At 45.6% G+C, this 283196-nt stretch overlaps 19 protein-coding genes, 1 long non-coding RNA gene and 3 pseudogenes across 37 annotated transcripts in view; 7 read left to right on the top strand and 16 right to left on the bottom strand.

The window, feature by feature from the left end:
• Positions 1 to 6908, bottom strand: part of LOC120656604 (DEAD-box ATP-dependent RNA helicase 8) — a 7218-nt gene extending 310 nt beyond the window's left edge. Inside the window, exons 1-10 of the mRNA XM_039934759.1 lie at positions 6287 to 6908; positions 5819 to 5879; positions 4449 to 4683; positions 3918 to 4156; positions 2915 to 3166; positions 2615 to 2795; positions 1644 to 1732; positions 1377 to 1450; positions 1142 to 1296; positions 1 to 466 (exon numbers count right to left, since the gene is read on the bottom strand). The exon at positions 1 to 466 is cut by the window's left edge and continues 310 nt beyond it. Coding sequence (XP_039790693.1) covers positions 1218 to 1296; positions 1377 to 1450; positions 1644 to 1732; positions 2615 to 2795; positions 2915 to 3166; positions 3918 to 4156; positions 4449 to 4683; positions 5819 to 5879; positions 6287 to 6633 — 1557 coding nt within the window. The 5' untranslated portion in view covers positions 6634 to 6908 and the 3' untranslated portion in view covers positions 1 to 466; positions 1142 to 1217. The remainder of the gene's footprint in view (positions 467 to 1141; positions 1297 to 1376; positions 1451 to 1643; positions 1733 to 2614; positions 2796 to 2914; positions 3167 to 3917; positions 4157 to 4448; positions 4684 to 5818; positions 5880 to 6286) is intronic.
• A 24883-nt stretch (positions 6909 to 31791) lies between these two features.
• Positions 31792 to 35200, bottom strand: LOC120656603 (transcription factor MYB4-like). Its single transcript, XM_039934758.1, has 3 exons — positions 34875 to 35200; positions 34416 to 34545; positions 31792 to 32784 (listed from the first exon to the last, which is right to left on the bottom strand). Exons 1-3 carry the CDS (start codon positions 35008 to 35010, stop codon positions 32157 to 32159), a joined length of 894 nt encoding a protein of 297 aa, XP_039790692.1. The 5' UTR covers positions 35011 to 35200; the 3' UTR covers positions 31792 to 32156.
• Positions 35201 to 56814: 21614 nt separating this feature from the next.
• Positions 56815 to 58152, top strand: LOC120656602 (LIM domain-containing protein PLIM2b-like). Its single transcript, XM_039934757.1, has 4 exons — positions 56815 to 56985; positions 57070 to 57205; positions 57433 to 57515; positions 57656 to 58152. The coding sequence occupies exons 1-4, from the start codon at positions 56851 to 56853 to the stop codon at positions 57890 to 57892; spliced, it is 591 nt and encodes a 196-aa protein (XP_039790691.1). The 5' UTR covers positions 56815 to 56850; the 3' UTR covers positions 57893 to 58152.
• Positions 58153 to 58210: 58 nt separating this feature from the next.
• Positions 58211 to 60082, bottom strand: LOC120656601 (salutaridine reductase-like). The gene is made up of 5 exons (XM_039934756.1): positions 59944 to 60082; positions 59547 to 59790; positions 59342 to 59407; positions 58982 to 59176; positions 58211 to 58881 (listed from the first exon to the last, which is right to left on the bottom strand). Exons 1-5 carry the CDS (start codon positions 59970 to 59972, stop codon positions 58495 to 58497), a joined length of 921 nt encoding a protein of 306 aa, XP_039790690.1. The 5' UTR covers positions 59973 to 60082; the 3' UTR covers positions 58211 to 58494.
• A 2922-nt stretch (positions 60083 to 63004) lies between these two features.
• Positions 63005 to 65106, bottom strand: LOC120656600 (salutaridine reductase-like). Its single transcript, XM_039934755.1, has 5 exons — positions 65003 to 65106; positions 64120 to 64363; positions 63958 to 64023; positions 63580 to 63774; positions 63005 to 63492 (listed from the first exon to the last, which is right to left on the bottom strand). Exons 1-5 carry the CDS (start codon positions 65035 to 65037, stop codon positions 63106 to 63108), a joined length of 927 nt encoding a protein of 308 aa, XP_039790689.1. The 5' UTR covers positions 65038 to 65106; the 3' UTR covers positions 63005 to 63105.
• Positions 65107 to 66054: 948 nt separating this feature from the next.
• LOC120653659 lies at positions 66055 to 67490 on the bottom strand (annotated as a pseudogene).
• Positions 67491 to 124223: 56733 nt separating this feature from the next.
• LOC120653658 (plant UBX domain-containing protein 7-like) lies at positions 124224 to 125666 on the bottom strand. Its single transcript, XM_039931354.1, has one exon. The coding sequence runs from the start codon at positions 125664 to 125666 to the stop codon at positions 124224 to 124226; it is 1443 nt and encodes a 480-aa protein (XP_039787288.1).
• Positions 125667 to 129141: 3475 nt separating this feature from the next.
• LOC120653657 ((+)-neomenthol dehydrogenase-like) lies at positions 129142 to 131236 on the bottom strand. The gene is made up of 5 exons (XM_039931353.1): positions 131142 to 131236; positions 130209 to 130506; positions 130059 to 130133; positions 129776 to 129961; positions 129142 to 129519 (listed from the first exon to the last, which is right to left on the bottom strand). Exons 1-5 carry the CDS (start codon positions 131234 to 131236, stop codon positions 129142 to 129144), a joined length of 1032 nt encoding a protein of 343 aa, XP_039787287.1.
• Positions 131237 to 131443: 207 nt separating this feature from the next.
• LOC120656599 (proteoglycan 4-like) lies at positions 131444 to 133508 on the bottom strand. 4 transcript variants are annotated; one of them, XM_039934752.1, is made up of 5 exons: positions 132326 to 133508; positions 132108 to 132248; positions 131967 to 132035; positions 131829 to 131897; positions 131444 to 131754 (listed from the first exon to the last, which is right to left on the bottom strand). In XM_039934752.1, exons 1-5 carry the CDS (start codon positions 132409 to 132411, stop codon positions 131604 to 131606), a joined length of 516 nt encoding a protein of 171 aa, XP_039790686.1. In that variant the 5' UTR covers positions 132412 to 133508; the 3' UTR covers positions 131444 to 131603. The 4 variants fall into 4 exon arrangements, with proteins under 4 accessions (XP_039790686.1, XP_039790685.1, XP_039790688.1 ...); XM_039934751.1 differs by having other exon boundaries at positions 132108 to 133508; XM_039934754.1 differs by lacking the exon at positions 131829 to 131897 and having other exon boundaries at positions 132108 to 133508.
• A 10769-nt stretch (positions 133509 to 144277) lies between these two features.
• LOC120654172 (L-type lectin-domain containing receptor kinase SIT1-like) lies at positions 144278 to 146600 on the top strand. Its single transcript, XM_039931717.1, has one exon. It carries the CDS (start codon positions 144328 to 144330, stop codon positions 146335 to 146337), a length of 2010 nt encoding a protein of 669 aa, XP_039787651.1. The 5' UTR covers positions 144278 to 144327; the 3' UTR covers positions 146338 to 146600.
• Positions 146601 to 155975: 9375 nt separating this feature from the next.
• Positions 155976 to 158835, top strand: LOC120653656 (the record flags this gene model as incomplete). Its single annotated transcript, XM_039931352.1, has 2 exons — positions 155976 to 156217; positions 157534 to 158835. Coding segments are annotated over 2 exons (1098 nt in total), but the record flags the coding sequence as incomplete, so codon positions are not given.
• A 118-nt stretch (positions 158836 to 158953) lies between these two features.
• On the bottom strand, positions 158954 to 161757 carry LOC120656597. 4 transcript variants are annotated; one of them, XR_005667954.1, is made up of 8 exons: positions 161504 to 161756; positions 161038 to 161375; positions 160855 to 160948; positions 160281 to 160402; positions 159952 to 160074; positions 159774 to 159881; positions 159482 to 159681; positions 158954 to 159306 (listed from the first exon to the last, which is right to left on the bottom strand). XR_005667954.1 is itself a non-coding variant. In XM_039934749.1 (7 exons), the coding sequence occupies exons 2-7, from the start codon at positions 161353 to 161355 to the stop codon at positions 159640 to 159642; spliced, it is 807 nt and encodes a 268-aa protein (XP_039790683.1). In that variant the 5' UTR covers positions 161356 to 161375; positions 161594 to 161757; the 3' UTR covers positions 158954 to 159639. The 4 variants fall into 4 exon arrangements, 3 of the variants coding, with proteins under 3 accessions (XP_039790683.1, XP_039790682.1, XP_039790684.1); XM_039934749.1 differs by having other exon boundaries at positions 158954 to 159681; positions 161594 to 161757; XM_039934748.1 differs by having other exon boundaries at positions 158954 to 159681.
• A 10879-nt stretch (positions 161758 to 172636) lies between these two features.
• LOC120656596 (elicitor-responsive protein 3-like) lies at positions 172637 to 179992 on the bottom strand. The gene is made up of 5 exons (XM_039934747.1): positions 179813 to 179992; positions 179159 to 179224; positions 178406 to 178532; positions 178023 to 178137; positions 172637 to 172956 (listed from the first exon to the last, which is right to left on the bottom strand). The coding sequence occupies exons 1-5, from the start codon at positions 179877 to 179879 to the stop codon at positions 172900 to 172902; spliced, it is 432 nt and encodes a 143-aa protein (XP_039790681.1). The 5' UTR covers positions 179880 to 179992; the 3' UTR covers positions 172637 to 172899.
• A 2342-nt stretch (positions 179993 to 182334) lies between these two features.
• On the top strand, positions 182335 to 185949 carry LOC120656595 (thioredoxin M1, chloroplastic-like). Its single transcript, XM_039934746.1, has 2 exons — positions 182335 to 182635; positions 185462 to 185949. Exons 1-2 carry the CDS (start codon positions 182431 to 182433, stop codon positions 185782 to 185784), a joined length of 528 nt encoding a protein of 175 aa, XP_039790680.1. The 5' UTR covers positions 182335 to 182430; the 3' UTR covers positions 185785 to 185949.
• A 2649-nt stretch (positions 185950 to 188598) lies between these two features.
• Positions 188599 to 193489, top strand: LOC120656594 (E3 ubiquitin-protein ligase RMA1H1-like). Of its 4 annotated transcripts, none has more exons than XM_039934744.1 (3): positions 188599 to 188901; positions 192081 to 192222; positions 192309 to 193489. In XM_039934744.1, the coding sequence occupies exon 3, from the start codon at positions 192388 to 192390 to the stop codon at positions 193144 to 193146; it is 759 nt and encodes a 252-aa protein (XP_039790678.1). In that variant the 5' UTR covers positions 188599 to 188901; positions 192081 to 192222; positions 192309 to 192387; the 3' UTR covers positions 193147 to 193489. The 4 variants fall into 4 exon arrangements, with proteins under 4 accessions (XP_039790678.1, XP_039790679.1, XP_039790675.1 ...); XM_039934745.1 differs by having other exon boundaries at positions 188600 to 188901; positions 192081 to 192188; XM_039934741.1 differs by having other exon boundaries at positions 188600 to 192188.
• Positions 193490 to 193961: 472 nt separating this feature from the next.
• Positions 193962 to 199989, bottom strand: LOC120656593 (annotated as a pseudogene).
• A 27739-nt stretch (positions 199990 to 227728) lies between these two features.
• Positions 227729 to 228299, bottom strand: LOC120654171. The gene is made up of 2 exons (XR_005667011.1): positions 228217 to 228299; positions 227729 to 227885 (listed from the first exon to the last, which is right to left on the bottom strand). It is a non-coding gene; the product is annotated as an uncharacterized LOC120654171 (long non-coding RNA).
• A 3257-nt stretch (positions 228300 to 231556) lies between these two features.
• On the top strand, positions 231557 to 234828 carry LOC120653655 (annotated as a pseudogene).
• A 2251-nt stretch (positions 234829 to 237079) lies between these two features.
• On the bottom strand, positions 237080 to 240058 carry LOC120656592 (expansin-B16-like). The gene is made up of 3 exons (XM_039934740.1): positions 239729 to 240058; positions 239009 to 239138; positions 237080 to 237328 (listed from the first exon to the last, which is right to left on the bottom strand). The coding sequence occupies exons 1-3, from the start codon at positions 239992 to 239994 to the stop codon at positions 237272 to 237274; spliced, it is 453 nt and encodes a 150-aa protein (XP_039790674.1). The 5' UTR covers positions 239995 to 240058; the 3' UTR covers positions 237080 to 237271.
• Positions 240059 to 246175: 6117 nt separating this feature from the next.
• LOC120654170 (CBS domain-containing protein CBSX5-like) lies at positions 246176 to 247742 on the bottom strand. The gene is made up of 2 exons (XM_039931716.1): positions 247331 to 247742; positions 246176 to 247217 (listed from the first exon to the last, which is right to left on the bottom strand). Exons 1-2 carry the CDS (start codon positions 247666 to 247668, stop codon positions 246359 to 246361), a joined length of 1197 nt encoding a protein of 398 aa, XP_039787650.1. The 5' UTR covers positions 247669 to 247742; the 3' UTR covers positions 246176 to 246358.
• A 5753-nt stretch (positions 247743 to 253495) lies between these two features.
• On the top strand, positions 253496 to 255777 carry LOC120656590 (cold-responsive protein kinase 1-like). Of its 6 annotated transcripts, none has more exons than XM_039934739.1 (6): positions 253499 to 253801; positions 254057 to 254172; positions 254330 to 254546; positions 254648 to 254879; positions 255019 to 255163; positions 255237 to 255777. In XM_039934739.1, exons 1-6 carry the CDS (start codon positions 253753 to 253755, stop codon positions 255450 to 255452), a joined length of 975 nt encoding a protein of 324 aa, XP_039790673.1. In that variant the 5' UTR covers positions 253499 to 253752; the 3' UTR covers positions 255453 to 255777. The 6 variants fall into 6 exon arrangements, with proteins under 6 accessions (XP_039790670.1, XP_039790668.1, XP_039790673.1 ...); XM_039934737.1 differs by having other exon boundaries at positions 254636 to 254879; XM_039934738.1 differs by having other exon boundaries at positions 253503 to 253801; positions 254642 to 254879.
• Positions 255778 to 260208: 4431 nt separating this feature from the next.
• LOC120656589 (RNA polymerase II C-terminal domain phosphatase-like 1) lies at positions 260209 to 269621 on the bottom strand. 4 transcript variants are annotated; one of them, XM_039934732.1, is made up of 16 exons: positions 268886 to 269621; positions 267503 to 267979; positions 266786 to 266996; positions 266318 to 266475; positions 266172 to 266242; positions 265954 to 266056; positions 265798 to 265884; positions 264708 to 265241; positions 264554 to 264620; positions 263780 to 263910; positions 263650 to 263703; positions 263224 to 263320; positions 262779 to 262984; positions 262548 to 262613; positions 261682 to 261740; positions 260209 to 261099 (listed from the first exon to the last, which is right to left on the bottom strand). In XM_039934732.1, exons 1-16 carry the CDS (start codon positions 269165 to 269167, stop codon positions 260997 to 260999), a joined length of 2706 nt encoding a protein of 901 aa, XP_039790666.1. In that variant the 5' UTR covers positions 269168 to 269621; the 3' UTR covers positions 260209 to 260996. The 4 variants fall into 4 exon arrangements, with proteins under 4 accessions (XP_039790666.1, XP_039790664.1, XP_039790663.1 ...); XM_039934730.1 differs by having other exon boundaries at positions 262548 to 262697; positions 268886 to 269620; XM_039934729.1 differs by having other exon boundaries at positions 261667 to 261740; positions 262548 to 262697; positions 268886 to 269167.
• Positions 269622 to 272776: 3155 nt separating this feature from the next.
• LOC120656588 (WD repeat-containing protein 44-like) lies at positions 272777 to 277773 on the bottom strand. The gene is made up of 7 exons (XM_039934727.1): positions 276178 to 277773; positions 274885 to 274975; positions 274639 to 274796; positions 274491 to 274542; positions 274304 to 274386; positions 273974 to 274067; positions 272777 to 273616 (listed from the first exon to the last, which is right to left on the bottom strand). The coding sequence occupies exons 1-7, from the start codon at positions 277507 to 277509 to the stop codon at positions 273063 to 273065; spliced, it is 2364 nt and encodes a 787-aa protein (XP_039790661.1). The 5' UTR covers positions 277510 to 277773; the 3' UTR covers positions 272777 to 273062.
• Between the last annotated feature and the right edge of the window lie 5423 nt (positions 277774 to 283196).

The following is a 283196-nucleotide window of genomic DNA, read 5'->3' as shown; positions in this document are numbered from 1 at the left end:
CCACGGATTATTGGCAAATTGTTTCCACTCCACACGACCCATACCTGAAGGCAATTACTACAGTTCAGACTTCTGACCTCAAGTTCAGAGGCCGACTCGTCACACCCAATTACCCATCCACGGCACATAGAGATGGCACCAAGTTGGACTTGGGAAACAGGCTTGCGTGCACCCAAAGACCACAAGCCCAGAACCAGCAACAGGGTTAAAATGTCCTGTGAGAAATAGCTAACGACACAAATCGAGAAAAAAAAAAGCAAGCAAAGAAACTAGACCAGGACAGCCCTAGGAACAGGCACCTAGCAATATACACTACTATGTGCCTAAATGTGGCAGGACGTTTGCCCTCTGATAGTCATAATAGTGTCAGCATAACAAGGTTTTCAGAAAAGTTGGATGCCTCATCTCACGTCATCCACCAACATAAAATTGTCTCGATGCGCCACAGGAGTTCACACCATAAAACCTGCATACATAACAGAAGGTCAACTAAGCTTTTGGATACTGGCTCTTCCCACACACGAAACACATAAAACACAACCAACTGAAATATTGCATATATTCTGATCTCAGGGTAGAAACCAAATGGGTGACATTTAAATTACCTCCAGCAACGAAATTTCAGGGAAACAATGTTAAGATTTTCAGGTTTGAATTTAGATTTGAAGTTTGAACCATTTAAGTTCATAAATAAATAATCTACAACAACAATGCAAAGCTCCGCCGCTACGTGAATGGCAAGATATTAAATGTGTAAAGCAGTTAAAGAAAGTTGATGGCTCATTGGAGATCAGGTCTGAACTCAGTTGCCAAGGAACCAGAAACTAAAGCTAGACTAATAACATGTAGAAATTGCAGGTCAAAACATACTAGCAGCCAACAGTAAAAATCACTTAGTTCATACTTCCACATGTACTTCTAAAAGGGAAAAAATTAGCATTATACAACTCAAAACTGTGAATTTTATCAAAGATTATGAGCAATTTTTAAGTGATCTGGCAACAAATCCATGCACAAAAAGATCAGATGAAACAGCATTGCTGAGGCCTTTGTGAAGTTATGCTTAAAGAACGTAGTACCAGGTGCTAATGGATCATGAAGGCTACACACCCAATTTTCTTTTATAAAAAAAAAGGTTTACCTGATGAGCTGGTATTTACAAAAGTTGTCTCCTTATTACTACTGGAGAAATGAATGAAGGTGAAAATTTTATCAGATTATTGGCAATATATAGTCTGGTCTATCTGAGGAGGAATTGGTTTTATTTCAGTCCCAAGCTCTTGTTCAATCCTATACCTGTTCCAGGAAATGATACAGTCAGAACAAAGTGGGGAATAAAAAAGGTCAACAAACTTGCAGTGGGAAAATCTTCTTACAAGTTAAACCGATCCTCATAGGTGATCAAATTCACAGCCAGACCAAGGTGTCCGAACCTCCCAGATCTACCAACCTGGTAAAAAAAGGCATTAAAATTGCCAGAGATGGAAGCCACGAGCAAAATGCAAGTCATATATTTGGTTCCTAAATATGAACAAGGATAAGCTGTTACATAATAAATGGTAAGCATTTTATATTTCAAGGTGCCTCAAAACTGCAAAACAGATTGTGAGTCAAAATAAAAGGCGCAGTTTGTTCAATCCTACCCTGTGGAGATATGTTTCAGAGTTCTTCGGGAAATCAAAATTGATAACGACATTGACAGCTTGAATATCTATTCCCCTTGTAAAAAGATCTGCAAAAGAAAAGGGTCAGAAATCTTTTTAGAAACAGAAACCAAAGTACACCAAACTACCTACATGCTAGTTAACTACAAAAGCTAGAAGAAGATTTTAAGAACGCTCTTTTACATTTTTAACAGAATGCATGGCATTCATCCATTTCTTAATAATCTCACTTATTAACATTCTAACAACCAATAAATATAACAAAAAGTTGCCAAAAACATGGAAAGGATCTCTAATTTCAGCTTTCACTGCATGAACTAAATTAGTAGAAAGGTTTGTAGTCATATTGCACTCCCTCTGTTTCACTATTCTTGTCTACAGCCTTGGGAGAATAAATTTCAAAATGTTTGCCTATTGAGGAAACAAAGAAGAAGGGCGGGCCTGGTGCAGCGGTAGAGCCTACCGTCTGTAACCGGAAGGTCCCGGGTTCGAGCCCCAGCCTCTGCACATTTGTGTGGGTAAGGCTTGGGGCTTAAAAACAACCCTTCCCCAGACCCTGCACAGTGCGGGAAGCCTACGGCACTGGGTACGCCCTTTTTTATTGAGGAAACAAAGAGCATAGTTAGAGTAAAAAAATAAAATGTGATGTTTCCCTCTCTACCTTGAATTACTTTGGAAGAAGAAAGCGGGTTGTATTGTGTCACTCAGTACAGGTATGGATGATTATTTCACACTGATTTATTGCTTGTGTCTAATACTTCCTTGGTTAGTGTGTATTGTGAGCTATGAAACAACCTAACGGTATTTAATGGTTCAGAATTATGCTACCAACTGGCAAATGGCAACAGGGAGGGAATGAGTGATTAAAACTGACATTAAACTACCGATAAGCTTGCATACAAGGAGAAGGTCTACGTGAGAGCGAGCCCACGAGAAAATTAACAACATACCAGTACAAACAAGGTTCCTGCACGCCCCGTTACGGAAATCATGGAAAACTCTATTACGATGGTCTTGCAGCATCTTCGCATGAATATAGAAGCAAGAATAACCAAGTTCTGTGATCTTCTTCGCCAATAGTTCAACACGATTTACAGAGTTACAGAATATTATTGACTGGTTGATTTGAAGCTGTACCAAAAGAATCAAGAAATGAATGGCACGTAAGCTATATGATTTAAGAGGGAAGAAAAATGCCATTGCCAAGTCAAATAAACATCATGAAATGATAGAGGAACCATCAGCAAAACCTTGGAAAAGAGGGTGTTAAGACAGTGAACTTTCTGTCTTTCTTCAACAAACGCATAGAACTGTGTAATTCCCTTCAGTGTAAGTTCATCCATAAGGTTAATCACATAAGGTTTAGGCAGATATTTGTCCTTGAACTCCTTAACAGTCACAGGGAATGTTGCTGAGAACATCAAAATCTGTCTACTAGCAGGGAGGTAGCGAATCAACTGTTCCACTGAAGGTTGAAACTCAGGAGAGAGAAGCTTGTCTGCCTGGAAAATAGGACAAGTATTATTTTGGTGGAAACACCGAGACTGAAGGACCAAATCCCAATAATGAAACAATCAAAACAACAGAAGTCTAAAAATAAGTTCAGTGGCAACTTTACTGTTGGCTTTAAGAACCATAGGTTCATACTTGATTCTTTTAAATGGACTCGTTAGCATCTAGACGCATGATCTTTTTCATGATCATTCTAGCCACCTTGCTCTTTCTTATTTTACACATCTTATGCAACAAACTTAACAGAGACCAAATGACAGACACAACGAACAGGTTGGTTCCAAGAAAGAGCTTACCACCACCGTGCATACAACACAAACCCCTGCTACTTATGTGTTAGATATAATATTCAGATTTTCCCTGTCAGATTTTTTTTAAAAAAAAATCCCATTCTCTGTTGAACTGCAAAAGGCAGCTAGTTGACAAACAAGTTCAGGGTGGAATCCAGACCTCGATAGGGGCATGAAGAATCAAACACTAGGTATTCTATTTAGTGTGCAACTCCAACAATAGTTCGGCAGCTGCTTGATAATTTTTGCTTCTGGTGGTCATTAGTGTTGGTTGTTAATGAAAAATGTAACGTTGAATATCTCCTTCCAAAAGGGTAGACATTAATGGATTAAACAAGTGGCAAGATACGTTGCTGAATAACATGTAGCACAAGACTGGTAAAACTGGTCATTTACGTGAGTAGCAAACTAGCAACACGATAGCATTTAGACAAAGCTTAAAATAAATTACCTCATCCATAATAAGCATCGAACAGTCCTTCAAAATGCAAACACCTTTCTTTGTAAGATCCAAAATACGCCCAGGTGTTCCAACAAGTAAATGTACAGGTTGGTACAGACGAACAATATCATCCTTCAAGCTGGTTCCACCAGTGGTAACCATAACTTGAATCTTCAAATGTTTACCGAGCTCCTTGCAAACTTGTGATGTCTGTAGAGCCAATTCCCTTGTGGGAACCAATATAACAACTGCAATTCATACAGAGGCGTTATTCAAGCATAAAACATGGCTATAAAAAATGAAATGAAAAGAAAGTACATCTAAATATCAAAGAAAAATCATGAACATAAACAAAAGGCACCTGAATAATTGAAAGAAAAAAAAAAGAATAACGCAACTGTACACAAGATCAATCTTACACCAACTATTAGACTATTGCATTCACATGGGCTCAGGTTTGCCTAACGGCTAACACCTTAGAGGCTTATACCATAGAAAAGTCGTTCGATATCAAATAATGTTCTAGAGTCTAGAAGAGACCTTGAATAGCATTATTATCTTGATCAATCTTTTCCAGAGCAGGAATACAAAATGCAGCAGTCTTGCCAGTTCCATTCTTCGCTCTTGCAAGAATGTCACTACCAGTTAAAGCAATAGGAATGCTTTCTTCTTGGATAGGAGAGGGTCTTTCAAATCCCTTCTCGTATATCCCCATCAAGAGTTCACGCTTGAGAAAGTAGTCTTCAAACTCATTTCCCTTAGTGGCTGTAACATCCTGAACAAAATTTAAAAGGAAAGGAAAAGAAGATAATAAATCAGGCATGCAGACTGCAGAGTGGTACATGCACTGGATAAGGCTCCACATAAGACCAAATGTGTAGGTAGTAAAGCAAGAATGGGGGGAATAATAATAACATAAAAATCCAATCATAGCTGGTCAGAACTTCTTTTGCTGTTTGGAAAAACAAAAACTAAAAAGACACGTTCTTATTCCCTTATTCAAAAAGCATGTCTTGTTCACTTATACTTTAGAAAGCGAATCCAATCATAGCTGGTCAGAACTTCTTTTGCTGTTTGGAAAAACAAAAACTAAAAAGACACGTTCTTATTCCCTTATTCAAAAAGCATGTCTTGTTCACTTATACTTTAGAAAGCGAGGCAGCATAACATTCATGAGTTAAACTGTACCAGTGCAAATGCATAATCAAGACAACTTCCTAGTGCCGACATACAATTGCATAGTTGAATCATGTTTCCTTGGCATCACTACACATGAATTGAAGTGGATCCTGGTAATATAAATAGCTAATATCAACCACCCATGTGACACATAACTACACAATATGGGTGTATTTGAAGATAATTCTTGGATGAGTAGGTCTCTCAGAAATGTCAGGTGATCAGAATTACTATTCCACTGTGACTTTGTAATGTAAGACATTAAAAACTAAAAAAAACTTCTCTAAATTTTTCTAAAACAGCACAATGGACAAAGAACTGGGACAACAAAAAATGGAGCCCTGCGTCAATTTTTTTTCCCCTAGAATAAACAATCAATAACTGGGCAAGGTGCAGAAGAGAACTAAATGATTCTATGCCTATTGTAAAAAAACTTGATCCGCCAGGGGAAGACCTCCCCGAAGGCATTGTAATTAAGGTAGAAGACAACCTTGATCACAGATCAAGAAAATTCCCGAACCCCGGCTTTAGCCAGCGAGGGGATTTTTTTTTAACACCCACTCTGTAAATTCGCTCCAACTAGGATTCAAACCCGTGCCTGCTGGGTGCTACTCGGGTGCTCTAACCACTAGGCTAGAGGCCCTTTCGCCTAGTGTGATATAATTAGTTTCTGTGTGTTGTGTTCGGGGCAGGGTGGGGTGGGGGTGTAGAGATTTGGAATGCCATGTTACCTCTGTCCTGTAGCGTGTATCTTGAGGCGGCAGCTTCAATTGAGCCTTCCAATCTTGTGAACTGCACAGAAACAAACATAGTTGCTGAATAAATATTTCCACAAGAGTGACTGCTAATAATCATGTGACATCAGCAATAAATCAACCAAACAATTGTGAAATATCAGTAGTTACAGGTACAGGGTAATACTACCGGCCCAATTTAGTTACAAACTTCAAGTGCAGCAAACCCTAGTTTTATCCCATCCATACGTATGTGGCATCAGAAGTCAGAACACGTGTTTGGGCATTACAAACCACAGAATTGCCTACGTGAAACATAAATTATCATGGTTCGCGCACATATAGCAAGCGTCAAGCTGCATTTGGTTCAGTTTCGCCAGGGGGACAAATTCCAGCATGCTAAAGAGCACCACGCACCACGACAACACAGCCTATCACCAAAACCCTAAGTTCGAGTCGTCTCACCTCGAATCCACGCCATCGGCGGCCGTGGATGGCACCAGGGCCTTCGGCGCGCTAGTACCGGCCGCGCCCGCGGACTCGCGGGCGAACTGGTTCCGCCGCAGCCACTGCTGCTGCTGCTGTTGCTGGTGGTGATTGTGTTGGTGCTGCTGTTGCTGGTAGTGGTTGTGGTGGTGCTGCTGCTGCTGCTGCCTCTGCGCGTACTGCTGGTGGTGATGCGCCCCCGAGGTCTGCTGGTGCTGGTGGTTGTGCTGGTGCGGCTGTTGCGGCGGCGGTCCGCGGCCGTAGTAGTTGGGGTTCCCGCCGCGGCCGTTGCCCATGCCCGGAGGGTACCTGGCGCGCGGATCCATGGTGCCGAGGACTCGGATCTTCGCAGGAATCGGCTGGGGGATGCGGGATCGAATGGGAACTGGCAGATCGGATCGGGAAGATGATTTGGGAGGGGAATCTAGGTGTTTGGCGCTTGGATCAGGAGCAAATTCGAACCCCTTTTTTGCCCCTCAAGGAGGGGTCGTGGGTGGGGGAGGAGAGGGAGGAGCGGAGGACGGGGAGAGGGGGAGAGGAGGGGAGCGTGGCCGGATCGTCGAAGCTAGGGCGACGGTGGGTTAGGATTATTGGAGGAGGAATTACGAGAATGGCCCTGGCAACCTCCGCACTTCCGCTGCGTAGGCGGGCTAGGCGCGTTGCAGTCTTTACGGTGAAACTTGTAGAGACACCCCCAACGTCTGTATAATTAGTTGTTTCGGGTCTGGAGACACCAGAACGAAATTACGATATATTCGAACTATATACTTGAATATAAGCTACAAAAGCCTGTGGGCACGCACACACTCACATTGAACAACACAAAAAAAAACTCCATAGATATCTTTTTTCCACTATTTTGGCATCCATAACTCATGTGTGATGCTATATAATATACCATCATAGAGCCTGACTCCGAGGATAATATACAAGTTGTCTAGCGTGGCTTTCAAGGCTTATTTGGATGACACCATGGGAAAGTTGCCTGGACCCGGAAGCTCATCCAGATCATCAATTTCGTGAGCATGGGTCACGAGGAGGGATGTCAATGAGTACCCGAAATCCGATGGATTGTTGCTCCATTAGAGTACGGGTTTGGATTAACTTTAAACTCGTGGGTTTATTAATGGACACAAAGTCCTACCCGTTGGGTTTATGGGCACGGATTTGTTACTATAATACCCGAACCCGTGAACCCATGGGTTTTTTAAACCCGATCCAATATAGAGAATTTTCATTTTATTTGTGAGTTTATAACAAATTTAACCCCTTTCCTCCTATTCTTATTTTAGTGAACCCTTAAGTGGTGGGTATGGGTGTTTTCGCTATGCAGTTGTCGTGTTTGTATATACATATGATGGATTTGTGACTTTGTATGGTGTTATGATCATTTAAATATAGAGCTTGTTATTTATATTTTTATTTTTTTTGTAATTTTTAGAGAACACAGATTTCTTACTCATAATACGCTACAAATGATGTTTACTATGTTAACCTTATTGATCTTGAGAAAAAATTGTATAGTAAAGTGTAGACTCACGGGTAACCCATGGGTACCCGCTAACCCGATGGATTTGGGTTTAGGCAAAATTCTAAACTCGTCACGGGTATGGATTTTTTAGTGGGTTCAAATATTTTTCATGGATTTTGATTTGGGATGGCAAAACCCGATGGGTTTAGACCCGTTGCCATCCCTCACGATGGCTGCCTGGCAGCAGCTGCCTAGGTGAGGGCTTCATTCAAACAAGCCCTCAATGCCCAGCGATTATATAATCAGATTTCCAGCTCATATATAATTTGACATCAAATAAGAAATTGCAGGTGTTAGATTGGTAAAATTTAAGAACTGAGTTAACCCACGATAGGTCGCAGGTTACCCGATCGCGCGACCCTCTCATCCTTTCTCTCTTCTCTTCTTCTAATCATAAAAGGATAATAGCCAAGTCACTTTGGAAAGTTAAGGGACAACCCTATTATAATCTATCGTCCTCCCCATTCTTACATGTGGTCTATTGTCTCTATCTCTCTCCCATGTTGCTCTTTTTTTGCATTAACCTTGTTTATAAAAATATTTTATCTCCGTATTAACTCTGTTTTGTGAACGGATTACACTATTGTGTTCTATGTAACAAGACGAGCTGTAACGGAACCGCCCAAATTAAATCGGCTTAAGTGTGCTAACTATCATCTTAATGGTTAATCAAGTTACCACGCACTTAAAATGGTGTAATCCGGTCGTCTGTCGGGTTAAGGATCGAAAAACACTGGAAGTCTCGCACGAAGACGAGTATAGATGACTACAAGCAGACAAAAGTTCTCAAAGTTAAATTACAATGCGGAGTTTTACAAACAAGTTTTCGTAAAATATCAGAGTTCAAAATGCAGCGGAAATTAAATAGAAGTTTAGTTTAGAAAAACAACATTAACTACGGTGACGTGAGGACGTCACATCGAGCCCACTGATATGAATCCTGGTTAGCTCTAGCCAGCAGCAGCTACCTGAAAACAGGATGACAACAAACCCTGAGTATACTAATACTCAGCAAGACTTACCTGACTATGAGTATATTTAGCCCACTATCTAGACCTGCAAATTCTTTTGGCTTTGGAGTTTATTTTTGCTGGAAAACGACTAATAATGGATCCTTACTTTCAATATTTTAGCTCAAGTTTAATGTACAAATACCGACTTGATTTGCATAAACATCTAAAGCAAGCATGGTATATCACATTATATTTTCCAAGAGTATCATAAACATATCTCATCACATTGCCATTCTCGTTCTACTTGTTTACTACGATGTGACAGAGAGATCAAGGCTCTCATAACCACGAGTCACGGCGAATCGATCCAATTTAACCTTGCAAGGTGGACCTAACTCACACGACACATGCAAACCACGCCGGGTCACACGCATCAATTGTTCCTATCATCACCCCGACGTCTGAATCACGCCTGCTAAAACCCGGGTGAAGGGCCCATCACAGCGAACTCCCAGAGAACCCGGAGGCGACATACAATCCAACACCCGCCATCATACCACTCCCAGAGTAGCAGGTCGCGATTCAAAGTATCGTTGCAAATCAGGTAATTAGCTTACCGGTTTCGACTATCTCCTACTTTCGGCATGTGATTAGTACTGTTCAATCCTTGATCAATAGTGCCAACAACGGTACGGTCCTCAATCGACACAGGCGGAGACTTACTTTCCATCCATTCCATATCCATAACCAAAATCATCTCCACCTGATCTTCATTTCTCTTTCCTCGTTGATTCATTTTCAAGTACTTTGCCAGAAGTAACAAGGACCTATAGCTCGCGAGTGACAGGAATCACTCGACTTCTACCGAGTCCTGATTAAGCATTGCAATACTAACGACATGCACACTAGTAGAGTAACTGAGGAAACCTAGGGATCATGCATCTACGGTTCCAATCAACTCCTAGAAACGTAAATGCACAATAATTATATAATAAACATTGAATACTGAAATTAAGGGTTATGTTTCAGGACTTGCCTGGGAGTAACACTAACCTAGTGTTGGTACTAACAAGGCCTTGGGCCCTTTCGACTTTGAGCTGGGTCTTCTGTTGCTCCAGCGGGTCCTTCTTTCTTCAGGATGCGTCCACCCAACACCGTCTTGTGGTTCTGTTCCGTCAGCACGTGCTCCACGTCCACACGTTGTACGTATAGCGTACCTAAATAATATGCAACGAGACGAGTGCATGAACATAAAAAAACAACATATGATGCATTAGTGCTCATGATGCAATGCAATTACAAAAAAGACCTGACTGGGCAATCATTTATCGAGTAAGCACCGCAAACAAGCTCAAAAGGCAAAATGAGTTGGTGCTACAAAACAAGAGTTCATTCAATTTATTTTAGCCTGAAATGTTTCCTTCAAAAGTATTACTAAACTTGCTTAGAACAACAAAGCAAATACACAGAGCAAGACGGTAACTAGATATTTTTATTCAACTAAAAAGCACATAAGACCAAGTGACATGAAAGTAACCCACAATCTGATCTCAGGAATTAACTTAAATTATGCAAGATCAACATGAACTAGTCAGGTTGACGCGCTACGCGTGCCTATACCAAAAACGTGGACCTAAAATATTAATAGAAAGATATTATCTGTTACTATGTTCGAAGCAACATCTTATTGATGTATTGAGTTGGATCTAAAAGTTACATTAAAGCGGCATAGTAGTTTTGTGTCTGAGAGTGCGCCAATCTCAAGCATTGTAGTACAGCGGTACAGGTAATTTTTTCTTAGGATTTTTTTTTGTGTCAGTAGGTATAGTTTAATTACTTTAGTAGGAAAAAAAGTAAGATTAGAAATGAATGAACAGTTTAATTATATTTTGTGGGTTTACGGAGGGAAATTAAAACCCAAGAAGTAGTACAACTACCACATGTAAATGTAGTATACAAAGTTTAGTTATTATTTTTGTAGGTAAGAAGTAGTTAAATATATTTTGTATTGTCAAATAATGAAAGGAAAATATTTTTTTAAGATAAAGAGACTAAGTTAATAGAATCGTGGGTCCCACGTGGGTCCCACCTGAATAGTACGTGGGTCCCATGTGGGTCCCGCCTGAATAGTACGTGGGTCCCACGTGGGTCCCGCTTGAATAGTACGTGGGCCCCACGTGGATCCCACGTGAATAGTATGTGGGACCCGCATGAACAGCACCGGCCCCACGTGGGGCCACAACTCACGAGCGCGCGCCGATTCTTGGCCCCTTAGTATATGTACGTGGGCCCCACGTGGATCCCACGTGAATAGTATGTGGGACCCGCATGAACAGCACCGGCCCCACGTGGGGCCACAACTCACGAGCGCGCGCCGATTCTTGGCCCTTTAGTATATGTAATCAATTACTTTAAGTCAAACTATTGCAAGCAGTAGAACCGAGTTGTTTGAAAATGAACCATATTTTGATCCTAATGCAGGAACATGAGAGGTAAGTTGAACCAAGAGATATAAAGCAAACCACATATGATCCTAAATGAGTTAACACGCAACAAAGCATTTCCTATTAACCGCATACAAGGAAAATTAACACTAGGAACCAAACAAAAAGTAAAAACATAACTTGCACTCATAAACTGGTAACCAAATTTTACCAGCATGATAAGATACTGAGAAGGAGTGTAAAAACAATTAACCAATATTTATTGATAACATAAAGTATTTATTTTATCCTCAACAAGACAAACTAAACAAAAATAGATTTACAAACATGCACATAGCTTCTAGTTTTGAAATTTTTACAGTGAACTAAACATGCAAAGAGTAAGCTGCTGCATAAATTTCATAATTTTTCGACTTCCAGAACTGTAGATCTTAAATAAATAATTTTAAACAAGCATTATTCATGATTAAAATCAATATATCATAGAAACATTAAACAAATAGAAGTTAAATATTTTTTCTAAGTTCTACCAGCCAAAACAAAACTAACCCAATTGGGTTTATATTTTTCTCATTTTTCTACTATTTAATATGCATTTTCAAAACTTGCAACTACTTAAAATAACATTTAAACTAGAGCAAAAACTATTTAGAAAATGAAGATCAACCTGTATGGAAAGTTGTAGATCTTAGAACAAGGAATCCAACAAATTTTAGTTTGTATTTTTCTGATTTTTCTGTGATTTACTATGGATTTTCAAGTTTGCAGCTAAACTTTCAAAAAGTCCAGCGCGACACTATTCATCCGAGTCACAAACTTCGCAGATAGCCCCCTGGACTTGTTCCAATTCCTGCACAAGGTCCTTGGGCGGAAAACAGAGGAGGGGGCGGCTCTTGCCGGCCGGTTTACGGCGAGGGGGCTCGCCGGCGGCTAGGTGCCCGGGGTGGAGGAGCTAGATGGGGGTCGGGGGCTACCTCGGGAGGTGCTCGGCGCGGTGGAAGGCGGCCGGAGAGGGGCTCGCCATGGAAGCAGGGGCGCGGCGGTGGTAGTGAGCGGCGGCGGCTGCCGTCCGGCGGCCGATTCGGGGCGGGCTCGGACCTGGGAGCGAGGGGAAGGTAGCAGGGTGACCGGTTTGGGATGAGGGCGTTGCTCCATTAGAGTACGGGTTTGGATTAACTTTAAACTCGTGGGTTTATTAATGGACACAAAGTCCTACCCGTTGGGTTTATGGGCACGGATTTGTTACTATAATACCCGAACCCGTGAACCCATGGGTTTTTTAAACCCGATCCAATATAGAGAATTTTCATTTTATTTGTGAGTTTATAACAAATTTAACCCCTTTCCTCCTATTCTTATTTTAGTGAACCCTTAAGTGGTGGGTATGGGTGTTTTCGCTATGCAGTTGTCGTGTTTGTATATACATATGATGGATTTGTGACTTTGTATGGTGTTATGATCATTTAAATATAGAGCTTGTTATTTATATTTTTATTTTTTTTGTAATTTTTAGAGAACACAGATTTCTTACTCATAATACGCTACAAATGATGTTTACTATGTTAACCTTATTGATCTTGAGAAAAAATTGTATAGTAAAGTGTAGACTCACGGGTAACCCATGGGTACCCGCTAACCCGATGGATTTGGGTTTAGGCAAAATTCTAAACTCGTCACGGGTATGGATTTTTTAGTGGGTTCAAATATTTTTCATGGATTTTGATTTGGGATGGCAAAACCCGATGGGTTTAGACCCGTTGCCATCCCTCACGATGGCTGCCTGGCAGCAGCTGCCTAGGTGAGGGCTTCATTCAAACAAGCCCTCAATGCCCAGCGATTATATAATCAGATTTCCAGCTCATATATAATTTGACATCAAATAAGAAATTGCAGGTGTTAGATTGGTAAAATTTAAGAACTGAGTTAACCCACGATAGGTCGCAGGTTACCCGATCGCGCGACCCTCTCATCCTTTCTCTCTTCTCTTCTTCTAATCATAAAAGGATAATAGCCAAGTCACTTTGGAAAGTTAAGGGACAACCCTATTATAATCTATCGTCCTCCCCATTCTTACATGTGGTCTATTGTCTCTATCTCTCTCCCATGTTGCTCTTTTTTTGCATTAACCTTGTTTATAAAAATATTTTATCTCCGTATTAACTCTGTTTTGTGAACGGATTACACTATTGTGTTCTATGTAACAAGACGAGCTGTAACGGAACCGCCCAAATTAAATCGGCTTAAGTGTGCTAACTATCATCTTAATGGTTAATCAAGTTACCACGCACTTAAAATGGTGTAATCCGGTCGTCTGTCGGGTTAAGGATCGAAAAACACTGGAAGTCTCGCACGAAGACGAGTATAGATGACTACAAGCAGACAAAAGTTCTCAAAGTTAAATTACAATGCGGAGTTTTACAAACAAGTTTTCGTAAAATATCAGAGTTCAAAATGCAGCGGAAATTAAATAGAAGTTTAGTTTAGAAAAACAACATTAACTACGGTGACGTGAGGACGTCACATCGAGCCCACTGATATGAATCCTGGTTAGCTCTAGCCAGCAGCAGCTACCTGAAAACAGGATGACAACAAACCCTGAGTATACTAATACTCAGCAAGACTTACCTGACTATGAGTATATTTAGCCCACTATCTAGACCTGCAAATTCTTTTGGCTTTGGAGTTTATTTTTGCTGGAAAACGACTAATAATGGATCCTTACTTTCAATATTTTAGCTCAAGTTTAATGTACAAATACCGACTTGATTTGCATAAACATCTAAAGCAAGCATGGTATATCACATTATATTTTCCAAGAGTATCATAAACATATCTCATCACATTGCCATTCTCGTTCTACTTGTTTACTACGATGTGACAGAGAGATCAAGGCTCTCATAACCACGAGTCACGGCGAATCGATCCAATTTAACCTTGCAAGGTGGACCTAACTCACACGACACATGCAAACCACGCCGGGTCACACGCATCAATTGTTCCTATCATCACCCCGACGTCTGAATCACGCCTGCTAAAACCCGGGTGAAGGGCCCATCACAGCGAACTCCCAGAGAACCCGGAGGCGACATACAATCCAACACCCGCCATCATACCACTCCCAGAGTAGCAGGTCGCGATTCAAAGTATCGTTGCAAATCAGGTAATTAGCTTACCGGTTTCGACTATCTCCTACTTTCGGCATGTGATTAGTACTGTTCAATCCTTGATCAATAGTGCCAACAACGGTACGGTCCTCAATCGACACAGGCGGAGACTTACTTTCCATCCATTCCATATCCATAACCAAAATCATCTCCACCTGATCTTCATTTCTCTTTCCTCGTTGATTCATTTTCAAGTACTTTGCCAGAAGTAACAAGGACCTATAGCTCGCGAGTGACAGGAATCACTCGACTTCTACCGAGTCCTGATTAAGCATTGCAATACTAACGACATGCACACTAGTAGAGTAACTGAGGAAACCTAGGGATCATGCATCTACGGTTCCAATCAACTCCTAGAAACGTAAATGCACAATAATTATATAATAAACATTGAATACTGAAATTAAGGGTTATGTTTCAGGACTTGCCTGGGAGTAACACTAACCTAGTGTTGGTACTAACAAGGCCTTGGGCCCTTTCGACTTTGAGCTGGGTCTTCTGTTGCTCCAGCGGGTCCTTCTTTCTTCAGGATGCGTCCACCCAACACCGTCTTGTGGTTCTGTTCCGTCAGCACGTGCTCCACGTCCACACGTTGTACGTATAGCGTACCTAAATAATATGCAACGAGACGAGTGCATGAACATAAAAAAACAACATATGATGCATTAGTGCTCATGATGCAATGCAATTACAAAAAAGACCTGACTGGGCAATCATTTATCGAGTAAGCACCGCAAACAAGCTCAAAAGGCAAAATGAGTTGGTGCTACAAAACAAGAGTTCATTCAATTTATTTTAGCCTGAAATGTTTCCTTCAAAAGTATTACTAAACTTGCTTAGAACAACAAAGCAAATACACAGAGCAAGACGGTAACTAGATATTTTTATTCAACTAAAAAGCACATAAGACCAAGTGACATGAAAGTAACCCACAATCTGATCTCAGGAATTAACTTAAATTATGCAAGATCAACATGAACTAGTCAGGTTGACGCGCTACGCGTGCCTATACCAAAAACGTGGACCTAAAATATTAATAGAAAGATATTATCTGTTACTATGTTCGAAGCAACATCTTATTGATGTATTGAGTTGGATCTAAAAGTTACATTAAAGCGGCATAGTAGTTTTGTGTCTGAGAGTGCGCCAATCTCAAGCATTGTAGTACAGCGGTACAGGTAATTTTTTCTTAGGATTTTTTTTTGTGTCAGTAGGTATAGTTTAATTACTTTAGTAGGAAAAAAAGTAAGATTAGAAATGAATGAACAGTTTAATTATATTTTGTGGGTTTACGGAGGGAAATTAAAACCCAAGAAGTAGTACAACTACCACATGTAAATGTAGTATACAAAGTTTAGTTATTATTTTTGTAGGTAAGAAGTAGTTAAATATATTTTGTATTGTCAAATAATGAAAGGAAAATATTTTTTTAAGATAAAGAGACTAAGTTAATAGAATCGTGGGTCCCACGTGGGTCCCACCTGAATAGTACGTGGGTCCCATGTGGGTCCCGCCTGAATAGTACGTGGGTCCCACGTGGGTCCCGCTTGAATAGTACGTGGGCCCCACGTGGATCCCACGTGAATAGTATGTGGGACCCGCATGAACAGCACCGGCCCCACGTGGGGCCACAACTCACGAGCGCGCGCCGATTCTTGGCCCCTTAGTATATGTACGTGGGCCCCACGTGGATCCCACGTGAATAGTATGTGGGACCCGCATGAACAGCACCGGCCCCACGTGGGGCCACAACTCACGAGCGCGCGCCGATTCTTGGCCCTTTAGTATATGTAATCAATTACTTTAAGTCAAACTATTGCAAGCAGTAGAACCGAGTTGTTTGAAAATGAACCATATTTTGATCCTAATGCAGGAACATGAGAGGTAAGTTGAACCAAGAGATATAAAGCAAACCACATATGATCCTAAATGAGTTAACACGCAACAAAGCATTTCCTATTAACCGCATACAAGGAAAATTAACACTAGGAACCAAACAAAAAGTAAAAACATAACTTGCACTCATAAACTGGTAACCAAATTTTACCAGCATGATAAGATACTGAGAAGGAGTGTAAAAACAATTAACCAATATTTATTGATAACATAAAGTATTTATTTTATCCTCAACAAGACAAACTAAACAAAAATAGATTTACAAACATGCACATAGCTTCTAGTTTTGAAATTTTTACAGTGAACTAAACATGCAAAGAGTAAGCTGCTGCATAAATTTCATAATTTTTCGACTTCCAGAACTGTAGATCTTAAATAAATAATTTTAAACAAGCATTATTCATGATTAAAATCAATATATCATAGAAACATTAAACAAATAGAAGTTAAATATTTTTTCTAAGTTCTACCAGCCAAAACAAAACTAACCCAATTGGGTTTATATTTTTCTCATTTTTCTACTATTTAATATGCATTTTCAAAACTTGCAACTACTTAAAATAACATTTAAACTAGAGCAAAAACTATTTAGAAAATGAAGATCAACCTGTATGGAAAGTTGTAGATCTTAGAACAAGGAATCCAACAAATTTTAGTTTGTATTTTTCTGATTTTTCTGTGATTTACTATGGATTTTCAAGTTTGCAGCTAAACTTTCAAAAAGTCCAGCGCGACACTATTCATCCGAGTCACAAACTTCGCAGATAGCCCCCTGGACTTGTTCCAATTCCTGCACAAGGTCCTTGGGCGGAAAACAGAGGAGGGGGCGGCTCTTGCCGGCCGGTTTACGGCGAGGGGGCTCGCCGGCGGCTAGGTGCCCGGGGTGGAGGAGCTAGATGGGGGTCGGGGGCTACCTCGGGAGGTGCTCGGCGCGGTGGAAGGCGGCCGGAGAGGGGCTCGCCATGGAAGCAGGGGCGCGGCGGTGGTAGTGAGCGGCGGCGGCTGCCGTCCGGCGGCCGATTCGGGGCGGGCTCGGACCTGGGAGCGAGGGGAAGGTAGCAGGGTGACCGGTTTGGGAGGAGGGCGACTGAAAGCATCTAGGCCCCTAATTCGAGTTTTGGTAATTAATGACAACCGTCTGTGGATTAATGATTTCATTTGAGATAATGAGTATAGGTTGATCCACGGATGAAAGAGATTTGGTTGTGAACATATGGAGTTTTGGAGATGATAAGCAAAGCTCGGGCTCAAGGCAAAGGTATAAAATAGGGCTTTTGCGTTTTATCGGTCACAAATCGTTTAGTGGATGAAAAGTGACTGGATTTGTTGGATAGATAGCCGTACTATCAAGAGGGGTTGTATACTCATACTTGACGGGTCTCTAGTGCCTTTTTGCTCAAAATATCTAGTTGCATGCATGAGGGCTAACAACGTTTTGAAAAGATTTGAAAAAGACTAAGTTTGAGAGCTGACTGAGTAACGGCGGACAGTCCGCACCATAGGGGCGGACGGTCCGATCCCGTTCCAGAGAGCTTGCAGAGGCTCTGGTGGGCTGGCGGACAGTCCGTACCCGAGGGGCGGACAGTCCGATCCCGTTCCAGAGAGCTTGCAGAGGCTCTGGTGGGCTAGCGGACAGTCCGGCCCAGGTGGGCGGACGGTCCGCCACTTTTACTCAGAATTTGTACCAGGAAGGGTGTCTCTCTGGTGGGCTTCAAAGTTAAATAGCGGACAGTCCGCCCATGGGGCGCGGACGGTCCGCTGGCTAATCCCAGATTTGTACCAGAGAGGTTGTTTCTCTGGTTTGGGCTGAAAAGAGAACTGCGGACGGTCCGCTCCTGAGGCGGGGACAGTCCGCAGGCTAACTTCAAAGTTGTTCCATGGGGCACGGACGGTCCGCCAGGGCTTAACGGCTAGTTCTGACACGCATTAAATGCACTCTGACTCACTGGTTTATAACGGCGGACAGTCCGGTTTTTGAAATGCGGACGGTCCGCGATTTCGCAGAAAAGAGTGTAACGGCTAGTTTTTGGAGGGATGTCTATATATACCCATTGCCCGGCCTTTGGGAGGCTCTCTTGGCCATTTTAGACTGCATACTTGACATCTTAGAGCTAAGACATCCCTCTCTCACACACACTTGCTTAGAGATTGCATTCTTGAGAGTGTGAGAGCTTCCTAGTGCATTGCATCAAGAGTTTGAGCTTTGTGGCATTAGGGAAACTTCAAGCAAGCGTCATCAACTTGTTACTCTTGGGAGTTGCCGCTCCCTAGACGGCTTGGAGAAGAGGATTTCGTGGAGCTCCTCCAAGGAGATTGTTGAGGAGCCCCGATTTCGGTTGTGAGAGGTCTTGTGCTCACCTCACAGGAGTGGTGAAGAGCAACTCTAGTGGAATCGAGGTGTGGAGCGGTTCCTTGATTCAAGCCGGCTCGAGATCAAGAGGTTCTTGATAGAGGAGCGGTTGATTCTTGGAATCCACCTCAACGTGGATTAGGGGTGACCGGCAAGTCATCGACACCACGGGATAAACTCTTGTGTCAAGCTTGGTTACTTCTCTTGCTCTCTTTAATTCTTATTTTACTTTGAGCAATTTACTTTACTAGAGCTTGTTTTGCATCTTGTCACCCTAGGTTGCAAACCCATCTAGAGATAGTAATAGCTTGACATAGGGCTTTCCTTTGGTACTAATTAAATTTCTCTAGTGTTGTTGACTTTAGATTTTAAAACCGCCTATTCACCCCCCCACTCTAGTCGGTGTTCTTGATCCTACAAGTGGTACCAGAGCTAAGTACTCCATTAATTGTGGATTTAACCATCTTGGAGTAGAACAATGACTAGTGATCATGGGATTCATGTTGGGAAGCCACCGTTCTTTGATGGAAACAATTATGATTATTGGAAGACTAGGATGTCGGCTCATCTCAAAGCCATGAGTAGAAAGCTATGGAGAGTAGTGAATGATGGATATGTCATTTTGGACCCAAAGAGTTTGACACCCCTAGATGAGGAAAATGAGACACTAAATGATCAAGGGGTTAATGTGCTCTTTAGTGCTCTTGATGTGAATGAATTTGATAGAGTCAAGAGCCTCACAAATGCAAATGACATATGGAAGAAGCTCATGGAAATTCATGAGGGCACATCAACAGTGAAGGAGGACAAGTTATATTTGCTTAAAGGGAATTTTAGTGAATTCACCATGAAGAAGGATGAGAGTATAGCCGAGATGTTCAACCGGCTAAATGACATTGTGAATGACCTCAAGGGACTTGGATTTGAGGTACCGGATGGGGATTTCAACCACAAGTTTCTTAGATGTCTTCCGAAAAGATATGACACAATTGTGACCTTACTTGTAAGGTCAAATGTGAAGACCGCAACTCCCACACAAATATTGGGAGAAATTCTCACCCATGACATGTTCAAGAAATCTCAAGATGAAGCTCATGGTGGAGAAATTGATATGAAAAAAAAAAGTGTGGCATTCAAAGCTCAAGATAGCAAAAATGAAGAAGAAAGTGGATGCCAAAAAGAAGAATCGGATGAGGATATGTCTCTCTTTGTCAAAAGATTCAATAGAATGATGAGCAAGAAGAACTTTGGCAAGAGAGGTCAATCATCAAGAAAGAATCCTTTTGTGGATAAGACTTGCTTCAATTGTGGTGAAGTAGGTCATATCATTGTCAATTGTCCAAACAAGAAAAAGGACAAGAAAAATGATGAAAAGAAGAAGAATAAGTTCATCAAGAAGAAGAAGAATGACCAAGCTTATTTTGTTGAATGGGATTCCGATGCAAGCTCTGATGATGATGATGATGATGATGATGATGATGACAAGCCATCCAAGGGAGTTGCCGGGATCGCCATCAAGGAGGCTCTATCACTCTTCTCTACACCACATTGTCTTATGGCAAAGGGTGGTGCAAAGGTACAACAAGATGGTGAACTTGATGAACTTTCATATGATGATCTTGTGGAAATGCTTAATGATGCCGATGAATTCATGACAAAAGAAAAGGCTAAGTTGAAGGACTTGAAGTTGAAGTTTACTTCTCTTCAAGATTCCTATGAGGAGCTAAAGACTTCTCATGAGAATCTCAAAGAAACTCATGAGAAGCTTGAGGAAGCTCACAATACCTTGCTTAATCATGAAAGAAAAGCAACATTGAGCATTGGTGTTAGTTGTGATTTAATTGATGATAAATCTTGTGGCTCTAGCTCTACTAGTACTTATTGCACCAAAATTGATAACTCATCTTGCAATGAATCTCTCATTATGGAAAATGATTTGTTAAAAAAAGAGATTACTTGCTTCACTAATGATTTGAGAAAGTGCTACGATAGTAGAGCCAAATTTAATCATTGTTGGGCAAGTCAAAAGTTCACATTGAACAAGCAAGGGTTTGGATACATTCCTAAGAAAGGGAAGAAGGCTTTTGTGCAAACCAAAACTATTTTTGTGAAGAGTAGTGGTAAGCCATATTGTGAAAAATGCAAGAAAGTTGGTCATGTTGAGAAGAATTGCACCAACAAGAAAGTCGTATCCTTTGATTCAAGTTACATTCTTATGAAAAATTCAAATGGCAATGTTAGTGCAAAATTTGTTGGGATACCTATTAATGGTGCTAAAAAGAATGCCATTTGGGTGCCAAAAGTCTTGGTCACTAATGTGGTCACTAACATTCAAGGACCCAAGAAAGTTTGGGTACCTAAAAGAGTTACTTCCTCTTTGTAGGTGAATTACAAGTCCGGAGAAAGACATTGGGTGCTTGATAGTGGATGCACTCAACACATGACCGAAGATCCAATGATGTTCTCCTCTCTAGATGAGAATGTGGGTGGCTATAGTGACATCATCTTTGGTGACAATAGCCGGGGCAAAGTCAAAGGAGTTGGTACAATTCCTATCTCAAGTGATCATTCTCTTTCAAAAGTATTGTTGGTTGATTCTCTCAAGTTTAATCTCTTAGCGGTCACTCAACTCTGTGATTGTGGATATAAATGTAGCTTCACTAAAGATGATGTTGTAGTGACTAGCTTGGATGGAAAAGATCACATCTTTACGGGATTTAGACATGAGGATGTATATCTTGTGGATTTTGCTACTAAAGAGGCAAATTTGTCTACTTGCTTGTTCACTCAATCATCCTTGGGTTGGTTATGGCATAGAAGACTTGGTCATGTTGGCATGAAGCAACTCAACCGACTTTTGAAGCATGATTTAGTAGTTGGGTTGAAGAATGTGAAGTTTGAAAAAGATAAGCTATGTAGTGCATGTCAAGCCGGAAAGCAAGTTGCAAATACTCATCCCACTAAGAGTGTCATGTCAACCGAGAGACCATTGGAATTATTGCATATGGATTTATTTGGTCCTACAACATATAGAAGTATTAGTGGAAATTGCTATTGTCTTGTGGTAGTGGATGATTACTCAAGATATACATGGGTTTTCTTTCTTCATGACAAGGCCGATACATATGAGACATTCAAGAAATTCTTCTCAAGGGCCGAAAATGAATTTGAGCTCAAGGTGAAGAAAGTGAGGAGTGACAATGGAAGTGAGTTTAGGAATACAAGAGTTGAGGAATGGTGTGATGAGAAAGGAATCAAGCATGAATTCTCAACCAAGTATACTCCGGAACAAAATGGTCTTGTTGAGAGGAAAAATAGAACCTTGATTGATATGGCAAGATCAATGCTTTCCGAATACAATGTTTCGGATAGCTTTTGGGCCGAAGCAATCAACACGGCTTGTCATGCCTCTAATAGATTGTATTGCCATAGATTTCATAACAAGACCCCATATGAGTTGCTCATTGGAAGGAAGCCAAATATATCATATTTTAGAGTGTTTGGTTGCAAATGTTATATTCTCAAGAAGGGAACTCGGTTATCAAAGTTTCAAAGCAAATGTGATAAGGGTTTCTTATTTGATATTCATCTAGTAGCAAGGCGTATCGGGTCTACAACAAGACACATGGCATTGTTGAAGAAGCATATGATGTTGAGTTTGATGAAACCAATGGGTCTCACAATGAACAAGAAAATCTTGATGATGTGAGAAGTGATGGTTTGAGAAATGCAATGAAAAATATGTCAATTGGTGATGTTAGACCAAGAGAAGAAGATGAAGATGAAGATGGTCCTTCTATCTCGATTAGAGTTAATCCTTCAACTTCTATCTCAAATGATCAAGCACAATCAATTGTACAAGATTCAAGTAATGATGATTCTCAAGTACAAGATCAATTTGGTTCATCTAGTGCACCTTCTTCATCAACTTAAGAACCCATTGTTCCTCAAAGAATTCATCATGTTCTTGCAAAGGATCATCCGGTGGATCAAATCATGGGTGATATTAGTAAGGGTGTCCAAACTCGATCTCGCATTGCTTCATTTTGTGAACATTATTCTTTTGTATCTTTTCTTGAACCTAACCGTGTAGATGAAGCATTGAGAGATCCGGATTGGGTGAATGCTATGCATGAAGAATTAAATAATTTCACCCGAAATCAAGTTTGGGATTTAGTTGAGAGGCCCAAGAATTATAATGTTATTAGCACTAAATGGGTTTTTAGAAACAAGCAAAATGAAGATGGAATGGTTGTGAGAAACAAGGCAAGATTGGTAGCTCAAGGCTTCACTCAAGTCGAAGGTTAGAATTTTATTAGAATTTTATTAGCTTATGCTTGCTAGATTAGAAGCTATTAGAATTTTATTAGCTTATGCTTGCTCTCACAACATAAAACTTTTTCAAATGGATGTGAAAAGTGCTTTCTTGAATGGCAAGATTAGTGAACTTGTTTTTGTTGAGCAACCTCCCGGTTTTGAAGATCTAAAGAAGCCAAATCATGTATACAAGCTCTCTAAAGCTCTTTATGGTCTTAAGCAAGCTCCACGAGCTTGGTATGAAAGATTGAGAGACTTTCTTATATCTAAGGGCTTCAAAATTGATAAGGTTGATACTATTTTGTTCACTAAAGATATTGGTAAAGATTTGTTCGTTTGTCAAATTTATGTTGATGATATTATTTTTGGTTCAACTAACCCAAGTTTTTGTGAGGAATTTGGTGAAATGATGTCTAGGGAATTTGAAATGTCCATGATTGGTGAATTGAGTTTCTTTCTTGGACTTCAAATCAAGCAACTCAAGGAAGGCACCTTTGTGTGTCAATCAAAATATGTGAAGGATATCTTGAAGAAATTTGGTATGGAAGATGCAAAACCAATCAAGACTCCTATGGCCACCAATGGGCATCTCGACCTAGATGAGGGAGGTAACCCGGTTGACCAAAAGCTTTTATCGTTCTATGATTGGTAGTTTGCTTTATTTGACCGCATCTAGGCCCGACATCATGTTTAGTGTTTGCATGTGTGCACGATTTCAAGCCGCACCTAGAGAATGTCATTTGACCGCCGTCAAAAGGATCTTGAGATACTTGAAATATTCTCCCAATATTGGTTTATGGTATCCCAAGGGTGCTCATTTTGATTTGGTTGGATTCTCGGATTCGGATTATGCGGGGTGCAAAATTGATAGGAAGAGCACTTCCGGTGGTTGTAAATTTCTTGGAAGATCTCTTGTATCTTGGTCATCAAAGAAGCAAAATTCCGTGGCTCTTTCAACCGCCGAGGCGGAATATATTTCGGCCGGAAGTTGTTGTGCACAATTGTTATGGATGAAGCAAACTCTTCTTGACTATGGTGTGAAATTTGATGAAATTCTCTTGTTATGTGATAATGAAAGTGCCGTGAAGATTGCTTCTAATCCGGTTCAACATTCAAGAACCAAGCATATTGATATCCGCCATCATTTTCTTAGAGACCATGTGAACAAGGGTGATATCAAGATTGATGGTATTCGCACGGATGATCAATTAGCCGATATATTTACCAAGCCTTTGGATGAATCTCGGTTTTGCAAGTTAAGAAATGAGTTAAATATCATTGACTTATCAAATGTGGCTTTAAAACTAGCACATGTGGCATATGGTTCTTTCATGCACTCTTTGTTTTATTTTTCTGAATTTTTGAGGTATTTTTGAGCCAATTATGAGTTTTCATGATTTTATTCGATTAATTTTTGAATTTTTGTTGTAACTTGCTCATATGAGTCTTTTGAAGGTTTTCATGCAAGATTTGAGATTTTTGGATTTTTATATGAGCAATGATCCCAAATTGGAGTTGGAATTGAGAAAATTGGCAGATTTCAGACTTGTCAGATTTTTGGTAGCGCGGACGGTCCGCGGGTAAGAGGCGGACAGTCCGCCGTTCGTGAGACTTGTCCACCAGAAGGTCTTCAGAGAAGTTGTCAACCGCAAAAATACACCGCGAACAGTCCGCCAAAGGACCGCGGACGGTCCGCCTGTGCTGGGCAGAATTTGCCAGAGGCAGTGTCAGTCAGGTTGCGGTGAACAAATTCAAAGGCGGACGGTCCGCCAGGAAACCGCGGACAGTCCGTGACTGGACAGAATGGTGGGGTCGGCCAGACTTGACTTATAAGGGGTGTCCCTCTCACAATCCCCCACCAAACCGCACACATAGTCAAAAAGCTCTCTCTCTTTCTCTCTCAAGCACGTGGGGGAGACGACAAGGTCAAGGCTTTTTGGTGTGGTTCCCGGACGGTCCGAGAACATCCCCGGACTCTTCTCAAGATTGTGCATCATGTCCTCTCGGTATTTTGACGAATCCCTAACTCTTGTTCTTGGATTTCTTTATTGGAAAGAGTTAGGGTTAGATGCTCCGATCTGTTTTTGGACCATGGATTCTTGAAAATACTTGGGGGGTCTTGTTCCTAGTGATGAGGAGATGCTATGGTTAAAATTTGGTTGGTGGATTTGAATTGAAACTCAAAATATGGGTGAATCAAAGATGAGGGCGATTTTGTGTTCCTGCGCAGAACAGATGGGTCGCGGACAGTCCGCCTGATGGACGCGGACGGTCCGCTGTGGTAGTTCAGGAACGGCGGACAGTCCGCGTTCAGAAGAGCGGACGGTCCGCCACTGTCAGTTTTTTCAGATGAATGCTGAATTGACTTATATCATTATGGATTGATTCTATTGCTCTAGTAATTGTTCTTATGGTTAAATCTTGATCTCAGGCCACCCCGGAAGATCATCAAGGTCACTGCTTCTAAAATCAAGAAGGCTCTGACTTCCAAAAAACAAAGAGACAGTGATGACTCCGATGATGTGGACTATGCTCCAAATGTCAGTGAGATGGCTGCAGCTTCTTCAGTAGGAGATGCAGGTGATGAGTCTTCAGAGGAAGAGACTAAGGGGGTTGATGATGATGTTACAGATTTGATGGGGCTAGATCTAACTAGCTGACAGTGGACTGCAGAGAGTTATGCAAATGCAAGAACAGTGGATCAATTCAGCTTGCCTCGTGACACCAACATTCTCTTCTTCAAAACTGAGGTACAAAAAGATGTTTACTTTGGTCATCTAGTTAAGAAGAATGTTTTCAAACATCAGACTATTGACCTAGGCTATATGAGACAACAACAAGTCATGTCTGCTCTAGTAGATAGATTTCAGCAAATGGGGTTAGCAAATTTTCTGCAACATAGGTGTGATTGGAATGAAACTGTGATACGTCAGTTCTATGCCACTCTAGAGATCAACATGGTTGAGGAGATATTTAGGTGGACAACTGGCAAGAGAACATATTATGCTACATTTACACAGTTTGCTGAGGCTAACCAGTTGGATTATAATTTCATCACTAGTGAGCAAAGTATGAATGTTGTCTTAGAAAACCCTCTAGATGAGAATGACTACCCCATGTTCTATGAGCCTGCACATCTTGGAATTGCTAGAAGTTTTGGGGGCACTCAGGGTCTGAGGTAGGGCCGGGCATTCGGGTTACCCGAAATTTTCGGGTCGGGTAGTTCGGGTTTTAGGAATTTCGGGTTTCCAAAAATGATACCCGAAATCAGTTGGGAAAAAGAAGAACCCGAAAATTCGGGTACCCGAAAATTCGGGTTCGGGTTCGGGTTTTACCCGAATTACCCGAAATTCTGGAATTCCATATATGCAGTATAAAATCAAATCAAATACACCCAACCATACATCCAGTTCACACGTCCAAACTGACAGTTCAAACGAAATTAACTAACACTTCACACGTCCAAACCGTGACAGTTCACACTTCACATATCACAATTAATAAACATAGTTTTGAAGCACACAAATCAAATCATAGATGAAAAAACAAATCATTTCGGGTTGTTCGGGTATTTCGGGTACCGTGGCCCAATACCCGAACTACCCGTATTAATTTCGGGTACCGTGGGTTGGAACCCGAATTAGGGTTCGGGTTTTTCGGGTTCGGACTTTTCGGGTTCGGGCTCGGGTTTTTCGGGTTCGGGTATCGGGTATCGGGTATCGGGTTTTCTGCCCAGCCATAGTCTGAGGCATCATCCTGCAGTGATCAATAAGATTGCTACAGTCACATTCATGCCTAAGAGTGGCAACAAGGACAAGATTAGAGGACACTATTGGAATGTGATATCTCATGTCATGAATGGAAATAGAATAAATGCCACTGCTCTTATCATGGATCAGCTTGCAGATTTGAGGCTTAACATGGAGATGAACTTGTATTTTGCTCCATACATTATGTCAATCATCAAGGTTAAGTCTAGCTTCAGAGGGTTATGTGAAAGCAAGCACACACCTTTCAGGCCATTCAAGAATGACAATACTTTCCTTTTGAGGCCTCTGACTCCTTTCCCTGGAGATGATATGGATGCTGATGCACAGGGGAATGATGATGATGCTCACATGGGAGCAGCTGCAGCTCAGCATGCCATGCCACCACCGCATCCTCCAGCACAACAGCAGTGGGCTCCTCCAGCTGGTTACTTTGACCCATACTTTGCATCTATGCAGGAGAGCATATCCTCTCAGATTGCGGAGTTGGCTAGTCAGATGCAGAATTAGATGAACCTCAACTTTCAGAACATGCAGCAACAGATGTTCCAGCCCATGATGGCTCAAATGCAGGGGTTTCAGGAAAGTTTACACTCAGATATAGCAGCTCTTGACTCACGTTTTGAGGATTTACCCTCTTCTGAGCAGTTTGAGCAGCTTGAGCAGAGACAGGAGCAGCTGGAGCAGCGCTTTGATACGTTCAGCACAGCTTTCACCGGGTTTTCTGACCACTTCTACTCGGTATTTCCGGCTCCAGTGCCGCCTCCAGAGTTCTACCCACACCAGCCGTTCTACCCACCACCACCTCCTCCACCGCCGATGGATTGACTTTCTTGGCAATTGATGCCAAAGGGGGAGAAGGAGCTTTGGAGTGCTTGGATCTAGGGGGAGCTCATGGACTTCTCATGGAGATCATTCGTTTTCGGCTTCCGCTTGCCACTCATGTTTATTTGTGTTGAACTATTGCATTACATGTCTTTGATTTGTGTCTTGCATGAACTTGGTTTGAAGACTTGTGTTTGGATTTGAACATTTGGCTTGTAATGTGTGATGAACTATGTTGGTTTGTGCTACTCTTATCTATTTATGTTCATCTTGTGGTTGTGAGGTTGTGCTAACCAAGCTAAAATTCATATCATATATATCTTGTATCTTGTATGCCTCGATTTCCACTTGTAGGGAAAACTCCGTCAAAAGTGTCAAATATATATATATATGTGTACATGATATTCATGCAAATTTATATGCACATATCAAGGGGGAGTTCTCTCTACTCATCGAACTTGATGAATTTATTCATACCATATTCTGAAATTTTCAAGAAAATCAGTAAGTTCTTCCAAAGTTCAATTCCAAGTCCACCTTATGGCTAGTGTATAAAGTTGACTTGAACACTTTTATCACTCCAAAATTAAGTGTTGTCATCAATTACCAAAAAGTGGGAGATTGAAAGCATCTAGGCCCCTAATTCGAGTTTTCGTAATTAATGACAACGGTCTGTGGATTAACGATTTCATTTGAGATAATGAGTATAGGTTGATCCACGGATGAAAGAGATTTGGTCGTGAACATATGGAGTTTTGGAGATGATAAGCAAAGCTCGGGCTCAAGGCAAAGGTATAAAATAGGGCTTTTGCGTTTTACCGGTCACAAGGCGTTTAGTGGATGAAAAGTGACCGGATTTGTTGGATAGATAGCCGTACTATCAAGAGGGGTTGTATACTCATGCTTGACGGGTCTCTAGTGTCTTTTTGCTCAAAATGTCTAGTTGCATGCATGAGGGCTAACAACGTTTTGAAAAGATTTGAAAAAGACTAAGTTTGAGAGCTGACTGAGTAACGGCGGACAGTCCGCACCATAGGGGCGGACGGTCCGATCCCGTTCCAGAGAGCTTGCAGAGGCTCTGGTGGGCTGGCGGACAGTCCGCACCCGAGGGGCGGACAGTCCGATCCCGTTCCAGAGAGCTTGCAGAGGCTCTGGTGGGCTGGCGGACAGTCCGGCCCTGGTGGGCGGACGGTCCACCACTTTTACTCAGAATTTGTACCAGCGTGGGTGTCTCTCTGGTGGGCTTCAAAGTTAAACGGCGGACAGTCCGCCCATGGGGCGCGGACGGTCCGCTGGCTAATCCCAAATTTGTACCATAGAGATTGTTTCTCTGGTTTGGGCTGAAAAGAGAACTACGGACGGTCCGCTCCTGAGGCGCGGACAGTCCGCAGGCTAACTTCAAAGTTGTTCCAGAGACGTTGTTGGTCTCTGGTGGTGTGGATCACATAACTGCGGACGGTCCGCCCATGGGGCGCGGACGGTCCGCCAGGGCTTAACGGCTAGTTCTGACACGCATTAAATGCACTCTGACTCACTGGTTTATAACGGCGGACAGTCCGGTTTTTGAAATGCGGACGGTCCGCGATTTCGCAGAAAAGAGTGTAACGACTAGTTTTTGGAGGGATGTCTATATATACCCATTGCCCGGCCTTTGGGAGGCTCTCTTGGCCATTTTGGACTGCATACTTGACATCTTAGAGCTAAGGCATCCCTCTCTCACACACACTTGTTTAGAGATTGCATTCTTGAGAGTGTGAGAGCTTCCTAGTGCATTGCATCAAGAGTTTGAGCTTTGTGGCATTAGGGAAACTTCAAGCAAGCGTCATCAACTTATTACTCTTGGGAGTTGCTGCTCCCTAGACGGCTTGGAGAAGAGGATTTCGTGGAGCTCCTCCAAGGAGATTGTTGAGGAGCCCCGATTTCGGTTGTGAGAGGTCTTGTGCTCACCTCACAGGAGTGGTGAAGAGCAACTCTAGTGGAATCGAGGTGTGGAGCGGTTCCTTGATTCAAGCCGGCTCAAGATCAAGAGGTTCTTGATAGAGGAGCGGTTGATTCTTGGAATCCACCTCAACGTGGATTAGGGGTGACCGGCAAGTCATCGACACCACGGGATAAACTCTTGTGTCAAGCTTGGTTACTTCTCTTGCTCTCTTTAATTCTTGTTTTACTTTGAGCAATTTACTTTACTAGAGCTTGTTTTGCATCTTGTCACCCTAGGTTGCAAACACATCTAGAGATAGTAATAGCTTGACATAGGGCTTTCCTTTGGTACTAATTAAATTTCTCTAGTGTTGTTTACTTTAGATTTTAAAACCGCCTATTCACCCCCCTCTAGTCGGTGTTCTTGATACTACAGCGACCCGGGGTAGGGGCTCCAGGGCGAGCTGTCCATGGAGGCGGCGGCCATGGTGTGCGGCGCGTGGCGTGCGCCGGCGATGCGGGTGGGCGACGGCGTGGCATGGACGCAGGCGGGCGGTGCGGGCGGCATGAGAGCGTGCGCTTAGCGGGCGAGTAGCAGCAGCAAAAGAAGAGGAGGCGGCACGGCATGGCGGGGACGCGCGTCGCGCGCTCTGCGCATAGACGGCGCCGTGGACGACTTTAGCACGACTCCATTCGGCTTGGGATAAGGGCGAGGACGACACAAGGACGAGCGAGCAGCGGCCGGTATGGGCAGGCACAGGGCGACGGCGAGCAGGCGGTCGCCGCGCGTCGAGCGACCATGGGTGCCAGACGGGAGCAGTGAACAGAGGGAGAAAATGATTCAATGAAACTTAGCTCGACTTTGACCGTCCAAAACTCAAAATTTCACATTGAGACTTGAATTTTTGTCAAAACAAAAGTTGTAGAGGAAGGAAAAATCTACAACTTTGATGTTAGGCAACACTTGATTTGAGCTTTAGATTTGACAAAAAAAATAAGGATTAAAGCTCAGCTGACATAAAATGCCACTAAGTGAGAAAGTTTAACATTAATGACAATGTTTAAGTGAGGATTAGCAACTAAAGCATATGATTAACCCAAAACGTAACACTGGGGTGTTACACGAACATATGTTTTAATGTTGTTTTGCACCAGTACCGACTAATGTGACGATTTGCTCTTTTCTGTAACAACTTATGTATATATCGAATTACTATGGCAACTTATGTGTATAGTAACTTTTATTTTGTGTTGACTTATATGTATGAGTGTATGATTGATTTTGTTTGTGGTAATTTATATCTTATATACATGACAACTCGTATGTATAATAGATTCTGTTTTGTAGCAACTTTTATTTTACAAGTGTGAAAATTTTATTTTTACGATAATTTATATATTAACTTATACACTAGTAGCAACTTATATGTAAATTAGGTTTAACATCATTGAAGTATTTGCTACAATATATATTAGTTGTCAGTATGTGATTATCAACTAAAACAATAGCAACTTATATATGTATATCGTAGCAAACTTCTTCAATAATATCGAAATTCAAATTTACACATAAGTTGCTACCCGTGTTAAATATCTTCAAAATATACGGAAGAGGGATCTAGTTTTGTTCACCTTATCATGTATAACACAACAGTACAATTTGTATTCAAAACGGAGCTCATACGAAAAAGATAAAACATTTTTATGGACAAGATTGATTAAAAATAAAGACATGCAAAAAGATGGAGGGAGAGATGCGAGGGAGACGGAAAGGCATGAAGATATAGACCGTGTGTATACCGTAGCGGGGCTGCTGTACCGTCTCGTGGTCGTGCATCAGCGCGACCCATCGTCTAATAACTTTGCGATTAAGAAGGTTCATAAACTCTTAACAATTCGAATGATGACCCCCCCCCCCCCCACACACACACACTTGACATTATTCAACGTGTAATTATCTATTTTCTACTCAGTACTAACCTTTTAGACAACCTTATATCCGAAGGCATGCATCTTTGGCTTTTAATGAAGACTTCGATTTCCAAAACTATACATTTTATCCTAATAAAGTTATATTATCATAACAATATTTTAATACAAATATATACATGGTGATATTATATTGTACTATAGCTAATGTCCCTACGCCAATGAAATGGAGAAAAAGAAAGTAGCCACCTCGAAGGGGCCCCGTGAAAGTGAGATTTGCGTAGATGATACTTTTTGATACAGTACTAACAATAACAAAGATGATTGCAATAAGAAACAATCTCCCATCACCCCGAAAAGAAAAGAAAAGAAAAGAAAAGAAATGAAATGAAGGTACAAAAAGATGATGTCCCATTTTCGAATTAACAAAACCACAAATCGTGCAGCCCAATAGCTAGAGGCAAGCGTGCAACTCCTATAAGCACTCTTCTATTCCTAATTCTCATTCCCTTCCGACTTATACCGTCGGTGCTGTACTCTCCAAAGCGAACCGCAACAAACACGGCAATATTTTACACGGTAGCAACAATCATCATGGCCCTTGACTTTATCTGCTTTTAAATTCCTCTATACGTACACGACAATAATTTACAATCACAAACAAGCCTTTCACCGAAACTTCTAAATAAAGTTTTCGAAAAAAAAAAACCTCCGCAAATCCCTTCACCAACGATCACCGCCAACCCGGCGAGTCTAGTTGAGCCCGAAGTACTCGCTCATGGAGAGCAGGTCGCAGAACCCGGTGGTGCTCATCTGATCGATGCTGTCGAAGTGCTCCTGGAACTCCCAGCAGCTGGCGCCGCTGTCGCCGAAGCCGTGCAGGGACACATCCACACCGGACGGCCCATCCACCTGCACGGACCCCTGGCTCATCACCTGGTGGTGGTGCTGGTCGCGATCCCCCGTGCTGGCGCCCGCACCAAACACGCCCGCAGCAGCGTCCAGACCAGGTGCTGCCGCGCCCGGGCCACCACCGAGGCAGTCCATGTCCATGTCCAGCCAGTCCGCGAACATCACCTTGGGCGGCGCGTGGGGCCTGCAGGCGGCGCGCGGCGGGCCCGTGAGGCAGCTCGAGTCGGCCGACGACGACTCGCGCGGCTCCGACGAGCCGCCGGAGTCCGCCGTCCGGTCGGCGGCCGCCGCGCCGTCTTCCCCGGGCTTGGCGCTCTGATGCGAGTCCTCCGTGTCGGCGCCGGAGCTGGTCGCGGGCGTGCTCGGGCCCTCCTTGGCGCCCTCGACCCTCTTCTTGAGGTACGAGTTCCAGTAGTTCTTGACCTCGTTGTCGGTCCTGCCAGGCAGGTGCCGTGCGATCCTCGACCACCTGCAGCAGCCAGAAAACCAACCGGCGCGTCAACGAACCAAACACCAAGACGCCAAGCCGCTCTTCTCGTTTCGTTGCAAAGAGACAGCCAGGCTCGCATGTCACCACGCACAGCCTTGCGGTTCACTCAATCAAGAGCGCTCCGTTTTCTGTCGGTGGGGGGTGTTAGTGGGAACGCCCCGCTTTCGCATTACGAGCGGAGAGGAGGAGGTTTCCCCGTGCCGCCAATGGCCTAAAGAAAAATGTGTCACTTGGTTGAGAGTGACAAGCGTGTACGTAGTCTATTCACGCGGCCCCCCCGGGGACTCTGATTTTTTTGGCGGGCATAATTGCGAGGCCCCCCAATAAAGAATCTAATCTTTCTCGTGAGCCTCCTGGCTGCTACGTGCCAGTTCGGATTTTGTCAAAGCAGCTGTTTTCATTAACTCGCAGGCCGACACGGATTGGTCCAACTGTCCGTGGAAGTCGACGGCATGTTATCGTCGCTGTTTCTACGAATCGAAAGGGCTCCGATTCCCTGGACACCCAATAAAACAGGAGGATAAACAAATTCATGCAGGCCAAACCAAAAAAAAAATAGAGAGGAGAAACGGGTTTTCGATAACTTGCTGCCGGACGCAACTCCACACTGTAGTGTGTATGGCATGTTAGGAGCTAGCGTCTCCAAGCTATAGGTCCGAATTATTTTCGCCGGCACAACTTGTCCCTCTTGTTCAAAAAAAGAAAAGAAAAAATTTGTCCCTGTTGCGCCACTAAAGAGGCCCACACTTTTTCGGAATAAACAAATGTTTACGCCAAAGAGAGCCGTTCTATTCATCAAATTCGCAACGTGCGCTCTCGGAGCAGGAACGGGAAAAGATCTCCCCCGAAATTCGAATGCGCAGCGTCTTGGAGGGTGCACGTCAGCATCGACTCCACTACGGAAAAAAGGACCCCCCTCCTCCCGGCGGCCATTGTCACCGGTTCTCCCTTTCAGTCCCCCCGCCTATTCTCTTCTGCGTGTTCCAGAAGGTCGCCAGCTCGGCCGGTGCCGTCGTGCCGAGCCGGGAGTCCGGGACAGCAGGGACAATCGAAGGGTAGGGAGCGCGGCGGCAGCTACTGCTAGTTGCTACTGCTGCTGCTACTACGGCCCGTTTAGTTCCCAAAAATTTTCGTGCGCTACAGTAACTTCGAATGTTTAACCGCTAATTAGGAGTGTTAAATGTGAATAACTGACAAAACTCATTCCACGACCCCCGGGCAAAATCGCGAGACGAATCTAATGAACCTAATTATGCAATGTTAGATAATATCGTGCTACAGTAATCAATCTCTAATGATGGATTAATTAGGCTTAATAGATTCGTCTCGCGATTTTCCATCCATCCGTGTAATTAGATTTACAATTAGATCATGCTTAGATCTCTTAATCTTCGATTAAAAATTGCTACAGTAATTTTTCCGAAAATTTTTTGGGAACTAAACGCGCCCTACTTAGCAGTGTGGTCGAAAATTATGCCAGCGAAAAGCGAGAGGGGGAAGGCAGGGCAACGTGGAGAAGTGTGTGCGTCGCCTCAATCATTTGCGCGGGCGCGGGCGGGCGTGGATGACCAAGAACGGGCGGCGTCAGGGTCAGGCTGCAGTGCGCTTACTTGGTGCCGAGCGTGGCGTGGAGGCTCATCACCGTCTCCTCCTCCTCCAGCGAGAACATGCCGTGCTTCAGCCCCGGCCGCAGGTAGTTGATCCACCGCAGCCTGCAGCTCTTGCCGTTCCGGTGGAGCCCTGCACGCACACCGACGCCACGGAGAATTCTCAGTTCCAAGACCAATGCGCATTTGCTTCTGATACAGAGCTTTCTCTCTCAGAGCGACAGAGCTTCCTCTCTCAGAGCCGGCCAGTTCAGAATGAGCCGGCCGGCGGCCCAGAGGAATTCCTCCGGATAACGACCCCGTTCTTCTTTACTTTCTTGCCCTCACCGATCGGCAATTGCCGCCGCTCAAGCTCTGAATTCCGGGTGCAATGCACCCGAGACACCTCCTGAATTACGCTCCCCTCGAAACCGACAGAAATGCAGACGCGTGCGCGCATCGGCGGCGGGTGGTTGGTCTTACCGGCTTTGGCGGGGAGCGCGCTCCAGCAGCCGTGGCCGTGGCGGATGATGTAGTCGCGGAGCTTCTGGTCCTCCCCCGGCGACCACAGGCCCTTGCGGTAGTTGGGCTTGGGCTTGTCGCACGCCTTGCACCCCATTGCCGGAGAATGCCCACCACCACCTCGAGCTCGCTGAGCCGAGCCCCCGACTCCGAGCAGCAGGAGGAAGGCAGCCGCAGCAGCAGAGCAGAGGGAGAGGGGCGACCAGCTAGGTAGCTGCCGCTACAGGAGGGGCTTCGGCTACACGCCTTCGGAATGGAGCGCTCTGGGGCCTGTCAACAGGAGGCGCAGTTGGTAGGACTTTTTATAGGCACGAAACCCTTCCTGAAGGCCAAGGCCGCCCCACTATTGCCGCCGAAATAAACAAAACGAGCTGTCATCACAGCAAAATTTTCCTCGCGTTACCTGTCCGTTGCATTACGGAAAAAATCGAGACGTTGGTAGGACGATTTAATCAGCGTTCTCTGAATTTCCTGCATCTGCCTTCAGAGTTCCAGTACTCGCAGGCAGCGAGGCATTAAGCACGCAGCGTGCGATGCAAGGCCTTGGAATTAGTCACGGGGCTGGCACGCGAACACGCCCAACTGCTCCAGCTCCAGTGATCCGGTACCAAGCGAGGCCAGCTGCGAGAGAGCGGCCTTTGTTTGTAAGTGCAGAATAAGTAAGCACTGGCCGCTACTACAATCAAAGAGCTTTGGAGATTTTCCAGTGGAGGATGTGACGTAGCATGCAGCTCGAGACGCGCCCCTGCTGGGGGGAGCGCGCGCCGGTGAGTGAGCGAGCGAGCCTGTGAGGCTGGGACGATGACGACGACGACTCCCGGAGGCCGTCACTTTCCTAGGCTCGACTAATTTTCCTCGTATTGGACGTGGGTCACTTTCTACATAACTGGCAGCTACTAGTAGTACGAGACGCGTCTGACCCCAGTGGCCATATCGAACGGTAAAATCGGCATCCACCGTAACTGGGAAGACACCTGTCATGTAGGCTGTAGCCCAGAATCGTCATTGGTTCCAGGGCCTTGTTTGGTTTTTTGGAATGCTAGGAATAGTAATACTTTGACCGCAAATTATAGTATTAAACAAAGTCAGTTTACAAAATCAATTACAGAACCCCTACGCTAGGAACCCTGAAGAATCTAATGGGGCCTTTGACTGCTTAATTAGAGGATGGTTACTGTAGCATCATTGTAGCCAATCATCGATTAATTACCGTTATTAGATTCGTCGCGAAAAATTACACCAATCCATGAAAAAGTTTTGTAAATACACTTCATTTAATACTTCATGCATACGAGATTCTCTTCTAGCGCTATGAAGTGCTCGAAGAACCAAACAAGGCCCTGGATTATTCTTCGTTTCTTTCCTCACGCTTATGCATTTCGCCCCCCTCATTTGCTACTAAAGCGCGCGGCAGGGTCTAAAAAGCAAAAATATTTATCCTTTCCTTTACAGCGGAAAGAGACTTGCTTCAAATAGAAGCTAAGAATGTAACGAGCAGCTTAGCGTTCCAGCTTAGCCAGCCAATGAGCCCAGGACTAGGAGATGACCGACTCTCTCACTCAAACGCCGAGTCCTTTGCCCGGCATTCAACGCAGGCGTGCACCAAGTCCCCGGCGCCGGGGAAGGCCATCACGTTCCCCAACTATTCAACTCCTTGCGATTGCAGGACAGGCAGTTCCGCCCATGCCTGAGGCTGGAGGCTTGGTTTGGTTTCAAATCGGACCGTTGGGCTCGGGACGCCGCGCGGGCGCGGCGCGCCCACCCCCCGCACGATTCGCTGGCCAACTCCGGCGTGTACCGCCGGTGCGCCGTGCGCGCCACTCCCAATTAAGCCGGCCGTGCCCGGCCGTAAGCGCGGCGGCCGCCGGGCCCGTGTTTAGGTGGGGGCAAGCGGAACCGCCGACGCGCGCACGGCCGGCGCGGAGCCGTACGCAGGTACGCGTTCGCACGCACCTGCCGAGCGCGGACCCAAGGACGACACGAGCCCGAAGCGCGCGGGGGCGAAGCGTCCACGAGACCAGGGGCACGCGGCCGCGGTGGTCTCCTCCTCTCCCGCGCCGCGAAGCGTCCGTCACCGACGGGCGTCTGGTCAATGCATGGGAGCGTAGTGGGGAGGCGGAGGCCGGGCGCGCTCCAGCTAGCTAGCCTGCCGGAGCCGGCCAGGGGGATCGCGCGCACCAACTCATCGGCGGGCGGCGGCGCCCGTTCCCAGCCGGTGCTGCCACTGACTCCGCCGGTCCGTGTCACGGGGTGCGCATGCGTGTGCGGATGCTTCGATTTGTCCCGGCTCCGGACTCCAGGGCGAGGTGGTGCCTGGCTGTCAGGAGTTAGGAAAAGGGGTTTATCTGCTGGCGCTCCAGGGGTCCGCCGGCCACGCTCCAGGGGTCCGCCGGCCACTGCCGTCGCCGCCGCGCCCACGCTCCAGGGTTCGCTGGCCGCCACCGCCGCCGCCGCGCCCAACGCCTAGGAGCCCGCCGGTCGCCGCACAAGTGCGCCCCGCCCGCCGCCATTGCCACCGCTGTGTTGTTAATTCGGGTTGTTCGGGTAAACCCGAACCCGAATCCGAATTTTCGGGTACCCGAATTTTTGGGTTCTTTTTCCAAGCTAATTTCGGGTAGTATTTTTGGAAACCCGAAATACCCGAAACCCGAATTACCCGACCCGAAATTTTCGGGTAACCCGAACGCCCAGCCATACTCCTCACAACACAGAAGCAAACCACCTTGAAACGACACCCGCCGCTGGACACTGCTTCGCCAAGACTTGTTCTGCCGCCGTGGCTCCAAGAAAAGCTATGCCACCACCAGGATCGCCACCGCACCACAAACATCGACCCAAAGCCAACAACAACTATGACCCATCAGCATCTCCCAACACAACCACGGAGGAACCACCACCACCCAACAGGCCACACTCACCCAAAGCCATCTCCCCCCATAATGGTGACACAGCGACCACTGCAAGCCATACTCGGTCTCAAGAGACGTCGCCTCCAAGAAGGACGCGACGCCAAAGGCGCCGCCGACGCTCGTCCAAAGGTGGACATGGTTTTCACCCAAAGACCTCTCATGCAACAGGTAGAGTGGCTCCTAGTGGTGCCCCCAACGGGGAGAACGACGCCGAAGGGCGCCATCACCAAGGCTTTCGCCCGGAGCAGCCCCAACCTGCTGCACGAAGAGAGCGACCTGCCCCGCGGTAGCCAGCCGACGGACGAGATGACCAAAGTGCATCACCGGAGGGGTGACCCCGGCAAGGCGCAGTAGCACCACCACGGTGCCGCAGAATGCAGCACAGGCCATCCTGGCCCCGCCACCATGGCGGAGCCGAAACCAGCAAGCACCCGGCCGCCACGCTGACAGGCCCTTGTTTGGTTTTGTTAATTAAGTGACAACTTAGGTGGACTAATAAGTGTTTATGTTGAGATACACAGGACATTAGTCCACACAAAGACACTAGTATGAGCAACATGTGCCATGGAGGAGAAATGACTAAGGGTTGATGCTATGCTCATATAGTGTGATGGAGGAGCCCATTGCATATGAGATATGACATGGAGTTATATGACCAAAGTGGGGAAGATCAAGACAAGGCTTGGCTTGATGGACCGGTTGCAATGGAGAAGGGCAAGTCAAGGCTTTGAAGCGAGGGACCGCGATGCGGTGAAGCTTGGGCAAGATTTGGCGCCGATGGACCGAGGCAACGGTGAAGAACGAGCAAGGTCAAGATCGATGGACCAAAGAGGTCATGTGATGATATAGAGTGGATCATATCATTCAAGAAAGATCAAGCCAAGTGTTGACTCATGATGATGATCAAAAGGCTTGATGGAGTTTGATGCTTGTGTGGCATCAATATTTGGGAAGATGAAATGGAATGCGCAAGGCAAATGTATGACTTGTAGGGCATTTCATTTTACCGGTCAAAGGTTGTGTAGAGAAGTGCATGACCGGATTTAGGATAGATGGCCGTACTATCAAGAGGGGCAAACTTGTTTGCATATCGGTCATCTAGTGCCACTTGAGCGATCTAACATTGCGATGTTGCTAGGATTGAGTGGCGTGGTGAGATCAAGTGAAAATCCTTTGAAAATATTTGTGAAATACTAACACACATGCACATGGTATTGTTCATGTGGTGGTGTTGGCACATTTGCAAAGAAGAAGGTGTTGGAGTTGATGTTGATCAACTTGTGGGAAAAAGAAATGACGGGCGGACGGTCCGACCATGTTGGGCGGACGGTCCGCCAGTATAATTCTGTTTTGTCCAGAGAGATTGCGGCTCTATTTGGGATTGAAGGTCGTACTGCGGACGGTCCGCCCCTGGGGTGCGGACAGTCCGCAGGTGTTTTAAAGAAATCGTCCAGAGAGGTTGTTTCTCTGGCTTGGACTGCGGACGGTCCGGCCAAGGGGAGCGGACGGTCCGCTGGTCACTTAACAATTTGACCAGAGACGTGTTGGGTCTCTGGTGGGTTTTAAGAGTGAAGGGCGGACGGTCCTCCTCTGGGGAGTGGACGGTCTGCCGGTCGGTTGAGAAAATGACCATAGACGATTTCGCTTCTGGTGGGTTGCACGATGTGAAGGGCGGACGGTCCACCCAAGGGGTGCGGACGGTCCGCCCCTCAAACTTTAAGTTTGTCCAGAGATGCTGTCTCTCTGAGTGTTCGAAGTGTCTGAACGGCGGACGGTCAGCCAAAAGGGCGCGGACAGTCCGCGAAGGGCTCTAATGGTCGACTCTGACACATAATCATTGCAGATCTAACCGTTGGGTTTGAATGGTGGACAGTCCGGTTTTTGTGAGGAGGACAGTCCGCGAAAACCCTGTTTTCAAGGGTTTGGAGTATAACGGCTAGTTTGGGGCCTTCCTCTATAAATAGAGGGTGTGGCCGGCCATTTGAGGTGGTTGAGCACTTTGGGGACTTGGTATCCTTGTGTGAGAGTGCTTGAGAGCCCTCTACTCACTCTAATTTGATAGTAATCATCCGATCGAGTGAGAGAGCGATTCTAGTGCGATTGCTTTGAGAGATTGCATCGAGTGGCACTAGGTGATCGTGTTGCAAGCCGGTGTGCTTGTTACTCTTGGAGGTTGCCACCTCCTAGACGGCTTGGTGGCAAGAGGCTCTGTTGAAGCCCGCAAGAAGATTGTGCGGTGCTCTGGAGAAGAGTTTGTGAGGGGTATTGTGCTCACCCCGCGGGAGCCGCGAATAGCAACTCTAGTTGAGCGATTATGTACTAGAGCTCGGTGTGAGCACTCCACGTGGGAGAGTGTGACCTGAGAGTCACCACTAGCAAGAGGATCGGCGACAAACTTGGAGCTTGTCTCAACGGGGATTAGCTTGGTGGCAACCAAGTGAACCTCGGGATAAAAATCACCGTGTCAATTTTGTCTACTCTTCTCGGTGGTTTGCATTCTCCAAATCACAGGCCTTGTATTTACATTCATCTATATCTTGTGCTTGTGTAGTTGCTCTCTAGTGTAACTAGTTAGCTTATGTAGCTTAATTAGTTGCTCTTACTTAGATTGTGTAGCTAAGCAAGTTGAGCTCTTGGATTTGGATTGTGTATCCTTGTCCTTGAGCATCTAGTGAGCTTAGGTTTGGTTTTGTGCTTTTGTTCATTAGAATTGTGTAGGAGCTCCTCCGGTTTGTGAAGTACTAGTGCTTAGGTTTGTGTGGCTTGGCATTAGAATTGTCAGGAGAGTTCTTGCTAGCTTGGCACTCCATTTGCTTTGTGTAGGATCTTTTTGGAGGTGCCTTAGAGTCATAGTTATAGGGGTGAAGTCTTGACTAAGCGAATAGTTTCAATTCCGCATAAGTTTCGGATTAGCCAGCGTGATTATTTTTAGAAAGGACTATTCACCCCCCTCTAGTCCGCCATCTCGACCCTACACGCGCCACCGCCACCAGCCGCGCCGCCGCCACCAGCCGCCGGCCCCCAGCAAACCCTAGCGGCGCCACCACCGTCGTGTCACCAGGGCCCGCCGGAGACGAGAAGAGGAGGAGCACCACAGGGACGGTACATCAGCCTCCCTCCGCCACCTCCATCCCCACCGCCAACGAGAGTCGCCAACCGCCGTCTGCCTCGCCACCACCGCGTGCACAGCCGCAGCACGGCCGGAGCGCACAGAACCGGGCTCGGGGGAGCCAGATTAGCCCACCTAGGCGGCGGACCTGGCGCCCCAAGGCCCCCTGCCAGCGAACCGACGGCGCCGCCGTGCAACGCCACCGCCGCGCCACCAGGACCCGCCGTCGCCGCAGCCAGGAGGAGCCTGCCAACGTACGCCAATGTCCACCACAACCCAGGCGCTTCGTCCGCCGCTCCGCCGTGTCCCGCCGCGTCAGACTGCGGCGCCCCCCCCCCCCCCCCCCCCCCCCGCGCCGGCCGCGGCGCTCATCCTTCCTCGTGGCCACCGATGGCCTTCACCGCCGCGGCTTCCACGGCCACCACGCTCGCGTCCGGCCGCCTCTCCGCCTCCTCCGCGCGGCCGCGCCGGCCCTCCTCGCGGCCGTCCTTCTCCCCGAGCGCCAAGACCGCCGGGCGCCCCCTCCGCGCCGGCCACCCGCGGTCCACCAGGCGAGATCCTCGCCGCAACCATCCTTGGGAGCGCGCGCGGGCTTCTGGCGGCCTCCTCCGCCGGCGACGAGGTGAGGAGGGAGGGGAGTGGGGCGGGAGCGGCACTAGGGTTTCGGGGAGCTGGGTCGCTCGCGCGGGGGAGCGACCCAGGCGCTGGAAGAAGTTTGACAAAACCATAACATAATCGGTTTCCAAATGATCATTGCAACTATAGGTGGCCAACCGGGCAGCCCGGGCACGGCACGGCCCGAGCAGGGCCGGCACTGGCATGGGCCGACGAGGCTGCCGCCGTGCCGGCACCCCGGCCCAGGCACGGCCCGACGAGGCTGCCGGCATGCCGTGCCGTTCCCGAGGCACGACAGCACGAGAGGCCGGAGGGGCGGCGGCGGTCCGCGCGGGGGCGGGGGCGGCGGACAACCAGTGACGGCGGAAGGCCGAGAGTGAGGAAGCGGTCGGCGAAGGGCGGAGGCAAGGTCCGGGCACACGGCCGGAGGCGAGGTCCGAGCTCGCGGACGAAGGCGAGATACGAGCACGCCGGACGCGAGGTTCGAGCTCGCGGACGGGAGGAAGGGAGCGGCGCGGCGGATCCGGCCGGAGGTGAAGCGGCGCTGCGTCGGTCGGCTGCTGGGGGGGTAGCGGCGCTGCGGCGGCGGACGGATGGGGAACGGCTCGGTGGCGGCTGGGGGGAAGAGGAGCGACGCGAGTCTCCTGTCGCGAGGATAAAGATGGGAGGGGGGAGCGACGCGGGGTTTCACGGGCCGAGGCCGTGCCGCCCCGTGCTGATGCCTTAGCCGGGCCGGGCCCGTGCTAGTGCTGCGGGCCGGGATTGCGGCCCAGGCACGGCCCGGCGCCTGGCACGAGCACGACACGGGCCCACGAGGCCACGGGCCAGCCCGTGTTCGGGCCGTGCCCGTGCCGGCCCAGCGGGCTCGGCCCAGTTGGCCACCTATAATTGCAACCAGAAGACGCTTTATTTATTTTACTTTCCCTTTTCTTTTTGCGAGATGAATCATGTCCCAGTCGTGACCAGATGAAGTTCAACCAAAGTCTACGGTCTCCATTCTGCAAGCGTTCGAATGCCGATGATGAATTTACAATCGACCGCTCGTTTACCAGCTCGCCGTCGGTCATGGAACCATCTCAGCCGTGGGGGCCCACTTTCCAAATGAATCACGCCTTGCCTCGTGGTCTCCTGCTCCCAGTCTCTTTTCTCTCTCGCCGGCCCCACGGTCCTCCTGTGCGCCCCGAGGCCAGCGCCCCAGCGCGGCTGGCGAGCGGTGGCTCCTTGCTCCATGCATCATGCGAGGATAGAGGGTGGCGGCGAGAGAGGCGTGCGACATCGAGCTCGGGTGCGGCGAGCTGGCTTGGCGCCGGCGGGGAGGCGCAACGGGCGGCACGGCAGGGCCGGTGGCGGGGAGGCGCCGCGGTGGGCCGGTGGCATAGGTGGCGGCGAGCTCCCCGTAGTTTTTTTATTTTTTTATTCAAACTTTTTAACATTTTTTTACCCAATTTTTTTTTTTAATTTTGGATGCAAAAATTTTTCTCTTAATTTTTTTCAATTTATTTCGTAAAACTTTTCTCTTCAATTTTTTCTATCTCTCCAATTTTTTCCTTGAATTTATCTATCTCTTCTAATTTTTTCTTTGAAAAATTCTTCTACCTCTCCAATTTTTTTCAATATTTTTATAAAAAACAACGACAAAATTACTAAAAAAGAAAAAAGGAAACGACAAAATTACTAAAAAAGAAAAAAGGAAACGGTGGGAAGATCGATCGTAGGCCAGCTCTCTCTAAATTAGGGTGTGTTTAGTTCATTTTGCAAAAAGTTGTAAAAATATAAACAAGGCATTTGAAGTACTAAATGAAGTCTATTTGTAAAATTTTTTGTATAGATGGGTTGTAAATCGCGAGACGAATCTAATGATGCTAATTAATTCATATTTAATCAATAATTAGCGGATGGTTACTGTAGCATCACTATTGCAAATCATGGATTAAGTAGACTCATTAGAATCTTCTCGCGATTTACAGCCCATCCATGCAAAAAGTTTTGTAAATAGACTTCATTTAGTACTTCAAATTAGTAAGATTCCGTTTCACTTTTATACATTTACGGTTTTTTTGCGTTTACATGTAAAGATGTAAACAGGCCTTAGTCTGTCCCGTTCGGATTCTTGTGAGGGGGACAGACGGCAAGATGGAGCGGCGCGGTGCACAGTGCTCTGCTCACCGTGACGTAGATGCATGCATGGGCCATGAAAGTTCTATGAGATGATTGATCTGCACAGCCATCCACGCTCTGTCTGAGATCGTAACAACTCCTATGGTGTGTTTAGTTGCCATAAAATTTCCAAACTTTCCATCACATCTCTTATCACATCGAAACATTAAATATAACAAATAACCCATGCATGGAGTACTAAATATAGTTAAATAAAAAAACTAATTGCATAGTTTTGATGTACGTTGCGAGACGAATCTTTTGACACTAGTTAGGTCATGATAGGACAATATTTACCACAAACAAACGAAAAGTGCTACAGTGTGCTACAGTGACTGATGTGACTTTTTCTCCTTCTTTCCCCTCATCTAAACATAGCCCTACAATATTAGAATGTGGGGAAAATTCGATTCATGCCACCACAACTCCGTGAAATTGGGTGTCACGTTGAAAATCATGCCACTTAATGACATGATTTTTAACATGAGATCTAATTTTAAGAAATTGGAGTGGCATGAATCGAACTCACGGTAGAATGTGAGTGGCGACATCCTCTGCGTGGGTGGGGAGGTCGTCCCGCGCCACGGCGATGAGCCGATGACGCATAGAGCCGCACTGTCAGCAGGGCAGGGGTGGCCCCGCACCGCGCACTGGATTTTTCCGCTTGATGGAACGCGCGAGAGCGCCCCTCCCGCCATTTTCTAGCGCGCAACGCTTTCCGAGGAAGATTCCAGGCGCGCCTCGCTCCAATGTTGCTAGCGGTGTAAACGTAGCACGTCGTAGCGCCACCACGCGAACATTTCCGGTGAGGAGCTGATGGCGGCATGGTTGTAAGGCCTCGTTCAAATGCAGGATGTAAATTTTTTGAAAAAGAATATTTTGATATTTAAAATATTAAATATAGATTAATTATAAAATTAATTATAGAACTCGTTTGTAAAATACGAGATGGATTTATTAAAACTAATTAATTCATCATTAGTACATGTTTACTGTAGTAATTTAGTATCTAATCATAGCCTGATCAGACTCATTAGATTCGTCTCGTAATTTACAAGCAAACTATGTAATTAGTTTTTTATTTCGTTTAGATTTAATACTCTATGCATGTGTCGCACATATTCGATGTGATAGTTTTGAAATTTTGAATTTTGCATCTAAACCAGGGCTTTGTTTAGTTGCGAAATTTAAAATTCCAAATCTATTACATCGAAAGAGAATCTTACATGCATGGAGTATTAAATCTAGATGAAATGAAAAATGAATTGCATAGTTTGCTTGTAAATTGCGAGACGAATCTAATGAGTCTAATTAGGCTATGATTAGACACTAAATTGTTACATTAATTGCTATAGTACACATGCTCTAATGATGGATTAATTAGGTTCATTAGATTCGCCTCGTAGTTTACAGACGAGTTCTGAAATTAGTTTTGTGGTTAGTCTATGTTTAGTGCTTCAAATGTGCAAAGATTCTATTTTTACAACTTTACACGCACAACTAAACGAGGAGTATGTGTTATGTGCCTGTGTGACGACTGTCCTTGTCCAACCATAACCTATTCCAAAAATCTGAACATTGACTGCTGAAACCAGAGTATCTTAGTCTTACTAATGACATACATGTTTCAGTTTATCACTGGCAAAAACTGGGTAAACAATGGAAGGACCGCATCAGCTATATCACCAGTAGTCCACCCCACATGCAGAGTTTAATCAAGTTTTGTATACAATAATTCAACTACTTTTAATTTATATATGACCACTACCTTCCACCATCACCTGTTAACAACATGCACAGTAGCCGCCACTACTGAATGATTGCTCCTGGGAGCAAGGCCCATCCCACTCTACAGAAGTTCCACCCATGATTGCTAGTTTACGACGGCATGCAGAGTGGCCGGCCTCTCCGGTAGTACCGGGGCTATCCTTTCTTTCAATTCTTTTTTCAAGAACAAGTACAACTGCACAAAAAAAAGAGTTGGATCGTTACACTGTTTCAAAGATGCCGCTACAGGTAACTACAGATAGATCATAGATGAGTGGTACTTGCCAACAAATGCATGGTACAAGAAGCTTCCTTATCATCATTTCTGAACTGCCACTTCTCATACTTAAAATCCAGGTTAGTTGTGGACCTCTCTGACAACCAATGGACAATGGTCCTATACCGTCTGTACATATATAGCGCTTCAGATTCCTTATTTTGATACGAGCAAATATCTCTAGTTAACTGAAGGCATGCCTCAATATTATATAACCTTAGTTTTCGGATCCAGAGTATGATGATGGTATGGTGTTTTGGGATATAGTGTATATACTATACACCATGGAGATGGAGGCATGGGAGCACCCGGCTCCCCCTACACAACACGTGTCCCCGAAAAAAAGTAGCGCAACACTGACCGTCCGATCCGTCGCAGTAGATCGATTCACGCCGTTCCTTAGTTTTTTCGCAAATAGACCCTTCAAATTTTTTTATTCGAACCCGCCGTCCATATTTTTTGCAAACTACCCTCCCAACAACCCCATTCCCCGCCACGCACCCCCTCTCAACCCGCGTCGCACCCTCTCCGGCCTCCTCTATCCCCTTTGCTAACCCTAACCCTAGCATCCCCCGCCGCCGCCCCGCTGCCCTCCGCCCTGCCGGCGGCGCCGCCCTCTGCCCCTCGCCCTCCTCCCCCGTTGTCGGTCACCATCCTTGGCCGCCGCCCCCTCCCGGGCTGCCCACCTCTCGACCCCGCCGTCAGTCGCCGTCCTTGGCCGCCGCCCCCTCCCGGGCTGCCCACTTCTCGACTCCCGCCGTCGCCGCCCCTCCGACCGGCGGCATACCGGTGGCGGATCTGGTCCGCTCCGCCCTCCGGCGCCGTCGTCCGCCGAGGTTCTCGCCCCCTTCCCCCTCCCGCTCCATCCTGGTCGCAGCCGACCTCCGCCCTGGCGGATCTCGGCGTACAGGCGCGAGATTCGACCGCTGGCGGATCTGGCCGGCGGTGAGGAGGATGAGGCGCGCGAGCAGCGGATCCGGCCGTTGGCGGCGGCGTTCGGCGAACCTGTGCTGGATTTACATCCAGGCAGAGGCGCGGGCGGCAGGAACACCCGGTGTCGTCCACCGCCGTGCGGTGCTGTGTTTCCTTTTTCTCTCTCTCAATTTTCCTTTTTTCCCTCAATTTTTTCCCTTTTCAGTTTTCTTCCTACGCGGCGGAGCGTGTTCTTCACCTAGTATATATGTTTCGTCAGGAAGAGAACTCAATGTTTAGCTCGGTCCTCTTGTATTCAATGCACGAAACTGAAAATCCGACTAAATCAAGGTGTATCTTATCTCGAAGACTAAACAAAACGTGACTCTGTGACCAGATCTGCGCCGAGATTGAAATGTTGGTGGTGGAGCGACTGAAGGGCGGGTTTCTTGTTTCCTCTGTTCAAAATTTTTATCAGATTGCAGAGTCAACCGAGGAGAGGTTCAATTGCAACAGCATCTGAAACTGACACGCGAACTCCATCGGAATCCGTCCCATGGGTCAAGAGGTGGCAGGAAACTAATGGGCCAGCGAGCCCTTGACGTATATGTAGGGTACAGTGTCCGTGTCAACGTAGTATACTCTAACACAACGGACACATACATACAGACATATCCAGTTGATGGCCATATCGTCCAGGACAAGAGCTAATGGAAGTCATGGCAACGCAGAACTACCGAAAAATATACTTACACTCAAGCAAAATAAGCATATATATTTTCTTTGTTCTAAATTATAGGTTGTTTTGACAAATCTAGATACATAAATTTTGCTACGTATCTAAATATAGTTGTGTATCTTAATAAACACTATATTTTGATACATGGTAAAAATTATTTATCTAGATTTGCCAAAACGATCTACAAAGTGGAATGGAGGGAGTAGTACAGTCGCTCTGTTCGACTGGTTGTGGCTGGTAGCTGGTGCTAATTTGTTGTCAGAAAAAAGTACTGCTAACTGGCTGGTGGCTGGTGGCTGATACTGATTTGGTGCAGTGGCGAAGCCAGCTCAGAAAATGACCTAGGGCGGTTCTACTTTAAAATTTTTGCACGGTCAGAGCGACGCGCCGAGGCTTACTACCCAGCTGCAGGCGCCCGCGGCGGCGGCGCAAGGGATCCACTGGCGCAGCTGGCGGGTACCGAGGCGGGGTTGTAGCACGGATGGGCGCAGAGCACCGTTGCATAACAGTAGCGACGCGCCGGCATGAGCGCCTGACCAAGACTGCAGGCGGGAGGTGGATGGTGAACTGTCGAAGTCACCAACAGCGTCTGGTGGCAAGAAGACGTAGTGCTTGGCTAGGGAGCGAGGGTGAACCACTTAAGAGGCCGCAACCCACTCGACCAGACTGTCCACGAGATCACAAAGTCCTCTCGCCTAATGACCCAATGACCCAATATGAGTCTCACGACTCTCGACGGTAGAGGACCGTTGTCCTCACGTTCGTAGGGCACAGTTGCACCATCATGAGCCCCTGCCGGAGTTGAGAACGGGGGATATTGTCAGCATCCACGAACTGGAGGAAGCATCTATTACTGTGGGCTGCCGCACCAGGAAGCCTAGTGTCCGTTTTGACAGCAGCGAATGGGTTCGCTAGATGTGCTTGCGAGTAAGTATGTATCAGGCCCAGCCCATATAAACACAATAGAGTCGCTGGTTAAATACTTAGTGTGTGCGATAAAGAAGGGTATCGAACAATTTGTATGAACTTTTACTCCTTTCTCAAGAGTAACTTGTCCTTCGAAAGACAATTCAATATTCTCATCTATTTTTTCTATGTTCCTGCTCTGCTGTTAACATATATGCTTTGAACGTCTCCCGGAGGGACCTAGGGCGGCCGCCCTGCCTCGCCCTAATGGTGGCTCCGCCACTGATTTGGTGTGAGAGAAAATCACTGCTCTAGCCAGCTGAACAGAGACGCCAGCACAATGCAATCATTCATAGAATTGTCCTTGTCCGTGTACTGAACACCGATTCTTCAGAGGTTGCATGCAGAAATCGTCTTGGAACATCTTGAGCTACTCTTCCCAGTTTGTAGCTTTTTAAATACGGATTGCAAGGCATGCAAATGTATACCATCACGAGGGACATAGAGAAATGGGCATGTGCAGTATACTGTCACAATCCGGACGATACTCTCTAACGGCCAGAAATAATGCTAGTCTTATGGAACGCAGTTTCTGCCGGCTACTGTCAGCTAGAAAAAGAGGCTGTACGTATGCAGACAATGAGCAAGCATACCAGCATCCTTTTCTCTATGTAGAGTGAGATCATGTCCACACGATAGTAGAGAGCAAAAAAGAAAAGAAAAAGCTTGCAAATGCAGCATGCGTGTTGCAAACCGAGGCAAGAAAACATAGCGGAATACTGGTGCCGTCGGTTCAGATCGAGACCCACGAATCTTTTCTACGGGATATAAACTGGGAGGGGCCGGGAAAGCGACGAATCGTGAAGCTGTTGGATCTGCTGACTGATGCCTGATGTTAATAATAAGCTCGTGGATTAGGTGCCATGCGCTGATTAACCAATGGGTATTTCTGGTGTAACCATTTTTTTAAAAAATTAACTGCTGCATGCAGAGATGCATGCCTCTCATGAGAAAGTGTTGGGAAATTTCGCGCCTATGACACAGGTCCTGAAGCCGGCCGTTGGGATTAATTTGCGGATTGGTGGTTACAAGCTTGTGGACAAGGTGCTATTACGTCGCTGATGACCGTGCAGATTAACTAGATGCATGCCTTTCATGAGTAAGGGGGAAAACTAAACAACCTCAAGTTCGTCCAAGTAGACCACTAGTAATTGGTTATTATTATACAATGTGGAACAATTAGGGAAACGTATCTAGTGCAAACCACAGTTTTCGTGAAAACCCGTGTAAACCACGGCAAAAAAAGTCGTCTAAATTCATCAAAAAAATCACGCATGTAGATGATATGATGATACACAATCTTATATAATGTCTTGTCCAAACTAGTTCTTTCATGGTCTATTGGGCAGGTCTCTACCCTCCAGAGATGCAAGGGAAGATTTTGGAGGGCGTCAAGACTCTTCTAGCGTGCGTTCATCGAGCTGTGGTGATACAACCTGAAGCAATCCCGAGGATCCTGCCTGCCCCGACTGTGGACGACAAGATGGAGGAAGAAGATGAGGATTGATCTCCGGCGCCTAGCTGTTTTGGCTCTTGTTCAGTGTTGCGTGCCTGTCTCAGTTGCTTTTCGAACTTTGTAGCGCTCCTGGGAATCCTGGGAACTCTGTTGCAAACTGTAAGGTGGTCGGGTCGCGTGCTCTGAATCAGATCGCGTGATTCTAGAGTTTGACGGGTTAAACGCTCTCCCCTTCTCTTCTTCTTTTGCTGTCTCTGAACTGCTGTATTTCCGTTATCGTTTAATGGAAATGGGGTGTGCCCGTCTCGAAAAAAATAGTTGCTTCAAATAGTACTCAAGAGAACAAAGTACTTAATCAAATAGAAAACATTCGCCTTAAGAATAATCAGTTGCTAAAACTCCAGCCATGACACACACACACACACACACACACACACACACACACACACACACACACACACACACACGTGTTGCGGTCTCCCATAAGTCCTTGCCTAACTCTCTAGTCGATGATCGATCTATGGTACTGATGAGTTGCGTCAGTAGGTGGTAGTCAAGCTACAATGGCCCTCTCTCAGTCACAGTCAACTACAGTTTTGATTTTTAATTTCTTCTGTACAAAACCCTGCACTTTCTTGCTTGGACGAATGGATGAACTTGTCCAGATTCCGTGGGCGTGAAGTTCGCATCGCCTGAAATGCACGGACAGGGAAACCTCATTACGCAGCCGCCAGCCGGTTCATCACGACTGTAGCGGATGATTATTGGCGTCGCAAGGAGTAGTCGGAAGCACAACTAAAACGAGCGACAAACTTGAGGGTTGCGTGCTGTCTCACCGTAGTCGGAGGTACGGTCTCGAACCACACTCATTGAAAAGGAGAAACCAAGCGATTTTTTTAGTGGAGCTAAGTGCTAGAAACGTCAATTATTGGCGACGATCTCCTCCGTCCTTATTGGTGTGGCCCAGCTAGCAGTGCACTTCAGAGTTCAGACTTCATCGATCAACCCATTGGCGACGTGAGATGGACGGGCAGGACGGAGTAGGACTCTTGCTGTAGCAGCAGCTAGCGTTGCCTCCGAAATCAGCAACTCCATCTCGAGTCGTGCTGCAGGGCCTGGAGCCCTGGACCAGCATCAGTACGACCATTATGCCTTGAAGCTCCTCCGCTCCGGGTCCTTACGATCTGGTGACACTTTGCCTGTTCCATCTGACACTACCGGAAAAAAAAAGCTGTTCGCCGTGTGCCTGAATTTTTGCCGTGTGCTTTTTTTTGGCACACGACGAATGTACTATTTGTCGTGTGCCTCGTAGAAAACACACGGCAAATAAAACACACTCGGCAAACAGCAATTTTCGTCGTGTGCCGGCACACGGCAAACAACCATTTTCCGGCACACGGCAAACAACCATTTTCGCCGTGTGCCGAGGCTCCGGCACACGGCGAAACCAAAACACGGGCATGGCTCGTGCTCCCGCTGTCAAGCCCCGTCGCTCGGGCTGACGGACGTCAGCGTTTGCCGTGTGCCCAGAGAGGCACACGACGAACAACACCATTTGCCGTGTGCCCCATCTCTGGCACACGGCAAAAAGCAACCTTTGTCGTGTGCCACCCTTGAACACACGGCAAATTTAATTAAAATGTTTTAATTTTTCCTCCCAAAATTTTTCTACATCGTCCATATATTGTTTGGTACTAAATGTTTGAATATGAGATTTTTATAGAGATGTTAGTTCTATTTAACTAATTTATTTCATTTAGATGATTTTTGTGGTATAAATCAATTTTTAATGAAAAGTGCATGAAATAATAGGAAATTTTTTTATAAAAATGATTTTCATGATATTGACTGTAGTGTGAAACCTTAACTAGTAGTTCAAACAAAATTTTAAAGTTTCTGGTAATGAAACATTACGACGATCATGGTGGCAAATAGTGTTTAAATTCTATAAAATTAGAATGATGTCAGAAAATTATGAGATTTGCCGCAGCTTCATGCTATCATACGTGGATTGTATGGTAAAAATTTGAGCACGATACAAATATTTTGTCACGATGATGCTTACAAATTGAGAGTTTCCCGAAGAAGTTTCAGAGAGAATAAGAGAATGAGTTTAGATTTGTACGTGTCATGATAGAAAAAATTGAGTTTGACTTTTAAACTTTTTCTATAGACAATATGCATTAATGATTGCTTCATGTTGAATTTTCATATTTTCCGAGTCCATTTGGTATTTTTAATGTATTAATTGTAAGTAAACTATTTTAATTGACATAATTAAAATATAATCAATAATGACATGAAATAATGAAATTTGAGTTAGTCAAAAAATATTTATCATGTCATTTGAGGCCGTATAAAAAATATGAGTATTTAGGTTTAGTTAATTTTTGAATATTTCATTATCAAACTAGTGGACATGAAATAATAGAAATTAACTTTGCCGTGAGTCTAGATAGTGACACACGGCGAACTAAGACTTCGCTGTGTGTTTTGGATCTTGACACCAGCGAACTACGGCTCATGACTTAACTCCACCACACACGCTCCCTCTCATCTCTCTTCCTTCGTCTTCCACCACACACGCTCCCCCTCATCTCTCTCTCTGATCCTTTTCTCCCCATCTCTTGCTCCATCCGTGCTGCCCCGACGCAGCGAGGCCCACGGCGAGCGCGGCGGCAGGAGGGCCACGAGCCTCCTGGAGAGCCTGGCCGGAGGGCCACGGCCGGAGAGAGCCGACGGGAGCGGCGAGCGCGGCCCCGAAGCGGCGGCCACGGGCGTGTGCGGCCGGCGGGACGTGGCGGCGCGTGGCGGCTTGGACGACTCGCGGCGGGCGGCGGGCGGCCGGCGGCGACTTGGACTCGCGGCGGGCAGCGGGCGGACGCATGCGGCGACCGACGGTAGCGTGACTTGTGTGCTTCCTGCTGTGGGGCCAATGTGCTGCAGGTCGTGAGGCATCAATGTTTCTGAAGTCACTGCACAACTTCATGAAAATGGCAGGGCATCCAATCCAACCACCTCATTCTGCGATGACGATGTCAGTGGACGAGCTAATAGTAGCGACATAAAAATGGACAAATGGACTTGCTTGATGTCAGGACTTAGACGTATCCATGCATCTCGCTTTCTCCTTGGCTAGCCGTTTTGTATATACCTAGTACCGGAACCGGACGGCAGGGTTGGTCCGCAACAACAACTGCGACGCTGACCGCTGGCTGCAGTACCAATCGGACTTTGGAATTGGAATTGCATGCAGGCTCTACCTAGACACTCCCATAATGGGAGTTGTTGATGAGGTGAAGTGGAGTGATTCGATTCTTCAGACCATGCATGCTGGATATTCTAGTCATCGATCTAGCTAGTGGTGGGAGGAAGTACTACGATATCGGTAAGCTGTTCGTTCACATCACTGGGAACAGCATCATTAGGTTCTTGAGACGGAGCATCACAACTTCACAAAGTCAGCCAAGTAGTTTGATTTGTACTCCTATTTTGTACTGCAAACTGAATAGCTAGACCAGACTGCGTTCATTCTGTTCTGCAGAAACATGGTGCGACTAGCTACCCAGGAATTAGTCCGTTTTCCCTCTCATCTGTGTTCTGCAGAAAGAAGATGTGTTATGTGCATGCTGCTTCCAGTCGCTGGCCGGTGATTCTACCGACCCCAATATACTTCTCTGGCTTTCTCCACGTCAAAGAAAATGATTTCACCTTTGTCCATATACCGACTACCTTGGCGTACTTACAAAAGTACCGGGTGGTATGTACCTCTCGCCGAGTCGATCACAGAACAGTGACCAGGTACTAGCCAGACAGGTCAGTTTTACCCGTCCACAGAAGTTTTTCAACGACTTTTGCGTACAAATGGGCGACCCAAAAGGCTCCTACTAGAAAGTTACACAACTGTTACTTACGGTTACGCAGACCAAAGCCACCATGCTGTCGGTTATGAGGGCCAAACGTGGCTGCTTGATTACCTTTTGCATTGGTAAAGTATTAGCAATTTGCAGTACCGACCAGTACATAGGCCGTTTTTATCACGGGAAAATCTTGCACGATGCATGATTAGATAATGACTAACGTAACGATCTTTTGCTCACACTCAGGTCGATACGCTTCGTGCTTTGGTTGTAGTCGGTGTCTCTTCCTTCTGCTATATCTCGTTTACTTTTCAGGTAGATCCGTAAATATCTCTTAATTAACTCTTATCTAGACGTCGCACTCTTTTTGACTAACAAGTGGTTTCTTGCTGGATTGAAAATAGTATTCTTGAGACAATGATCGCACGAGAATGATGAGCCTCTATTGTGTTTCGCCCCCTCAAAATATAGTAACAGATCTTTATTCTTACACACGTTCACCTTTATGAATGGAATCATTGTCACCAACCCGAACACTGGACAGAGGCACACCAACCCAAGCTGGAGAACATCGGTGTCAGGTTTGGGAATTTTTTGAGATGAGAGAGAGAGTTCAGGTATTGGAACAACATCGTGGTTAATTCTAGAACAAATATAGAAAAATGCAAATACCCTCATGCTAAGTCCATGATTCAAACTCAGGTGGATAGATTTCACCTTAAGAAATCTAGTGAACTTTGTTACGCTTAGTTTGGAAATCATTGATGATGGAGTGAGAGGAAAAAAGAATTTTCTGTTTGCTCTACCTTGCTATGAATTGTTGCTGTTTTCAGGTACTTTTGACGGCTAAGATTGCTTTATGATTCCTGCTTTCGTTTTGTCTGTGTTTTTGGCTACGATCAAACTTGCTCTAGCAGAGCTCAAAAGTAGATTAGGCTAACAGGGAGCTAAACGGATCATGTGCGAGTTTCAAAAGGAAAAAATTACAAGCGTGCGCGCTAGAGCACTGTATTTGGCCGGCAACGCGTCGCACGCACGTGGCAGGCCTAATTGCCGCCGGCGGCCGTGCATACGCCCTCCGGCAAGGGGGGCACTGCGGCGGCTTTGCGAGTAGGGGTGGTGAGCCTTGCTCAATGAATCTCGCGGATTGGGATTTGGGAGGGATAGGGGAGGATTGAGAGCCTGAGAGGACATCGGAGAGACGGAGACACTAGCTAGAAATATAGGATTTGTTTGGTTGGATACTAAAATTTATTATACATAATATCAAAATATAGGCATACCAATTTTTTTATTGAAATCTTGGTAATTTTAGAATAATATTTGTTCAGGTGGATATTTTTTATATTCCAACCAAACGAGTGCTAAATTATAGGCTTGCCCGAATTTTAGCTGGGTAGATTTTAATACCCAACCAATCAGGCTCACAGTGACAATAAACAACCGGCGTGAAGCAAACTTCATTTACTTTGGCCCATCAGTTCGTCCGGCTTTTTAATATAATGACCTGAATAAACCTAAGAGAGATTGTTCCGGGAGGGTAGCTTGTGTGAACTCTACCATTTTATTTTTATGTTTCTCCATGTAATTTTTGAAGTTTCGACTCCCTCTCCTCTATCTGTACATGCTGGATAACAAAGCTGTGATGGGTTTAAAAAAAGCTAGATGATAAAAGAGTAAATATTAGGAGTCCCACGTGTGATTGGTAGCCAAACCATTACACATGTATAATAATTTATTTTATTGCTAAAATAATTATTCCAACAATAAAAAATTTGTTCACATTTTAAAAAATGGTTTAATAAACTTTTAATATTCACCATAAACGGGATATATTGGACCAACCTAGCTTCTTAGTTTTATCTCAACAAACGAACAAACGAAGAATCAGCCCACGGTAACTCAGGCAACTGCTGTCGACGTTGAGGGCAACAAATTACAAGCATGGGCTGAGTTTGGCATTGACAGAAGTTTGGGCCCTTGCGTATCGTCCTAGTTGGATCACCAGCAGTATCTGGGAATGCTTTTGGATCAGCAAATTCTCAATCCTGTGGCCCGTGAGAGGGCTCGCAAATCCAGGAAAAAAAACCGTGAGTTTGCGGCCCATAGCGCCGTGTTTAGAAGAAGAAAAAAACTGGTTAAAAACATCACATCACACATTTGAACACATACACGAAGTACTAAATAAACTCTATTTATAAATTTATTTACATGGATGGATTGTAAATCGCGAGACGAATCTAATGAGCCTACCTAATACATGATTTGCAACAATGATGCTAAAGTAATTATTCGCTAATTATAAATTAATCATAAATTAAGTAGTCTCATTAGATTCGTCTCGCGATTTACAACTCATCCATACAAAAAGTTCTGTTAATAGACTTCATTTAGTAGTCCAAAATAACAAGATTTCGTTCCAAATTTTTTTGGCCAAATGAACTAATAGACTGCTGCTGTGCTGTGTGTGCTGTAAGGGCCGTGTCAGAATTTCCGGACCGCACTTCGGCCCAACGTTCTCCCACTTTTTTGCTGCCAAATAGAGAAACGGGGAAGAACTGCCTGACACGACCGGTGGCAGCGGGAACGGGAGGAGAACAACCATCCCACCACGTCGTCTTCGTGGTCGTGGCTCGCACACACCTTCCCCTAAGAACGAGCGTCTCGTCCGTCCACGTCCAGACAACACGCCCGCCCTGGAGAACAGGAGAAGTAAACGGGGGACAAGCCGCAGCAGGTTGGCATGCATGGGCCATGGAGGCTTGGCACGAGGGCGTCACCCCCTCCATCTCCCCCAAGCTAAAAAAGAACAGGCTTCGCTTGACCCTCGTCCCCGCGGTTCGCAGCCGCTCGCACCTCCTACCTTCGCTCCGCGGCTCGCGCCTGCCCTGCCCTTTATAGCATCCATCTCGCCCGCGAGACGTTTGCTTGCTTCGCGATCCGAATCGAGCGAACCTCTCTAGCTCCTCCACCCGCGCCGTTCCTTTGCTCATCGCCGGCCGGCCGGCCGAGGGACGCGCGCGCCTGAGACGGGAAGCAAGCCACGGAGAGAGATAGAGAGAGAGAGAGAGAGAGAGAGAGAGAGAGAGAGAGAGAGAGAGAGAGAGAGAGAGAGAGAGAGAGAGAGAGAGAGGCTTTGCCCGGGCCGGCGTGTTGGCAGATAGGAAGCCATGTCTTTCACCGGCACGCAGGACAAGTGCAAAACCTGCGACAAGACCGTGCACTTCATCGACCTCCTCACCGCCGACGGGATCTCCTACCACAAGACATGCTTCAAGTGCAGCCACTGCAAGGGGACGCTCTCGGTACGCGTGCACCCCTGAAACTTCTACATTTGCGTTGGGATTTTCTGATCTTGAAAAAGAAACGTGTGTTTGCATCCCCTGTAGATTAGCAGCTACTCTTCCATGGATGGTGTCCTGTACTGCAAGACCCACTTTGAGCAGCTCTTCAAGGAGACAGGGACATTCTCCAAGAAATTCCAAGGTAATGCGGTAACAGACATCAGAAAATTTTCAACGTCATGTGACAACAGAGTAACTTAAGCGTTCTGATCCTTTTGCCCCCTCTTGTCATTCAGGTGGTGCATCTTCAAACAAGAACGACCAGGTACGGTTCAGCAAATCTTCTTGCACTGATGATCCAAATTTCAGGAGTTCTAAAATTATTTCTGGTCCTAGGCTCTCAGCATCAATAGTAATTGAATGGTATTTGCACTGCAAAATTGATTCTTTTTCCCCTGCAGGCAAAAGCGCCGAGCAAGCTATCGTCTGCATTCTCTGGAACTCAAGATAAATGCGCAGCCTGCCAAAAAACTGTGTATCCATTGGAGAAGGTACAGGAATGTTGTTCAGCGACTGACAAAGCAGCACATGATATCAGGCTGTCAACAGATCTGTTAACAAAAAAAAATCTAATTTACCTGATCAAATCAGAACAGCTAATAATGTCAACACGCTTGATCTTCTTGTTCAGATGACGTTGGAAGGCGAGTCGTACCACAAGAGCTGCTTCAAGTGCTCGCACGGCGGCTGCATCCTGACCACCTCCTCCTACGCCGCGCTCAACGGCATCCTCTACTGCAAGATCCATTTCTCTCAGCTGTTCAAGGAGAAGGGCAGCTACAACCACCTCATCCAGACGGCGCAGAAGAAGAACGAGTCCGCGGAGGCTGCGCTGGAGCCGGCGGCAGATGCAGGGGCGGCGGAGTAGGAAGCGCCTCCCCCACAAGCGGCATAGAACAACCGTTACCAGTGAAGCAAAGAAAAATAGAACCATATATCTATATACACGATCCCTGCAATTTTCAGCTAGTAGTTTGCAAATATATGTTATTCTTCCTCGCCTTCTCTTGTTCTGCCTCTGACAGCTTGGTTTTTGTCAGTCTGTGGTTGTAACACATGAACGTTTCTTTTCCCTGTATGAGAGGCTCTGGATTCATGACTATGAAATGAGAGTACTGGTGTTAACATTCTTCTTCATTCGTAATCCATTGCACGAAGTTTTTCTTGACATGCCATGAAAGTGAAGGGTGAAAAAGAGGAGGCTTACCAATAGCCATTTTTATTATCTTTTTAGATAATGGATGCAATATCCGACCTTTACACTTTCTAATATCTTTACCTCTTTAAGAGAGTGACTAGAATTTAACAAGCTGACTGGAAATACGTACAAGGAAAAAAAAAAGATCAACACCAAACCAGTCTATCAAAAAGAAAGCTCAGCTCTTCTCTTACAGTAGCTAGTATACCTCTGTTCGCCACATAGCAAAGTAGTAAGCACGGTCCAGTAATGATCCCATAGCTGCAAGAACATTACATGAATGGGGCGACCTCTGTGCGGTCCAAGAACCCACCAGTCATGCCTCCCTTCGGCGCGAGCGCCATCATGAGAGCTCCCCTAGCGCCCTCCTCGACCGTCAGATCTCCAACTTGGAAGCTCATGTCTGTTTGGACAAAACCAGGATGCACGCAATTGACACACAACGATGGATGCTCCTTTGCAAGGATCCTGGAGTAAGCATTCAGGAGAGCCTTGGACACTTTGTATGCAATGAACCCTCCTTCCGTAGGCCACCCGCGACTCTCCAGTTGGGCATCCTTGAAGTCCCTGAGGAACAATTCTGACAGTTCATCCAGTCTCTGTCCAGACAATTTGTCGATGTCGTTGAGCTCCTGTTTGAGTTCCTCTCCATTGAAAAACTGGAGCAGAATGGAAATATAAATGTTGAATTTGATTATAATTTTAAAGATGAGTTGTAAAATAAATATATGCTATTCCCTGTAGGTACTAGGTAGTTACCCTGAGTAGTCCAAAGCGAGACGATATGTTAACTATTCTTCCATGGGATGAGGAATGTAGGAGAGGAAGCAATGCTTTTGTGACAGCTTTGGTCCCGTGGTAGTTGGTCCTTAAGCACTCTTCTGCTTGTATGTAAGGCTCCCTGATGTGCTCTCTGATTCTACCAATCTTTTCCACTAGTTCCATGCCTTTAACCTGTTTCCATGCAAGAAAAAAACATTAGTTTCTTTTACATTTAGTTCCTTTTTTTTTCAAAACTGAAAAAAGATACTACTCTCTGATAGTAAAATTATGTCTTTGTTTCTTTGTAAATATGTACACAAAAACTCAGTTTGAGGATTGCGTTACGGGTTAACTAACCTCTTGCCGAAAAGTTTCGGGGTTGCCAATCTCACTTATCGTCCCAGCAATTGCTGCATTGTTGACCTGTAAAGCATAAAGCCGACAAGCACCAGTAATGCAAGCCAAAATCATGTAAGAACTTCTCCTTGGCAAAATCATGTAAGAACTATACTACACATCGGTTGCAGTTGCAGTACAAGAAAGCGAAACCATGCGTCCATACCAATATATCCAGCTTGCCAAACTTCTCCTTGACAAAATCAGCTAAGCGTAGAGCGCTCGATGGATCGCTGATGTCCAGTTGATGAAACAAAACGTTGGACAGCCCAAGCGAGCCAAGGATGCTGACTGCTTCGGCGCCCCTATTCTCCTCCCTCGCCGTCAGTAACACCGTGACTCCATTGGAAGCGAGTTGCTTGCATATTTCCAGCCCAATTCCTCTGTTCCCTCCTGTAACCACGGCGACCCTATAAAACAAAGAAAAAAAATTACATTAGTACCACAGATGGCATGTGAAAGATTCTTTTTTTTTCTGTTTGATAATGGAAAGATTTATATATGAATTAGACATTGCTTATAGTACTACTACAGTACTACTGCCAAAGAGATTTGATGCTCACTCAGATTGGTTGCCTGTGTTTCCTTCCATGCGCAACGGAGAGCTGGTTCTCGCGCAAGATGGTGTAAGTAGTCAGGCGAGCAGTAGATTAGAGAGTGGAGACAGGAGTTGGGTGACTGAGCTTTGGAGGATCCAGTCCGCATATATAGGCGCCGGTGGTCTGCATGCTTGTTGGAGGCTCTGCTTGTCTGTTTGAGGTCACCCCTCTCGTCACCGGTACAAAGGTCGTATCGTTTTCAAATTCTTGACCAATTCATCACTTTCCGTTGGAACTTGGATCAGGTTTTGCTTGATAATCACAAAGAAGAAGAAAAAAAAAATCCGTGGAATAACACCATGCAGGGGACGCCACTGCATTCGTCACAGGTGCTAAGTAAGTGCTTAGGCAGGGAGCGAAAGGCTGCTGTGCAAGATTTTTCCAGCGCCGGACGCCTGGTATTGGTTGGTTTGTAAAGCTTCCAGTTTGAGGTGAAAACGGTCGGGATAAAGTCCATCGTGCTCCGTTTTCTATATTGTACCCGCTCTTTCTTGTATTTTCGGACAAACTCGAAAGTGGTATCAAATACAAATTCGGCACTTATCTCAAAAAAAAAGTTCGGCACGAAAACGGTTTGGGTATTTTCCATATTGTTTTCGCATTTCCCCTTTTTACGTGATATCACGTTTATATGGCAGTCTAACCGTGTGTTTGGTTGGAGGTGCGGAGCGAATCTGGTTGGAGCCGACCCACTTTTGGTCTGTTTGGATGAGGGGCAAAGGGAGCGGAGCGGCTCCAGGAGAGGATATTCCCGCAAGATGCGGGTTCGCTCCTCCCGTCGAATTTCGAGGGACGGAGCTAACCTGGACGGGTTCCGTCGGCGTCCGTCTCGTCTCGACCTCGTTCCGTGCCACCCGTCGTCGTCCTCGTTCCGCGTCGCCCGTCCCCGTCTCGACCTCGTTTCGCTCCACCAGTCGTCGACCTCGTTCCGCGCCGCCCGTCCTCGTCCCGACCCGCGGTGGAGGAGCTCGCCCGCGGCGGCTCGCGCCCAGCCAGGGAGGGGAGGGAGAAGGGGGGGGGGGGAGGAGGACGGCCATGGCGGGCGGGAGGAGCAGGGGCCACCGGATTTGGCCGCTCCGCCGCGTCGAGAAGGCCGCCCCGCGCGGGCGGACCTCCGTGCAGGCCGCGCCCGCGCCCGTGGAGGCGGGGGGGGGGGGGGGGGGGTGGCTAGGAGGCGGAGAAGGGGGTGGGGGCCGGTGCCGGCGAGGAGGCGGAGGAGGGGCGGCGGGCGGGCGGCGCCGGCCTGGAGGCGGAGGAGGGGACGACGGGCGGGCGGCGCCGGCCTGGAGGCGTCGGAGGAGGGGGCGGTGCCGGCCAGGAGCGGAGGCGTGGGCGTTGCGGGCGAGGTGCCGGGTGAAGAAGATAAAGATGAGAGGGGTTAGTGGATGACATGTGGGTCCCGGCTGGGACTCTATCTAATGGTGTTAAGTTGCCATCCGTTCCATACTTTTCAATCCCTTCAACCAAACAAAAGATTGGAACGAACCCATCCCGCTAACCAAGCATGAGAGGGGTCGGAGCCATCCCTAAAACGAGGGATGGAACCAACCCAACCCACTAGGTCCCCATCCAAATACACGGTAAGGAAAGGAACCCAGCCCAACAAACAACCCGGGGCCCAACCCAAGAAAATTAAGGCTAATACTATCTTACTCCCACAGTCCCTCTCTTCTCCTTTGCCTAAAGTATTTTGTGGAATCTCGCTTGAAGATTTGAAGTTAATCTTTGTAATTTTTTCATCTTCTAAAGGAGGTCTTATTTAAGAAACGCTGCACCGGAGCTGCTAAGCAGGATCAAGCGAAGCGAGTCTCCAAATGTCAGTTTGTCATATGAGCCGCCCGGCCATGTAAACGGGCCGTGGTGGGCCGCCCAACGTGCCGCACCACCGGTCTAGGCACAACACGATGGCCATCTAAACATGCTGGGCCGGGCTGATGAGCTCGACAGCCCGTGGCAGCTTGCTAGCCTGTGAAGGTCACACATCGAGCGGAGCAGAGGCCAGATGACGTCAGTCTGTCATATGAGCCGCCCGACCATGTAAACGGGCCGTGGAGGGCCGCCCAACGTGCCGCACCACCGGTCTAGGCACGACACAATGGCCATCTAAACATGCTGGGCTGGGCTGACGAGCTCGACAGCCAGTGGCAGGCTGCTAGCCCGTGGAGGTCACACATCGAGCGAAGCAGAGGCTAGATGACCGACGGGAGAATGGACGGTGGTTGTCGGGGCGGAGAGTCCGCGCGGGAGGGATGGCTGACGCTCGTGGGAGAGGGAGTAAAGAGAGTGATGTCGGCTAAATAGGGAGAAATAGGTCCCACTAGTTGTGGGGAGAGGGACGAAAGAGAGTGATATCGACTAGATAAGGAGAAATAGGCTGCTGTCGGGCCTGGTTCTTAGTCAGGTAATGACCTAGGCCCGACACATGGCTCAGACCCTTTCTACATTTTGAGTGGGCGACATCTACGCATAACTCTTTTACACTTTCATCCTCGCTTCGTGCAAAAAGTTGCAATCGAAATTACTATGTGTTCACAGTCTAGCTATTTAAGTTGGCTCAGTCCACCTATCAGCCAGCAGTATATATGGGACTAAACTCCGTCCCACACCTGATCGCTACAATATTTTTCGCGCATACTGTAGCTACATCGAACTGATTCTCTAATGGACTGCGGCACTACGGCCGTAATGGTGGCCTAGACACGGCCCGCACGATCGTGCCAGGCCGTGCCTGGGTTGTGCTTTTCCAGACCAGACCGTGCTTCATACCGCCCATTTAGCCCAGTCCATTTGAACTATAGCGCGCCATTGCTATTGCTAGCTAGCAGAGCAATACTTGAGAGATCGGGGTGAGGCGTCGTCTAACGTTCTTAGTGACCTCTGTGCTCCTATTCTAGATAGTAGATACTTACATCATTATCATTTTTTTTTCAAAAATACTTGGTAATTTATGTTTCGCAGAACACAAATTCTCTTTTTATCCCAAAATATGCTAGCCTGTGTTCTTAGGGCTGGAGCTGTGGGTACATCGAGGACATTTAGTTGAACAATTTATTATTTTTTGGAACTAAATATATTTTTCAAACATGAAATTGACTACATTAAAGCGTATCCATTCCTGGTATAGAATTACACGAAGGGAGCGACCTCTGTGCAATCCAAGAACGCTCCAGTCATGCCTCCCTTGGGTACGAGAGCCAGAATCAGAGCTCCCCTTGCGCCCTCCTCAACCGTGAGATTTCCGGTGTGGAAGTTGATGTCTGTACTGACGTAGCCAGGATGCACACAATTTATGCATAACTTTGGGTGCTTCTTGGCAAGGATTCTCGAATAAGCATTGGCAAGAGCCTTGGATGTTTTGTATGCAGGGTACCCTCCTTCAGCAGGCCATCCATGGGGTTCCAGCTGACCATCCTTGAAGTCCTTGAGGAACAATTCTGATAGCTCATCTAATCTCTCTTCGGATAGGTTATCAATGTTGTTGAGCTCCCCTTTAAGTCCCTCTCCACTGAAAAACTGAAGCCGTACAAAAAGATTAGTATTTTGCAAATACAAATGCGATACCTGAATCTAACTATTATATCATTTCTCAAAGGCGATTACCCTGAGTAGTCCAAAGTAAGACGATATGTTAACTATTCTTCCATGTGATGAGGATTGAAGGAGAGGAAGAAGTTCTTCTGTGACAATTTTGGTGCCATGGTAGTTTGTTCTCAAGCACTCCTCTGCTTTCTCGTAAGGCTCCGTGGTGTGTTTCCTGATCCATTCAAGCTTTTCCATGCCAACCATGCCTGCGAGCTATTTCCGTGCAGCAAAAATTGTTATTCTCTTTTTTATTGTAAGAGCTATCAAGAAGGTAAATATATTAAAGGAAAAAGTCTAAATTACTCCCTTCTACTATAGTCAAAGTTTAAAATTATGCACATAAACATAGTTGGTAGTGAACTTTGAATTGTGATTGTTACAAGGTAGCTAGCTGACCTTTTGTTGAAAAGATTCTGGGTCGCTGATCTCTGCTGTAGTCCCGACAATTCCTGCATTGTTGACCTGCAAAGAATCAAACCAGCAAACTACCAATGATGATAAATTCAGAACTAGCATCCTTCACACGTAATGACATTGGAAAAGAAACAAAGGCACTACCAATATATCCAGCTTGCCATACTTCTCCCTTATAAAATCAGCAAGGCGTGTCGTGCTCGACCGATCGCCAACCTCCAGCTGATGGAACACGACGTTGGATAGGCCGTGCGCTCCAAGGGTTTTGACTGCTTCTGCGCCTCTCTTCTCGTCCCTCGCTGTCAATACTACCGTGACTCCTTTGGAAGCAAGTTGCCTGCATATTTCTAATACAATCCCTCTATTCCCTCCTGTAACCACGGCAACCCTGAAAAAACAGGGAAATAGGCGTCTCGAAATTTTAGGATACACAGAAAATTAAAAAAACTCAACCTGTGGGGGAAAACCGCCCCCACAACATTTTCACGAAAAAAGACCTTTTTCACACAGGTCGAGAAAATCTCCAAACCCCTGCCTCATCCATACACAGTGTCCACAACCTGTGAGAATGGGCGATACACGGACATAGGGGGACCAGCGACCAGGGTTGGACCCAACTGTGCATTGGCACATGAGGCAAGCGAGGAGATTTTTTTGGTGCGCCGAGTGGGAATCCAACGCTGGCCGGCAGGAAGCCAGCCACCGGCCCCTGCCCTCCGCGCTACGCACGGTTCTCATACACAGAAAATTAGGAGGCTAATGTCTACAGTACAGGCTAGATCAGACAATCGATTTACTATCCCCGCTACAAAATTTGAGTACCATTATCTGAACAATTATATCAATATAAATTAAAACAACTACATGTCATGAAACTATTTTTCATAACCAATCTATTAATTAAGATCGATACTATTTGTGTTGTACTATGTGCTTTTGACTGAGAAATTGCATATGCTATTCTGGAGGAGAGATCAACGGTGTGCAGAGCACGTGTAAAAGAAAACATAAATTGCGAAATGCTCACTCTTTTTCATATTGGCAGCGTACTTTTCCTTCCATTTTTTCGGTGGCCGAGGTCTGTCTTGTGCAAGTCAGAGTGAGACACTGTGCGGAGACAAGAGTTGTAGTGGTGCGCCTCCGACAGCAGTCAGCAGGCTCTTCAGCAATATGTAGTGGTGCGCCCTAGGCTCCCATCCTGGTGATGTCGTCACCCCTCTCGTCATGCCGATAGTTTTACGCACCGAGTGACACAATATCCTCGCTGAAGTCACGGCTGATTGGTTACAAGTTGCAATGACATTTTTAGACCAGTGTTAGACAGCGAGAGACTAGTCTTCAGTCTAGCCGGTATTATAATTTAACCCTCAGGTTATCTTCGTTTTTCACATGTAAGTAGACTAGTAGCACAAACACAACAGACAAAAGGGATTGGTTTGGGCCAGCCCAACATTATGGTTTCTCGCACACAGCATATATAAGCCAAAGTCCTTAACCGATGACGAAGACACCACCACAACATGCCGCGCCCCTTTTGCTGGCCTCTCGTCTTTCCCCATCGTGTAGAAGTACCGTTGCTTGGGTATTGAAATTTTATTATATAAAAAAAGAGAATGCTAGATCGCACCTGGGGGCTTCTTTCCTCCCCACATCCACTTTCTATCTACACAGTCGGAGCCTAGAGGCTAGAAGCCTAGAACCATGTTGAGCTCCTCCATCTCTAGTGATTGCTCTGGCCGTCTGGCAAGGCTTTGCCATAGCTAGATTGGATTTGAGGGATTTTGACAGGGGCGAGATTGGAGGAAGACCAATGCAAAGCCCCCAAGTTGATTGGTGGCGGATTGTGGTGTGATGCTGCGGCAAGGCTTAGAGGAAGGCCATGGCTGGCGGCTTTATCGGCGGTGGGCTGCAGTGTGGCGGTGTGCCGGTGTGGCACGACGGTGCCGCTACCAGCTGGAGAGCCGAGGGTGGCAAGAGGCGAGCGATGGGCAGAATAAATAAAACAAATAAATGTTAAAATAATTTTTTTCCTTCTGAACATTTCTCAACAAACTTTCATTTGGTGTATTCTTTTTTCATTCTTCAGGCTGGTGATATTTTAACTAACATTTCCTGTCGCAAAACAAGGGTCAAATGATAAATCTGCTGGAGTACGTTGTTTTCTCTTTGCGAGTAGTACTCCAGGGTTTTTATATATTTTAGACAAAAGGTGCTATTTCCGTGCGGTCAAAGTAGGCGCCGGTCACGCCGCCCTGCTCGGCGAGAGCGACCGCGACGGAGACGCTGGCGCCTTCCGCGGCCGTCAGGTTGCCCGTGTTGCAGTTCATCTCGGTCTCGACGTAGCCCGGGTGCACGCAGTTGACCCGCACCCCGGCGTTCTCCCTGGCGAGGATCCTCGTGTAGGCGCAGACGAGCGCCTTGGACGCCTGGTACGCCGCGTACACCCGGTCGGCCGGCCACCCGCGGCGCCCCAGCTTGCCGCGCCTCAGGTCCTCCACGAACAGCGCCGACAGCTCGTCCAGCCGCTGCTTCGTCAGCGTCTCGATGCCGCTCAGCTCCTGCCGGAGCTCCTCACCGCTGAAAAACTGGACCAGTCGAGAAGAGCAGGAGACATGTAAGATTTTGGGTTGATTTTTTAGACTTTATTTCTGTTCTAGTAACCTGCGAGTGTGATGATCTGTGATGTAGCAAGGCACGTACTCTGAGTAGCCCAAAGGCTGAAGTGACGTTGACGATCCTTCCATCGGCGGAGGATCGGACGAGTGGGAGCAGAGCTTCGGTGACGTTTTTGGTGCCGTGGTAGTTGATTTTCAGGCATTCCTCCCCTTGCTGTGTGGTCTGCGTGGTCCCCTGCTTCAGCCAATCTGCGATCTCGTTCTGACCCTTGCCCGAACGCTGTTTTGATGCAGCCAAACTTGGTCAGGGGTTGACATCAAAAGTACTGATACTTTACATGCTAATCCAAATACAAATTAGCCTGCATACCACTATTTCCTTGACGGCTGCCTCGTTGCCAAGCTCCATCGTCACCCCCATGATTCCTGCGTTGTTGACCTGCAGAGCGCGAGAAGCCATTAGGCCAACATACCGAGGTATGCAAGAAAAGAATTATGCACACCAAAGATGATCGTCAGAAGCAGTTCATCTAACTTCTGCTTCTCTTTCTTATATGATTTAGCAGCGCTCCTGCGGTTAGTATTCAAACAAAAAAGAAGAAGAAGCAGTTCATCTGTTCATGGCAGGGAAAGCCGAACGAGCGATACCAGTACGTCGAGCTTGCCGAACTTGTTCCTGACGAAGCCAGCCAGACGAGCAGCGCTGGCGGGCTCCGCGATGTCCAGCTGGTGGAACACGACGTCCTGCAGGCCGAGCCCGCGGAGCCTGGCGGCCGCCTCGGCGCCCCTCCTCTCGTCCCGCGCCGTCAGGACGACGGCGAGCCCGCCGGACGCCAGCTGCCGTCATATCTCGAACCCCATGCCCCGGTTCCCGCCGGTGACGAGGGCGACCCTGACCATAATTAGTCGGTAGGTGAGGTCCAGCGCGCATCGAAACAGAAATGGAGTGAAGATGCAGCGCTCAGCCGCTGCTGATCGCCGATCGACAGAAAATCTTGCTGAGTTCCTGCACTGCACCTCTTCTCTGATGGCTTGGGGATGGCTCCTTCCATGATCTTCGGCTGATCCGGCGCAGGGGCAGGGCTGTGGTTGTCGAGTGGATATGGCCGATCAGGCTTGAAACGATTGCATCTGCTGACAGACATGCGGACATGCGGTTCGTTTATATGCTAACGGTCGTCTGCAAAAACTTGTGTTGACGAGAGAATGCCGGCCGGGTCAGCAGTGTTAGATTCTTTTCTTCTCTATATTTCTGTACAAGGATCAATCTAGGCATACAAATCGAGTATGGGGTTCATGGATCTGAGTAGTGAAACAAGTGGTTCATCTTTGATCTACTACAAGAGAGAGAGGGGAGGGAAAGAGGCGCAGACCATCGGCGGCGTGTTGCGCAAAGACTGGCGGCGAAGAAGTCGCGGTCGCGGAGAAGCGGATCCGGCAGCGGAGATGGTCGTTGTGGTGGAGGAGGAGGCGCTGGTGGCGCTTCCCATCGGTCTTGCGCAACCCGAGATCGGATCAGGATGTAGGAGAGGGTTGTGGCGGCGGTGAACATCGTGTCGTGTGACCCGGACCCTCTCCCGTTCCATATATAGCGCGGGCGACGGGAGCCCACCATCCATATTTGACTGGACGCCCCCGATCAGGGCGTAATCAAGGGGATCGGCCCGATCTTTGGATCGGGCCCCTGGAGATTAATTTCAACATTCCCCCCTTTGATATCTCATTGTTCTTATTCTTATTCTTTATCTGAGTTTGGTCCATCCCATCGCAGATCAGTGTATAGGGCGTGTCTCGTCATGACAGTTATTACCGTCAGATTAACAGCCACAATTACCTTTCCGGTCTGTAACAGAGTCTTATTCTTGAGCCCTCTTTGTCCAGAAATCATAGGCTTTCTCTTAAACCCATGCCGGCTAAGTGTTATCTGAACACTTTGGGTGGTAGGCCTTTTGTAAGCGGATCAGCTAACATCTTGCTTGTTCTGACATATTCTAGACAAATCATTTGATCCTGGACCTGCTCCATAACAACATAAAACTTAATGTCGATGTGTTTGGCAGCACCACTCGACTTGTTGTTATGAGCACAAAATACTGCTGGCTCGTTGCCGCAGTATAACTTCAGTGGTTTTTCTACGATGTCGACCACTTTCTATCCGGATACTAATTTCTTAAGCCATGTGAACTGCCTTGAGGCCTCATAACATGCTACAAATTCAGTATACATCGTGGATGATGCTATGACTGACTGCTTGGAGCTTTTCCACGATATCGCTCCCTTTTGCAAGAGTGAAGATATATCTAGACGTGAATTTTCTATCATCCGCATCTCCTGCAAAGTCTGATTCTGAATATCCTTCTATTTCTAAAGATTCTAATTTTCTATATGTCAGCATGAGGCCTGTTGTACCCTTTACATAGCGTAAAGCTTTCTTTACCATTTTCCAGTGCTCTATGCATGGATCACTCTGGTATCTGCCAAGTATCCCGGTAACAAAACTCAAGTCAAGGCATGTGCACACTTGTGCATACTGTAAACTTCCGACAACTGAAGCATAGGGCATTGCCTTCATTTGTTCGAGCTCGTACTTGTTCTTGGGACACTGATGTTTCCCGAAACTGTCACCCTTGACTATTGGAGCAGGTGTGGGTTTACTCTTATGCATACCATATTTCTTTAATATCTTTTCTAGGTATGCTTTCTGTGATAATGCCAACACCTCATTTCTTCTATCTCGATGAATCTCAATTCCTAAAACGAATGAAGCTTCACCGAGATCTTTCATATCAAACTTCTAGGACAAAAATTTCTTTGTTTCCCATAGTAGATCGACATCACTGCTAGCTAGTGGAATGTCATCTACATACAGGATGAGGAAAATGAATTTCCCATTCTTGAACTTTGCATGAATGCAATTGTCCTCTTCATTTTCTTTAAATCTAAACTTTCTTATTGTTTCATTAAATTTCAAATACCACTGCCTTGAGGCTTGCTTAAGCCATAAATTGACTTCTTCAGGCGGCACCCTAAGTTTTCTTTGCCTTCCACTACAAAACCTTTCGGTTGTGCCATGTAGACATTTTCATATAAATTTCCATTCAGGAATGCCGTCTTCACATCCATCTGATGTAATTCTAGATCATAACGTGCCACTAAGGCCATTATTATTCTGAAAGAATCTTTACATGAGACCGAGGAAAATGTCTCATTGTAATCTATCCTTTCTCTTTGCGTAAAGCCTTTTGCCACAAGTCGTGCTTTAAATCTTTCTATGTTCCCTTTGGAGTCACATTTAGTCTTGTAGACCCATTTGCAGCCTACTATTTTGGCTCCTTTAGGAATTTCTTCTAAGTCCCAACTTTTATTGGCACTCATAGATTTCATTTCATCTTTCATGGCTGTAGTCCACTTGGATGAATTCACGCTTCTCATGGCTTCTTCAAAAGAGGTGGGATCATCCTCCATTTGAATTTTTTTGCTATTATAGACTTCATAGTCATCAGAGATAACTGATTTTCTAATTCTTTGTGACCTACTCGGGTCCACTGCAACTGGCATTTTTTGAACAGGAGGCTGTTGCTGCTCCCCCTCATCCGTGGCAACTGTTTCTATTGGATCTTGAGGAACAGGCTCCTCATTTCCATTTGCTGTCACGTCAGGAGAACTAACAATAGGCGTTGGCACTGCAGTTTCCTGCGCTATCGGTGCCACAACAACAGACAACGAGAAATAAGGCTCTTGAGTCATCGGAGTGGGAACGAATACCCGCATCTCCTCAAGGTCAATTTTTCTGGCTACCATGCTCCCCCTGATCATTTGATCTTCTAAGAAGGCAGTATGTCTTGTTTCTATAAATTTCGTGTGTCTGTCGGGATAGAAGAAGCGATGTCCCTTAGACTTTTCTAGATAGCCAATAAAATGACAACTGACTGTCTTGGGATCTAATTTCCCAATATTTGGATTAAATACCTTAGCCACAGTTGAAGCCCAGACACAAAAGTGATTAAGCGAGGGTTCTCTTTCTATCTATAATTCATACTTCTGACCATATCCATCAGGGTACGGTTTCTTCTTTCTGCTACTCCGTTCTGCTGAGGCTCGCCCGGTGTAGAATACTGGGCAACTATGCCATTTTTCATAAGTAACCTCACAAAAAGGTTCAGGAACTTGGTCATATGGGGTATGCCGACCGTAGTACTCTGCCCCACGGTCGGATCTTACTATCTTGATCTTTAAATCATGTTGATTTTCTACTTCTGCTTTAAGTATCTCGAATTTATCCAATGCTTCCAGTCTTTTTTTATTTTCTTAGCAAATTTTCTTTAATGCAATTAATACATTGTTCTAATTCTGAAAATTCTATTGGCGGAAGAATTGATGCTTTCACTAAGCGCTCTATTCTTCCCCTCGAAATATAGCCTAAACGATAGTGCCATAATTTCGACGAGATTGCATCAATTCGATTGCGTTTCTTTGTAACATTCTCATATGAGGAAGAATTCTTATACTTAGAACTTGCAACATTCACATTCTCTGATAATTAAAGCAAGTATATCTTGTCTTGTCGGAAGGCAAGACCAACACATTCTTTGTTAAACTGTATTTCAGACTTGGCATCACCAAAATGACAATCAATAGAGTCATCATCTGATCGTGATACACTTATCGAATTCCTTCTGATTTGTACTAGGTGGAAAAGTTTCTTATTGTTCTGATTGTTCTTGTTTTTCTGCTGAACATGGAAGACAAGCTCACCTCCATTGGCGGCCCTGAGTCTATCATATTTTTTTGACTGCACATGGTAAACAATTTCTCAATGTTCCTATTTTCTGGCTGAGTGTTCTAATTGACATGAAAAGTCGGAAAGTCCTTGGGAATAGACTTGAACACCAGCTGAACCATGAAAGCATCTAGAAGAGGCATGTTCATTGTCTTAAACTTGTTTGCCATGTGGCTCATTTCTAGAATCTATTATCTTATTCCATCGCCAGCATATTTCATGGTCATATGCTGCTCAGCCACAGTGGCAGCATAAGCTTGGAAGAATCAGTGAGTCAGTGATCTGACTCTTCACCATTCTAGATACTTAGTAGCGGCGGCTCATTCTGGAATTGTCATTCTTATACCATCGGAAATGGTACCTCTGATGATCATCAGGCACTTGCGGTTTGAAATATTCCAACATGCCTACTGAATTTTCTATTTTGGTCCAAGTAATGTCATGGGCTTTCTGTTGAATAACCCATGCATCGTCTGCTTTGTTCTGAGTCCTTATGGGATTTTCTGGTTCTTCTGGTGTTGGCATTATGATGGCTAAATCTATATTATTCATCGCCAGAGCAATTAGTAACTTCTGAAAACCATTTCCCATAGTTCTGGCCATTTAATTCTGGAATGGCATTCACATATGACATAGCATTGGATCACAAAATACGAAAACTTGAGTAGAAATTCAAGATAACAATAATGGCATGTTTAAATTTAACTTTGGTCAAAATTCAAACATACAATATTCTGTGCATCAAGTCTAAATCACCTTTGGGCAGAGATAGAAAAAATACATAAAATTTTTGGGTAAGATTATAATATTGTAACATCAACTTTGGTCAGAAATTACAATATCATAATTCACAAAATTTTGCGTTCAAGTCGAAATTCTATATTCAAAAATCAAATATACAATATTCTGTGCATTAAGTCTAAATCACCTTTGGGTAGAGATAGAGAAAATGCATAAAAAAATTCTGGGCAAAATTATAATATTGCAATATCAACTTTGGTCGGAAATTACAATATCATAATTTACAAAATTTTTGAATTCAAGAACGAAATTCTATATGCCTCTATATTAATTATCACGTTTGTTCAAATTAACATAGAGGAACAAATTAAATTCTTCGCAGCGGAAATACGTGAAAAACTAAATATTCATGAACATATTTCTATAATTTTCTGCTCTTTAAATAATACACATTGGTGCATTTATTTACAGAGATTTGAATTCTAAAGAAATTCATATTCAAAATGCTTCTGAAAATGGAAAAGAAAAAGCATTCTAGTTATGAATATTCGGCCCAAAACCAAATTTGGCCCGCGGCCCACAGGCGGCGGACGGCGCGCCCCCGCGCCCAGGCAGCAACCTGGGCCTAGGCCGGGAAAGCGGCCCGCGCGCCGTGCCCGCCTGGGCTGTATTTGGCCTGCGCGGCTGCCGACCGACGCTGGCCGTCGATCTGCTCGGGGTGAGATTGGACGGCCGACCGCGCGTCTCGCACGGACAAAACCGGCCGGCGCCGGCTCTCCCCCTCAAACCCTAATGCATTTCTTTCCTCCCCCTTTTCTTTCTCACGTGGAGTGAGCGGCGGCGCCGCCGGTGGCGGCCTGCGTCGGGGAAGATTGAGTGACACCGCCGCCGGCCCCCTCGCCGGCACACGCGCACGCCTATGTGCGGGCGCGCAGCCGTCGAGCGGCCTAGCATCGGCGTCCGGGCCGGATCCCGCACGTGAGTGGAGCGAACGGCGAGGTCCTGCAAGCTTCTGTTCCGCACGCCGGCGAGGGCGGCGGCCGGCAGCGAGGTAGGTTTCCCCTTCTTCTTGGCCGGTTCGGTTCTGAGTTGACGGTTTCTAGGGTTAGGGTTAGGGTTCTTGGTTCTGGGCTGGTATTTCTTGGTGTTCTTGATTGATCTGAGATCGATCTGCATTTTCTTTCATCTCCTTCTCTTTTCTGAGTTCGGATCTGAGTATACTTACCCCAAAACCTCGATCTACAACTAGATCGGCGTCTGATACCAATGTTAGATTCTTTTCTTCTCTATATTTCTGTACAAGGATCAATCTAGGCATACAAATCGAGTATGGGGTTCATGGATCTGAGTAGTGAAACAAGTGGTTCATCTTTGATCTACTACAAGAGAGAGAGAGGGTAAGGGAAAGAGGCGCAGACCATCGGCGGCGTGTTGCGCGAAGACTGGCGGCGAAGAAGTCGCGGTCGCGGAGAAGCGGATCCGGCAGCGGAGATGGTCGTCATGGTGGAGGAGGCGCTGGTGGCGCTTCCCGTCGGCCTCGCGCATCCCGAGATCAGATCAGGATGTGGGAGAGGGTTGTGGCTACGGTGAACATCGTGTCGTGTGCCCCGGACCCTCTCCCATTCTATATATAGCGCGGGCGACGGGGGCCTACCAGCCATATTTGACTGGACGCCCCTGATCAAGGCGTAATCAAGGGGATCAGCCCGATCTTTGGATCGGCCCTCTGGAGATCAATTCCAACAAGCAGCATTTTGTAGGTCATATGATTTGAGGGGTGTGATTGACCTTTCATCTTTGACGCTTCAGAACCGGCACGGCAAGCCCGTCGGCAGATTCATTCCAAGCCGGCTAGCCGAGGTGTCTCACGGTCACGGCTCAAGGCCAGATGGTAGCATCATGCAGGGACGGATCTAGCGTGGGGGCTGGGGGTGCGCCAGCCCCCCCTACGTGCTTGCACATCAAGGAAAAATAGGGGAGGAATGAGGGGATGAAGAAGAGAAGAAAGAAGGAGAGGGGGGGCTGGAGGAGGAAGAAGGATGTTAGCCCCCCTGTCCATGAATCTTGGATCCGCCACTGGCATCATGCATTAGCTTAGTGCATCTCTTGTCGAAGTTGAGTTTGCCAACGTCGGGGTGATTGATCCAGGAGCCACGAGTATGACGGTGAAGCTTACAAAGTATATATCTATACTATAAAAGTTGAAACAATTAAAATCCTTTCTCATCAAGATTATGTTCACCGTACTCCTCACGGAGGTCTCACTTATCAGCCCAAAGGTTTGACGAAAGAGGGTGTAGATCCACGAAGTTGATACAAAGAAAATGTTTCCACCAAAATCCTAATACTTTTTACACCAAACACTTTTATCTACCCACCTGCCCACTTGATACTTTCCATTGTATAGAGATGAGGCAACCATAATTTTTGGTAAGACATCCTAAAATCTCTTCTTTTATTTCTTTATTGTTGTGAGCTGATTAACCCTCTTTTGGTTATCTTCTTTTTGTGTTGTGCGCTGGTTGATTGAGTTCCAAACCTTCCATTTGTGTTGTGCGCTGGTTGATCGAGGGCTTTTGTGCTCCATCAGGTGCGCCGCTCCCACGCTCGACAGAGATTGGCTCCCGGGCAGCCGTCACACTATCGCCGGGCCGCCTTCTCTAGCACCCACTGCAACATGCTGTCGTCGCGATGGCCGACTACCCCAGGTAAGTGCCGACCTTCATCTTTGATCTTGAATTCATTAAATCAGTGGTGAGGATGCCACCCCTCCCCTCGTTGCACCTTGGCCATGGTGCATGTTTTCTTCATGGCGTACAAGATTTGTCTAGCGATGTTTTTTTGTTTTGTTAACTGCCGTCGAGATCGCTGACCTCCATATTTGTCCTTTGTTTCATTAAATCAGGGCACTGTCAGGATCCACCTGTGTTTCCCAACAGATCGTGACCCCCCAAGTTGCATGTTGTATCAAGGTATTTATTTTCTCCATGGAGTAGGACATCAAGCAACATCGATCGTCTAGGGACTTTAATTAGCAATGTTTATTTTTTTTAATTTGCTTGCATGCGTCAGGCGATGAATTCTTAGAGCACATATCGGCAAGCTTTTTAGCACCAATCCCTAGGGTATAATTTTTTTTTTTGTGAAATTAGATGTGTAATTATATGTGCCCAAGTTGTTATCCATCATTCGTGGAGAAGTTCACTGCAGATGTGATGTCTGGTGAATCGGAATGCCGTGACCAGCCGGGGTCCAGAAACAGCAATTAAGTTTGCTCTCGCTTTGGTGGAGCGTCTATATGGCAAAGAAGATAGAGGAGGTTGATGGGCCTTTGGTAAGATGTAAGTCATTAAACTCCTCTATTTCTCTTTGTTGTGTTATTCCACCACACAACAAATGATATTTTTTAGTAGTAGTTCGATGCAATCCAATTAATTTTAAACCATTTGACTTTAAACACGTGCATGTGGCATGTACATATCCACCTAGTTGACAAAAAAAGTGGGTGAACACAAAGATACCCTGTTTGCGTATTTTGCCCAAGCCCAACTTGAGAAGGCAGGCCAGGCGTCCAACAACAGATAGAAATTGTTTCAGAACAAAGAAAGTAGAAATATTAAAACAGAAAATAATTGTTCTTGTTTGAGTCAAGCAAAAAAAATTGTTATGAGGGCAAAAATTTGGGTTAAAAAAGGAAGCCAGACCTGTCGCACAGGCATGAGTTCGCCCCACCTCTGCACTAGCAATTTGCGTAAGCTTGCACCGGCCGATATGCGGGAGAAGGGAGAGACAGAGAGATGGGGTGCTGGTAACAGAAAAGGAAAAGGGAATTGAAGTGGCAGAAAACACGACCTCGATTGTCCACAGACAGAAAAAAGAGTAAATTTCAAATCGAGATTAGTAGCATGAAATAGAGAAAAATCAGTTTACACTCTCGAACTACAATAAAAATCCGATTTTCAACATTCAACTACGAAACCGGATACAGAGATCATCCAACTGTTGAAGCCAGGAAATTTAGCCTCTTAGTTAGTTTTCCATTTTGTAAGAATTAAAAATATTTCATTTTAAACAAAAAATCATAAGTAATTCATTTTAAGTAAAAAAATTACGAAATAGGTATCAAAAGTTTTCTAAAAATCTAACCTATCTATTGACACAGTACTTGTCAGTTATTTAAATCCCGCTTTTTTTATGTTCATAATATTTGGTTGCTTATAGTTATATAAATAACTAAGATTCAAATGGAGCAATAATAGATAAGTTACTTTTTTAGAAAAAATTTGGTACTAGTTTCATATTTTTCTGATTTAAAATAAATTAGTTTTGATTTTTTAGAAATAATTAGATTTTTTAAAACAATACAAACCACCTTTAAAACCACCCTATGAGCCAAATCTGCCAAGTTAGATCATCTATGTTATTCGGTTTTGTAGTTGATGGTTGAAAATTGAACTTTTGCGATAGTTTGAGGGTGTAAATCGGATTTTTTCTCGTGAAATATGAAGTTGGATGGGCTGACATATTAGCTCCGCATGGTGTGGATCAGATGGCCAACAGATAAGGCTGTCCACACTCGTCGTACTCTAAATTCATTCTCTAAAAGAAATATTATATCCTGGTCATCAATATTCTCTCCTCTATATCCAGTTCCCCTGCACCCATTCATACTCTATATCCATCCTCTATATCAACTACTAACTGCGGATCCCATACGTCAGATTTATTTTATCCATTTTTTATCCCACCCCCATTGCCCGTCCCCTTCCTCGCACTCTCTCTCTCAAGCTCGGGCCGCCTCCATTCCCGGTGCCGCGCTCCGTCCCTAGCTTTGCCTCTCAGAACGGTGTCGCCACCACCACGGAGCCACGCGGACGCCCCCAGCTCCGCCTCCCCGAATGGCGTCGCCACAACCGTGGAGCCGCGCGGCCGTCCCCAGCTCCAACTCCCCCACGTGGAGTATTTACCACAAGCTCTAGCACTTGACCTGATCGGACCACATGTTGCTCTTTGCGGCTCTGGTGGGGTGAGCACAATACCCCTCACCATCACTTCTCCAGAGCACCGCACAATCTTCTTGCGGGCTTCACAACGGAGACACACCACCACCAAACCGTCTAGGTGGTGGCAATCTCCAAGAGTAACAAGCACCACGAGCTTACACCTTGATCACCTAGTGCCAATCTCTTGCAAACTCTCAATAAAACGCAATAGAATCGCTCTCTCAATTAGCGAATATGATTAGCACTAGCCACAAGTGAATTGGAGCGCTCCCAATCACTCTCACATAAAAACACCAAGTCCCCAAGGTGCTCAGGACCTCAAATGGCCGACCACCACCTCTATTTATAGAGGAACGCCCCAAACTAGCTGTTACATTCAAATCCCGTGAAAATAGAGGTTTCACAGACTATCCGCCATTTAAACCCAACGGCTAGAACTGCAATGATTGCGTGTCAGAGTCGACCGTTAGAGGCCCGTGCGGACTGTTCACACCCCTAGGGCGGACCGTCCGCGGTTCAAAACTCGAACATAATGAGTTGCAAACGTCTCTGACTAAATCAGGAAGTGACCGGCGGACTGCACGCACTCTAGGGGCGGACCATCCGCCGTTCAACATTCTATCCTAGAATTTTCAACAGGAGGCAGACCGTCTGCCCTCAAGGGCCGAACAGTTTGCAGTACAATTTGGAACACCACCCAGAGCCAAGAATGGTTCTGTTCGAGCTCAAACAAGACAACGGCGGACCGTCCGCCATCCAGAAGCGGACCGTCGACAGGTCCATTTCTAGTAGAAACGAACCTTGGTAAAACGCTTATAACTTTTGACTCCGTCAACAAAATTAGGTGATCTTAGACTATAGAAAGCTTATTCAGAGGACAACCCAACCCAACTGAATAAATGATCCAAAACAAAATGGATCAACCCAAAATTCCATTCCAAGATTCAACCCATAGTTAGGAGCACAACAAAAACCATTTTTTTCAAAGCATGCCAACTCCAAATGATCTCCCAAAGGATGATCAACACCTTTAAGCCTTAGTTAGCATTTTCAAATCATTTTCATAAAACTTTCAACGCCGCTTGATCCTAGCAACATATGCAAAGTTAGCTCGCTCAAGTAGCACTAGATGACCGATATGAAAATAAGTTTGCCCCTCTTGATAGTATGACCATCTATCTTAAATCCGGTCATGCACTTCTCTACTCACCCTTTGACCGGTGAAATGAAATGCCCATGTTTTCCCCTATTTATTACCCATATTTGGCAGTAATTGATTCTTATAAGCACATGCACTTTTTAAATAAGGTATGTGAGGAATGTTGAGTACTCTATCATGCTTGTGATGAGTGAATTGTCAACCGTGCGGTGTGATCGTGCGCTTGGTCTTTGGATTGCAGGTACACGGGCGTCGAGTGTCGACGGGGAGCTGCCGTGGAGGTGCTGTGGCCGATGGACCGTGCGGTGGATGGCGGTGAAGGGCAGCCGGGACCGGAGCTCAGACCGGGCGGCAGCTGTGGCGTCCACTCCTGGATCGAGGGCGCAAGCGGCGACGGAAGGCGGGTTTCTTGGTTTGCGCCACAAAACCAAGGAGGCGGACGGCGGTTGAAGACGCCGAGTCGTGGAGGCACGGGCGTCGGTCTCGGGACTGACGGAGGCGACGGGCGTCGACGGCGTCTAGGGCCTCGCTGCGGGCGAGGAGGTGATGGGCGTCGGGCGGCATATAGGGCCGTCAGAAGGCCGAGGCGGGAACGGCGTCTAGGGCCACGGCGTGGAGGCGGGAATCTTCCCGCGCGTGAGGTTTTGGCGGTTTTCTCAAAACCGGCCATCTACCCGGGTTTCGCGGGCCCTCCAAAACCGCGGACTGGATCTTCATCAAGACGGTGGCATCGCGGAGAAGACTTCGTTTCGAAGAAAGAACCTCGGCCGTCAGATGAGATCATGTACAGGGGGTGCTGCAGGCCAACCGGTCTGACCGGTCCCTGGCACCGGTCTGACCGGTCTAACCAACCGGTCTGACCGGTCCAGCGTACCGGTCTGACCGGTCCTGCTGGTATAAATACCCCTTCACTTGTGTTAGGTCAAGTGCGGCTTTTGTATTGTGTCCGTGAATTGTTCTGTTCTCCAGGCCGCCGCCCCTGTGTTTCTCTCCCTCTATTCCTCTCGTTTGAGTTGATTTTGTCCATGGATTGTTGAGACCTTGTGTGGGATTTGATTGGGAAAGGAGGCCCTATCCTCCTCGTGCCCTCTGGGTTTTTGATTCGATTCAATCCCCTCGTTTTTAAGCCCGTTTGTGATGGATTTTGGTTTCGTTTTTGGTGCACACGATTGCGAGGAGGCTACGAGTTCTTTGCTGTGATTCCCGTGCTTCTAGCCCTGTCCTAAATCCTCTGGAATCACTAGCTCGTTCGAATTCGATTTCTTAAGTTCTAGAGAAAACCCCATCCCTTTTGATCTCCTCCATAATTCTCAAGATTCGTTGATCTTTAGGACGAGATCTTTTGGGGATATGTTCACGGGGTAGGGGCGAAGCTATCCCCCAAGTTTCATCGATTTTCGTGGTCGTTTGGTTGAGATTCTTCGTTTGAATCCAAGTTTTCGGGGGGGGGGGGGGGGTTCTGGGTGCCACCGGTCAGACCGGTAGGCAAGACCGGTCAGACCGGTCTGCTAGTTCCTGAACAGCCGAGACCGGTCAGACCGGTCCAGTACACCGGTCAGACCGGTCCAGGCAGATCAGGTCGGCTGTTTTTCCGAGTCGCTTCCGATTTGCTTCGTGGTTTCGCTCGCTCATTCGCGGCCTTTTATGTTGGTTTAGCTCTTCAATAGATATTCCAAAACTTGGTCAGAACGCTTGAGGGTTTGGGGGATTTTGGGATAGAGGCCGACGATTCGAATTTCGAAGAAATTTTGATCGGCTCCCATTCACCCCTCTCTGGTCGCCGGCTTCGGTCCCACAGTATGAGATAACAGGTTGATGTATTGATTGGTTGATTTCCCTGTGAAAGTACAATAGCCATATATAGTATAGCCAGCTAGCTTACAATCCAACTCAAATTGTAATCCATATGGGTGTTTAGCAGTTGCAAGGCCCATTTTGGCAATTTAAGAAAGGACAATAAATGGACTGGAATGCTAGCTAAGCATGTTTTTTTATTAAGGTCACTAGCAGCCAATTTCTTCAGATTAGCGATTCAATTATAGCTGTGCTGTAACCAAAAAACACTTTGGTACTAATGATTCAATTAGGCGAATTTCTTTCTTCATGAAATTAGAAAAAATAATACATGATAGGCATTTCCTCATTTAACAACAATTCAGAAAAGATGGTGGTATTACTTTTGTCTAATTCGGTAAATTCTTGTTCAGATAAGAAGAGGCGCTCCTGCACTCTATCATTTCACACAGAGACCACCAAACCGCGTCCCTCTTCTCGGCTTCTTCCTTGCAACGCATCAAACTCGAAGCGCCGAGACACGAGAGCGGAGAGCCCGCACCAGCGATGTGTCACACCGACGGTGACATGGGGCTCAACTCGGTGCTCTGCATCCTGGTGGGTGCTGCAGGCGGGGCAGCGATCACCTACTGGCGCATGAAGCGGGCCGCAGCGCAGGAGGCTGAGGCGGCTGCGGCGGTGGCGGCAGCAGTGCAGGAGGGGGCGGCGGCAGCAGCTCAGGCCGCCCTCGACGCTGCTCACGGGTTCAGCCTCGCAAATGCAGTCAGTGCATGGTTCCGTTGAGCTCCTGGTACGTGCATTTCCGTTGCAGCAGTCACAGTGATGCTTAGTTTGTCTTTGTCTCGGGACATTTGGTGTGTGCTGTGACGACTATTTGCGGTTTTTGCATGGGTAGCCTGTGAATTTGTGTTACCAGCAGTCATTGATTAGCGTGTCTCTTCGGAGATTGTGTGCGGTCTGTGTGACTACCAGGGTTAACCATTTCGTTTTCCGGTCAAATCCCGGTGTTTAGCGGAAACGGAATTCCGTTCCGAAATTTCGGTAAATTTCGGCGAATTTCGTTGAATTTCGGTCGAAATTTGTTGAATTTTGAATTTGAAAACGAAATATACCGAAAAATACCGAAATTTCGAATCCCGGTAACTAGCGGAAACGGAAAAATTTCCGAAATTTCGGCGAAATTTCGCCGAAATTGTTAACCCTGGTGACTACTACTGCTTTGTTCTGTGCCGTGAGATTTCCCTGTAACTATCATCTCTGGTACTCCCTCCATTCAGTTTTGATAGATATATTTCCATATGACACAATGACCAAGGGCACCACAAGTGTGCTTATCAATCTAATAAATGCCACAGACTTTTTTGTTGGTCATCCAATATTTTAACTAGGAACTCCTTATAACTAGTGCTATTTATTGCCAATACCCATGCTAATAGTAAATATAGCTATCATTTTTGAACATTTAAGTTTTTGAAATATAGCTATCAAAAGTAAATAGAGGAGTACTAGCCAAAAAGCGCGCTGCGCCGCGCCAGGCAGTGCGGGGCTCGGGGTGCAAACGGGCCGTGGAGCCGTTTTTTGAAGACCGCGGCATCGGATGCCGGCTACCCCCACCCGGCAGCAAGGCGTGGCGGCGAACCAACGCAGACACCCCCTGGACCCGTTGTTGGTCGGTCGGGACACGACGACCCCAGCGAGGGCCCGCGGCAGGGGACGATGCCCAATCCAGGGGCCGCGTCTGACGCCTCTCGCCGCGGCACAGTAATTTTTTTTTCGCCAGCCACACGTCACTCCGCAGAGGCACAGTTGCTCCCAGAGGTTCAACTCCAGGGTGTATAGTATATACAGTAAATTTTTTTTCGCCAGCCACACGTCACTCCGCAGAGGCACAGTTGCTCCCAGAGGTTCAACTCCAGGTTGTATAGTATCTCTAGTATTCCTGCTTTAAGCTCTGATTGATAGTCTTATTTGAACCCACCACCTATTGCCTCTCGGGCTCAATGCCCATTAACTACGTAGGACTAAAACTGTGCCTCAAAAAATGATGCAATGCGATAAAAACTGGCTACATGCAGAAGGGGCATTAAAGACAATTTGTTTTCACGAGGTTTAACCATTAAAAATCTCTTCTTTCCACTAGGTAAATAATAACGGGATAAGTTGGATTGATAAGTAAAGTTTTTTTTACCTTGGTCATTGTACCCATCCCAAATAAGATTATCATTTGTGAATGGAGTAATTAAGAATAGGGTGGTACCTCTATTTCTTATTCTGAACCACCAACCACACCACAGTGCGGCAGCACAACCACGCAATTACAAAAACTGAGGTAAATTGTTTCTCACAGTGGTTATATATATCCAGCTTGTCGATATAGAGGTCGGTTCATCCTTTATCTAAATTGCTTCTCACAACAAATATATATCAATATTGAAGGACTTTATTTCTAATGCAATACATGGCCAAATACGGGGAAGGCTAAGAAAACAAGGCTAGCGTCCTTGGCTGAGTGGCCGAATAGTCTCATATATTGTTTACATGTGTACTACACATACAGTAAATTGTTATGTTGTATGTTGTATACCTTGAGACTTTAAAGCCAGTCGGCAGAGGAAACAAACCCGGCATGTCCGAGCAGTGCCCAGAGCAGGGTGAGTGAGCAGTCAGCAGCTTACCGCCGCGGCTGATGGGGTCTGCGTGCGCCAGCATATTGTCGGATGAGGCGAGGTAGAGCAACACATCAGGCCAGAACCTCGCCAACGCCTCCCATGTTACTTCTAAAGAAATCAGCGTCTCTGCGAGCATCGCGCGTTCTTGAGCAGTTTATGGTTGGACTCTGCGTTTAGGGCTTCAGAGAGCTGCGCATAGCTTTCTTCCGATGCCATTGTGGCTGGTAGCGAAGCCTGACCAAAGAACGAGGGGGGGGGCAATCTTTGTTAATTGAGCCGCTAAGGCAATGAACAATGTGAAAATTACTATTTAACTAATAGAAATTTTGCATACCAACAGGGGAGGGGTGCAGGGGGGCTTTGGCCCCGCTCATGTAGTCCCCCCCCCAACAATTGTCAACCATGAATGAAGAAGAGGAAGGATAAAAGGATAGGAATAAGAGGAGGAAGAAGAGAAAGAATGAGCTCCATCCTAGATCCACCACTACATACCAGCGGGGGGGGGGGGGGGTAGGGGGCATGTCCCTTTCTTCATGTCAGAATAGAGCTTATTGCACCACTCATCGTCGCCCGATATTAGCTCTGGATGGCACGTCACAAGGTAGGCGCAGAATCGCGAGAGGCCAAAGGTCACAGCCTTGACCTCCAACAAGGCTGTGGCGACGTGCCAGAATAGAGTTGCGTGAGCAGGAGTCGCGGTGTGCTGCTCTTTTTTCTGCGCTTTGTTCTGGCTTATGCTACCTATAAGATTAGTGATGATAGAGGGGTTTTTTAGGGCAGATTTTGTGCACGTGACTCTTGGGTACGACGATTCTTCGCTAAAGAAATGTAAATCGATTATGGACCCGGTTCATGCCACTCAATCTAGTTGGAGCCTTTCAAAAGAAAATGTTAGGAACCGAGATCGCCCTAATACCCACTATATAGAAACCTACACTTAAGACACACCAACTCACTCTAGAGTCAGTTAGCTTTTTCAATTTCTAGCTACTTGGTGTATAAGATCCTTTTGGCGGTAGAGCCGCTTTCTCCCTTCCGTGTGGCAGAGCCTACCAACAGATGAACCTGGCTTCCGGGAGGCAGAGCCTTCCTACGATGAAGTCCAGACCCTTTGTGATCCCGGTGGCAGAGCCAACCTACGATAGATCACAACTTATACACTAAGTTCTTAAAAACTGGGAGACTAACACTTATAAGGGAACTCAATCACAACTCAACCTGATACAACACAAGATGACACTTATACTCTTTATGTGGCTATTCTACCATGATACCACTACACTATATGGTAACCTTACCATCTCCTACTTGAGACTTCTTATGCCATGGTATGGCAAGGGGGAGGGGGACACCCCTATTTCCATGGTTTATATGGTGTTGCCATGTATCCACCTTCTACACTCTTCTAGTTTTCTAGAGTTTTCTCCATCTTTATCCTATCATACAAATATCTTTCCTCTAGAGAGTTCTACACTTCACCATGAAGCATGATAATTGTTACTCATACTTGCTCCCCACTCTTCTAGAATCTTCTTACTTTGGCATGATTTTATCCTCATACATTGCAAAGTTAGTTTCTTGTAATTTTCACAATCTTCTAGAATATTCCTAATATGCATTGCATATTTCAACAGGATCCATGCGATATGGATTGGAAGAACGGAGAAACTTGGCCACATTCCAAACTTTTGGAAACAAGACTGATTTTTCGATGTTGTCTCTGCTCGGCCCTCTGGGAAAAGGCTCATCTGCTCAACGAGATCAGCAACAGCGTAATTTCTGAACTTCCTTTCTTTCAAGGTTTCGATATGGATTGGAAGAACGGAGAAAACTCGGGCCACATTCCAAACTTTTGGAAACAAGACTAATTTTTCAACGTTGCCTCTGCTCGGCCCTCTGGGAAAAGACTCATCTGCTCAACGAGATCAGCAACAACATAATTTTTGAACTTCCTTTCTTTCAAGGTTTTCAGATCCTCTATTCTCTGCAACTCCATGCTCCAATAATAAGACGCCTACTATGAGCAACTAGGAAGGATGGCGCGCTACGCCACGCCGGGAGAATGGAGCGTCTATGGTGCGATACTCTGCCATGTCTCCCTACTGCTATTCTGAGAATATTTTTATTTGGTAGGTTGTGTACCATAACTATCAACCAACTATGTAAATGACAATAAAGTTCTAGGATTATTAACAGCATAAAAATGATTGCAGTAGAAACCAATTTAGAGAAAAACCCATCAATCACATGTTATGACACAGTTGCCAATCTGATCCACTAATCAAAAGTCATGTAACCATGGATATCTTAGAACATGGGTCATGTATTTCAAGTTAGGGTAAAAATGCACCCACATGTTGCACTTTTCTCTATAAATAAACTGTTAAGCCTAATCATTTATACTTTCAATTTGGAAATAAAGTTTTCTCTGTTGGTTCAATGGTATCTTCAGAAATACAACTATGCACTTTGTACTTCTATTTGTTATGCAGAAGTAAAGGCACCTATTTGTAATTGCAATTAGAGGTAATGCCAGATGTGAAATCAAATGTTCAAGTACTCTGCAGTTTGTAGTTGAAATAATTTGTAATGGCAGATCTGTTCTTGCAAATAAAAGAAAACCATTAAAATAGGAGCAGAAGAAATGGATAAAAGAAACAGGAGCAGATCTGTTTTACTTTATTATTTTTACACCGTGCTCCTTTTCTTGCCTTTGTAAAAATAATAAAGTAAAAGTCAATGCAAGGTAAAAACAAATTGCTTCTAGGAGCACACTATAAATTCTGAATGAACCACTACTCCGATCTCTCTAACTCCAAACTGCTAGACTTATACATGAATTTAGTCTTCACCTCAATCTGATAAGCACTCAAAGACTCAAAATTACCTATTGTGTCGATAGCGATAAGCACTCGAAGACTTATACACTTGCGAGTTTGGTCTATCGACCCTTTAGCACTAACTAACCAAGTGTACATCCTAAACCTGAGTAGTCCTTCCCTCCGGTTTGCTTGCTATCTCAAGGAGTTTAGTTTTATGTCATATAAACAAAAATCAAACAAAACCATTTACATCAAAATTGTACTGTCTGCACTGAACGGAGTATAGCTGGATTCATGTTTACCTACCATTGCAATGCTCTGCCTTCCCAGCATGAATGTTTTAACAATCAAGAAGGTTAGACTAACTCAGCTAGATATTGGATGTGTAACCACTTGATTTGTATTTCAGATCAAATTAAACTACCAAGTCCAGAAACAGACCTGTGTTGCCATTATATGCCCGTAGAATTTGTCAAGATGTCAACATAAGGTCATATTTGTCGCAATTCCCGTAGAATCATTCGTTACTGACCCTATGCAATACATACCAATGTCTGTCCACAATCTGATTTCAAGTGCATTTTGCATCCAATTTCAATAATATAACTAATCTACTATAAACCATAGAGGAACTATGTGCAATAACACACACACAGAGATAGAGAGAGCAACCTATGGTTTGATTCTTACCATTGGGGTATCTCAAGTGGATGCATCAGAGAACACTGGAATGGAGGAGTCGCAAGATGGGACAGCAGTGGAGCCGAAGAAGCAGGACGCCGGGGGGGGGGGGGGGGGTGCACCGCTGGCAAGAGCCAGCGCGCCAGCCCTATAGGGCGCCGGCCCTGCTGATGCGCGCATGGAAGGCACCGGCCTTGGGGACCCCCACGCGCGGTCCGTGGTGGCCCGCAAGGATGGCTTCGTCGGTGGGGGAGGGCCGGCTGTCGCCAGGGGAGGGCCGCGTAGGGCGGCGGCGGCACTGGTGGCAGAACAATGCGCCGTCAGTAGAGGAGGGCCGCCCAGGGGCGGCGGGGTGATGGGGGAGAGGCATCGGCACGTGGGGGCGATGGGGGAGAGGTGTCGCCGGCCATTAGGCTGTGGGGAGCGCGCCGAGATCTGCCAGGGTGGAGGCCTGCGGCGACCGGGATGCAGCGGGGGTGGTGTGATAGACCCGCCGAGTTAAAACGCTTAATTAAGCGCATCATTTGGCGCATTAGCTTAATTAAGTGTAACTTGGCAGGCTATTTCCAACCCACAGGCCGATCGAAACACACCAGAAGTCTCGCACGAAGGCGAGCGCAGAAGGTACTAGCATGAAGCATGATAAAATATTACAAAAATAGTAAATAATATTAAGACTTTTACAAAACAGCTTCAAATTTAAAATGCACATAATAGACAATAGCAGCGGAAGAGAATCTAACTTACAGAACATTTTTACTAGAGAATAAATAAAACGAACTAAATAAGTCGAGAACTACCGAGACGTGAAGACAAGGCGCCACATCGAGCCCACCGATGTGAAGCCTAGTTAGCTCCTAAACCTGAAATTGGGTAACAACAAACCCTGAGCAACTAATACTCAGCAAGACTTACCCGACCAGTGGGTATAACTTAGCCCACATACCTAGACATATAAGGCATTTGGCTGGTGGTTATTTTGCAGAAAAACGACTAAAGTAATTCCTTACTTTCAGTATTTTAGCCCCAGATTCTATACAAATTAACTCTAATCTAATATTTGCATGAATCAACTATAGCAAGTATGGTGGTGCAATCAAATAATAATTCAATGTGTTCATTGTCATATTCATACATATCCTCCTCATTCTATCATGAGACTACGATGCAGCAAAGCGATTAAGGCCCTCATAACCGCGAGACACGGCGAATCGATCCGATTTAACCTTGCAAGGTGAACCTAACCAACACGGCACGCGTATGCCCCGTCGTACCACATGCACCAACCATTCCCCTCCCCGCCTCGAACTACAGGAACCAGCCCAATGACATATGGTCAGCCGAGCTCAACGTGAGACCACCAAAAGTAAACATGTGCATTCCCATTTCTCTGCGACTACTTGACTACCCCAGGAGTTGGGTGCGGGTTCCTGCACTTTCGAAGCAAGGCAGTACTCGGCTTACCGGTTTCGACTACTTCCTACTCCCGGTATGCGGTTAGTACAGTTCAATCCCCGATCAGCACTGCCACAACGACCGGTTCTTAATCGACACAGACGGGGCTAAGACAACCAGGAACCCTGTACTGCTGCCATACCTATACACCATCATCATTTCCCGTCCGGTCTCAAGTTTTCATCAATTCCACATTGCATTCCACAACTCAATACTGAAGTACATAAATAATTAAACGTCTCGTGAGTAACCGGAAATTACTCGACTTCTAATCATCCTATTTCTCGCGAGTGACCAGAGATCACTCGTCTTCTACCGGGAACCATTAAGCATATCACTTCTATCGTCTTATACATACTAGTATAACTCAAGGGAACCTAGGGATCATGCAACTAGAGTTCCAAATAATTCCTAAACCTAATGCACAAGTAATAGAGACAGATATATGTGTCATAATTTAAAATAATAGGATGTGCACCGGGGCTTGCCTTCGGGGTAACACTAAGTTAGTGTTAAAGCTATCAAGGCCTTGGGCCCTTCCGACCTTGGGCCGGGTCTTCGGTTGCCCCTTAGGGTCCCTCCATCTTCTGGAGATGTCCACCGAACACCATCTTGGGGTTCGGTTCCAACATCGCGTGCTTCACGTTCACGCATTGTACATCTAGCGCATCTACATGAGATGCACATGACATGAGAATGCAAATATGATATACAACAACAACTTAACAAGTACCGAGTATAAACACTACTAGTTTGCACAATTTACACTTAGCCATCCTAATGTAACCCGGAATATCCGGATTCCTATCCGGAATCTCCGGATTACCCGGAGTATCCGGGTTAATACCCGGAGTTTTCGGGTTTCACAACATTTTCACCCCCAAAACTGAAATTCTTATTTTGGCAAAACTACCCCACAAAAATTGAAACCCTTCTAGACCCTGGTAGAACGACTCGTATGGCGATAATTGACCCAAGAGAAATCACTCAAAACCTCCTAAAACACCCAAATCAGCTAGCCCTAGCTTTTAGCACCTTGAGCTCACCTTTCTTGCCCGAAGAACTTGAATCAAAGCCAACACAAGGTGAAACACATAGAAAAGATTATTTCTCCACGCCGGTAGAAGCTTCTTTGGCCTTGGAATGGATTTGGAAGGAAGGATTTGGAGTTTAGGGCCAAGGGGAGAGGGAGAACTCGTGAGGGAGTGAGGAATAGAGAAGAGCTGAACTCCGGAGTATCTGGGTAATTCTGGAATATCCGGGTTTTCCCAAGCACCAGAAAATTGGACTGAACTTGAGTCGATTTTGGTGACTCGATTTGTACCCGAGGGATTAGGTCTCTAATTAACTAGTTAAGCCCGTGATTAATCTTGATTATAGGTGATCAACACCTGGGGTGTTACAGGTGGGGAGGGGGCGGGGACCTCGACGGACGACGGCGCCGGAGGGCGGAGCCGACCAGATCCACCACCGGCACGCCGCCGGTTGGATCCCCCGCCGGTGGCGGGGTGGACTGGACAGCGGGGTCGGAGCGGTTGTAGCGAAAATGGCCTCTTGTAAGGATCGATGGACCAAGAGGGGGGGTGAATTGGGCCTTTTTCAAATTCTAAAACAAAGTAAAGCAACCTTATCCTATGCAATGCTAGTAGGGCACCAATTCACCAACCGGATAACTAAGCTACTAACACAAGCTAAGAGAGCTAAAACAAAGTAAAGCCTAGCAAGGTAGAGCTAAGTTATGATCTCTAAGTCAAGCACATGAGTAAATTGCATGAAAGAAAATGCTTGAATGAAAGGAATGGACAAGAGACAACCGGATTTTTTTCCCGTGGTATCGATGTGTTGGCACACACCCCTAATCCACGTTGTGACACTCACAAAGAGTATTGTCACCTCCCAAGTCACCGAGACGAGGGCGCTCACTAAGAGTCTCCGTTCACCATCCCGGCGTGGTGGAGATCAAGCCACGTACAATCTTCTTCTCCGGGCTCCCACAATCCTTGGCAAGCTCCGCGAGAAACACCTCGATCACCAAGATCGCCTAGATGATGCCAATCACCAAGAGTAACAAGCTAAGGCCTTCACTTGAGCAAGAACCGATCACCAAGAACGGATGCACACTAGCTTCTCTCTACTCAAGTCCTTAATCTTGCTTCTTGATTGATTGAATGCACAAGTATGTGAATGATGAAGCTCAAGGTGGCTCTTGACTATGGTATAAGTGTTTGGATGTTGCCTGGTGTCAAGAGTGGGCGAAATGACCCATTGGAGGGGTATATAAAGGCAGCTCACACAAATAGAGCCGTTGGAGAAAAGCTGCCAGAAAACTGCGTAGCGCTGGTTAATCCGACGTACCCCCCATTGTCATCGTCGGTTTAACCGGTGAATGTAAACTGCCTCTTCTGAAAACTAGCCGTTACAACTGGGGCAGATTAACCGACGTAGCATCGGTTTAACCGGTGAGTGTAGTTGTCCACTGAACCACTGAAAAATCAAGTCTCTGGACAACTGCACCGACGTTAACTCAAACCTATCGTCGGTTTAACCGGTGAGTACAACTTTTAAATTCCTCTGAAAAACCATCTCACTGGTCAATTGCACCGACGTCTTGATTCAAACAGCGTCGGTTAATCCGGTGAACAGAACTTGAATTTCCCTGGAAAAACCAACTCTGGACCAATGCACCGACGTTAAATTCAAACACGTCGGTTTAACCGGTGTATTGAATTTGTCCAGACTCTGCTTACTTCGTTTAACCGACGTATAGAAAATTGAGAGCGTCGGTTAAACCGGTGTATAGACTTTTTCTGATTTTGTCTTTTCTGATTTGAGTCTTGAATGAAATCCAAATATTCTTGAGATATAGTTTGAGAACCACTTATTTGAACTTCTAGAAACCTGAGTGACCATAGTGTGCATCCATTTTCAAATGATCATGTCCATGCTCAAGTTACTTAGCCTTAACCCCTCTTAATAGTGCGATCACTACAAAACTATAAAACCTATACTAACCTAAGTGTCCTTCTCAACCTTATGACACTTAGGACTAGAAAGATCCTTAGTCTTGACATAAAATTGAGTTGAATACCGAGATCGCCTTTTTGAATAATGAAATTGAGGGGCCTCTTTTGACATATGACCAAATGAGCGATAATGATCTATTAAGCTGCACAAACTCATTAGTCACAATAATGGTTGTCATTAATCACCGAAACATACCTTGAGGGCCTAGATGCTTACACCTCTCATGCCATATTTCAATATAATGTTTTGGCGATTGATGACACACACAACACTTGGACTAATATATGTGCTAAGATGATCATTATTAGGCTTATAGATCCAAGGGATGAAAAGATACAAAACCCCGAAGAAATCAGGTAGAAAGGACCAAGACAGAGGTAATTTGCACTCACCGGTTAAACCGACGTGAGGCAAATTACACTCACCGGTGCAATGGGCTCAGTAGAGATCAAGTCAACAGAGTGCACTAGATAAATCGACGATGGGAAAAGATGTATCATCGGTGCAACGGATCCAGAAGCTAAGGCTAGGGTTCAGCACCGGTTAGACCGGCGATGCTCAAATTGAGCGTCGGTGCAGTTGTCCAAAGACTCCATTTTTCGAGGGTTTCTGAGCTTGCACTCATGTCACACCCTGAAATTTTTAAATTTCAGGATGTGATTAAAATTAAAAATAAAAAAATAATTTTCTCATAATTTTAAAATTTTCTCAACATTTATTTTCTTCACAGGGAATTTAGTATGTAAATACTAAAATAATTGGTTGTTTTCAAAAATTAAATAAGGTTATTCTTCTTGTGTTGCATTCATGTTGCTTTTGCATTGTTTTATTGTTTGTTGTTCAGTTTGAATTTGAATTCTTAAATTCGAATTTAAATTGAATGTGTTTGCTCTTCTCAAGAAAATAGAAAGATTTTCTCTTCCACTTTCAGCCCAGCCGGCCCGTTCCCTTCCCCTTTTCACTTTTTCTCCGCGCGGCCCAGCTCCGCGGCCCGCCTCCTTCTCCAGCCCGACGCCGCTCCATCACCCGATTTGCCGCTGATAGGTGGGGCCCACCTGTCAGGGTCAACTTCCTTCTCCCGCCCTTGCCGTGTCTCTGCTTCTGGCCCCGCGCCGCGCTCCGCCATTGCCCGTGGGCCTCTGTCCGAGCCGGCCAACCCGAGGCCCCCTCCAGCTCCGCCCCGCGTGCGCGCCGACCCGGACCCTCTTCCCCACGAGCTCGCAACCGAATCGAACGCTAGTCCGAATCCGGCCGTCGTACGCGCCCTGCCGTACCTCGAGCCCGGGCCCACACGCCGAGGTCCCTCGGGCCCTATAAATAGCATCGCCCCCGCACCCCTTGATCCGCACGGCCAGGCCGCTGCCTTTTTCCGCCGCGCAGAACCCTAGCCTCGCCGCTGCCATTGGAGCTCTGCTCGAGCTCGGGCCGCCGCCGAACGACCTCCTCGCTGCAGCCCTTCGCAAGCCGAGCGTCCTCGGAGATCCGCGCCACGGTGAGGAACCCCGTCGACCGTTTTTCCCCTTCCTTTCTCTCTCCTGCGCACGCGCGCACGATTCACCAGAGCTCTGCTTCGCCGTTCGCCGCCGCGCACCCACGCCCGACCTCCACCGCGTCTCGCAGAGCCTGCAATTGGTCTCCCCGCGTCGCGCACAACCTCCCCGAGCCCGATTCGAATCAAGCGCCGGAAGGCCATTCCGGCCATACGCCGGCGATCTGCCGTCGCGCGCCGTCATTCACCGATCAAGCGCCGACGCCGTTTGCCCCCTTTGCCCAGAGCCGTCCCATCCAAGATTGGTGGATGAGATTAGATCTCATCTAGAGTGAACCCGAGCCGTTGTAAGGATCACCGGGGTGTCCGACCCTAGAGGGGGAGGGGGTGAATAGGGTCGCTAATCGCTTTTCTATCCTAGGGCTCAATCTAATTGCATAAGATAAACCTAACACGTCCTACACATGCTAGTTATGACTAAGGTTTATCTATGCTACCCTCTACTTACCCCAAAAGACTTGCCACCTATAGCCAATCCTAATCAAACTAACTAGGAAAGTAAAGGTAAGCAAGAAAGAGTAAATGCGGAAACGTAATGCGGTAAGTAAAGCGGTAAGGGAGAGGATATGCAAACTCCCGTGAAGACACCAAGACACACGATTTAACGTGGTTCGGTTAGGACACCAAAGTCCCTCCCTACGTCCACGGCCACTTGCTCACAAAGAACAAGTGTGATGCCGAGTCTCTTCGCTTGATCACCGTCTTGCCACGCCTCCAAGGCTCCCGACAAGCAAAGGCTAAGTGACGCCAAGTCACAAAGACGAGGTCACCGCCACCGTCTATCTCGAAGCGTCACCACGGCACCGTCTTCACTATCTTGGAGCTTTAACACAAAGATAAAGCAGGATAAACACAAGCGAACTCGAAAAGAAGGACCAAAGAGCTCAACGGCTCAAACGAAATTCATAGATATGTCTCAAAGCACGGCATACTCAAGCGACAAAAGTACATATCCATGAACTAACACCAAATGTGATACAAAGAATCAAAGTCCTGATAACTACGAGCTCTCTCTAGCTCTACCCTCCCCCTAACTCTGGTGCTCCCCCTAACACCTCTCCCCCTTTGGCATCAAAGCACCAAAAGGCGAGGTACGGGTCGTGCTGTCGTGGTACGGCGACGAAGCGGTCCGGGTCGTCGTCGTCGGACGGAGAACTCTCACCCTCGGTGACAGACGGAAGCTGCTGGTCTGGGTCTGAGCTCACTGGGGGAGTAACTGTCGTGGAGGCTCTCGTGCTGGCACTGCCTGGTAGAGGATCCGTAGAAGTCGTAACCGGGTCAGCAGAAGAAGTATCAATATCTGAAGAGGTGACTGCTGAGGCTGCCGGCTGCGTCGACTGTGGAAGCAGGGACTCCTCTACTGCTCCTCCCCCTGAAGGTGCTGCCTGAAGTGAGGAAGGGAGGGCGACCGACTGAACCGCTGACGGTGAGTCCTGAAAGAGTGTGGTCGCCGGCAGTGGTGAAAAGAGCGGACGACCGGCAGACCCAAAGAGTGCTGACATCGAGAACGTGGTCTCCGGTGTCGCTGTAGTAGCTGGGGCTGCAGTAGGAGCTGGAGGAGGAGGAGCTGGTGTGACGGCAAGCTGAGGTGCTCCAACACCCTGAAGGCCTGGCTGTCCTGGCTGCTGCGGGGCGAGTCCGGTGTGAGAGTAAAGCTGTGAGATCATCCCAAACATCGCCATCATCCCCTGCTGCATCTGCTGAAACTGAGCGTCTGTCCTCTGTGAAACTCTGTCGATAAGCCCGACAAAACGCTCCTCGGTCGCAGCTCGCTCTCGGGCGGCCTCTCTCTGTATAGCAGCAAGCTGAGCCTCGTGAGCTCTCCTGGCCTCCTCCTGTGCAAGCCTGTCCTCCCTCTGCTGGGTCACGAGCTGCTGTAGTAGTGAAGTGAGCTCGGACGGCTGAGTCACCTGAGACTCAGAGACTGTAGCAGCTGCTGAAGTCGGAGGAGCTGGCTCTCCTGAACCTCCTGCCTCGTGATCGTGACTGGCTGGGGCAGCTGAAGGAAAGTACTCAACGTCGTCGGAGGAGTCTGACTCAAGCTCAGACCAGTGAATCTCATCATCTCCCCCGGGAAGCTGTGCCTCTGCTGCTAGGAGTGCCTCATCCTCCTCTGCCACTCGTGCCTGAACCTCCGGTGACAGTCGAGCCATCGCTGCTCTATCTGCGTGTCTGCCCCTCCTCCTGTCCTGTGGAGCTGTGGGTCGGTAGACAGGGAACCTGGGAGCCTCGTCGTGACGGTAAGGGGCACTGATGGGTGACTCTGCTGGCACTATCATAGAGCATATGTAACTGATCCAGTGCGCATAGGGAAACTGTCGCACCACACCCATCCCGTCTGTGATCACATCCTCGATCTCAGCCAAAATAAAGTCAACTATATCAAATGGCTCGTGAGTGAGGATGTGTAGGAGCAAGAGCTGCTGCAAACCTGTGAACCCCTCTGGGTAGCCACTCCTCGGTAACAGAGTCCTCCGGAGTGCCATGTGAACAGCGTAAGCCTCTGGGGTCAGCAAGCTCGGCACTCTGGCGTAAGAGGCTGGGAACGGCTGGCGGAAGCACTGAGTGATCGCCTCGTGAGAAGGAGCAATCCCGCCAACCATCGCCCTGCGGGGTGGATCTGAGTCCCCGTAAACCCTCTCGTGCAGCGAGACGTCGACCAGGTCAACTCCAAGAATACCAGCAATGGTCGCCCTCGACAAACCAAAGTCTTGCCCTCCAAACATGAAGTGCACGGCTCTGCGCTCGGGGGCTATCCAAGCTGTAGCGTAGAACACTCTGACCCAGTCCTCGATATAACGGTTCTGCTCCATCTCTAGCAGTCTGGGCAGACCTCTGAAGTGAGCAAAGTGTGCTCTCACATCTGCTCCCCCTGCGGCTGTCCTCAGTGAGACCCAGTCAAGAACCCTGTGCTGAAAGATCCGGTGGCCCCTCCGCTGGAAAGTCTCGTAGAAGCTGGCCTGTAGCAAAGTCCAGAACCTCCTGTCGACTCTGCTGTCTCGGGTCACTGGGAACCAGACCTCCTCGTCAACACTCCACCTGAGCCTCTTGACCTTGGCCGCATTGGCTCGGGTCAAGTTCTGGAGCATCACACCTGGCTCCAGACGCACAACAGTGTCCATACGGAACACTGCGCGCTCGGCCTCTAGGGCCTCGGCTCTGCGAGCTGCTGCTGCTGCTGACCTGCGGGGCTCCTGTGGCTGGTGTCCTCCCCGAGTCCTCGGTCCAGTGCGACGCTCTGTCGCTGCCGGGGAACCTCTCTCAGACGACTGCTGTGGAGAACTCTGCCCCTCTGACTGTGCTGCCTCTGAGTCAGAATCTGCAGCTGTATCTGACTGATCTGACTCTGCTGCTGCTGCTGCTGCGGCTCTGGTGGCCCTGGCACCTCTCACTCTACCCATGCCCCTGCCTCTGCCTCTGCCTCTGCCTCTGGGGTCCTCCCTGATCTGGAACGGACGAGCGCGGCCTGATGCCTGCTCCTCGGCGGCCTTGGCCACCATCTCGGCCCTCTCGGCCTCCTTCTCTGCACGAGTCCGCTTGCGAGCGGGCTTCTCGACCACGACCTCCTTTCCCTTTCTCTTCTCGCGACCCATCTCGAACAGGCAAACGATCGAACACTTGGCGTGCACGGATCGGCTGCGGCTGCGGCGTGAAAAAGCGAAGGCGGCGCGGCTGCGTGGGCTGCTCGATGTGTGGAAGCTGCGGCTCTGAGCACGTGGATGGCGTGGAGTACGGCGGCGCTTGGCGATGGAGACTTGTGCGGGCGGCGTACGGTGCAAGCGGCGGCGGCGGCGGCTACGCGCGCAGGCGGCGCAAGCGGTTGCGCGGGCGGCGCGGTGAGAGTGCGAGACCGGCGCACGGTGGTGGCAGCGCGAGCGCACGGCGGCGGTGCGGAGGGAAGGCGACGGCGCGATGGGAGCGAGTCGGGTGGCGGCGGCGTGAAGGAGTCGGGCGAAACAGAGGAGGAAGGAAGCCAGGCGTCCGCGGGCAAAACACATATATGACAGGTGGGCCCGCGATTTTCCTTAACGCCGGTCGATCCGACGCCTAGGGTTTGAACGCCGGTTGATTGCGTCGGTGTAGTTCACCCGAGACTCTACCAGATCTGTTTTTGAACGCCGGTTGAACCGATGATGTCAAGAGTGTACTCGTCGGTTGATAGATCAAAACACCGGTTGATTGCTAGGTCTGATTTGCATTTACTATCACCGGTTGATCCGATGCTCTGACTTTTGTATACGCCGGTTGAATGCCTGAAACTTGACTGAACTGAGACAAACTTTAGTAACGCCGGTTAATCCGATGGGTATAGATCCTTTGAACGTCGGTTTAACCGGTGAAGGCAAAAAACCCCACACTCAGCTCACTCTTCTATGCTAAGTCCAATAAACTTATAAGATTCAAATAAACTCAAGTTAATGGACTTGCATAGGCGACTTTACCCCTCAAAATAAATAGGATAGCACACTTGCTTAAATAAATTTCTTTTCAAACACAAGGAAAAGCCGCAAGAGAGACAAAGCGCCAAATAAAATGTATGAGCCATGTCATAGGAATATTGAAGATAGAAAACTTCAAACTCATCATGACATTGCTTACTAGGCAATGACGCACCTAACACTTTGCTCTTTTCACTTTTCATGAATTAAGATCTTGTATATGAAAACAAGTCTCATTTTCATCAAGTGATCTCCTTTGTGACCCTTACGCATGCAATGATAATGCAAGCTACAACCACATGCGAAAGTAAAGTAAACATGAAGTGCACATCTATATGACAAGAAATGCATAACAAGAAATTAAGATCTACTTGTCAAGTTTGAACCCACGGGAAGCTTCTTCATGATGAGCCTTTCTACAAGCCTAGAGGAAAAAAAAATGGACCACCACCTCTAGCTAAACCCTTGCTCATCACTATCTTACCATGGTTAGACAAGTGTCCTATATGTATGCATTTTTCTATATGACATGGCAACTTACATGACGTTTGCCGCATCTAACACATTAAGCTCATTCCTTAGCCTAACAAAGGTACTCTCGTCTAAAGGTTTTGTGAATATATCTGCCAATTGCTCCTCGGATCTCACACCTTGAAGGGAAATGTCCCCCTTGGCTTCGTGATCACGCAAGAAGTGATGGCGAATATCAATGTGCTTTGTGCGAGAGTGTTGAACCGGATTCTTGGCAATTTTTACGGCACTTTCATTGTCACAAAGGAGTGGGATCCTATCTAGTTTCACACCAAAGTCCAAAAGGGTTTGCTTCATATATAGGATTTGGGCACAACATGCACCGGCCGCTATATATTCCGCTTCCGCGGTGGACAAGGCCACGGAATTTTGCTTCTTACTTGACCAAGAAACTAGAGAACGCCCAAGCAAGTGGCAACCCCCGGAGGTACTCTTGCGATCCACACGGCTTCCGGCAAAATCCGAATCCGAGTATCCCAAGAGATCTAAACTAGCGCCTTTGGGGTACCACAAGCCTATGCTAGGAGTGTGCTTGAGATACCGAAGGATCCTATTCACAGCCGAAAGGTGTGACTCCTTTGGGTTAGCTTGAAAGCGGGCACACAAGCACACACTAAACATTATATCGGGCCTAGATGCGGTAAGGTAAAGCAAAGACCCTATCATAGAACGATAGAGGGATTGATCAACCGGTTTACCGTCCACATCCAAGTCGAGATGCCCATTGGTTGCCATGGGTGTCTTGATTGGCTTGCACTCATCCATCTTGAACTTCTTCAAGATATCTTTAGTATACTTTTCTTGATGGATGAATGTCCCTTCCTTCATTTGTTTGACTTGAAAACCAAGGAAGAAGGTCAATTCGCCAATCATGGACATCTCGAATTCCCTAGACATCATGGTAGCAAACTCATGGCTTAGTAAATCATTAGTTGAGCCAAAGATAATATCGTCAACATAAATTTGACAAATGAAAAGATCCCCGTTGACGTCTTTTGTGAACAACGTGGTGTCCACCCTCCCGATCTTGAAGCCTTGCATGATTAGGAAGTCACGAAGCCTCTCATACCAAGCCCTTGGAGCTTGTTTGAGCCCATAGAGTGCCTTGTGCAACCTATAAACATGGTTAGGATTCCTCGGATCTTCAAACCCGGGAGGTTGCTCAACATAAACAAGTTCGTTAATAACGCCATTTAAGAATGCACTTTTCACATCCATTTGATACAACTTAATGTTATGATGTGAAGAGTAAGCAAGAAGGATACGGATAGCTTCAAGTCTTGCGACCGGAGCAAAAGTTTCACCAAAATCCAAACCTTCGACTTGAGAAAACCCTTTTGCCACAAGTCTTGCTTTGTTGCGTATCACCACCCCATGTTCATCTTGCTTGTTTCGAAAGACCCACTTAGTGCCGATGATGTTCTTGTCTTTCGGAGGAGCTTCGAGGACCCAAACTTCATTGCGGGTGAAGTTGTTCAACTCATCTTGCATGGCCATCACCCAATCCGAGTCCTCAAGCGCTTCCTCTATGCTAGTGGGTTCAATACAAGAAACAAACGAGTGATATTCGCAAAATGAAGCATGTTTAGAGCGAGTTCTTACTCCCTTTGATGGACTACCAATGATTTGACCAATTGGATGATCCTTGGAGATGCGACCATGCTTCACTAGCGGTACTTGCATGGATGCTTGTTGGGGTGGATCATGTGTGACTTGTGCTTGTGGTGGAACACTTTGCTCTTCTTGTTCTTGGACTTGGGGTGTTGGCGTTGGCACATCTTCTTGAGGTTGCGTATCATCTTTTTCTTGATCTTCATCCATTTGGGGCGCCGTGGAGGTGCTTGGTGTAGTTGAGGAAGGTCCTCCCCCTTGATCATTGCCTTTATGCACCTCTTCCGGCTTGATATCCCCAATGGACATATTCTTCAAAGCTTCATCAATCTCTTCATCACCTACATTTTCATAGCCAACAACCTCCTCTTGGGAGCCATTAGATTCATCAAACTCCACATCACATGTTTCTTCAACTAACCCGGAGGTTTGATTGAATACTCTATATGCTTTGGAGTTTGATGCATAACCAAGAAAGAAACCTTCATCACATCTACTTTCAAACTTACCGAGCCTTTTCTTCTTATAGATGAAGCATTTGCAACCAAAGACTCGAAAGTAGGATATATTTGGTTTCTTCCCGGTGATGAGCTCATATGGAGTTTTCTTGAGGAGTCGGTGAGGATACACTCGGTTTGATGCATGACACGCCGTGTTGATTGCTTCCGCCCAAAACTTCTCGGACGTGCCATAATCATCCAACATTGCTCTTGCTAGGGTGATGAGTGTCTTGTTCTTTCTTTCCACCACTCCATTTTGTTGAGGCGTGTAGGTGGCGGAAAACTCATGCTTGATGCCCTCTTCATCGCACCATTCTTCAATCTTCATGTTCTTGAACTCGGTGCCGTTGTCACTCCGGATCTTCACAATTGGGGAGTTGTACTCCCTTTGAGCCCTTCTTGCAAATGTCTTGAAGAGTTCCGGAGTTTCACCCTTATCGCCTAGAAACATAACCCAAGTGTAACGTGAAAAATCATCAACGATTACTAGGCAATAGAGGTTACCACCAATGCTCTTGTATGTAGTTGGACCAAAGAGATCCATGTGAAGTAGCTCGAGCGGCTTGGAGGTAGACAACATCGTCTTGATGGGATGATGTGTTGCAACTTGCTTCCCGGCTTGACATGCTTTACATAGCTTGTTTTTGTCAAAGGTGACGTCCTTCAAGCCGGTGATCATCCCTCTCTTGTGGGCTTTTTTGAGGTTGCTCATGCCAATATGAGCAATTCTTCTATGCCAAAGCCACCCAAGAGAAGACTTGGTGAAGAGGCATGTCATGGTGCTTGTTTGCTTTGAAGAGAAATCCACTAAATAGATGTTGCCATGCCTAAACCCCGTGAATACCATTGACTTGTCTTCTTCAAGAGTTACTACAACACCATTCTTGTCAAAGGTACACGTTAGTCCAAGATCACACAATTGAGCAATAGAAATGAGATTAAAACTAAGTGCTTCTACAAACAAGACATTAGAAATAGATAAATCTTTAGAGATTGCTATTCTACCCAAACCTAAAACCTTTCCCCTTGAGTTATCACCATAGGTGACGTGTTCATGATCGCCGGGGTCTTCAAGGGAGGTGAACATGCTATCATTGCCGGTCATATGTTGAGAGCAACCGCTATCTAGTACCCAATATTTTCCACCGGCTTTGTAGTTCACCTACACACATGAGAATTCACTTTTGAGTTTTAGGAACCCAAACAAGCTTTGGGCCTTGCACATGTGTGACAAGAGCTTTTGGGACCCAAAGTTGCTTGGGGAGCTTTTTCTTTGACTCCTTAGTGAGTTTGCCAATGAATTTGGCCTTCACCTTGCCCTTCACTTTACTCAAGAGAAAATGGTTATTTTCAAACATTGAAGAGTAATTCTTGGGTAAAGTGGGAAGAGGACGTGATGGTAAGGTGCACTCCCTAGTGTGGTGCCCGGTGACTTGGCAATGTTGGCAATATGAACCAACTTCCTTGATGAAGCTTATCTTGATCTCCGGAGAAGGAGTAGTGCCTTGATTTGGCTCCGGAAATGAACCAAGACCTCTCTTGCCATAGTCACGTGCATTGTTGAAGAGAATTTCCTTGTGGATGTATTCTCCTCTTGAGAGCTTCTCCACACTACTCTTGAGGCTTGCAACTTGATCCATCAATTCCTTTTCCCTAGAAGGTGCAAGCTTGGGCAAAGCATTAGTAGCATTTGCATTAATGAGTAGGTCATCACATGAAGTAGAAGCATTGACCTTCTCAATAGTTTCATGAGCAAAGTTTTCAAGACTTGGGTCAATTGCTTCATAGGCAAATTCAAGTTCTTGATACTTATGAGCCAACTCCCTATGCTCTTGTTTAAGCTTTTTGTGGCTCTCTTCAACTTGCTTAGCAAGTACAAGTGACTCATTGTGCTTTTTGAGCAAGTCATTGTACTTGCCAAGCAAATCGGAGTGGGCAAGCTCTAACTTTGCACGAGTGCTCTCAAGAATCTTGACTTTGCCCTTTTCCCTCTTGATGACGGATGTATACTCATTAATGAGGTTAGCAAACTCATTAGGGTCAAGCTCATCATCACTATCATCTTCACTCTCACATACCTTAGAGTTACCTTTGGCCATGAGGCACATTGGAGGTGGAGGTAGTGATGGTTCTTCATTTGTGAGGGCGATGGTGACTATGTCTTCTTCATCACTTGAATCTTCGCTTGATGAGACATCGGTCACCCACTCTTGTTTTTCCACCAAGAAGCTTCTCTTGGTGTGCCCTTTCTTCTTTGGGAAGAGCTTGGTCTTCTTGTCATGGCTCTTTTTCTTCCCAAGTCTCTTGTTTTTATTCTTCCTTTCTTCTTCTTCATCATCGCTTGAATCATGGCGATGCTTGCTCTTGTGATCCTTGTTTTTTTTGTCCGGCTTGGGGCAATTTGGACGGATGTGACCTTTTTCTCCACAATTGTAGCAAATTTTGTTCTTGACATCCATTGGCCGGAACATTCCCTTCTTAGAGTCAAAGTTGAACCCCTTCTTGTTGATCTTGTCATTCAAGCGGGTGAACTTTCTCATCATAAGAGCAAGCTCTCCATCATCTTCAACATCGGATGAGCTTTCATGATGATCATCTTCTTCATTGCTTGAGCTTGAATCTTGCTTGATCATCTTGAGCTTGCGGGCTTTGTTTGCCTTGGTCTTTAGAGCAATTGATTTGCTTGAAGTTGGCTCTTCGGACATACCAAGGATACTCATCTCATGAGCGCGAATTTCGCCCACAAGTTCTCCTACTTCCATTGTGTCAAGATTCTCCTTTTGAAGCATAGCATTGATGATGTTATACTTGGGCTTCGGGAGGAGCATGAGAATCTTGCGATTGATGGAGGCACTGTCAATTTTGGATATTTCAAGTGCATTAATGTCCTTGACAATGACATTCAAGCGAGAGTACATATCATTGCAATTTTCATGAGCTAGCATTTTAAAAGAATCATACTTAGCTCTAAACAAGTGATATTTTTGTTTACGGACTTTTGTGGAGCCTTCATGAATTTCAATTAGTTCTTTCCATATATCACTTGCTAAGTCCATGCCATTAACTCTAGCAAAGACTTCCTCACTAATGGCTTCGAAAATTGCATTTCTAGCCTTAGCATTCCATTTTAATTGTTCGGTGGTGGGAGTTCCGGTGAACCCGGTCTTAGTTGCCAACCATACTTCGGGGGCAATCGCATCAAGGTATGCGGCCATGCGAACTTTCCAATAGGCAAAGTTCTTGCCCTCGAAGTGAGGCGGCGAACCACCCATCTTGGCCATAGCTCTAGGCGGTGAAGCCTAATGATCCAAATGAGCAACGAGGCTCTGATACCAATTGTAAGGATCGATGGACCAAGAGGGGGGGTGAATTGGGCCTTTTTCAAATTCTAAAACAAAGTAAAGCAACCTTATCCTATGCAATGCTAGTAGGGCACCAATTCACCAACCGGATAACTAAGCTACTAACACAAGCTAAGAGAGCTAAAACAAAGTAAAGCCTAGCAAGGTAGAGCTAAGTTATGATCTCTAAGTCAAGCACATGAGTAAATTGCATGAAAGAAAATGCTTGAATGAAAGGAATGGACAAGAGACAACCGGATTTTTTTCCCGTGGTATCGATGTGTTGGCACACACCCCTAATCCACGTTGTGACACTCACAAAGAGTATTGTCACCTCCCAAGTCACCGAGACGAGGGCGCTCACTAAGAGTCTCCGTTCACCATCCCGGCGTGGTGGAGATCAAGCCACGTACAATCTTCTTCTCCGGGCTCCCACAATCCTTGGCAAGCTCCGCGAGAAACACCTCGATCACCAAGATCGCCTAGGTGATGCCAATCACCAAGAGTAACAAGCTAAGGCCTTCACTTGAGCAAGAACCGATCACCAAGAACGGATGCACACTAGCTTCTCTCTACTCAAGTCCTTAATCTTGCTTCTTGATTGATTGAATGCACAAGTATGTGAATGATGAAGCTCAAGGTGGCTCTTGACTATGGTATAAGTGTTTGGATGTTGCCTGGTGTCAAGAGTGGGCGAAATGACCCATTGGAGGGGTATATAAAGGCAGCTCACACAAATAGAGCCGTTGGAGAAAAGCTGCCAGAAAACTGCGTAGCGCCGGTTAATCCGACGTACCCCCCATTGTCATCGTCGGTTTAACCGGTGAATGTAAACTGCCTCTTCTGAAAACTAGCCGTTACAACTGGGGAAGATTAACCGACGTAGCATCGGTTTAACCGGTGAGTGTAGTTGTCCACTGAACCACTGAAAAATCAAGTCTCTGGACAACTGCACCGACGTTAACTCAAACCTATCGTCGGTTTAACCAGTGAGTACAACTTTTAAATTCCTCTGAAAAACCATCTCACTGGTCAATTGCACCGACGTCTTGATTCAAACAGCGTCGGTTAATCCGGTGAATAGAACTTGAATTTCCCTGGAAAAACCAACTCTGGACCAATGCACCGACGTTAAATTCAAACACGTCGGTTTAACCGGTGTATTGAATTTGTCCAGACTCTGCTGACTTCGTTTAACCGACGTATAGAAAATTGAGAGCGTCGGTTAAACCGGTGTATAGACTTTTTCTGATTTTGTCTTTTCTGATTTGAGTCTTGAATGAAATCCAAATATTCTTGAGATATAGTTTGAGAACCACTTATTTGAACTTCTAGAAACCTGAGTGACCATAGTGTGCATCCATTTTCAAATGATCATGTCCATGCTCAAGTTACTTAGCCTTAACCCCTCTTAATAGTGCGATCACTACAAAACTATAAAACCTATACTAACCTAAGTGTCCTTCTCAACCTTATGACACTTAGGACTAGAAAGATCCTTAGTCTTGACATAAAATTGAGTTGAATACCGAGATCGCCTTTTTGAATAATGAAATTGAGGGGCCTCTTTTGACATATGACCAAATGAGCGATAATGATCTATTAAGCTGCACAAACTCATTAGTCACAATAATGGTTGTCATTAATCACCGAAACATACCTTGAGGGCCTAGATGCTTACACCTCTCATGCCATATTTCAATATAATGTTTTGGCGATTGATGACACACACAACACTTGGACTAATATATGTGCTAAGATGATCATTATTAGGCTTATAGATCCAAGGGATGAAAAGATACAAAACCCCGAAGAAATCAGGTAGAAAGGACCAAGACAGAGGTAATTTGCACTCACCGGTTAAACCGACGTGAGGCAAATTACACTCACCGGTGCAATGGGCTCAGTAGAGATCAAGTCAACAGAGTGCACTAGATAAATCGACGATGGGAAAAGATGTATCATCGGTGCAACGGATCCAGAAGCTAAGGCTAGGGTTCAGCACCGGTTAGACCGGCGATGCTCAAATTGAGCGTCGGTGCAGTTGTCCAAAGACTCCATTTTTCGAGGGTTTCTGAGCTTGCACTCATGTCACACCCTGAAATTTTTAAATTTCAGGATGTGATTAAAATTAAAAATAAAACAATAATTTTCTCATAATTTTAAAATTTTCTCAACATTTATTTTCTTCACAGGGAATTTAGTATGTAAATACTAAAATAATTGGTTGTTTTCAAAAATTAAATAAGGTTATTCTTCTTGTGTTGCATTCATGTTGCTTTTGCATTGTTTTATTGTTTGTTGTTCAGTTTGAATTTGAATTCTTAAATTCGAATTTAAATTGAATGTGTTTGCTCTTCTCAAGAAAATAGAAAGATTTTCTCTTCCACTTTCAGCCCAGCCGGCCCGTTCCCTTCCCCTTTTCACTTTTTCTCCGCGCGGCCCAGCTCCGCGGCCCGCCTCCTTCTCCAGCCCGACGCCGCTCCATCACCCGATTTGCCGCTGACAGGTGGGGCCCACCTGTCAGGGTCAACTTCCTTCTCCCGCCCTTGCCGTGTCTCTGCTTCTGGCCCCGCGCCGCGCTCCGCCATTGCCCGTGGGCCTCTGTCCGAGCCGGCCAACCCGAGGCCCCCTCCAGCTCCGCCCCGCGTGCGCGCCGACCCGGACCCTCTTCCCCACGAGCTCGCAACCGAATCGAACGCTAGTCCGAATCCGGCCGTCGTACGCGCCCTGCCGTACCTCGAGCCCGGGCCCACACGCCGAGGTCCCTCGGGCCCTATAAATAGCATCGCCCCCGCACCCCTTGATCCGCACGGCCAGGCCGCCGCCTTTTTCCGCCGCGCAGAACCCTAGCCTCGCCGCTGCCATTGGAGCTCTGCTCGAGCTCGGGCCGCCGCCGAACGACCTCCTCGCTGCAGCCCTTCGCAAGCCGAGCGTCCTCGGAGATCCGCGCCACGGTGAGGAACCCCGTCGACCGTTTTTCCCCTTCCTTTCTCTCTCCTGCGCACGCGCGCACGATTCACCAGAGCTCTGCTTCGCCGTTCGCCGCCGCGCACCCACGCCCGACCTCCACCGCGTCTCGCAGAGCCTGCAATTGGTCTCCCCGCGTCGCGCACAGCCTCCCCGAGCCCGATTCGAATCAAGCGCCGGAAGGCCATTCCGGCCATACGCCGGCGATCTGCCGTCGCGCGCCGTCATTCACCGATCAAGCGCCGACGCCGTTTGCCCCCTTTGCCCAGAGCCGTCCCATCCAAGATTGGTGGATGAGATTAGATCTCATCTAGAGTGAACCCGAGCCGTTGTAAGGATCACCGGGGTGTCCGACCCTAGAGGGGGAGGGGGTGAATAGGGTCGCTAATCGCTTTTCTATCCTAGGGCTCAATCTAATTGCATAAGATAAACCTAACACGTCCTACACATGCTAGTTATGACTAAGGTTTATCTATGCTACCCTCTACTTACCCCAAAAGACTTGCCACCTATAGCCAATCCTAATCAAACTAACTAGGAAAGTAAAGGTAAGCAAGAAAGAGTAAATGCGGAAACGTAATGCGGTAAGTAAAGCGGTAAGGGAGAGGATATGCAAACTCCCGTGAAGACACCAAGACACACGATTTAACGTGGTTCGGTTAGGACACCAAAGTCCCTCCCTACGTCCACGGCCACTTGCTCACAAAGAACAAGTGTGATGCCGAGTCTCTTCGCTTGATCACCGTCTTGCCACGCCTCCAAGGCTCCCGACAAGCAAAGGCTAAGTGACGCCAAGTCACAAAGACGAGGTCACCGCCACCGTCTATCTCGAAGCGTCACCACGGCACCGTCTTCACTATCTTGGAGCTTTAACACCAAGTAGGGGCCTCCTTCCCCGCACAAAGTGTCGTTGCCACTCCACACCAAGTCGGAGGGTCACACGACGAGTACACAAGGTGCTTGCCGCAGCAAGGCTTTCTCTCAAGCTAGTTCTCTCAAGAACTAAGCCTAAACAAGCACTAAGCACTCTCACAAGTGTGCTTAAGCCTATATGATGTACAATGAAGCTCTATGGTGGTTGGAGATGATCTTTAGCTCTTGTATACTTCCTTGAACTCCAGCACTTTCAAATGACCCGGCCTTGGGGGTATATATAGGCAGCACAAGCAAATATAGCCGTTGGAGAAAAGCTGCCAGAAAACTGCGTAACGCCGGTTAATCCGACGTACCCCAAAAGCCATCATCGGTTTAACCGGTGTATGTAAACTGCTACGTGAAAAACTAGCCGTTAGCAATTAACCGGTGTATCGCCGGTTTAACCGATGCAATCAACCGGTGTATGTAAAATTGGCGTCGGTTTAACCGGTGATTGTTACTTCTTCACGTTCCTCCAAAAACCACCTCTCTGGACAACTGAACCGATGCAATTGACCGATGCATCGTCGGTTCAACCGGTGTATGTAATTTCCTCGGTCTTCATCTGCCAATGCACCGACGTATATATTTTCTTCAACGTCGGTTAATCCGGTGTTAAACCCTAGCCCGCAGACCTTCTCTGTGATTGCACCGGTGAGTTCATTTTGCCCTACGTCGGTTTAACCGATGATAGCAAAATGCCTCAATCCTTGTCCCTTGAACCCCCGTAGGGGCGGCCCTTCGGGCCTTGCTACGCCTCTCTTCTCTTTGTCATCACTTGAACCTAAAAGCTTGAGAATAGTCATCTTAACAATCATATTAGTCCAAGTGTTGTGTGTGTCATCAATCGCCAAAACATTATATTGAAATATGGCATGAGAGGCCATTTTCGCTACAGCCGTCTAGATCAGATCCAACGGCCCAGATTAGATGCAATCTAGGTCAACCAAGTTTATACCGGTCAACCCTAGGGTCTTTTTCAAAAGAGCCCCTCTGTTTCTACAAAATTAACCCGCAGTCCACAGCAGTTCAAAAGTGTTAACAAATCAGTCCTTTCTTTTCTGTTTTAGCCCCGGTTATTCTTATTAATTGAACCCGACGTCCAGGAGCCCTGTTTTGCCTTTTAGCCCCTGTAGTTTAGGTTTAATCTCGTTTTAGTCCCTGGTTTCTTTAGAGCTAGCCCCTGGAAGTTTAGATCTATCGCAAACAAGTCTTTGGAACCTTGTTTTAGCCATAACTTTTCTGTTTTAACTCCGTTTTCATCGATTCTTGCGCTCACGTGATCCTTGCAATGTGTGCGATAGCTTTATGACCTTGTTATTCTATGTGACCACAGTTTGCTGTGTCTTGCAAATCTTTCTCGCTAGTCTTCAACTCTATAGTTAATCGCGACTAGATCCCTGAAGCACTGTTTAGTCTATAGAATCGCCGTTTTAGTTCCGTTTTCTGCTTTTATTGCCCTTTCGTAACCGTAGCAGCGACCCCTATCCTTTAGTACGCTCTTTTAAAGCCTTTCTTTTGTTTTGGTATATTGTTCTTAGTTGTATCTTCTTGTTTGCTTTGTATGTTTGCCCGATGATTGTTCCGAGTAGAAGGATCATTGTTCGAAGATCGAAGATCAAGAGTTCCAAGTGAGCAAAAGCTGAAGAGCAGTAAGAGTAGCTTTTCGTTGGAGAAAGGCAAGTGACCCTAACCATACTTCTATCTGTGCTTATTTACAAGAGTATTATGAATTAATTGGAACATGGAGAACCACCCAGGAAAATAGTACAACCACAATACTATATGGCTCTGGTCTTGGCTGATTAATTAAATGAACTATATGTGGTGTTGGGGTGGCTCGTTTGGTGGTGTTTGGGCTTGTGTGGTGGAGCAGGTGAAGGAAGCTGTGTCTTCTAAGGGTGATATGCACCGAATTGGTTCGGCGAATTGGCCCGATCTTCACGACAGTAGGTTTTGGTAACGGGGATAACTTGCTGAAAAAAATTCAGCGGCGTAAAAGGCTTTACACCTGGCCAAGGTTGGATGCGACCAAGCGACGAGGAGAGAGACACCGAAACCGCGAAGACTTCGACTCGATCTCCGAACGACCGCAGAACCACAACCGGAGCTAATCCACACAAGACGGGGCAGCCGTACTGGAACCCGCAGAGCACGAATTAGTGGATCTCTGAGAGATCTCTCCACAAGTTCAAGAAGAACAAGGAAGAACAAGGGTTGAGTAAGACACTCAAGCAGCTCGGCTGCAAATATCACTGGAATAATCTTAATTCATCAAAGTTGTTCTTGGCTTACAAATAAGGGGTATTTATACTAATAACTAGTCTCTAAAAATAGATGTGAACTGAAAGAGCCACGTGGGAAGGTGGAAGGCCAACTGGTTTGATCATTCATGCAGTGGTCGTCAATCTCCCGCATGTCTTCTGGCCTTTTGAGTGGTCTTCAATGTTTTAATCATAACTCCACCTAGGAACATCCAAAAGACGCGGGACCAGATGCGTTGGAAAGCTAATTTGATAACCTTTCACACCATGTGTAGCATGCTTCACGAAATATTGTAGAGCGATACAGTTTCTCACGGGAACTTGGATATCAGGCTGACTATTGATCTTCTGAACAGTCTGCACCAAAAGCACTTGGCTGCCAAGCTGGAAGCTCTAAAGCACTCCGCACTTAGTGGCATTAGAAAGTTGACTTCAACACCTTTCCAACAAGTACTCATGGACCTTCACAGCTTCTATGAATCAAGAGATATGACTGTTTCTTCATGACAGTTCTGCCAGGCCGAACTGGTTCGACGTAGTTCTCCTCTCTGGTTCAGTCTCGGCGTGTCCTTGTCATCCTCCTTGGTGAACCTGAGTAATAGCAACATGCACGATTTTGGAAGTATATAATTGTCATTAATAAATGGAATTTCACAAAGTAGCGCGTGCACCTCTTGTTGTAGCTGTTTAGCTCGGCTACGAGTAATTGGTCCATCGAAGACATGAGCTGGTGCAGCTTGACTTGATGATTGTTCCATCTTGCTTGATGTAGTCGGTATACTTGATGGTGTGGTCGGCATGGGCATATCATCCTTCCCCCCTTGAAAAAGAGTCGTCCTCGACTCGTCCAATCCAAAGAATGGAGAGAGGTCGGACACATTGAAACTGGTACTCACACCATAAGTACTTGGCAGATCAATTTCATAAGCGTTGTCGTTGATCTTGCGTAGAACTTTGAATGGTCCGTCAGCCCGGGATTGCAACTTGCTCTTGCGCAGCTCTGGAAAACGATCCTTTCGAAGGTGCACCCAAACCAAGTCCCCTGGTTCGAACAACACCTTCTTGCGACCCTTGTTAGCGTGCTTCTCATACTTCTTGGTCATCCTTTCAATATTGGCCCGAGCTCTATCATGAATGTTCTTGACAAATTCAGCTCGGTTGCTTGCGTCGAAGTTCACACGTTCCTGAATGGGTAAAGACAAAAGATCTATGGGAGCAGTGGGTTTGAATCCATATACAATTTCAAATGGACAAAATCTAGTGGTCGAGTGTACTGCCCGATTGTATGCAAACTCAACATGTGGCAAGCTTTCTTCCCATAGTTTTAGGTTCTTCTTAAGGACAGCTCGCAGCAACATTGATAGTGTGCGATTCACAACTTCAGTTTGGCCGTCCGTTTGCGGATGACATGTTGTGGAGAACAGCAGTCTTGTCCCAAGTTTGCCCCACAATGTCTTCCAAAAGTAGCTTAAGAACTTGGTGTCACGGTCCGACACAATGGTACGTGGTACTCCATGTAGTCGCACAATTTCCCTGAAAAATAATTCAGCAATATGGGAAGCATCGTCGCTCTTGTGGCAAGGAATAAAATGTGCCATTTTGCTGAAACGATCAACCACGACAAAAATTGAATCCCTTCCCCTTTTGGTCCGTGGTAACCCAAGAACAAAATCCATTGAAATGTCCTCCCAAGGTGCATTAGGAATAGGAAGAGGAGTATATAAACCATGAGGGTTCAGACGAGACTTAGCTTTGTGGCAGTTTTCGCAGCGAAGAACATGTCTCTCTACATCTCGTCTCAGTTTTGGCCAAAAGAAATGGTCGGCCAGCACTTGCTCCGTCTTCTTGGCTCCAAAATGGCCCATAAGTCCACCTGCATGAGCTTCCTGCACGAGTAAAATTCGAACAGAGCAATCTGGAATACAAAGTTTGTTAGCGCGAAATAAAAATCCATCATGCACATGATACTTTTCCCATCCTTTGCCATTACCACACTTGGCATATGGTTCAGCAAAGTACGAATCAGTGGCATATAATTCCTTTATACTTTCCAACCCAAGAATTTTAGCATCAAGTTGTGTGACCAAAGCATGACGTCGAGATAAAGCATCAGCTACAATATTGTCTTGACCTTTCTTATATTTGACAATATAAGGAAAGGACTCAATAAATTCACTCCACTTAGCATGTCGTTTATTCAGTTTTAGTTGTCCCTTAAGATGTTTCAATGATTCATGGTCTGAATGTATCACAAATTCTTTAGGATAAAGGTAGTGTTGCCAAGTTTCCAAACTTCGAACGAGAGCATATAATTCTTTATCATAAATTGAATAATTCAAAGTTGGACCACTTAGCTTTTCACTGAAGAATGCAATTGGTCTCTTTTCTTGCATCAGCACGCCTCCAATCCCAACTCCACTTGCATCACATTCAATTTCAAATGTCTTGTTGAAATCTGGAAGTGCAAGGACTGGGGCTGTTGTGAGCTTCGTCTTTAATTCTTCAAAAGCCTTTTGTTGTGCTTCTCCCCATTTGAAAGGTACGTCTTTCTTGGTCAGCTCATTGATTGGAGCAGCGATTGTGCTGAAATCTTTCACAAATCGCCGGTAGAAACCAGCAAGTCCAAGGAAGCTTCTCACTTGGCTCACATTCTGTGGTGGCGTCCATTCGTGTACAGCCTTGACTTTCTCAGCATCCACCTCCACGCCTTGTCCTGAAACAACAAAACCAAGGAAAACTACCTTGTCGGTGCAGAAGGTGCACTTCTCAAGGTTAGCGTACAATTTTTGTTCACGCAGGACAGCAAGCACGCTCTGGATATGTGCAACATGTTCTTCAAGAGTCTTGCTGTAGATTAGGATGTCATCAAAATAAACCACAACAAATTTACCAATGAAAGTTCTAAGCACATGATTCATTAATCGCATAAATGTACTAGGTGCATTGGTTAAACCGAAGGGCATCACTAACCATTCATACAATCCAAATTTTGTTTTAAAGGCTGTTTTCCACTCATCTCCTTCTTTCATACGAATCTGATGATAGCCACTTCTTAAATCAATTTTAGTGAAAAAAATAGCACCACTAAGTTCATCAAGCATATCATCTAAGCGAGGAATGGGATGCCTATATCTTACTGTGATGTTGTTAATTGCGCGGCAATCCACACACATTCTCCAAGACCCATCTTTCTTAGGCACTAAAAGAACAGGGACAGCACAAGGGGAAAGACTTTCCTGTACATACCCTTTTTTCATCAATTCCTCCACTTGGCGCTGAATTTCTTTTGTCTCCTCTGGGTTGGTGCGGTATGCAGCCCTGTTCGGAAGTGACGCACCAGGAACCAAGTCGATTTGATGCTCGATCCCTCTCTTAGGTGACAGTCCTGGTGGTACTTTGTCCGGAAAGACATCTTCATATTCCTGCAAGACATTCAAAATAGTACTCGGTAGGGTAGAGGGTAAGGCATTAGTAGAAAGAAAAGTGTCCTTGTACATAAGTACAAAGAACATGGCATCGGGTTCACTCAATGCTTTGATATCCCCCTTCCTAGCCATCATTACGAAACCCTCTTTTCCCGGTTTCTGGGTTCGTTGCAGCTGTGGGGTTTGATTTGGCTGTGGACACTCTTCCTTACTATTTTTGTGGCTCACTCGCAAGTGGTGCTCGCTCTCGCGCTGTTTCTTCCTGATATCATCTTTCAAAATTTCTTCCGGTGTCAAAGGAAGCAAGGAAATTCGCTCTCCTTTGTACACAAAAGACAGCTTGTTGGTCCGTCCAAAAATCTGAACATCACGATCATATAGCCATGGTCGACCGAGCAGCAACTGGCAGGCTTGCATAGGCACCACGTCGCACTCCACATGATCATTGTATTTACCAACAGAGAATGGTACAGTCACAGTATGACTGACACGCAGCGCACCACAATCATTAAGCCACTGCATCTTGTATGGACTAGGATGACGCCGTGGTTTCAGTCCCAATCTGTCCACCAATTCTTGGCTAGCAATATTGTTGCAGCTGCCATTATCAACGATGATGCGACACACCTTATCTTTGATTAGTCCACGGGTATGGAACAAATTATGTCGCTGCCCATTGTCTGCCTTTTCTGCTGTTACACTAAGCACTCGTAGAGAAATAAAGCAATTATGTTCTCCTTCTTCAGGCTGGATCTCATTCCTTTCCTCCTCAATTTCTTCATCACATATCGGTCCAGCATCTTCCGGATCACTCTCGGATTCCCATTCACCTTTCTCATTCAACAACATGGTCCTCTTGCTTGGGCATTGGGCAGCAATGTGCCCACGGCCGTGGCATTTATGGCATACAATTTCTCTGCTTCGAGAAGAAGATGTAGCTCCCGAGACATTGCTTTGGGCTGCTGAACTTGCAGCGGGTCGCTGCTGAGTTGTTGGTGATGACGCTGTGGAGGCTGCCATCTTCGATGGAACAAATGATTGAGAAGACTTGGCTGCAGCGCCTTGAGATCGTCCACCACCATAGGAAGTACTTGACTGCTGTTTGCGCCATGGGGCAGCAATAGAATGACTGCCATAAGATTTGCCACGTGACTCTTGCTGAATCTTCTGCTCTGTTCGCATAGCTTGATCAACAAGATCCTGCAAGGTACGATATGGAAACATCTCCACAAAACCAGAAATTTCTTCATTAAGACCTCCTAGAAATCTTGCCATTGTTGACTCTGCATCTTCTCTTATTCCAGCCCGCACCAACAGTAGCTCCATCTCCTTGAAATACTCATCAACTGATCTCTTCCCTTGCTTTAACATTTGCAACCGGTTCCTGAGATCACGCTGATAGCTAGATGGCACGAATCGCCTTCTCATCACTTGCTTCATCTCCTCCCATGTATTGATATATCCGCGTCCCAAATCACGTTGATTCTCCTGCACTTGGTTCCACCAAGTGAGAGCGTATCCAGAGAGTTCCACCGAAGCAAGATTCACACGGCGCTGAGCTGAAAGATTATGTACTCGGAATATTTGATCACACTGCTCAGCCCATTCAAGAAATTCATCAGGATTCTCCTTTCCAGTAAACTTTGGAATACTCAACTTGACACGAGCAATGTTATCTGGATTGTCATGAGGACGACGACCACGATGGTATTCCCTTTCTTCAAAATCAGCAGGCCGGCGATGATGACGCCAATCAAACCTGCCACCTTGACCGAAAGGATTTTCATCATCATGAGATCCTTCTTCATGATCTTGATCTTCAAACTCTTCGTCTTCAAAATGCACACGGCGACCATCAGCATTACACCTATGTGCGCGACGCCCACCATGGTAATTATTAAAATCAGCATGGCGACCACCAACAGATCCTTCAGGGCCATCTCCGAAACGATTGAATCCATGGCCGAAACCAGAATTCTCATCACCGGACTCCGCTCGATGATGGTCCTCTTGATCACGACGTGCTCTACGTCCTCCAGCCGCGGGAAGACGCTCATCGAGCAGCCTGCCCATGGCCTCCATGAGTGAATCAGCCATGCGACGCATCTCATCCCGTGAGACAGGGGGTTCCCTATCACCACGGTGTCCACCATGAACACTTGAATCTGAGTCTGCCATGTTAGGAGCAGCAAGAAAAAAAATGTGGAAAGAAAAAAAAAATATGTGGACACACTCGATCTCACCTCCTACTTACCCAAGTTCTTGCCTGATCTCAAGAACTGTGATGGTGCTGGTGTGACAGCTTCAACGGAGGTGGTAAAGAGGTCGTAAGGATTTCAAATCGAAAGTCCCGGTTCAGGGTTTTGGTGGAGCTATAGGTGGCTGAACAAGGAGGGCTACGGTACTGCCAATCAAGTGAAAAAGATGTGCTCAAAAAATAAAAAAAATTGCTGCTATCAAGATTACCACCAACTTGGATATGAAAACTGAAAATTTCAGCAACCAACCGTAACACAAAATTCTTCAGAATCTTTTCACTTGTGCTCTCTCCTTTTTTTTACTGTATTCTTTCTTTCTTCTTTTTTTTTACTATTCTTTTTTTTATAACACTAACAGGGGTGCTGATTACAAAAGATATATGTAAACGGTGGTGACTAGCAACTGGAAGAACACAAACACAAGATAACAGTACCGTCAAAAGGGCTATAGGTTTTTTTTTAGGCTTTGGACTATAGGACAAACAAATATATGTAAAAGATAAACACAGGGATGAATATGTGGATGGTGAAAACTGTAACAGATTGAAAAGGGTGGGAGGGTGGGTGAAAAAAAAAATGAACCTACCGTGACAACGATAGCTCTGATTACCACATGATATGCACCGAATTGGTTCGGCGAATTGGCCCGATCTTCACGACAGTAGGTTTTGGTAACGGGGATAACTTGCTGAAAAAAATTCAGCGGCGTAAAAGGCTTTACACCTGGCCAAGGTTGGATGCGACCAAGCGACGAGGAGAGAGACACCGAAACCGCGAAGACTTCGACTCGATCTCCGAACGACCGCAGAACCACAACCGGAGCTAATCCACACAAGACGGGGCAGCCGTACTGGAACCCACAGAGCACGAATTAGTGGATCTCAGAGAGATCTCTCCACAAGTTCAAGAAGAACAAGGAAGAACAAGGGTTGAGTAAGACACTCAAGCAGCTCGGCTGCAAATATCACTGGAATAATCTTAATTCATCAAAGTTGTTCTTGGCTTACAAATAAGGGGTATTTATACTAATAACTAGTCTCTAAAAATAGATGTGAACTGAAAGAGCCACGTGGGAAGGTGGAAGGCCAACTGGTTTGATCATTCATGCAGTGGTCGTCAATCTCCCGCATGTCTTCTGGCCTTTTGAGTGGTCTTCAATGTTTTAATCATAACTCCACCTAGGAACATCCAAAAGACGCGGGACCAGATGCGTTGGAAAGCTAATTTGATAACCTTTCACACCATGTGTAGCATGCTTCACGAAATATTGTAGAGCGATACAGTTTCTCACGGGAACTTGGATATCAGGCTGACTATTGATCTTCTGAACAGTCTGCACCAAAAGCACTTGGCTGCCAAGCTGGAAGCTCTAAAGCACTCCGCACTTAGTGGCATTAGAAGGTTGACTTCAACACCTTTCCAACAAGTACTCATGGACCTTCACAGCTTCTATGAATCAAGAGATATGACTGTTTCTTCATGACAGTTCTGCCAGGCCGAACTGGTTCGACGTAGTTCTCCTCTCTGGTTCAGTCTCGGCGTGTCCTTGTCATCCTCCTTGGTGAACCTGAGTAATAGCAACATGCACGATTTAGGAAGTATATAATTCTCATTAATAAATGGAATTTCACAAAGTAGCGCGTGCACCTCTTGTTGTAGCTGTTTAGCTCGGCTACGAGTAATTGGTCCATCGAAGACATGAGCTGGTGCAGCTTGACTTGATGATTGTTCCATCTTGCTTGATGTAGTCGGTATACTTGATGGTGTGGTCGGCGTGGGCATATCAAAGGGACTGCAATTGTTGGGACCAACACTTACATATATGAATTCTTTGTAAAGGCCTCGTAGCGTCCCTATGCAGTTATATTCTTTGTAAAGGCCTCGTAGCGTCCCTATGCAGTTAGTGGCGGCGCCAGGGGTATGCCCCTGTATGCCTAGGCATACCCAAGATTTGGAGAAAAATACTAATACGTATTCATAGATGTATACTACTTCTTACATCCTATAAAGAGTGTAGTTTTAGAAAATTTCAGGTACATTACTCATGCGAAGAAATGACTTTGTTACCCCTAATTACTTCTACCAATTGTGATTGAAAACCGTGTTATTTATTTGGTTTTCTGGATCCTCAATGAATGCATACACATTGGAACTAGAAAAGTAATATCTACTGAATATTTTATTGGTTCTATACGTTTCCTATGCAATGCTTTCTTGGTATACTTGGTATTGCTTTAATTAGATGGATCTCATAACAAGCTAAAACTATACTCTTTATGGGACAAAATTTGAAAGCCAAAAACTACACTTATTTTGGGATGGAGAGAGTATCATATACAACTTATAGTCTCAATTCAACAAAGCCTAGCAAAAAAAGCCCAACATGCAAAAGAATTGCTCTCTCTGTCTCTTTGCTTGCAGCTCGCCTCGAGCCCCTGTCCCCCGGCTCTCTGTCTTCTCTAGTGCGCCTCCGGCCCTCGGCCCTCCGCCTGTCCCCCAAACCGGCGTTACAGTTCGGCTCCCTCCTCCCTCCCTCCCCATCTCAGCAACGGCAACTCCGGCGTGGCAGACCGCAGGCGCCTCGCCATCCCAGCGCCAGCGCCCCAGCACCAGCATGAAGGAGGCTGGCACTATTTATTATTATGGATTTGTTATGGCCGTGATAACTTAATTGTCCATTATATTGTGTATTAGCTTCGATTTTTTTTATGTCTGGCATACCCAGCCGCAAATTCCTGGCTCCGCCACTGTATGCAGTCACACCTAAGGAAGTGTGATAACGTGCTTGGCCGGCACATGCATGGTTGGGTTCAAAGTTCTTCGGAATTTTTACGCGAATTGTGGTGAAAGTGTACAACCTCTGCAGAGTTAAAACTAACCAGTTAGCCGTGCTCACGGTCAAGAGCGGCTTGAACCCTCACATGATTAATAAACTTAAAGATGGATTTAAATCACTTTCTGGTTATTTCTTGTGGCCTTGCTGAGTACCAACCATAAGTGTACTCACCCTTGCTTACTGCTGCTCAGAAGGAGAAAGTTGTGGTGAAGTCTTTTGAAGATGTTGCTGAGTTCTAGGCGTACGCAACCCCCAGTTGATTGCCTGTGAAGTTTGAAGCCTTCATTTCTAGGATAAGCTGTATAACACTGATAGTCTTTTAATTGTTTTATTTTCTCTTTTACGTGACACTGTTGCTGATTATTCACTTACAATGTCTCTATATGTATGAAACTTGATCCTGGCATACATATAGTTATGCATTCGGTTTTGTCCTTAAAACCGGGTGTGACAACTCACCGGTTAAACCGACGATGATATCAAGAGCGTCGGTACAATTGATCAAGTAGCCAGTGGAGCAGTAACGGCTAGTAGCTGGGAAAAAGCATTCACCGGTTGAACCGGTGATGACAAAACTGGAGCATTGGATCAACCGCGTTCAGGAATTCTGTCAGACTTTCCCAACGGCTCTTTTGGGGTGTGTGGGCTATATATACCCCCAAGGCCGGTTGCTGCATATGGTTGGATGCCAAAAAGGTTGAAGGAAGTGTTGCCCAAGCAAATCATCATCTCCAACCATCCTAGCAAAGCTTAGTGTCATATCTAGCTTGTGAGAAACTTTGAGAGAGTGCTTTGTGCACTTGTATAGGCTTAGTTCTTGAGAGAGCTAGCTTAAGAGAAGTCTTGCCGAGGCAAGCAAAGCATTCCCGTCGGCGACCCTCCGACTTGGTGTGGAGCGGTGCCGACACTTTGTACGGGGGAAGAGGAGACCCCCTCCTTGGTGGAGAAGCTCCGTAGTGGATTTCGGCCGGGTGACCGAGAGAGACGGTGGCGGTGCACGACACTCAGTGTCTTGTGGGTACTTGCCTTTGCTTGCCGGTGCGCCTTGGTGGCCTAGTGCAAGACGATGATTGGAAGAGCCTCGGTGTCCCATGGACGTAGGCGTTTGAGCGGAACCACGTTACATGACCATGTTTACTCGGGAGTTTGCATCCCTCTTGCCCTTACCTCTTTACTTATCGTATTACATTTCCGCATTTACTCTATCTTGCGTGCCTTCACTTTCCTAGTTAGTTTGATTAGGATTGGCTATAGGTTGCAAGTCTTTTTGGGGTAAGTAGATAGTAGTATAGATAAATCTTAGTCAAAACTAGCATGTGTAGGACGTGTTAGGTTTATCTTATGCAAGTAGTTTGAGCCCTAGGTTAGAAAGCGAATTAGCGACCCTATTCACCCCCTCCCCCTCTAGGGTCGTACACCCCGGTGATCCTTACAATTGGTATTAAAGCCTGGTCACACACCTTTTACGAGGATTAGCCAATTCCATTGGTAAATTTGTGAGAAAGCTCGTAGGAGACCCGTCGACTTCACCGTCGAGTGAGTATCATGTCTGGGGAAGGGATGAGTACCGATAGGGCTCCATTTTTCGATGGCACGGGTTTTCCTCGATGGAAAGTGCTTATGCAAGCACATCTCCAAGCCCGTTGGCTTAATGTTTGGCGTGTCACCGAATTAGGCAAGAAAAATGAGACTAAGGCCGAGAGACAATATGATGCCATTTCAAAATCAATTCTATTGTCTTCTCTATGTGATAGCGTGTTTAATCGTGTTTATGCTTGTGAAGATGCTCATAAGCTATGGACGCAAATCGTCGAGAATCATGAGGGCACAAAGGATGTTGCCAATCAAAAATATCATATTCTCGGCGAGGAGCTTAGTAGCTTTAAACAACTTCCAAATGAAAATGCTCATGACATGTACTCACGATTAAATATTCTTGTCAATGAAATTAATGCCTTAGGTCTCAATCAAGTTTAGGGTTGGGAGATTAACCGGAAGATCCTCCGAAGCCTTCGCAAGCCCGATTACGACATCATCAACTCACTCTTGCAAAAAGAAGACTTGGTCAAGCTTACACCAAACCAAGTCATCAATCAAACCATCGCCCATGAATATAGTATGGGGATGACAAAGAAGAAGGAGCAAGAGTCCACCTCTTCTTCAAGCCACAAGAGTCTCGCCGCCAAGCACTCATGCAAGCACCAACCAAGGCGACAAGACTCATCAAGCTCAAGTGAACAAAAAGAAGAGGATGAGGAAGATAGTGATGATGAATCAAGTTCAAGTGATGAAGAATATCCAAGGGCCGTGCTATACCACCACCACAAGATTGCCGAGCATGTACATGAGCTCTATGAGCTTGGGTACAAAACACTCATTAGAGGGAGTGCGGTTGGGATGGAGAAGATGGCAAAGAAAAAGAACAAGTCAAGACCCCAAGCTCTCTCTGCCATCTACAAGCCCAAGAAAAGTGGTGAAACCTCAAGTCACAAGAAAAATTCCAAGAGCTCCACCACCCATCACCCTCGGAGATCATCACCACCTCCCATGTGTCTTATGGTACAAGATAATAACGATTTAAGTGATGACTCCTCCTCCAATAATGAATTCGATGTTGAAACTGATGAAATTAGTAAGATGATGACACTTCTCCATAATCAACAAGAACATCTCACTAAACAAAATAAAGAAATCAAAGCTCTCAAGACTAAAGAAAAACTTCATGCCTCATTTGTCTCAATATATGAGAACTTGCTAAACAAATACAATTTGTTAGACAATGAGCATGAAGAGCTTAAAATGAAATATAAGAGTCTTGAATCTAAAAGTGAATCATCATCGGATAAATCATTTCCTTGCAATATTCCTTGTGCTATTCCCATTGTCAAGGTAGATGCGTCTACCTCTTGTGATCTAACCCCTTGCAATGAGGATGTGGTTGTAGAAACATGTGATGATCTCATTGCCAAGGAGAATGGTGAGCTCAAGCAAGAGGTAGAAAGGCTATATACGGACTTGAGGCGGCTCAAAGAAAAGTACACTCAAGAGCAAGCCTAACCTTCTCAAGATAACACCTCCGTGGGCGTGAAGAAGCTTGAGAAGGGAGAAACTGTGACTTGCTTCAAGTGTTGCAAAGAAGGCCACAAGTCCTACCAATGCAAGGAGAAAGAGGGCAAAGAAAATGGCAAGCCCAAGAACTTGAACAAGAGCAAGAAGGGACACAAGAAGGCTAAGGAGATCAAGAAAAACACATCTCCAAACTTGAAGGCGTCATACATGTACACCAAGCCCACCCACAAGAACAAGCAAAAGAGCAACCACTACATACTTGAAAAGAAGAAGAATGGCAAGGTGGTAGCTCATGTCATGGGGTGGAGAACATATGGATGGAACCGGCCTATTTGGGTGCCCAAGGATATTATTCATACCATGGATGGCTCTCAAAAGGTTTGGGTCCCTAAAACTTAGGCGCCAAACAAGCACAGCGGGGAATTTGGAGGCTTGGCAAGGTTTGGGATGCATGAGTAGGGATGTATCATGCAAAGTTGAATTAAAGCCAAGTTATGGATTAAAGATTAGTGACCCAAATTTCCCTCCCCTACATATGAGGTAATGAGCAAGGTAAAAGGATGATCTCAATTCATTTGATATCCTTCATGCATCATTGTAGCTCAATGCCTCTCTAGGATTGCATGATCTTATCTTTACTATTGGTATCTTTCATTTGATATGCCTTCCTAAAAATTTCACATGGTAGGTTATGCATGCCTTATTCATATCTTGTTGTAACCTACATGAGCTTAATTGATTCTCTCACATGGCATATGTCTTCCATAGCATATCTTGAATTTGATATCTCTCATATTCGTGGTAAAAATGCTTTTGATATCAATTGCTTGCTTATGATGCCTTGATTAGCAAGTTATGAAGTTAAATCCCCATTATGTGAATTACAAGTGCATACATTTGTTTAAAGTGATTCAAACACTAATGCACACATTTAGGGGGAGCTAACTCTATAACTTACGTTTGTGTGACTAATATGCTTTACAAGTGCTATTTGTTGTAGTCACCTAGAGCTATCTCCATGAGTTCAAATTTCTTTTGAACACTACCCCTACAAGTCACAATTGGCATCACAATTGGTGTTAAGATGAGAAGTGCCACAAGCTTTGAAAAAGGGGGAGTTTGTTCAAACAAAGGGAGATATGCCAAATTTAGTGGGTATAACACTCTATCACTAGTAAATTCCTTTTGCTACTTATGCTCCTTGCTATTAGTGGTTATGGAGCTTTTAGGTGTTTGATGACAAAGGGGGGGGATGTACTCTAAAAGTAAGCAAATAGTTTGGAGTAAATGATGCCATTAGCAAGGGGGAGGAATGGAAAAGTGCAATGCAAAAGGATGCATGGTGATAGGGGGAGGTACTTAGTCAATATGGGGGAGAAGTATAATTTGATGATCCCATGGACTAAGGTACAAAAATTTTCATTGGTCATATGGTTCAAACCACACAATTGTCTTACATTGGCCACAAGCCATTGTTTCACAATTGCTATCAAGCCGGAAGCATTTCGTCCTATGGACTAATCAAATGCCGGTGGCTTTTAAAATGAGCATTGAAATGTCATCCGAGCAAGCTAAGTAGTTTCTAACTTTCCAATTTGGTACCAATTTCTTATTCTTGCAATTCATCTTGCTTGCTCTGGTTGGGTTGTCATCAATCACTAAAAAGGGGGAGATTATAGTGAAAATGGCCTCTCATGCCATATTTCAATATAATGTTTTGGCGATTGATGACACACAATACTTGGACTAATATATATGTTAAAATGATCATTATCAGGCTTATAGGTCCAAGGGATGAAAAGATACAAAACCCCGAAGAAATCAGGTCGAAAGGACAAAGACAGAGGTAATTTGCACTCACCGGTTAAACCGACGTGAGGCAAATTACACTCACCGGTGCAATGGGCTCAGTAGAGACCAAATCAACAGAGTGCACCGGATGAACCGACGATGGGAAAAGATGTATCATTGGTGCAACGGATCCAGAAGCGAAGGCTAGGGTTCAGCACCGGTTAGACCGGCGATGCTCAAATTGAGCGTCGGTGCAGTTGTCCAGAGACTCCATTTTTGGGGGTTTCTGAGCTTGCACTCACCGGTTAAACCGACAATGATTTCAAGAGCGTCGGTACAATTGATCAAGTAGCCGTTGGAGCAGTAACGGCCAGTAGCTGGAAAAAAGCATTCACCGGTTGAACCGGTGATGACAAAATTGGAGCGTCGGATCAACTGGCGTTCAGGAATTCTGTCAGCCTTTCCCAACGGCTCTTTTGGGGGGTGTGGGCTATATATACCCCCCAAGGCCGGTTGCTGCATATGGTTGGATGCCAAAAAGTTGAAGGAAGTGTTGCCCAAGCAAATCATCATCTCCTACCATCCTAGCAAAACTTAGTGTCATATCTAGCTTGTGAGAAGCTTTGAGAGAGTGCTTTGTGCACTTGTATAGGCTTAGTTCTTGAGAGAGCTAGCTTAAGAGAAGTCTTGCCGAGGCAAGCAAAGCATTCCCGTCGACGACCCTCCGACTTGGTGTGGAGCGGTCCCGACACTTTGTACGGGGGAAGAGGAGACCCCCTCCTTGGTGGAGAAGCTCCGTAGTGGATTTCGGCCGTGTGACCGAGAGAGACGGTGGCGGTGCACGAGATTCGGTGTCTTGTGGGCACTTGCCTTTGCTTGCCGGTGCGCCTTGGTGGCCTAGTGCAAGACGGTGATCGGAAGAGCCTCGGTGTCCCGTGGACGTAGGCGTTTGAGCGGAACCACGTTACATGACCGTGTCTACTCGGTAGTTTGCATCCCTCTTGCCCTTACCTCTTTACTTACCGTATTACGTTTCTGCATTTACTCTATCTTGCGTGCCTTCACTTTCCTAGTTAGTTTGATTAGGATTGGCTATAGGTTGCAAGTCTTTTTGGGGTAAGTAGAGAGTAGTATAGATAAACCTTAGTCATAACTAGCATGTGTAGGACGTGTTAGGTTTATCTTATGCAATTAGTTTGAGCCCTAGGTTAGAAAGCGAATTAGCGACTCTATTCACCCCCCTCCCCTTCTAGGGTCGTACACCCTGGTGATCCTTACAGCGGTGGCGGCGGGGGTCGAGGAGTGGGGAACCGGGGAGGGTTCGGCGGCCAAGGGAGGCGACCGGAAGCAGGGGAGGAGGGCGAGGGGCGGAGGGCTGCGGGGCGGCGGCTAGGAACGCTAGGGTTAGGGTTAAGGGAGGGGGCGGGGGAGGTCGGGGTAGGGTGCGCTGGGGGCGGGAGGCTGTAGCGAGGGTGGCGCGGCAGGGGGTTTTTGCAAAAATATATGGACGGCGGGTTTGAATAAAAGAACTTGAAGGGTCTATTCGCAAAAAGACCAAGGAACGGCGTGGATCGACTCCCTGCGACTGATCGGACGGCCCGCATCGGGCGTCTTCTCCTATGGCGCCACGCGTCGCCACCGGGGGAAGGGAGCGCAGAGAGGGCTCCCTCTCCACGGTGTATAGGAGTTAGAGTATATGAGGTACATATACAACTATGCCTACTTTGTCTGTTCTTTATGATGAAAATTGTCAATACTTTGTATCATTTATGCATTCAGAGCAAACATCACGGGGCAGACAAAGTATTTTTTTTTCATAACAAAGAACAGCCCAATAAGTGCTCTCAAAAGAAAAAAAAACAGCAGTGAGTACAAATGTACAAATGTAGAAGAAGAAAAAAAATCATAATACTGCCCATGCATCGGGGATAAATGAATCAAGTAGCAGTACTACATGACGTTGACTGCTATTATTCTCGTGCCCATTCTAATTTCTAAGGACAAGCCTACGCATCGAAAACAACCGACACGGCCGCATTGTTCAGCCCCAAATCTTCAAACGTCGCGCCGCCACCGCCCTGCAGCGCCTCGAAGCCGCCGCGGGCGAACCGCATGATGCGGAACGCCTTGTGCTGTTCCTCCGCCTCCCCTCCGCCGTGCCCGTGCCCGGCCAACCTGCAGAACGCGAAGAGCGACACCACCCTCCGCCTGCAGCCGAACTCCTTGGCGACGGTGGTGCCGTCGGGGAACCTGATCCTCACCTTGTACATCTTCTCGCCTTCCATGAGCTCGTCGGCGGCGGCGGCGGGCGCGTCGGTCTCGGCCACAGGTACAGCTGGTTCTTGCTCGCTGCAGCTGGCATCGGCAGGTGCAGAGATCTCTGGCGCTGCCGGCTCTTGTTCGACGGCTGCAGCGGCGGATGCAGGCGGTGCCAGCCGTTCCTGCCCGCCGCCCGCAACCGCAGGCGCGGCGGAGGTTCTCTGGACGAACTTGGGCATGGACATCGTGCTCGGTTTGGATTTCGTGTACCCGTCGACGTACTCCATGAACTCGTCAGGCGTCATGGCGCCGCTCCGCTTGTCCAGCAGCTGCCCCGTGATGGGATCCAGGACGAGCACGGCGGGCAGCTGGTCGTCTTCAAGCTTGTAGAACGAGGCCACCTTGGCGCACTCGTCCAGGTGCAGGTAGCTGCTCCTCTTCTGGACCAGGAAGAAGACGAAGCCGCCCCTGACCACGTTCTTGACCCGCTCGTCCGACCACAGGTCGCGGTTGTGCAGCTGCGACTGGAAGTCGCCGGCGCCGCTGCGGGTCTGGAGGTTGACGAGCAGGAACTGGTCCTCCCTCGCCGCGCGCACCTTGGCGTCGTGGAAGGACCCGTCGCACATCAGGTCGAACGGGGGCCGGTACATCTCCGCCAGCGAGTTCTGTTGCGGCCGCCGCGCCGGCTGCGGCTGCTCCCCGCCCTCCTCTGTGCCGTCCTCCGCTAGAGACGCGTCGTAGTAGGAGTAGTCGTCTTCTTCCATGTCGGTCCCGTAGCCGTCGTCGCTCATCTCGTTGTCACTGTAGCTTATATTGCTGCACTGATCGTTGTCGTCTTCGTTGCTGCCGCCCATGCGGCCGTCGTCCACGTTTTCCCCTCCGGCTTGCCCGCCATAGCCGGGCTCCGCTTCACCCCACCCGGTCGGCTCAATCTCGCCGGGTTCCGCGTCTCCCTCTCCCCACCCGGTCGCTTCAACGTGGTGGTCGTCGTTTTCCTCCTCCTTCTCCTCAATCAACACCTCCTCCTCGGGCAAGATCGGGGCCGGCGCACCTGAGGGGCCGCCGGTGCTGAAGTAGATATTGATCGCATCGTCGAGGTTCCAGCGGCACGAGCCGAGGTGCTGCACGGCGTGCGCCTGTGACTCGCAGGACGTGATCTCCATGAACGTGGAGACCATCTGTTTGTCCATCTTGATCGTCGGTTAGCGCGGCCGGCGGCGGCGCTCCTCCCGAACTAGGGCTCGCAGTCGCAGCAAGAGCCTCTCTTTCCGTTTGATCTTTGGGGGTTTGCCTTTATTTTATTGCGCCTCGTCTCGACGAAGGTCCGAGTCGGACTGGACTCCAGGGCCCGGCTGAATTGGAGTGACATTTTTTTTAAAGCCTCAACTAGGTACAAACTGTAAACTGTAGTATCTGTACTCACACCACACACTCTCTATCTAATTAGAAACTATAATCTATACACACATAGTGCAATGACATACATGTGACGATGGACACGTCATCCCATTGTAGTCCACCGACGCTTGAGGCTCCTCCAGAAAAAAATCTGAAAAAATCCCGGCCAGGTGCGGTGCGGGGTTCGAACCCCCGCCGGCTGCCTCCCATCTCGGGGTGCTTGCCACTAGGCCATAGGCCATTTTTTTTAAAGCCTCAACTAGGTACAAACTATAGTATCTGTACTCACACCACACACCACACACTCTCTATCTAATTAGAAACTACAATCTATACACACACGTCTGCCGAGTGCAATGACAGACACGTCATCACATACTCCCTATCTAATTAGAAACTACAACCTATACACACACGCCTGCTGAGTGCAATGACGGACACATCATCCCATTGGACTCACGCCTGCTACTCACACCACACACTCTCTATCTAATTAGAAACTACAATCTATACACACACGTCTGCCGAGTGCAATGACAGACACGTCATCACATACTCCCTATCTAATTAGAAACTACAACCTATACACACACGCCTACTGAGTGCAATGACGGACACATCATCCCATTGGACTCACGCCTGCTGAGTGCAATGACGGACACGTCATCCCATTGTAGTCCACCGGCGCTTGAGGCTCCTCGAGTAAAAAATCTGGAAAAATCCCGGCCAAGTGCGGTGCGGTGCGGTGCGGGGTTCGAACCCCCGCCGGCTGCCTCCCATCCCGGGGAGCTTGCCACTAGGCCATTGGCCCGTCCGCTGAATTGGAGTGACACTAGAAATAGGGCCGCGGCGTTGCCGCGCCTTTTAACATGACCTAGTAGCATTGGACTATTGACCAACAAATGACTTATATAGTTATGAGATATGTCCCATGCATATGTGCTCCTACAAACATTGGACCTAATGCTTCAGAGATTTTAGCCATCCTGGTGTGTATGCAAGAACATAATGTGTGGAAGTTCCCAAACTCCATGGACACAAAAGTGCCTTATGCATGGTATAAGTAGATACACTGGCATCCATTTGAAATAAGCTAAAAGAAATAAAGAAATGATTAATCGATCATATCTCACTGTTATGTAGCAGGGCAAGGGGATGGAGGACATGGACTAACTTTCGGGAAACTACTAAAAGATAATATCCACATAGCTGCGGATACAGTATATATACCAAATGATAAAAGAAAAAACTTTATACAGGATCAAAGAAATAACTGAGCCAATTTGAGTGTAGCAATCAAGTGTGTGCAGATTTGCACAGCTCAATCAAAGGGATCAGTCAGCATTTGCTTACTGACCTGTCGCGCAAAACAATATGCTTTAATCTCGAATCCAGCGAATCAAACAAGCTGCTTCTCTACTGAAGGAAGCACCTGCACGCATCTGCACATTCTGGAACTGAATCTGAATGTTCATCGGTGTGATTCCTCAATGGGCACGCAGGCCCACGGCTGCCGGCTGCCGGCTGCCGAGTAGCATATACTCGTAGGCTGCTACGTCTGTAGCGACCGCCGCGTGCGTTCGCCTGCGTTAACATGAGCTAGCTCCTCGATGCCAAGTAATCACAGCACCACCAGCCATCTTCGTGGAGTAGAAATTGGAGCTGCGAAGAGAATGGATTCGATTTGTTTTTTTTTTTGATCTTGAGCAGTAGGCAGCTATTTTTTGCAATCTCATCTTCTGCTGGTCGCCGGGGTAAACCATCTCGAGGGCTGACTGAAGTCGACATGCAGCCTCAGCACTAGGCCGCCGCCATCTCCCCTTCCGATGGAGGGAGCGTATGTGCTGGTGTCTGGTGGCCGCGAGGTGACGCCGACGCTGACGGAAGAAGGCCCTGCCCTTGGATGCTCTCAATTGCGGCGAGGGAGAAGAACGGTCGTGCCGGCGGCCGCGAGGCAAGAAAAAGTCGTTGTGTGGACGAAGCATCCAGAAGATGGCCGAGGGTTTCAGTTTTAACCATAGATATAAGATCTGACGGTTAAGAATTTGGGAGCGACGTGGCCCAATGCCCGCTCAAGAATCGTCCGCAGGTTTCGTCACTTAGAGATGGTGGGTATGTGCGGATCGAAAGAACGGCCCACAGTGCAGGGCTCGTGGCCCACTCAAAAGTCCGACGCACGGCCCGGCGGCCCACGCCCAATGCCGCGATTGCCCCCCGATTCAGCGGCCGGCGGCCGGCGGCCGGCCGCCGGCCGGCCAGCTGGTCTCTCGCCGCGGCGCCGCGCAAACCAGCACCGGCGGCAATCCGGTATCCACACACATCCAACTCAAGGTCGCCGTGGTAACCAACACGTGGTCAGCACCAGAAAGCTGCGACTCCCAAACAACACATTGATCACCTGATCGGCTAACAAGCGATGATCAGGAACCAACTGAAGATTCGAAACTTCATATCCATCTCTGCTTACACGACAGGTTCAGGCGTTCAGCTCGATCTCAAACATTTTTTTCTTCTTCTCTCTAGACATCAGCAGATTTGAGAGGCTTATAAAGTACTTCATGACTAACTTATAAAGTACTATCATGTCATCTAAAAAATATCCATCCGGTAGTGAGAAAAGGAAAAAGAGGAATCAATCAGATGCGTTCATTGAAAAACAGAGAGAAGCTCTTGATAAATTTATTAGAACTAATACAAGCACTTCTAGAAATCCGGATGAGTTGGCTTTGGCTATAGTGCCTGTGGAGGAACATCCAAACATTAATCTAAAAGATCACGAGGGCCATGCAGTTTTTTGAGTATGTTAGAGAAGTGGACTGTTATCCTAATATTTCTGTTGCTTACCGGATCTTATTTACTGTGCTGGTCACTGTAGCATTAGCTGAAAGAACATTTTCATACTTGAAGCTATTGAGGAATTATATGAGGTCCACAATGTCTCAAGAAAGGTTAAATGGTTTGACAATTTTATGTATTGAGAAAAAAATATTGGATGAAATCGATATTGACACTATCGTCACCGACTTCGCATCTAAAAATATTACAAAAAACTATTTATTCATATATTATTTATTTATTTATTATTAAAGAGCCCCTAAGTATAAATCTCGCCCCGGCCCCCGAAATCTCAGTCTCAAATCTCGCCCCGGGCCCCGAAATCTGAATCTGAACTCTAAGTCTCAAATCGTGGTTTTATTAGGAACAGCAGCGTGTCAGTGTCACGGCCCAAACATGCCAGCACCACCCCAGCAGGCAGCTAGCTCTCCCTCAGAACTCGCACGGATCAAACAGCTCGAAGTTGAGCCCGGAGTCGCCGGGCTCGTCCCGAAGGGCGAGCGCGACGGGCGGCCGGGCTCCCTCCGCCGCGGAGGCCAGCCCCATGCCGTAGTTCATGCCGGTCCTCACGAAGCCCGGGTTGACGCAGCACACCGCCAGCGAGGGGTGCCTCCTGGCGAGCAGCCTCGAGTGGGCGTTCACCAGCGCCTTGGACGCGGCGTAGGCCGACGCCACCGGCAGCCACCCACGGGCCGCTAGGTTGCCGTCCTTGAAATCCGCCAGGAAGGTGCTGCTGACCTCGTCAAGCTTCTCCTCCGACAGGTTGTCGATGTCGCTTAGCACCTTTATCACCCCCTCGTTTGACATGAACTGAGAGAATAAAAGAGTTGCAGAACGTCATTCGTTTTCTGGCGTTAGTAATAGATGAATCCTAGAGGAGCTAACAGGGTTATTGTGATATGAATTTGTTCAAGTTTTTTTTACACAAACTTCATTTTTGTGAATGTTTCCTTGTCTGGTTTGCCAGCTTAGGTGCAATTTTTGCACAGATACTACGTCTTTCAAATTTGAATATAGCTGTAGATGCTAAGATTTATACTACAGCTGTTTTGGTGGTTAAAGCTACCTTAAGCTGCGCAACTTGTGAAGTGATATTCACAACCCTTCCTGACTTGGACAGCAGAAGGAGGGGGATCAGGCAATCTGTAACGTCCCTTGTGCCGTTGAAATTTATGTCCAGGCACTCCTTGGCCAGCTCATAATTTTGTTGCAGGCTTCCCAAATAACCATCCACAAAAGTTCTTACATCCTCCTGCATAAACATGTTAATCCAGCTTATCTTGTCATATGCACTTTTTTTTTTTTGCAAAATGCAAGGAAACATCCAATCTATTCGCCGGAAGGCTTGCCTCAGGATTCTGCTTTTGGAGCTCTTTTAACCTTTCAGGATCGATGGTTGTTCCACCAATGGCTGCATTGTTCACCTGAAGAACCCAAACCGTGAGTGTAACGATTGGCCTGAAGCTGCTGCGCTCGAAAGGAAACCTGGCCGTACTCACCAAGATGTCGAGCTTGCCGAACTTGGTCTTGACGAACTCCGCCAGCCGCGCGATGCTCGACCGGTCCGCGACGTCCAGCTGATGGAAGATCACGTCGGGGAGGCCGGACCTCTGCAGCTCCTCCACAGCCCGCGAGCCCTTCCCCTCGTCTCGCGCCGTCAGCACGACGAGGACGCCGCTGCTCGCGAGCTGCCTGCAGATCTCCAGCCCGATTCCTCTGTTCCCTCCGGTGACCACAGCAACCCTGAGGTCAGGTGATGTATGAACGCCCGTCAGAGCTAGAGAAGCATCTTTCAAGCTAGTGGTTTACTAAGCAGCATCTTGCAATACCTGGTTGCCATTGCTACTGCCTATGCTGGTGAAGGGTGATGAGGTATTGTGAGAGGAGGGAAGCGGCAGGGCAACTATTGAACTATATAAATAATAAAAGCGCGCATCTAATTCAGAGTAGAGCATCGATGATTTCATCGACTGATGCTTTGTTTGGTATACACTCACGGAAGTGCTGACAGGAGCCTGTCTTTGGGAGGGCCAACACTTGTTTGTAGCTTCTAAACTTACCCAAACCTCTTACCTTGGAAACTTAAAAACCTCATTTCGTTGCTGCTTCCAGTCTGTTTGGGAGCAAGCTGTCTTCGCTTTTCTGCAGGGGATTGCACCCGACTATCCTGTTACAGTCTTGACACCGAAGAAACGTAGTTAGCAGTAGTACGTATTCTGCCATCTCTCGGGTTCAAGAAATTTCAGAATTTGACGCCTAATTCGCGCGCCTCACTGAATTTGACACTCAATTCGCATGTCTTTCGGAATTTGACACTGGAACTGCGAATTCTTTCCGTTTATGTGTTTCTCATCTATTTTCTCCATTTTCTCTCTTTTGCATTTTCTTTTTAGTCTCCAGACCAGGTAAAAAGACCAAAATGCCCCTGGCACCTCACGCCTGCTTCCAGGCCCTCTCCCAGCGCTGTATTGCCCTCACGCCTGCTCCCAGGACCTCTCCCAGCGCTGTATCGCTGCCTCCCAGGCATGGGCCGCATGTCTCGCCCCTGTTTCGAACTCCCAGGCTACTGTTTTTTTTTTTGGAAAATTCGGCAGCATGTACCCACAATTTAAGTTTACAGAAATCACATTATAAGCATCTGAAATTGACATAACATTCTGAAATTTCAGTTTCCAGCCAACATTCATGGTTCCATAACAAAACACATAAGTTCTAAAAGAGAACACATAAGTTCTAAAAGAGAACACATAGGTTCTTAATGCCAAAATAAAGCACATAGTGCTGAATGCCATAGTGCTGAATGCCAACATAAAGCACACCACGTAGGTGCTGAATGCCAAAATAAGGTCATGCCTACATGCAGACCAACAAAAATCATCAGGCCATGCCACATATCACTTTGTCGGCCTCTTTGGAGTGAGCTTCTTCTTGACAGCTGCCTTCTTTCTTTTAGCTGGGAGTTTTGTTGGCCTTGCAGGGGTAGTAGGGAAGGTCGATGCTCCTTCCAATGCTCCACCTCCACCTTCCATGCTCAATGCTAATTGACTGAAAAAAAGAGAGCAGATATTTAAATTCAGATCTAGTAATGGTTACAAAAAAAATATGAAATTTGTCTTTACCTTCTTGTGACAGGACCAGGACTACAATATGTTTCACTACCTCCACCTTCCATGCTCAATGCTAATTGACTGAAAAAGAGAGCAGATATTTAAATTCAGATCTAGTAATGGTTACAAAAAAATATGATTTGTCTTTACCTTCTTGTGACAGGACCAGGACTACCAGATGTTGCACTAGGGCCACCTTCCATGCTCAACGCTAATTGACTGAAAAAGAGAGCAGATATTTAAATTCAGATGTAGTAATGATTACAAAAAAATTATGAAATTTGTCTTTACCTTCTTGTGACAGGCCCCGGACTACCAGATGTTGCACTAGGAATAGGACTTCCTGATGTTCCAACCTTCTGCCTCTTAGGAGTACTAGTACCTACTTCATTTTTTGAACCTAATGGCCTTCCTACCTTGGCACGACTCTTCCTGCAATTGGAATTACAACAAGTTGAGCTGACATGGAAAAGAGTCAACAAACAAATAGAAAATGTCACCAGTTTTACCTCTTTTTTGTACCATTGAGAGGGCATTTGGGGGACGTCGTTCTGTACCCACGACCAAGGCATCTCTGGCACTGCACCTGCCACATGCCTTTTGTCCTAGGCTTGCTGCCCTTGCTCTCCAAGCAGCTAGGTATTCTATTCTTTCTGTCTCCCAACGTGCCTTTTTGCTAGAGGTGGCCGCAACTTGAACCCAATATCCACTTTGGCCCACTGAGATTTGTCAGTTAGTGGCCTAATGACACCACCGTATGCGAGCCTAAAATGGTAGACTGAATAGTAAGGATCAAGGTAATCTTCCATCTTAGGATTTCTGTATGTTATTATCAATGCTAGAGCATATTGACATGGTTTCCCTGAGACTTGCCACTCTCTGCAGGTGCAAGTGTGATTCTTAAGATTGACAACATGTCTAATTATCTTTTGTGATTGAGTGATCTCTGTCACCTCTGCTTCTTCCTTGCCACCTTCTTTGACCTTCTCCTTTATAGCATGTTGTCTCACGGCTCCTCTGAATTCACTCATGGTAGCATATGTGCTTCCAACTTTCATTGGAGGGTTCTCCCTATCATAATCCACAGCATCCTCCCCAGGAATCAAGTCATGCACTGCTAAATCAGCACCATCTAAGTCATCAACACCAGCACTAGCATCATTTTCCCTCTCTTTTTCAGCTGCAATTCTAGCTTTTTCTGCTCTCTCATCCTCTTCTCTAAGGCCAACAAACTCATACATTGCTTCGTCCATGAAAGATACTGCAGCACCTATTTGCTCCTCTGGAATTGGTTCTATTTGAAGACTGTCCCAATCAACTATGCTTGCAACAAAACCATCAATGCTTGAGCCAACTTCTGTAACACCTGAGTTAGTGCCCACATTGCTCAACACCACCTCAGACAATTCATTTCCGAAGATTGCCCCGCGGTGGGTGCGGCTTCATAAGTGCTGTTTTTTTTTCTTTCTTTTCTTTGTACTAGCAAGATGTACGTGGGCACGCACATATTTTGAAAACAACCTTAGCGACGGGATGAATTATTTATACTTGCTATTCGCATAGGGCGTGTTTAGTTTCCAAACAAAAAATTTTTGGTTGTCAAATCAACAGTTTGACCAGATGTCGGGAGGATTTTTCGGACACTAATTAAAAAACTAATTTCAGAACTCACCTGGAAACCGCGGGACGAATCTTTTGAGACCTTTGACCGCATCAATAGCACAAATGGGTACTGTAGCACTTATGGCTAATTATGCACTAATTAGTCTCAAAAGATTCATCTCGTCGTGTATATCCAAACTGTGCAATTAGTTTTATTGTTTAACTATATTTAGTATTCCATACACGTGTTCAAAAGAAGAGGCACAAATTTCAAGGTGAAAATTTTTGGGAACTAAACGCGCTCATAATAAAACAAATAACATTGCACTATAACTTAAAAAGAAAAAAATATCATTATGATTATGGTCCATTTAGAGAAGTCCTCGTCAATAGTTTGTTATTCACCTTTACGGAATCTGCAGTGAAGCATTTTCTAGTATAGAAAACTTTGAAAGCAATCATATGTATGTTAATCATCAAGCTATCATGCACACATACCCTATGCCTTGAAGCTACAAGATCTTTGCATCCTCAATTTAAAATTGCAAGCAAAAGATTGAACTTTTACTTCAAAAATGCACAAGCGCAATCCATTCCTCCAATTGTGGTAACAATGCACATACTGCCGAATTAAACCAGCCACGCTTTATTAAATTTGCGTCCTCATCTTCTTGCCAAATCTTTGTCCTCTTATCCACTACGCTAAGGTGCTAAGCTACCTACAGTACTCCACTACCACTATGCAAGAAAAGCTGCCCACGCTGGTAGAGCCCGAGCGACGGGCCGACGAAGCGGAACAGGATTCAGGCGCCAACCATGATGAAGATGGAGGCGTAGGCAAACTTGTTGAGCCAGAAGAGCAGCCCCTTCTCGACGTACAGGCAGCTCCACGGCCTTCTTGGCCAGGCTCATCTCCTCCCACCCATTCCGCTCCTGCTATTTCTCCCTCCTCCTTCGGCATCATCTCCTCCGGCGGAACATCAAGCTGGAACCGACGAGGCCTGGTTCCTCGCCTTGAGACAGTTCTTGATGCCAGTGGGCTTGTTGCTGGAGGGGCCAACGGCCGGTGGAGATTGGAAAGAGCTGGGTGACATCTATGGCAGGCTTCGATGCAACTGTTGTAGATTTGCCAGAGCTACAGTCGGATGTGGCGGGGGAGATGCAGCCGAGGCGGCTGCGAGGGTGGAGGAGAAGGGGCCTGGATGGGCTAGTGGAGGAGGAGCGGGAGAGGGGACGCGCGCTGCGAGAGCTGGATGGAGAAACCCGGGAACGGGGCGTGGTGGTGGAGGCTGCACAGAGGAGGGAAGACCCACGGCGGCGACGCCGCGACGGAGAGGCTCGAGGCCATGTGGAGCAGAGGGGAGGGGAAGGAAACGGCGACCGTGAGTGGGTATGGCGGGCGGGTATATGGGTCGCGGTAAGAAAAACAATTAGGCCCCGTTTGGATGTAGCATTGAAGCTCGGAATTCGGAATTGGCATTGAAGGTATCTAATACCAGCTGTTTGGATGTTCCAGGAATCGGCATTGCAAACTCGCACCAATACCGAACGGAATTCAGCGTACCGCCGCACCCCCTCCCGCAATATCGAGCTCTCCCCCTCCGTATTGTGTGGAATCGCCCTCCCCGCGTCTCCTCTCTTCCTCCCCCTCTCCCTGAGCTTCGCCTTCGCTCCCTCTTCCTCCCCGCATCTCTCTCCCTCTCTTCGCTCCCTTCTCCCTCTCCCCGCTCCCCTCTCCTCTCTGTCGCGCGCATCTTGCAGGGCCGCCGCGGAGCCGCACCACCTGCAGCATCCCATCGCCATCGAAGAGGTGGTGCCCGGCGCACGGCGCGTGGAGCGTGTTGGACACCCCGTCCAGGCACGCCAGGACGCGGCCGGCGATGGGGAGCGGCTCGCCGCGGCGGAGCGGGTGCCCTTCCTCTTCTTCCTCCATCTCTGCCGACGCGGCCCTCCTCCATCTCCGTCCCTGGCGACCGGCGCCTCTCCTCCTCTTCCTCGCGGCCGGCACCCTTCCTCTTCCTCCTCCCGTCCGGCGCCCTTCCTCTTCTTCCTCCCATCCGATGAGCCGTGCCGCCCCCATCCTCCCTCCTTTGGCGAGCCGCGCCGCCCCCGTCCTCCCTCAAATGCCACAGGTATGAACATCCAAACACGAATTGGTATTCGCTTGCTCCTTGATTCCATCTAGCAATTTCATCTCCATCCAAACAATGACTTTGGTATTGTAACCCAATACCAATACTAGTCTGATTTGGCATTGAAACCAATTCAATGCCAAGAGCTCCAATATCGACATCCAAATAGAGCCTTAGTTTTTGGCAGAAACATCCTCTAACACTTTGTTTTTATGGGTCTCCATCTCCTCACACCTTCTTTGGCCCTGACAGGTGGACCCAATGAGAGGGGTATGGCGGACCCAATTTGGGTGAGAAAAATTTTCAATTATTTTTTATCTTTATAGTATATATATATAGATCTACGAGTCACAAAAACACATGCTTCTTGATCATCCAAATTCCATATTAGGAATTTAGAAGGATAACCCATTGCTGGCCCTAAATGTAGGCTTGGATCTCTGAAAGTATGATCAGGTGCAATGGCTGCTTGAAGCATAACCATTGAGATAAATGATGTATCCAATGTGATATGCGTTGAACTTACAGTAATGCACCCTTCCATGATCACTGATACAATTTATTTGTCATAATCACCCTGCACTACTAACAAATTTAAAGTTTCACCTTGAAATGCTGAGATGCATGCTGGGCAACACTAACCTAGAGCATAACTAGATACAGATGCAGACTAATCACTAGATGGGACTGATTGACAAGGATAAGAAACTTGCACCTAAAAGGAAGCAAATGCTGCGCACACCATTTCTCAATCGACTCTGATGGTTACTACTACAATGGATAATATGTGCTGAGATCATGATCAAATACTACATGTGGCCAGGAAAACTCACATAAAAAGAAGTAAATGGAGAAAATGAAGCATGCACCATATTCAGAGGACATTGCATAACAAGATGATTAGGAGGGGGAACAAGTTTTATTCATGTCAACTTCACGGTGAGATTAACTCACAAAATCAAACCCGAAGATTTCTCACCAGTGTAAGTTCAGCGTGCGCTACAACACCTACCTAATTCATCACATCTACTACCATAAGAAGGAACAACATCACGCGAGAAAGAACAACATCGTGCGAGAACATCAGCAAACTAGCATAGCAGGAACTCTTAGAAGAAGAAGAAGAAGCAGGCATTACATCAGGCAAACTGAACCTGCATATCGAGAATGTATGATTACAAAATCAGTAAATATTTACATGTATCGTACTCTTAAAAGAATACTCTGCGCCCAAACAACACTAACCAAATCGAACCCATGGGCTCTTAGAAGAAGAACACTGTGCACCCAAACAACACTGCGTAACAAAATCGAAATGATGGGATTCCTCTACGCCCAAACAACACCGCGGAATAAAGTCAAATCGATGGATCACGTGAAGAGAACCTGCGTATGTAGTGTTGAAAAATCAATGTCCCTAACCTTAACAACGAGTTTTGGGAAATAGTAAGGTAGTGTGATACCACTTCGTCCGCGGACCCTATACCCACACTACACCAAGAAGATCTTCATCTAGACACCAATATGAGAGACCAACTCTACATGGGAACTCAACTCTTTATTCACCGTGACTTAGTACAATACAAAATTCTTGCACTCTCTATGTTGCTACCTTACGATGACAGTAATATACTACTCCCTCCATTCCAAATTATTAGTTGTTTTGGTTTTTCTAGGAGCATAGTTTTTTCTATGCATTTAGATATGTATTATGTGTAGGTGCATAGCAAAAACTATGTATCTAGAAAAACCAAAACAACTAATAATTTAGGACGAAGAGAGTACATAGCAACCATGCCATCTGAAAGCATCTAGGCTGATAGATGCACTATGGTAAATTTCGATAACTAGTGACAACCATATGTGACTTATATTTGTTTTGAAGTAATTATCATTTACCGGTTAAGTCGCATATGAAATATGAAAGGAGACCCCTCAAATTTTCATGATCAACGAGCCACGGACTCAATTTCGAAGATGAAGGACCTTTCTAGTGTCAAGTGTTACAAGGAGATGAAGGAAAGTTGAGTTAGTTCAGATTTTTATAGTTCTTAGTTCGTGACCATACTATTAAGAGGGGTTTATGAGTTAGTAGCTTGATCCAAATTGAGTTGGCCTTAGAAATCTTGCACACTTGCTCAAGTTCAGCTCAAGACAGTCCAAAGAACTCAAAAGAACACTTGGAAGAAGAAAAAATCGAAGAAGAAAAAATCGAAGAAGAAATCAAATCCAAGTCAAATGGGATAGAAAACAGAAAAATCGGCAACACCGAAAGTTCCGGTGGGCCATCGGAAGTTCCGATGACCCTGCACTGGAAGCTCCGACGCCTCAGGATGGCGCTAATTTTCAGTGCTCTTCAATCTCAATTGAAAATCTCCATACACCCAAGTTGAGGAATATTGCAATGAAAGTAGCTCAATAAACGGAGTTCGGGAACACCCAAGTTGAGGAATATTGCAATGAATCCGGCATCAAGCATGAGTTCTCATCAACATACACACCTCAACAAAATGGAGTGGTGGAGAGGAAGAATAAGTCCCAATTCAACCCCCCCTCCTTCTTGGGCCACAATCCTTACATCATCTCATACTGAAAGGATCTTGATGTCGCCTAGAGAGGTGGGGGTGAATAGGCGTGATCTGAAAAGTTACAACTAAAGCAGCGGATTAAAACTCACTGCCAGTCAAAACCGGTGCCACCGGTTTTACTCAGAGCAGTGAACCCCTCAAAACCAAAAGTGAGGCTAATGAACTCAGTTGCAAACCAAACTTGGAGATGGTGATCAGAGTGACTTCCTTGCCTATATCTCCAAGTACCTGTACTCAAAAAGCATATACAACACAAACGAGCAACTTCACAAAATTCACAAGTAAGAGCAAGGAGACACAAGATTTGTTTCACCGAAGTTCGGTCCACTGATTGTGCTACACAAGCACGCGCTACACAAGCACAGTGGACCTACTCTCCGTTGAGGAATTCCCGTTGAGTCCGAGTCTATTTCAACTCCCTCTCATGGGTCGCAATCTCTTTCAATCGCGTTCCTCACTTCCCTTGCGGAGGCGAAGCGCAACCTGCACAAACTTTCCAAGACTCGCCACAACCTTGGGAGCTCTTGGATAACACCTAGCCGTCTAGGAGGATCACCTCCAAGAGTAACAAATGCTTCACACGAGCTCAATGACATCCAACAGTGCTCAAGGTGTTTGATTTCTCTCAGATCTGCTCACAAAGGCTTCTCTCTACTACCCAACTCAAAGGATCACACAAGATCAATCTACCTCACAAAGAGGGGTTGGGGAGAGCTAGAATGAGCTTTGGATTGGTTTAGAACAGCAAGGAATAACAGCGATAACCTCAGAACCAGCAGCAAGCCACGGTGGGGGACCAAGGCCTTAAATACCCATTCCCCCAAAAACTAGCCATTGCAACCCAGAGAAATCCGGTGCCACCGGTTTCCCGAAACCAGTGTCACCGAGATTTCAAACAAATAGCCGTTGGCTCAGCTGACACAAAACCGGTGCCACCGGGTTTGCCTCTGTCAAACCCGAGTCATGTGTACGTGTGGCTTTTGTGTCTGTCATCAACTCTCTTGGGTTACTTGAGCACTGAGACATAATCAAGACTCCTTATGATGCATCCCTCTTGATAGTACGACATACATATACTCAAGTCAAATTAAAATACAAATTTAACCACTTGAGCTTCTCTTCTTGTTTGTCATGCCACACTTAATCAGTTCAGCTTCATGAGGTTAGCATCTTGCTATGTCTTTTTATTTGAGCATTTTAACCTTGAGCTAGTGACTTGAACCTTTGTATTTGAATAAAGTCCACTTCTAGTTCAACTCACTATGTAATTCTTGGAATGATTGACACTTGCTTATATGAGCACCATACATGACCAAGATTCATCTAGTTGAATCCAAAGAAAGTTTCTTCACCCTAGCATTGGTTCCTCAGCACAAACCAATTGCCCTTCTCCAAGCTTAGTTCCTCGAAACACTATCCTGAATTCCAACTCTTCATACTTGCATCACATAGAGCTCCATCAAAGCTTGTATCACATTTAAATCAACTATGAAACCCATTTCTTCCAATATTCCTCATCACTAGCAAGCTCAACCAATTTGAGACCATATATATGCAACAAAACATGTCCCATTCTCATATGCTTTGCTTGCTTTCCTTGTACAACTTTGCTTTCATAAATAATTCCATTGCAACCATACAATCCTCTGAAATCTTAGAGCCAACATATCTCTCAATAATTATTTGCTCAATGATATTTCTCATTTTGCTTGTAATACATCTCAATCGTGTCATATGGAATTACACCCTTGATCTTTTAAACACATGAGCTTCATATATAAATAACCATAAAAAGATTACTTTGATATTCGACAATCTCCATAAAACCTGCTCATATGCTTGAACCAAATTATTAGTCCTATAATCATGTTGTCATACAATACACCAAAACCCACTAGGGGCCTAGGTGTTCTTTCACATACTCGAGACCTCTTATGCCATGGTATGACAAGAGGGGAGGAGATCACCCCTATTTATAGGACTCCATGGCTCATATGGATTTATCTATGTCCATTTTCTACAAACTTCCTTACAAAATATCTAACTCTATAATTTTCCTCATGCTTATTGAACCATACAATATCTTGTTTCTAGAGTATTCCATATTTCACCATGAAGCATGGCAACCATGATTCATGCATACTCTTTAATCTTCTAGAAACTTCTCACAAGTATGCATTGCTACTTTCAACAAGCACAATGCCGGAGACCTCTCCAAAGTGCGCTACAATCCGGTCACGGATTCTTCCAACTCGCTAGCCAAACTTGGCTAGCCAGTCCGGCTAATCAAATTAGCTAGCCAAGTATGGGCCCCACATGTTGTAAGTGCATTTGCCCTCCCCCTAAGTGGATTTTGGTGTTAATGATGTACATAATTAAGGAGCTAATGTGTTTATTGAGCTATGAGCAGGATAAAAAATCATTGAAATGAAAAAAAGCAATTAACAATGCCATATTTGAAAGAGACGTTGTTTTTTAGCTTCATTTTAGGATTTTTTTTATAAATTTCTATTTTAAATTTGAGTATAGGAAACATCATACTACTAAGATGTGAAAAGATAACATGGAGATGCCAAAGTGTCTAGTTGAGATGCTAACAACCCACGAGAGTCGCATGCACTCACTTGAGCACTTAACCCCTGTTTTTCTGTAGGGATCGGAAGTTTTGTATTCCCTCCGACAATGGATCCTCGGCCAGCTGTTTTTAGTGGGTCGGAAGTTCCGACCTAGGGTCGGAAGTTTCGACCCCTTCCCCCATCTCGGAGGTCCCATGCCGTTTCCGACAAAGGGTTCTCGGCCAGCTTTTTAACATAGGTCGGAAGTTTCGACCTTGTGTTAGAAGTTCCGATAATCACTTTAACAACACAGTAATGGCTAGTTTTTGGACCTCGCCTATATATACCCCTGCACCCCTTCAGTGCTGGGCTGTTGACACTACATGAACACAACTCACTCTCAAGCTTTCAAAACTTCTCCCCAATCCTTCCAAGAGATAATCCTTGAGTTGATTCGAGCTAGGGCTTGGGTGAAAACAAGATTTGAGTGTGAGCTTGAACCTTTGACTTGTGAGTGCAGCCAAGTTCATCTCAAGAACACTAGAAGCATCTCCATTCGTCGATTCGCGTTTGTTACTCTTGAAGCTTGCTTTTAGACGGTTAGGCGTCCCCCGTGGAGCGCCCTCTCGTGTGTGAGCGCTCCGGAAAGTTTGTGTTGCCCTGTCCTTCGTAGACTTTGCTAGTAAGTAGCCCAATCCTCCTTTGTGGTTGATTGGGAGAGGCAAAAGGGTCAGTGGAAAACGCTGTTGTTTGTGAGCTCCTCAACGGAGACGTAGCTTCCTTAGTCGGAGAGAACTTCAGGATAAATCTCATGTCAACTTGTTCTTATTGCTTTCATATTGTTCTTGTTGATTTTGAGCTTGTTTTGTCCTGATCTACTCTCTCGAGTCGTCTTGTGCACAAGATCACTTGTAGGGTTATTTACGAAACCTTAGTGAACTTTTGATTCAAATAGGTTTTTTAGTTTCATCTCAGATTTTGAATCTCGTACTAGTTTCTTTGTTTCTTCGCAAGTTCCTTCACAGTGTCGAAAGTTCTGACCCATCGAAACTTCCTACACAGGGTTGGAAGTTCCGATAGATTTAACTTGTGAGAAGAATTTTTTAAATTTTGCAAGTTCGTCTATTCAACCCCCTCCCCCCTCTAGGGGTCACCAAGATCCTTTCACATGCCGTGGGAGAGTTGAATGTAGCTGTTGGAATTTGATGTGTGGGAAATGGAGAGTCTATTAGAGTGAAATCTTTATTGAGAGGCAAATAGAGAGTCAAATATCTTGTGGTTATTGGACATTTCCTTTTCGATCCTTACTACCATGTCGTGCAGTTTGAACACGAAACCATTCGTGTCTTGATCCAGACGATTTTGGGAAGGACTCCGCATTCTCCCACAGAAGGCCAATCCTTGAGTTTCTAGCCGACTCATATAAGTGAGGGTGAGTCGAAATTGGAGCGTCTCTTGGAGATGCTCCGAGCCCTCCCCCCATGCAACTTTGAAACTGAAGGGAAATGAGTCTTTTCTCTTCCGTCGAGGTCGACGTCTGGTGATCATGGGCTAGGCTGTTATTTCATAATGGTGGGGTGGACCCCAGGTGCACGGGCGCCTTCGTGCGCCCCATGCTGATGCTCACCACCTCCCCACGTCCGGGCGGGTCAGGTTGAGAGGTGCGGGTTCAATTTAGATGAGAATCGTTTTCAATAATTTTCAATTTTTGTAATATATATAGATAGATATAGTCGTATAGATATATAGAACTGTGGATAAATCCATCTTGTCTTGTCTCATTAGTTGGGAAGTATTATTAATTTATTAATATTGTCTAATAATACTTCCTACTCGTACTTCCTTCCCCATGTTATATAGGCGCACGCCTCGCTTCGCAAATTCCAAACGAGGTTGTATACTGCTAACCAGAGTGGGCTGGGCTCTTATTTCACGAAAGTGGGCCGTCGTGACATTTTCGACTTGATCAACAAGTTGTCAGAAGAACCCCTAAAAAACTAAGACCCCATTTAGTTCCCAAAATTTTTCCAGCGCTACAATAATTTTGAACATTTGACCATTAATTAGGAGTATTAAACATAGATAACTGACAAAACTCATTCCACAACCCTTGGGTGAAATCGCGAGACGAATCTAATAAACCTAAATATGCAATGATTAGACAATGTCGTGCTACAGTGAACAATATCTAATGATGGATTAATTAGCCTTAATAGATTCGCCTCGCGATTTTTCGTCCATTCGTGTAATTAGTTTTAAAATTAGTCTATATTTAATACTTCTAATTAGTGTTGTGAAAGATGCCAAAAAAAATTTCCCAAAATTTTTTGGGAACTAAACGCGCCAATTTAAGTTGTCAAAAGAACCCTAAAAAACAAGATGTCAGAACAAATTCAGAAGAACGAGAAACTAAATGGGGCCAATGAGACAAGAACGATCAAACGGAGTCTTTTTGGCACCGTGTTCTCTTTAGCCGACTCATATTAGAAATTCGGTTTCAAATCTGCATTCAGTGGGCCCACAAATCCCAGGGGCTCAAAGTTAGACGTATGTTCTGGTGATCTAAAGTTGGATGCTAAACTTTAGCACCTATTAGTTGCTCAAAAAAAAAACTTTAGCACCTATTAGCATTTTTGTTAAAGTTTTTAAGTCTTGGTTAAAATTTAGTCCACTCATCAGTTAGTGCTAAACTTTAGAACTTTTGGATATTTGTACTTGGATCTAAGCACCCCTTAGTACTTCCTTTAGCTTGAGATGGAAATAAAAAGTACTCTGCAGAGAAGGCAAGACTGACAAGTACACGTTGATCCAACTCAATTTCGGGGAAACATTTCGGTATTGTAGCGTCAGGGCCGTATCTAGGCCCGTGCGGGCCGTGCGACCGCACAGGGCCCCCAAATTTTAGGGGCCCCAAAATATAATGAGTATACTAAGTATAGTTATATAGTAGATTTTGTTTTAGTTATATTTTGATCTAATACGAAGCAAACTGTAGCCCAAATATGTCATAGAAGAGGAAATATGCCGCTTGACCATTGTCTTTCAATCAAATCTGCAAATCGCAGTGCAATCTTTTTCGCTTCCACTATAACCGCTCGCCAGGCACGACACAAGTCACGTTTGCACTTACACCTTCCGGATTTCACTGGGCACTCGCAGGCACTCGCAGGCACAACGATGGTACTAGGGTCCAGTTCATAATTTCGCACAGGGCCTTCGAATTTGCCGGTACGGCCCTGTGTAGCGTAATTTGCAAAGAGAATAGAATCCATATGTTTCTCTATCAGCGTGCGTAAAACAGTGTAACAGAATTGATGGGTCTCTCTCTAGAAAAACTGAAGGTGGCGCGTTCTAGCAGAGTAGGTCAATATGGAGTTGTAGATGATTTGGTTAGCAGAACCGTATCTTTCATGGATGACCGTTCAACGATGACTAGATAAGTTTTGGGCTTTTGGCTGGTTTCAACTCTCTTTTTTTAGGTCATGCTGAAGGGAAATGAGAAGACAATTCGCTCACCCAAAGTCCAAGCACAGCTGATAGCAGACTAATCGTCTTCCATCCCTTGTCTATCAGAAGGTCTAGGATAAACCATGGTCTAATCACACCGATCGTTCCGTTCTTCCTAGCTCTTAGCATGCCAATCATGCTCCACGCTGCATTGCTTCTCTTCCTGACTCTCCATCGCCTTCGCTTGGCGGCCGCGGCGGTTGATCAGTTCACCTTCGACGGCTTCGCCGGCGCGAACCTCACGCTCGACGGCACGGCCGCGGTCACCGCGGACGGCTTCCTCCGTCTGACCAACGGCACGACCCTGCTCAAGGGCCACGCCTTCTACCCTTCCCCTCTGCGGTTCCGCCGCGACGCGGCGAGCGGCGGCGGCGCGCGGTCCTTCTCGGCCGCCTTCGTGTTCGGCATCGCCAGCGAGTACGCCGACCTGAGCAGCCCCGGCCTGGCCTTCGTCGTGGCCAAGAGCAAGGACTTCTCGGCGGCGCTGCAGAGCCAATACATGGGCCTGGCCAACGCGGCCAACAACGGCAACGCCACCAACCACTTCCTGGCCGTCGAGCTCGACACCATCGTCAACGCCGAGTTCGGGGACATGAGCAACAACCACGTCGGGATCAACGTGAACGGCCTCGTGTCCCGGGTCGCCGACAACGCGGGCTACTACGAGGACGGCACCGGCGCGTTCCGGAACATGAGCCTGCTGAACCGCACGGCGGAGCAGGTGTGGGTGGACTTCGACGCGCGCGCCTCGCTGGTCAACGTCACCATGGCTCCCCTCGAGCTGCCCAAGCCCAGGAAGCCGCTGCTCTCCACCGCGGTGAACCTCTCGGCGATCATCGAGGGCGAAGAAGCCTTCGTCGGCTTCTCGTCGTCCACCGGCGTTGTGTCCAGCCGCCACTACGTGCTCGCCTGGAGCTTCAAGATGGACGGCCCGGCCCCGCCGCTGAACATTTCCAAGCTGCCAGCCTTGCCGGTGGCGATCCCCAAGCCTGATCCGTCAAAGACACTCAAGATCGTGTTGCCGATTGCGTCAGCGGCGTTCGTGCTGGCATTGGCCATCGCTGTCCTCGTGATCCGCCGGCGGTGGCACAAGTACGCAGAGCTTAAAGAGGACTGGGAGGCCACATTCGGCCCGCACCGATTCTCATACAAGGACTTGTTCCATGCCACCAGAGGGTTTTGCGACGAGCGCCTGCTTGGCATCGGCGGATTCGGGAGGGTGTACAGGGGAGTGCTTCCCGTGTCCGGCGTGGAGGTTGCGGTGAAGAAGGTGTCCCATGAGTCGAGGCAGGGGATGAAGGAGTTCGTCGCCGAGGTGGTCACCATTGGCCAACTCCGGCACCGGAACCTTGTCCAGCTGCTTGGCTACTGCCGGCGACAGGGTGAGCTCCTGCTGGTCTACGATTACATGCCCAATGGCAGCCTCGACAAGTTCCTGCACCATCGAAACAGTCTTATTCTGAATTGGGGCCAAAGGTTCAGAATCATCAAAGGCGTCGCGTGCAGCGTACTGTACCTCCACGAAGACTGGGAGCAAGTGGTTTTGCACCGGGACATCAAGGCGAGCAACGTGCTCCTCGACGCCGAGATGAACGCGAGGTTAGGCGACTTCGGCCTGGCGAGACTGTATGACCATGGCACCGACCCACACACCACGCACGTGGTTGGGACAATGGGGTACCTCGCACCGGAGGTCGGGCACACCGGCAGGGCATCCAAGGCATCCGACGTGTTCGCCTTCGGCGTGTTCATGCTGGAGGTCGCCTGCGGGAGGCGGCCGGTCGTGCAAGACGAGCACGGCGACCACTACCTGCTGGTAGACTGGGTGGCCGAGCAGTGGCGCCGGGGGACGGTGGTCGACACCGTCGACCCGCGCCTCCGGGGTGACTTCGCCGTGGAAGAGGCGAGCCTGGTGCTGAAGCTGAGCCTGCTGTGCTCGCACCCGCTGCCCGGGGCGCGCCCCGGCATCCGGCAGATCACGCAGTTCCTGGATGGTAGCGCGCCGCTCCCGGAGCTGTCGGAGGCACACCTAGGCTTCAACCTGCAGGATCTGATGCGGCGAAACCAGGTGCTGAACCCACACTCTTCGCCATCGACCGTAGCCGGCAACATCTCTGACGTCCCTGCAGCAAGATGAGCAGACCGCGAAGGAAACTTTCATCCTCGCGTGGTGAACTTCCTTGAAAGTTTTAGCAACGACCTCTGCAATTCTTTGTTTAAATTTCTCATTTCAAGGTGGTTAGCTGCGATTTTGATTCGGCGAATCTACTTGTTCCGGGAGATCTAAATCACTGTGTTCGGCTGGTATACAGCCCTCCAGCCCTACAGTATTTCTCTCTCACACCACTCCAGCTCCAGCCTCCAGCCACCGGCCATGTAACAGTATTTTTCTCTCACACTACTCCAGCTCCAGCCTCCAGCTCCAGCCTGCCGAACACGGTGAATATTGACGTCTCTGGAAACACGCAAAGAGACTTGAGGTTGGCTGCAAAACACGGGAAGAATCTGCAACGTCTAGCGACGGCAAGACATGCTAACGCTCTGATGGGGCACGCTGATTTGCCCGTACAAGCATTCTCACGGTCGATTTTCGACCGCAGTAGAAATCCTCTCTCTTTCTGATTTCTATCACGTACCTAGTACACCACGTGGCCATGCACGAGAGTCCCCATCCAAACAAACCGATAAATCACGCTGGAATGAACAAGAAAAAAAATAGCATTTGTGATTTTAAAAAAAAAAAGAATAGGAAACCTTAAATTAGATACAAAATTTTGACATTCGCAAAAAAAATTCGAACAAATTTAGGGGAAAGTTTTTGAAGAAAAAAATTGGAACAAAAATTTATTAGAAAAAAACTGAAGATCCGCAGAGCAAAGTTTTTCAAAATTTTGCAAAAAAAAATTTAAAACAAAAATTCAAACACATTTTTAAAGAAAACTTATGAAAAAAACATTAGAAAAAATCCTGCACAAAAAAATGGTAAATAAAGTTTTGAAGAAAAAATTTTGCATTGATAAGTTTTTACAAGTCTTTGCCTAGAAATCTACAAAAAGAAAGAAGAGAAAGAAAACTTTTGTTGGGTCACCAAAGGGAACCACACGCAGCCGGGAGCTGCTTGTCGGGTCTGTCGGGGGCGTTCCCATTTGATCCCGTGGAAGGAGAGAGCGGCCGCCGTCAGACGGCGGCCTCCCCGGCGGAGGCAAGCCTCGTTGCCGCTGCTTCCCGTCATGCTTTGCAGGTGACACTTGTCAAATACAGTAGAGGTGAACTGTGGCCAGCCACCATCATCGCGGCTCATCAACAATCAACAGGGGTGAAGCTGCACCAGCACCACCGCTTGGTGCCTTTCCCAACGAAGGGCTAGCTGTGCCGTAGCCTCTAGAGTCCCAGCGGAGGTTTCCATTCCTGCCATTTGGAGTGGGCGAGGAGAGACCGAGAGAGGTGAAAAGAAAGCAAAGAGATAGGAAATGTGGGCTTCGACCATGTGCTGCTGAGAGTAATAAAGCACGAGGAGAATTGACCGGAAGGATGGGAAGTTACAGTCGACTGCAAAATTAGCATTGGACGCTCTGATTCTATTACCAAACTATAGGCCGTTCGCGGTAGATGTCAAAATCCTTTGAAAATGGGTGTGTGTTTGATTAGGACATAGTGACACAATGACACGGGCTAACAGCAACCACTATTTGGAAATTTCCAAAATATCAGGTCTGATATGATCTTCGTTGCTGGTTTCGTACAACAACAACAAAAAATGCATTGCTAGTCGACTTTCGGAATTGCTTCCGGCGTGCAACGTTCATATGATCACGCCGGATATCGTTGAAGTTCCCTCGCGCAATAGACTGACGGGAGCGGGGCCGGGAGTGCAAGGAAATGAAGACAAATAGGGCAGATACAGGGTCGTTGTTATCGTCAGCGATGGATACAGCACAGCGCTGGCATTCTTCAATACATAATGTGGCTATCAGCTACGGGGCACGATTATGAGTTGGTAGCTAGTTGGGAAAAGAAAAGAAGACCAGAAGTGCCTGTGTACATATCCAGTGTTTGGATTGCTGCGACACACCTTGAGTTATATAAATTGTAACCTAGTAGGTTTTAATATTCGACTACTAAAAAAAATGATACCTCATGTATCCAAACTTTATACTTGTCATGATAGCTCTTGGGTACCTATCCTGCAAGGATGCAAGTTTTCTTTTCTCCGGCTCTCTAGATTGACTAAAAACTCATCCAAATGAAGTAATCTGGAGTCTGGACTTGAGAGCAAGAAATTCATGGAAGTCCTCTCTAGCCAAGCGCTCCTCCTCCATATTTCCTTCTTCTCTCGATGCTGCTGGATCCTAGGGCCGCTTCGTCGCTTTCCCTGCATCTGCATGGTCCCTCAACTCCTACATGTAAAAACAGTGTTGGAGTTGCGCTTTCATATCATAATTGAATTGGTACATTTTAAAATCGCGGGCTCTTAAGGTGGCATTCAAGCTTTTATTTTCTCATCAAGATTTAGGATGTATCTTAGTTTGCTCTGTTTACACATGTGCATCCTTTTCTTCTTCCTTTTTAGTTAATGTGAATGTAATTCATGCTTCTGCGTTTGCTCACAATACGAGTTTGTTCTACGCATATCGAAATTTGTTCCACCTCATTAAAAAAATTGTTCTACATCAGTATATCTTTTGTTCCACCCACTATCAGTTCTTGCTAGTTCCACGTGCTATCTATATTTGTTCCACTAGAAAAAAAATATGTTACATGTTATTAATTCTTTTATTCTATCTTATATGGATTTTTTAGATTACACAGTACAACTCATACACTCACAGCACGCGCACACACACTCGTCCCTATGAACACACTACGCAAATTATACCTCTATGAGCATACTCGAGATTGACAAAGTCACCACATGAGCCTCGCTGACGACGGGAACATCGCCTATCACTGAAAGCACAATGTTGTTAAATTTTAGAATATTCACTCTCATAGGGAGTCGAACCCAGGACCTAAGATGCTACTGAGGCTCGTGTAATCACTAGGCTACATGCCCTTTCTACTCGTAAGTGTGCCCGTGCTAACGCTACTACTGTATTTCAAAAGTACAAAAAAGAACATATGATAGGTAACATAACGTTATTGTGTTGATTATAGAATCACATCCATAGAGCAAAATCAAACTTAAAATTTTAACACAATTGTAACTTAAAATTATATCCTCTATACCAGTTTCTCATCCACTCATCATACTCTATATTCCATCCTCAATACCAACCACCAGAACATGGGGCCCACGTGCCAGAATTTTTTTCCTTTCTTCCTCCCTTCCCGGTCACTCTCTCTCCTCCCTCCCTCCTCTCTCTCCCATCTCCCACCCATGCTGCCCCCTCCCCTGCTCCCACCCGTGTCGCCCTTGCTCCTCCGCCCCGGCCATCCGCAGCGGCGCTCCCTGCACCGGCGGTCGCTGTTGATGCTCGATAATGACCCATGTTAAGCGTCAATCTAAGCTAAAAATTATAAGAATTAAAATCTCATGCCTGCATACTTTAAAAAGGACCAAATCCATGTTTCCCCTTGAAAATATTGATATATCAGAATTTGGGCAGAAATGCAGTTAAAATACGCTCCAAGCTGCAAGCTACAAAACCTAACTAGTTAGAGCATGTCAGTTTTCCTTCCATGGATCAGAGCAAGCCATAGCTCCTGCATGAGCGCATAAAAGATGAGTGTCAATATTAATAGTAGGAGTTATTACTAACAAATTCCACAAAGTGTTGGTGAATATTTGTATGCAGGTTGCCTATGCTTGGGAATGAGAAGGAAGCACAATCCATAAGCAATGTGACATGTCATCAATCCAAGGCAACACTTTCTCGACCAATCAGGCGCGAGCAAAAGGATCCATAGCCTACCAAAGCTAGCAAACAGACTTAAGACAGGCCAAGCCACCCATAACCGACCTGAGGACTCATGTGGCAGCCTCTTGGACAAAACTGAGGTCGACTGGCCACCAAAACAAATCGGCCAACCACCTAGCTCGGCCGACCGGGTTTTGGCGCCACCGCCTTACCTTTTCCATGTGGAGTTCTCTAATTGGATGCTAATGTCAGTTCGGGGAGGCCGGGGCTCCAACTCGCGTCCAAAAAGGCCATGGCCCCCTCATCTAAATATGAGAGGAGGGCTGAGAAAGGAGACATCCCACATTCACTCTCTTCTTGAGTTTTCACTTCTTTACTTAAGCTTTAGGCTTATCCTATGTCGCTCTCTAGATCGACCACCGCCGCCTCCAAATCGAGCTACGCCTCTGCCTCCCCTCCAACCCTGCCGCCTATCCCCTCCAACCACGGCACTCTGTCACTTCCCCTACATGATCACGCACCCTAGGCCGCTGTGCTCGGCAAGCTGGAGCTATGGCTGTTGCTGCTGCTGGAGCTGGAGCAGGGGTGGAGGTGATTCCGACCGAGGAATGGCCTCCGGTGGCACTCCCCCTGCCGCGCGCAGGCGAGCTCCCGCGCTTGTGTGCGGGAGCCACCGAGCAGCTCGCCGCGGGTGGGTGGGAGTCATAAGAGCGGGCCGGCGGCAACGCTCCCCCGACCCGTGCGAGCGAGCGTTGAAGGTGGTGGGGGGTGTTGAAGCCTCTGATCCGTAGCCATCATATCTTTTGTTGAATGTTTGCTAGCCATTGATTTTAATATAGCTATTTTTCTGGGTACGTTCACTGGGTACACAAATTCTAGTTATCTTGGCGGTGCGGTTTTTTAGGTGGCCGTGACATAATTTCAATATGTGCTTTAGGGCATGAGCAATGTATCTTATCCAAACGGTAAGTAAGAGTGGGACCCAAAGGAGCTCTAAATAGCTATGTAAAATTCCACAATGGTTACTTATAGGGTAAGGAATAAGGTGGGCCCTTTTAAGATAAAAAAATAATATTTTTCAGCCTCCATCATCCATTTCCTGCAATAACATAGGAGAGAGAAGTAAGAAGCAACTTGCAATACCTTTACAATAGTTTATTCCTTGTTGCCTAGTAGTAGTAAGTTTGCTACCTAGCTATAGTTACTACCTACTCTCACAATGGCTACTCCCTGGTAACAAGATTGCATTTATTGCTTACTACCTGATTTTTTAGCACATTGCTGGTGCCCTTAGTAGGTAAAAGATTCTCGGCAAGGTAAAAATATTTATTTTTATGGGATAAATCTATATTGATTTATTCCTTCAGTTTGAAATACATGCTTTAAGGGATGAAATCTATTGTTCCAAATAGTACAACTTTTTGTTCCACAAATAGAACACATGCAGACTTGAGATTTTATGGTCTCTGTGGAAGTTTGACCAAGCTACCCTAAGTAAATAAACACACATTTTACTTTTTCTTTTTTTTGTCTACTATACTTTGTTGAAATTTTCATAATGCAAGAATAATATAATGTTTTCTAAAATTTGTTCCGCGCCTTTGAATTGCAGATTTTGCGTCATGTTGTTTTTTTAGTATTTTAATGGCAAAGTTGTCACGTAATTTGACCAGCCTAAATTTCCTGCAACAACAATATTTCTCTCTAGTTTATCTTTGCTACCATGCTTGTTTTTTAAAACACTTTACTCTATGATTTTATTTATTTCTACCATCAAATACTACTTGAATTTTACCTATTTCTCAGGTAGTACAGCTTGGTTTCAGAAGCTGGCCGTGCATAAGCTCTTGGCTTCTTCAACGAATAAAGTGATGTTACCAAGATCCAATTCAAGTGCGTCAGCAGTATACATCCATCGCGCAAATAATAATAAATGACCGTGCGACGCTAGACGCGCTCGCGGAATTATCAACGGACCCAAAACTGTCGGCCCAGCAAGGTAACGAAGAAATAAATTACGGAGACGGGGAAGGCTTCTGCGACCGAATGCATTCTGATCACGCGCGACTAGCAGCGCCCGCCACAAGGCTCCTTTCACACTCGAGATACTAATAATCGGATTCGTTGTCCTTGGATGAAACTCAGACCATGTAGATGCGGCCTTATTCCATGACCGTGTATTCAAGCTAGATCTTGTCAGGCAGTGACCCTTGAAATTGTCCATTCGTCGAAGAATTAATATTCAGAATGCATTAAGTCTTTACATGGGCACATGGCCATATCTACAGTGATCTGAAGGAGGATTCAAGAAAGAACGGTCCAAACAGACCTGTTTTCTCCAATCAATTGGCTATTGGGCTCATCCCACAATATGGACTCGGCTCCTCACAAACGTCTCCCAAAGCCCAATACTGTTATTTCGCCAGCCCACCAATTTTTGAAAGGAAAAATAGAGAGAGTCGCCTTCGGAAAAATTTTGGGTGCAGACCGGCTGCAAACTCAGCCCTACCCCAGATGTACGACGCGTGGCGACCTGGAGGAATCAGACAAGGACGGCTTGGTTCGGCTCCAGGCGCTTGCTGTCCACACGCTCGGCTCAATAGGGGCCCGTTCGTTTCCATCCGGAACGGTCTGATGTTCGTTTCCATCCAAACGAACACGCCAGTTCGGATGCAAATCGGATGAGAGATAGATTGTACATTCATTTCGACCTGGTTCGGACTAGAGACTGATCCGGTTAGGCGTCCCTCTTCCTCACTTGCCTGAATTGCAACCAGACGTCTCACCCTCCGGATTCAATCCAGGGCTGAAAGGTCTGGTTCATGTGGATCCACTTGTTCCTAGACTGGATTAGTTCAGGGCCGTCTTTAGGAATTTGGGAGCCCAGTGCGAAATGCAATTGGGGGTCCTAAAATTTTGTAAAAAATATTTGGTCTAATACTATTAATTAAAATTGAGCAGATGATTGTATTCTTTGTCTCTTCTTATACATTTTACAACAACTTTCACTACTGCAAAAACGATTTGTAGGATTTTTTTTCTAAAAGCGATCAAAATATAACCCGCTCCTACAAAGGGAGCGGAGCTACTATAGCACCTGATCCGCCTCTAGAAAAGTATTTTTAGGGCGGGTGATGTTATTATTCGCTCCTGAAAATAAAGCTATTTTTAGGGATGGATGATGCCTCCACGCGCCCTTTAAAGCTTTCGAACTAATCTAACCACTAATTAAACCACTAGGCGGGTATAATTATCAGATTATAGAACAAATAAAACATTTAGGCCATGTTTAGTTCCAAAAAATTTTCAAGATTCCCTGCCACATCAATTTTTTGGACGCATGCATGGAGTATTAAATGTAGTTGAAAATATAACTAATTGCACAATTTAGCTGTAAATGATGAGATGAATCTTTTGAGCCTAATCAGTTAATGATTGGACACTAATTACCAAATAAAAACGAAAGCGCTACAGTTCCAAAACCCAAAAAATTTTGGGAACTAAACAGGACCTTAAGCTATTGTTGATTAATCTAACCACTAATTAAACCTATGAGATGTTTTTATTTTTAATCTTTGAAAAGGAGCAATGATATAAGTGATTACTTACAACTTGGTTCGAGTATTTTATTATTGACTTATCAACTGATTTTTATCAAAGCACCAATAAGTTGGATAGCTAATTTTCAAAATACCTGAGTATTTGATGAACAGTCCGTGCTGAGTGTCATGCACAGAAATACAGACCTACTATACCTATATCTAGGCTTGGAGGCCCTATCTATTTGGGGGCCCTGTGCAAGCGCCCACCTCGTACACCCTCTTCAACGGGCCTGGATTGGATTAGTTTTTAGGCTGGTTTTGATCCGGTGTAACCGCGAACGGGTCCTAGCTCGGCTCAGTTCAATTTTCTATATCTAGGGATGAAAATGGATGGAAACAGGCGGGAAAAACCCTCAACCATTTTTGTTTTCGTATTTTATTAAGGAAAACGGAAGCGGGAGCAGAATAATCGGGAGCAGTAACAGAAACAGAATATAAGGGTTACGGAAATGAGCGGGAACCAAAAACTTTACCGGAATGCATTATTGTTTAATCGTTATTCACCTTGCATGAATATAACACTACACACTCTTTTGCACAAACTTCTTTTTAAAAAATATAATTAAGGCTTCATGTTTCCTATGTTTAAACCCGTGAAGTGCACCGATTGATGTTGAGAAATAAGAGAGAATATATAGTGTGCCTAATAAATCTTTTTCAGATTTATAAATATGATACTAATACGGGATCATCCCGAATAAAATAGGATCCCGGCGAGATACACACTGTCGTGGTGTGCAAACCCACAGCCGGGTGGCGTAGTGCACCCGCCTAAACCCAGAGGGTGAGTACTCGGGGGTAGCTAGGATTAGTCCGATCTAGATGCAAGAACACGATGAACACAGCAGGTTTAGAGTGGTTCGGGCTGCCGGAGCGTAATACCCTACGTCCACTGTGTGTTGTATTGCTTGTGCTCTCAAGAGGTTGAAAACGGGATTGTTCGGAGTGAATCCGAGCTTGTGTTGTGTCTGCCTTCACTTGGTCTGGCTTTACGTACTCCTCACTTTTATATCTCAAGGGAGGAGTGTACATAGCCATTGGAACCCCGACAGATGAACCCCGCGATGTAGTATAAAATAATATATTGTCCAGACATTATGGCGTTGCAGGCGACGGAGACCTTATTCCTGGATTTTCTTGCTTTGCCCGTGGGAATCTTCCGTCCGGCATAGCCATGCCCTGTCTTGTCGAAACGGCGCCAGGGCGTAGCTTGCCGTAGCCTGCCGCATAGCTGAACGAGCCGTGTAGCTTGCTGCGTAGGCGGTATGATGAAAGGGTGACGTGCCGTCGTATCCATTTAATGCGGCAGACGGGCTCTGCGCGGATGCGGCGCATGCAGCTGCACTGTGTACCTCGGTAATATGCGGTCTACAGTGAGGGCTGACAAAAGCTGCCACGCGTACCGCGGCGACAGAGCACGCCTCAACCACCCGCATTGAATGCGGTGGGTGGGCGAGTCTTCCAGCGGAAGACTCGCGCCCGCGCCTGCGCCTGCGGGACACGTGGCACCCCCGGACCCCGCCCCGGCGGTATATTGGTTCTACGCGCGTGGGAGGTCCGGACGGATGCGGGGAGGTCCCGGACCCATATGGGGGGTCCGAGCCCTCGGCTGTTGGCGCGGAGCTTCCCCTCCTCAGGGACACGTGGCGTCACCGGACCCGTTCCCAGAGCGGAGAACGGATCCGGGGCCGTTGGCCCGGTGAGGTAAGAGCCGGACCCCTTGGGCCCGGCTGCTCCGTCCCTTAGGGCGTAGTTATAGACGACTACGCGAGTCCTGTTTTGCTACAGTAGGAGTGGGTATCCCTGCTATAGGGTACCGACAAACACATTCCCACTTTCCTTCTTATTTCCGTATTGTTTCTTAAATACGGAAATGGATAGAATAAATATAGAAATAAGGCGGAGTAGGATGAGATTTCTTTCCGTCCGTTTTCATCCTTATCTACACCTCTTTCCTCTCGTATCACAGCCGCCGCATCTTCTCCCCCAACGCCGCTGCATTCCGGTGGCGCGGCTCTCTCCTATGTGTCATTGTTGTCGCTATTCTTGCAAAGAGGAGAGAGTTCATACCACGCACTTCCACGGCTCTCCGCAGACTGCAAGAAAAATGCCAAGATCGTTTAGTGTAGTGATCCTTCGATTGCTGAATGGAGCTGCATGTCCAAGACATGTTTCTTGTATGACTAGGTATATACCTAGAATTCCAGTGGTTGATTTGATTTGACAATGGTTGCAGACTGTCTTGTGAATAATTCTGGCAGGCATGATGTGGTTGTAGATGATTTTGGCTGTGTTCGCTTGGTTGTGGCTGATGGCTAGTGCTGATTTGTTACGAGAGAACAATACTGCTGACTGGTAGCTGGTGGCCGGCGCATGTGTCAGCGAGGAGGCGAGAGGCGGAGGACGAGCGGGAGGAAATGGCGTTCGGGCCGCTGCCGCCACCGGTGCAGCTCGGGGAGGTGACGGAGGAGGAGCTGAGAGCTTACAATGGGTCCGACCCCAAGAAACCGCTGCTCATGGCCATCAAGGGCCAAATCTACGACGTCACGCAGAGCAGGTACGTGCGTTCTTCGCTGTTGCCCACCTTGCAAGGTTTCAGTTTTGTTTCTGATGGAAAAATTTGGACCGGAGAGACACCAGCACTTCACTAAACTCCTCCCGTAGAAGGAGCAAGAAATCTTTGGTGCTTGTTTTTTTATTATTATGAAGACCAAAGGGAAATTTTGTATGATGTTGCTTCAGTAAGCTCTTGTAGGACAAATTTTTAAGGTATTGCTTCATGTGTGCAAAAAGTGAATTAGCAAAAGGATGGCGGTTGTGGAAGATGAAGTCTTTTCATTTAGTTATCTCCATATTTGCAAACGTGTGAATCAAAGGAAAAATCTCTTGTTTTGCAGGAGGGAAAAAAATCAACTTTTGTATGGATGCTTTAATTCTCTTAATTCGCTCTGTTCGTTTGGCTTGTCAGCCAACCAGCAAATGGTACTGTTCTCTCATACTAAATCAGCACCAACCACCAGCTACCAGCCAGTTAGCAGTACTGTTCTCTCATAACAAATTAGCAACAACCACCAGCCACAGCCAAGCGAACACAACTGTTCTTGAAAAAATCTCCATATTTGCTTTTATTCACCTTAATTCTCTGTTCTTGAAATGAGCATATCTATGTTGTTCGCATTTTAGCCCGAATAACGTGAAGGAGGTTGCTCTGTAATTATTTGGCTTAATTTCAAGAGATACAAATAGTGAATTAAAAATATTTGAGGTAGAAACATGCTTTTGGTTTTTAGATGCTGATAGTCCCAAATAAATTCACTTTTCATGTGAAAGAGAGTGCTTGAGGCTATCTAAACTCAGCAATGCGTTTTCCATTGTCAAACTCTAGACTGTTCATGTGCAACTGTAGCTATCTGAGCTTAGGAAATTCCAGTGATTCCCCGTCTAATCAAATGATGTGGCCTTTCAGAGAAAAATAAGGACTCCATCTGTTTTTTTAAATATGTGACTTTGAACTAATTAGCTTGCCCTAACATCATAGATTTAAAAATTGAGATAGAGTATGATTTCCCTTTTAGAAGATTCAACAAAAAGGAACAGCTTATCTGGATAGCATGATAAGAGTTGGATGGTCAACCAAGTAACATCAAATTACTTGGTTCTGGGCAATATTATATGCGAGGACTTATCCATAGTTTAGATTCATTTTTTTTTTTTAGAAAGCTCCATAGTTTAGATTCTGACACTATACATATTCGTTTTCGTCCAAGTTGAGCTCTTTTTCCGCAACTGATTTTTACATGAACAGATAGAGCGCCCTGAGCTTTCCATATCCCTGGTTGCAACATGCTCTTCATCTTCATCTCCCATTTGCAGGATGTTTTATGGACCTGGTGGCCCATATGCATTGTTCGCAGGCAAAGACGCAAGTAGGGCTTTGGCAAAGATGTCATTTGAACCAAGTGATTTAACTAGTGACATTTCAGGATTAGGCCCTTTTGAGGCCGAGGCATTGCAAGAATGGGAGTACAAATTCAAGAGCAAATACATTACGGTTGGAACAATCAAGAAGACTGTTCCGGTAACTGAGGGAGATGCTGCAACGAATACTGTGACAACTGAAAGAGACATCGATGCAAGCATTGTTGACAGTAACCATGTGCCAGAACCAAAAGAAACTGGAGCGACAAACCAAGGGAGCGTTCCGGAGAAGACTACAGAAACACCAGATGTCGATGTGAACACAAGAAACTACGTGGAGAAGGCAAAGGAATTGCTGGATTCAGATGGCACGAATGCGAGTAGCCAAGCAGATGCAGTAGAGAAGCCAGACGAAACACCAGTTGTGCCTGTAAAGAACAGCAGTACTGAAGAAGCATTTGAGCCAAAGGAAACACCAGATGTGGCCATAAAGAACAGTTGTCCTGAAGAAACAGTTGAGCCAAAGGAAACACCAGAAGCGGCTGTAAAGAACTGTAGTAGCACTGAAGAAGCAGTTGAGCCAAAGGAAACACCTCAGGTAGTAGACAGGAAGAATAGTTGTAAACCTGAAGATGCAACCGAGAAGTCAAATGAAGCAGCAGATGCAGTAGGTTTGGAAAACAGAACTAGCCATGAAGATGCTGGGCAATCAAAGGAAACACGGAATATAGATGACAAATATGTAAGCAGTAGTCAAGATGGTGAGGAGAAGCTGAAGGAAACTTCAGATGCGGAAGCCAAGAATGCATAGAGTTTGTGACTGCTGCCATGAAGCTTTTTAGCTGTCTGCAGTTAGCATAATAAAGTGAAATGGACATTGTGGTCGGGATTCAGTTATAAATCCTTGTATAGGGTATAACACTTAAACCTAGAACTAAATTATTAAACTATATGTACATTCCGATCAAGGTGAACCGTCCTTCACATTTGCATCATGAGTGCAATTATGCATGCTATTAGTTTAGTACAGTAAATGTAAACATTTTCAATCTCGGTGTTGACCGAGGGGATCAGTAGTGTTATGCACTATGTGTGTTGGTGGTCAGGTCAGTCCTTCAGTTGTTTTTTTCTTGTATTAGTTTTCTTGGTTTATTTCAGTCTACTCCAACACCACTCTGGTCCAAGGTGGTGCTTGGAGTTTTGTAATTGGACCATTTCTTCTTCTTAATACAAAGATACACAGCTCTTCTGTGTGTTTGAGTTTTTTTAAAAAATATTTTCAATCTTATGTAGCATGAAAGTATCAACTGGGAAAGCTGTAATCAGCAATTACATACTGATTTTGTTCATTGGTTACCTAAGGAAGGGGAGAAACTATTGGAAAATGTGCACATTATTTGAATTTAGACAGAATCGTACAATGTGATGTTTAAGACAAGCTTTACTAATTAGCTTGTCTTAAACATAATGTATTTAAGAACAGAGGAGTACTTGACTGATAACGAGCAGATAATAATCAGGTTAGAACAAGCTGCAGGACCAAGCATGCAGTTCTACACCTTCAAATGATGTTACCTCTTATTGGACACCATTTATACTACAAAATCGCAATTTAATCATCACCACAGGCTTCAGCATTGAGTTCAACGAGCATAATAGTTGCACCATGCATAACTCTTCAATATTCACATTCAAAGATCTTATGCTTCTACACCACCGAATTAGAGCCTGACAAAGCATATTCACACCAGGCAAGATATTAACACCAAATACCATTTTGGATAGTAAACAAAGCTTACATGTATGTTGATCTACTTTGCAACCCAACCCATTGATTCTGTATTTCTTTGTATATGGATTGTGAAACTTGGAAGAATCAGCATGACCTATGTACAGCAAATACCTGCCAGGAAATCAAACTAGAAACTCGTTCTCAGTACCAAAAGTTGTTCCATAATTTCCATGGTCTTTGCAGGACTCGACTCGTTCCTCCTGTTGTTTCCATGTTTGAGAGTAAATCATAGAAGATGATATCAGAATATGTGTTGATCATCTATCAGATCATTCTCTTGAATGTGATCCTATGAGGAGAGACTCAAGATTCTGCATAAGCAACAGGACAACAGAGTATGTTAAGCTATCACCAGGAATTACATGATATGGCATTACACAGATAACAGATTAAAGTCTCGTACCTTTACTGATCGACTAACTTCTTCAAGCTTGTGGAGTAATATACTGTCAGGAATTGTTCCCTTAGAATAGAGGACATCATGGCTTGAGGAAGCCTTGACCTGCACATACTAATTCCCACCCTTAGAATAAAGGACACCTAGCAGGAGCAATGCACGCATGACAGGGGCAAAGCGCTACCTTTGAACTAGGAGTGTGGAATCCACTAGTTGGTGGAATATAGGAAGGGCCTTCCCCAGAATACAATCTAGTTCTCTGAATATGAAATTCTTGGTTTCTCCTGGAAGCTTCTCTGATAATAACCTTCACAAAATAATGAAACAGACAGCAGAAAACAATCGGCTAAGAATATGTATACATGTGCTAATCTTATGACTGCAGAAAAACCCAAACTGGATTATTATTTTTAATCATAAAAACAGTACTAGGGATATAAGGTGGTATAAGAAATTAACTGTTAAAAATACATCTTATAAAGTGCGTTATTGGCAATGGCATACATTAAATACCTTTCTGAGAAGATCTGGATTATGGACACCATGAAATTGCAGTTCATCCACCGGAGCAGGTTTCCCATGGGCTATGCTTTCTATTCTAAATGTGTATAAGCTATAAGCAGCTTGTAGACAGCCTGCATAATTGATTTTCCTTTTCAGAAACATACAAACAAGGTTGTTTCACAGCTTTTTGTTCAACTTCATGTATGCAATATGAACTGCACGAAAAGCAGATATTCTCTTAAATATGCATAAATAGAATTCATTGGCATGTGCTTCTTCAGTGAAGTTTAACAAAAAAAGAAGCACATGACCAAAGTATGTAACGGAAATGGTAGATACAGTTTGCAAAAGAAACACCAAGATAGTATAGAGGTCAATTAGAGAGAAACAAAATAGATGTTTCCAAAGCTTCATCCGTCACAAAGAAGACTTTCACTATATGAATCTTGAATGGCACCATACAGTATTTTCAGCATAATAAAATGCAGAAGCTGCATTGCTACTATTGGTTTGCCTAAACAAGAAGTAACATGTCACTATGCCAGTAGTTGAAATCGAAATAGGCTCCTATGCTGCCATCTACCTTGCTCAATTATAACATCAACGATGAAATGGAGAGGTACTTTAATCTCTTTCTTGACTATCCCCATGAACGGCAAATAGGAAGGCCTGGTCGCCTGCGAACATTTCAAGCTCATCGAGCACCAATTTTCAACAGCACAACCAACCAATCAATCGATACAGCAGGACTGCCGTTTAAGGTTACCTTGTACACTATGTTAGTTTCGGTGACATGGAGTTGGCGGGACAGGATGTCCCTCTTGAGCACGTATCTCTTGTACGGCAGGTAGAGGAGCAGGAGCAGACCGATCCCCCACGCCAGGACAAGCACCAAGGATATCAGCGCCCAGATGATGGTGTCGTACTGCAGGTACCCGGGCATCAGCTCCTGGAACGAGGCCCGGTACAGCACCCGCGCGGTGGACTCGACCTCCTCGTCGCCGGCCTCCGACGGGACATCCTCGATCAAGCGCGGCCCGGGGGCGCTCCTCTCGCTCAGCGTCACGGCGTGGCCGCTCAACATGCCTACCTACTTCCCAGTTCCTACAGCAGGATCAGTAGCAATCACAACCGATTAACCAACGAGCTCCACGCTCTAAGCAGCCGATTCACTTGCCGAGAGAGAGAGAATTGGTGCTGAGTGCTAGATTGTGAGGGAGGGACGGAATCACCTGAGGCGGCAAGTGGGAGCAGAGCTCAGGTCGCGGCGCAGGGAGGGGGGGCGTAGGAGCTGAGTCCAAATCACACTGCGGGAGCTGTACCTGATGGTCTCGGCTGAGATTTCCCCCCTTCGCCTTGTCTGATGAATAAAACTTCTCTTCTTCCCTCTCGCATCTCGCATCGCATCTGTCTGTCGCCGGAATCCTCTCGCCTCGCCGTCACAGCGAGCGGAGAACGAAGGTGATGGGGTCCCAACTGTTTATTGGGCCGAGCGAAATGCGAGCCCACTTGTTAAATCCTTATAGGCTCCGGATGGTATTGGGAGCCCAGTGAACCCACCAGCTGCGCCGCTCGGCCCGGCAGGGGGGCGGCAGGCTCCCCCGTCCTGTATAAAAGGTTTCCCCTCCCCCCTCATTTGCTTCCCACGACATCCAGAGAGCGGGAGGGAGAGAGGAGGGGTGAGGGAGGGAGTTGTAACGGCGAAGCCCTACCGGATTTTGGATCCTAACCGCAGGTAATAAATATTTCTCAACTTTCTCGATCTAAATTTATTGTATGTTTAATTCTATAATTAGTGTAAGCAGCAGTAATGATATTTTAGCGATTTAGGTAATGTTTTTAATATAATTTAGGTAGAATTAAGATTAGTTTTTAGAAAAACCAATTAGGTTTACCAACAAATTTTGTGGTATTGAGTACTTGTTTAATACGAGAAAATATTAGAAAAATATATTTATAAAATTATATTGTACAAAAATTGTAGGAAATGCAAGAAAATGTTAGAAAAGTTTATGAAAATTTAAGATAAATTGTAGAAAAATTATAGAAAATGCAGAAAAATTTAGATAAATTGTAGAAAATGTTAGAAAAGTATATGAAACATTCAGATAAATTGTAGGAAATGCAGAAAAATTTAGAAAATATTAGAAAAATGCAGAAAAATTGTAGAAAATGCAGAAAACTTATATTTTTTGTATTAGGTATGGCCGGAGATACGCCAGCTCTACTTGACGGAGTCATAGACTCGTCGCACCGGTCCTTTCTTGCTGTGGTTTAGCGCGTGAAACTTAACGTGCTGCGTCCACGTCCACCAGCGGAGTTTATTCCTGTTGAGCCACGATGGGTGCCTAGGTGATATGTCGTCGGATTATGTTTTTAAAAATTCGTTTGTTTCGTATATGTTTCGTACATGTTTCGTACATAATGTACTTACATTTGATCGTTCTATTTTTCAGGTTGAGTGAGGCTGGTCTTCTTACTATAGATCGTCTTGCTGAGAGTGGTTTAGTACAGCTGGACAGGTCCCTACTGACGGCTCTAGTTGATAGATGGAGACCTGAGACAAACACCTTCCACCTCCCTTGTGGGGAGATGACACCGACCCTACAGGACGTTGCGATGCTGCTGGGTCTTCCTATCAGTGGGGATGCCGTAGGGCCTCGTGTCGTCCCGCCTACGTGGTTGGACGATCTAGAAGAGCGTTTTGCAAATATTGACATCGCGATTGATGTAGAAGAGCACCCAAAAGCAACAGGCCCTGCCAAGGCATGGATCCTCCAGTTCCAGGTACATACCTTGTTTTGTTACGATTAATGTTAGAGTTATGCTTTTGACTAGTGCAAATATGGTTTTATTTTATAATTGATCTCGTACTCATAAATGTTCATCTTTTCTATGCAGCCCGACAATTTGGCACATGATGTTGATGATGATAGCGTCACTCGATCCCTTGAGGCATACCTGTTGTGGTTGTTTGGATACATAATGTTCAACAACTCACACGGGGCCTATGTGGATAGGGTGCTTGTGCCTTACGCACTGGAGATCGCAGAGGCAGCTGTGGAGGAAATGCCTCAATACAGTTGGGGTGCAGCGGTACTTGCAGCCACGTACCGTGGCCTCTGCAAGGCATCGGTGCAAAATAAGCACAATGCAATTCTTACAGGATGTCCAATTCTGCTACAGCTTTGGTCGTACGAGAGGATAGCAATTGGTCGCCCGCTTGTCGACCACTCACCGTATGAGCTGGATATGTACGGTGACACCGAGGACGATAGGCCCACCATGGGGACTGTCTGGTACGCTCGTCAGGTACGGAAATGACTGCTACTCGTACTATTCTGTTGGCAATTCTATTGCTTTATTTTACCCTCTTTGTATTTCTTATTTGTACATATTATTATTAATTTTGTGCAGAAGAGGTGGGCCCACGTACAGTCTCGTCGGGCCTATCCTGATTTTGTGGCTGAGTTTGATCGGTTGACACCTGAAGACGTCGTGTGGGAGCCCTACTCCGAGTTGGCTATAAACACTCGTGCACCGATCGGGATATCTTCGGTTTGCTTTCAGGACCAGGCCTTATGGATGACAACTACAGCGTTGGTGTACGACGTTTACATTGAGGCTCACTGCCCGGACAGAGTCAGGAGACAGTTCGGTCAAAGGCAGTTGTATCCTGTGCCGTCAGCATTGGATCGGGTCGAACGCCATGACCACAGGTAACAATTCATATACTATTTCAGTGACTATGCATTATATGGTTAACTAATCATATTTGACTAAATTGTTTTCAATATTTAGTTTATCGAGGACTGGGCAACCCTTCTCCAACATGTGGGTGACAAGGGTGCAGCCTTGGGTCGATGCCTGGGACCAGGCAGAGGAGAACGTGGCGCTTGCGACCCCTGCACACACGGAGGCTTCGTACAGGGCGTACCTGAGCTGGTACCAGCCTCAGACTCGTTGCCGCTTGATATATGCTGACATGCAACCACAGCCGTATGTTGCGACAGCACAGGATGGGTACGCACGACATAGGGATGAAGCATTAGCTGGGGCGGTGAGTCAAAGTTATCATCGCTTTTCAAATACTTTGGATTACAGTGTTAATGTCTTTTTTTTTCTTGCTTGCAGTTTGAAATGTGCAGGTTGATGGACTTAGATGCCAGGGCGAATTTGATGAGGATTCGAGGGGGATCTATGATGGATAGGAATGAGCAAGAGTCGGCCTGGACCCGAGTTTCACAAAGAGCCCATTCCATGCTTGAAGCCTTTGGTAGCCGGACATCGTACGATGACTCGTACGGTTCGTCTCAAGCCTCGACCTCGTTTTCTTGTGGTCCCACACAGCAGCAGTCTCCCCAAGCACCTTATTGGTCTCAGCAGCATTATCCAGGTACGTGAGGATACTTACTAACTTCCTACTTCGAAGCCAACAATTAATTCTCAGTGCATACAGGTGATGCACACCCACCTTACCAACCTCACGGAGGGACTCAGTTTAGTACCATGGCACCAGCTGCAGGGATGTCATTTCAACCAACGGCGACAGCAGAAGGAACGCAAGGTAAATACCTAATCTGTAGCCCGAATTTATAATGTGCTTCTTATCTGTATGAATATTTTAAATAATTTGAACGGTTTACAGGATCGCACCACCAGCTTCCTGATATGGGTCATTCATCGTATCCACCACCACCAGGTACGTATGATGAATATATACCAAAATATATGACTTATAAGACGATGATTAAGATATCTTAATTGCTACTGTATATGGCCCACACAGGATACCTTTGAGGCGAACTTCGAAGATTGGAGTCGGTTATTTTCTACACCTAACCCGCAGGCCGATACTATCTTCCAGACACCTGTGCCCACCGGACGTCCAGGTAGAGACGTAGGGCCTCCAGAGCGACACACCTACTCTACAGACCACGTCCACGCTCAGCGTAAAAGAGGTCGACACGGCCGGGGTGGCCGGGGTGGTTAGGATGTGCTTCTAGCTGTTTCTGTATTTTTGTTATGGACATGTCATCATGTTATACTTATTTCGTTCTCATACATCACCTATTTCGTTCTCATTTGCGTATGTGTGTGAATTGCTAGCTTATACTTTTCATATTCATATTCTTTACTAATGTATTTTTATTTGTATCCATATCTAAAACACATTTAATGGGCACAGCGGGCAGGGCAATATGTCGGGGAGCCTGCCGCCCCCCTGCCGGGCGGCAGGCCCCTTGCCGGGCGGCAGGCCCCCTGCCGCCCAGTGGAGTGGCGGCAGGGGGCCTGCCGCCCGGCAGGGGGGCGGCAGGCTCCCGCCAAGGGCGTCCGCGCAAATAAAATTTTTTTATTTACAAATAAGTCCCTGCCGCCCTCCTGGGGGGCGGCAGGCCCCCTGCCGTCCCCCAGGAGGGCGGTAGGGGTACAAAACTGTAAATTGTAATATTGAAAATATATTTTTGTAAAAAACGAAAATAAAAAAATAAAAAAAGCGCGCTCGGCCCCCTCTCAAAAAAAAAACTGCGCCACTCGGCCCATCGGCGCGGTGCCGAGACCGCCGCGTACGTGCGGCGAGCCTCGCCGGCGGCGACTGTGCAAGCATGGAGTGCCTCAGGTTAACGACGGGGATCCCTGCCCCAGTGCCTCAGGTTAACGCGTGCCTGTGCGATTGTGCAGCCTGCGCGCAGCCCACCACGCCACGCGCATGGAAGGAAAGGAAGAATCGCCGGCTGCCGCACCGACGCCTCTTACACCTGTATAGTCCTGCAGCCCTGTTTCAAGGGCACGCTAGAGCCAGCTGTTGTGGAAGAACCGTCCCTCGTGCCATCCCCTTATCCCAATTTTAATCCACTAGAACATAACGCGCGCTTTGCGCGCCGTATCATCAGTTTCTTAATTTAAAATAAAACAGATTAATATACATAAGTAAATAGCATAAGATAGCAAATTTAAATATATAAATATAGGAACCTATATAGCAGCAGAAATTGAAGCTTACCAACACCAAGCATAAATTAGGAACCGAGCGTAGCAACATTTTTGAACAACAAGCAAGTTTATGAGAATTTCTTAGTATAGTAATATTTTTAAACAGCGAGCAAATTGCATTGCATTGTCTATCGGCAAAAACCAACAGCTCGTGCAAAAATCTATAGTGCCCAACTGCTCCCTGATTTGATTGGATGAGTGAATCTCAGCTTTCACTGTTCCAGGTTTTTTTGATACGAAGATCACACTATACAGCCATCGTGTTGGAGGTGGCCAGGAGCGGGGGTGGCGCTAGCCCCAGTCGCCGCTGCACCATTCGCTTCGAGCCGGGCGAAGCCCGAGTAGCGCATGGGATACCCTATTCCCATCCATGGCGGTTGGAGGCAGAGAGATCAGGGGAAAACGGTGGCTGGAGGTATTGTTGGAAGGGCGGGGCGGCAGCCAGAGGTGCAGATGGCAGGGGGAGCTGGTATTGGCGGCTCGGGGTTCCTAGTCGCCTAGCCTGGCCAGGGAGTTGGCGGTGCAACGGCGGCCGCACGGTAGTCGGATGCGATGACCGGGAAAGGTCGTTTATTTTTCTTCCGCGCATGATAGGAAGGAAATTGGTATCTGCCCTTTTGATTGCTATATTTTGGTTTGGAAGAGAGAAATTAAGGTTGAGATCTAAAAATTTCAGGTATTATATAGTCATCCATATATCATATGTTGTTGGAGTAATTTTTGTTGGGGTTTAGGTGTTCTGAGTTTTAGATATATGTATTAGGTATTGTGTTTTGGGGGGCGTTTGTTTCCCTTAGAACTTATTATATTTAGTCCCATCATATAGTCTAATGAGAAAATAAATTCCATAACCCCTAAAATTTTTCACGAGAGGAATCTATAAAACCTCATGTGATGCTATAGTAGACATATGCTAATTATGGATTAATTAGATTTAATGAATTCATCTCGTGTTTAAACCCTAGATTTATGCAGTTAGTTTACAAATTAGCTTATGCTTAGTCTTTCTAATTGATATCAAAATACTCTTGTGAGACACGGTTTAAAATAACCAAACACCCCATTAGATATGCTGCTGAAGTTGCTCAGATATATTTTCCACACTTCCCACCTCAAGCACCTCGATGGTCTCATTTCACGTTAAATGGCCACATCGACATTAAGGCCAATCTCAGTGGAAGGGTCATGGAAGTATCATAAGCATTAAATTTGCTGATGTGGCATAAGAGAGAGAAGGGGGAGTGTCATAGAACATGACATTCCTCCGGCTCGGTTACCTAGTTCACAGTCTAGGGTCTTGTTTGGTTAGTTCTTGTGCTAGGAATAGTAACATTTTGACCGCTAATTACGGTGTCAAACAAAGCTAGTCTGCAAAAGCAACTCCAGAACCCCTGCGCTAGGAACCCTGAAGAATCTAATGAGGCTTTTGACCGCGTGATTAGAGGATGGTTACTGTAATATCACTGTAGTCAATTATCGAGTAATTGCTATCATTAGATTCGTCGCGAAAAATTACATCTATCAATGAAAAGGTTTTGAAAATATGCTTCATTTAGTACTCCATGCATGCGAGGTTCTCTTTTCGGGAAACGTGCGCACTAGGATCGTAGCGCAATCGTCAATTAATTACCGTCATTAGATTCGTCGTGAAAAGTTACATCTATTCCTGAAAAGGTTTTATAAATTGACTTCACTTAGTATTCTATGCATGCGAGATTCTCTTTTTGGAAAATGTGTAGTGTTTCTCTCACCATGGAGGTAGCTACGTGCCTCAAGCGGAAGCAAAACAGAACCGTGAATTGCGGACGTGCGTGGAGGAGGCACCTCCTTTTAAGAAACCCGATGTGACACTTCTTCAATCGGATCTGCTTCGATGTCCCGATGGCAATGGAGTGACGATGCCCAAGCCCAATAGAAATGTGAGTGGGGTAGCGGCCAGTTCTGCAATTGGAATCACTGAGCATCCATCAAAGAAGCGCGTCCCTTCCAGTCTACACGCCCAGCTCATTGCAACTACGGGGTACAAGGATTTTAATGGCAATCAAGCGGCCGGCAGCCACATAAATTGGCCGGCAGCGGCAGCAACCGATGCACACAGCCATTTGAACGCGAGGCTCCGTCGTCGACTTGGGCCTGCAATTAGAGCCAACAGTTTGGGCGACTAGCCTTCATCGATACGCTTAATCAATACAGAGTACTGCTCGCTGTTTCCAGTATGCTTTCTGTTTACAGTATTTCTTTTGAGTTTTGATGAAGAGGTGTTTGGTCTGTTCCGCAATTGATTCTTCGTGACGTGGTCTAAAGTGAAATCATCCAATGAACTTGAAAAGATGACAAAAATTTTCATGGTCACCGTATTTCTCAAACTAAACAAGAAAGTGAGGAGTAAAATGGTTCATCAGCATTCCACTCCTAACAATATTAAAGCCATTTAAAGTGAATGATACACCAAGCTTGTTCTTTATCCTGTGAGCAGCAGGGTAAACGCTACGATGAGTGGGCATGATGAGCCACTACTTCCAATAATTTGCCGCGTACCATAGTTGGAGCTGCTGTAGCTAACTAAAAGTCTATGGACACGAGGCCAATGTGGGCAAGTAAAGCAAAACGTTGTCTCTTGTACAAAATGGAAGGAGATCCAAGTCAGAGAAAAGAAGAATATCTAAGTTCAAGTTCAAAATCACTCAAACCTGGGTGTTGGAGATCTGCTCATAAATAAATTAAATTACTAAAAAAATATCGATGGAGATGTGTGTGTGTGTGTGTGTGTGTGTGTGTGTGTGTGTGTGTGTGTGTCCCTTCGTGGTGCTTTGTAGAAGGGAAGACCGGAAGAGTCACATTGACTAGCCTACTACCCAACTCACCTCTAGAGGCTTTTCAAACAAGGTTGAAAAATGCTCGACACCAATACTCCTTTTCTTTAACCCTAACCGTTTTATATTTGTTCAAATTGCATCCAACCTAAATAGTGACTCTTGAGAAATGATACCACCACGGATATGGTGCTAGTTCTTCTATAGTAGATCTTATGGCCGTACTACTCCGAGCAAACATTTCTAGGTTCAATGTGTGTGTCTATTCCCTAGAATTTTTTTTAGGTTCTGTGCTATTTTAAGGTCTTGTTTGACAAGGCTCCAAAAGGACCTCCAGCTTCGGCTCCACACGAAGCCCTGCCAAACAGGGTGGAGCACACACGGGATGGAGCCCTTCTCGACAGAGATGGAGCCACATGGCTCCACGCGGCTCCACGGAGCTCCTCCCTTTCCCTTGGAACGCCTTGCCCTTGCCAGGACCTTGGAGGCGGCAACACTGGCGGAGGCTGGGAGGCGCCGGCGCGGGCGGACGTCGAGAGGCGGCAGCGCTGGCGGAGGATGGGAGGTGGCGGCGCGGGCGGACACCGAGAGGCGGCGGCGCTGGCGGAGGCTGGGATGCGCAGCAAGGCGAGGAAGATAGGCGGATAAAGAGGAGAGGAGGAAAAAGCAAAAGGGAGAGAAAAAGATAAGGAAAGGAAAAGAGAAAAAAGAAAAAAGAAGAAAAGGTGAAAGAAGAATATAGGGAAAGATAATTTAGACATTTCACAACCTCAATCCAATAGGTGAAGCTATTTTGCCAAACGTTTTTCAAAACGGCTCCACCTCCACCAGAGAAGCCGCTCCACCAAAGGAGCCAGAGCCGGAGACGTTTTTAGAGGAGCCGAAACTCTGCCAAACATACCCTAATTTGTTATAAAACTAGCTGTCCAATCCTAGCCTTACACCTAGTCCAGCTAGTCTAGGCTGCACGCTTGCACCCTTCCGTCCAGAGTTCGATCCCCCTAGGGCGGATTTGTTGGCCGGAGGTGGCGCAGTTTATCTACGCGTTGAAAAAAAAAATCCCCTCGCCTGCTCCACTTGAAAGCACAGGTCTAAGGTCGGTCCAGTCTCACATGGGTTGCGGTGCCACTGTATACGGGTGGAGTGGAGATTCAGGGATTTTTCACGATCTGCGTGAGAGGTTGTCTTCTATCTTAATCACAATGCCTTCGGAGAGATCTTACCTCGGCAGGTCGAGTTTTTTTTTTTAATCCTAGCCTTGCCATAAAGCATGACAGCTAGACTCTTGCAATATCTCAGTTTTTATAGAACCTTCTTAAGTATTAGTTAGATTTGATCTTAAGTTAATTTTTTAATAACTAACATCTAAGATTTCAGATATATTGATAGCACAAGGTTAGCGGAACTCGACTACAATATCTTATAATATATAATCATTTCTATTTGATATAATATATTTTATATTATTACTAGTCAAATTGTTATATGGAAATTTTACAAATATCCTAATGGATGCTTGTGATGAAATGAAGTACTCCATCGGTACGAAGCTACAACTGTACTTTTCATTCGGAGGAACTTTGACCAGAATTTACTCTATTAATAAAATTTCATAACACAAAATTGATCTTTTTATATTTGTATTAAAAAATATTCTCTTTAAGGGCTTATTTCATTTCATTAGGACAAGCCTTTGACCAACAATTATTGCATAGATATATAACTTTTATGATACAACCTTGCTGTCAATTGGATTCATATTAAAATATAATGTGCCTTATAATTATAGTTTCGTACCACAAAAAATTTCTAGTCCTAAGACCGATTTCAATCGCTGTGTTTGCTTGGTTTGTCAGCCAACCAGCCAGCAGTATTGTTCTCTCATACTAAATCAGCACCAGCCACCAGCTACCAGCCAGTTAGCAGTACTGTTCTCTCATAACAAATCAGCACCAGCTATCAGCCACAGCCAAGCGAACACAACGAATGGAAGTGTCATGGGAGTGTCATAAGTATTAAATATGTTGACATGACATAAAAGAGAAAGGGGAGTGTCATGGGATGTGAGAGGAATGTCGTGGTGATGACACTTCTCCGGCTCGGTTACCTAGTTTATAGTCTTGGTAACTGTGACATGACACTCCCACTGAGGCTAGCCTAACAAAATAAAATATGCCGTGTAAAAAGAACAATTAGTGAAGAAGTAACTACGGGTCAAAACTTTGTCCTTAACGGAATAAAATACGCCTTGAAAAAAGATAAAGAGACTAGTAAAGCTATAGGCTAATTAAGCTATTATAGAAATATGCAAAACTCCTGCAACAACCATACGGGCATTTTCTCATGCATGGCTTGTATCGAATTACCACCGGCACCACCATATTCAATGCATGTAAATGACCACACGAACCAAGGAAAATAAATATAAACGTGCATGTGCTGCCTTCACCCGAGCCGCCCATGGGTCATCTGACATCTGACTATCTGAGGGCTGAAGCTTCTGACTTTTGAGATCGACTTCCAGCTCCAGGTGGCCGTCAGGCGATCTCTCTCTTGCTAGCTTGCACTTGCAGAGCTGCCACCGCAGAGAAGCTAGGAAAACCACCCTTCCGATCCGCTCTCCAGCTAGCGAGCTCCTGAACCATGAGGCACGCTCCATCGCCGGCCATGCTTCTATTGCTGCTGCTTATGGGGATCGAGCTGGCCACGTTCACCTGCAGCGGCAGAGGTCTGAAGTCGGACGTGGCAGTCGCGGCGCGGGAGCACGGAGGTGCTGCGCTGTGGGCAGCGCGCGCCCCGCCGCGGACGGCGCCCGGTGTCGGTGGCGGCGGCGGCGGCGGCGACGTCGGCGCGTGGGCGGTGCAAGGTGAATCGAAGAGGCTGGTTCCCCAGGGCCCCAATCCGCTGCACAACTAGGTTTCAAGCCTCAGCGGGTCAGCCCTCAGGTACTCTAACCGTGCGCCCGTGCTGTCATGCAGAGGACTGCAATTTGTTGATGAGTGCGTGCACCCGCTTCTTCTTCTGCTGCTTTCTTCTTCTCTGGTTTTTCTTGCGTTCTTGTGCCGTAAAGCACACCGTACCGAGGATGCAGCATACAATTTGGCGTTGTAATTAGTTAGCACTTAACAAAAATAGAGAAGAACATGGAAACACAAGATGTACTAATGCCATTTCGATGTAAGACTTCGTAGAAAGGTCGTGGAGTCACACCCTTTCCAAATTTCTCTCAAGAGTTTTGAGGCTTTAGCAGACTGCATTGTTGTTGTTCTTCTTGGGGTGGTGGTGGATGTGGTGCGTGATTTTTGAGGGGGCCGTGTGTTGTGTTGTGATCAGAGAAGCAAAGGGACATGGGGAATAACCTGGTCAGGCTTAAGTTCTGTCGAGTTGTCATATCTCATCAGCTACTATGAATGACCAGCTCTTAGTTCTGTTGCTCGCGTTCCCAGTGCCCACCCGCAACGCTAGTGGGGGGAAATGGGAAGCCTGCACACTGTCATTGAAATAGTGACACTGTTACGTCTGAAATTACTCGTTCCATCTACTAGAACGGTGGAATTTCATTGGAGAAAACGAGAAATTTCTCCTTTCCTGGACAACCCTTGAAATTTCCAATCATGAGGAACAGGTACTGTATCGATACAACAATACACAGCTGTTTTTAGTTTAAACTCACTAATAACACATCTTTTCAAACAATTAAAGAAGCCAAATCAACTGAATTTCATGGTGCACAAGCATGAACGTGTTCGAGTGCTGAATGCCTCAAGCACACGAATTATCGCTGTGCTCTGGTGAAACATCAAAAGATCTTGCTGCTCTTCTTAGCGAGATTGCTTCCATCCACCGCAGTCATCCGGGAGACCCCTCTGGCGAGTATCCTATATAAAGAACAACAGTTAACTACTGAAAAGCTGCAGCGTTTTCTGTATGCAGCTCAATACTAGCGTATCAAGGCAAAGTAAGGATTAAACCATGGTATTCTGCAACCAGGTTTCATGTGAGCAACTGACGAGTAAAATAGCATCTAATGTTTACTCATGTTAGATGAACATTGAACAAAGCTACAAGACTGAAAATGCACGTTCAGGTCCAAGGTTGCACATTCAATGAAAATATTTCCAGCAAATGGTCCAATAGCTTCCGTACTGCTAACTGTATCTCAGCACAGATGTATAATTGGCAGTACTTGACACTACTGCATCGCATGGCTAGAAACCGGAGGGTGCTCAGGCTAATATCCTCAATTATGGAGTTTTGCCTAAAAAGTAGGAACTCATCACAATTTATATCGATTGAAACAATGGGAGCCTCGGATGTTGTAAAAGAAACCCTTGCCCTATACTGGGTATGAACCTCGGTAGTTTGCAGGTTATGCAAAGACCACAGATAAGGAAATTTGGACAGCAGAAAAATATCAAACAGGTTGGTACATAGTTCATATTTTCACCATAATGTGAAAGTGGTCAGCAGGCTGAAATGCTAAGAATTATGAAACATTATAATTTAATGTAGAAAACTGCCAAAAATCATGAGGTGCCAATGAATACTTGTATCTGCATTAATTCTGTGCTACATAGCTTTTTACAAAACGAAATTGAATCCTTGATGGGCATATATACACAGGAAAACTGAAGTAAATTAAATTTGTAATACGAAATAGTATTGAAGGATTCATTCTTAGTCATACTTACATATAACTGTTACTTTGGTAACTTTAACAATCAAATAATAGAAACTAGCAAGGTGGCCCGCGCTAATAGCGCGGGTAGCTAGTTTTTTATTTAATTCTTTAAAAATATTTACATTGACAGAAGAGATGTATTTTATAATTTATTTACCTCTCATTTGCTCTTGTTGAATATTATAATACTTGCAGCTTTCTATGCATAGGAGTTCATATCAATCATCACTTTTTATGTTGCTTTATTCTATATTATAGTTGCATATTTTAGTACTTAAACCTGCAAAATCTAAATTTGAGGATTGAATTTAATTTTGGACCACCTTGAATACGGAGCAAATTGTACATAATTGTATTCATATAAAGTTTTTTATAATTATGAAATATATTTATATGTATTTGATAGTTATGTTTGCCAACAATCTATAACTTAGATGTTGGAGTTCGATTTGTATCTTACAATATTTTGATTAATATTTAGCGAAAATATATCTAGTGTAGTTGTTAGAGCACTTAAGTAGCATCTAGCAGATCTAGACCTGACTCATCATCGGAGCGAAATAAAAATGATCATGGATTAGACAAAAAAAGTTATGTTAAAAAATAAGTTGAGGCCTCCTGCTGGCTTTGGTAAATAAATGTTATACAAAACTTATATATATGCGTACTATGTTAATGCATATATGTTTTAAAATTTTTATTTAACCGAACCTATTATTATTTTTCCCAGTTTGGTTACTGCACAATTTATTTGTTTTTAGCCCATATGACTGCATATATTGGTCTACTTTAGAGTTTTGTCATCTCGGTGATAGATAGTTCCATATATATCTTTGTTGTTGTTTCTAACTCTTTTCTTTATTTTTCATTTTCTCTAGCAATTTTTATTGATTTCTCTGTCTTGTATTTTGTTCCTCGGTATATTTGAAATCGATTAGTGTGTATCGCATCCGATGCATCTAATGGAGAAGTTTCCTGTTTAGTATTGTGCCTCAGGGTTTTTTTTCTGAGCGAAGAGGAGCATCGACAACGTACATTTGTTTGAATCATTTGATTTTGTACTGTAGGCAATCGATTTTGAGATAGATTAGCAGGGCTTCAGGCCTGTATCTATGGCTAAAATAATTTCAGTTGTGGCTTCTTTGATGGAGCAGCTTTTTTATGGATATAGAGCTGTTTTGAAAACCGTTCGGTTGAACCGCTTCTTCTATTTTTTCATGAATATATGAAAGATGTCAAATGTCCAACAGGACATGGCTATAATTTAATATTTTTCTCATTCTAATGATATTGTTTATAGACTAAACCAATAAATTCACTTTTGTCCTTTTCTTTTGCCCTCATTTTCTCATTTTTCCTGCCTTCTTTTTCTATTCTTCTTTTTCTATTCTCCTTTTTCTACTTTCCTTACCCGTTCAATCTTGGTGCTTCTTTATCTTTTTCTCTTCTCTTTCTCTATACTTCTTTAGAGGTATCGATCACATTTGTGTTCCATGCCTAGTGTGTACTTATAGAAGATTAGATGGGGATAATAATGTTAATAATTATCTATGCTATTTGATTCCTCACATGACTAACTCCCTGATTTTTCCCATGTATCTATTTAGATTGAGCTAATAATAGTCACATTTATTTGTAGGTTTCGGTGCTTTACCCTTTATCCCAGTGATTATTACTTGTATGGAACTATTATATGCCCATAGAATCATAATTCTTTGTTGACCACCATCAGATTAGTTTGTATAACTAAAGTTGTTCAAGAATATGCAATATTTATGATGATAATTCTTGTTTGGAGAAAGCATTGGTTCTTTAGCGGATATTTCTCTCACATTAATTCGTCTGCGTATTCATTGGCCCACACTTACAATCATAAGGTGCCGATGGTCTTGCAATAGATTGCAATATGTGAAACTCTGCGCATCATCATTATTTTTTCGTCCCTATCTTGATGTTTGGTTGCTCCAGAAGAAATGGATTGATTGAGTTCGGCAATGATTTTGAGTAGAATCCAGTGTGCTTCATGCAGCTGCATGTACTTCATGACGTTCTTGAGACTCAAAAAGTTGTGATTCGGAATCTCGGGCAAAGATTATGGTCGCGTCGTAGTGCAGGGCGTTCCAAAGATTTTTCAAAGCAATTATCTCTTTCAATAGTACCAATACAATACAACTATGGTCGTGTTGTCACGCTTATACTGCTGCCATTTTTTTTGCTTCTTTAAGGAAGGTTAATGCGAGACAGATGGTAACATGAGTTTTTATGTCATGCGGACCCTGTATTTAACTTTAATTGGATACGACATTTTTTGGTAGTTTAAAATATTGCATCTCATTAAATTAATTTAGATCATTAGATCTTCATTAAATCGAATGGTGTAAATCCTATACACAAATATTATTTAGATCTTCGTTAATTTGGAGTATTTATTAACTTTATTTGCCATGAAACTCAAACTTGGATTTTTATTATTGCATTTGATACTATTTATTTAGCTATTTTTCTTCTTAATATGATTCATAATCACTACACATATCAACAATAATTTTTTTTATTCTAGTTCTTGCATTTATCTATTTATTAATGATATTTGATGCCAATTTTTTTTATACTTTTAATTTTAAATTTAGCTATTTGGCTAATAATAATTTTTTTGTCGTGTGCCAATGCTAATTTTTTTAATTTTATAATTCTGAATTTGCTTATTTAGTAATTGTATTCAACATGGACTCTTTGGTTAAGTCCTAATTTCCTTTTTTTAATTCCAAATTAAGCTATATTTACTAATCGTATTTGGTATGGACTCTTTGTCGTGTCTTTTTTTATTTTTTAAATTCGAAATTAGCTATTTATTAATCGTATTTGACATCTCATCGCGTTTCTTTACTCCATCATCATCACGAAATCGTCCGTCCATCCATCTTCGACATCCCTTCACGTCGGGGCAGTGCCACGACACCGGGGGCACATCGCGTTGGAGGCTCCCTCTGCCAGCCTGTTGCCTGCGACCACCGTGCTGCTAGCTACCAGTAGTTGCTAGGAATTCAAGTCAACATTATATCTTTGCAAAGAGGTATTAACCGTCCAGATTAATTCTAAAACATATGTTTTTCCATCAAGCTCACGTATTACCCATGCCCCCCTCTTCTTCAATCGTCCAGAATGCATAATCCGTTTGCAAAACTTTTAACATGTACTAACAATATGACATACTAAAAAATTAGTCAACTGACAACAGTTGGACAGTCATAGAATAACGTAGGAATTTCTAGACCCTCTCGACGAACGTGGTGGTTTGTTTTAACACTCCCTTAATAATATAATAGAATTTATACTTTTAATTTTAAATTTAGCTATTCAGCTAATATTAATTTTTATCTAGTGGTAATGCTATTGTTTAATTTTTTAATTCAGAATTTTCCTATTTAGTAATTGTATTCAACATGGACTCTTTGATTAAGCCCTAATTTCCTTATTTTTTTAATTCCGAATTAAACTATTTACTAATAGTATTCAGCATGGACTCTTTGCCATGTCTTAATTTTTCTTAATTTTTTAAATCCGAAATTAGCTATTTATTAATCGTATTTGTATGAACTCTTGAGTTAGTTTGAACCGTTAGATCTTCATAAAATCAAACGGTGCAAATTCTTCTCTTTTTTAGATTAATGTGGGAATTTCTAGACCCTCTCGGCAAACGTGGTGGCTTCTTTTAACACTCCTTTAATAATATAATAGAGGTAATGCTATTTTTAAATTTGATAATTCAGTATTTTCCTATTTAGTAATTGTATTCAACATGGACTCTTTGATTAAGCCCTAATTTCCTTTTTTTTAATTCCGAATTAAACTATTTACTAATAGTATTCAGCATCGACTCTTTGCCATGTCTTAATTTTCCTTAATTTTTTAAATCCGAAATTAGTTATTTATTAATCGTATTTGACATGAACTCTTGAGTTAGTTTGAACCGTTAGATCTTCATAAAATCCAACGGTGCAAATTCTTCTCTTTTTTAGATTAATGTGGGAATTTCTAGACCCTCTCGGCGAACGTGGTGGCTTCTTTTAACACTCCTTAAATAATATAATAGATTATGGTAAAATCATAAATATCCGAGGTCGTGTTAACTTTTAAATGGGCAGTCAAAAGTGAGGAGATGTACATAGTGCATACCCAAAAGGGTGTTCGAGTTAAAAGTTAGATTCAGGAATTTTAATATTCAATTAAATATAAACATAGAGGCAAGTTTTCAGAAACTACCTCGGGAGTAAATGTGAGACCAACTTTGATTTCGCCACAGTACTTTTCACCTTTCACAACATTATAGATCGTTGGTGGAATGCTCCTTTCCGAATAGACTGCTTCCAGCGGAATCCTGCAGAAACCAATTCGATTGGGCTCTTTAAAATTTGAATCACTTACAACACCGCAATTTACTAATTAACATTAACACTACGTAGTTTAAAAAAAAACATTAACACTACGACAGAACAAAGAGTAGTAACTTCAGAAAATATGCTCTGCGAAGCTTATGAAGAATTTAATACCAACATTACCAATTCACAATTGTTGATTTGTTCCAAAAAGAAAGTAGAATTGCAGACATGATTTACAATAGGAATTCCACTGCAATATTTACTTACGTTGCTTCACCTACAAAGTCATCTGCTGTGCCTGTATCACTATCCATAAGCTTGATTATTAAGTCTGTAGTTCGGTCGGACACAGTGAAGACAAAGTTTTCATTCCACTCAGGGTTAGTTCCTTTTCCTGTATGCATGATCGTGTTATAGTTGCTAGTGTTAGTATCAGACAGCACCTTAGAGAAGTTATATATGTAATCATAAATAGAAATTTGAGCCACCTAACATTTTTGTATGCAGAATAATTATGAATTTTTTTTGCATTAGTTAACCAAGATACAAACGTTCAACACAGTAGAAAGCTTTTCTTACCACATAATTGCCTTCATGTAACTTATGAGCACTACTTTATTACCATCCTAGTATTATTTTAGCTTAATAAGTTATCTTATATGAATTATTCCCTTTTTAAGGGAATGTCATTAAATTCCTGAAACTTTGTGATACTATCATTTGACTTGCATCATACTACAACTTTTACATGATGTCTATTATTGTTCAAGGAGATTCCATTACGTTACATTACATTACATTACAGCCTGCATTCTAATATTCCACAAAACAGAATTTTAACAAGATAATGCAATGTTTTAGTGTACTTCTGAATTCTGATCATCAAATTACATCATTAGATCTCATTAGGACACAATAATATGATAACATGGAAATATTCAGAAAATGCATAAGCACAATGAGGAAAGAAAGTAATCCAACTATGACAAGGAAAAAGTACACATAGATGAGGATATGCACCAGCAGCAATACTGCTCCTCTGCTCCTGTGATCGGCACTTGAGAATCGCATACGGATCCATGTTGCCTGCAGGATCAAAATGCCATTGAAAAACTCATCACAAAAGAGCCTACCAGCATTCAAGAAAAAAGAAAAAGAGAAAAGATAAACAAGAGCCGCTGCTGATTTGAGAAACTTTTGATTGTGAAGAAAATCTCTCATCTCCTATCTGTGGTCTTTTGCTACTGATCCAGTGATCCTCACAAGTCACAAACAAAGAATGACAAACCCTAAAATGTGAAATCTACTAATATTTGCCAAAAATCCACAATCTCCCAGGAGTTTCTAGGCCAACACGTGTGCCAAGAACCCATAAAATCATTGGGCCCTTTTCAATGGTAGGAAAAAAAGAAACTATTCCTTAAAAATAACCCATAAAATGATTTTCCCCTAACACAGCCACCGAAGGCCGGATAAGTACTCGAGTAACGTTGAATTAATCAACAAATCTATGTTAGCAACGCAATTAATAGGGCTAAATAAAGATTAGCTGAGCGATTATTATTAGTCTAAGACTCTAAACGCTTGGGTCCCCCATGGAATGATGGACCACAACATTTAGACTGAATGAATAACAGGAAAAGGGACAATCTGCAAGATCTAGCCGGTGCGTACAGAGGTAATCGGTGTTCTCGAGGCCCTTGGCGCCAACGAGCAGCACCTCCAGCGTCCCGTGCACCATTGTCCTCCTCCTCGCTCTTCCTCACAAGCCCCTGTACCTTGCCTGTGGCGCGAACGAACGGAGACGCAGACAGGTGGATCCGAATCTCTGGCTGCCCTTTATACGCGTCTCGCTACCTGCCCGGCATGGAGACGGAGGCGGCATGGCACGGACGGCCATTAGCTTCGCCCGCCACCGCCAGTTCCGCGCGTCAGGGGTTGAAGCCGAAGCACCACCTGGCCGCCGGTCGAGGGCTCGAGGCGGGCAGTTTTTTTTTAACACATCGAGGCCGGCAGCTGGCTGGGGCGATTTTTATATTTTTATATTTTTCATTTTCATTTTTTACAAAAATATATTTTTGTTTTCAAAATTTACAGAAATATACCCCGGCCGCCCCGCTGCAGGGCGGCCGGGACCTGGTCGCCCCGCTGCTGGGCGGCAGAGGCTTTTCCGCAAAAATTTTCGCAGAGAATTTGCGCTGAGGCCCCTGAAGGATCGGTCGCCCCCAGGCCGCCCGGCAGCGGGCGCGGCCGGCTGCCCCTCCACTATTTAAGGGTTGGCTGCCCCACCCCTCATTTGCATCACTAAAATTCCAGAAAAAAAAAGAGAGGGAGGGAGGGAGAGAGGCGAAGCCCTGCCGGATTTTCAAACCGGCGACTCCAGGTAACCAAAATTCTTCTAAGCTTTACAAACAGTTTATGTTGTAATTATTTTTATTGACATAGTAGTCACCATAATGAACTTGAAAACGTAGAAGAATTTTGATTACCTGCAATCGCCGGTTTGAAAATCCAGCAGGGCTTCGCCTCTCTCCCTCCCTCCCTCTCTTTTCTTTTTTTTTGGAATTTTAGTGATGCAAATGATGGGTGGAGGGGGGCAGCCAACCCTTAAATAGTGGAGGGGCAGCCGGCCGCCCCGCTGCAAGGCGACCGGTCCTCCAGGGGCCTCAGCACAAATTCTCCACGAAATTTTTTGTAGAAAAGCCTCTGCCGTCCCGCAGCGGGGCGACCAGGTCCCGGCCGCCCGGCAGCGGGACGGCGGGGTATGTTTCTGTAAATTTCGAAAATGAAAATATATTTTTGTAAAAAACGAAAATAAAAAATAAAAAAAATCGCGCTGGCTGGGCTGGTACACGCCGATGTGGGCTGGGCCAAGATAGTTGGGCTCATTTCTCGTGCTGATGGGGTTTTAATCACCGCGGGCTCGAAAGGCCACCGGCCCACCACAACTCGACGTGAGATTTTGTGCGAATTCTAATGGCGATGGGCGACTCACGCACAGGGTTTGAATTACCGGTCGCTAACCGCCGGTTACCGCTAAAATTTACCGATACCGCTAGGCGGCAACACCGCCGGTTACCGCTAAAATTTACCGATACCGCTACTAGGCGGCAACACGTACTGGCGGTAAATTTTAAAAAATTCACCGAAATTTAGAATTTTCAAAAAAAATTGAAATAAATTAAGAAAAAATATGGTAAGAAAGTAGGGATGACATACATCATTCTGATATAGAACATGTTCAAATATTTGAACGTTTGGGCACGGAAAAAAATAAAAAAAAATGCAGAACCCGTTAAGGCCCGTTAAAAAAAATGCGGAACATGTTAAAAAAAATACGGAACCCGTTAAAAAATGCGGAACATGTTCAAATGTTCAAAAAAAATATTTGATCTGATCCTCATGCAACATTACCCTATTTGCCACCTCCATATGTTGGCTATAGATTACCCAACATGCAAGATGCTTCCAATGTGCAGGTAAATGGCGGTTTAGCAACTAGTTTGTATTAATTTGATTGTTTCATCGAAATTTCATCACCTTCATTATGCAGGATGAAGGATATGCGGCATATGGTGCATATGGCGCATATGGGGCCTATGGAGGCTATGGCTATGGCTCATATCAATAGGATGATTCTGAAGAATAAACTCCATGTGGTATGTATCGTGTGAACTACTATGTATTATGAACTTTAGCGACGATGGTTTGTAAGGACTATGGTTGTGATGATTTGTATGGACTATTATTGTAATGATCTATATGGATTGTGGATGTGAATTTCTATTTATATGTATATGAACTTTTATTCTATGTATGTGTTAATGTTATAAAATTGTTTGATATATACCATGTGCAATGATATTTATAAAATTACGGGGAAATACTATCAAAATTTTTTATTTTCCGACGTCATACGGTGTTTACCGGTAAAAATCAGAGGTTACCGACCAGGAAACAGCGGTTTCCGGTCGGTAAGCACCCGTTACCGTTTTTTGAATTTAAATTTAAATTTCATCCGGTATTTATGCTTACCGAGCTTACCGGTCGATTTACCGATAAAAAAAAATCGTGAACCGCCTTACCGTCGGTAACTCGAACCCTGCTCACGCGTCCACGTCGGCAGCACGGCGTCCCCCGCCGCGGGGCCCCTCGGCCGATTTATACTTATCTGTCCACCCATCCATCTGACTGCTCCACTCGACTCCCTCCCAACTCCCAACCACCTTCCCTTCCACACCGATTCCCCTCGCCTCCTCCCAACCCGCTCACTCCCGTCCCCATCTGCCGCGATGGCCTCAAGCCTCGCCGTCGCCGTCTCCGTCTCCGTCGCCGCGCCCGCCTCGTCGCCTTCCCCGGTCGCCGCCGCCGCCCCGCCCCGCGTCGCCCTCCGCCGCGGCCTCCCGCCGATGTGCCGCGCGCTCCGCGCCCGCCCGCGCTCCCGCGGCCCGGCCGTCGTGTGCCAGGCCCAGGGCGGCCAGGACACCGCCATCCAAGGTAAATTGATGCTCGCGTAGGTTACTTTCCTGTCCCCAGGCTTTGGTTCCATGTACCGATCTGAGATGAAATGGCGCTGGGCCGCTGATCTGGATTCTGGAAGTGGAACTGCCCTGTGATGCGAGTAAATTGCTAAGGCTGTTGGTTAGTGATCTGTCGTGTGGTTGGGAGTTTTTTTAAACGTAATTATATTTTCGCGATTTTCGTTGCTTGGATGTTGCCATGTTGGGACTGATTTATAGACAAACAGGAAGTAGGAACAGCAGGTAGCAGGGTAACAATGAGATGGTGAAGCAAGCATCCGTGAATGAGCGACGGCTTGTTCGAGTATCTGTATTCCTGCATGCATGTATGTTATGTTTATATAACCAAGCGGCATCACCTACTGTTTTGTGCAGCTTAGACATATCACATATGCCTTTGTGCATCAATGCATGTATCTGGCATTGAACATAGGTACATAACAGGAGATGTATTTAAGGGCATCATGTGTAACCAATTCTGCAATGCATGTATGTGGGTATGCACTCTAGGTTTCCTTTGCATGTACGCTAAGGCGCGAAAGCAAGTTTGAAGTTAAAACCTGAAAACAGTTAATCATGTGTAGCATTGCTTTGTCGTGTTCTGCGAAGAAAGCTATAAATTGAACATTATAATGCATTCTGGTTATGTGCTCATTGAACATAGGTACATAACAGGAGATGTACATAAGGGCATCATGTGTAACCAATTCTGCAATGCATGTATGTGGGTATGCACTCTAGGTTTCCTTTGCATGTACGCAAAGGCGCGCAAGCTAGTTTGAAGTTAAAACCTGAAAACACTTAACCATGTGTAGCATTGCTTTGTCGTGTTCTGCGAAGAAAGCTATAAATTGAACATCATAATTTATGGCTGCTGACTTACACCGACTTTTGGCGCCACGTGCCTAAAATACGAGAACATGCCATATTCAAAGTTGACCAAATGCAGGCAACGTGGCGTACAATTAGATAAGAGTGCTCTATTTATTCTTTCACGTAAGTATGTTTGTTGAGACATGGTATTATTTTTATTCTAAATCTTTTTTTATGTAGCCATTAACTTCGATGGTAATTGTTTTTTCTCTCGAACACCCAGGAGAGCTGCGTATCATTGCGTTAATAGAAGAAGAAAAGAGCCATACATAGACCCGAACACACCCCACACACCCTAAAAATGTAATTGTTGCACACTTGTACTGGACCATACTTGAATTTTGTGAGATGTAGCAATAAAAATATTTCCATAAGAAAATAGCCATACATAGGCCCGAACACACCCCACACCCTAAAAATGTAATTGTTGCACACTGCTACTGGACCATACTTGAATTTTGTGAGATGTAGCAATAAAAATATTTCCATATTTCAAATTTAGGATCTTGGGTATGTTAGAGTTAGAGGTTTGTCATATTGGTACTCTTACTAGAATGCGGAAAATTGATTCTTGGTCCATTGTAACTGCACAATTTGTATGATGTGATTGTTAGGCCAACTGTTGATTCATTGCCATTATATGGTAATATATATATGTATTCATGTTTTTCTCTATGAAAATTAGCTCTCATAGAGCTGCCAGCCATTTCATTAAGGTAAAACTGCTAGGTTAAGTGTGATTGCTTTCTTTAATGTTGTTATTGTTTCTTGTGTCTAAATTCAATCATCGGTAAGCACACAGCTATATGATAGAATTTGTTTTACCGTAATAAGTTAGGATACCTACTTCCACTAGTCTTTGACACTGGCTAATAACAAATATTGGTGCACGAAGCTTTGAGCTACCTTAATGTTTTCCTGAGGCTAGCAGTAGTTGTGAAGAACACAGTTGAGATGCATCATTTGTTCAGTTGATGCATTGCAGAGTCAAATCAACATTGTGGTATTAATCTCGTAACTCCTTGTTGAAAATATGGTGCATACTGTATTGAATTTATAACGTATTTGCATGGTGGAATGCATATCATGGCCATACATTGTTTCGGAAGGGGGGAAAAACAATTAGTCTATATTGCCTGATACGGGACACAGAGAGTTTGCTTTAGCAAGACCGATTCTCATAAGCTTCGGAAAAATGCTTGTGAATTGCATCTTGAGCTAGAAAGCTATGAGTGCTGAATCAGTGCCAGCACAATAATTATCACATTCCTTCTCTATTACAGATGATCTTATTGAGCATTAAAGATGGTTCCTTATCTGTTTCGTAGAACCACTGCTTAAAGTTTCCTTACGCATTCAAATGCACCTTTAGTTGCCTGCAACACATTTTTCCTGTATGAAATCATGTTGGAGGTATCTGTATTCAGGTACCTGTTTAAAATTTTCTTTGTAATGATACAGTTGATGTTCATGTCTGGAAATCTGTATTCAGGTACTTGTATCTGAACTTTTGAATTCATATTCTGGTCTTAAATCTAGTGTTTGCAGTCATTAGGTTTGTTCATGTAATTCTATGCTAGACTTGTGCAAATCTATAGAGTTCTGGTAAAAATCCTAATGCTAAGCATGCAAAGTAGAATCCTCAAATTTAAAGAAGTAAAAGAATCTCCACCTATTAGCACAGTGCGGGAAGCCTACGGCACTGGGTACGCCCTTTTAAAAGAATCTCCACCTGCATAAACTTTTACCATTCATTCATTTAGTTCAAGGCACAGAGGTAAATTTCTCTTGACTGCTTGTAGAATAGTTGTGTGTCAACTTTGATGTGGAATTTGTTGGCCCTATTAGCAGCATCGAGTAGTTTCTATTTTGTCCTATGTCATGGTGTTTGATGTTCATCTTATATACTCCAAACCTCCTTCCTTTTCAGTTCCTGATGTGAGCAAATCTACATGGCAATCGCTTGTGGTGGAGAGCGAGCTGCCAGTCCTCGTAGAGTTCTGGGCCTCATGGTGCGGACCGTGCAAAATGATAGACCCCATCGTCGGCAAGCTCTCAAAGGAGTACGAAGGGAAGCTGAAATGCTACAAGCTGAACACCGACGAGAACCCTGACATCGCGACCCAGTTTGGCATCCGGAGCATCCCCACAATGATGATATTCAAGAACGGCGAGAAGAAGGATGCTGTAATTGGGGCCGTGCCCGAGAGCACCCTGATCACGTGCATCGAGAAGTATGTTGACGGGAGGTGAAATCGAACTCAATCTGAGCCGCTTAGCCTTGGACTACAATATGTAGATGGATGGGTATGTATGGGTATACCGTTGTCACTGAACTGCTGCTGAAGTAGCTATAAGTAGATAATAATGTGAGATAACATGGAATAAATGCGATTCAAGGATGAGAAGCCCTCTGGATGGAAGGAAGCGCAAAGGCTCCATGTTTCATTCATGGCAACGTATGCTATGGAAACCACCCTGCTGTGAAAACTCGTGCAAATCACGATAAAAAAGTCATCTAAATTCACCAAAAAATCACACATATAGATGATATGATGATACACAACTTTATAAAATATCCTGTCCAAATTCGACTTCGTTTGTAAGATATAAAAATAACAAATTTTATGCCAGAAAACTGAAAGATGATTTGTTAGAAATTTGTTAAATGAGAGGTGCAAATAAGTGCCCCTTAGGGTATCATTTATTGCCCCTCTTTACTTCAAAAAATTATACTAATTTATCAAATTGAACTCCCACTCTGAAAAATTAGTATAAATTTTTGAACATCTTTAGTTCAAAAAATTGTACTAATTTTTCAAATTGAGCTCCCGCTCTGAAAAATTAGTATAAATTTTTGAACTAAAGAAGGGCCGTGAATATTCTTAGAAGCACCCCTATGCTAAATCGTACAGTAGCCACCTGATCCTAATGGTATTGTTTCTGACCGAGTTGGTGGATCAGGATTCAGGAGAGCTGGGCCTGGATGCTATTGCCGCCGGTGATGCTTGCGTGGGGTTTGCAGGGATTCATGGCCTGTTTGTGTTCGGCCGAGTGGTAGATTGGCACTGGAACTTTATTCAATGAGCAATGTTTTATTTTTGTTAACCATCGTATAATAATCCCCGCCTTGGAAGTTGTTGATATTATGAAGGAGGGATTCACAGCCAACTCAGCAGCACCAATATATGATGAATGCTATATTATTTGGAGTGGCTTTCAGAAGGTTTCGATGGAACATCTGAACAGAGAAGCTAATCAAGTAGCGCATGAATTAGCTAGGCGAGCTATGATCACAAAGGAGAATTGTATTTGGGACGATAATCCCCCTAATTTTATTCTTCATACTTTAGCTAATGATGTAACCATCCTCAATCAATAAAGCTCGCTTCTAGCGATTCTAAAAAAAAAGCTGAAGTGCGGCCGAACAAGTTCTTCAAACTTGTGCAATTGAGAGCCCTGGGACTCGGAGGACAGCTCAAACTTCACTGGAGACTGATACTGCAATGGTGTTGGTCAAATCGCAGCTTGTAGTGGAGTCCAAGTACAAACATACGAGTAGTCCTTCCTCCTGCTGCACATGGGAAGAAGCTCGCTGCATGCGAACAGAGACTGCAGTTCAGTACACACAAGTTGATGCCGGCTACGCGCTCACGTCATCAGTTCGGCACGAAGCGACCGAAACGCAGCCGCAGACAACCCTTGGTGCCCTGCCACCCAACTCGATGCTCGCCCGCCCCCCAGGCTAGACGTGGAGGTCTACTCCGTCTAGGCACTAGGCACTACGTCGGCAGAGCTACCGGTGTTTATCGCGCAGCCCCCCCCCCCCCCCCCCCCCCCCCCCCCCCCCCCCCCCCCCCCCCCCCCCCCCCCCTATCGTGGCCGTGGCCTTTCTGCCGGAGTTGGTGCGATCGGATAAAGCACACTGGCTGCCAAGAGGCTTCACTTGATAAGGGTAAGCGACCGAGAGGGAGAGGTTTCAGACTGTCACTTTCACTCCCGGCTCCGGCTGGAGCATGGTGAGCCGCCCCAGAGGTCTCAACTCTCAAGTTGATCTCGGAAGCAGGTTTTCATTTCTTTTTTTTTTCTTTTTTAGGTTGGCTTCTGCAGCAGGGAACTCGTGATCGGTGTGAACTTGTGATTTTTTTTCACGACCGTGTCTGGGCACGTTTTATATTAAGAAGAGAAAAAAAAATTTATACAAGAGTCGGTTTTAGAACCAAAATCAACTCTAAACAATCAGTCAAACACGACTACACAGCCCCCGTTGTGCGACCCGGAAGCCTACCTAGTTTACACACGGCCAACTCAAGACTCCTATATCCTGCTTGAAACCAAGCAACAATCTCATCATACACCCATGTGAGTACATCATCGACCGTACGCACTCGCTGATCAAAAGTCCTATGGTTTCTCTCCTTCCATAGCAACCAAGAAGTGAGGATGACTAAGATGTCCAAACAGCGGCGGTTGTTCTTTGAAATTTGTTTCCTCCCAGCGGACCACTAGGGAATAAAGAAAGTGGATTGAGTGTCCAGCGCCAATGTCTCCCAAGTGTGCGCAGCATGCGAAACCAAACTTCTCTAGTAAACGGACAGGCAGTTAGCAGGTGATCAACTGTCTCCGACGCTTGAGAGCACATCACACAAGTGAACTTGTGATCTTCAGCAGAGGTGATGATCTAGACGACGAGCTGCAGCTGAAAAATGCGGCGGCGCACGCCTACTTGCGAGCTGCGCGGCCGTTGCAGCAGGGAGCTCGGCCTGACGCGGCTGCGGCGAACCGTCTGGTCCTGCCGCATCTCCCGGCCGGATCCGCGCCCACTGCCGAGCCGACCCATGGACAGAGTAGTGTGCCCGAGCTGATTAATGACTTGATGTGCACATTGCCCTTGCCCAGGCTCTCACGCAAAGGCAGGCCGGACGCGGACGCACGCTCTCTCTCGGGATCGCTCGTGGATAGATTTTCCGCGGCCGGATGATCACACAAGCCGATAAACTACAGGGATTTTCTAACTGTTTCTTCCCGGATAAGAGCAAGTTTCTCCGTTAAAAAAGTAGTAGTTTAAAGAAAAATCTGCAGCCAATGACCCAACCAATTGGTGCTGCCGCTCATTCCATCTCCATCTTTTTTATCCCCTGCGCACCCTTCGCGGCTGACGTCGGCGCGCATCCGCCGCCGCCCGCCTCATCTCCTCGTTGGAATCGGCAGTCCCTTGCAACCACAAAAGCGGTTAGCGCCGGTGCCGGTGCCAGCATCTTTCCTCTGCATCTGCACCACGCCACCACCATTCTGTTCCTCAACCTGCAGACGGATAGAGTCATAGAGAGCCCGGGCGTCGCCTGCACTCGAGCCACCCTGCTGGCACAGGTCAGCCGATGATTCCTGCGCCGTCTATTCTCGTGCTCTTATTGGTTCCGTGGTTCATGTTGATGCGATGATCCGAGTGTTTTTTTCTCTCTTTCGTGCTAGGAAATAGGAAAAAGTTCTGTGCTATTGTTGCGTTTATTCTCATGGTAATTTGGAATTTTGGATCAGCAGCTTTCGGTTGCTCCGGTCCTGTTGCTTCGCATTCTTTTGTGGGGTCGTTTCCATGGGGATCGATGTAGCATCTCTGCTCTTGAATTACTCCCGTTTTAACATGATTTCCTCTCTCAAGAGTCAACAAACACTCCCACGCCGTTTAGCCAGCATGAAGTTTCGGAATGAATCGCCACGGATCTGGGCCATCTGGCTACTGGGTCTGTTCTTGACTTGCTGTGGTTATACATGGTCCTCTTTTTTACTTTCTTGGTGCAGTTGTTAACGGGATGCGTGCACAAATTTTTTTTTGTGGACGTCAAATGTTGCTGTTTTGTTTATCATTTTATGTTTGGCAAGGAAACCAAACGTTTGTGAATCATCCTAGTTTCCTGATGCGATCCTGGTTCTCTGTTTGTGAATCTGCATCCCATTTGAAACAGCCAAACAGGTGTGTTTTACGTTTTGTCAATTGTTCTGCCGACTGCCATTAATTTGTATACGAAATATAATTGACCGCACAATATTGGAGTAGAAGAGAACTTCAGGATGTTGCTTCAGTCTTACACAACAATAATCGGATCGGGCAAATGTTGAGTGCACCTAATGAAAAGCTGAGAGGCTAACGGCGCCTTGTTTGCGGGCAAGGTGTATTAGTGCTATGCTTAACTTTTTTGTTTTGAAAGTAGTGCTATGGTTAACTAGATCCAAATCATTGATACGTGTGCAGATCATGATTTCTATACATGGGTTTTGGAGTGCACTAAACCGTCTGACCTTAGTATTGACTGATAGTGTAAACCATCAAACTTAGACTGAATCCGTGTGTGTTTGGCTTGTTGAACGCTATAGAAACGCTGCTCGCTTCGAGCTACTGATTGGATCAGAATAGAAACAGAGTGCGCGCGATTGTGATAACAGAGAACCAAATCTGCATGTAAACACTTGATTTTATCTGTATATATGATGCTGCCTCCATGGGTGTGGAGCCTGCATAATTTAAGAAAAGTTCCTCCAAGTTGTTGGCCAAATTGAGCAATTTTTCCCGATCCTATCGCACTTGTCTGTGTGTTTGTGTCAAGCCCATTATGGTCTGACTCTGAGTATGGAGCCTGCCCGATTGAAGAAAAAAGAGAATCCTCGAGATAGTTGTTGAGAAAAGTATTCCTTGTTTCCAGATCTTATCTCAAGGTGAAACCAACCATTATCTGATCAGTAGATATGATTAAAAACAAGTCATTTCGGTGCTCATCCCCGTTGAACATCTGGTGTTATATAGTCGAGTTAATTCATAATTATTTCGGCATCTATCAGTAACCGAGTACCCTGCCTTGTTGTAGCTTGTATTTTGTCAATTGCTCCTATAGGCTATAGCAATAATTGATTGACTAGGATCAGACTGAGAGCACAGATGCACGGCTATATTCTCCTCCTTCCTCCTACCGGTTGTTGTGTGGTCAACTAAGCTCCACTGGTCTTTTCTTCCTCCTTCACGGAAAACAGGAGTTAATCCTGTCATTGTCAGGCCGGAACTATTTCCTTAATGGCAAAATAGCCAATTTAATCCTTCAACTTTTACCTTAGGCTCAAATTCGTCCCTCAACTATGAAATTGACCGGTTTCATCCTCAAACTTTCTATTTGAGCTCAATTTCATCCTTGGTCCTATGTGGCATGCCATGCCACATGGCATGCCTAGTCAACAATTGGTGAGTAAAAGTGAAACAATAGATATAAATAGACTCCTTTACCTCTAATTTTTCTAACATTCGACGTCTCACAAAAAAAATGGTTCAACAAATAATGAGAATGTATGAATAAACAAAGTGTAAACCTTTTATTCGTAGACACAAGATCATCAATAACTTATGTTTAGCTACATTAGTGAATTATGAGTTAGTATACCACTTGAGTTGATCCCGCTGTTGGACTTGAAAATACATCCAAAACCTTACATGCACTCTGGTATGACTTAGTATGCCACATAGGCATGCCACATCACCCTAGAGATTAAATTGAGCCTAAATCATAAGTTTGAGGACTAAATTGAACCATTTGATAGTTCAAGGACGCATTTGAGCCTTGGAGGAAAGTTGAGGGATGAAATTGGCTATTTTGCCTTCCTTAATCTTAAAAAAATTCCTGTCATTGTCCAAGTGATCTGCATAGTTGTAAGAAATCAAGTCCGGGAGGCATGCAGCCTGATCCGATTGAGCAGCAGAAACTTTGAATGCGTGGCACCTTCATCTCAAGGCAAGGCAATCATGGACGCTGGGTGACAGCTACCACAGTCTTGACCTGTGTGTGTGGAGTCTGATCGTTCCCACCAAGGACATGTCTGTATCAGGCCAACCGTGGCGGTGGTGCCGGATAGGGAAGGGTAAACATCAGACGACAACAAGGCGCGGTGGAAAAAAAAGATCTTTTGCGGACACAGCAAGGGTGATTGCGGTTAAAGCACGTCTTCTTTGTCAGGTTACCATCGGGCATCGGCCATTTTCTGGGCTCGAGCAGTAGCTGTCGTCTGCGTTGCTGTTTGCTCGTCTCGAGCGGTGTACTTGGCTTCGTTTGGTTCGCGTGCCAGGATTGTAGCATTCTAGTGCGTCTCTTCTAGTCTCCGCATGAAAGATCAGATAAAATTTATTTGTATTTTTTTTTAAATGAGTATAATTTTTCGCGACGAATCTAATGATATTAATTAATCGATGATTCGTTACATTGATGCTACAGTAATCATTTTTTAATCGCGTGTCAAAGACCTCATTAGATTCTTTAGGGTCACTAGCACAGGAGTTCTGAAGTTGGTTTTATTTGACATCGTAATTAACGGTCAAAATGTCACTATTTAAACACAGCACAAACCAAACATGACAGTTTCGGATAGGATGTGCTGGCTGCTGAGCAATATCTGACTGATCCTTCGCTCAAAAAAAAAAAAAACATCCGACTCATCCTCCTGAAAGTTTCTGGTCCCTCCCGTCGCTACTCTCTTCTTGTATTCATCAATGGTCCTTCCTTTCGGTGACCCAGCACGGCGAGGCCGCAGATGTGAAGTTACGTGGCTCGCTTTATCCTTCTCCTTTGTTTTGCTGCTGCCTCACCAGTCGCCTCGCACAGTCCGGCCGTACGTCTTGATTGGTGAGATGCGGCATTCAAGTCGGTGCCCTGTGATGTGCGCCTTTCCTTTCCTCTGATTCGTCACCACCCACCCCTCGCCGGCGAGGGCATGACCGTCTGTCCGTCTGGTTTGTTTTGCAGTGCTACAAAAGAGGAAGGCAGCAAAGCCGGAGTGCCAGAGACCCACCAGCCTTGTGCTTGCTGAAAGCGCATGTAGGACATGGATCAGGCGGGCACTGCCGGCGCCGGTGAGCAGCCTGCGGCGGCTGCCGGCGATGAACCCGCGAAGAGGATCGTTGGCGGCGGGGACGCGCCGGCCGCCGGGGTGGCGACGACTGGAGGCGGCTGCTTCGACTGCAACATCTGCCTCGAGTGCGCCGCGGAGCCGGTGGTCACGCTCTGCGGCCACCTCTACTGCTGGCCCTGCATCTACGAGTGGCTGCGCCCCGACGCCGACGCGGGCACGGCGAGGCGGCGGTGCCCCGTGTGCAAGGCCGCGGCGTCCCCCGACGCGCTCGTGCCGCTCTACGGCCGCGGCGGGAGCTCCCGCGCCAAGAAGCCGCCGCGCGGCCTGGCCGGCAGCATCCCGCGCCGGCCGGCTCTGCGCCGGAGAGTTCAAGACAGCGACAACGGCGGCGGCAACCACCACCGGAACGTGGACACCGACGCACCGGCCCGGGCACCACTGCAGGCGCGGCACCACGCCGACGCCGCGCAGTACGATGCCCTCCTCCCACCGCCGTTTGGGGACCGCGGGATGATGCACTCGACGGCCGGAGGGGTGCTCGGGGGCATGGCGGTGGCCGTGCTGCCGTGGGTGCTCCGAGGGCAGGCGCAGCCGCCGGGCACGTACCACTGGAACCCGTACCACCTGATGAACCCCAGGCAGAGACGGCGGCACATGGAGGTCGAAAGATCTCTGCATCAGATATGGTTCTTCCTCTTCGTGTTCGTGCTGCTCTGCTTGCTCCTGTTCTGACTTCTGAAGCACAACCTGCCGTGCGCCATGTGCAGAAACGGGAGAACCGAATGGCTGACGTGCTCTGTAGTCTGTACATAGATGTGAACGTGATAGAGCTGTGGCTATTGCAGGATAGCGTTCAAGATGAAAATTGAAAACCACCAATGACCGCAGCTTTTGATCCTAGAAAGAATAGAGGGAATCAGTTTGGAAACTGCAACGGACCGACCGTTAGAAGTAGAGATCAGAAAATATTGTCCATATGTTCATGCGCACTCGAAGCTATTGCCTATTGGTAATGTTTCAATATGTAACTGATAAACTACTATTTTTGCCAGACGACCACCTGTGTTCGCTCTCATCTCTGGGGTCGTAGCAATTAACTCGAAACGTCTGCAACGTGCGCACAACAAGAATCACTTCGTTCTGGATATTTCCCTCTCACATCTCTCCAGCTCCAGCCACCGGCCAGTGGTAACAGTGTTTTTTTCTCACACCACACCAGCTCCGGCATCCAGCTCCAGTCTACAGAACGCAGTGAATGCCTGCAATGGCCGCTTACATGACTCTTTTGCCAAAAGATGATGAAAAATTCCTGAAACATTTTTCTAACAAAGGATATCATGTCATTTTACACCTCACAAAATTTGGACTTAAACCTCCACTTTGACATAGTGATAACCAAAAAAAAAAGACAAAAGATCTCATTAGGGGGTAGATTTGAGAAATTCAAATTGTTTGGGGGAGTAAATTGAGCCAAGATTCTGTTAAGGATCAAACAGATTCAATACAAAAAAAAAACAAAATAGACCAATAATTCCAACCAAGATACAAGAGGAATAGTAGATTTACTTGGACTTGATAATCTCCCCAGCAGATTTCTCATTAGCCAGTCGAGCCATCTGGTAACAGCGCTTGCCCTTGATATCTAACATAGAATATATTCAGTCGGTAATTTATTTTCTTAAATCATGTTATGGTCTTTATGTAGCCATCATAACCAGACAAGATAAAACCTTAGCATGTTTATGTTTAATAATTTTGACCACAGTTCATATTATTCACCTTTTTATTACAATCTAGAGTAGCTCAAAGGCATTAAGGAGGTCGACAACAAAATCTCCAACAGCTATATGCAGTTCCTATGCATGTTACCCAAAAGTAAAGTAGTCTCCACCCATTCTCTTCTCCCCCAAAAAGAAGGGTGACACTTACTTCCTGTATAAGATAGTCGACTTCTTTCTTGTTACCCTCCCTAAAAGCATCAGCTGCCTGCAATTTCAGAAGAGCACAAGTGATAAATAAACACCATATATTTAACAAAAGTGAAATAACAAATGGATGATGTCCGTGTTCAGAAAAATGATCATCTTGGAACCCCTTACCTTCTCATAGTACTGCTTCATCATATCCCAATGCTGCTTTGCAGCCCTACGGTAGTTCTGGTAAGTGGTAATCCTCCTCATTCACAGCTGGTTCTAAATTTACAACTCAAAATAAGTTTCAAGAATTTTCCATAAAATGCAGAATGATATCATCTGATAAACATTTCATTATGACACAAAGTATGAACATAGGCTTTGATAGCTGTTCTAACCCAAGTTATCAACATGTACACAAAAGCATTTAAGCACTTGATCTGATTCGGGACAAATGTTTTGACGTTTTGTGCTGTAAACACAAGCATCCTTAGTATGGTTTGACAAAGCATGGTGTAGCGAAAATGGCCTCTCATGCCATATTTCAATATAATGGTTTGGTGATTAATATAGACAACACAACACTTGGACTAATATAATTGTTAAGATGACCATTCTCAGGCTTTTAGGTTCAAGTGATGACAAAGAGAAGATAGGCGTAGCTAGGCCCGAAGGGCCGCACCTATGGTAGTTCCACTAACCGATTAGCGGACGGGGGTCGAGGGGGAGCCGCCCCTCGCGGGTCTCAGGGCAGTGCCCTGAAACCTCTTCGGTTCAAAGGACAAGAATTGAAGAGACCGTGAAGAAATCCAAGTCAAAAACATCAAAACGAAGACAATTTGCTATCACCGGTTAAACCGATGATGAGCAAATTGCACTCATCGGTGCAATGAACACAAAAGCTACGAGCTAGGGTTTGGCACCGGATTAACCGGCATTGGGTGTTTTACACTCACCGGTGTAATGGACTTGGAGGCCGAAGAAGCAGCAGGAGTTTTACAGGCACCGGTTAAACCGGCGATCAAGGCAAAGTGAACGTCGGTGTAGTTGTCCAGAGAGTTGGTTTTCGGGAACTCTGGGACAGTTACATGCACCGGTTAAACCGGCGATGAAGATACATTCACCGGTTGATTACGTCGGTTGATTAAGATAGCCGTTGAAGTATAACGGCTAGTTGGAAAAAGGTGCTCACCGGTTAAACCGGTGATGACACAAAGTGGATCATCGGTTTAACCGGTGATAGCGCTTTTTGTCAGCCACTTTTCCAATAGCTCTTTTGGGGTATGTGGGCTATATATACCCCCCAAGGCCGGTTGCTGCATATGGTTGGACGCCAGAAAAGTTGAAGGAAGTGTTGCCCAAGCAAACTAACATCTCCAACCATCCTAGCAAAGCTTAGTGTCATATCTAGCTTGTGAGAAGCTTTGAGAGAGTGCTTTGTGCACTTGTATAGAGATTAGTTCTTGCGAGAGCTCTCTTGAGCAAAGTCTTGCTGCGGCAAGCAACCGTGTACTCGTCGTGTGACCCTCCGACTTGGTGTGGAGCGGCAACGACACTTTGTGCAGGGAAGGAGACCCCTCTTGGTGAGAAGCTCCAAATAGTGAAGACGGTGCCGTTGGTGACGCTTTGAGAGAGACGGTGGCGGTGGCCTTGTCTTGGTGACTTGGCGCCACTTAGCCTTTGCTTGCTGGAAACCTTGGTGGCGAACGCAAGACAGTGATCAAGCGAAGAGACTTCGCATCACACTTGTTCTTGTTAGACAAGTGGCCGTGGACGTAGGGAGGGACTTGGTGTCCTAACCGAACCACGTTAAATCGTATGTCTTGGTGTCTTCACGAGAGTTTGCATATTCTCTCCCTTACCTCTTTACTTACCGTATTACGTTTCCACATTTACTCTATCGTACGTGTCTTTACTTTCCTAGTTAGTTTGATTAGGATTGGCTATAGGTTGCAAGTCTTTTAGGGGTAAGTAGAGAGTAGCATAGATAAACCTTAGTCATAACTAGCATGCGTAGGACGTGTTAGGTTTATCTCATGCAAATAGATTGAGCCCTAGGATAGAAAGCGATTAGCGACCCTATTCACCCCCTCTCCCTCTAGGGTCGGACACCCCGGTGATTCTTACACATGGTAACACAGGTGAGAACTTGCTGGTTTGCTAAGTTTCAGCAGAATTCAGTACCAAAAGAAAAAATAGCCAGACTACATTTCCAACATTGAAAGTGGACGCACTTGTAAAGAGAACTACAACAGAAAAAAAAATCAGTACAACAAAGCAGAATAAAAGAACTAATATGACTGAGAGATTGATACTGATGTTGGCTGTAATTATCAGCATATGCCAAGATGCTGGTAAGGTTGTATTATGGTTGGTTTTATCAACTCACTTTAGAGATCTTACATTGTTCCTTTTCAAGTCTAAATAGCAAATGTTACAGGCTTAACTGAGTATGTCCTATGTCGGCGCAAAAGGTTAAAGGTGTAGAAATAGTAGCAGGCCACTGGACAAAGATTTACTCACTATACTTCTCATAAAATGCATAATCAACCTGAATTCTTAAAAAAAAAAAGGGAGAGCAGTAGTATACCTTTGCTACCTACAGTAACTTTGACAGGAAAATCAGTAGAATATGTTGAAATGTCTTCAAGAGGTTTCAAGACTGGTTTCTGACCCGGGACTCTGCTTCGATTTGCACCCAATTCATATCTTCTTAGTTTTGGCTCCTCCTCCAATCTTGCAGGTACGGTGAAGATTGCTTCTATCAACTCTCCTGGAGAAATATGTGGTTTTGACCTTTGCATCCCCTCTTGCGAAGAATGAGTACTGCAAAGAAAAGAGTTATGAAAGCAAAATAACTATAAGCTCCACGATGGAAATAGAGGGGCGGGAGCTGTGTGTGTGTGTGTGGGGGGGGGGGGGGGGGGGCAATAAATGAGAATAAATAGAACCTAAGGGTTGACTCTGAGCTGTATTTTCCCTTGGAAATAGAACATTCTACTGCCGCATCCTGCACCATAGATATATTATAGGCTACAATCAGTCAAATATTTATACCAAACGAAACAAATGCCAAATGCATCCAGAGGGAACTCTCATGTATTATATTAAGTAGCACAGTAGGAGCATCGGTAAAATGACCAACAGTTGATCGGGAACAGAACTACCATTCGGAAGGACCAAAACAAGATCTTAACTGACACGAACACAACAAATCATATACCATGCCAAGCAAGAAAGGGTGGCCCTAAAAACATGCCTAAAAGATATATGCTACAGATCAAAATACAGTACATATATCAGCAGCAAATGGTAATTTTTATGTATTATATATATTCCATTGAGTATCAGTACAAGAAATGGTGGGTAATCCAACCTGGCAAAAATGGATAGCAGAAAAGCTACATTCAGAGTTAAGGATAAAGATCACCAAGCAAATGTAATGGCACACCTAAATATAGAGTACAATGTCGAGTAATTAACAAGTTGCACAGGTACAGAAGCAGAGCTTAGAAGTTAGAGATGAACAGGCCAGAAGAAGTCTTACTTGTATTGCATTACTTTTGCTTTCTGCCCTTTTGTCTAGATCTTTTTCAGAAAATGACATCAATTCCTCCATACTCTGCATACAACAGCACAGCTATATCAGTAGGCCAATAAGAAAATGTGATAACAAATAGAACTATGTAAGCACAGCTAGTCAGCTATATTAATAGACCGAGAAGAAAATGTAATGACAGATGAAACTATGTAACCTAAAGTCAAAACTCTTCTTAGAAAATGTAAGAGTTAAGTCTAAATTCTAGACCCTTTCGCTAGGAGTGACACAAAATATACAATAACAACAATGATGTATCAGTACCTTCTTAATGTCATATCCACAGCTACCTGCAAAAGGAAATTAGAAACAGTCAAGACATATCTTGGAATAATGAAATGAGTGGGCAAAATGCAGGTCAGATAGTAGACATGCTAACCTAGAACATCACGAATTACTTCCATATTGAGCTTAAATCCTTCACCAAGCATGCAAAACAGAAACTCCTCAACATCCCTGTTCTTCAAAGTCTCTCTCCTTGGTGCAGAAACAGATTCATCAGACTTCACCTTAAAATCATCACGCATGTATTCGGGCAGTTCAACCTTTAGTGGTTTGTCTTTTTTTGATGCTCTATTCACTGTTATTGGAGCTCTGGCAGATTCTTTTCCTACCATGCTGGAGACAGTACCAAATGCAGCACTAGACTTTTGCAACTTTACAGGCATTCTTGTTTGATCTGGATTATCTGTATGCTTTTCTTCAATTGCGTGTTCAATCTGGGAAAGAGTTCTTGGTTGGCTTGGATTCTCCATATTGTTTTCTTCAACCGCCTTGTCAGTCCGGGACATGTTAGTCTCAACACTTGGCTCGACATCACTGATATGAGGCATCGAAAGTTGAAGGTCGGTCAAGAAATCTCCAGCTTTGTTGACATCACCCTTTGCTTTGACATACGCATAAGCTATATCATCAAGTGAAAAGGCACATCCAAACACATCAAGCAATGTGTTAAGGGCCCTGGTTTCATTGTCACTGGATGAAGTTAGTGAATGCGAAAGATCCATGGTGGGGACCTTTTCCCAAAGGTTCTTATAAACTGTAAGACCTGCCCACCAAAAGAATAGTGAGTGTTCATCGCATGATAAGGATATATAAAAGGAAAAACATTAAGTGTAGAACTAGTGTTATCAGCACAAGAAACCATAAAGAATGTTGAAAAAAGATGGTTGGAAAGCTTAAATACATGACATGGCAATTGGGCAGTAAACTGATTCATATATTAAAGAGCTATAAATGGGTCATGAACTAAGCTAACCAGGAAGTGTTCAGTGGCGTCTCACAAGCGCTCCTTCGTCCAAGTTGTTGTTTGGGTTTAAGAAAAATGTACAGAAACCATTGGCCGATAGGTATAATAACAAAATTGAAACCACTAGCTGCGAACAATTTTGCAAACAAACTATTTGCTGTGATCATGATTTCAGGACGGCAACTTTTAACCTTAGAAGAATCTGATATAATCTTAGCACTCAATCACAGAAAAAACGTGAATGTTCACAATAATACCATGATGAGCATGTCTCTCAAAACATCAAATATTGACATATTGATGAAAATAGTGTCTATGGAAATATATATATCCCACCAAAATTGGTATAAAATTCACAGAACCAGCAAAAAGCATATGATTTACCCTCCTGGACTAATTAACAGGACCAATCGTCACAAGCTAAAAAGAACCCAAACATAAAACCGAAAAGAAAAGAGAATAATCCAAACAACGCAGAAATATTGGACATCACCATGTCGCTTGTATGGATCAAGCAAAAGCAAGCTGTAAATTCCTAGCAAACAGATGACCATTACACTGCAGCACAACCAATGCCACCACACTACCCATTCCTTGAGGCCCTAACCATCCCCAAACCAAAAATAAATACACCCGAACAGTTGATAGGAGAGCAATCTGATCATCACAGATACTAATGTGTCACAGTAGGTGAATAACCAACAAACGACATGCAACCGCAACTTCACACATTCGCCTACAGAATTGGGGCCAAATAAAGGAAGCTTGTCACATAATCACATTAGCAAACCCAAGAGCACAGCGCATCAGCCACAACTGCCGAGCAGGGCATCATTGCCCCTGACGCACGCGCGCCTGCTCGCCGCCTGCCGCAGCTCGCTGCGCCATCGCTGCGGCCACTGCCTGGCCATGAGTACCCGCCCCCGCTGACCTTCCCTCCCATCCCGTCACCGCTGCAGCATGTCTCCCTCCTCGTTGCGCCCCTGACCCGGCTTCAATGCCGCTTCGCGACGCCGCTGTAGCGACAAGCGAGCCCGGCCGCGCGCCCACCCGAGCCCCTGTCCACGGCCGGCCTTCAACGCCGCGCGCACGCCACCGTCCCCGACAGTGGCGGAGCCACCACTAGGGCGAGCCAGGGCGGCCGCCCTAGGTCCCTCTAAGTGAAGTCCAGAATATATTTATTAACAGTAGAGGTAGCAGAAAAAGAGAAGAATGGATCTGAAAAACATAGGAAAAATATAAGAGAACAGGAAATTAGCTTTCGCATAATAGATTACTTGAGAAAGGAGTAAGAGTTCAAATAAGTTGTTCGATACCATTCCTCCTCGCACGCACTCAGTATTTAACTAGCGACTCTCTTGCGTCTACATGAGCTTGGCCTGATACGTGCGCGCAGGCACATCTAGCGAACCCATTCGCGCCAAGACAGACACTAGGCTTCCTGGTGCGGCGGCCCATAGTAGGAGATGCTTTCTCTGGTTCGTGGGTGCTGACAATATCCCTGTTCTCAACTCCGGCAGGGGCTCATGGCGGTGCGGCGGCGCCCCCCGAACGCGAGGTCGAGTGGGCTGCGGCCTCTTAAATGGTTCAACCTAGCGCCACAGCCCAGCACTACATCTTGCCACCAGATGCCACTGCCAATTTCGACAGTTCACCATCTACCCCCCTGCAGTCCCGCTCAGGCGCTCACGCTGGCGTGTCGATGCCGTTGCGCGACGCCACTCCACGCCCGTCCGTTCAGCAACCCCATCTCGGCGCCCGTCGGTGGCGACAACAGATCCCGTGCGCCGCCGGCGCGGGCGCCTGCAGCCGGGCAGCAAGTCTCGGCGTCTCGCTCTGGTCGTGCAAAAATTTTATCGTAAAAGTCCGCCCTAGGTCATTTTCTGGGCTGGCTTCGCCACTGGTCCCCGAGCTGTCCCATCACCTTCGCCACGTCCTCGCCATGCTCGAGCATCCCCGGCGCACCGCGCGCAGCTCGGTCGGCCACCGAGGCCGGCGCCGCGCCCTCACCCCGCGCCCCTCGCCCTACAGCGCCTCCCCTCCACCATTTACTCGCGCAGCAGCTGCGCATTCCTCCCCTCTCCACTCTCCTTCCCTCCCAAACCCAGCTGGCCCTGCACGTGCGCGCCCAGAGCTGCCGCCGCCGCCCCTACCTCACCGTGGAGCACCCCTCCTCCGCCCTTCCTCGCCCCAAATGGACCCCGCAGCAAGATTCCTCTCGCCGTAGTGAAGCTCCCAGACCCGCTCGCCTCCGCCCCGGACCGCCAGAGCGGCGCCACCGCCGTCCGCCACCGGCCCTGCTCCACGCCGGCGAGCCGCCTCCGGCCACCCCGAGACCAACCCGAGCCGACCAGGGGTAGAGCTCGCCTCCCTCTTGCCTTTCCCCCACCTAGCCCTCGCCGCCGGCGAGCTCCTCGCCGGGATTTCGGCCGCCTGCCGCCTCCTCTGTTTCAACTCCGGCCAGGGTGTAAGCATCCAGGCCCTCTAGGTATGTTTCGGTGATTAATGACAACTATTTTTCTGACTAATGAGTTTGTGCAGCTTAATGAATCATTATCGCTCATTTGGTCATATGTTAAATAGGCCCCTCAATTTCATTATTCAAAAAAGCGATCTCGGTATTCAACTCAAATATATAACAAGACTAAGGATCTTTCTAGTCCTAAGTGTCGCAAGGTTGAGAAGGACACTTAGATTAGTATAGTTTTTATAGTTTTGTAGAGGTCGCACTATTAAGAGGGGTTAAGGCTAAGTAACTTGAGCATGGACATGGTCAATTAAAAATGGATGCACACTATGGTCACTCAGGTTCTAAAGAAGTTCAAATAAGTGGTTTTCAACTTATATCTCAAGAATATTTGGATTTCATTCAAGACTCAAATCAGAAAAGACAAAATCAGAAAAAGTCTATACACCGGTTTAACCGACGCCTCCAATTTTCTATACGTCGGTTAAACACAGTTAGCAGAGTCTGGACAAGTACATACACCGGTTAAACCGACGATATTTGAAATCAACGTCGGTGCAGTTGTCCAGAACATTGGTTTTTCAGGGTGTTTCAAGGTTATATACACGGGTTAAACCGACGCTATTTGAAAATTAACGTCGGTGCAATTGTCCAGAGAGTTAGTTTTTCCAGGGATTTCAGAAGTTATACTCACCAGTTAAACCGATGATGGATTTGAGTTAACGTCGGTGCAGTTGTCCAGAGAGTTGGTTTTTCAGTTGATCAGTGGACAACTACACTCACCGGTTAAACCGATGATACGTCGGTTAATTACCCAAGTTGTAACGGCTAGTTTTCCAAATGGGCAGTTTACATTCATCGGTTAAACCGACGCTGGCTATTGGAGGTTCGTCGGATTAACCGGCGTTAAGTACTTTTCTGGTAGCTTTTCTCCAACGGCTCTATTCGTGTGAGTGTTGGCGCTCCTTAAGTATCCATTTTATCCCATGTTTAACCTTGATAATGGCATGAATTTAATATCAAAATCACTAACCATCCTAACCTCGGCTCAATTATTGGTCGTTTTCGCGTTTGCACATATATTTTGGAGGTACTTCGTTTTTGCAGGTTTTTGACCAATTTTGGAGCATGAAATGGCGAGGCCCACGATCACGCGATGACACGAAGAATGACGAAGGCCAAAGCCCGAACAAACAATCGAAGGCCATGATGATTAGAGGCCCATTCATGTACATCCACCCTCCAATGAAGCCCAAAAGACAAAGCCCACAAGATAAGATTGAGATGCTTCGGGGCTAAGCAAAGCAAAGAGATATTTAAGGAAGGATTTTCCATCCTATCCTTCTTCTCAAAGAAATCTCGAAGATAACGACGTCTAAAGGGGTGCAATCGTGAAAGACATAAATTCTAGAAGATTCCAGGAGACTTGGGGAGAAAGTTGAGCACCAGCCGGCGAAGGAAAGACCCAGGCCGGCCGGCCTAGGCTCATTGGGCCGGCCGGCCCAGCCTGTTTTTAGGTCGGTTCGACCTCCCCTTTGACCGAGGGTTCCCTGAGGCTATTTAAAGACACCTTCCCAAGGTTCACGGAGAGAGCAATTTGGGAGACGACGCCAAGGAACAGAGAAGATAGAGGGACACCTCTCGGAGAGCCGAGGGTCGTGCTAGTTGTCTAGGGTTTGCCCTAGCCGACGTGGGAACCTTGCAAGGAAGACCACGTCGGAGTTCTGGAGCTAGGATCATCAAGATCAAGGCAGGGCCCCGGTTGTGATCTTGTGATGTACTATCATTCATGGTGAAGTTATTTGTGTTTCTGAATGTTTAGCGACCATGTTCTCCTCTTTCGATTTCGTTCTTTTCTTTGGGTTCGCTTCATCTTAGATCTATTATCGACATAGATCACTTAGCATGATCTTGTAGTCATGGTGGCTAGAGGTTCATGGCGGAACTACCAAAGTGAGTTCGACTTGCTTCAGGGTATCCCGTTGAAAAAGGGGCGTCGTGACAGGCCGTCTCCACAGAGTAGGTTGGGTATCGAGGGATCGGATTGGAGATTTTGGGTTTAAAGAGGCTTTTCATTGAGATTCACATCTATCTTACTTCACTTTATCTAGCTGGAACTACAACATATGCATGATCTAGGTGATCAAGATTGGTTATCTCTAACTTTCTCTTGCTACCTTCGGTGTTTGTCGTGTTTTTAGTAGATTAGATTCGTTTTCACCATCTCACATAAATGAATCTCTATGCTAGTAGATTGTTTCTTGTCTCTTTGGTTCTGTGGATTGATAAACCTTGGGGGAATACTCTGAGGGAAAAGCTACACGAAACTGTGCGCTTGCGGTATATAAATCGGGGGCGCTAAGGAGCGTCAACAAGCTTTTCTGGCGCCGTTGCCGGGGAACCATCGATTTAAGATCCAATCTTACTTGCATTCGTAAATATTTCTTGATTTTTCTTTTTGACTTCTTTTTAGATCTCTTATTTTTTCTGAGCTAACTTAAAAAACGGATCTATTCCACGAAAATCAATCTAATCTAGAGTTTTCTTTATTTTTGCTTATTTTTTCTTTTATGTTTTAGATCTTGTACATTCATCTTTTAGATCTCGTATATATTTTTCTTTTTCACTAACCCCTAACAGGAGATGGACGGGAGCCTCTCCAACAAACCCGAAAATTTTGTGGATGATCCAAAAAAATTTACAGGCAAAGGAGACGAGAAGCACGATCAAGGAAGCCGGAACTAGTAGATCCAGAAGTTGAAGCCGACGATTCATCGTCTTCACCTCAAGCAACTCCACCAACAAGTCCAAAGGAGGCGCCACTTCACCAAGGGATGGCGCTACCGGAGCCAGAGCGTACGATCGGAGAGCTATGCACTCCGGACGTTCGGGACTTGCCGATCCAAAATCTCGACAACATCGGAGTTCCGTTCGAGATCAAGACTTCAATCGTAAGGATGGTGCAAAGCTCGCCCTTCACTGGAAAACAAGACGCTAATCTACATCTTCAAGCGTTCCTCCAACTATGCCGCACCTTCGACATGCAAGGGATGACTCAAGATCAAATAAGAGCGAGGCTCTTTCCATTCTCTCTACTTGGGAGAGCGCTGCAATGGTTTCATTCTCTACCACCGCACACGGTGCAAAATTGGGAGTCCTTGATGAAAGAATTCATGACGGAGTTCTACTCGCCGGGTAAGACCCAGATTCTGCGCAACAAGATTGCAACATTCGCGCAAGCCCCGACAGAGACTATTGCCGAAGCCTATGAGCGCTTCAACGACTACATCCGCGCCGTACCTCATCACAAGTTCTCAAGGGAGGGTGTGGTCCAGAAGTTCTATCAAGGCCTCACTACTGCATCAAGGGGGATCATTGACGCATCGGCCGGAGGCTCTATCATTGAACTCACGCCTACTCAAGTTTTCAAACTATTCAAGAAGGTGGCGGACAATGACGCATGGGCATCATCGGGGCGCCTGCAACCACTCCAAGCCGTGGGCGCCGCGAAGAGTGTATTACAAGTGGAACGCGAAGAAGTGCTAGAAGGGAAGATCGACTCGCTCATGAGAAGGTTGGAGAAGATGGAAGTGGAAAAGAGAGAAGCCCAAGCTATCGATTTGAAGGCGGCCGAAGCAAGGTCTACATGTGAAGAATGTGGAGAGTACGGCCATGTGCAAAAGAATTGCCCGGAGGAAGCCAAGATGCTCGATTACATGAAGAAGGGAGAATAGATTCCGCCGACCAACTTCCGCTACGTGCAAGGTAGACCCCAATTTAATGCAAGCTCTTCCATTCAAAACTCGGTGCCTCTTCGTATACAATTGAAGGAGTTTATGGAGGAGCAAGGCAAGATCAACAAGGACACCGTCACCAAGTTCAAGGCTATGGACAAGATTTTGGAGAACATTGATGGCAAGGTGACAGAGGTCGGGAGCTCTAATCTTCAAGTACTCAACATGATGAAGATGCTAGAAACACAAGTAGCCCAGCTCGCCGGACGCCAATCTAGCAACGAAGGAAAATTGCCCGGGCAACCTCAAAGTCCGGAGACAGCTAAGGCAATTCAAACTCGCTCGGGAAAGGAGACCGAAGAACCCGAACATGCAGCGGGAGCAAGGAAGCCTAAGCCAAGAGTTGAAGTGGAGACCATCATCAAGGAGAAGTCACCTACTCCTATGCCAGAGATAGTCACCGAAGAGCCGGAGTTTGAGCTAGATGATATAGACACCAAGATTCTACCGCCAAGGCCACGATACCGCAAAGGTAAACACGAAGATGAGCAATTCAACAAATTTGTTGAGATGGTACGCAGGTTGAGCATCAATATGCCGCTCTTGGACGCTCTACAAGTTCCGACGTATTCTCGCTACTTCAAAGACATCATGCGAAACAAGCACGAGATACCGCCAAGCACTGTCAAGCTAACTGAGGAATGCAGCGCGGCAATCGCTAATGAAGCTCCAGAAAAGAAGAGGGACCCCGGATGTCCTACCATCCCGTGTTCCATTGGATCTCTTATGTTCGAAAGAGCACTTTGTGATCTCGGTGCAAGTGTGAGCGTCATGCCAAAGAATGTGTTCGAGAAGCTATGCTTACCGGAGCTGGAACCCACCGCCATGTGCCTAGAGTTAGCGGACAATTCCGTTCGCTATCCTTTGGGAATCGCCGAAGACGTGCCCGTGAAGATTGGAGAACACTTAATCCCCGTTGACTTTGTGATTCTCGATATGGGAGAAGGGAGCAAGGCGCCTCTCATACTTGGGAGGCCTTTCCTCAAGACCGCAAGGGCAAACATCGACGTTGGCAAGGGGGAGATAAAGTTTGACATCAATGGCACCACAAGCGAATTCAAGTTTCGTCCACGCCTCGAGGTATGCAACATGATCAATGTTAAATATGTTCCGCCTCACCGCCGTGTCACAGAGGAGAAGCCAAAGAAAGAAGAGGAGCCGAACAAGAAGGAAGCGAAGAAGGAGATAGAAGTCATCGCGTCCATCGCGACAAAGAAGATCGTTGCACCCGTCAAGAAGAAAGCTAAAAGCCCGCCTATGAAGACCAAAAATACGACTAACGTAGAAGACAAACCCGCACCAAGGATTGTGCGGAAGTGGGTACCCAAGACTGCAGCGCCATCATCGAGCGTTGGTCCGAAGTGAAGAAGAAGAAAGTCTAGCTATAGACTATAAACGAAGCTCTTTGCGGGAGGCAACCCGTTCGTCGAGTCAAGAATAAAGCTGCCGGGAGTTCAACCCGTTCGTCGAGTCAAGAATAAAGCTGCGGGGAGTTCAACCCGTTCGTCGAGTCAAGAATAAGCTACCGGGAGGACAACCCGTGAAAAGTTTAGGTAAGTGAGTCGAGAATTTTGCTACGCAAGGACATGATATACTTTTGAACAATTGGTCGTTCGGTCGAACAATTCAATTTGGATTTTATTCGCTCGGTCATTCCAATGTTATTTCTTATTTTAAAACCAATGACATGAGCCATCATAAGATTTATTTGCCTCTTCTTGAGAAAGCCACATCCAAAATTCTATACCTATTTTTGGCGACCGTCCTCTCCATGACGGCCGGACCAAGTTGAGTTAAAACACACGAGTAGAGCCACGCTATGTTACTTAAATTCTTGATGCGTAGGTTCACACAAACATAGAGAGAATTTTTAGTTTCATTACCATTGGACTAGAATTTTCCTAACCTTAATTATTCTCTTTTTCAAAATTCTCTCTCACTTTGGCAAAAATTAGAACCTAAACCCAAGACCCACGGTTGAATTCGAGATTGTTCGCTATCGATTCATGAAAGTGAACGGTTCCGGTGCAACCAAAATTAACGTAGTCGGGAAATATTTTTCGACTTACAAATGTAAAGATGTTTCAATTCCCCTCTAATTATTCATTTAAACTCATTGCATGCTTTGAGTCAATTCTGAAATTTCGAAGTTAGAGGAGGATTAAACATCTAAGCATCATTTGGAAAGGGTTTATGTGTTTGATTAACATCCATTGATCAAAGTGAGTTCACGGGAAAGAGTTGTACTCTCTACCTACCACCACATGCAAATGATTCAAAGGAGGGGGCAGCCATGCATGGGAAGGACAAGTGATTTTCAGCAAAGATGGCACCATGTGATGAATGATTAAGCATGGGACAAGGTGAATGACACAAAATGGAGAAATAATGTTGCAAGTGGACATCAAAGGCAAAGAAGGAGTGGTTCACATGATTTGGGCGGTGCAAAGCATACAAGATGTACTGGACAGAAACAAATAATTGTACCAGGAATCCACCAGAGAAAATTGAAGTGGAGAAGAGGGAAAAACACCCTAGGCCGGCCGGCCCCAAGGCCCTAGGCCGGCCGGCCTGGCCCCTATTTATGCCCTCTGGTGCTCCCCTTTGGCAGGTATGCTCCTCACTCATTTCCTTACTTATGTTATTCAAGCTCTTTGCCCAGAAACATCAGTTAGAGCCCTGAAAAATTCGTCCACCAAAATCTACTCCCAAAATCTCAGAAAATTCACCACAATTCCTAGTTTGTTCCACTCTTCGATATATTATTCTCCCGCGGCAAGAAACCCCCGGTGTGTTTGTTTTTGAGTGTGTGCAGTAAGGAGTCACCATGAGTGGCCTCATGAAGTTCATCGTCGGGAGGAGAGGGACACGTTCATCAACATCCGACGCATCGGCAAGTTCTTCACGGAGGCACTCGGTCTCCGAGTCTCCGCGGAGCATGGAGGAAGACAACCCCGCACCGAGGAGCGACATGTTGCTCCTTGGTGGGATGAGAGACCCGAGAAGCTCCTCCATGAGATTCACCGAAGGGATGCCACCTCCTCCACGGCGTTCGACAAGGTCATCCACACCACCACCATACAAGCCCAAGAATTCAGAATATGGGTTTATTATCTTGTCGAAGGAAGAAGAAGAAAGGCTCAAGTTCATGAAGGGAAGACTACGAGCAAATTAATTATGATTTTGATGATGAAGCATTGGTGAAGCTGGGATTTCATCATGACATCTATGAGCTATTGGAGAACATCGGTTGGAAGTTATTTTCCGATGGTGTCACGGTTGATATGCAAGAAGAAGTGGCTCTTGAGATGTTCATGACATTAGAAAAATCAACGGAAGTGGTGGATGGTGAAGAAGTTTCATGTCTGAAATTTAGGCTCAAGAATGAAGAGAAAGTAATCACCTATGGTGAAATAGGAAGCTTGCTCGGATTCAAAAATAATGCATATGAAATGGTGCAAGTTGAAGATGGAGAGCTTGATGAATTTTGGACAAAAATAGCAAAAGATGTCAACCGCCAAAGAAAGAATATAAGTAATGTTACCCTCCAAATATTCCACTCTTGGTTGAGCAAAAGAATTCTCGGGAGGATGAGAGAATCAAAGGTCACCGACCAGGAATTAAATTGGATGTATGCTGCATTGGTGAAGAAGCAAGTAATTGATCCCACCAACATCATGGTTGAAAGGTGGCTTTGTGAAGCATCATCCGGTACGGGAGAAGTTGGTTCGGGATGTTATCTCACAATGATAGCCCGAGCAATGAATCCGAGGTTACGAGTGATCCAAAAATTTTATGTCCCGGGAAGAGATATTGGGATTGATCATTTGAGGCAAGGCCATTATATCGGAGGAGATGAAAAGAAGGGTTTTACTATTTCTGAGATGGATATTTCCCTCCCCGATCAAAGGCTGAAATTATTTGCAAGAGGGAGGACTGATTGGCGAGTTGAAAATATTGGAAAAAAGATGAAGAAATCAAAAAGAGGAAGGTTAATTGAAGGGACATCGGCATCGGCACATTAAGAAGACTTGGAAGTAAATCTTCCACCGCCAAGTTCTGCTTATTGGAGAAATAAATTTCAAGGTGCATCAAGTGGACAGGGATACCCGTAAGGATGGACGAGTCAATGGGAAGGAAGCCAAGAACAAGCATGGGGGCACGCTGTGGCGGCACCCCCACCATTTAGCAACTACGGATGCCCACCCTCGTCATATCAAGGAGAGATGCCTGACCCGTCATTTGGAGCACAATATTTTGACCTCCCTAAACCAGAACAAGGAATGAGAATTATGGGTGCTTATGCGAGAAGAAATATGGAAGATATAGATGCCATCCGGAGGCATACAACCCAACTAGAAGATGGAACTATATGAATTGCATATCAAATGGGACTTCTAGGTCTGGCGCCACCGGAACAATTTAATGGAGGAACATTTCAGCAGTATTATGATCAAGGATACAACGCAAGAGCCAATCAAGGAGATTGATCGACAAGCATAACCAAGAATAAAATGCTCGCACGTGTGGTTTGGATTTTCTATTTCTTTTCATTCATTTTCAGCATGTGTGCAAGCTTGTGTGTGCGTAGCAATTTTCTGTTTTATTTATTTCAGCATGTGTGCAATTTGTTTTCTTTTGTCTTCATCACCATGATAAATAAATGCATCACCCACGCTTTAATGTTATGGTTAGTAATGATGATAGAAAGTCTGTGCCATGTTAAAATATGATGATTGTTGCCGCTTTGTCTACTTTCTTGTGCTTGGTCTATGCATGATTAAACTAATGCTCTCTTTAACATGATCTGAAAATTAATTAAATGCCGGCTAATTCAATTGTGGAGGTTATGATAAATTAGGACCCATATCTTTTACTCTTGCTCTCTTACTTAAGCTTGTCAAGGAAAATTTAATTTGGATTTAATTTTGAGCTAACCTTGTCAATGATACCTTTTGCATTTGCTCTACTCTTCAACAAGCTTTTCTACAAGCTTAAATGATATATCATAAAAACCATAGAGCAAGAATTATTTTCAGGTGAATTAATTCAGGATTTATCTTCTTTGGTACGAGACTAAGAAGTTGACCATTCCGTATTTTTGCGTACCTATCTTTTGCTAGCCATTCTATCCATGCATTGTGAGTTTCTATACCGGGAACATCGCAAACCTCGCTGGATATCCACCCTTAACCAAAAACATCTTTTTGTGAAACACCTCCTTGACCACAACCTATATATTGAGTATATATATTTATTTCGATGGCAAAACAGTGGAATCAAGAGCAAAATTCAGTAAAACATAAGCTTGGGAAGCATCAAAGAGTTCGCAGAAGAAAAATCCGAAGAAGTGGAGGTCTACAGGTAGTAGGCCGGCCGGCTCAACACCCCTAGGCCGGACGGCCTGCCCCTTTTCCTCCTCTGTTGTCTTCAATCTTTCACGAGGAGATGCTCCCTTGAATTCCAAAGTTATGTCCAGAGAATTGATAGAAGTTTTGTGCACTCACTCCATCAAGTTATCATCACTTCATTGCTTGAGGACAAGCAAACGTTCAAGCATGGGGGGGAGGTGGAGTAAGTGCATTATGTTGCCAGTGGTTCTGAGGAGCAAAAAGAAAGAAATAAAAAAAAGAGGAAGAAAGAAAAAAAACGTAATAAATAATGATGAAAAGCTCCTCGGTTCCGTTTGCTTCATTAAACTCCAGGTACTTTGAAGATTATTCTATACTCAATTATTCCAACCATGTGCAATCCGATAACAAGGACTTCAGTCGTGCCTTGGGATCAATCGTTGCCATTTGCACATGTCCACCATCTAAAGTGTGTGTTCCATTCTCTCCCTCTCCACAAAGAAATTATTTTCCAATGGTCTTTTTGACGAGTCTCGGTAAATCCATAAGAAGTATTTCTTGTTTTGATAATATCTTGATTATAATATCTTTTGTTAGGACTAACCTTTCCAGAGCTCCAGATAAAGCCTCACACATACATATGAGAGAAAGAAAGGAGAGAGTTCCAGCAAGTTTGAGAGACAAGATGAGCTGAGAGTTTCCATGAGCAAATTGCAATGAGGTTTGAATTATTGATCTTGGTTTAGCATTACTTATGGAACTTACTTTCTTACTCCTGAGACTTGTTTAATTTTGAGAGCATGTGCTTAATAATTGTGGGGAAGCATTTAACTTGTATCTACCTTCCACATTGAAAAAGCTGGGTACAACTTGAACTAATAAATACAAAATAGTTTTTGGGAGCATTGTGTTTTCTCGTGTATGATCAAGTGCAGGGATTGGACACTGAAAGGCAGTGCTGATTTTTATCAAAGACTTACTCGAGGACGAGCAAGGTTTAAGCATGGGGGAATGTTGGCGCTCCTTAAGTATCCATTTTATCCCCTGTTTAACCTTGATAATGGCATGAATTTAATATCAAAATCACTAACCATCCTAACCTCGGCTCAATTATTGGTCGTTTTCGCGTTTGCACATATATTTTGGAGGTACTTCGTTTTTGCAGGTTTTTGACCAATTTTGGAGCATGAAATGGCGAGGCCCACGATCACGCGATGACACGAAGAATGACGAAGGCCAAAGCCCGAACAAACGATCGAAGGCCATGATGATTAGAGGCACATTCATGTACATCCACCCTCCAATGAAGCCCAAAAGACGAAGCCCACAAGATAAGATTGAGATGCTTCGGGGCTAAGCAAAGCAAAGAGATATTTAAGGAAGGATTTTCCATCCTATCCTTCTTCTCAAAGAAATCTCGAAGATAACGACGTCTAAAGGGGTGCAATCGTGAAAGACATAAATTCTAGAAGATTCCAGGAGACTTGGGGAGAAAGTTGAGCACCAGCCGGCGAAGGAAAAACCCAGGCCGGCCGGCCTAGGCTCATTGGGCCGGCCGACCCAGCCTATTTTTAGGTCGGTTCGACCTCCCCTTTGACCGAGGGTTCCCTGAGGCTATTTAAAGACCCCTTCCCAAGGTTCACGGAGAGAGCAATTCGGGAGACGACGCCAAGGAGCAGAGAAGATAGAGGGACACCTCTCGGAGAGCCGAGGGTTGTGCTAGTTGTCTAGGGTTTGCCCTAGCTGACATAGGAACCTTGCAAGGAAGACCACGTCGGAGTTCTGGAGCTAGGATCATCAAGATCAAGGTAGGGCCCCGGTTGTGATCTTGTGATGTACTATCATTCATGGTGAAGTTATTTGTGTTTCTGAATGTTTAGCGACCATGTTCTCCTCTTTCGATTTCGTTCTTTTCTTTGGGTTCGCTTCATCTTAGATCTATTATCGACATAGATCACTTAGCATGATCTTGTAGTCATGGTGGCTAGAGGTTCATGGCGGAACTACCAAAGTGAGTTCGACTTGCTTCAGGGTATCCCGTTGAAAAGGGGGCATCGTGACAGGCCGTCTCCACAGAGTAGGTTGGGTATCGAGGGATCGGATTGGAGATTTTGGGTTTAAAGAGGCTTTTCATTGAGATTCACATCTATCTTACTTCACTTTATCTAGCTGGAACTACAACATATGCATGATCTAGGTGATCAAGATTGGTTATCTCTAACTTTCTCTTGCTACCTTCGGTGTTTGTCGTATTTTTAGTAGATTAGATTCGTTTTCACCATCTCACATAAAGGAATCTCTATGCTAGTAGATTGTTTCTTGTCTCTTTGGTTCCGTGGATTGATAAACCTTGGGGGAATACTCTGAGGGAAAAGCTACACGAAACCGTGCGCTTGCGGTATATAAATCGGGGGCGCTAAGGAGCGTCAACAGTGAGCTGCCTATATATACCCCTCCAATGGGTCATTTTGCTTACTCTTGACACCAGGCAACATTCATACACTCATACTATTGTTGAGAGCCACCTTGAGCTTCATCTTCCACACATTTGTTCATTCAATCATTCAAGAAGCAAGACTAAGGACTTGAGTAGAGAGAAGCTTGTGTGCATCCATTCTTGGTGATCGGTTCTTGCTCAAGTGAAGGCCCTAGCTTGTTACTCTTGGTGATTGGCAGCACCTAGACGATCTTGGTGATTGAAGGTGTTTCTTCTGGAGCTTGCCAAGGATTGTGGGAGCCCGAAGAAGTTTGTACGTGGCTTGAGCTCCACCACGCTGGGATGGTGAACGGAGACTCTTAGTGAGCGCCCACGTCTCGGTGACATGGGAGGTGACAAGACTCTTAGTGAGTGTCACAACGTGGATTAGGGGTGTGTGCCAACACATCGACACCACGGGAAAAAATCCGGTCGTCTCTTGCACTCTCTTTACTTTCAAGCACTTACTTTCATACAATTGTTCATGTGCTTGACCTTAGAGATCATAACTTAGCTCTACCTTGCTTAGTTCCATATCTTGTTGTATCTTTGATAGCTTGTGTAGTTTGCTTAGTTAGCCGGTTGGTGAATTGAGCCTTACTAGCATTGCATAGATTAATGTTGCTTTATTTTATTTTAGAAATTTAAAAAAGGCCCAATTCACCCCCCACTTGGTCCATCGATCCTTACAATTGGTATCAGAGCCTCGTTGCTGATTTGGATCATTAGGCTTCACCGCAAAGAGCTATGGCCAAGATGGGTGGTTCGCCGCCTCACTTCGAGGGCAAGAACTTTGCCTATTGGAAAGTTCGCATGACCGCATACCTTGATGCGATTGCCCCCGAAGTGTGGTTAGCAACAAAGACCGGGTTCACCAGAACTCCCACCTCGGAGCAATTAAAGTGGAATGCAAAGGCTAGAAATGCAATTTTCGAAGCCATTAGTGAGGAAGTCTTTGGTAGAATAAATGGCATGGATTTAGCAAGTGATATTTGGAAAGAGCTAATTGAAATTCATGAAGGCTCCACAAAAGTCCGTGAACAAAAATATCACTTGTTTAGAGCTAAGTATGATTCGTTTAAGATGCTAGCTCATGAAAATTGCAATGATATGTATTCTCGCTTGAATGTCATTGTCAAGGACATTAATGCTCTTGAAGTATCTAAAATTGACAGTGACTCCATCAACCGCAAGATTCTCATACTCCTTCCGAAGCCCAAGTACAACATCATCAATGCTATGCTTCAAAATGAGAATCTTGATACGATGGAAGTGGGAGAGCTTGTGGGCGAAATTCGTGCTCATGAAATAGGGATCCTTGGTATGTCCGAAGAGCCAACTACAAGCAAAACAATCGCTCTCAAAACCAAGGCCAACAAGCACCGCAAGCTCAAGATGATCAAGCAAGAATCAAGCTCAAGCAATGAAGAAGAACATCATGAAAGCTCATCCGATGATGAAGAAGATGGAGAACTTGCTCTCATGATGAGAAAGTTCACACGCTTGAGCGACAAGATAAACAAGAAGGGCTACAACTTTGACCCTAAAAGAAGAATGTTCCGGCCAAGGGAAGATGTCAAGCACAAAACATACTACAATTGTGGAGAAAAAGGCCACATCTCTCCCGATTGCCCCAAGCCGGACAAGAGAAAGAAGGACAACAAGAGCAAACATCGCCATGACTCAAGCGATGATGATGAAGATGAAAAGAAGAATAAGAACAAGAAGCTTGGGAAGAAGAAGAGCCATGACAAGAAAACCAAGCTCTTCCCAAAGAAGAAAGGCCACACCAAGAGAAGCTTCTTGGTGGAAAAACAAGAATGGGTGACCGATGTCTCATCAAGTGAAGATTCAAGTGATGAAGAAGACATCGTCACCATCGCCCTCACCAATGAAGAACCACCGCTTGAGGACTCGGATTGGGTGATGGCCATGCAAGAAGAATTGAACAAGTTCACCCGCAATGAAGTTTGGGTCCTCGAAGCTCCTCCGAAAAACAAGAACATCATCGGCACTAAGTGGGTCTTCCGAAACAAGCAAGATGAACATGGGGTGGTGATACGCAATAAAGCAAGACTTGTGGCAAAAGGGTTTTCTCAAGTCGAAGGTTTGGATTTTGGTGAAACTTTTGCTCCCGTCGCAAAACTTGAAGCTATCCGCATCCTTCTTGCTTACTCTTCACATCATAATATCAAGTTATATCAAATGGATGTGAAAAGTGCATTCTTAAATGGCGTTATTAACGAACTTATTTATGTTGAGCAACCTCCCGGGTTTGAAGATCCGAGGAATCCTAACCATGTTTATAGGTTACACAAGGCACTCTATGGGCTTAAACAAGCTCCAAGGGCTTGGTATGAGAGGCTTCGTGACTTCCTAATCATGCAAGGCTTCAAGATCGGGAGGGTGGACACCACATTGTTCACAAAAGACGTCAACGGGGATCTTTTCATTTGTCAAATTTATGTTGACGATATTATCTTTGGCTCAACTAATGACTTACTAAGCCATGAGTTTGCTACCATGATGTCTAGGGAATTCGAGATGTCCATGATCGGCGAATTGACCTTCTTCCTTGGTTTTCAAGTCAAACAATTGAAGGAAGGGACATTCATCCATCAAGAAAAGTATACTAAAGATATCTTGAAGAAGTTCAAGATGGATGAATGCAAGCCGATCAAGACACCCATGGCAACTAATGGGCATCTCGACTTGGATGTGGACGGTAAACCGGTTGATCAATCTCTCTATCGCTCTATGATAGGGTCTTTGCTTTACCTTATCACATTTAGGCCCGATATAATGTTTAGTGTGTGCTTGTGTGCCCGCTTTCAAGCAAACCCAAAGGAATCACACCTCTCGGCTGTGAATAGGATCCTTCGGTATCTCAAGCACACCCCAAGTATAGGCTTGTGGTACTCCAAAAGCGCTAGCTTAGATCTCTTGGGATACTTGGATTCAGATTTTGCCGGAAGCCGTGTGGATCGCAAGAGCACCTCCGGGGGTTGCCACTTGCTTGGGCGTTCTCTAGTTTCTTGGTCAAGTAAGAAGCAAAATTCCGTGGCTTTATCCACCGCGGAAGCGGAATATATAGCTGCCAGTGCATGTTGTGCCCAAATCCTATATATGAAGCAAACCCTTTTGGACTTTGGTGTGAAACTAGATAGGATACCACTCCTTTGTGATAATGAAAGTGCCGTAAAAATTGCCAAAAATCCGGTTCAACACTCTCACACAAAGCACATTGATATTCACCATCACTTCTTGCGTGATCACGAAGCTAAAGGAGACATATCTCTTCAAGGTGTGAGATCCGAGGGGCAATTGGCGGATATTTTCACAAAACCATTAGACGAGAGTACATTTATTAGGCTAAGGAATGAGCTTAATGTATTAGATGCGACAAACGTCATGTAAGTTGCCATGTCATATAGAAAAATGCATACATATAGGACACTTGTCTAACCATGGTAAGATAGTGATGAGCATGGGTTTAGCTAGAGGTGGTGGTCCACTTGTTTTCCTCTAGGCTTGTAGAAAGGCTCATCATGAAGAAGCTTCCCATGGGTTCAAACTTGACAAGTAGAACTTAAATTCTTGTTATGTATTTCTTGTCATATAGATGTGCACTTCATGTTTACTATTCTTTCGCTTGTGGTTTTAGCTTGCACCATCATTGCATGCGTAAGGGTCACAAAGGAGATCACTTGATGAAAATGAGACTTGTTTCATATGCAAGATCTTAATTCATGAAAAGTGAAAAGAGCAAAGTGTTAGGTGTGTTATTGCCTAGTGAGTCATGTCATGATGAGTTTGAAGCTCTTTATCTTCAATATTCCTATGACAAGGCTCATACATTTTATTTGGCGCTTTGTCTCGCTTTGCGGTTTTTCCTTGTATTCGAAAAGAAAAACTATTAAGCTAGTGTGCTATCCTAAGTATTTTGAGGGGTAAAGTCGCCTATGCAAGTCAATTAACTTGAGTTTAGTTGAATTTTATAAGTCTATTGGACTTAGCATAGAAGAGTGAGCTGAGTGAAGGTTTTTTTTTTCCGGGTTCACCGGTTAAACCAACACTTAAAGGATCAACACCATCGGTTTAACCGGCGTTACTAGTTACTGTCTCATCTCAGTCAAAACCAGGCGTTCAACCGGCATATACATTTTTCACATCATCGGATCAACCGGTGAACATAACACTAATCTGACCAAACAAATCAACCGGTGATAGCAGCGTTTAACCGGCGAGTTCAAAATACATATCGTCGGTTCAACCGGCGTTCAGATGGGTTTCTGCTGGAGTCTCGGGTGAACTGGACCGATGCAATCAACCGGCGTTCTAAACCCAGGCATCGGTTTAACCGGCGTTAAGGAAAATCGCGGGGTCCACTTGTCATATATATTTCTTGCCCGCGCCGCCGACCTCTGTTTCCTTTCTCTCTTCACGCCATCGCGCCCTCACTTGCCGACTCCATGCCGCCGCTCACCCACACTCACGCCGCCGCTCGCTGCACGCACCGCCTACACGCCGCTGGCCCGAGCCGCCGCCACCGCGCGCCATCCTCGCCACCGCGCCCACACCGCAGCGCATCCTGCGCCGCTCGCCTACGCCGCCCGCGCACACCGCTCGTTCACCAGCACCGCCCGTGCATCACCGCCGCGCGCAACGCCGCCACTCGTCCACTGCTTGCACGCCGACGCCCACGCATCGCCGCCGCTCACGTTGCCTGTGCTCTACTCACGCATTCACACCGCACACGCCAACTGCTCGACAATTTGCTCGATGATCTAGCCACCGCCAGCCAAGATGGGTCGCAAGAAGAGGAAGGGAAAGGAGGTTGTGGTCGAGAAGCCCGTCCGCAAGCGGACCCGTGCAGAGATGGAGGCCGGAAGGGCCGAGATGGTGGCCAAGGCTGCCGAGGAGCAGGCGTCAGGCCGTGCCCGTCTGTTCGCGATCAGGGAGCAGCCCAGCAGGGGCAGAGGCAGAGGCTGAGGTATGGGCAGAGTCCGAGGTGCCAGGGCCATGACTGAGGCAGCTGCAGAGTCAGATCACTCAGAGTCAGATGCAGATTCAGATGCAGCGATGTCAGAGCAGTCCCAGGGAGAGAGTGCTCAGGGGTCACCGACTCTACGACGTTCTGGCCGCACTCGGCAGACGTCCCCAGCAGGAGAGTCTTCTCCAGTGACCGAGCGTCGCACTAGACCGAGGATGCGAGGAGGTCACCAGCCACAGGAGCCTCGCAGGTCCACAGCTGCAGCTGCAGCAGCTCGCAGAGCCGAGGCCCTAGAGGCCGAGCGCGCAGTGTTCCGTATGGACACTGTTGTGCGTCTGGAGCCAGGTGTACTGCTCCAGAACTTGACCAAGGCCAATACGGCAAAGGTCAAGAGGCTCAGGTGGAGTGTAGCAGAGGAGGACTGGTTCCCCATGACCCATGACATCAGGGTCGACCGTAGGTTCTGGACACTTCTTCAGGCCAACTTCTACGAGACCTACCAGAGGCGAGGGCACAGGATCTTCCCACACAGAGTGCTAGATCGGGTCTCTCTGAGGACAGCCGCAGGGGGAGCAGACATCAGAGAGCATTTTGCTTACTTTAGAGGACTGCCCAGGTTACTAGAGATGGGGCAGAACAGGTATATTGAGGACTGGGTCAGAGTGTTCTTTGCCACAGCCTGGATAGCTCCCGAGCGTAGAGCCGTGCACTTCATGTTTGGAGGGCAGGTCTTTGGCTTGTCCAGGGCGACGATTGCAGGGATTCTCGGAGTCGATTTGGTCGATGTCTCCCTGCACGAGAGGGTATACGGAGATGCAGATCCACCGCACAGAGCGATGATTGGCGGGATTGCACCTTCTCACGAGGCGATCTCTCAGTGCTTCCACCAGCCGTTTCCAGCCTCATATGCCAGAGTTCCCAGCCTGCTGACCCCAGAGGCGTACACAGTTCACATGGCCCTCCGGAGGACTTTGTTGCCGAGGAGTGGCTACCCAGAGGGGTTTACTGGCCTGCAGCAGCTGCTACTACTTCACATCCTCACTCACGAGCCATTTGATATAGTGGACTTTATTCTAGCTGAGATCGAGGATGTGATCACTGATGGGATGGGCGTTGTACGTCAGTTTCCTTTTGCTCACTTGATCAGTTATATCTGCTCTATGATCGTGCCAGCTGAGTCACCCGTCAGTGCAGTTTACCGTCAGGATGAGGCTCCCCGGTTCCCAGTTTACCGTCCGACAGCTCCCCAGGACCGGAGGAGGGGCAGACAGGCTGAGAGAGCTGCTATGGCACAGCTATCACCTGAGACGTAGGCCCGAGTAGCGCAGGAGGATGAGGCACTTCTGGCAGCAGAGGCACAGCTTCCCGGAGGAGATGATGAGATACACTGGTCTGAGCTTGAGTCAGACTCCTCCGAGGACGACGAGTACTTTCCTGCAGCACCAGCCAGTCACAACCACGAGGCAGGAGGATCCAGAGAGCAAGCTCCCTCGTCACCCGCAGCTGCTACAGTCACAGAGTCCAAGGTGACTCAGCCGTGCGAGCTTACCTCTCTCCTTCAGCAGCTTGTCACTCAGCAGAGAGAGGATCGGATAGCACAGGAGCAGGCCAGGAGAGCCCATGAGGCTCAGCTTGCAGCCATTCAGAGAGAGGCTGCCCGAGAGCGTGCTGCAGCTGAGGAGCGTTTTGTCGGGCTTATTGACCGAGTCTCACAGAGGACAAACGCCCAGTTCCAGCAGATGCAGCAGGGCATGATGGCAATGTTCGGGATGATCACACAGCTTTACACTCACACCGGACTCGCCCCTCAGTAGCCAAGACTTCAGGGTGTTGGAGCACCTTAGCTTGCAGTCACTCTAGCTCCAGCCCCTACTGCAGCTCCAGCTACTTCGGCGACACCGGAGACCACGTTCTCGATGTCCACACTCCTTGGGTCTGCCGGTCGTCCGCTCTTCTCACCACTGCCAGCGACTACACTCTTTCAGAACTCACCGTCGGCAGTTCAGTCAGTCGCCCTCCCCATCGTACCACAGACACTACCTTTAGGGGGAGGAGGAGAGGAGTCTATACTTCAGCAGTCGACACAGCCGGCAGGTTCAGCAGTCACGACTTCAGATATTGATACTTCTTCTGCTGACCCGGTTACCACTTCTACGGACCCTCTCCCAGGCAGTGCTAGCACGAGAGCCTCCACGACAGCTACACCCCCAGTCAGCTCAGACCAGCAGCTCCCGTCCATCACCGAGGGCTCTCCGTCTGACGACGACGACGACGAATCGGACCGCTTCCTCGCCGTGCCGCGACAGCAGGACCCGTAGCTCGCCTTTTTGGTGCTTTGATGCCAAAGGGGGAGAGAGTCAGGGGAGTTGGAGTTAGGGGGAGGGTAGAGATAGAGAGAGCTCGTAGTTACAAGACTTTGATGTTTTATATCTCTTTTGATGTTAGTTCATGGATATGTACATTTGACTCTTGAGTATGCTGTGCTTTGAGACATATCTATGGATTCCGTTTGAGCCGTTGAGCTCCTTGGTTCTCTTTCGAGTTTGCTTGAGTTTCTCTTGTATTATCTTTCTCGCTCTCTCGTTATATTTATGTTTGTGTTGTCATCAATCACCAAAAAGGGGGAGATTGTAAGCATCTAGGCCCTCTAGGTATGTTTCGGTGATTAATGACAACCATTTTTGTGACTAATGAGTTTGTGCAGCTTAATGAATCATTATCGCTCATTTGGTCATATGTTAAAGAGGCCCCTCAATTTCATTATTCAAAAAGGCGATCTCGGTATTCAACTCAAATATATAATAAGACTAAGGATCTTTCTAGTCCTAAGTGTCGCAAGGTTGAGAAGGACACTTAGATTAGTATAGGTTTTATAGTTTTGTAGTGGTCGCACTATTAAGAGGGGTTAAGGCTAAGTAACTTGAGCATGGACATGGTCAATCAAAAATGGATGCACACTATGGTCACTCAGGTTCTAAAGAAGTTCAAATAAGTGGTTTTCAACTTATATCTCAAGAATATTTGGATTTCATTCAAGACTAAAATCAGAAAAGGCAAAATCAGAAAAAATCTATACACCGGTTTAACCGACGCCTCCAATTTTCTATACGTCGGTTAAACGCAGTTAGCAGAGTCTGGACAAGTACATACACCGGTTAAACCGACGATATTTGAAATCAATGTCGGTGCAGTTATCCAGAACTTTGGTTTTTCAGGGTGTTTCAAGGTTATATACACGGGTTAAACCGACGCTATTTGAAAATTAACGTCGGTGCAATTGTCCAGAGAGTTGGTTTTTCCAGGGATTTCAGAAGTTATACTCACCGGTTAAACCGATGATGGATTTGAGTTAACGTCGGTGCAGTTGTCCAGAGAGTTGGTTTTTCAATTGATCAGTGGACAACTACACTCACCGGTTAAACTGATGATACATCGGTTAATTGCCCAAGTTGTAACGGCTAGTTTTCCAAATGGGCAGTTTACATTCATCGGTTAAACCGATGCTGGCTATTGGAGGTTCGTCGGATTAACCGGCGTTAAGTACTTTTCTGGCAGCTTTTCTCGAACAGCTCTATTCGTGTGAGCTGCCTATATATACCCCTCCAATGGGTCATTTTGCTTACTCTTGACACCAGGCAACATTCATACACTCATACTATTGTTGAGAGCCACCTTGAGCTTCATCTTCCACACATTTGTTCATTCAATCATTCAAGAAGCAAGACTAAGGACTTGAGTAGAGAGAAGCTTGTGTGCATCCGTTCTTGGTGATCGGTTTTTGCTCAAGTGAAGGCCCTAGCTTGTTACTCTTGGTGATTGGCAGCACCTAGGCGATCTTGGTGATTGAAGGTGTTTCTTCCGGAGCTTGCCAAGGATTGTGAGAGCCTGAAGAAGTTTGTACGTGGCTTGAGCTCAACCACACCGGGATGGTGAACGGAGACTCTTAGTGAGCGCCCATGTCTCGGTGACATGGGAGGTGACAAGACTCTTAGTGAGTGTCACAATGTGGATTAGGGGTGTGTGCCAACACATCGACACCACGGGAAAAAATCCGGTCGTCTCTTGCACTCTCTTTACTTTCAAGCACTTACTTTCATGCAATTATTCATGTGCTTGACCTTAGAGATCATAACTTAGCTCTACCTTGCTTAGTTCCATATCTTGTTGTATCTTTGATAGCTTGTGTAGTTTGCTTAGTTAGCCGGTTGGTGAATTGAGCCTTACTAACATTGCATAGGTTAAGATTGCTTTATTTTGTTTTAGAAATTTAAAAATGGCCCAATTCACCCCCCCTCTTGGTCCATCGATCCTTACACAGGGGCCTCCTTGCAATTTGTTTTAATCTTCCAGGGGCCCAACTGCAAAGTTCTGTTTTCTTTTTCTTTTGTTTTGAAAAATAGCAAACTTTTAAAATCAATAGTAAATCGCAGAAAAATCATAAAAATGCAAAATCAACTTTTCTGGAATCCTTGTGACTAGATCTTCAACTTTTGTTACATGAACTTTTTCATTTGATCAATAGTTTTTGCTTTATTTAAAATACAAAGAATAGGTAGCTTTTATTGTATCTCAAGTTATATGCATGTTCTAGTTCTGATTTTTGGACAGTGTTGTATTACCAAATATTATGGCTCTGTGTAAAAATTTCATGACCATAGAAGAAATCTAGCTATAGGTTTTAATAGATCTTGATTTATGCCTAGGTTAAATAGTTTTATTTATCCAAGTTGTTATGATGTGATTCATGAGCTGAAACTTTTGTAGTTGCTCTATTGCGATGCATGTTGTCTTCAGAAAAAGTTTGGCAATTTTTAGTTAAGTCAAACTGGTCCAAATAATTTATGGTAGGATGAAATTTACTAAATCATGAAAAATAGTTACTCTACCTGGAAAAATCCAATATTTTTACTACAGTCTTTAATTAAGTTGGGAACCATTCCTATAAATTTTGAGACTCAAAATCTTGGTATAACAGTCTATGGAATTTAGTTTTGCTCCATACAGCTATATATTGTGCTATTTTTCATGGCTTGTGTAATACTTAGTTAAATCTGAAATTTTTACAGTAGCTTCATAATAGGATCATCAACACGCAGTTTAAGTTTCATTACCATTACTTGCATAGTTTGACCTGTAAAATTTATTTTTGTTTCTAGCAGTTGTTGCTTACTTTATTTTTCACGGTTAATATGCTACATGAAATTAGCTCAAAATTTCAAAGTAGGCATGTTAATCCGATATGTACCTTGAATAAAAATTTTAGTACCAGAAATTATATGTAACCCTAGTTATGGTTTTTTTTTCTTGTTATTATAGTGTTAATTAAAGAAAATACCAGTTCTACATGTCAAGAAAATAAAAAAACAGCAAACTCCTAATTCTTTTATGAACAAAATCATGTTAGATAGTACTCTATAAATAATTGCCCAATAAATATAAAATATTCTCCAACTTAACTTGAGTTGTGTTGGATTACAACTCTATAGTGAATTAAATTAAGTTTGTTACCATCACCACAACTCATGCATGTGCATTTCATATAGATTTGACTACTCTAGCCGACGGTACGTACGAGCTGGTGTCGGAGTCCGAGAGTGAGCAGCGTGAAGCCCAAGCTAATGTAACTAAAGCCGCCGAATACCCGAACCAAAGTTCGGAAGAGCCCAAGGCTAACTTTGCTTAGCAAGGCAAGCCCTGTAGCATGTCCTATCTATTGTAAATTTATGCAACTGATTATATTCCTATCTACTTGTGCATTTAAGTTAGTAGGAATTTCTTGGAACCCTAGTTGCATAATCTTAAGTACCTATGTTTGAATACTAGCATGTATAGGTCGCTAGTTGGCTATGCTAATAGTTCGGTAGAAGTCGAGTGATTTCCTGTCACTCGCGAGAATTATTGGAGTTGGATGTTTACTACACACTACAATATAAGGTTTACGGGCGGGGTTGTTGTACTTGTGATACCCCGTCTGTTTAGTGAAAATGGATAAGGCTGCGGTGTGTGGTAGTGGTGGTTAAGCGTTTGAACGTACTAACCACATGCCAAGAAATATGGTAATCGGTAAGATTAAGTACCTGATCGGACCGGGGAGTGGACTTTTCCCTCACCCTCTTTGAACGTTGTTTCTCATGTGGCCACATGCGGGTGCAAGCGTGGTTACGATCCGGTGTCGACCGTGGCGTGGGGCTCTTGTAGTCGAAGGGGGTGACCTTGATCCATAAGCCGGAAAGAAAGGGGAAATGTTGCGTGGGTGACTGGGTCCCCATGCGTGTGTGTTAGGTCTGCCTTGCAAGGTTAACAAATTCGATTCGAATTGTCCGCCTGTCACGGATATTGGGACTGCTTAACCTTTTTGCCACATAGAGTAACAAGTGGAACGTATGATGATGAGTCTGGTTGGATGATGAAAGATAATTATTTTTCTACCATGTATGCTATTGGATAGATGCTAATGTAGAATGGTTAAGTGAACTAGTACTTGAAAGCTAAAATCTGAAAATAAGGACTTACTCTTTATTGCTTTTCGGCAAAACCAAACCCCTCCAGCAAAAAACCTTGCATGTCTAGTTAGAGGTCTAAGTATATCCTAGTCGGGTAAGCCTTGCTGAGTATTAGTATACTCAGCCTTACTTGTGGCTCAACTTTGTTTTCAGGTGATACATTTGAAGATCAGATAGCTAGCATGACTTGGCCGTGTACTTTACCTCCTGGTTGGTCAGTGGAGTGGGATACGACTCTGGCCAACGATGACAATGCCGAGTGATGTCATGTACGGGCTTCATCATGACATCTTGTATCGTCGTTTAGAACTCGCTTTATTTCCGCTGCAGTTAAACTTTGAACTACTTTCAGTTTGAATTTCAAGTACCTTTCTGAGATTTCGAACTTGGTTTGTAATAATTAAGTTAAGACTCTATAATGTAATATATTTGTGAAATATTGTACTCTCTGGACTCACCTTCGTGTGAGTTGCATGTAATCTTTGGGTTCGATCGACGCTCAGGTGGATTCTTCGGGACTTTACCCGACAGCACTGCCGGATTACTCCGTTTGAAGTGCGTGTTAGCCGGGATTACCTTTAAGGTGATGGTTAGCGCACTTGAGCCGGATTAATTTGGGCGGTTCTGCCACACACAGTTTACCTGTAAATCGCGAGACGAATCTAATGAATCTAATTAGACCGTAATTAGATTCTAAATTGCTACAGTAATACTGTAACGAACATGGCACCATTTATGCCATTTCGAGTGATTTTGGTGATCGAATGACAACACAACACTTGGACTAATATGTTTGTTAAGATGATCATTCTCAGGATTTTAGGTTCAAGTGATGACAAAGAGAAAGAGAAAATAGGCGTAGCAAGGCCCGAAGTGCAGCCCCTACGGGGGTTCCGCTCTTCGGATCAGGAGCACCGGAAGAACCGACGCCAGGGGCACCGGTGCATCCGACGCTTGTCGGAAGAACCGACGCTACGATGTTTGGTGCAGGAGGAAATCGAAGCCAAGTCAGCCTACAGGCACCGGTTGAACCGACGGTCCAAGAAAGGGCATCGGTGCATTGGCCGTTCTTTGTACCAGAGACGATGTCAAGTGCCCAGGAGAAGTTTCTTCAGCACCGGTTCAACCGACGGGGCATCGGTGCATACCACCGGTGTAATGACGTCAGCGTCCAGGAGAAGATTCCTTCAGCACCGGTTGAACCGGTGAGGCATCGGTGCAAAGCATCAGTTCAACCGGTGGTCTCTGCGTCAGCCGTCAGGAGTCCAACGGCTACTTCGTGTTATGAGTGACCGGATGAACCGACGCTACCCCGCCAAGAGGCATCGGTTCTTCCGGTGGTACGCAGATTTTCAGCTAACCGTTGGAGCAACGGCTACAAGACTTGGTGGCCTATATATACGCCTCACCCCGGCCATTTGAAGATTGCTGGAGTTGCTGGACACCCCACACACACCCAAGAACATCTCCAATCCATACAAAAGCATCAAGATCATATCCTTAGCCCTTAGCACACTTTGAGAGTGTTGTGTGAAGGATTAGCTCTTAGTGAGTGAGTTTGCAAGGCTTAGAGCCTTTGTGCTGTGGTTCATTAGTGAACCAAAACAAGAGCTTGGTGCGCCGGCACCTTGGAGCGTGGAGCTCGCCGGCAACGTCATCGACCCTCCGACTTGGTGTGGAGCGGCGACGACATCTTTGTGCGGGGGACGTGGAGACCCCCATCCTTTGTGGAGAAGCTCCTTAGTGGAACCCGGGGCCAAGGTGACCGTGATTGTGTTCACGGAAGAGACTTGGTGGCCGAGTAGCAATACTCTTAGTGAGTGCTACAACAACGTGGATGTAGGTGTGCCTTTGTGACTAACCGAACCACGGGATAAACACCCGCGTCAAGAGTTTGCTATCTCCTATCCCGCTCTTTAAGCTTCCGCATTTATTTCTTGCAACCTTTGTGCCTTTACTTTCATAGAGTAGTTTCTTGTTAGGAAAGGCTATAGGGTGCATAACTCTTTTGGGATAGGGGTTTCACACTAGAACAACCTAGTTGCACATCTAGATAGCATGTTTTAGTTTAAGTTTTGTGCAAACTAGTTGGAGCCATAGGTCTAAGTTTTTATTATTTGCCTAATTCACCCCCTCCCCCTCTTAGGCTAGAGCACACGATCACTTTCAAATACTACAGTAAATAATCTCTAATGAAGAATTAATTAGGCTCATTAGATTCATCTCGCGATTTACAGACAAGTTCTGTAATTAATTTTATAATTAGTCTATGTTTAATACTTCAAATATAAAAAGATTTTCTTTCAAAAACTTTACACGAGGCAACTAAGGCCCTGTTTAGTTCCGACCCCGTAAACGCAAAAACGCAAAAACACAAAATTTTGCGAAGGAATCTTGCTAATTTAAAGTACTAAATGAAGTCTATTTACAAAACTTTTTACATAGATGGGCTGTAAATCGCGAGACGAATCTAATGAGCCTACTTAATCCATGATTTGCAACAGTGATGCTACAGTAATCATCCTCTAATTATTGATTAATCATAGATTAATTAGCATCATTAGATTCGTCTCGCGATTTACAACACATCTGTGCAAAAAGTTTTGTAAATAAACTTTATTTAGTACTTCAAATTAGCAAGATTCCGTCGTAAATTTTTTTTGCGTTTACACCTTCATGGAACTAAACATGTCCTAAAGTTTTGGCCATTTTCATACGCCACGTGATCGTGAGACCCATGTTTCATGCAAAGGTCACATGGCCCACCGATCATCAAGGATTACATTACCGGCGATACAACATTTATCAGTGAGCTCCGGTAACGATAATCGGTTGAAAATCGGTGAAAATCGCCAAAACCGATCGGTAAAGGGACCCAAATTCAAAAAAACGAAAATTGACAATTTATCGTCGATAATCGATGCAAACCGAACGATTTATCGCTTCGCCTACTGAAAATATGTTTTGGCAGTGGAAAAAATATAAAGGTTTGATAGCATTTAATTTTTTAGGTTATGTATTGTATTATATTAGATAAATTACACATATATGCACAATTTTGCACTTGAAGCCAATGCCAATCTTCTCTCCATGTTCCCAAACTAAGTCCTGATTATCAGACATTCACCTGCAAGAGGGAAATCAAACCATGTCTATGTCAAAATTATGCTACGAATAAATGATACTCACTCTTAATTTGTACCATTTAGGCATACAATGTAAAGTAAAGGCATGCACCTTGTTTTCCTATTTAACATAGCATATTGTACAACAATAAACTTTTCTCCGAGACTAATATCTAAAACTGTAGCCTAGATTTTAGATCTGTGATACAACCAACCATCCAAGGAATATTGTATACCAATGTAGTATATTTGGCCAAATCGGTGAGTAGAAATACAAAAAAAGCTGACCTGAACTGAAAATCATCCGATACAAATCGATAATCAACGATTTACCTCGATTATCGACGCCACGATCACAGCTCCCTCGCTCCCAGCTGCAGCATCATCGATAATCGCCGCATATATATCGATTATCGGACTTAATCGCACGAAAAATATTTTTTCCCTAAGCAATCAATTGTTGCTTTCAACATGTGACAACACTCTGGAATCAAGAGAAGGTCTAGTTTTTTATAAAAATAAGTTCTCTATTTTTTATGAATTTTTTTAATTTTTTGAATTTTCCATTGAAATCCACCGAAATTCCAGTCGGTTTACGTTTTCAGCTAGCATCGGTAACGATAAATTTCACCGATAATCGTGATTATCGAGCGATTTTGTATTCCATGCTCTGGAATCAAGAGAAGGTCTAGTTTTTTATAAAAATAAGTTCTCTATTTTATATGAATTTTTTTAAATTTTTGAATTTTCCATTGAAATCCACCGAAATTCCAGTCGGTTTACGTTTTCAGCTTGCATCGGTAACGATAAATTTCACCGATAATCGCGATTATCGAGCGGTTTTGTATTCCAGATAGGCGTTCCAGATGAAAAGAAGGCAGGGAATATTTTCTATCCTTTAGCGATCCAAGGTTGCAAGGAAAGAAGAAAGGTAAATTATACCATAGGAATCTTCTGCACGAGGCATGAAAAAGGAGGAAAGTCCTCCTAAGCGAATTATTTGGGATTGTGAAGTTGAGAAGATGAACGGAGTAAAGCGAGATAACTGTGCCTTAGGTTCTTCGTCAAACCACATTTGTGAATTGTGATGTGAGTCAAGCGAACAGATCGGAGTTTTGCCATCGATTTCAATATCAAGTGACAAGACCTCAGATGATGATTGGATGTCGCGTATTCAGTCCATCCTATAAAAAAAGTTAGAAGTCTAATTTTTTTTCAGAAGATTAGCTCAGCGTTGAATCGGCACCTTCGTTGTATCAGATCAGGTGGTCATCTCCTAGCGTGCTGCTTTCATGTTGAAGATCTCTAAAAGACAAAACCTGACCCTGGATCGCGCATATCATTGGGCCACGTTGCCTGCAAACTTCAGCCGTCGGATCATCAATGGATGGCTGGGATCGCGGAAGACCAAGGGCCACGGCTACGGCTTCGCGAGACATTGACCTCCCCGCTGCTCCCCTCCGTTGGCTGCATGAAAAAAAAATCCCGAGCCGCCCTCACGGCCTCACCTCCAGGGTTTACCTTTTCGTTTTTTTTCCGAATCCCGTCATTTGCCGGAAACGAAATTTCGGCCGAAATTTCGCCGAATTTCGCTAATTCCGAACGGAAAGAGAATTCAAATTCAAAAAACGAAATTTCGGTGAATTCCGACCGAAATTTCGGTGATTTCGACCGAAATTTCGGTGATTTCGACCGGAAAATGATGTCTGTTGTGATTTTCGTACTGTTCCCGAGGTCAAATGAAAAACTTTTGAATACCAACTTTGTTCAGTTTTTCGAGATCTACAACTTTTGTTTCAGGAACTTTTTCATTTGAGCAATGGTTTGAAAGTTATTTAATTATTTCAAAAACTACCAATTAAAAGTCTTGTCATTTCATGTGACAACTTTCATTTTCTCTCTTAGGCCTCAACTGGACTTTTATTATTCTTGTTATGGCGGATATTCCTATAAATTTTTAGGGACATTAGTTGATCCAATTGAAAGTTGTTTTAAATCCAGGACAAACATGATTTGAATTGGTTATCAATTCATGTGACAGTGTTTGAATTTTTTGTTTGATTCAATTTGTATAGAGAATTGTTAAAGCATTCTGAAAGGTGTGTTTTCCGGCAGTTTTCCAATGGAAAGTTTTTCCCTGCTCTATAGATGGTGACAATTCTCTTGTGGCCTAAGATTTTGGTCACATGCATGTTGTGGATGCAAGAATTTGACCTTCTCTTCTTATCCTCGGGACTGGAATGGCGTCGGAGGAAATTCACTGGAATAAGGTTACAGTCACCGACCTACTATTGCAATGCAAAGCTTTCTTCCACGAAGTGGGGGCAGATCAAAGGCCACAACTGACTTAATCTGCAGTTGCCAATGGAATTTAACACGTATCAGCAATGGCCACAACTTCAAAAAAAAAAACTCCCAAGTCTCCACAGTTACCGGCTACAAAGCTAGAAGAAGAGCCAGATCGAGGGCCTGGTTAAGAATAATAGACTACAGCAGACAGAGGGCTTTAGCTGCCATCTCATTCGATCTCACCGCTACATACAAAAGAAAAGAGCTGCTAGATGATAATATAAAAGCAGATGCAAAAGGCAAAAGCGAAGCAAGATTGACGACGAGCCTAATTGGACAGCACGAGGAAACCAGATCTACTAGTCTACTGATGAGAGTATAGTCCACCCGGGCCGGCGATGGATCATCATCCTAGTTGTAGGTATGCATATGAAATTGAATAGGTACCTCACCAATATCATGATAAACCAAAGTCTAGTTGAAGTCGAGGGGGGAAAACAAATTTTTGCACATGAAATGCCGAGTCATTCAAATTACGATTTCAAATGTTAATTTTAGCCTAGCAAATGATCCTAGATTTGAGTGTGTTCTAGTCCTATTTGCTTAGAAAAACACCTAGTTTTTTATCATATTTTTTACATATTTTTTTACAAATTTTTTTGAATTTTTGAATTTTGAAACGAAATTTACCGAAATTTACCGAAATTTCACTTCCCGGTAACTACCGAAAACGAAAAAAATACCGAAATTTCGCCGAAATTTCACCGAAATTTTGAACCCTGCTCACCTCTCGAGTCCAAGGTTTACCAAACCGGTGGGAACCGGTCCGGTTTGACCGGTTACCGGTCAAATCGGTCCGGTCCGGTCCGGTTCCGGTTTGGTCCACTATCCAACCGGCTAAAATTTAAAATTTAAATTTAAATTCAAAAAATAAAAAATTCCTAAAAAATTCCTAAAAATACTTCAAGGTGCAATAAATCTAATAGTGTCAAATTTTCTTAAAAATTCGTTCATTTAGTATAGTTTGTGGGGATTTAAAGTTAAATCAAAAAAAGAAAAAAAAATGGGCCGGCCCATTAAGGCCCATCGGTAAACCGGTCAAAGCGGCCGGTAAACCGGTCAAACCGGTCGGTAAACCGATAAAACCGGTCGGTAAACCGGTTGCACGGGAGCTTTTGAATTTGGGTTTGAATTCAAACCGGTCAAACCGACCGGTAAACCGGTCAAACCGGCCGGTAAACCGGTCGGAACCGGTTGCACGGGATTTTTTGAATTTATTTGAATTTGAATTTGAATTCAATCGGTTTCCACCGGTTACCGGTCAAATCGGTCCGGTAAACCGCTACCGGAGGGCGGCGGTTTGACCGGACCGGTCGGTTTGGTTAACCTGCTCGAGTCTCGACTCGTCTCCTCTCAGCGACCGCGAGGCGGAGGCGACACGCGACAGGCGAGGCGGAGGCGAGCCGAGCCAGGGACTCCGTCCCGCGACCCTGCCGGCTGTCGAGCGTCGGTTGCCGGCCGCCGGTTCGCCGGCCGTCGCCCCGCTCCCAGGCCGACCCTGCTCCCCTGTGCGGCTGTGCTGCGCAGCTTCCATCAAACTGCCACCGCAGCTGCTCCTCGCCGGCTCGCTCCCCGACCTCCCGGCTCTCGACGCCCGGCGCTTCCCTGCTTCCCTGTGCGGTTCCCTCCTCCTCCCTGGCTGGTGGCTGGCCCCTCTCCCAATTCCCAAAGGTATGCCAAGCTTTTCCCCCAAAATTTCTAACTCTAACCAGTGAGATTGGGGATGAATTAGTTGATTAGTTAAACTTATACAATATGTGCTTGTGATTTATAGGATTTGTGATCTGTGAACTATGAACATGTCATACTCATTCGCATTTTTCATCTTTATGTACTATGGAGGATGGAGCTGACTTCTGTTGAGTGAAGATTATTTGTCTTAGTAAATGGCACTGCCACATTGTGACATACAACATACTGTTATCTGGGATTTAGAGCTTACTCTGGGAAGTAAATGTGGTGCTTATTAGTGTTACAATTGGATAGATTGTCAAATGCTTTCATGTAAATTCTAAGTTCCAAGTCCTTCGTATTGACACTGAGTTTCTTTTTCAAATATTGTTTTCTTTTCAGGCTAATAATATCACTTGCTTATCCTCTGTAAGTATCACCTTTATTGGATTCCATGTCTCGGTTTGATACTATGTTATAATTCTAATCACTTTTGTATCTTGGCACCTTTGCAGGTATGCTTTTGTTAGAGCAATAGAGACAAAAAAAATCCTGTAGATGATCAGCAATGGCTCACTTACTGGGTGCTGTACTCGTTTATCACTTTGTTTGAGCTAACTTTTGCTCCAATTATTGAGTGGTAAGTAGCACTTCTGGTCCTGATCCATTGTGTTCATTTTTTTAGTGGACTTTGATATGTGGGTGTTGCTGTGTTTGATGCATCAAATTAGTGAATTGAGAGCTATATATGCTTACTTGAGATGTTGATTTGCAGGCTTCCCTTTTGGTCATATGCAAAGCTGTTCTTCAACTGCTAGTTGGTCTTACCTTGATTTAACGGTGCTGCTTATGTTTACGACCATTTTGTGCGGCCAATGTTTGTGAACCGTCAAATAGTAAACATATGGTATGTCCCAAGAAATGAGAAGTCAAGTAAACCTGATGATGTACTGTCAGCTGCAGAGAGATATATTGAACAAAATGGACCTGAAGCATTTGAGAAGCTCATCAGCAAGGTACCCTGTTCTGAACTGAAATAACAGCAAATAATGTATTTCCTTCAGTAACATAATTCCAATTATCTAATGCTCATTCTACTTCGCTGCTTCTGATGTCATTAGTGTTATATTTATATGCCACTTGCATCCATACAAATCTGTGTGTTATTCTTATGAATAGGAATTATATTTTATTGCATTTTAGTCAGTCAAGTTGACCCGTTCATCTGCGAATGCTTGTATTTGTATTATCCAACGAAGTCTCTTGATTGGACTTTCCTATTACTGTGCAATGTGATATACCATTGCTTGCAAATGCGAGTGGAACTTCCCTAAATGCATTGAGCATATGTTATGGTAGTATCAATTATGTGTGTTCTTTCCCTTGATTTAACCCCCGCCACCGCTTGAAAACTCTTGTTGCAGTCTACAAAGTCTTCAAAATCATTCTATCTATGTTCCAGAAACATGCTATTTGTAGGATTTGCAATCTGTGTAATTTGTAGGATTTGTAGTGTTTCTATCATGTAAACATGGCTTGAAGAGGAGGAGCACCAGCTACTGCAGCGGCGGACACAGCCAAAGCTCGTCGGTGAGCAAGTGCTTGAGCTTGCTCTTGCAGCAGAAGCAGCACAAGCTAGAGGTGCCATGTTTTCTCCATCCCCGAGCTCCCAGACTTACGATCTCTCTGATTCTTGCACGGCGGCAGCTGCAGCGGTAGCCGCGCAGGCGATGATGGTGGACTACTGCAAGGAAGTCGACCGCGCAGACCGCGACGACGCGGCGTGCGTAGCAAGAGGTTATTGGGGGTGCCCATCGACGACCGAACTCACTACGTTTTGGGCTTCAGGCCTGACCTCCACGGCGTTGGCAACGGATGTGGCGGCGGCAACAGGGAGCGGCCATAGGCCAATTCATGATTGGAGCTCCATGTCCAATGCTGCTCCGTGTATTCTACATACTCAATCGATTTCTGTTTTTTTCTTTTATGTGTTAATGTTCATGCATATCAGATGTTCGATGAAATAGCTAAAGGCATCCAACTCGCATTTTTTACCTCACTTTGATTGGATTCCATTTTCCCATCAATCTTTGGCTAGATTTTCTTGCAAATTATATATATTGCTACAACAGATGCTCTGTAATTTACACAATGTTCAAATATTTCTGGCTCCAAAACAACCAAATAATTGTACTTTCAAACTTTCTAATGTTAGAGTTCATTTGACAGGAAGAATTGCTAATTGTGTGCCAAAATAATTTGAGCCTTACCAATTATTTCTGCAGATAGCCATTATAAGGAAAACATCTACTGCTGCTACAATGATGTATGAAAATCAGAAAGCAAGGTAAGACTTCTACAGCACAAAACATGACCCTCTATTCAAATTATTACTCCCCAATTACAGAGCATCATCAGTATTTCAGATTCCTGTTATTTCCTTTGCCTTATGTTGCATATAGCATATTGTTTGATGATCATGAACCAGCTATGTTGAGCATATATATAACGCGTGGCTAATTTTTCATTTTACATTGACCATATAATGCATGGTTCATTTTACATTGATCATGAACTGCCATTTGTGATCTAACCCCTGATTTATAACTGTTTTTTTCATTTGCTTTGGTAAATAATTACTACCTTGGTTAAAGCATAATTTTAGAAACTACTACGCAAGCTTTCAATCTTCTGCATACGCTATTTATTTTTTGTTGATTACTATGCTCAAATTTATGGTTGATCCCCTGCAACAAGCAGATGTTATTCTGAAGGCACCACTGCTAGGAAATGGCTGAGGAAACGAGATTTTGCAATTTTGTTTTTCTGAATAGCGGCAAGCTGTGAAATACGCTGGTTCACTCAACCAATATATATTAAATATTACTTGAGAAATCTGCCTGATACACTGCTTCTCCTAAAAAAGTATTCTTGATGCGTATCTTCGTCTTTTACTTGCTAAATACCATTTCCATTGCTTCAACGGATCGTTACCACATCAACTATAATGAAGCAAGGACGCAAAAACGACCAAAATACACTGGTCATCTCAGTTCTCGGGTGGGCACGGCAACGGCCGCGCCAGAGTTTCTAGTACGGTACGAAAACCGCACGGGAACTTACTCATGCGCGGCGCATGTGGCGTGATTGCTGATTGCACCGATCGTTGGAAAGTGCGGAAGCATCCATCAGCTTTTGCTGAAGTCCTGCACAAACAACGTGACGATGGTATCCCAACTTACTGCCATTGATACGATTCTGATGCGCATGCACCCATTCATTGAAAACGAAGTGCAGAAACAAAACTTGGCTTCAGTAAATCTTTTCAGCTGCCAAAGTGCTAAATGTTAATGGACAGTGCTCTGTTTCAGACTTCGGCTGTGTTTGGTTTTTTTCGTGGAATTACTGTAGCACGCTTTGACCGCTAATTTAGAGTATCAAATGAAGTCTAATTACAAAACCATCTCCACAACCCCCCGTGTAAATCGCGAGACGAATCTAATGAGGCCTTTGACCGCGTTATTCGAGGATGGTTACTGTAGCATTACTGTAGCAAATCATCAATTAATTACCGTCATTAGATTCGTCTCGGAAAGTTACACTCATCCCTGAAAAAGTTTTGCAAATAGATTTTATTTAGTACTCCATGCATGCGAGATTCTCTTCTCGAGAATCGTGCCGGTAAAAAACCAAACACGGCCGAATTCATAAGAATAACACACAGATTTGTAACAGTGAAACAGTAACAGTGGATCATGTGAGCTTGCATAATTTCTCAGATGGCACCATTCTTCGACAGATAACGTGTACGAACAACACAAGATATAGTTTACGGTGCACAAGTTACACTTACAACCCATGTAATAAGGGCATTGTAGTAACGGTCACAACAAATTAAAAACGCGGAAATAAAAGTATCACAACCTGCCGCTCTTCACTGGAACTAGCCTCCAGGAAGCTTGCGGCCCACACGCTCTCTCTCCCGCTTTTGGCGATTTTTTCCTTTTTATATTAAAAAAATAAAAATTTCAAAAAATATATGTTTGTTTCGAAAAATTTCGAAAATATACCCCGGTCGCCCACCCAAGTGGCGACAGGACCTGTTTGTAATTTTTTTCTTCCAATTTGCAAACAGGTCCCTGACCGGGGGCGTGCGGATGCAGGGGGGCCTGTCGCCCCCCACCCCCCCTCGGACGACCGGGTGTTGCCCCCCTATATAACCATTCTACCCCATTCCCTCCACATTTGAGCCCAAAAATTCCACCAAACATCCAGAAAAAAAGATAGGGGTGAGGAGAACATCCAGAAAAAAAGATAGGGGTGAGGAGAAGGGAAGCGGCGAAGCCCTGCCGAATTGCGCACTTGTGATCTGCAGGTAAGTACATTCAGCTTATGTATTTTTTCATTGGTATTGTAGAGTAATTTAATTTAATTAGTGCTATAGTATAACCATTTAAGTTAGAGTTTAATGATACTTTAGTTACGTAGTAGTAAATTAGTTTAGAAAATTAGTACTACGCGTTTATTATTACAATTGCAGTACTATTAGAGACGTGTTTATAAATTAATTACGATTTAGAATAGAATTTCGCATATGCAGTATAGAATTTGAGTGTCATCACGTAGTTATGAATACTTATATGTTGTAGTACTGCAATTGTAATAATAAACGCGTAGTACTAATTTTCTAAACTAATTTACTACTACGTAACTAAAGTATCATTAAACTCTAACTTAAATGGTTATACTATAGCACTAATTAAATTAAATTACTCTACAATACCAATGAAAAAATACATAAGCTGAATGTACTTACCTGCAGATCACAAGTGCGCAATCCGGCAAGACTTCGCCGCTTCCCTTCTCCTCACCCCTATCTTTTTTCTGGATTTTTGGTGGAATTTTTGGGCTCAAACGAGGAGGGAATGGGAGTATAATGGTTATATAGGGGGCAAGACCCGGTCGCCCGAGGGGGGGGCGACAGGCCCCCCTGTCGCCCGTGGGGGGGGGGGCGACAGGCCCCCGTGTCGCCCGTGGGTGGGGCACCCCAGTCGCCCGATGCGGGGGGGCGACAGGCCCCCCTGTCGCCACGCGCCCCCGGCTAGGGTCCTCATTGCAAATTTGTTTCAAAAAAATTACATTTAGAGTCTGTCGCCACCCCAAAGGGCGACCGGGATATATTTTCGAAAATTTTCGAAACGGACATATATTTTTAAAATTTTGATTTTTTTATATAAAAAAGAAAAAATCGCGGTGTACGTGGCCTTGGGGGCCCAGTTTTTGGGGATGACGTCCTGGGCCGTCAGCGTCTGCTTGCTGGTCAGGGTCGTCAGCCTCACGGAGAAGGGACCGACGAGCGGGCCCGGAGTTAGGCTCCACGTGCCCCCCAGATGTGCTGCATGTCCTGCCACTGCGCCGAGTTTGCCTGCATCCACAGTTGCAATTTGCAGTCACTCGTGAGACCGGAAGACAAGTTCATGACATCTCTAGCCCCCACATGATGGGAGGACCGGAGGAGGAACGTTGTTAAAAGGTTGCAGAAATGCTGCAACTTGCAGTCACTCGTGAGACCGGAAGACAAGTTCATGACATCTCTAGCCCCCACATGATGGGAGGAGGAACGTTGTTAAAAGGTTGCAGAAATGCAGAGCATTATTGCTCAAGCAGAAGCGCGCCGTAGGGGAAAGGAACGGATTGTTCTCTCGACAGAGGTCTTGTTGTCTCGTGTAAAGTTTTTGAAAAGGAAATCTTTTTATATTTGTAGTACTAAACATAGACTAATCACAAAATTAATTACAGAACTCGTCTGTAAATCGCGAGACGAATCTAATGAACCTAATTAAGCCATCATTAGAGATTATTTACTGTAGCATTACTGTAGTAATTTAGCGTCTACTTATGGCCTAATTAGGTTCATTAGATTCGTCTCGCGATTTACAGGCAAACTGTGCAATGCGTTTTTTATTTTGTCTAGATTTAAGTCTCCATGCAGGTGCCAGAAAAAAAAATTAAAATTTTGAATTATACAACTAAACAAGCAAAATAAACAGGGGCATGTGTAGCTGTCAACTCAACTGCCCATTGTCACGCGGGGGGATAAGGAATACTAGTACAATTTGGGCACTGTTTAGTTCTAAAATTTTTTCAAGATTCTCCGTCACATCAAATTTTTGGACACATGCATGAAGCACTAAATGTAGTTTTAAAAAATAACTAATTACACAGTTTAGTTGGAAATGATGAGATAAATCTTTTGAGCCTAATTAGTATATGATTGGACACTAATTACTAAATAAAAACGAAGGTGCTACAGTAGACAAAATCCAAAAAAATTCGCGAAAACACGCCCTTACTTCTAACGTAGTAGGGGGTTCCAGAACTCTACCGTGTTGCCATACCATTAGACCTGCCCGGCAAAAGCTGCAAACAGTATCAAGTTAGTCTAGTCTTTCCTTCTACCAGCTAGCTCCCCGTGGTGTTGTTTCGTCCGGGAGAGGAAAGGACCTGCGTGTGATTCTAGATTTCTAGAACCCTAGATAAATTACTCCGCCGGCAATGGCCAACGCACGGCAAAGTCGATGAAAGAAAAGTCGCGAGCAAGCAGGAAAGGGGGAACAGACAGAAGAGGCCTGTAGCTGCTGCGGCCCATGCTGGCCCATCCGTCCAGAAAACCATCGCCCGTGTCCCCCCTAGGCCCTAGCCGCATGCGAAGAAGAGGGGGTCCCGCTCACATGCCGCACTAGCGCTGCCCACGAACACCTGCCTGTCCCTAGGAAAAGAAATCGCCAACTCCCGCTCACATGCCGCACTAGTGCTCCTTGTTTACTATGTAGTACGAAACTCAATGCTGTAAACTTCATTTGCATTCGCTCCACCTGTAACTTGCTCTGAACACAACTTTCACCACCGGCTTGCCGGCATCAATGAAAGATTATTCAGGTGGGGACCCTTCGTCCCCCCCGGTGATTACCCTAAAAAAAAAGATTACCTAGGGGAAAAAACGCCCTCGAATCGCACTTGCACCGGCGGAGAGATGGACATGGACTCGACTTGTATTGTGCGAGGCGTAAGTGTGAAAGAAAAGGTCCGGGTGATGTGTTGTTACCTGCTTGAGCTGCATGGATCCGATGTCGCCGTCGCCGTCCTCGAACTCCACCAGGAGGGAGAGCCAGAAGCCGGTGGAGCCCTGGTTCACGTGGAACGCGATGTTCTTGCCCCCGTACCTGCACGCCGTCCTGCAATGCAACCAACCAAACAAACCCCACCCGTCACGGCCGTCAGTACACGAGGTAGCTGTAACACCTTTCCTTTCTCAAGAGTCAAGATTCACCACCGGGCCGACGCTGGTTACCCCGAAGCCGAACGCACGCAAGACACTACTAGTGGCGGCCGTCGCTGCTCATTGTAACCTGCGGGCTACTATTCATTCCGTCGCACGCCATGGGCGAGTACGGACAGTGTGGACTCTGTCGCGCGCGCATTGATTTCCGCGTGGTGCACCCCATGGCCATGGCACGTCCAAGATCCAACTACTGCGTGCAGGCAGTGCTGCAGATGTACCTCTTGGTCCTCGTCAGACACTACTACTCTCTGAGTCTCTGTGGTACCAGCCACTACCATGAAAATACGGTACTGTAGAATCTCCTTTTGACAGTGACAGGGTTCGAGTGCCTGCATTCCTAGGAACGTCAGACGCAGGCCACGCGCTTCGCCTGAGACGGCTGGCCGCAACGGCAATAGCCGCCGCCCGCGTGCCTTTTAGTACTCACCCTTTTATTTACAGCATGCGTAATTCCGTTTGATGCTGATCGTCGCATGTACGTACCTGCGGAACACGACGTTGATCTCGCCGCGGTTGCGCAGCTGGCCGCCGGCGCCGGCGACGGCGAGGCGGCCGAACGCGGCGCCGCTGAGGTCGAAGTGCGTGCGGCCCCCCGCGCAGACGCCGCCGGGGCACTCGTCCGTGACGATGACCGTGACGGCGCGGCGCGAGCAGATGCCGCGGTCGAGGCACCGGACCTTGTAGCAGGCGCCGCAGCCCTCGCCGGACTTGAACAGCACGGGGCTCACCGCGCCCACGCGCGCCTTCATCGGCACCACGTCCACCAGCGTCCCGTACCCGCACGCGCCGCCTGCATATCAACACGGCGATAGAGATCAGAGAGCCGCTACCATCTTTCTTTCTTTTTTTGCGAAAGTTACCATCATTGTCAGTTTCACACAAAAGTCTATATAGAAAGTTAAAGTACAGAACAAAACTAAAGGTAAAACCAGCACGGAGTATATGCACGTGGTTACTGCGTGCTTCAGATCTACTACCAATCACGGTAGACAGACGGGAACAGAATAGTATTTGTGGGGACGCTGAAAAATGCAACTGGTTCTAGTATGGAGTATGGACACGGGAGCAGCATGCGACTGCAGTGCAGGCGAGCAGTTCCGTGGAGAGCTGAGAGCAACCAAACTGACTCCCAAAAATAACCCATATTGCATGCAGCCATGCAGGCCCGTTCCACACTAGTACACTTTGGTCCGAGTAAAAACCACGCCGCTGATGCCACGGTACCTCCATGTAAAAAAAGAACAAACCTAACGTGACCGCGCCGTCATCTCTGGACTCTCCAGAGGCCAGAGCTCCTCCGATCCACTGACCACTGCACGTACATGTAGCACGAGCTGCAATTTTTGACCGGCACCTCCGTACATGTAGCGTCGGTGGATTATGTTTGTTGGTTCCTAGTAAAAGCGGCGAGTTAAGGACGCCCGACACAGTGGAGCACGGCAGTGGCCACATGTTCCGTTGCCGGCCGCAATCGCACGCACGAATCTTAAAGGCTCTCAGCTTGACAATTGCCAAAGTTCTCTCTACGTCGGACCTCAAGGCAGGATGGATACGCCGAGGTACCGCCAAAAATGTTGCAACGGCCAGGACAATTTGCAAAAGGAAAAACAGTAACAGTCATGCGAATCCAATGGTTTAGTAGTTTGACGCTTACTGCCCGCTAGCTGTTTTAACAGCAAGAAGAAAATGGAACACAAGTTTGGGTGCAGCCAGTGAAGCTGCAACGCACTCGCCATTGCTAATTCTTTGCCGTGGACGGAGAAGAAGCAGGCGCCGGAAGACCTCGAGGAGGAGCCGGCCATGGCGCGCGCGCGCACGTGAAGAACAGAGCACACGGCGGCGCAACCAGCGCAGCGAGCGGACCACCTCCCGACACTGCCGCTGTCCCGAGCAGGAATGGCTGCGGTGGTAGCCTACACCACCACCCCTCCTCTCTTTCTGAAGCCTTCGAGAAGCCCCAGTCCCCGATGCGCAGAGCGCTCAGAGCTGCCCCCCCCCCCCCCCCCCCCCCCCCCCCCCCCCCCCCCGCACAAATGGCGCGGAAGGGACAATGGGGATGCACGAGTAGGGGCGAGCGCGGGGAGGGTAGGGTGGTGGCTCGCCGGATTTATAATGTGGACAAAAGGGTTGAGGGAAACAGGAACGTTTAGCTTTTCTGCATGGCTGTTTGATTGATACGAGTGCCCCTCGCTGGCCCGGTGGCATCCGTTTTCCGTTTTCGCTATGATGGAGAGCTTGGCTTTTGGCACATGATGAGGGGTGGCCTTGCTTATTGGTGCACATTATGGTTTCAAAAGTTGAAGGTTTTCATTAAAGACATACTACTCAAATACTTTTTTCGTTGATAAAAGTGACGTTGTGAGCATGGATTTACCCAACATTTTCTATGGAACAACTATCATTTGAAATAATTATTTTTATTGCAAATCTAGTCCGGACATGTTACTTTCCCCCTCTTGTATAAGTATAAATATTGAATATATCCAGCTATTCATTATGAAATAATCGAGAAAAATACAATGCATATTGTTTAAAATGACTAATCAAAATCGTTTTATGAACAGAGTATGACGTTTAGACATTGATAACCGCAGTGCAGCTGCTAGTGAAGGTATTAATCGCAAATGGTAGCCGAACTAGTAGTAGCGCGATGTTATGAGTGGCTCTTTAATTTCTATATGCCCTACATAACCGGCCAAGATTTGAATGATCATTTTACACAATAACCTTTCTTTTTTCCGTACCAAACTTATTTGTTTTCTATAAAATCAGGGTAAAACCTTTTTCGGGAAAAAAATCTTCCTTTCTTTGGACGCATCCAAATGTTGATTGATCAGGGCCCCCAGCGGCTGCATCCAGTAAAAATACTATGATTATACAATAATACAAGTTACACTAGCTTGAAAGAAAGAAAATACGTCCAACACGGCTACTGGCTACACCTCCCAAGTCCCAAGCACCTTGGGGTCCGTTGTACACACTCGACGCACCACTTCCATCCACATGTGTGAATCCACCCAGAACCCTGAGACGGAACGACATGCATTGCGGCCGGGGCTGCTCGCCTGCGCGCCCGTCCCTGGATCCATACTCCAGAACGGAGTGGCAGGCAGATGGAAGCCCGGGGGGGGGGGGGGGGGGGGGGGGGGGGCAAATCCGAGCGCAACGCGATGGGAAAGCACGGGCCGCGATGGCGCTGCGGGCGCGGCCGAATCACGCGTACGGCCACGGGCCCGTGTCGACACCGCGTTTTTATCCGCATCTTGGCAAGTTGCGCTGCCTTTTCCCCTTCTTCCCCCTTCCCCATGTGCGCGCGGGCGCTCCGGCCCCCCGGGACGGAGGCGGCGGGCGCTCGGACGTGATCGGTCACCGAGGGCTGGCCCGCGGGCGCGGCCTCGCCCTCGCCCGCCCGGCGCCGGGCCGTTGCGGGCTTGCGGCTAGCGTGGCTGTGTTTTGTGTTTAGTTCCGCGAAAATTTCTAAAAAATTTTCACTGATGTACATCACATCGAATTTTATGATATATGTATGGAGTATTAAATGTGGTTTAAAAATATAACTAATTACACAATTTGGTTGTAAATGACAAGACGAATATTTTAAGACTAATTACTCCATAATTTAACAATAATTATCAAATAAAACCGAAATGTACTACAACAACTTTTTCGTAAATTTTTCGCGAACTAAACACACCTCAGTATCCGCGCGCCCCGCCGAAATGGCGCGGTCGCCTCGCCGACCGTTCGGTTTGCGCGAGTCGCGACGCGCGCGTTGGTGGTGTGGGGTTCCTCTGGGCGCGGGAACGTTGGTGGCTGCGGGGAGCGTCCGGGGTGGTTGGCGGGTCGACGTCACCGCACGACACGACACGAGCAGGGTTTTTGCTCTCGCGCCGCCGCGCGTGAGCAGCGTAGCGGCCGCGGAACAGGAGCGACGCTGCAGCCTGCAGCGGGCAGGTGTGCAGCGCAGTGAAGACGGTGGGTGATCTGAGGGTACACTTGCCTGCCTGTTCGCGAAGCGATCGGACAAACAGTGGGCAGGGTAGATGGCTTCCCCTTCCCCTCGCAGGGAAAGGAGAGCTCCGCCCGTGGCATGGCAGATAGCTCCTGGTTTGGGCGCGTTTAGTTCCCAAAAATTTTCACCTCCCCTTTAAATACATATATGAAACACTAAATGTAATTAAATAACAAAACTAATTACACAGTTTGGATGTACATGACGAGACGAATCTTTTAAACCTAATTAGTGCATGATTAACCATAAGTGCTACAGTAACCCACATGTGCTAATGACGCGGTCAAAGACCTTAAAAGATTCGTCTCGTGGTTTCCAAGTGGGTTCTGAAATTAGTTTTTTTAATTAGTATCCGAAAAGTCCTCCCGACATTCGGTCAAAGTGCTGATTTGACATCCAAAAATTTTTGGATGCGAAACTAAACGCGGCAATAATACGGTGCCGAAGTGAATTTATTACAAGACTGCGTGTTACTTTTGGTCTTTTCTTTTTTCCCACCGAAATGTCGAGTTCACGATTCCAATCCTTTACTTCAATTCATGTAGGTTTGCTTTCTTTTTCTTTAATCCAGTGCCAGTGCGCCACCCTACTGCCTGCCTGCCATCCAATCCTGCGATTCGTAGTCGCCACATGTTGGCCCCCCCCCCCATGGCAATCGCATGCAGCGTACGTGCCACTCCTGAAGAGAACATTTTCTTGTGCACAAGGAAAAGGACGGGGGCAGAACGTCGGAGCTGCAGAATCACGCCGGACGGACGATGCGTGGCAGCCCCGGTGCGCGCGTACTCCGATTTCAGAGCCCGTTTAGTTACCAAAAAATTTCACCCAAAAATTTTCACCTCCCCATTAAACACATGTATGAAGCACTAAATGTAATTAAATAACAAAACTAATTACACAGTTTGGATGTACACGACGAGACGAATCTTTTGAGCCTAATTAGTGTATGATTAGCCATAAGTGCTACAGTAACCCACATATGCTAATGATGCGGTCAAAGACCTCAAAAGATTCGTCTCGCGGTTTCCAAGTGAGTTCTGAAATTAATTTTTAATTAGTGTTCGAAAAACTCTCCCGACATCTGGTCAAACATTGACGTGACACCCAAAAATCAAAGGCATGCATACGGTCAGAACGACTGAAGGAGGCACCACAATCAAGAGTGCTTTCATTTCATTTGGTGGTTCTATTGCGCGCAGTCGCACACGTCTGAACTGATAATAAGGTTACAACCAATCAGACTTATGCACGGGGCCTAGCCAACCGTGGCCTGGTTGGCTGGTTCACTGCTACGAGCCAGGCTCGGCTAGGAAGGAACCAATCGGATCCTGAAATTTCTTTCGATCTCGACGGAGTAAATGCAAGAGCGGCAGAGTTGTTCAGGCAGCTCCCTTTTTTAGAGCTAATTCAGGCAGCTGGACCCGGCAAGGTGCCGATAAAGGTCTTTTGTCATGTTAGCCAGTGCTAGGAATAGTAATATTTGATTGTTAATTATGGTGTCAAATAAAGCCTAATGAGGTCTTTGGCCGTACGATTAGAAGATGGTTACTGTAGCATCACTGTAGCAAATCATCGATTACTTACCGTCATTAGATTTGTCGCGAAAAGTTACACCCATCCCTGAAAAATTTTTACAAATAGACTTCATTTAGTACACCATACATGCGAGATTCTCTTTTCGGAAAATCGTGTGCGCAAAAATTTTAACGTGATCCAAACAAGTCCAAACAAAACTGCGAGGGCTTCCTTGGAGCAGACGACACAGACAGGGGAGTGGGAGAGGGGCCACCGCGTGAGTCCATCCATTCCTGCCGTACCGTACGTGCTCGATCGCCCGGTCCGTTCTTTCGTTCTCCCCGAGCACGGGCACCCAGCTCGAAACCGATCCCTGGCACCGCGCCCCTGCCATGCAACCACGTGAAGGCCGAATAATGTGCCTGCGAGCTCGTTCCCGGCGCTGCATGCGACGCTAGAAGTTTTCGATCTGATCGTGGTCGTAGATCGAGGGATGTGCAGTGGTTAGCCACTCCAACTCTCGAAGGGCTCGTTCCTCCTCGCTTCGATTCTTTCCCGGGCCCGAGATCAGGTGGGCGTCCGGTGTGGATTCTGACAGGCTTCCGCAGCAGCCGGGCAGGCCGCGGCTTGAGGCGAGGCGGGCGCCGCCAAGAGTACTAGTGATGGGGAGGGTCAAGGAGACAAGTGAGTTTATTTGAGGGCACGGCTCCTTTCTTTAGGTGGGGAAAGAGGAAAAGAGCGCGCGGGCGCGGCGGTGACGGACGGGAACGGCGGCTTTTGGGCGTGCTCGCGGCACGCACGGCGGCGGTCGCCGGCCCGATCGGCGGCATCATGTTCAGGGCGCAATTTGACCGGCTGCGCTCAAAAGAAGGCGCGGCGTGTTCGCTTTCGTAGCACTAGCTCCTGCGATCTGCGCACGCTTTTGGGTACAGGAGGTGATAATACTGGGTACTGGCACTTGGTAACGCCGTAACGAGCCATGCCCATGTTGGAGCAGAATGTGACGCCCAAGTACGAAGGCAGGTGTCCGGCAATAAAGGCTCGAAGTTGCAGACAACCGTGCTAGTCCTAAAATCTCTAGCTGCTCTCAGCAAGCGCGTGGTAGTGCTAGTGCTCTCAATCAAGAGGTCAGCACTCCTACAATCCTACTTCCGCAAAGGAAAAAAAAAACGATAGTTAGATTTATAGAAGGTATTAGAAATGCCCAAAGCAGTGGGATGGGAGACCACGATTCCCTGGGCCCACATTGTGGCTTCCGGGCAAATTAAGGTTTTGGGCCAATTTTTAGCTTCTGGGGTAAAAGTTGCTCCTTGCGAAACACTTCAATCGGTCCACTTGGATATGGGCTCAGTTATGTTAGTCCATTTTCAGGCTTATGGGCCGAGTTACATACAGTACGGTCTCGTCGAAACAAACTTTGACCTCTCCTTCGGTTCGTTTTTTTTTTGCGGAATCTTCAGTTCGATTTTGACAGAGACGGATTGACAGAAGAATGTAAACAACTCCGACACAAACCATCTCTCTCTCAAAAAAAAAAAAAAATCCAAACTGTGAGCATAAGCTGATACGCAGATCACTGATTATCATCATAGCACCTGGGACTGAGGGCGGAGATGCTCCCGGAGCACCGCGAGCACATCGGCGAATCGCACTACTCCGACGAGCGTGCCGCTGGTCTCATCAACGACCCAGACGTACCCGACACGATGCGCGAGGGCCTGCGCCATGACGGCTACGAGCGAGCTCCCGGAATGGCACGCCACCACGTCCTCCGTCGACCGCCACCCGAAGCTCCCAGACAACATCCTCCTCGGGCGTCGTCCGCGTCCCGACAATGAGTCCTCGTCGGAGGAGGTCGACGACGAAGGGGTCGAGGGCAGAGAGGCGGGGTCCGCGGTGTCCATGAGCTCGGCAATGGCGTCGAGGCCCCTGTCCTTTAGCTGGGCTCGGATGGCGCGGAGCAAGAACTCCGGCGGCGTGTGCGTCAGAGAGCAGTCCATGTACGTCATGACGTCGCCAGCGGAGAGCGCGGCGAAGGCGGCCGACACCGACTCGACGTCACACGATGCGAGCACGCCGGGGCAGATCTCGCCGACCAGCGCGTCGTCGTCGGCGACGACGGCAACGGCCGTGCCGTCCGATACGGCTCTCCGCAGGAGCGGGATCGCGTCGAGCCCGTCGTCGTCGACGCGGACAGCGTGCACGTCGCGGCGGACGAGGCCGAGGGAGGCGACGGTGAGCGCGGCGACCGGGGAGAAGTGGGAGATGGAGCCGAAGAGGTGGCGCACGATGTCCTCTCGCGTCAGCACGCAGCAGTCGGACGATGTCGCCGCCACGGCGGCGGGGGAGGGGACCTGGTGATGCCGCTTGCGGGCGCGCGCGTGGAGGGGAACGAGCAGGCCTTGGCACCCGTCGGTCAGCAGCACGTCGATGGCGTCGAGCAGCCTGCAAAGTTTGACCAAAATCATTTAGCCGACTTCGTTACTACTAGGACTGAGAATTGACAGCTCCGAACAAAACAAGAATCTCCGGAAACGGCGGCCGTCATGTGCACGCACCTTGTCTGGGGGTCCACTCGGTGGGTGACGCCGTGGCCGCCCGCGACCGCGGCGGCGACGGCGGACACGGGCCGGCCGAGCGCCGCCGCGGGGTCCCTGAGGTTGCCCGCGTCGCCGCAGACGTAGCAGAGGACGTCCGCGACGCTGACCTTCACGTACACCGTAGCCGCCGCTCCCCTCTTCGCGCGGTGGGCGGGCGGTTCGGCGTCCACGAAGACGAACGGGTCGGCCCCGGCGCGGAGCGCGGCGGCGACGGGCGTGGACGGCGGCAGCGTGAGCACTCTGGGCCTGCCGATGCAGAGGTCGGAGACGACGTGGGACAGGAGGGTCGCCGCCATGCACGCGCTTGCGCAGCTCGCTCGATCGGGGAAACCGACGGAGGGCTACTGATCGAGGCGCGCGAAGAGGAGAACGAATGTGCTTGTGCAAGCTTAGCTTGGGTTGATGCTGAGCGCGTATGCAGGTGAAGGCTATTTATAATTGGCAGAAAAGCTGATGTGCTGGCTGGTCCCCGGTGAGCATGAGTTGGAAAGATGCTAATGTTTGGCCGGTAGTTGGTGCAGCACGTAACAATATTATGGCCGTTTGAGAGGGGTTTTCTCAAACGATTTTACCGGTGAAGCTAAAGAAAAAACTACCTTCATCTGGGCCAGTTTAGTTACGGAAATTTTTTAGCCAAAATTTTTTGGGTACTTTTACAACACTAATTAGGAGTATTAAATATAGACTAATTATAAAACTAATTACACGGATGGACAGGAAATTGCGAGGTGAACTATTAAGCCTAATTAATCCGTCATTAGAGGTTGTTTACTATAGCACGACATTATCATTATTGCATAATTAGGTTCATTAGATTCGTTTCGCAATTTCACCAGTGGGTTATGGAATGGGTTTTGTATAAGTCAACCCAAGTCGCTTCTTCATCTCCGGGAATTCGGTAAGGTACTTTTGGAACACCAATGGGCATATTAGATTAATATTATTAAATTTAATTAAGAAAACTACACTTTAATATGGAAACGTAAGAATAAAAGATAAAAAAAGAATCCACAGTTTATTATCTTCATTTTTTTCTTATTCTATAAGAATACTATAGATTCTATTAATACATAGATTGAAAGATTATACATATAAGGAAGGTAAGATTGAATAAAGAAAAAGGAATCCGTGATTCGAATGATAAACAAAGAGGGATTAAAGATCTATTTAGGGCTGGAAAAAAAGCTCGTTAAGCTGGCTCGGTGGCTCGTTTCAAAATTGCTCCGATTACGTTCGTTTTTTTAAAATAAAGATTAGTCGATTTGGAACAAAAGTCAATTTTGGCAGGCTCGGCTCGTTATGCTCGATTTGAAGTTGCATATCAAACAACGCGGGAGACTATAATAAATACGAATATATTGATTTCGAAGAAATCTCGAAAAAAGTCGAGGCTCGGCTCGATTCCACCCCTAGATCTATTCTTTGTTTTCCCAAATAGCCCAAGCTACCCATTGCATATTGACACTTATCGAGTATAGAATACATCTGCTTCTCTTTCTTCTTACAAACAGAATTGGCTTGTTATTTTAATGGAATGAAATAAATATTCACGCTTTTTGACATAGAATCCCCTGGAAGGGTTAGGTACATAGGATATGTATGAAAAGTTTTTTTTCCAATGCGATAAAATAAAGCGACATCGTGTCTACTTTTCTTTGCTAAAGGGGTATTTCTATCTATAATTTCGAGGGAGTTCCATTACCAACACAACGTAATTACTTCGATTCGTTAGAACAGCTTCCATTGAGTCTCTGCACCTATCCTTTTCCTTTGGGTTCTAGTTTGAGAACCACTTGTTTTTTCAAAAAAGGGATTTGGCTCAGGATTGCCCATTTTTTCTTCTAGGGTTTCTCTGAATTTGGAAGTTACCACTTAGCAGGTTTCTATACCAAGGCTCAATACAATCAAGTCCGTAGCGTCCTGGCTGAATTTGGTTCTAGTGTACTTATATATTACACACGCAGGCAACGAAGCAACTCGGGGCCAAAAGGCACATGGCTGAACTTGTTACCAGCACTTGAATATTCGTGGCGACCGGACCGCCGTCGGCTAAATCGGACGAAAGATGCGGGCTGTCCCCTCAAACGCAGTGCCTTCCAAAACCCAAGTACTGATGGCTGCGTGCCAAAAAAAAAGAAAAAAAAAGAAAACCGGCGGGATGATAAAGTTTCGAGAGGATCGCAGATCCTGAGATCCACAGCCGAGACCGTGGACGGCGAGGAGGGCATGCAGCCCAGCCGCCTCTACGAAAGCGGCCAAAGCCGCCGCCCGGTCATGGCCTCATGGAGCACGTCGGCTAGCCGTGCGTGAACAGCTTGGCACGCCGTACGTATCGGGATGGCAAATGGCAGATCACATGGCGGCAGTTGGCTCTTGGGGTCCGTATCGATGCGACGGCGGCGGACGAAACGGCGGCGCCGCGAGGCGACATGCCCTACTAACCCATGTGCTTTACTAACCTCGCAGGGGACCTCGCAGGCGCCTATTATCACCTTACGCGTCATCAGGCGGGAGCCGTGGTTTCGGTCCCGTTTCGCGTCATCATACCTACCAACCCTTTTTAGTCCATTATTAGGTGACCTAAACAGGTAGATCAAATGTAAACTAAAATTTAGTTCCACCTCATTAGAGTTTTGTCCAATAGTTTTTAAATCCACCTAATTTGAACTACCAATCTGCGATTTGCGAAAAGACCAAACTATCCTTCAATATACATATATAGACACAATAACAATATGGGTAAAAGGATATTTCTATATGAATCCTATCTAAATTTAAACATATATGAACAGTTTGGTTACCTAATAGTATTTAGTTAGCTGAGAAAAAAGACAAGGAGCCGTGCTTCCTCCTTGCACACGGTTGCACCCAGACGATGGCGCAAGTACGTGCAGTGCAGGTTCAGGAGTCCTGGATAGGGGTGTTAATTAGTGATTTTTAAGTGCATCTCAAAACCTCTTTAGTTCAAAATTTTGTACAATTTCTTCAAAATAAAATCATATTTTGAAAAATTAATACAAAATTTTAAACTAAAAAGAGTTGGAGGAGTACCTAACACCAATTGACAATTGTGGACGGCAACGATCGGAACGAATGATGGCGAGAGCAAGACTGATAGAGAATAGCGAACTTCAAACGAAAGCAATTCCAAAATTGACAACCTAACCCAATACTGGCCCACACTAGAAGAAACTGATAAGAAGCCCACATTAGATGAAACTGCAGAACGTTTTGTAACTGGGCCATACTGGCCTATGGACGAGGACCGTCACAAAAGCCCGCCAAGGGATGCACACAATCCTGCATTCCTCCAAGATTGTCCAATAAAAATTCCTAATAACCACTTTTGGGAACGAAGTTGAAAAAACAAAGCAATTTCTAGATATCACTCGAGTAAAAACTCGTATCTATCTCCAGTCGATTTTTATGTGTGGAATTCTTTATTGTCAAACCCAATATGAGCAGATATGGCCCAAAGTCTACATCGATTTTTTTGGCCGCCGCACCCCCAAACGAATCTGATAATTTTCAAATTGTTTTGTCTTTTCCTCGTTCCTCGCGTCGTTATCAACGCCGACCGTTCAGGTTTTTTTTGGTCAATTTTTCTTCCTCCTCCCCCCGCTGCGTTCTGATGATTTTCTTTGACCCACAAGGAAAGCTTTAACGGATTTTTTCCCCTTTTATCGGGTCTGCTTTTTTTTCTATTCGGATGATTTCTTTTAACTTTTCTTTTTCAATTCTCCCTTCCGGTGTTTCATTAAATAATCGACTGACTTTTGGTTTGTCATCACTCGGTTTTTATCAGCTGGAAATTGTTCATGTGGCACCATTTCATTGGCTCAAATAATCTAATGTTGTTGTGTAGTCACTCATAAAAAACAATGCTCTAACAGGTGTCTAATATTACTCCTAGAATTTATCCATATCCGATATTGGCACTATCATGAGCCAAATTCCATCCTTCTTTCTGTGCTCCCAATCCCACGGAAACAACGGCGACAAAGAAACTTCTGCGAGCTAATGTTCACGCATGGGAGAAAATCAGTTATTGGGCCCACAAATTGATGATGTGGCAGCAACTAAATCTTTTTTTTGAACTAGTTTATTGGTTGGATGTGAGATTATTTTTTCCTCCTAATACTTTTTAGCAAAGTCCTAATATCAAATGTTAGGATTATTTTTTTTTCACTCTTAAGATGCTTTTATAAGCCACCGCATTTGATCAATCATCAATCCCATGTTGAATTTTGCGAACTTACCTTACCACTTCGTTTGATTTCTTGTGGTGGAGCATATCCATCTGGTATCAACTTATCAACATGCCGATGCTCGTATCTTGTTAGACTTATCAACATTAATGATACATACTCCCTCCGTTCCAAATTATAGAATTTTGGAGAGTCAAACCATTTCAAAGTTTGACCAAAATTATAAAGAGAAACACAAATATTTATAACATCAAAAAAGTATACTATGAAAATATAGCTAACAAAGAATCTAATAATACTTAATCGATATTATAAATGTTATTATCTTGTTATATAAATTTGATCAAACTTGAAAAACTTTAACTCTCCAAGATTTTTGGAATGACTTATAATTTGGAACGGAGAGAGTATGTCGTAGGTAATATGTCCATCAACAATATCACTAATAATGAAACGTTTATGATGGCTACATCAATCTTTAGATTTATTGATCCAGTTTTCAAATATTAGGTATGGTATTCATTCGTCAAGAACAATCCCATTTTGATTTTTCTTTAAAAGATCCCCATCCTGCTGATTGCTCAGAATCACGCAGACATGTTAGCCTCGCACCGTCGCACGTGCGTCCAGGGGAACAAAATGCAGTTGAAAAATGAGAAGGCCCAACATTCATATAATTCCAACATGCGGCGGTATAGTCAAGGTCAACCAAAAGTTGACCTGACAAAAATTTAGGAAGGAAAATCTCAATACTTTATGGCCAACCAAAAGTTTTGTGGCTGAGAGTTCAACCTGCGAGTCTGCGAGTCCAACATGCTTTTGGTTTCTCGCCTACCGCACGCTCCTCGGAGTCCTCGTCTCCGACGCTGACAGCGCTCTCACGGCATTAAATTTGTTTACGTGATACAAGTGAGAAAATGAAAAGTATTATAGAATGTGAGAAAAAATATCATCACCATAATATTGGTCCGGCTCGATATTTAGTTAACTAATTCAAAATTTTGGTAACTGTCCGATGATAGTACTTTCCATTAAAACTGGCATTACAACTAAATAAATGTTGACGTGAAGAAGAGAAAGAAGAAAAGAGAGGAAACCTTGACTCCCAAGCACCAAACATTAAATGCGTGGGACCTCCAGCGACGTCGCAGCGACACGTTCAGATTCCAGCGGCAGCAATAGCCATGTTTGGTTTCCGTTCTAGGGCCATGTTTGGTTTCCGTTCTAGGACCAGAGGTATTAGATGAAGTCTAATTATAAAATAATCTTCACAAATATGGTACTGTAGCATGTGCTGTAGCTAATAAGGTCTTTGACCGTATGATTAGAGGATGATCTGCAGTGGTTACTGTAGCATCACTGTAACCAATCATGGTGGAACTTGGCTCATTAGATTCGTCTCGAAAAGTTACGCCCATCCATGAAAAGATTTCACAAATAAACTTTATTTAGTACTCCATGCGTGCATTCGTCTTTTTGCGTAAAATTTTGCCAAACACCTTCTAGGATTCTAGAACACACCTTCCAAGAAATGAATCTTGTGTGCATGAAGATATAAAGTCAATTTGCAAAACCTCTTCATGGATAGGTGTAATTTTCGCCACGAATCTAATGAAAGTAATTAATCGATGATTGGCTACAGTGACGTTATAGTAACCATTCTCTAATTACGCGGTCAAATATCTCACTAGATTCGTCAGGACTCCTAACACGGAGGTTCTTGAGTTGGTTTTATAAACTACATTTATTTAGTACTCATAATTAGCGGTTAAAATATCTTAGGAGAAACCAAACGGACCAATAACTCCCAAAAACCCAACTGCGCCGCGCCAGCAATGCCGTCTCCGGCTGACGGCGACCGATGAGTCAACATGGTGGTCAAGCCAGCCGTCCGGACAAGTGACTCCTCCACCGCCGTCCCGCTCACCATTCATTGCGCTCGGGCCTCCACCACCACGCTCTTCGGCGTTGTCGCCATAAATTCTGGATCAGCCCTTATCATCAGTGAAGACGAGCTCGGCCGCCGGCGTGAACGCGAGGTGACCACCGCTGCACGGCTCTTTCCTCTCGCTCCCAGCCGCCATGGCGAATTTATTTATGGCTCACGGCTGCTAGCTCGCCAAGACGCCAACAAACCCCGTCTTCCACGGCGCTAGCTGCTCTAGCCTGACGATGGCGCTGCTGAGGGGATGCCTCTGCAGATCCGAGGAAGACTTCAGAGGTAACCGACTGTCTGCTCGATCGATGCTTCTCCATGTTCCCCCTGCTTACTAGTAGTTCTCATGCTTTTTTACGGGACATGAATTAGTAATAATTTTCTGCCAATGTTTTCTCTTGTTTTTTACATCTTCCGACAACGATGTTGCAGAATCCAAATCATGGCGTTGAGAACTTTTAAGTTTCATTATCTAGCTCGTTTGAAGGGCTAGCCGTCCACAGCTGACTAGGATTGCTGTCTTGTTTTATGATGAAACAGGGCTTCTCAACTTGGAGAATCTCCGGTTGTTCTCGTACAAGGAGATCAGAGCAGCAACGAACAACTTCGACCGGAGTAACAAGCTAGGACGAGGTGGCTTTGGAACTGTGTACAAGGTACTGCGCCCAAGATATTTTATGCGTTGATTCTTTGCTAATCTCAACTGCAAGCAGATCCTCCCTTGCGTGAGAAATTGTTTTTTTTAAGAAAGAAGAAAGAAAGCAAGAGTGAGAGATTCTTAGATGAAACCGTGTAGATGTTTTTGTAACACAGGGAGTATGGGGAGATGGCACCGCATTTGCTGCAAAGGTTTTGTGTTCTGAATCCGAGCAGGGGATCAAGGAATTCCTAGCTGAAATCGAGAGCATTTCTGAAGCCAAGCACGCGAACCTCGTCAGGCTGCTGGGCTGCTGCATCCAGAGGAAAAACAGGATCCTCGTCTACGAATACCTCGAGAACAACAGCCTTGATCATGCGTTGCAGTTGCAGGGTAACTGAACCATCGAACTACTCCCTCATCTGACATCCTACTTGAAGCTGGAATGCATTCCTCTCGATCGCACGTGCTTATTGTTTTAGTCTTAGGTTCAGCGAACGGAGCGACGAGGCTGACCTGGAGCACGAGGGCGGACATCTGCGTGGGCACTGCCAAGGGGCTGAGCTATCTGCACGAGGAGCACGAGCCGAACATCGTGCACAGAGACATCAAGGCCAGCAACGTTCTTCTCGACAGAGACTACAGGCCGAAAATCGGAGATTTTGGGCTGGCAAAGTTGTTTCCGGACAATGCTACTCACATCAGCACGGGCGTGGTCGGAACGTGGTAAAAACACTGCTGAAGATTACTAATCTTTTTTTTTCTTCTTCTTCTGAGAAGTAGAATCTTAAGAAGCCTTAACAAAATTCTAAAGAATCTGAAAACATTTGTTCGTGACCTACGTTTGTTGTCTGATTCTCTGCAGTGGGTATTTGGCGCCTGAGTATTTTGTGCATGGGCAGCTGACCAAGAAGGCCGACGTCTACAGCTTCGGCGTGCTTGTTCTTGAGATCATCAGCGGGAGGAGGATCTCGCAGACTATCCACTCAGACATGTTCCTGGTGCGAGAGGTCGGTCAGCGCTCGTCTCTGCTCACGCGACTTGTTTGCAATAAACCTCTCGCATTTTCACTGGCGGCTGCAGGCATGGGTGCTGTACCAGCAGGGCAGCCTGCTGGACATGGTGGACGCGCGCATGGAGGACTACCAGGAGGAGGAGGTGCTGCGGTACCTCAGGGTGGGGCTGGCCTGCACGCAGGCGGCGCCCAGCAGCCGCCCCACGATGGGCCAGGTGGTGGCCCTCCTGTCGCGGCCCGTGTGCTCTGCCTCGTTCACGTGCAGCGAGGTCGCTCCGCGGTAGGCAGCTTGGTGGCGGTCGAAGCAGGTCCAAGTTGAACGCCCGAGGTCGGCCTCGGCAATGTACCTGTACATAGCAGTTGCACGTACGGGAGGCGGCGTTTGTGCTTGCCTCGACCCTCGATGTAGATTACAGGCGCGGTGCGCTCAGGGTAGCCGTCATACCAGGGGCCAGGGGAATTGTGATCCAACTCGAGAAATCGGGTGGAGAATATTGCAAAAGTATAACATTCATCCCTCGATGTAGATTACAAACTGGAGTGATGCGGCGAGATAAATCAAAAGAAAAAGTGTATTTTTCATCCCTGAAATATTGCAAAAGTATAACATCCATCCCTCATATTTCATTTGTTGCAAATTAACCCCTTAGCTAACTAAATCGATGCATTTATCATCCCACCTTAGCTTAATAATGGTTTAGTATCATATAATATTGGTTTGGGTTAAGTAATTATCTAACTAATCATTGCTTAACGGATTGAAGTTCGCTCGAGTCATCCTTATCCCCAACTACAGTGCAAAGTGGCAGAAAGGGAGAACTCGAGGCGATTCCATCTTCCGACTTGAGGCGATTCCGTCTTTCGACGGCGTGTCCGCTGGTCCCCTTCCTCTCCGACGGCCGGACCGGCGTTGGAGGGGGAGGTGAACCGTGGATGTGGCGTGCAGTTGTATATAGGGTAGGTAGGGGTTTATCTAGTCCCAGGGTTTGCTTGTCGCCGGAGTTGGCGACAGAGCTAGGGTTTCCGCTCGTGGTGGCGATAACGGAGCCGAGAGTGATGGCGGCGATGGAGCTGCGATGAAGGCGAATAAGTTTCTTCTTTGGGTCTGGAGGGGGCCTTCCCCTCTTATCTGGCGAAGTTTTGTTCCTCTACATCAGCGACAAGTTCTTCGCTGCGGATGGCAATGAATTCGGGTCGTCCCAGTGAGCTTCTTCTTCCGGGCCTGAGCTTTTTGCTATGGTTGCGGTTTGTTTCTTCGTGTGCCGGCTTGCTTGTTGGGCTCACCTGCGTTGGGATCCAAGTTTCACCGGAGGAGGAGAGGTGGGGTTGTTGATTGGGAGGCCTGACTGTCGATGCTCTAGTCCCAAGGATTTCTTGCGGTTTCATTTGGGTCGGCTTCCTGATATGATTACGAGGCGAAGACTGTGGAGGTGATCTCTGGACCTTAGAGTTGGCGTTTCAGTGGGTTCTTCGGCATGGCGATGTGAGGAGGAAGAAGGACCTCGATATCATTTCTATATTACTTAGGGGCCCTTTTGTAACAAGGGGTTGCACTGAGCTTCTCAAAAAAAAAATTAATCATTGCTTTGCCACATCTAATGTTGAGTCAATCGCTATAATCATTGGTGTGAATTGGATCTGTTAATTTTTTTGGATAAATTTTTATGGGTACCTAATTTAAAGGATTTACTGAATTTTTTATGGGCTTTATATCTTCAACTTAGCAAATTATATGGTCAAGCAGGGATTAGTCAGATGATTTGCATGGCATAAATTTTAATTAGATAGGACTAAACCATTGTTAAACTAAGGTGAGGATGATACATGCGCCGATTTAGTTAATTAAGGGGTTAATTTGCACCATATAAGATATCAGGGATGAATGTCACACTTTTATAACACTTGAAGGATAAAAAATACGTTTTTTTCTAAATCAAACGCACGCCACAAACTGGAGTGATGCGGATGCAAAAGGGCCAAAGGTTTTACAGGGGCATATTTCCAAATTCGCAGACGAAGAGACCAAATCATATACTAAAACTAAACCGATATATTGAATTCATCAACCGTAAATATTGGCTGCCTATAGTTACAAAGACGTACGACAACATCAACATACACTGGTTGTCTAGTAACTGTGCAACCTAGCTGTGGCCCGCCTCGCATGTTGGGAGCGCTTTGAGCTAGTGTCTGGTATCCCCGTGCACAGATGCCATAACTACATTAATGTATTCCCGGGCACAAATACCATAGCTGCATTAATGTTTCTCACATCTCTATAGCATCATCACTAAAAAACAACTTTCTGACATCAACCTACAGTCAAGTTCCATTCAAATAAATTTTTAGTAATAATAAGAATATACATCAACCTACAGTCAAGTTCCATTCAAATAAATTTTTAGTAATAATAAGAATATGACTAATGCTTTTTACAAGCTAGTACGCAAGCTTGTGTGTTACTTCAGTTGTTGTGAGGGAGGGACTGTGCAGTCTATACGAGGTTAATTGAGCCACCTTTGTGTCACCCCCAAGCGAAAGCACTCGTATTGTTCAAACATAATCTTATACAATCCCATCAACTGTCTTGGCGCAATGATACGCGAACTGCTCTTAGAAGAAGGCACATTAAGAGATCAGCCTAACTGAACCTAGGTATCTAAAATGTTGGCGACCGCTCCATAGTGCGCTACGATCCTATTGAGAACTTGATGCTCTAACCTTAACACTACCAAAGTAGTATGATACCTTTTCTTCTACGAACCTTATACACACACTATATTGCCCTTCACCTAAATCTTAACATGAGAGATCAACTACCCTTCTTGCGGCTTAGCTGTAGAGCTGTGGCTGCAGCACCTGCTAATTGAAATAAGACAAGACTATTGTACTCTTTATATGTCTACTCTATCATAATATAACTACACTATATGACAATAATGCCATCTTCTAATTGAGAAATCTTATGCCATGGCATGTCAAAAGGGAGCGGAGCACCTGTATTTATAGGTGCTCATGAGTGTTGTAGTGTTACCATGTGGCAACTTCCACACTCTGCTTTAAAAAAAATCTAACTCTAGAATTATCTCTAATGTTTATTCAATCGTGCAAAATATCTTATTTTAAAGAATTCCTATTTTATCATAAAACGTGGTAAGTCCCCTCTTTTGTTATTTCCAAATTCTTCTAGAATCTTCACCTGTATGCATTGTTATTTTCTACCGATCTTGTTGCGGATCCTTTCCTCTTACCACCTCCCACCATTCTAGGCGGTGAACACCATGCGATCCATCACGGTGTTAGTTGTTCACTAGACAAACTGGTTGGGACGTCCTTCCCGATCAGGGGCGGATCCAGTGGTGGGCCTGGAGGGCTGGAGCCCCTCCAGACCCACCGCTGGATCCATGGAGCCCCTCCTAAGCCTCTCCTAGTTTTTTTACATGAATACACTACGAGAAGAGGCTAAAGTTGTTTAGAGGTAGAAAAAAGCCCCTCCTAAAAATTATTCTGGATCCGCCATCCTGATCGCTCGCACAACTAATCCTACTGGTTGGTGGGGTTGGCGCAGACGTGGCAGAGCAACTCCCAAACACATGAACTCCATCTCATCAGTGACTGATGCGAGGTAAGCAGCTAGAGGGATGAGGTTGATGCAAATCCACCTGTAGCTGGTAGCGCTCGACCTAACTATATTAATAAAGTTGTACAAATCAACCGCGGATCTCACGTTCCCTGACTCCCATCTCCGCATCGGTCTGATCTAAAAGGATCTATAAGCAGTGATGATTTATCGGTATCCGTGCAAGATGGCAGGAGCTCTTAGAGATGAAAATGGGAACGAGCTGGAAAACTTCAACCGTTTCCGTTTCCGTATTTTATTACAGAAAATAGGAGAGGGAGCGGAAAAAATAAGAAACAAGAGCGAAATCGAGATATACCGGTTAAGTAAATGGGCGGAAACCGGAAAATTTACCGAAATACATTATTTTTTAGTCTCCATTCACCTTATATGAATATAACACTACACACTCCTTTATGCAAGTTATTTTTTTAAAAAAAATATGATTAAGATTTCATGTTTCCTATGTGTAAATGTGAAATACACCGATTGATGTTGTGGAACAAGAGATGATATATAGTATACCTAATAAATCTTTTTCCCGCTTAAAGATGGGATTAATACGGAATCAATCCCATTATTTTTGGATTTTATAAATACAGAATTAATACGGGATCATCCCGGTTTAAGATGGGATCCCACAAATATGGACGAGATATACTTCTTCCCGCTTCCCGTCCTATTTCCGTATTTGTCCGTAAATACGAAAATTGAGCGGCAAAAATATAAAAATACGGACGGGATGGGACATGATTTTGCCCGTTCATTTTCATCCTTAGGAGCTCTCCTGGCTCCTGCTGCACACCCAGTGTCCACTGTGACTGACGTGCTGCATGTTCAGAGGAGAGAGAATGATATTTTAATTGAGATACATAGAATTACTCTGTTCAGCTGGTTTGTCAGCGGTGCTTTTCTCTGACACTAAGTCAGCATCAGCCAACAATATTTTTCTCTGACAACAAATCAGCACTAGCTACCAGCCATAGCCAGCCAAACAGAGCGAATAAGTACTTCCTGGTAATTTTTGGAGTGTTCATCTTTAGTTGATGATGACCAAAGTTGCGTATTAGGCAAATAATTTTAATATTTATGCTAAATATTTTTAATATGTACATTCTTTATATTTTTTGTGTAAAAAATGTGCATCCTAGTATATTACACTATCTCTTAGTTTCTTTTCTTGGTTTACAAAAAGAAAGTGCATCACAATGTTTGTTGGATATTTTTGGGTACACTTTTTATGTTAATTTTGATGATTTTTATGTGCACAAGAATACGTGCATTTCATTCTTCGAATAGTTTTAATATTTTATTACTTAAATAATATATTAATGTTATTTATTATTATAAACTATCAATTAGGATGAATATATGTGCATTTTGAATAATAAATAGCATTGCAATTATAAGTTCATCCCGTGTTCTTGCAAAATAATGTACATCACTATGAATTTATTATTTTTTTGTGCAATACATCTGGAAATTTCGGGGAAAAAATATGCACACAGTATATTACACCGATGTCTACAACATACAATTGAGTGTTGTCAGCTACTGAATTCATCAACCGCTACAAAGATGGTACCTATTGTTATAAAAGACACTACATCAACATATACTGGTGATCCTATTCAACTGATCAGTTATGCGCAACGTAGCCTGAGAAACTAATACTAAACCTGTCAATCTACAGCTAGGACCCCGAGTATGCAGGTCGCTGGGTGCCTGGGTACCAACTTTAGCCTGATATTTCACTTATGATCTAACCCGAGGTCCCGAACCTCCCCTTGTCACAAATGCATAGCATACAATCGAGTGGATCGGCACCCAACAGGCCAGATTTTCCTGAGCGAGATAAAAAATGCCCACCAGCTACAGCTCTGCTCTTCGATCACCAAAATGAATTGGTGCTGCATCAACTCCCGGTTCAAGCTTCAAATTTCCAGATCCACAAGGATTACACCAACATGGTGCGACTCCGGTCATATCAAGGAAGAAGCCCAGACCAAAATTTTGTAGGAAGTCATGGCCACCATAAATACTTCAATTCTCTTGGCACTCCCATAACAGTCTTCATCACCAGTGGCGGGAACAGCTTTGGAAGTCCACCAGATGCCAGGAATCCATTGTTCGAACGGCTTGTCTGACAGCTCATAGTCTTATCCAGTTCAAAAGTCCAGTGCCCAGGCACATCATTTATGCGAAACTCTCAAGGAACATGGCCTTCGATCCTGGAGTATGTTCCATAAGGAACCCTCTGCACCCTTGGAAAATCTGGCTTGAAGCGCTTATTAAAATTGGGTGCCAATGACCTATGGTAAATGACAATTATATGGTCATTTAAATCATACTGAAATTATAATAGGAAGACTACAAATGAAAGACAATGATCAAATCTAATCTGACGCAGTGATATACATATCAAAAGCTGCAAAACTACAATCTGCACCGAAAAAATTTCATGTCAAATCGTGACTGGAACATGAGATGACATTCTACATACATGACTCCACCCAGCAAAGACACCACGATTTTTTTCCTTGGGACACTTCCCTAATCTGAAATAACCTAGAACTAGTGCGGTCCAGATTATCACCAAGCACAGCACTGTGTCCTCACCTACCAAATTAGACCATTGACCACCACTTTGCTATATGGAACCACTGTGTTAGTACTTAGTAGCAACAAAAAGTCTAATGAATATGGACTTAGACCTACTGGCTAGCAAACGAAAAGGTTGGAACCAAGAAACATCTTGCCATTCCATTCAATACAGAAGTCCTATAGCCGGTTCATCAGCCAGCCAAGATAGGTCTTTTTCGGTATTAACACCAAAAGATATCAGATATGCAAATACCCAAAGACCAACAAATAATCACCTTGGAGAACCAGACCGTTTATGACCAAGTTGACCTAGCATGGATCTTAAAGTTACAATAGCCTCATCAGCAGCCTGCAAAGTGAAAAAAAAAAATATATGAACTTCAAGGCAGAAACATAACATTTAAGCTATATCCAATCAAGAAACAAAATTACTGTATCCAATCAAGGAAAACCCATTATAGATTAAAACCTCACATACAAATAGAATATATTGTTTCTACTCCAAATGCATTCCCTGTTTTTCGGTGTTCTTGCCCCTGTTTTGAAGTGCAATTGCGGTTTTACCCTCATTTTTTCAATTATGTGATTTTACCCTTTATTTTTCACAAGTCATTGCGATTTTGCCCTTGGTCTTTGCATATTTGCCCTGTTTTGACTCGTTGACTATGGGTAAAATTGCACTAACTTGTGAAAAATAAAGGGCAAAATCACACAGTTGAAAAAATAAGGGCAAAATCGCAATTAAACTTCAAAGCAGGGGTACAAATGCCCCTTCTGAAAATCTAGAAGATGATTTGATTGAAACATTAATTTACATCTGAGGTGAAGGCAATTGAATATAATCTCACAAACTATTGAACTTGTTCAATCAAACCACTTTTAATGATCTCAGAACCTATCCAATTTGTCTACCAGGCCCATCTCTTAGTCCCATTGATAACAAAATCATGTGTTACAAAACTTCTGCCCTGTGGGAATGACAATGAACCACCTTTCGCCATGCCACTTGACCTTCAACGGAATAACAATGAACCACCTTTTTTCCATGTTACTTAACCTTTTGATTAACTAGATGAATCCAGACTTTCTTAGGGCATGGAAACTAAACTAACGAAAGGAAAACAAATTGATTATTCGGTATGAAACTGCTTATTACCTGGATTTTGGCCTCTTCCCATGTTAGCGCAACTCCTTTGCCTAGAATTTGTCCGCCAACTTCTACCTGAGCATAAGATTCTTTCCCAAGTGAGCCATCTGGAGGAGACGGACGAGCTTGAAAATTTAAGTTATATCCCTCAATCGTGCACTGAAATGTGTTTTCATATATATCATTTGTTTGTGTTATAAAAGATCAAGTCAAACAACTAATAATCGACCAGGTACTTACAAGTTCCTTGAGAGCAGCAACAGAACCTCCTGTTTTTTGGGAGTTATTATCCTCCATTTTCATAAAGCGAGATTCCTCAGAAGTGCTTGAAACTGGCAACATATCATCCCTCGTATTTCCAGAGTATCCAAAATAGTTGCGGTTGCTACCGAAACCATTTTCTTTCAGATCAGTCATCTTATTTGGATCAGATGACAGGTATTTATCTGCAGCAAAATTTACTATGTCAAACTCAATAAAATAGACTACTGCATAAAATGATAAAAATGTTTTAGCAATGAGCAAAATACAAGAATGTCGACAATTTGCCTTGTTCAACGTATATAAAATGAAAACAAGCTCTACCTAGTTGTCAAAGAACTAAAGTTAAGCAAGCCACTCGTGGAGATGAAACTCAATTGGCTGCACAACACCAATGACATAAATAAGACGAGATAAAACTTACGAGCCAAGTTTCTTAATGACATCTCTGCAGCTTGACCCTGTGCTTCTCTCCTTGTCCTACCAATTCCTTCACCTATCTTTTCCCCAACAATCCAAACCTGGACGAGGTACAATAAAACAGAGCAAGGGAGGGAGGGAAATAAAGTAAGTACATTTAATTATTGCAAGCAGATGATAGTTCAGGGAAGTTTTCCTTCAAATAGACAATGGAAAGTCAGATGCCAAAATAAATTTCAGTTGTCGGTCAGAATTATGAATCTCCCCTGGGAATTATATTGAGGTGTATTGCAGTGTAGGAAATTCTATCAAAAATAGTTATTTCAGCACATCCGTTTTCACAACTTCCAATTATTCTAGCCATGGACTTCCTTGTTAGATGAAGTTGCTGATATGATGAAACCAATTAAGAGAAGAGATTCTAATCTACCTCAATAGAGAACTGTAGCTCTGGAGTATCACATAATGTTGACCTGTACTCGACCTAAACACAAAAGGAAATGTCAACCAAGATTAAAGACAAGTCTTCTGATCCATAAGTATCGAATGCTACACACTACCTTGGATCCACACTTCAGCGTAATTCCCTCTAGTATGCCAGCAGAGGTCCCTGCATATTGTGCAAAGTGTCTTCCTGATTCTAGCTGGTTGTTTCTCCTTGAGGGAACATGCCGAGCTGATAGCTCCTCACCTTCATGGCATAAATGAACTTAAGCATAATCCATAAAAGAACATCATATTTCTACCCATCTATGTGCTCAACAAAAGCGAAATTGTTGGTCTATCGAATTACTACCTTCCTTAATTTTGCCAGCATTAGTGGGTCCTTATGTGGAATAATTAATTATTTCACATTAATGCAGTAATTCATCACAAAATCATCTGCATATTGCTTGTCATATCTAGTTGCAGGATAATTGCAACAATTGCAAGAAGCTTCTCCCTATTTACCAAGGCCATAGCTGCCATATTTTTATGATGCCCAAAGATCCAACAAGGTGAATCATGTGTTGAAGTGACAACCATATAGAGGATGAAAAAAATATAGGTACAATGAGTACGAGCTGTGCTTGGTAGCATGCAGTGGCAGTGATGATGAGAAAAAGAATATTGAAAAAAAAATCCCGACATGCAGCCATATACTATAGATGTTTCAGAATTCGAATTGTATGTTGGATCATCACCTTAAGTAGTAGAGATAAGTTACTGACCAAACTTATACCTAACATCTTACCAAGCATAGGTGTGGTAACACATGACAAGAGAGGACAAGAAAAGCGCTCTCTCAACATGAACACTAAAAGAGGGGTGGGGTGTAAATTGATAAAACATACCCGAAAAGGCTATGTATTTTGGAGGTCCATGGTTTTGAAGCATGTTGTGATCCTCAGTATGCGGTAGCTACATCAAGCAAATGTTGTCATTAAGTGTCTATGTGCATACTTAGCAAAGCAAACAGACTCAAAAAAATTTATTCAAATCACCTACCTGACTGGAAAACCTCTGGTTCTGATAGCTAAATCTATCAGAGGACATAGGACTATCCCCACCATGAAAGAATGAAGGATGAGGTGGCTGCTTTTTCTCATAGAACATAGAGTCAGATTGTACTGTGAAACCTGCTGAACCTCTATTCAGATTACTTGGATTAATACCATCCTCTGTGGGAAACCAATTCCCATGAGGTTGCACTGGTGGAACTGGGACTTGCACTGGTGGTATTGCTGGGAGTGGAGGCGTAGGATCTCTTGTATCTTGACCATGCTGTAATATGAGAAGCCTTCTCCTTGTGTCCGGATCTAGCTCAGACTCAGGAACTTCACCCTCTTCTCTAGCTGGAGAACCTTGCAGTGGATCTGAAAAACCTGGTTGAACAACTGGTTGGTTGAATGGAGGTGGCGTCATGCCAAGGGGTGGGGCAACTGGTGCGACTGAAGACGAAACTAAATTCTGGGCAGGGGCCATTGGCATGACAAAGCTCGCCACTGTTGGATGGAATGCTTGAGAATTGCCTGATGCTTCCTGGAAGTAGTTAAGAATTTAATATGGATACAAGAGAATAAATGGGGGCATAAAGAACTAAAAAATAAGGGAACATCATGATGCATTGGGAGTTGATTTCGTAAAATATAAAATGACTCCAAAAGTGTCAGCATCTCACTAGAAAAATTCTTCATGTTGTCATGTGTTTCAAATAAACAAATTACTCAAAACCGTTCAAAACAGACATCAAATCATAATTTTAACAAACAGATATCTATACTGCTTAGTTATGGAACAAATACATCTTAGTAAGAACTGTTTTGTGTTTTTAGGCAATGTTAGAATCTTTGTTGAACTGAAAGTGAAAAGTTTTCTTGAAAACTGTTTGTTATGGACATATGTGATTTGTGCTTCCATGATATAAGATGTTCTGTAAACTAAAATTTCTGTCAAATGATTTAGTAATATATATAACAATTTTTTTCAGAAATTGTGCTAATAGCTGCCACAGATTATTATTGGATGTGTTTTTTTTTTGCAAAATCGATGAGTTCAGGAAAAGAAAACCAAAATTTGAGTCATAAAAAGCACAAACCTTCATCCTCCGCTCGACCTCAGCATCTGCCATACCATCAAAAGGCAATGCATCTCTATTTCCGTTCACTGCTGCAACATTCTCATCCTAAGAAGATGAAAAGAACTGTTATTTACTGAGAAGCGAACACAGAAGCAACAAACTTTCTGAACTTACCTCTGCTATCAAATAGTTGCCAACATCCGGAGCAGATGAGATATCATTCTCATCCTCATAGGAAATATTACTAATCCTTGGCAAGAGGCCTTCATCGAAGTCTCTGTCAATTGAGCCATGCAATTCTATGTAAAAATCTGCTGGACTCACTGTGGTATGTTACAAAAAACAAATACACACAAAAGTCTAGAGAAGCATTAGAGAAAAAACAATCTTACTTGAAGAAACTACCCCTAACATTGCATGCAACATTTCTGGCAACACACAGAACTGGTATGGAACAATTTGCCTAGAAGGTGAAAACTTTGTTAGTGACCAAATGATATATTCGTAGTGGTACAGGGCTACAGGCTATGAACTTCACCTCTGCTTGAGGAGCATAATATGGAGTGAATGCTGGAACCACATGAACTCTAGATTGATCTTTCTCATCCCAAACTTTTAGGCGATCATCAATTACTAATGCCATTCCAGGATGGCAAGAACCATCATGGAAAACATTCAACAAGGACTTTTTCAAACCTGTAGATGGCAACTTTGACATTAACATCAGTATGATGGAACTAGGAAAAAAAACAAGAAAATGTGCATAAAGCAAATTTAAAACTTGAGCTTATTTTTGACAGTTTGTCAGCTTCTCATAATGACAACACTTAGGTCAAATTACACTATGCTCCTTTTGTACTCGTTCAGAAATTTTGGTTGATGCATATATGCAACACTTCGGTCATAAGATCTGGTGTCAAACAGTTAGGGCACCTGGGCTACGGCCTATAGAATCAATCAAGTCTTCCCATCTACTATTCAACAAGAAATGAGAGAAATAGCATACCAGATTTTACACACACCATTCGATCATGAAGTTGAACAGAATTAATCAATCTTGAATCTGGATCAAGCAATCTCCACATTTCTAAAGCATAATCTCTCTCTGCCATCGTACACACATAGACCTCAAAACGCTTGCGCCCTCTCGCAATTAAGTAACTGCGAAGATCCACCCAGGCTGGCCTTAAACGGACGAGAACACTCGTATCCCTTATCTACAGAAAACAGTACAGATCAGTCTGGCCGTTTGGTAATCTTTTGTGCAACCAAAACAGTGAGTGCAAACAATAAGCTTGGATCACCAAATCAGTAAGATACTAAACAATTGCTATTACTAAGCAAGAATACAAATCTCCTCATACATTCATCCATAGGCCTAACACAAAATGAAATAATTTGAGTATTTGACTGATAATTGCTATAACAGAAAGGTATGGAGGTACTACAAATCCCATGACTTAAGAGCTTTTGCTTTTATAAAAGACCTTTAGGATCTTTTTGCCTTATAAAAAATTATGAGAAAGTTTGATACTGCAAAGAAAAGAAGCAGGTTTATCACGTTCCAGGTAGAACAAATATGGCATTCGCTTAGGGTACTGATGTGCAACGAAAATCCAAACAGAAAGCACACCGCACTATGCAGTTATTATAAATCTATGAGCTGATAAAGATATGCTGCCATGGACAGCCCCAAATAAAGTTCAAGCAATTTAACACATACCAGAGGATTTATTCTTGTCAAGATAATGTTTTTATCTTGTAATCTTATAATTGGACGTGTCATTGGTTGCTGGTTATCAGACAATGGTGGAACAACCTCAGGTTGCGCTTTATACACCTTTCCATCATCACAGACCTGATCACCTTCTATATATTGCTTTAGGATGGACTTATCATCTTGGTACCTCTTGACCTCTGATAGCATACCATTTCTACGCTGTGGGTCTGTCTCATTATTCAGCTTTCTTTGAAGAGCATCAATTCTGTCCTCAAAAGACCGTGATGTATTGGCAACAATCAATGTCTCATCGAGGTCAAACACAATACCCAGGCATCGAAGATTTAACATGGTCAAGCAAGAATTGTACAAGCCAAATGGCAATCTATAGCCCCAGAAACATGCATGATTTGTCAAGTTTCTTCTCGACGTCATCGCAACTAAATGCAATTCTTCATCTCCTAGAGGAACAACTGCGGTCTGCATAGGCAAGGAATTAAAAGGTTCAATGTAATGTATATAGTATAAAATTATAAATAGCTGAAGGCGGATGTTTAAAGAAAAGCATTACATCTCTAAGAGATAACTAATAATATATAAGGTGGATCTTAAATTCCCACAAATATTTACGAAATATAAAGGTGCCAAAAACCACATTTACCAATGAATTATGGTAGAGAAAAACATTAGCACAGGTTCTTAAGTTCAGACAAACCGTAAAAGAAGCACTTGAGAGTAACAATAACTTCGTGATAGATCGAGATGCTCCGGATTATGTTTTACATGTTCCCTCAACTTGACAGAATTCAGGATTCAATACTTAGATGCAATTAAAGTGATGATACGATGTTAATAATTGTCAACTAGTGCTAAAGACAATGATGCAACATGTCATCAGACTGGTGTGCCTCAATTCCAAAGAACCAGTACATGTCATTAGGACATCCAGTGGCTGATTGTCCAGTTCTGAAAATTAAACCTCTGTTTCATATGTCGTTCCAACTAGCCTCAGTAAAGTCATGTTAAAACTCTATAGCGTGAAAAATGAGTCCATGTCCATATAACATAAGACTTTGTGATAATCATGCAAGTTCAAGTTGGTGTCATCACTGACAAAATTTCAGTGCATATTTAGTCATCCGTCCTCATCCTATCAAAAATCCTTGTCCACAGTGATCGTTCAAGTAAAATTAATAAAATTACTCCATACCTAGTAAGGATTAATTATGGTCCGGTAAACTTGTCACGTATTCGTACGAATAAAAAACTTTCCATCCATCAAAACTGTCCATGTAAAATTAGAGATTCTTTCATGTGTGCAGGTTGTTCCTCTTTTTAGACTCTGGATGTGAATCTCTATTTATGTCAGGAATAATTTGCATATACCTTGTTGTCCCTGAGGCAAGCGGCGTGCATGGCAACGAGCGGCAGTGGCGCCACGTCGGTGCCGGCGGGCGGCCTGGACTCCATGACGAGGCATCGGGCGTCGACGGCCACCGTGTGCATGACGGCGAGCGGAGGGCATCGCTCGCTGGGCGGGGAAAGGCGGTCAACGCGGATTTCTCGTGCCCACGCCGCCACGGCCAAGCCGGCGCTCGCCTCGCCCTTCGGCCACACCTCCACCTCTCCGATTGAGGTGTTCCCGTAATAAACCATCGACTTGAACATATTCTCTCTAGATCCAACAAAAAACAACAAGCAGATCCCAAAAGGATCAAGCAGATCTTCAGGTCAAGGGTTCGTTCTGGGCATCCAAAACAAGGGGCCTGCCTCACACAGGTAGATCTCCAGGATCTGCAAGCCCCCTTGCGGATCTGTTCTTATGAATCGTTCGAACGAGAAAAAAACCACAAAAACAGGTAGGGGAAAGCAGATAGACGTGTGTGGCCTTAGTGAACGATTCTTAAGACCGTGTTCGAATTCTTCACCGTTTCTGACCAGATTTGGTGCGACAGGTGAGGATTCGCGGGTGGCTTGTTCAGATCCAGGGGGAGTTCGTGCGCTACCGCATCAATGGCGGGCGCGTTGTGGAGAGAGAGAGAGAGAGAGAGAGAGAGAGGGAGGGAGGGAGAGAGGTGGAGGTGGGGTGGGAGAGAGGCTTGCGTCTGATCAGATTGCGATACCGAGTTGGAGAGCAGATGGATTTATTTTGGCAGGTGGCGGGGGAGGGTAGCGTAGCGGTGGAGGGTTGGGATTATCGCCAAGCAATTATTATTGTTGCGTTTTATTTCTTGCAGTTTAATTTGATTTTTTTTCCTTTTGCGTCATATTTGCGTGTCTCTTTCTCTCGACTCGCCGAAAGCCGGTTCCGGCGAGGTGGCACGTCACGTGTTGGTGGTGGCCAGGGAGGTAGTTGACCTCTTTTACTCGCTTTTCTATGGTTAGGTACGTGGTTGGCCACTGGCCGTCCAAAATCAGCGTCAAGCAAACGAGAGAGATCGGCGTCCTTTTCTCGATGTACATTACCTTCAAAAAAAATTGTTATATGATTATGAGACAAGTAAATTTCGGATCCATTAATGAGGATTTCCTGATATATTAGGTAAAAGATATAATTATTCCTTGTACTAAAGAATCAAGGAAATCAAGATATCATGGTTGAAATCTGGATACGTTTTAATGTAAGATATTTTGATTTTACCGCGCTGCTAGCGACCCAGATGCTCCGATAAAACATTAGAAATTAACCATCAGAGATCACTATTTGTAATATGCAAAAAAATGTATGTAAAAATGTCCGCCGTAACATGAACAGTATATTTCATGCAATATCCATTGTGAAACGTGTAGATATAATGATTACAACATTGATACTTAACTATTGCAGCATATGTCAAAGCCTCTGAATTCTTTTAAAGTCCGGATGCCCTTACTTTTAGCATTACCGATGATTTTATTATGGGGCAACCTTTTCGATTTTAGATTAATCTACAAAAAAATATTAACATCTTTAAGACAAAATAATTGTGCTATCAAGATATATTTTTATGGTGGGTTTAATGAAACTAATGTGATGTTAATCGTCTTCCACCGACACTGCTCATCCACGCCGCCGCGTGTGCCCGCCAGAGTAGCCATCTCAGACGTTTGTTGGCGCCGTGCTTGCTCGTTCGTACCTCGGAGTGCGTTGTCCAGAGCCATGTGCTCGCCACGATAGGGATCTTTTCAATCTTCAGAAGAAGCAAATGAAAATGAGTGCGTAACAACAAAAGTAGAAAAATGAGATGCATTGTCGTTCACTGATGTTCAATTCAGCGTGCTCAATTCAACGTGCATCGACCGATTTAGTCTGTCAATTGTGCATTGACCAATTTAGTAATTGACTGATTTAGTCTGTCAATTGTGCATTGACCAATTTAGTCGCTCAAGTCAATTGATATTGTGCATTGACCAATTTTGTATGTCAAGTGACGGATTTAGTTTGTCAATGATCAATTTAGTCTTTCAGTAGCAACAAAATGGTACAACTAAAGACTTTAGTTCCTGTTATTAGGACCAAAAGGACCAGAGCATTGGTCAGGTCGTTTTGAAGCTAAGCTGCCATCTCTCTTCCTGAATGGTGTTTTGAGCATCAATAAGTTTCTCAATTCCTAGGATTTATATAGCCTGGTTAATTGGTGGATCAGCCACTCCAGGCCATTCTGATGGGTGGACATTAGTTAGCTGAACCGCGCGCTCATCTTCAACTACCATGTTGTGAAGTATGATACAAGCACGCATTATTGAATTAAGTATTTGTTTATTCCATAAAAGAGCTAGTATGTGCAAGATTTTCCACTTAGCTTGTAGGACACCAAAAGCTCTTGTGACGCTGATTGATCTCCGGCGGCTACCTCGCAGTCGGTGGCTCCCTTTTCTACGTTTCCCGCAGGGGCCTCCGTGCCGCCAGGACTTCCTTTTGCATCCATTGTTAGAGAATGCAGCGTTTAGATGCGTGACCTTTTTATTTCACTGTGACCCATATCTCTTTTTTTTTTTGAACAACTGTGACCCATACCTCAAATAGGTCTCGTATTATGGGTTCTATTGTTGGAGACAGTCGCCAGCCTTGGTGGCTCTCACCACCAAATCAACTTGATTTCACCGGGATGTCGGAGGAGGGTGAAAATTGGATGCAAGAAAATACCCCAGCACCCTATTTTGAATTATTTTATGTGAGGATATATAATTTAGTCTTGCAGTGTATATTTTCAACTTGCACCGAACCAGTCAAACGTAGCACATATTTTGAATTCATGTATTAGACCAACAACAACAACATAGCCTTTTTTCCCAAGCAAGTTGGGGCAGACTAGAGATGAAACCCGAAAGAAATAAGTTCAAGGTTCAGGCACATTGATAGCTAGTCTCCAAGCGCTCCTATCCAAAGCTATCTCTTTAGAGATATTCCAATTCTTAAGGTCTCTCTTAACCGATTCATCCCACGTCAGTTTAGGTCTACCTCTACCCCTCTTTACATTATCGACCCGCTCAAGAACCCCATTACGCACCGGCGCTTCAGGAGGCCTTCGTTGGATATGTCCAAACCATCTCAGCCGATGCTGGGTAAGTTTCTCCTCAATTGGTGCCACTCCGACCCTATCCCGAATAACTTCATTCCGGACTCTATCCCTCCTTGTGTGCCCGCAAAACCACCGCAACATCCGCATCTCTGCTACACTCAGTTGCTGGACATGTCGCCTTTTTGTAGGCCAACATTCAGCACCGTATAGCATCGCCGGACGAATTGTTGTCCTATAGAATTTGCCTTTAAGCTTTTGTGGCACCCTCTTGTCACAAAGGATGCCAGAAGCTTGTCGCCATTTCAACCAGCCAGCTGAAATTCTATGCCTAACATCTTCATCAATGTCGCCATCCTTTTGTAGCACTGATCCTAAATACCGAAAAGTATCCTTCTGGACCACCACTTGTCCATCTAGACTAACGTCTCCCCCCTCATGCCTAATCGCGCTGAAATCGCACATCAGCGCTGAAATTCATGTATTAGACCAATGGATTTTAAATTTGTGGCAAATATTTTACCATATTTCACTATTTTACTTCAAAAGTAAAATCCAATAACTAGAGTTACATATCATCCTATCTTTATTTAAACTGAAATTGTAATTATGTTCACAAGCAGCGAAACAATGTGAAGCAAGCTAAGGCTCACTATTGACTTATTAGATGCTGTTAAACTGCATTTGCCAGCGTTGTTTAAAAAGCTCCAGGTAAAAAAATCATTCACCGCACTATGAGATCACAAAGCCAGAATGTGAAATCGCCAAAGATGGAGAGTGGAACAAGGTTGAAGCTGACGGATGAAAGATCTCTCACTCAGCTGATGCTATTTCTCTGTAGGGCTTTCCCTTTCATGTACAGTTTAGGGCTAAATGAATTTGGCATACCAAGTTCAGGAGTACTGACAGTGTATGTTAGCCTACGATTTTGTGATATCTAGCAGGCGCACCAAGGAACAATCAAATCCAATCCCTGAATGGTGTGAAACTCGACCACTATCTCCTATCTATACACAAACTACAGTACTGAATGGCAGTGACTATCTTACGTATTCGGATTCATGCTATACTCTAACAGGAAAACCAAAGTTTTGAAATGTTCTGATTTGACCTCCACGGCCTGCTGTGACAATTACTAGGCCCCAAGCCGACACATTTGGAGCTTGATCTCCCTCGTCGGCAAGGTAGGTAGTAGGCCTGTGACTCTGCTTTGCTGGTGTGATGAGTTCTTCAGGCCAAGTCACAGATGATCTGTCACCATTATGATTTGAATTGTTGCTTGCGATGTTGGTACTCTGGTACTTAACATCTGGCATCTCTTGTGCTTTTGCAGGTTTGGTTTGCAGTATATGGTCATTCTCCAACCCATTATCCAGCTCTTCTTGTTTGTTAGAAGCCATTTTGGTGCTTGCAAAAGGCCAGGTAACAGCAACTGTCACACTCTTGCAGTGGAAGTGTTCATGGGTATTTGTGACAGAAACAGTGCCCTTCTTTCTGCTTGGCTCGAAATCATCATTGTTTCTCCACATATAAACATGGGAATCCTCACTTGCAGAGATAATATACCGTCCATTTCCAGCTAAACAGGCTGAGATCTGGCTGCTGGTGTTTCGGAATCCTGGAATATGGCAAGACATAAGAACTATGTAACTGAGACCAACCAGCAGAACAGAAGACGAAAATTGAGCAAGGATTCTTTTTCTTAATAACAAACAGACAGAGAGTGACATGCACAGAAAACTAACTATGTAGCCGTTAAGATCTATCAATAGGGACGAACTATTTTAACATGTTAAGTGAACAACAGAGCCATCATAGCAGAAATGTGGAACCTGACATGTTCCAGCACTGCTCTTGAAATGAAGAACAAGGCAGATACAATTGATCTTCAGTTTTCAATAATGATTGCACCATGATATGAACTAGCATAAAGTTTTTACGTATATGAAGAAATAGTTGATAAGAAATTATTTACCTTTAAACCTGTGGACTAGCTCAAAACCATCAAGAACTCGGATTCTTGAATCTGCAGATGTGATTATGACCTTTGAAGAACTCCCTGAGACAAACTATTTGAGGAACTTTATTCAGTTTAACAAAAACGAGACGAAAGAGGCAGACTGCCTCCCCGCATTACACTTAGAAGAAGGCAGGACTCGAACCCGGGTCTGCTGGCTGAGAGCGAGCTCCACTAGCCAGCAGCCCGCGAGAGCGCCTGCGTTTATTCAGTTTAACAAAGCAGCATTATCTCAACTCTGGTGCAGTATGATTCACATCACAACATATGTTTATTCGAAATAAGCACCTGAAATCCAGTGATTTTCTTCTGTCTGGATTTCCTTTTCTTGTTTTGCAGATCGATTCTTTTTTTGTAGCAAAGCATGTCATCTAGTCAGAAGAAAGGGAAAAAAATATAAGTTTAGGCTAGCAAGACACAGAATAAGGTCTTTGAATGAGAGGTAAGAACAGAATTAAAATGCAAGCCAATGTACCAGATGTATCATACAGATGGCAACTGCCCTTGTGAGATCCAATCAGTGCGCCCTAAGACAAGGCATTAGAGCATTTGATGAGCATGGGATAAATTAATAGGGCCTGTTGACCAAAATTAAGAAACTAGGAAGTAGATCAAATTCAAACCTTTCCATCTGGGGTATAGCAGGCAGCAGTAACCATTTCATGTAGATCGACCCAGTCGACAATTTCGCGTTTAGGAATACTCCAGATACGAACCTTTTCATCCAGGGAACCACTAATGAAGTATCTATCATCAACAGGATTGAACTGGATGCAAGTCACTTAACCAAAAAGAAATGTTATCAGAAGGACAACTATAATACAGTGCTGAGATAGAGAGGGGCTGGGATTCTGAAGTGAAATTCATACCGTAGTCACTGTGTGAGAAAGTTTTCAAACAATAAGTGCTTGACATGTGCCACAACCGCACTGTTTTATCCATTGATGAAGAAAGCAAATACTGCAGGAATAAAAAAATGGAGCTAAAGAATGCTGAAATAGTTGAAACTAAAATCAATTCATAAGAAGTTATGCTGCCTAGAATCATTTAAATTCAATTGAATTATCGATAGCAGCAAGTAGACTGAGAGGTGTCAAGAGAAGTGCCTAGCAAAAAATGTTGTGTGTGTTGCTGTCAGTGTATCTGAGTACGCAGTACCTTGACTAGTTACGGGCACTAATTCCTACATAAAAACTCTGGTGGAATAATTAATTTGCACTTTTAAACCCCATAATTACCATCATGTATATCAACGTCATTTTTAATCTATTTAGAAGAAGACAAATCTCATCTCATCTTAGAGATATATATCTATTCATGATTTTGTCAAATTCATTTGTTTCAAGATCCATAAACTCTTCTAAAAGAGGTGTCCCAGAGCAAGCCTTGTAGGCAACACCAATATTAACTCATTATGTTTATTAAATTACAACTTTCTTGAAACAACTTTAGTTAATACGCCCTTTGCTCTGACGCAGAGAAAGACCAAATATCGATTAACAAAATCAGAACCTTAGAGCTGCAAATACAGCGAAGAAATGAAACACCCTTGACTTGCAGTTTAGTACCATGAAACTGGTTAGCTGAGATTCAAATGTCTACATTTTGACAAAAGGCAGCATATCATCCAGATAATAGATTTGCCAAATGCCAAAAAGTTAGTAAGCTTCGTGCTGAACTTTGTAGACAAACTGAGAAGGAAATTGAAACCACAGTAAAGTGGCAATCTGAAAGCTTGTAGGAAGCGTGCCTTAGTTAAGACATAGCACATGGTAAAAGCTGGGGCACACTTGTGCAATAAGGTCAACTTATTTATCCTAAAATCTAAATGCCTAAATAGCAACTGATCAAGTTTTCCTTTCCAATCAGTGCACCAGTTGTACTATGCCAGATCTGGATGCCAAGTTAGGGTATGCCCAAACCCAACAAAAGTAAATAAGGTTAGCTGGTATGTGATCATAATGTTTCTAATGTGACTATTGTTGCATAACATTTGCATTCTTAACAATAGAAAATAAGTTCAGATCTAATATATATAATTATATCCTACTTTCTGGTGCCAGTCATTCTACATTCTATTACAGTCTGCACTTGGCAATGACACTGAAAATATAATAGTACACATTGGAATTGAAGCAAAACTAGAAATGTGTGCACATTACCTGAGATTTGGACCAACTGAGATCAAGCACATCCTCTGAATGCCCTGCAAAGGTTATAACAGGCTTCTCGGACAGTGCAAACACATACTCAGGCAATATCAACCTGTCTGAGCTCGCCGACCCTCCACTGTGCAGTACCTTTGCCCCCAGCTTCTTTTCCCAATGGCTCCCACTTGGAGCAGCTGATGACACAATCAGCTCTGATGACCCATTGCACACCATGGCAACTGGATTGCACACCCCATTCTCTTCCACCCCATTCTCTTTCCCCACCCTCTCAAACTCTAACACCTCCCAAACATGGATTACGCAATCCTCCCCAGCGCTCGCAAGGTAACGGCCATCAGGACTAAATTTGATGCTCCAGATGGAACCATTGTGTGCCTGTATCTCATGTGTGGTAAATAGGCCACTGAGGTCCTTATAAGACTTCCCGTACTGCCGCACCTTGACACGGGCAGGGCCATGGCGTGGAACGCAGTCCTGGCTGCCATCCGTCGCAGAGCCGGAGTGGTGCCCACCTTTCTCTGAAGACGTGTCCTTCTCGTCACTGCTGCGGCGGTCACGGGAGTGGGTGGCCATGGAGCCAGCTACGCAGCGGATGCTGCGGAGCCAACTGCTGCGCCGCCTGGAGCGCGCCCCGCCGTTGCTGGAGCTGGAGCTGGAGCTGGACCTCTCGATGGGCGTAGAGGCGCCACTTTGGGAATTCGAGTTGCAGTTGGAGTTGGGAGTACTGAAAGCTTGGCGGCGCATAAGCTCCTGAACGATAGGGGAGCGGCCTAGCTCCTCCACGGTGAGCTGCCGCCCCGTGCCGACCTCGCGGAGGAAGAACTCCTCCCTCACCACGTACTCGCTGCCATCGTCGAGGTTCCTGATCAAGCACCTGGGGTCCTCCTCGACCGCCTCCAGCGCGGCATCCGACGCGTCGGACAACGACGGCCGCAGACGGCCGCTCCCCAGCGGCGGTTTCGCGGCGGAGCCCAGGGCAGACTCTCCCGATCTGGAACGCGAGACGGGAGATGGCGGGAGCGAGCCCGCGGCGGCGTCGGAGGCGGACCGGCCCGCCCCGAATCGGGCGAGGGAAGGGTCCCCGGAGAGCCCCAACAGCTGGAGCAGCCGGCGGCGGCGCTCCTGGACGGGCGCCGGCTGGGAGGTCCACAGGTCGAGCGCCGCGGCCGACGCATCGCAGCCGCGGCGGCGGCGCGGGCGGTCGGCGCCGTCGTCGTCCGAGGCCGATGTGGAGGAGCCCGAGGAAGAGAGGATGCGGTCGAGCGACTCGTAGAACAGCTCCTCCTCCCCCTCCTGCTCCTCCACTTCCTCCTCCACGCTCATCGCGCCGCCAGCATTGACAGCCGCCGCCGCCGTCGGGAGGGGAGGCGAGGCGAGGCGCGCGCGGCGTGTTCGGCGAATTGCGCGAGAGGGAGGCAAAGGCGACGGGACGGTGTGGGGGGAGGAGGGGAGGGAGGGATGGGGAAGTCGTAGCAGCAAGTGGCGGAGTCAGATGAGATCCGCCACGCCCCCGCCCGCCCGCGCGCGACGACAGCCTAACCGCGAGCGATCTCGCTGTTTCCTCCGATCTCCCCGCCCGCCCGGCGCAGCGCCGCCCCCGCCCGCGTCTTACTTAAGGGTGGTTGGTGACTGTGCTCGCTGCCCCGCTCGCGTCGCCGTCGCCTGTCGTCGCGGTAATCGCCTCTTTGCCCGCTTCCCCCCGGCTAATGGTGGCGGGATTTGCCGGCGCGGTTAATTACCGCCCGCTGTCGCCTGTCGGTACCCGGTGCTACAGCTGTAACCGGCGGGGGTAAAGCAAGCGGACGCGGCCGTGGCCCGTGGGACCACTGTGTCAGTGGGGTAACACCGGGGCGGTTCCCGTTTCCGCGTGACGGCGGAGCGGGACGAAGCGTGGCGAGAAAGAGCAACCGGCCGGCCCGTGCGGTCACGCCGACGGCGCCTTTCGGCGGGCGGGTTTATGGGAGGTGGTGGTAGAGAGAGGGAAGGATGAAGGTGACGGCTCCCGTGCGTCCCGTATGGTAATGTCCCTCCCGTTTTGCGGGGACAGCATACGGTTGCGGCAGGGCAAATTTGTGCCTTCGGCTGCTGACCTGCTGTGGCTGAGCATGGATGTTTTCGAAGAACTTTTTTCGTGTAAATTAGATTATTATTTCAGCATAAACACAATCACCTACTGAGTATTTTAATTGCCGTACTGAAACAGTTGGCTTGGTTCATCTAAATGGTGGGTTAGTTTTTTCCGAAAGATGATTGGCGGGTTAGTTGAGAGCATCTCCAACAGTTTTTCTAAAATCTACTCTTTAAATCATTATTTGAGTAAAAATTATTTTCTATATTATTGTACTCTCCAATAGTTGTTCTATGTCTTATGTGTGGTCTAGAGAGTAATTCTCTCTCTTCATCTTTGGCTAGCGAGAAATTCGGAATAGAAAATGTATACATTTAAATATCCAATTGTGGATGCTGTTCGAGGGTAATTTTTAACCAAAATCTCTATTCCTAATAAACATATAAAACATATAAAGAGTCTCTTGGAGATGCTTTTAGCATTCAAAAGGTAGAACGTACTAGTAGAAAAGATATTGACCGGCCGGGTCAAGTTAATTCCCTCGAGGAAATCTAGACAAACTACTTTTAGGAGACTATATGATGGGTTGTTGGGGCTCCCGTGAACATAAGCCAAATTACGACGACCGACGACAAACACTGACATGAAGATGCAATGTTATTAGTTGCATTTGTGAAAGGTAACCTATTACTATTACTCGTGGGGAAAAGGGGCAAAATGTTGGCAACGTTTTTCATTTTAAATAGAAATTTGACCGTAGACTATCAAAATATCTCAAAATTTACAAACGGCTTAAATGATGGCCCATAAACTAACCATGTCACAATGCCGCTGAGGTGATATTCCAACAACAATACAAGTTTATGTAACACTGTAGAGTCTAAGAAAATAAGACTCACTGACAATCCATTTCTCTCTAGTGAATTTTGGATGCTCACCTTGATCGGTCACTGCCACCGACTGTAATTCCAGATTGTAGTAGTTTGAAAAAAAAAATCCCAGATTGTAGGAATCTCGTAAATAAACTCTCTCCGTACGGAGTCAGAGTGTGCATGGCAAAAAGAATAGGCTACCGAATTAAATTAAGTGGAAATTAGCTAGTACATTCACCTGCCGCGCTTGTAACTAGCAGTAGTAGAAAACAAGCCAATGGCCCATAAACCAACCGGTACCTAAGGCTCATCCAAGGGTTACTTCAAAAGGAAAATATATTTTTTCCCATCACAAGTGATGTATAGGTGAAATGATTAGAAAGGTGCACTTGACGCAAGAAGTCACAAGTTCGAATCCCAGCCACCACCGCATGCATATTTTTGACAAAAATGAATGCCATTGGTACCGGTTGTGTTACCCGGTGCTAAAGCCAAAAGCCTTTGGTCTCGGTTGCGGTGTACCGGTTGGAAAAAACCGGTACCTAAGGCCCTATTCAACCTGTGCCTAAGGACCTTTTTCCAGTAGTGTAGGGGCATTATAGACAATTGACATATGAAATCAGCAACCCCCAGGCCAAATCCTAGGACCCCAACAACCCCGCTTTTAACCATCTACATGCTTCATTGCCGTAATCGTACAGATTTGAGATTTCGTTACTAGCACAAGAAAATCCAGACGATCATCCAGCAGCAAAGCAAGCAAAGAGAGATGCCGGACACGTATACAGGACCACTAGTAGCAGGCAGGGAAAAGGAAAAACCCTTGGATCGGTGAGCCCATCAATCCATCATGGCCACCTCCTCAGCACAGCATGTCCACCTCCGCAACGGCGCCGCCGCCGCCGACGGGCTCCCGGATCCGGCTCGGGACCCCAAGAGGCATGCCCATGCGCGGCGCGGCCCCGCGCGACGAAACACCAACACGCAACCACGCGCGCGGCACACGCGCCGCGCGATCTGGCGCCAGCAGCCACAGCTCCCCCGCCCGGCGCCCGGCGCCCTGCGAGGCCGCGGGCAACGGACACCGCGAGCGCTGGACCACCCGGGCGGGGGGTGGTCGATGGATCGGCGAACGTTTCCGTGCCTAGGTAGGTTGGGCTGCACGCGAAGTATCGATCAGCCCAGCAGACGACGGCAGGTAGCTTAGGGTCGATTCGATCGGTCACGGGGGGACGACGCTTTAAGTTTGCCCGTAGAGCGGCCAGGGATCGATCCAAGTAGTAGTAGGAGTAGTGGCTAGCTAGGCGATCGATCGGTGGTGGATCTCGGGCGGGAGGGGACGCATGCATGGACCACGGGGTCCCCGGCCATTACGCGCCCTGTCGGAGCTCGCGTGGGCAGCTGGGCGATCTCCTCCAAAGGCGCGACGAAGATGCGATGCCTCTCCCTCGCCAAGTCGCCAGTAGCCTTCGCTGGGCCGCGCGGGGATTACGGATCCGTATGCCGGACTTGAGTGGTGATGACATGGTAACCGCATGTCTCGAACGTAGTACGCCGGCCGATTATACTCGACGGCCCTGTGCTGCCGCTCCAGTCTCCGTGATGCTTCAGAGTTGAGGCAGGGGCGCAGCGGAGGATGGAGCATGTGATCATCAGTAAAAGGATCCGGCACGCACAGTGCGTATCCGCATTGACAAAGACGCGCAGCGTCAAGTGGTGGCCGCCCTTTCTATTCTCCTGTAGTGTACCCTCTGCTCTCGCTTGAGCGGAGCCAGCCGCCCGCCCCATGCCGCCTCCACTCTCACCGCCAGTGCTCAACTGCTGATCCCTTCCGCGTACTATAAAATGAAGCTGTCAAGCTTTGGTCAGCAAGGATGTCATGTCATCATCAGCACCAGCAGAGCGCGCCGCCTCCGCCCTCAGCTTCCGGTAGCGGTAGGCGTACATGCATGTCCATCGCACAAAGAAAACTAAACAATGCGTCAAATTGCACACCTGCATGCGTGTAGGAGGCTAGGAGCGAGGATAATGTTGGATATATTATTGGTGCTAAACGCAGTGCATCCAACGACCATCAATTAGGCAGGATCTGCGTGCATCTTGCAGGACTTGTCTTCCTGACAAGTTGCATTGGCCGTAAGGGCGCGTTTAGTTCCCAAAAATTTTCACCTCCCTTTAAACACATGTATGAAGCACTAAATGTAATTAAATAACAAAACTAATTACACAGTTTGGATGTACATGACGAGACGAATCTTTTAAGTCTAATTAGTGCATGATTAGCCATAAGTGCTACAGTAACCCGCATGTGCTAATGACGCAGTCAAAGGCCTCAAAAGATTCGTCTCGTGGTTTCCAAGTGAGTTCTGAAATTAGTTTTTTAATTAGTGTCCGAAAAGTCCTCCCGACATCCGGTCAAAGTGCTGATTTGACATCCAAAATTTTTTGACGGGGGAACTAAACGCGCCCTAAGTTCGATGGATAACCTGGTAGTAACTTCGATGGATGACCAGATAACCCACCAGACCACCACTGCTTGTTCTTGGGAGATAGTCGCCGTAGTGGCCGGGAGTCACGAAGTGTGACGTTCTCAACGGATATCCATGTACACATACACATCAGTACATCAGGAATTGGCGTGACAAAACAGGACGCATGCAGTCGTTTCCAATTTTCAGAAAGGAGAGGAGAGGATCAGAGGAGGGATGCGTGGATAGATACGCGAATAGGTGTTAATTGACGATCCTTATGCATCTCTAACCCTTTTTATTTCAAAATTTTGTACTACTTCTTCAAAATATGATCTTATTTTTAAAAAATAATATAGATATTTAAATTAAGCAGGGTCGGAGATGCATCTAATGATCACCAATTTACAACCCCTAGCCCGGCGCGGCCTGGTGGCGGTCTGCTGGTATGTAGATCTGTCGTCCTGTGGCCGGGCTCAAGTCTCGACTAGCTGGCCGTGGCCGTGGCGGCCGGCGCGCACGTCGCGAGGACCACGGCGTACGGTACGGCGGTCGACCACACGGCTCGCGCGAAACAAATGCGACTCCCGGCCGGCTCCGATCTGAGCTCTCGCTACCAGCTGAGCGCTCGGTCTGGCTAGCAAGCTACACGGCGACGTGCGTCCACGCCTCGCCCCGGATCGGTCTGCCGCTGTACCCTGCTGCTCCAGAGCACCAGCTAGCTGCGCACATTTGAACCACCCGTGCATGCGCCGTACAGGTGTTCCTTCTCCCGGGGCCAGCACCACCGCCACGTACGTGCACGCACCTAGCCACCACACCAGGGTAGTAACAGCCCGGTCTGGTCACCACCGTCGTCGATCGCCGATCAATCTTTCGCCGCCGGCTTCATCACGTGTCAAGTGAGCTCCTCCGCCGATGGCGAGCGGAGGATGTGCCCGTACTCCACCAGCTCGGCGGGCCTGATCCTCTATAATTGGCTGAGACATCACGAGCTGCAGTGAGGCCGACTGATCAAGCATGAGGTGAAAGCTTTGCTGTTTCAGCTGATCAATAAGCAAGGCCTGCTGGTGCTGGTGCTGGGCCTTCTCGCTCATCTTGTGCGGAGGGAGCAGCGTGTAGAAGCCGTCCCTTCTCGCTCAGTCGCTCGCTGCGCGCTCTGTCAGGATCAGCAGGACAGATCAGTGTCGGGATCATTTTGGTAACCGCCGCCCCGGCCGGTGGCGACGTGACAGTTGAAACGACCCTGCACCCGCTGATCTTGCGATTGTATGGCTGCACAGGGCGGCTCTGACGTGAGCAGGAAACAACGAGATGACTGCAGCTGGAGTAGTGGACTGCAATGCTGTTGTTGTGATCTGCAGCAGGAACAGCTCGTGCCTTTTTCCGCTGCAGGCTGCATGCTTTCTGAGACTGTTCTTGGGCCCAAGCCGTAAGTGACCACCGTGCAAGCGCGCGGTCGGTTGAGTTGGTCGATTCGGGAAGAGGAATGTTCGCTCTCTGCAAAATGCTGACGAGGGTGACTGGTGACACAGGGGATGGGGCATGGAGGATATCGAGCAGCCCGGCCCGACCACGCGCAATGGCGGTGGCACAACGACA

The sequence above is a fragment of the Panicum virgatum genome, chromosome 1N (assembly GCF_016808335.1).
Source record: "Panicum virgatum strain AP13 chromosome 1N, P.virgatum_v5, whole genome shotgun sequence".
NCBI lineage: Eukaryota > Viridiplantae > Streptophyta > Magnoliopsida > Poales > Poaceae > Panicum > Panicum virgatum.
The sequence above is the reverse complement of the archived record's forward strand: the minus strand, read 5'-3'. Positions and strand labels throughout refer to the sequence as shown.

What these genes read in the sequence shown, in the direction of transcription:
- LOC120653657 (XM_039931353.1), bottom strand. Translation starts at nt 131,236, where the DNA reads ATGCCTGGGAGGCAGCGATACAGCGCTGGGAGAGGTCCTGGGAGCAGG. An exon ending in GGCCTGGAAGCAGGCGTGAG is followed by an intron (nt 130,507 to 131,141) that starts GTGCCAGGGGCA and finishes GTAAACCACTAG; the next exon opens with CTTGAAAGATGCTTCTCTAG. An exon ending in TCCAAAAGCAGAATCCTGAG is followed by an intron (nt 129,962 to 130,058) that starts GCAAGCCTTCCG and finishes ATGTTTATGCAG; the next exon opens with GAGGATGTAAGAACTTTTGT.
- LOC120656594 (XM_039934744.1), top strand. Translation starts at nt 192,388, where the DNA reads ATGGATCAGGCGGGCACTGCCGGCGCCGGTGAGCAGCCTGCGGCGGCT.
- LOC120656596 (XM_039934747.1), bottom strand. Translation starts at nt 179,879, where the DNA reads ATGGTGCACGGGACGCTGGAGGTGCTGCTCGTTGGCGCCAAGGGCCTC. An exon ending in GAGGAGCAGTATTGCTGCTG is followed by an intron (nt 178,533 to 179,158) that starts GTGCATATCCTC and finishes TCATGCATACAG; the next exon opens with GAAAAGGAACTAACCCTGAG. An exon ending in GACTTTGTAGGTGAAGCAAC is followed by an intron (nt 178,138 to 178,405) that starts GTAAGTAAATAT and finishes TGGTTTCTGCAG; the next exon opens with GATTCCGCTGGAAGCAGTCT.
- LOC120656592 (XM_039934740.1), bottom strand. Translation starts at nt 239,994, where the DNA reads ATGAAGGCGCGCGTGGGCGCGGTGAGCCCCGTGCTGTTCAAGTCCGGC. An exon ending in ATCAACGTCGTGTTCCGCAG is followed by an intron (nt 239,139 to 239,728) that starts GTACGTACATGC and finishes GTTGCATTGCAG; the next exon opens with GACGGCGTGCAGGTACGGGG. An exon ending in GATCCATGCAGCTCAAGCAG is followed by an intron (nt 237,329 to 239,008) that starts GTAACAACACAT and finishes CTGTGGATGCAG; the next exon opens with GCAAACTCGGCGCAGTGGCA.
- LOC120654170 (XM_039931716.1), bottom strand. Translation starts at nt 247,668, where the DNA reads ATGGCGGCGACCCTCCTGTCCCACGTCGTCTCCGACCTCTGCATCGGC. An exon ending in CGAGTGGACCCCCAGACAAG is followed by an intron (nt 247,218 to 247,330) that starts GTGCGTGCACAT and finishes CAAACTTTGCAG; the next exon opens with GCTGCTCGACGCCATCGACG.
- LOC120656590 (XM_039934734.1), top strand. Translation starts at nt 253,753, where the DNA reads ATGGCGCTGCTGAGGGGATGCCTCTGCAGATCCGAGGAAGACTTCAGA. An exon ending in ATCCGAGGAAGACTTCAGAG is followed by an intron (nt 253,802 to 254,056) that starts GTAACCGACTGT and finishes ATGATGAAACAG; the next exon opens with GGCTTCTCAACTTGGAGAAT. An exon ending in GCTTTGGAACTGTGTACAAG is followed by an intron (nt 254,173 to 254,329) that starts GTACTGCGCCCA and finishes TTTGTAACACAG; the next exon opens with GGAGTATGGGGAGATGGCAC.
- LOC120656599 (XM_039934751.1), bottom strand. Translation starts at nt 132,388, where the DNA reads ATGCCTTGGTCGTGGGTACAGAACGACGTCCCCCAAATGCCCTCTCAA. An exon ending in CCGGGGCCTGTCACAAGAAG is followed by an intron (nt 132,036 to 132,107) that starts GTAAAGACAAAT and finishes TCTCTTTTTCAG; the next exon opens with TCAATTAGCGTTGAGCATGG. An exon ending in CCTGGTCCTGTCACAAGAAG is followed by an intron (nt 131,755 to 131,828) that starts GTAAAGACAAAT and finishes TCTTTTTTTCAG; the next exon opens with TCAATTAGCATTGAGCATGG.
- LOC120656601 (XM_039934756.1), bottom strand. Translation starts at nt 59,972, where the DNA reads ATGGAAGGAAACACAGGCAACCAATCTGA. An exon ending in TTGGCAAGCTGGATATATTG is followed by an intron (nt 59,408 to 59,546) that starts GTATGGACGCAT and finishes TATGCTTTACAG; the next exon opens with GTCAACAATGCAGCAATTGC. An exon ending in CTCGCTTTGGACTACTCAGG is followed by an intron (nt 58,882 to 58,981) that starts GTAACTACCTAG and finishes ATTCTGCTCCAG; the next exon opens with TTTTTCAATGGAGAGGAACT.
- LOC120654172 (XM_039931717.1), top strand. Translation starts at nt 144,328, where the DNA reads ATGCCAATCATGCTCCACGCTGCATTGCTTCTCTTCCTGACTCTCCAT.
- LOC120656595 (XM_039934746.1), top strand. Translation starts at nt 182,431, where the DNA reads ATGGCCTCAAGCCTCGCCGTCGCCGTCTCCGTCTCCGTCGCCGCGCCC. An exon ending in CCAGGACACCGCCATCCAAG is followed by an intron (nt 182,636 to 185,461) that starts GTAAATTGATGC and finishes CTTCCTTTTCAG; the next exon opens with TTCCTGATGTGAGCAAATCT.
- LOC120656603 (XM_039934758.1), bottom strand. Translation starts at nt 35,010, where the DNA reads ATGGGGTGCAAGGCGTGCGACAAGCCCAAGCCCAACTACCGCAAGGGC. An exon ending in CGCGCTCCCCGCCAAAGCCG is followed by an intron (nt 34,546 to 34,874) that starts GTAAGACCAACC and finishes GTGTGCGTGCAG; the next exon opens with GGCTCCACCGGAACGGCAAG. An exon ending in CACGCCACGCTCGGCACCAA is followed by an intron (nt 32,785 to 34,415) that starts GTAAGCGCACTG and finishes TGGCTGCTGCAG; the next exon opens with GTGGTCGAGGATCGCACGGC.
- LOC120653658 (XM_039931354.1), bottom strand. Translation starts at nt 125,666, where the DNA reads ATGGACAAACAGATGGTCTCCACGTTCATGGAGATCACGTCCTGCGAG.
- LOC120656589 (XM_039934729.1), bottom strand. Translation starts at nt 269,167, where the DNA reads ATGTTCAAGTCGATGGTTTATTACGGGAACACCTCAATCGGAGAGGTG. An exon ending in AGCTACAGTTCTCTATTGAG is followed by an intron (nt 263,321 to 263,649) that starts GTAGATTAGAAT and finishes TACCTCGTCCAG; the next exon opens with GTTTGGATTGTTGGGGAAAA. An exon ending in TTGCTGCTCTCAAGGAACTT is followed by an intron (nt 262,698 to 262,778) that starts GTAAGTACCTGG and finishes AACACATTTCAG; the next exon opens with TGCACGATTGAGGGATATAA.
- LOC120656588 (XM_039934727.1), bottom strand. Translation starts at nt 277,509, where the DNA reads ATGAGCGTGGAGGAGGAAGTGGAGGAGCAGGAGGGGGAGGAGGAGCTG. An exon ending in TCAGTTGGTCCAAATCTCAG is followed by an intron (nt 274,976 to 276,177) that starts GTAATGTGCACA and finishes TTATTCCTGCAG; the next exon opens with TATTTGCTTTCTTCATCAAT. An exon ending in CCATCTGTATGATACATCTG is followed by an intron (nt 274,387 to 274,490) that starts GTACATTGGCTT and finishes TCTTCTGACTAG; the next exon opens with ATGACATGCTTTGCTACAAA.
- LOC120656597 (XM_039934749.1), bottom strand. Translation starts at nt 161,355, where the DNA reads ATGTTGAGCGGCCACGCCGTGACGCTGAGCGAGAGGAGCGCCCCCGGG. An exon ending in ATCCAGATCTTCTCAGAAAG is followed by an intron (nt 160,075 to 160,280) that starts GTATTTAATGTA and finishes TATTTTGTGAAG; the next exon opens with GTTATTATCAGAGAAGCTTC. An exon ending in TCCACACTCCTAGTTCAAAG is followed by an intron (nt 159,882 to 159,951) that starts GTAGCGCTTTGC and finishes GGTGGGAATTAG; the next exon opens with TATGTGCAGGTCAAGGCTTC.
- LOC120656602 (XM_039934757.1), top strand. Translation starts at nt 56,851, where the DNA reads ATGTCTTTCACCGGCACGCAGGACAAGTGCAAAACCTGCGACAAGACC. An exon ending in CAGAAAATTTTCAACGTCAT is followed by an intron (nt 57,206 to 57,432) that starts GTGACAACAGAG and finishes TGCAGGCAAAAG; the next exon opens with CGCCGAGCAAGCTATCGTCT. An exon ending in CTGTGTATCCATTGGAGAAG is followed by an intron (nt 57,516 to 57,655) that starts GTACAGGAATGT and finishes CTTCTTGTTCAG; the next exon opens with ATGACGTTGGAAGGCGAGTC.
- LOC120656600 (XM_039934755.1), bottom strand. Translation starts at nt 65,037, where the DNA reads ATGGAAGGAAAAGTACGCTGCCAATATGAAAAAGA. An exon ending in CGCTGCCAATATGAAAAAGA is followed by an intron (nt 64,364 to 65,002) that starts GTGAGCATTTCG and finishes CTGTTTTTTCAG; the next exon opens with GGTTGCCGTGGTTACAGGAG. An exon ending in CTTACTTTGGACTACTCAGG is followed by an intron (nt 63,493 to 63,579) that starts GTAATCGCCTTT and finishes GTACGGCTTCAG; the next exon opens with TTTTTCAGTGGAGAGGGACT.